Here is a 215,360-nt window from a genome sequence, read left to right on the forward strand (position 1 = left end):
TTCCGAATCATCGGGAAATGGATGTTACAATTCTCGATGATGACGGACGACCCAAGTCTGTGAAGGCTTGGGTCCCACTCTCCAACTAATCTCTGAGTGAGTGTGCAGGAAGTTCCAGGAGGAACTATTGATAGTCTTAGGGTTGTTAATAGTGGAATGTCCTTGCACAAGATAGGCGACAGAAGAAATTGTTGCCTTTGATGGAGAGAGAGGAAAGAAAAAGAGAATGTGTTTGAATGAAGTTGCAAAATTCGACCATATGAAGAACGTGCCGAAAACTTGGTCATTCTGGTTTTGATCGGGTCCTCAGGAACGAATAAAATGAAATGAGTGCCGATGCCTTTGCATGGATTGAACATACGCACACCATTTCTGAAAGAGAAAGTCAAGACCTTCGCTGGTACAATGTGGAAGACCAGCCGGACCCGGAGGTTTATGAGCTTGTTGCTGTCAAGAGATTTCTCAGTAGCTGCACATTCGACCTTGAAGTTCACACCGGGTGAATATTAAGTTGGGGGAGTGCTTAGATTCCTTGCAATGCACGGAACAGTTGCAGGATACGCCTTTAAATCCTTAATCTCTCCTATACTTGTCGATATTTTAGCTGCTTTGTGAATTGTTATTATCTCGTACAGCACTCTTTGACCTGACACGTTGATCTCGGATATCACCTCACACGTGATTGTTTCAATGTGAAACTCATCAATGTTGTCATGGTTCGCACCGCTTACCGACATGCCAACTCATTTTTCCAAAATTTGTTAAATCTTTTCTGATAAAACTTAATTTTGGTAAACGGCATTAAGGTCAAGCACAAGAGTAAACCAACATCGGAAAATCATTTTTGAAAATATCTTTGTGTGTTTTAAATTTATCTTAGTTTATTGATTTTAGGGGGAGTAAATCCAAAAATCAGAAAATCCAAAAACATCGAAAAATTTCAAAAACACAAAAACAATAGAAAATCAAAAATGAGTTTCCTGGCGAGCAAAAGAGAAAATGATAGTACATCAGTGGTCTATCCTAACCTCTTTAAACCTTAAATGCAAAACGATAAGCAGCTCTTTATAAGATGTATCGGTAGGCTCACAATCATTTTAAAGTGTGCAGGGTGATATAAATCTTAATCGACTGAAGATCAGGTGGGAACCATTCATTGGCATATGGTCTTAGTACCGAAATTTCGTTTGATAGATTGCCGAGGTTCTGAGATATTCGGTCTTTATGCTGCTTATCATCTGGGTATCATGGTTGTATCTTTTACCGAAAAATAACGGGGACGCAAGTCTAGATCTTCCATGATACTATATATACGTGTACATATTGCATACTGCATTCGACCTCAATAAGTGATAAACAATCACATGTCCATATCAAATAAGTGATAAAATATCACATTTATCCGGGTGTCAAGTTCGTCTCTCTGCTGTACGGAAGTACTGACCTGTTCACGGACTTGCACCTGTGCCCTCATGCATACGAAAATCAAGTTCCTCATCAATAAGTGATTATATCACAAAGGGCTTGTTTTCAAATCAAAATAAGTGAGTATCTCACAATTTATACGGTCAAACAGATGATAATCGGTATACTCACCGGTAAGATGAACACTCGTGCATACCTTGATACGGGAATGTGTCGTGATGTGGATGAACACCGGTCGGTAAGTATAAATCATACATTAACGTATCCTCTAAACATGATTACATCTGATAAGTTGAGCTTAAGTGGACAACAATACCGATAATTGTTATAGGATGCTTATCTTAATGTTAACTAACTGAACAACAAGAGTGTTTTGGCATGACCGTACACTGATATGATTCTCTTACCCTCGAAACTCACAAAAAGAATGTCTGTATATATTTATTTACTGCTTAACTGTTTTTATTTCTTTTAAACAGTTTCGTCGTTTGGTGCATATCAGCACGACATTAGCGGTGATGTCGTTTGATAACACTCAAAGGATTTTAAATTGTTGTCTTTTAATTTCAAAAATACCAAAAAGATTTTAGGCTTGTTTTAATATAAATTTTATAAAAGCCAAAAAGATTTTATTTCTGCTTTATTTTCGATCGAACGATGTTGGAGCTCAAGTCTTCGTTACCTGAAACCTGACTGAAAACCGAACTGGCTAAATCTTCATAAACGGTCAAAATTTGCAGATTTTGAAAGTTAGAATTTAAAATTGATAAATTTATTAAACTTTCAAACTGTCGGACGGTGTTTGATTTTGACATGGTCACTCGTGTGTCATTTGTTTATACTATTCCAAGCAGTTGTTCTCATTACGCGTTTAGATTTCTTGCATGTGCAGATTCTAAAGGCTAGGAGAACATGGTCGATGACAAGCCTTGGAATGAAGACACGACGAGAAGGCGCTCAAAAGATGAAGATGATCGAGTTGCCGCTGGCCATCATCAACACCACAAGGATCTCACTTCATAAAGATAAAGTCTTTTCACGAGCATAACTCAAGGGGGAGCTTATGTTAAGGGGGAGTTTGTCAACACACTTCCTACATGATACGGGTAGTTTGTTGATACACTTTCTACTTTCAAGACGTGAAGACTTTGAAGATCCTCCGACATTGAAGACATGATAGGACATCAGAGTTTTGAAAACCTGAAGACCAAAGACCGTCGAAGTTCAAGACGAGTCTACACTTTTAGAAGAACAAGACAAAGCTTAGAGATCAAAGACAAAGCTACAGCCAAGGGGGAGTTTGTTGGTGCACTTGTGTCTGTACTTTGTCTGTATTCGGTCTTATGTAACGATGTCCTGATTTGTGTTGTAAGTTGACCAAGTCAACCATCCTCCGGTTTGACTTGGACAACAGATTGTATGTTGAGAGATGTTCTGATCGAAGGATGATGTAGAGATCGAAGGATAATTTGGATCCTTCGATCTCATCGAAAGATATGCTTCGAACGATAGACCTCGAAAGACTATCCTTCGAGGTCCCTGCTTATCCTTCGAAAGCATTGTATCCGAAAGATGATCCTTCGGCCCATCTTTCGGATCCTTCGAGCAGACCTGCTGAGCTGGGTATATATACCCATGCATGTGTTGAGTGTGAGTTAGTTCTGAGTTCTGAAGTTCTGCCATTTTACACACCAAGAGATAGAAGCTTAGAGAGCATTCTGCCCAGAACTCACACACACACTTAGAGAGTTTATAGAACACTTCTGTAAACATTGAGCTTGTAACCGAACCTTCATTTGCATTAATACGACTAGTGTTAATCGGTGAATCTTTGTGTGTTTGTTTCTCTACTTGCTACTAACTCGGTTTGCTTGCTAGCTTGGATTCCGCACTCGCTAGTAGGTTTGTATAACAAGGTTTAGGTTCGTAATCCTCCGCGAAAAAGGGACCTACAATTGGTATCAGAGCCATGGTGCCCGATTTAGTAAAACTAACCGTTTACTAAGTCACATGTACTCTAGATCTGTGATTTTTGTGGGTTTTTGTTCAAGATGTAAAAAAAAAGGTGAAAATGAGAAAAACCCAGATCTGGACCCGGATATCCAGATCTGTGCTAAACCGGGTGTTGGGTTTTATGTTTTTCTCTAAAATACTCAAGTTTTCTTCATCAAAACAACGTGTACAAGTGTTTTCGGTCAGATCTGCAGATGAACAGTCCTCCGTGTTCTTGATGTTCTTGACAGCTTCAAATTTCGAAAGATGCTGTTTGTCCTTCAAATTTAGTAAAACTAACCGTTTACTAAGTCACATGTGCTCTAGATCTGTGATTTTTGTGGGTTTTTGTTCAAGATGTAAAAAAAAAGGTGAAAATGAGAAAAACCCAGATCTGGACCCGGATATCCAGATCTGTGCTAAACCGGGTGTTGGGTTTTATGTTTTTCTCTAAAATACTCAAGTTTTCTTCATCAAAACAACGTGTACAAGTGTTTTCGGTCAGATCTGCAGATGAACAGTCCTCCGTGTTCTTGATGTTCTTGACAGCTTCAAATTTCGAAAGATGCTGTTTGTCCTCGAAAGATTGAACAGTTTTTCGAAGGATGAAACAAAATTCAAAATTCAAATTTTCATGCTTCGAAATGTGCGAAAGTTGGTCACCTACCACATCAACTTTTCTGACACCTGTCGTACTTTCTGTCCTTGTGTCAGGACCATCGAAGGATAACTTTCGACCTCGAAAGATCATCCTTCGATCAAGGAGATTCGAAAGATGAACAGGTGTGCTCGAAAGATCATCAGTTCTTCGAAGGATCAAAAAGACTTCGAAGGATCAATTCTGAAGTGTACGAAGGATCAGCCATGTCCAACTTCGAAAGGTGTTCGAAAGATCTGTGACATGTGCTCGAAAGATGCTCGAAAGATATGTGACATGTGCTCGAAAGACTTCGAAAGATCATCTTTCGAAGCTGTCTTGGTGTTTATCTTTCGGTTGATGCAGGTGTTTCGAAGGATCCAGATGTTGTGGAATTTTATGAACTCAGACAGTGTGTTGGGGTTAATCATTTAATTCACTTGGAGTCGGGTCGGGTGTTCGCAAGGATTATTCATACCGGGCTTCAAAGTTTCAACATCAAAATTCGTACGGGATTTGGGAACACGCGGGGTGATGCAGCATGATGAACACAAGAGATGATGAAGACTTGATGTTTGAAAATGTGGGGTAGTCACGGTTACCGATGCAATGACAAACATGGTAACGTGACTATTATGGGCCAAACACAACAGTTCCGCTTGGTGGAGGGAATTGGTGAATATTTGACGACAGTTTCTTTGAAGTGGAAAGAATCTGTTAAGGTTTAGAGATTTTGCCAAAGAAATGGGGGGATAAAAATTTTTTCATTTGTTGAATTTCTTCGGTAAAATTCTAAACGCAATCACAGGTGGTAGAGTTTATGATCTTCTGGTGATTCAAACGGTTCAGCGTGGAATGTTTTGCACAAACACTTGAAGATCAAGACTTGATGCAGTTGTTTAAGAATGGAACCTTTATCATATGCCGGTTGGAGTTTTGGAAGATCAGCGGAAGATCGGTCAATTGATCCTTTTGAGGAAATTGCACAACACTCAACACGGATACGCGTACTTTGAGGGGGAAATCTTATACAATGAGCATCAGGATGCTACTTACCTGGATCATCGGTCAAGGGGGAATTTGTCTACACAGAGAAGATGAATACTTGGCTGAAGATTGATTGCAATTGCATTTTCAGCATTCGACAGCAACGGACAAGGGGGAATTTGTTGATGCAGATTTTGTGTCCGATGCTTGTCGAATAGATTAGTTTTATTTTATGCTGAATTTGTAATAGTTAGTGAAACGGTCAAGCGAACGTGTATAGACCCGCTCGTTTGAAGTGGTCAAACGAGAGGGTTGTTGGTTTGACTGTGTGTGTGTGTTGCTAGACAAAGTTGCTGTGTTGTTATTGGTGTCGAAGGATAAGGCATCGAAGGATTATGAATATCCTTCGATGAGCTCGAAAGATACCCATCGAAGGATGGACCTCGAAGGATATCGAAGGATATCATTCGAGGTATGTGAGTATCTTTCGAAGACTGTCTGATCGAAGGATGATGTTTCGACCAGTCAGTCTGATCCTTCGACCTGCAGTGTTTGTTTTGGTATAAATACCAACACTTTGTCATTTGCAACACAAGAGTGAGAGCACAAGTGTGTGCTAGAGAGAGAATGGAGGTCTGAGACCTCACCGGGAGAAATCACCACTTGGTTTCTCCCCGGATGTATACTTCTTTGGTATTAGTTCGGTTGTCATGTAACCGGGCCGACTTGTAATGTTTACTACCGGATTAATACAAAGTTTGTTATGTTTATCCTCTCTTATCTCTTCCATCTTTGAACATGAACACGAAAATCACGGGTTGGATCCCGAAACAGGGACCTACACAAGTTTATTTATGCCAAGGCGGGAGCCACAGTATCCGACGTACTTGACCCACCCGACGTACCTTTACTTGTCCATTCGTTTTTTGATCTTAATAACGCCATTTGCTATGACGGTCACACGTTGCCTCTGTTATCCATTCAGGTACAAACGGAATGTTCGGTAATTATGATTGATATATATACAATGTAGATATTTATATAATCTACCGTCTACTATGACTAATTACAATGTGTCTAATAATACAGGTGACTGAACTTGTGGATGGAATATTCATCGGTTGCTCTTTCAACCACATGGTGACCGACGGGACCTCTTTATGGCATTTCATGGCTGCTTGGAGTGAAATATTTAGATCCGGAGGACAATCAGTTTCTCGTCCTCCGGTATTCAAGCGATGGGTGCTGGATGGATATGATCCAATAATCAATCTCCCCTACAACCATCAAGATCAGTTTATTGAACGATTTGAAAATCAAACCTTTAAAGAGCGATTCTTCAGTTTCTCCTCAACGGCCATCTCCAAACTCAAAGCAACAGCAAATTCTGAATGCAATACACGAAAGATTTCAAGTTTACAAGCCGTGATCGCGCTTTTATGGAGGTGCATCACCCGTGCGCGATGTCTACCACATGATTGTGAAATCACTTGCTCGTTGATGTTTTCTACACGGGCAAGGTTAAACCCGCCTTTGTCAGATGGTTATTTTGGTAACCCAGTTCACATTGTGGGAGGCAAAGCAACTGTGGGGGATTTGTTGGCTCATGGTCTCGGTTGGGCGGCTTTCCGACTACACGAAGCCGTGATAAACCACGATGATAAAGCAATCAAGGAAGAGGTTGAGTCATGGATAAAATGTCCAGTGATATATAAACGGATTCATCTGTTTGGTGCAAACCTTGTGCGAGCTGCGAGCTCACCGAGATTTGACATGTATGGGTGTGAATTTGGATTGGGTAAAGCGCTTGCGGTTAGAAGTGGGTGCACCAACAAATGCGATGGGAAGATAACAATGCATCCGGGCCGAGAGGGTGGCGGTAGCATGGACGTAGAAGTTTGCCTTTTGCCGGAATATATGAAAAATATTCAATCCGACCAGGAGCTCATGAGTTATCTAATGATAGACTAAGAGATGAGTCTGCTTCTGTTGGATCTGGTTTAGGATCGGTCCATGATGGGCGCTAAACCCGCGTTAACGGGTCAGTCACATTGTTAAGTGAATGTGTCTTGTTTGTTTCGGTATTTTCTGTTTTTCATTGGATTGGTCTATTGAGTCTGTAAGCTATTTATGGCTCTTCCTTTATTGAATGAGATATCACTGTTTTGAGAGTCTATTCATACTTCTTGCGTTCTTTTAGTTTGGTTACTAGAAGCCAAAAAGAGGAACAAAATAATGGCATCCTACATCCATATGTATAACTTGACTCATAAGGTCAATATAACTAAATTCTAACTAAAGTTTCCATATGATTTTTATAACTTTAAAAACATTTAATATACCTTTAGCAATGTTTGTGGTAAATGCAAATTCTAAGCAGGGGCGGACCTAAGGCTTAAGCTGGGTGGGCGGCCGCACCCCTTGAATTTTTTCTTTTTAATGTTAAACATACGTGAAAATCTCAAGCGCCCCTCATGAAATTTTGACTCCGCACCCATGAAATTGCTAATGGAAGAGCAGTTGAAGCAAATTTTAATTAAAATAAAAGAAAAAATCATGAAAACAGGGCTCATCGGAAAAGGTTACCGACATACAAGGATTGGTGTATTTTTTTGCCTTTTGGAGAAGATGAAGTATTTAAGTAGGGGTGTTTGTATAATTACACATATCCACTAAAATGTTTGTTCCAGTTGGTGACACATGCACCTTTTTCTTTTCAAAATTGACTAGTTTTTTGGGAAGGCAATTTTTAACATACAATAATTAGTTAATTTATATTAACTATGTTGAATGACGGTTTGCTAGCTTTTCTAACTGTGTCTTTTTTCCTATATTCAAATCCTTAATAATTTGATTTTGTCCCCTTATATGAGTTATACCCTTTGACTCATCATGTAAACTTATTATCATAATTCTTTTATAGCATAAATATACAGAAATTTTAATTTGAATAGCATAAATATACAAAAACAAAAGATATAAACACAGTGTTCATGTTTTGTTCATTTATTTTGATGTTATAAATTAATTTATATAAATAATTTTATACCAAATATTTTAAAGAGATAAAAGAACATGATTTAATAAATAAGTTTCAGTATTGTTTTAGTTTTTAAAATGCGCAATAGAAATACCAAAGTCAAAAAAAAAAGACCAAAACAAAGGATTTATCACAGAGAAGGAAATCACCGTATGAATTTTTCTATTTAATTTGAAATACTTAATGATAATAATAAAATAATATTTTATTTCACCTAGCTTATTACTCTGTCTTATTAAAATTTTATTAGATTAATGCTTGATAGAAACACATAGATTACATAATGGTTGGGTTTTAAAAATATAGAAATCCGTAGAAGCAATTGTATAGATATTGTATTTCTTATGGATTTAGAATGATGATTAACGTATTTTATAGTGTATTTAAAATTCAATTTGGTGTTATCTTTTAATTATATGACCTGATCTGACCCAACCCGAATCTCACCATTTTTATGTGTAGCATAAACAACTAAACCTTAAATATTTTCGCCCCCCATGTAAAAAATTTCTGGATCCGTCATTGATTCTAAATTTGACATCCAACCCTTCCGGGATCTCTAAGCTTGTCACCTATAAAACCATAAATACTTCACAAAGTTTCACACCCGATCCTCCTGGATCTTTAAGCTTGTCACCTACAAAACTGTAAATACTTCAAGTACAAATCACACCAGAGAAAAATATAGTTCAGTAAGATTAAAACATTAGGATTAGAATCAAATACAAAGGATCCTTATTGTAAGAAGTGTAAGAAGGATTTATAAAGTGACAAGTGTCCAATAACCTAAAAAAACCCACTACAAAAAAAAAATTAAACATCCACCACCACCAAAAATCTAAACCCCCACCCCCCTCATCACCCACCCCAATTTTTTTTTTTTTTACCGGGGGGTGGGGGTTTAGGTTTTTGGGTGGTGGTGGGGGTGGGTGTGGGTGTGGGGGGTAGGTTTTTTTTTAGGTTTTTGGGGGTGGAGGTGAGGGGGTTAGGTTTTAGGTTTTTGGGGGTTTTTTTGGTGAGGTATAGTTTTTTGTTTTTTGTTTTTGCCCGAGGGGTGGGGGGGGGGGCGGTTAGGTTTTTGGGTGGCGGTGGGGTGGGGGTGGGTGTTTAGGTTTTGGGTGGTGATGTAGTGGGTTTAGTTTAGGTTATTGGACACTTGTCACTCTATAAATCCTTCTTACATTTCTTACAATTAGAAGTCTTTGTAGAATAACTTAACCCTAAAACATTATACGTTTCAGATAAAAAAGCCTGTGTCACATGTTGTTTCAATATTGGTGCTTCTCCTTTTAAGAGCAACTGCCGTATGTTGTTCTTGAGATAGAAGTGCATCTGGATCAATCCTTTTTCTATATCAAGAATTCTAAGACCTTTTAGTAAAGACATGCTATGTGGAAGATGACTTATAAATGTATGCATCAGATTTAACTCTTCCGAACATTTTAAATCTCCTAGGTTCTCCGGTAATTTATCAAGCTCATAACACAAAGAAAGCTCAAGTTGTTTGAGATGTTTTAGCTTACAAACGCTACCTGGGAGATGTTTATCTTTTGAATTTGTTATATTTAGTTTTTCTAAACATTCCAGTTGACCAATGTCTTTAGGCAATTCCTCTATGCCACATCTAGTGAGGGTAAGAACTCCTAAATGTTATGAATTACAAATCCTTCCCAGGAGACTCTTGAGCATTGTACATTCCAAGAGATATTGATAAATGAGTTTATAAAGTTTTTCAATAAGACATTTCTTTGTGTTTTCTGACCATTGCGTTTTAGAATAAGAGATTTCTTTGTGTTTTTGGTCCATTGCTTTTTACGCAACTGGGTTTTCGATTTTTTTTTTCAAAAATATAGTAATAGTATACGAAGATTAGAGTCAACTGCAATTTTACCCCCTGCGGTTAGGGGTCATTGGCACCTTTACCCCCCCCCCCCCTCCCCTAACGAAATAATTGCAATTTTACCCCCCACTGTTCACTGTTATGTCGCAACCTTACCCCCCGGCCTCAAATTTGTTGACTAATCTGTTGACTATAACTTGAAACGACTATAATGTCCATTCATATTACCCCCTGTGTTTTGTACCCTCTGTGATATTACCCCATGCCACCACTGCCACCGCCATTCACCACCACTACCACCTCCAGCCACCACCCTCAACCACCTTCAGCCCACTCTTTCTCTCTTTTCCAGATTTATCTCTCTCTCCCTCCCCTCTCTCTCTCTCTCTCTACTAAAATCAAGATCTTCATCTTCTCCATGCCCATTGTTGACACACATCACCACCACCGCCAAATTGAGTTGGGTTGGGTTTACCATTTACCAGATGGGTTTGTGTTTAAATTAGCTTAAATCGGTTCTACACAAAAGCTGGAATCAATGGCTTGGAAGAACAGAGGAGGGTCAGAATTGAATAAGGTCAAAACAAGTGATTTCACCTAAAACAAACATTACCCACAAACACTAGACACACATCATGGATAACAACATGATCATATAACTTATAAAACATCAAAAAAGTAATCTTTTTTATATAAAACCTGTCAGTGAACACCACTCCAACAAAGAAGCAACAGATACACAAAATAAAAGTCAACTTTCTTGACACCAAGTTTCTTGAATTCAATTCTGACCCTCCTCTGTTCTTCCAAGCCATTGATTCCAGCTTTTGTGTAGAACAGATTCACCACATACCTGAGGATTTGTGGTAGAACTCGGCGATTCCTTTTTTGAGCTTCTGCTGCTGGAGGTGGTTGAGGGTGGTGGCTGTTGTAACACCCCGTGTTTTCGAATGTCAAAGTCAAAGTCAAAGTTTGACTTTTGACTGTAATTAGTTTATTTTATATTTTGTATTATGTGGAGTAAGTGTTGTCTAATCAAAATGAATCGAATATTTAATCGAATGCGAATCATAAATCGACTTTGAATAGCAGCATGTATCAATGCGATAAAGTTAATCAACCGATAATCAAACTAATCAAATCAATCATCGAACTCGAACCTCGAATTTTGCGAACTTTGGTATTGTTATACGTGTGTGTGTGCCTTATGTGTTACTTGTGCGTGTTTACTTTATGTTGTTATGTGTGTGATCAATCAAATCGAATCGAAACTCGAAAAGGCAATCGAACTCAATCGAAATCGAAACCGAAATGTGAAACTATGGATGCTTATGTTAGATATAGTAGTTGGGACTGAAAGTAATTTGACTAGAAAAATCTATCGTATTTGTATCGTCCTCAATCGAAATCGAAATATCAAAAATCGTCGCAAAACAATCAAAAGGGAGTCACTGATCGAACAGGAGTCACTGATCGAACAGGCTAGCCGATCGAACATGTTGTTCGATCGAGCAGGTCAGCCGATCAGGATGTCTGTACGATCGGTTGACACTTTCCTCTTTTGGAGCCTATAAATAGGGCTGTCATTGTCATCTTTACCACTTTTGGAAAGCTCTGACCGACCCGCTCTTATTCTTCACCTTTTCTCAAATTTCTCTCAACTCTGGTAAGTTTTCACTCTAATTCTTGTACGTTTTTGATCATTACACGATTCTACACCTTTCTATCTTTCAAATCTTGATTTCCAACCGTGAAATCACCAAGATCTAAGTGTTCTTGGGTGATGTCATCATGGTGTTCTTGAAGAACATCATGTCTTGGCCTCATTCAACCGTGAATAGCTCAGAACTAACCGACTTCCATATAAACAAACTAAGATCTGTTATAGATCTTAACATTTTCATGGTAAAAAGGATTGGAAGAAGGATTTTCAACTTTCTTTCAACTCTTTTACACTCAATGCCTTAAAACCGGTAGAAACGGAGCTTCAACTGTAAGGTCCGCTTTTCCATAATGATAAATTACTTAAAAAAATAATTTTTCGGACATCAAAATACCAACTTTGACACATAATAAAATTTTTTACAAAAATTGGGCATGACCCGTTCGTAAAACGAACACGCCCCCTGTTTTTAACATAATAGACAACATCCATCTACGACCCTATTAGCATTAAACTACCCCAAACAAAGACAACAAGTTTTCAAGTGTAAGACTTCTAACAAGATTAAACAAAATAACAAGACATGGACCCAAAAGTATGTATATAAACTAGCGGAAGCGCTTGGTATAATAAGGCTTGAACACGTGCTCGCTCCATATCTCCAAATCGCCTATAGCGGAGTTTTACCTACAATAACAATCGAAATTTTAAAAGGTTAGTTATCACCCTAGTTAAATCATAATCCTTTCGTTTTAGCTCCATCCATACAAAAACATTCATCCTTTTATGCATTCGACTACCCAAATAGTTGGGTTAGGCATAAACACTCTCATTGAGAGTTAAGCATACACATTCGACCCGTTTAATTGGGTTATTTGCTTTCAACATTACTCTTCGTTCTATCCGCATAACGGATTATACTTTCACATTCATTATGGCATTCGAAGCTACCCGTTAAAACGGATGGCGTTCATCTCTACTTGACACGATTTAATTTCAATCAGTCAAAATGTGTAGCTTAACACAACTTTCGTTAGCATACCCAAATCCATAAAGGATTTGTCATTTACTTGCTATTTGTCACGTTTGTTATACAAGGATAGTTCTACATCAAATTAAATAAAAAGAGAGAATATAACAAGGATTTGTATGCAACGAAACATACCTCGATCTTGTACACCTCCCGCTTTACTAGTGTTCAAGCTTTCTTCCTTCACGCCTACATTACAACATTCGTTTACTTAGTTAAATCAAGTTATTCCATCAGTTTCTTCTCATACTACATATATAACCATCTCTTAAGCATTTTATCAAACACTTGGTGGGCATTGTACTTACATGCATAATGTACAAGCATTCATAGCATGGATTTTACTTGATTAACTTTCTAGTTTAACAAGAGTCGATTAAATTCACATCTTTTCTTTTATTTTATGCTAAGTCATCTAATTTATCTATCACATATATGATCATGCATCAAATCACAATTGTAAGCATATTATAGAAATCATCATGTTCATGAAGGTCTTACAACAAATGGGTATAAACCCTAACCCTTTCAATAATCGAAATCAAGCATAATTCTCAATCTATTATGAGTTCCTAACTTACATTTGCACAAGAATTGCACCTAATTTCACGTTTGGGTTAAAACCCCACTTCTCATCACTCACCAAAACAGAATTTTCGACTTACCTATTGTTGTTCAAGCTTAGATGGTTGAAAATTCGGGTTCTAGCATTGATTTGGGCTCTCAAATCCTTCTTAATCTTAAGAATCCTTGGAAACTAGGGTTTCCCCTTGGTCTTTGCTTCTGATCGATCTCCAACACCACCAGTGTGTTGACTTTTTGTAAATTTTTTAATAGTAATAAAACTTTTGTCACAATTACAAATTCAGCCCCTATGGTTATAAGTGTGGATAATTACCACACTAACTTACTTTCTTATTAACTATTATCACATTTTTTTTAACTTGGTTAATTCTTACAAGTTACACACTTTAAGTAGTATAAGTAAGTGAATAACATATTTTGGGGTGTTACATGAACCAATTAACTAATCATTCTAACAGTCATAAGGTTCAAGATTCGGATTCTATCTACGAGGTTTACCAACTCTGGGTTAAACGTTAAACTACCGTTCCGAACAGTCCACTAGCCGGACTTGGGTGATTCATGTCCGAACCAGTCAAACAAGTAAGAACCCACGTTCTATGGTTCAAACTCGTTGTCAAAATACCTTGAAATCATATCAAAGTAATCAAACAACCAAGTGTTAGACGAAAGGCCGTCCAGGTCAGAATTGCTGGCCGAATGGCTAGGCTGTTCGAACGAACAGTCCAACCGATCGTACATGCCAGCCGATCGACCGGGCCAGCCGATCAACTAACACAAGGTCCCACACTCTTTCAAATTCATGAAGTATGGTATTGACGAGGTGATATTCGATCGAATATGCTACTCGATTGGTAAACATTACTCTTCGGATCATGAGATGTCACACCCCCAAAATACCACATACGGAAACCCCCGCGAGGCGTGTGACGTACCAGGATCCAAGCCACTAATCACATAGAACTCATAAATGTATTTAAATCATGGTTGTAAAAGTCCCGCCTAGGCTCCGAGTACTCCCCGAGTACTCGCTACAAGGTAGGCTGCCGAGGCACGAGTACTGGTCTCCCACGCCAATTACTCTCCGAGTAATCTCCGCCTAATCCGAGTACTTCCCGAGTACTCCCGAATCCGACTAGGGAGCGCCTAGCGACTTTTGCAACCATGATTTAAATAAAACTTTCATTCACTAGTATAAAGTGTTACAAATGTTACATGACATTCATTGTATACAGCGGAAGCATAATTACTTTGTTAGGTGTTTCGTAAAACATGTGCATATAAACCATTAAGCTCGTATTATGATTCCATGTATCTCGACCCATGACCACTCCAGCCTCCCAGATAGCAAGTTCCAAATGATATATGCCTATAGACCTGCAAGCATGCAGACAAGTGTGTCAGACAACGCTGGTGAGTTCAAAGTTTTGTTAACGCGTTTAGTTACCCGATGTGTGTTACAACAGTTCAACGTTTAGTTTTGATGTTGTTATTACTCGATTACCGTATGTGGCGACTAGATGTGAATGCCCAACCCCAATGCCTCTAATTAGGCATTGGTCATGTTGCCAAGGTATCAAACAACCTTGAATAGATGTAAGGGGTCTTATATGTACACGATGTGAATGCCCAACCCCAATGCCTCTAACTAGGCATTGGTCATGAAGTCCAGGTAATTAGTTCACGCCCGTCCTTTCGGCCTGGTGTGAGGGTGCCAAACCTAATAGCGCTATCAACTAAATACCTCGTTGCTTCTTCAGCAACACGGTAGATGTACGGGGTCTTACATGATTTGTACTGTGTTCAATAACCAACATCCCGATTAAACAGTTTACCCAATATTCCCTTCAGAAACGTTTACCAGATGTCCCAAACCACCGGGACGCATGCTTAGAAAAGTGCAGTGAACTCACCTTTGCTTTGCTCAGTAGACAATTTACTTTTGTTACGTTGGTCAACCACATCCTATTATGGTTACCATTTGTTAGGGTTGTAAATAAGTAATCACGTATAAGCTACACGTATCTAACAGGTATTTGTCAAGTAGTGTATAAGTAACATATCACGTATCATGTATATTGTGCGAGTCATACACCATTTCATAATAAAGACCCAAGGATGTACGTAAGTGTACAGATTTAAGCAAAATCATCCCATCCTCAAACAATCATTATCATCGTCAATATTTCACCAAGTCAGATCGGTAAACTCCATCATACGAAATCATTGTCATAACATGTTTTATTAAACATCACATCCAATAATATTATATCATTCTTTTAATCCGTTTTTTTTTTCACTAAAATAGTTACTGAATAAATGGTACACATATTGTTGAATTACAATATGTAAACAAAATCAAGGATAGATATACATGCATGACCACAACAGTTAACATAGATGACTATTTAACCAAGATTCACAACATGGCCAAATATTCAACACAGTTTATGGTGAATCCTCAACTTTATTTCTCAATTAAGCAAATAGTGCATCAACCAACGTTTCATCCACTAAAATGTTCAATAGCTCATGCATGCATAATTCCAATATCACATCAACATATCCAATGTCTACATACATACATCCGGGCATCAAGTGGTCATTCATTTTTTTATGCAAACAAAAGATATCAAAATATAGAAACATAACCATCTTCTTCAACATCAGATATTAACCATACATGAATCAGTTTGTTCCATAATCACACTATAAATTTATTTACACTAAAATGAAATCAACAACATACATGTAACTGAGATCACAAAAGGATGCAAGATAACCGAGATACTGACCAAGGATTATGAGGTGAAGAGGCACCCACTGTCAAAATTCATACTCTGAATTGGAGCTCGGCGACCGTCGCCGCCATTGGTTCCTATAGCCTGCCCCGTGGTTCCACCATAACTACTACCGTCAACAACCAAGCACCACCATCACTTATCAGCATTATCATCGGAACAGAGTAAAACATCACTGGTAAATCGTCGGAACGGGTTATATCACTCTTCGACACCATCATCGTATTGACATCATTCATGAATCGGTTCAGCGGAGAAACGAAGGGGAGAAAGAACGAGGGTGTAGGGGTGTGGCTGGAGAACAGCCGGTCACCACCGCCCCCGCTGAAACTGGTCACCGGCCGCCACCGGTGTGGTTGTCGACTTTGCCGATCTTTTCGTTGTCGGTCAGTCGCGAAGGAGGGAGGGGTTACGGGTGTGTGAGTGTGAAAGAGGGAGAAGGGTTTAGGTGGGTGTGGTGTGCGATTGCTGGAGGTAACAGGTCGCCAGAAATACGTCTCCGGTCGCCGGAGCTCGAGTGACAAGGGGGAAAGGGAAGGGGGTTGTTGTCGGCTAAGAACTGACAAATGGGGTTAGGGTTTTATTGTTAGAGATAAAAAAATGAGGGTGAAAGTTTTTAAAGATGTATAGATAGTGTAGGGTTTAGGTTTAGGGAGTTGGGTTGGGCCTAGCCCATGGGTATAAATCTTGCCCGATAATTATGAGTGTAAAATTAAACTAAATATACCTGGTTCGGGTTATGAGTAAAACAATAAGTTTCCCACTTCATAGGTTATTATTATTAAATAATAATAATAACAACAACAACAACAACAACAACAACAATTACGAATATTACTAAAATACCCTTCTCTCGACGATGAGAGTACGGGTTGTCACATTCTCCCCATGATATAGAAATTTCGTCCTCGAAATTTAAGCTCAGACATACGATAAATTCTTATTTATAAATACGCTAATAACCTTATGGTCGCACGTAAATACACATAGCTTCACGAAAATTCACAAAAGGGATCATGTAAGACACGTAGCACATAATAATCATGTATCACGTAGAGTCACGAAATTCGCATAACATGAAAAATTCACATAGTTTATAGTCGTTTCACACAGTAGGGAATTTCACATAAATTATATCTATTTGCTCAAAAATACCGTGTCGTGGATGTATGTGATCTTTTCGAGACACTTGGTTCATCTGAACTCAAACGAAATGCCGAAGTGAATATATATAAGTTCACGGAGCTGGTGATCACTCTGTGAAGGCCGGGTATCACATCATCCCCTAGTTGAAAGAATTTTCGTCCCGAAAATTTAAATAACGTGATTCTAAAACGAACTCGACCTGTGGGTAACTTTCAACACTTTTAGGGGGGTATGGTCTCACCCAGTCCCTTAATGAGGTGATAAAGTTGAGTTTCTTAACTAATCATCGAAATTGTACCAACACATCTAAAAGTATTCCTCCCCAATCTTGGGATAGTAGTACTCTAATCTGGAAATATAAAGTAGTCCCAACTCAGGGATAATAGTATTCCAATCCAGGAATGTGAAGCAGTCCCAATCCAGGGATAGTAGTGGTTCCCAACACCCGGGAATGTGTACTATTGTAAGGACGCGCGTGTAGTTCCAAACTAGGGGTACCGTGTGTATTTCCCAAACCGAGGAAGTAGTGGGTGGTCCCAAACCGTGGACACATGCTTTTAGTAAGAAAAAAGTTGTTAACTCGCTTTAGGGTGCGCGCTGTATCAAAATTCTTGCGTCGACGACGCGAACTGGTATAGTAAGAAGGCAGTCACCACCCAAACACCCCTAATAGTGTTCGCATGTTCCGAGTGACCAGTGCTAGGGTACGGTTGTTTCATATACGATTGAGTTCTATCAATACTGTAAATGAGGTAGGTGTTGTTTCCAGTCGTGGAAAAGATCGGTGGCACATGCCTGCAGCATGTCTTCAAGAGTTTGTTTGATTCGACCATTCGTTCGTGGGTGTTAAGTAGTGCTCATGCACGATCGTGAGCTGAAGAATTTATGCATGCCCTGCCACAAGTCGGACGTAAAACGTAAGTCATATCTAAGGACAATGGAAGTCGGCACCTTGCGCCTAGCAACTACTTCCTTCAAGTAGATGTATGCGAGTGTAGAGAACTTATCCTTTTTCTTGATGGCTAGAAAGTGTGTTGGTCACGTGAGACAATCAACGATCATCCAGGTGATATAGTTTTCGTTTCGAGTTGTAATTAGACTAGTGACCAAATCCATGGCAGTCTGTTTTCGCTTTCCATATAGGTGTTTCTGGTTGCTAACACTTCACCTTGACTTTCCCACAAGTCAAACATCATTCCCATACCTAGCTAGGTGGGCCTTCATGCCCGATTACTAGTACAAGGTTTATAAATCCTAATGCCTCTCATCAAAACCCAGACGACTAGAATATCTAAGCCGGTGTGCTTTGCTCAACACGAGTTCCCTACAGTTGCCGTATAATGAGACCCACATTCGTTCCATGAGGTAACGAGTATTGTCCGACCTGTCAAAGGTTGATTCTCCATGCCCCGCATGGGTTCAACTTGAAAATCCTCTTTCTTCAGTTCTCCAGTTTGAACAGATCGAGTCTGATACTGGTAAGTTAGAGTCGTTAGCGAGCTGCTGAGCTCGTGTTCGTTCAGGTTTCGCAGTCGTATTCATCTAGAAGTTCCATCCAGCGGGAATGTTGTATGATTTAGCTTTTTCGAACGTCGTTACTCGGGAGGCCCTTGTGACCGGTCTGAATGATGCAGCTGGTACCGTCCAAGTAATGCCTCCATCTAAAATCCCAAGGCCACGGTGTTCACCGCCAGTTGTGTGTTGTGCAGTTACGCTTTGTAGCTCTATCCCGTAAGTCATCATTCTCTCATTTTGCGTCGGTGTAACTAGGACTCTGATTCGGACCATCATAGTATGCCACAATATCACCCGTACCCTCGGGTAAAACGATGCTCAGAGTATTGCGGTGTCGGGATTCAAAAGCTGAGATGACGTCCTCCTGTACTGTCTTCCACGAATACAGCACCCTGCCGTGCTAGAGAGATTTAAGTTGCGCGACTTTCGCAAATTCTGTGATTGATCTGTGATAGCATCAAGTAAGACTAAGAAGTTGCTGTATCCACAAGGACTTTTTGAGTGTCGATCAGTTCCACCCAAGACGGATCTTAGCGAGATCCACGTGCATTTCCACTTTGCTGATTATATAACCAAAAAGGCACTTCTCTAATCCAGAGATTACATTTAACAAGACCTTAAGTAGAGTGGCTCCTCCCTCATAGGCCCTAAAATAAGACATCAATGCCACCTATGGCGTTCCTTTCTCCTGGTCAGAATTTCAGAATGTTGTCCACAAATGCGGTCGATTCATGTGATTCCCTGAAGCTGCGGGTGTGTTGGTTAACTCAATGGTGCGAGACAATAAGATATACTAGTAACAAGGGCTACTTCTGACATGATTCGGATTTGATAATCCACCTGACGATATGAAGGTAATCCTAACAGATAGAACAGATACCCGTTGTGCCACTCTGGCATGTTAGAACAGATAACAATTCTCCACGAAGGAGAGGGTTACCTAGAATTGTCCCCTCACTGAGTACACCTATCAAGAATAACAGAAGAAGGTCGTTGTCGAACACTTGTCCCCCAAGGTCGTGTATGCATCCCAATGATCATATGAGGTTTCTGTTAGCTTGCCATCAGCCGACTTTACAACAGGTTCAATTTCCTAGAAGCATTCAGATCAAACAGAACAAAGACGTAACGGGTTGCTACTCATGCTAGCTATCACGGTGTTAAAGTCCTGACGTCGCCCATTCCAACTCTAAGTGCCTTTCCAAGAGCATCATTTCTGGTGTTACTGGTTTTCGTCACAAGAATTCCATGTACTGTCGTTGTTCCCTTGGTCGTTGACCTCTTAACTTAACTACGGCCAATTCATGATGTAGGCACCTGTATTTCCTTACCGAAAGCTAGGGTTACGAATACCTTGTTGTCGCTGCGCCTGCTGCTCTCAATGCCGTTGCTCAAAACAAAGCCCTACGATTCTTTAGCATCATAATCCATCTTTTCTCATCCTGAGCCACGCCCTAAAGCGTTACTCACTGTGCTGGCAGTTACGCATACCACGCTAAGGTCAATGATTACCGCTTATGCCTCGATGGGTTCGTAGGTGTTGACTCCCATGAGTCGCTGACGAGGGTTAAGGATTCGATTGAAGCCAATTCACTGGTGCTCGTTGCCGATAATCAGAGTCGTCAAAGTACTGAGGTCGTTCATCTTCCTATCTGTCGTTGTTGCAAGTGGTTCAAGTAACTCACGGTCTGTTACGAGAGTGTTGCAGAAGTGATCACACTTCGGAATCTAAGATGTCAATTCATGAGTTCCAGCAAACGAAGAAGGGTAAGATAGGTATCGATCAATCGTTCGACGCTGCGACATCCAACTCAGGAATGCTCGTATAAGCACCCTATATTCTACACGGTTCGCTAGGTGTTCAGATGGGTGTTCAGGTAATACTCGATAGCATCGAGATTCAAAGGGATCCCACGATAATTGAGAAGTTCACGTTTGAGTTTAAGTAGGGGACAACTTCTTCTATGGCCCCTATAGGTTGGTTATATTTCATACAGATCGAATAACAGGACAGAACCACTTTTCCACTTGTTAAGCCTAACTGGGACTCACATGCACCCCACATTATTATTATGTGTGCACCCACAATAATATTGTGATTTGCATGTTCATCTCAGCTCCTCTTAACTCATGTCAAATGGTTCCCCACACTCAAGTAGGAATCAAAGAGTATCACATGGCGTATGTTATGAAGGTTTTAGGGAAAGACCACCCTATCGGTCGCTTATTACGTGAAAGTGTTCATGAATTCATATCGGTGTGCTAAACGTGCGATCACATGCAATATCGTATGTAGGTGTTCACTAGCTATGTAGTACAATGAATATAAGAGAGACGAACCTTGCAATCTGGAGCTGAGTGTCATGGTCGTATTCTTTGTTGTCAACTGTTCGGTTATAGTCTGGTTTTATAAAAACGTTTTAAAACCAATTTCACTATAACCAGTGGCTCTGATACCAAACTGTCACACCCCCAAAATACCACATGCGGAAACCCCCGCGAGGCGTGTGACGTACCAGGATCCAAGCCACTAATCATATAGAACTCATAAATGTATTTAAATAAAACTTTCATTCACTAGTATAAAGTGTTACAAATGTTACATGACATTCATTGTATACAGCGGAAGCATAATTCCTTTGTTAGGTGTTTCGTAAAACATGTGCATATAAACCATTAAGCTCGTATTGTGATTCCATGTATCTCGACCCATGACCACTCCAGCCTCCCAGATAGCAAGTTCCAAATGATATATGCCTATAGACCTGCAAGCATGCAGACAAGTGTGTCAGACAACGCTGGTGAGTTCAAAGTTTTGTTAACGCGTTTAGTTACCAGATGTGTGTTACAACAGTTCAACGTTTAGTTTTGATGTTGTTATTACTCGATTACCGTATGTGGCGACTAGATGTGAATGCCCAACCCCAATGCCTCTAATTAGGCATTGGTCATGTTGCCAAGGTATCAAACAACCTTGAATAGATGTAAGGGGTCTTATATGTACACGATGTGAATGCCCAACCCCAATGCCTCTAACTAGGCATTGGTCATGAAGTCCAGGTAATTAGTTCACGCCCGTCCTTTCGGCCCGGTGTGAGGGTGCCAAACCTAATAGCGCTATCAACTAAATACCTCGTTGCTTCTTCAGCAACACGGTAGATGTACGGGGTCTTACATGATTTGTACTGTGTTCAATAACCAACATCCCGATTAAACAGTTTACCCAATATTCCCTTCAGAAACGTTTACCAAATGTCCCAAACCACCGGGACGCATGCTTAGAAAAGTGCAGTGAACTCACCTTTGCTTTGCTCAGTAGACAATTTACTTTTGTTACGTTGGTCAACCACATCCTATTATGGTTACCATTTGTTAGGGCTGTAAATAAGTAATCACGTATGAGCTACACGTATCTAACAAGTATTTGTCATGTAGTGTATAAGTAACATATCACGTATCATGTATATTGTGCGAGTCATACACCATTTCATAATAAAGACCCAAGGATGTACGTAAGTGTACAGATTTAAGCAAAATCATCCCATCCTCAAACAATCATTATCATCGTCAATATTTCACCAAGTCAGATCGGTAAACTCCATCATACGAAATCATTGTCATAACATGTTTTATTAAACATCACATCCAATAATATTATATCATTCTTTTAATCCGTTTTTTTTTCACTAAAATAGTTACTGAATAAATGGTACACATATTGTTGAATTACAATATGTAAACAAAATCAAGGATAGATATACATGCATGACCACAACAGTTAACATAGATGACTATTTAACCAAGATTCACAACATGGCCAAATATTCAACACAGTTTATGGTCAATCCTCAACTTTATTTCTCAATTAAGCAAATAGTGCATCAACCAACGTTTCATCCACTAAACTGTTCAATAGCTCATGCATGCATAATTCCAATATCACATCAACATATCCAATGTCTACATACATACATCAGGGCATCAAGTGGTCATTCATTTTTTTTATGCAAACAAAAGATATCAAAATATAGAAACATAACCATCTTCTTCAACATCAGATATTAACCATACATGAATCAGTTTGTTCCATAATCACACAATAAATTTATTTACACTAACATGAAATCAACAACATACATGTAACTGAGATCACAAAAGGATGCAAGATAACCGAGATACTGACCAAGGATTATGAGGTGAAGAGGCACCCACTGTCAAAATTCATACTCTGAATTGGAGCTCGGCGACCGTCGCCGCCGTTGGTTCCTATAGCCTGCCCCGTGGTTCCACCATAACTACTACCGTCAACAACCAAGCACCACCATCACTTATCAGCATTATCATCGGAACAGAGTAAAACGTCACTGGTAACTCGTCGGAACGGGTTATATCACTCTTCGACACCATCATCGTATTGACATCATTCATGAATCGGTTCAGCGGAGAAACGAAGGGGAGAAAGAACGAGGGTGTAGGGGTGTGGCTGGAGAACAGCCGGTCACCACCGCCTCCGCTGAAACTGGTCACCGGCCGCCACCGGTGTGGTTGTCGACTTTGCCGATCTTTTCGTTGTCGGTCAGTCGCGAAGGAGGGAGGGGTTACGGGTGTGTGAGTGTGAAAGAGGGAGAAGGGTTTAGGTGGGTGTGGTGTGCGATTGCTGGAGGTAACAGGTCGCCAGAAATACGTCTCCGATCGCCGGAGCTCGAGTGACGAGGGGGAAAGGGAAGGGGGTTGTTGTCGGCTAAGAACTGACAAATGGGGTTAGGGTTTTATTGTTAGAGATAAAAAAATGAGGGTGAAAGTTTTTAAAGATGTATAGATAGTGTAGGGTTTAGGTTTAGGGAGTTGGGTTGGGCCTAGCCCATGGGTATAAATCTTGCCCGATAATTATGAGTGTAAAATTAAACTAAATATACCTGGTTCGGGTTATGAGTAAAACAATAAGTTTCCCACTTCATAGGTTATTATTATTAAATAATAATAATAATAATAACAACAACAACAACAACAATTACGAATATTACTAAAATACCCTTCTCTCGACGATGAGAGTACGGGTTGTCACATGAGATACTATGCTTCAACACTTAATCGATTTTCAACTCGTTCGACGCACTTGAAGTGCCACCCGATCGAACATGCCGTCCGATCAGGTGACACCCTGCTAAGAACCTTACACTAAAGTACCTAACCGATCGGTTGGACTAGCCGATCGAACCGTCCGTTCGATCGACCGACCTGAAAGGTAAGAATACTTCAATATTTTCAAATAATGCTACAAAAACTTCAAAAGTTCAAACCATCATACACAAACACATCCTTATCAAAGGAAGAAACAATCCACTTGAACTGTCCAACTGATCGAGCCTTCCGGCCGATCGAACAGACTACCCGAATGGTAGATCAACCGAACGGATAGGCTGCTCGATCGAACATGTTGTTCGATCGACCAGACCGTTCGACCCATTTATACTTGTTTGCATTTCCGCGTTACTCATCGTTATACTATCGAACTATTCAGGCTACTCTCAACGCTCCCTTCAATCCATAATCAACCACTGTGAGTATACTCGATCCCTTTTTGCTTTTAGCACTTTTGGGTGTTACATACGTTACTTATCAAAATCACAATCGAACACACTATTCAAACTATTTGAACGCTAACCGATTGCATGTATTACGTGACTAAATGAATGCTTGTTGTTATGTTTACACGTGGAATGTTGTCTACCTGCCTTAGCAACATAGTACTATAGTTTGGACTCAGCACCCGTTCACACGGGCGTTGTTAAGGACAATTACTTGCATGGATTACGGCGGTAATCGTGTATTGCGAACTGTCTCGAACAGTCAACCCGCAGTCATTGGTATCGATAGATCAGAAAGTTCGACCCATTTATACTTGTTTGAATTTCCGCGTTACTCATAGTTATACTATCGAACTATTCAGGCTAACCCTACTCTCAGTGCTCCCTTCAATCCATAATCAACCACTGTGAGTATACTCGATCCCTTTTTGCTTTTAGCACTCTTGGGTGTTACATACGTTACTTATCAAAATCACAATCGAACACACTATTCAAACTATTTGAACGCTAACCGATTGCATGTATTACGTGACTAAATGAATGCTTGTTGTTATGTTTACACGTGGAATGCTGTCTACCTGCCTTAGCAACATAGTACTATAGTTTGGACTCAGCACCCGTTCACACGGGGGTTGTTAAGGACAATTACTTGCATGGATTACGGCGGTAATCATGTATTGCGAACTGTCTCGGACAGTCAACCCGCAGTCGTTGGTATCGATAGATCCATGTCGATAATTAACATGCTTTGTTTTCCTCTGTGTACGTGTTGGTTATGCGTAAACTATTCGAACTCTATATGCTATTATCAAACTTGTATGCTCACCTTTACATTATATGTATTGACTTTATTTTAACGTATGTGACAGGTGTTTAAGGTGTTTGCTTGCTAGGAAAGCGAGGCTAGAATAAGGCTCTAGAGGCCCCCAACAAATAGTTGTCTGTCAAGAACAAGCTTCTAGTGCATAGTTGTCTGTAGATCTTGTCAGGCTGGGTCTTTAGGAGCATTTGAACAATATTTACTTTCTATGTTAAAATCTGAGTTGTCGGAACATAATTATTTGTTTGGTTGTTATCTGTAATAATTTATTTTTAGTATTTGGGATACGGTATGGGATGTATCTGTAACTGAATAGTATAAATAGTTGTTGTGGAAACCACTGAACAATCTGTTTCGCTCAGTGTCATGCCCCGATGATTCCGCCATCGGTTGGGGTGTGACAGATTGGTATCAGAGCCATAACTATAGGGAATTAGGCTAGACACGACCTAGTCTGGGTCGCTATCTTAGAGACCGATACTATAGCTAGGAACCAGCAGACCAAGTTTATGTGTTTATTTATGCAATTATTCGCTATCACTGCACTCGAATTTCCAATTTAAGGTCAAGCGATTCAGTCAGGATTAGGTGTGAAAACCGCAAACTCCTGACCAAATTGCCTGGCTTATGCTGATTTTATCCATTTAATTCATGCTTATCCTATTATTTTCACTAACAAACGGGGAGAATTATACCAAATCAGGAGTGAAATCCCCATTTTGATTAGAATTCTCCTTAGATTTTCTTAAAAACAAGGAAGAAATTGCCAAGCCAGGGGTGAAACCCTAACCTTGACAATTTGTTCCGAATCTTATTTCATCTCACCAAAGCTTCGACGGACTCCAACGACCTGAACTCACAAGTATGACCTAGGGAATGCGTGTGGAATGCCCAAGAATCGAGGCAGAAACACGACCTCTAGAGTCGAAAGTGACGACAAGTCCACTGTGAATAGTCGAGCTGCCTTGGGTAGTCGATGTCTAGTAGCCGCAGACAATCTATCTCTCGATTTTATGTGTTTCGATTCTGAGAACCGCAACCGTGTACTCTGATGACTCGTTTATTTTATGTGTTTATGTGTGCTTTATCTGTTTATGTGATTACATTTTTTGATGTTATTCGATTTTTGTTGTCATTTCGATCAACACACACGACTCGCATTACTACCCTATCTCAATTCGATATCCAGTTGCTGCAATCTAGGCGATATTATGCTATGCTATGCTATATGACTAAGTTAGGCTATATTATACTACGCTACTCGACATATGCTATACGTGGTCGGTATACGAATGACACTCGACTATGAAAGGATAGGTTTCTGTATTCTGAATGCATCTGTGCTTAATGTGTATGTGTTTATGTGCTTCTGTAAATATGTGCCCTACTTGCTTGTGTACTTCTGTGGTTATGTGGATTTTGTGCCTTGGTGTCTATGTGCTTATATGTGATTGTGCCTTGTCTGTGTTCCTGAGCTTTAGTAGTCTAGACGTGTGAGGTGAGATTCGATTTCGTTGTGTTGAGTCCTATGACGATGTCTGTTGTAGACCATGTCGTCGTCTGGATCCCGAAACCTTCTGACTCGTCAAGAGAAGAGAGACAAGCGTCTCGCCGCTATCATCGCTAAAAGTGTGGCAAAAGCTGTGAGCGATGTTTATGAAAATGTCAGCAAGTCGTCTGAAGAATCACGAACAGACGCTCCCAAAGATGCAAACAAGGCTGCTTTCAGCTTCAAGCAGTTCAAAGCATGCGGACCCAAAGAGTTCACTGGCGAGGATGGCCCTACCGCCATGTTTCACTGGTTTGACTCGGTTGAAGTCACTCCGCGCCAAAGCGGTTGTCCTGAGAATCTCCGCACTCTCAATGCTACAGGCGTCTTGCAGTCCCGTGCTTTGAACTGGTGGACGGCCGAATGAAACAAGCGCGGGAATGATGCAGCTTATGAGCTGGCGTGGGAGGAATTGAAAGCTATCATGATCGACGAATTCTGCCCTCCCCATGAACGCCAAAAGCTGGAGGACGAGTTTTGGACCATCAAGCAGAAGGATGGAGACAACGCTGCTCTCACTGCTCGCTTCAAGCAGCTCAGCATCATATGTCCCGATCAGGTCAAAACCCCAGACCAGACCATCAAGAAGTACATTCGAGCCCTGCCCGATTGTGTAGCCGACTTTGTTCATGCCGCCAAGCCAGCAACGATTGAACAGACTTGCCTACTTGCCGCTGAGATCAATGACAAGCGGGTAAAGTCTGGTTTTTGGGATAAGCAAACCAAGTCTCTGCACCAAGCCACCACAACAGCATCCACCGACACCGCCACTGCTCAACCCTCCAAGTCATCAAGAAGAAAGAAGAAGCACAACAACAACAACTCCAGCAACAAGAGCTGTGCTGCCGCAACAACTGCTGCTCCTCTCCAAGCTGTACCAGCTCAGCAGCAATCGCACCACCGCTCAGCTCCAGTGATCAATGCACCGCCAGCAAAGCGTGCATACACAGGTCCTCACCCACTCTGCCCAACATGCTTGACGGGTGGTCCGTAGGACAACCCTTAAAAGGCTTAACATAACGCACATTCTACATGTTATCCGGTTATTTGCTTGAATTAGGTAATCACAAGTTGATGATGATGCAGGTGTTAAAGTGTACAAAATGCGGGTTTTAGGAAGCTTGAATGGATGCTAGAAGCTGGCTTGATCAAGATGCGTGGGAACCAAGGGAAATGAAGGAGATTAGAGCAAAAGATCACTCAGCACCGTAAGCTACGCCAGTTGCCGTAGCTTACGGCACCTTGACAAATGCTAAAAATCACCGCCGTAAAACAGGAAGCTAATGGCGTAAAAGAAAGTTGATCGCCGTAAGCTACGGCATGGCGCCGTAGCGTACGGCGCTATGTGAAGACCCGGAAAGACACTGGTCACCGTAAGCTACGGTAACTGGCGTAGCTTACGGCGACGATCGATCTAAAAAACGTAACCCCCGCATTGAAAAGCTTTTTTATTGAATATTATGGGTTTTAATCATGGTTTTTCGGTTACACCTGAGGGGAACACGATTTGGGAGCTTAAATTAGAGACTTGAAGGTTTTGGAACATCATCTCTTGAATAATCTTTCACTAGAATCATCTTGGAACAATCTTTTTACTAAATTCTTGTCTTGTCTTTGTTGGTGGAACTTGTGAACATTGTTTTCTTTCTAGTTTGTCATGATGTTAGCTAAAGCCATGAGTGGCTAGGTACTTTGATGACTATCTTGTGGTGAAGGTTTGTGTTAGACTTTTGTGTTCTTATTTACATTTCTAGAATAACAATCCCTTTTTCATTTGAATTGATTGTTATGGTGTGTAATTGATTGTTAGTAACAGGTTGATTCTTATTTTGAACTAATTAGAAACCATACGTTCTTTGTGCCGTTGGCAATCGGGATATCATGGGTATAGTTAGGTTTGGGTAAGGGTTGATTGATCATCGGGTGATAACCTCACGTTCTCGGAATCTGAGTACTTAGTCCCCTTTCATCACTGCAATTGTTTATACATGAACTATGTCTATGTAGTTCTTTCTAGTTGAATGATTAACACAAAAGTTGAAACAAACCGGATACACAAGATAGTCGTTTATCTCTCAATTGTTTACACCTCAAATTTTCATCTTGCAAATTAGTTAATTAATCTTAGTTTTTAAAACCAAACAAATCAAACCAACTCGTGAATTTTATTTTTCTTGCAATTAGTTTAATTTAGTTAACTTAGAGAAGTAATTCAAATAGCACATTTTCCACAAACTCCCTGTGTTCGATACCCACTTGCCACTATTTACATAGTTGTTCTTGGGATTAAATTTGCGTGACCACGACATCACGTCAAATTTTGGCGCCGTTGCCGGGGAGTAGTGCGCAACGTGTGTTATTTTTGTTTTTTGCTTTGAGTTTGTTATTTTTCTGGTTTACGCGCGGTGTGTTTAGTGTGCAGGTATTTACAGGTGCATGCGTACTAGAAGCTCTCACAAGCTTTCACCACTAGTGTTTGATCCGGAAATCGAGCGAACTTTGCGAGCAAACAGAATTTTGTTACGAGAGAACACAATCAGTAGTTCACCAACAACACCAATTACACCACTTCGATACATGGAGAGAGATCCACCACCACCCACTACGGGTGAACTTTTCCACCCTTTACACCATCATCCACTCAACCTTCACCAAATACAACTATTCCACCAAATACTACCGAACCCACCATAATCCAAAATGTTACATCAACCAACACCACACAACCCATTACTACCCAAGAAGAACCAACTGTTACCTTTAATCCTTCTACCACCATACCACCATTATCCCATTTCTTTCCAGGTGCGGGTCCATCATATGCAAGCCATACCATAGCACCAAGTTCAACCATTGTCCATGCTACATCATTTAGACCATCGACACAGTCGGGTTTTCAATATTCGACTCTTCCATTTGGGCAATCATCGGGAATTCAAGGAGATGGGTACGATGAAGGTTATGAGGAATTTGAAGGTTATGATGAAGATGGGTATGTTATTGGGGGTGATGGAGAGCAAGGGGAGTACGGTTATATGCAAGGCCAAGTGCAAGTGATTCCAAATGTTGGTGGGGTGCAACAACAACAACTCATACCTCAACATATTAGGCCAAGGACACAAGGGCCGCAATTGCAACGTCCGGTTCCTTTACAACAAGTTCGACCACAACATGTGCAACCACAATTCCCAAGACCAATTCAACATCCACCGGTGCCACAACAACAATTTCAACAACCAATTGCACCACAAGGGCCTATGCAAAGACCAATGGGTCAAGTTCGTCCAAGGGGTCGATTTGGTGTGCCAAGGAGGCATCGTAGGGAAAATGCAAGGGGAATTGAAGCGCATTTTAGACCGGTGATTACTCACAATCCTTCACCGGTGGTTATTCCTCATAACAACCAAGGGAGAACTTTTGAAGTAAGAACAAATTCTTTACAAAGTTTGCCAAAATACAAGGGTCAAGCAACGGAAGAGCCTTATTTTCATTTAAAGGCTTATGACTCAATTTGCAACACTTTTGGGAGTCAAGGATTTTCGGCCGATGATGTGAAGTTGGTATTATTTCAATTCTCTTTGGAAGATAAGGCAAAGAAGTGGTTTTACACTTTGCCTTCGGCATCTATCTATACATGGGCGGAAATGCAACAAACATTTTTAGATGAATTCTACACCGCCCAAAAGACCAATGATGCGAGAAAAGGGTTGAGAAGTTTTCAACAACAACAAGGAGAGATGTTTCATGAAGCGTTCGACCGGTTGAACATGATGATAAAAAATTGTCCACATCATGGAATTGAGCTTTGGGAATTGATGAATGCTTTCCATGAGGGTTTGTGTGCCGAAGATGCACGAGATTTGATGTCCATCACAAATGGAACTTTTGGCACAAACTACGAGCATGAGGATTGGGAATTTTTGGAGCAAATGGCAATCACCTCGAAAAGGAAGGCTCAAGCGTCAAGGAGAGCACGACCGGCCGTTACTCGAACACAAGTGCATGCGGTTGATGACGGTAATATACAAACATCTAATCAAATTTATGACGTTTGTGCATTGTGTAATGAAATAGGTCATGCGGCGGAAAATTGTCAAGGAATGGTGGAAGGGCAATTTGAAGAAGTTCATGCCGTTCAAGGTCAAGGAGGGGGTGGTAGAAACTTTAATATGAATTCTAACACTTATCACCCCGGGTTAAGAAATCACCCGAATTTTCGTTATGGGAACCCTTCGAATCAATCAAACCCGAACTTTCAAGGTAGCCAAGGGAACTATGGTTCGCGCCAACCTTATAATAATCAAAGTGGATATCAAGGTGGGAACAACCAAGCGACACTAAGGTAAATCCATCCCAAATGAAATGATGGAAATGTTGAAGAGTATGCAAGCGGAAATGCAAAAGAGGAACCAAATGGATGATGCTCGCATACAAAAGGATGAGGCGCGAGACAAAGCAATCCAAACTTTGACCACTCAAATGGGTCAACTTGCAACCGAAGTGTCCGAATTGAAGAAGAGTAAAGGTCAATTACCAAGCGACACTAAGGTAAATCCATCCCATGGTACGTCAAGAGGTAACAATGTTAATATTCATCATGTGAGTGTTTTGAGAAGTGGGAAAGAGTATAAAACCAATCCTTCACCGGATTTGGTTGATGGGGTGGTTGAGGATATAACGGGTCAAGAAAGTGAGGAAGAAAATGAACCACCCATTGTTTATTCTAAAAAACCCAATGTTGAAAAACCCGAAATTATTAAAGGAAAAGAAAAAGTAAATGAGGGTGAGGGGTCTAGTGAAGTACCGTTTCCTTCGGCTTTGTTAAACCCGGGTAGAAAAAATTTTATTTCAAAACGGGGCCCTCAAAAAGAGGAAATGTGGGAGGTTTTCAAACAAGTTAAAATTAATCTTCCTCTACTTGAAGCTATTAAACAGGTACCTGCTTATGCCAAGTTTCTAAAGGAATTGTGTACTCAAAAGAGGCAACAAAAAGTGCCTAAATTGGTAGATTTGACGGAGCGGGTAAGTGCGGTATTGAAAGGAGACCTTCCTCCTAAGTTACAAGATCCGGGAACGCCCTTAATAAATATTCAAGTTGGAAATTTTCAAACCACAAGGGCATTATTGGATCTTGGAGCCAGGGTAAGTATCCTACCGGGGGGGTTATATGACCAATACGACTTTGGTCCATTGAAGCGGGTCGAAACAACGGTCGTATTAGCCGACTTGTCTCATAAGCTCCCCCGGGGTATCGTACGGGATGTTATAGTTAAAGTTGATGAATTTTATTATCCCGTTGATTTCCTTGTGTTAGATTACTCATCCGCGGACCCAATTCAACAACAAAATGTTATTTTGGGTCGGCCATTTTTGAACACCGCACATGCTATTATTGATTGTCGTTATGGCACAGTTGACATGACATTCGGTAATAGAAAAATGAGGTTGAATGTTTTTACTAACGGTACTAATGTGTATGGTGATGAGTGTTTCTTAGCAGATTTTATAGATGGGTACGACCCGAAGGAGTTCGAAGAAGAAATTTTGGGTTCTTGTGTTTGTGATATGTCGTTGCAGGTTCACACATGTGAGTTAGAGGTAGAAGAGAAAGAACAAGAAGCTCTTGCGGTGAAGGAAGGAAGTCCACCATGGACTTACCAAACGGATACATTACCGGTAGAAATCGATTCGGGCACCAAGCCTTCTTTGGAAAGTCCACCAAGTGTGGAGTTGAAGGAGCTACCAAAGCACCTAAAGTATGCATTTTTGGGGGAGAATGATACCTTACCGGTAATCATTGCTTCCAACTTGGAGGTAGCTCAAGAAGAAGAATTGATGCGGGTGTTGAAGGCTCATAAGGCGGCGATTGGGTGGACGATAGCCGATTTAAAAGGCATTAGTCCATCCATTGTGATGCACAAGATTATTACAAGTGAGGACGCAAAACCGACCCGTGAAACACAAAGAAGATTAAATCCGAATTTGAGAGAGGTGGTGAAGAAAGAGGTTATCAAGTGGTTGGATGCGGGGATCATTTATCCCATTTCGGATAGTGCATGGGTAAGTCCAACGCAGGTAGTGCCTAAAAAATCCGGCATCCAAGTAGTGAAAGATGAACAAGGTGAGCAAATCGCCACCCGCCCGGTAACCGGGTGGCGAGTGTGTATTGATTATCGAAAATTAAACGCGGCTACCTCAAAAGACCATTTCCCGTTACCCTTCATTGACCAAATAATTGAAAAACTTTCCGGTCAAAAATATTATTGCTTTTTGGATGGGTATTCGGGATATAACCAAATTGCTATTCACCCGGACGACCAACACAAAACCACGTTTACATGTCCATATGGTACATTTGCGTTTCGGCGAATGCCATTTGGATTATGTAACGCCCCCGCCACGTTCCAAAGATGTATGATGAGTATATTTTCGGACATGGTCGGGGAGTCTCTTGAAGTGTTTATGGACGATTTTTCCATTTTTGGTCCAAGTTTTGACTCTTGTCTCAATGAATTAGAAAAAGTTTTAAAAAGGTGTGTTGAGACAAACTTGGTACTAAGTTGGGAAAAGAGCCATTTTATGGTTCAAGAGGGTATTGTTTTGGGGCATGTCATTTCGGACCGGGGGATGGAGGTAGACAAGGCAAAGATTCGGGTAATTTCATCTTTACCCCCACCAAAGAATGTTAAGGGGGTGAGATCTTTTTTGGGACATGCGGGGTTTTACCGAAGGTTTATTAAAGGCTTTAGTGTAATCACAAAACCTTTATGTAACTTATTATTAAAAGATGTTCCATTTGATTTTACTGATGAATGTTTGCAAGCGTTTCATGTGTTGAAGGAACAGTTGGTGAAGGCTCCCATCTTGCAACCACCGGATTGGTCAAAGCCGTTCGAGATTATGTGTGATGCTATTGATACGACTATTGGAGCGGTTTTGGGGCAAAGGGTCGATAAGAAGCCGGTGGTGATATACTATGCAAGCAAAACATTGTCCGAGGCACAACTCAACTACACCACAACCGAGAAAGAATTATTAGCGGTGGTGTATGCCTTGGACAAGTTTCGATCTTATATTTGGGGAAGCAAGGTGATAGTATATTCGGATCATAGCGCGGTTCGATACTTGATGGAGAAAAAAGATGCAAAGCCCCGATTGATTCGTTGGGTGCTTTTACTTCAAGAATTCGATCTTGAGATTCGGGACAAAAAAGGGTGTGAAAATGTTGTTGCGGATCATTTGTCCCGAATCCCGTTAGAAGGTGTTGATGACCCAAGTGAAATCAATGAACGGTTCCCCGATGAAGACTTGTTGGTCGTCTCCACTTACGTTGCACCTTGGTATGCCCATTACGTTAATTATTTGGCTAAGGGTGCAATTCCAAGTCATTGGACTAGAAAGAGACGACAACAATTTCTTAGCCAAGTGAAGCAATATATATGGGATGAACCCGACTTGTTTAAAATCGGGGCCGATCAAATGATACGAAGATGTGTTCCCGAAACGGAAGTTTTAGAGATCTTGATTCATGCTCATTCATCGGCGTGTGGTGGGCATTTTAGTGGGAACAAGACGGGGTACCGGGTGTTATCTAGTGGGTTTTATTGGCCTACGATTTTCAAAGATTCTTGTGAATATGCCCGGAATTGCATCAATTGTCAAAGAATGGGAAGTATTTCGAAACGTGATGAAATGCCGTTACACCCGATTTTGGTAGTAGAAGTATTTGATGTTTGGGGAATTGACTTCATGGGTCCTTTCCCAAACTCAAATGGGTTTTTATACATTTTGGTGGCAGTCGATTACGTGTCGAAATGGATTGAAGCTATTGCCACGAGGACCAATGATCACTCCGTTGTATGTAAGTTTGTGCAATCTAATATTTTTGCTCGTTTTGGTGTGCCTAGGGTGATAATAAGTGATGGCGGGTCGCATTTCAAGAATTTCAATTTTGCGAAGTTGCTAAAGAGATACAATGTGAACCACCGCATTGCCACACCCTACCACCCGCAAACGAGTGGTCAAGTGGAGGTATCTAACCGGCAAATTAAAGAGATTTTAATGAAGACGGTGAGAACGGATCGGAAGGATTGGTCAAGCAAGCTTGACGATGCGTTGTGGGCCTATCGAACGGCTTACAAAACTCCACTTGATACCACTCCTTATCGGATGGTTTATGGGAAAGGATGTCATTTGCCTATGGAGTTGGCACACCGGGCATATTGGGCAATTAAAACGGTAAACGCAAACTACGATGAAGCGGGTCGGGCGAGAAAGCTTCAATTGAATGAAATAGAGGAAATAAGGGACCAAGCCTATGAGTGTGCATCCGCGTACAAAGACAAACTTAAAAAAGTTCATGATGCGAAGATAAAGAAAAAGAACTTTGAAGTGGGTCAGAAGGTGTGGCTGTATAATTCAAGGTTGAAATTGTTTGCGGGGAAACTAAAAAGCAAGTGGATGGGTCCTTACATTGTCCGAAGAGTGGGAAGGTTCGGAGATGTTGATATTCAAGACGAACGAACAAACAAGCAACAAACGGTTAACGGGCATCGCCTCAAACCGTACTTGGAAGGGAATGATATCAACAATCTTGAGCTAGATAAAGTGGGCTACATTTTACGCCCAGTGGATGATGAGGAAATGTGAAAGAGGCCCAGGTTTGGAATTTGTAAATATTTAGTGTAGTTTATTGCGTTTAGAATAAGTCTCGTTTAAACCGGTGTTTGAAACAAGTGTGGGGAAGTTCTTATGAATTTCTCGAACATAGTGATGAGGACAACACGGGTTTTTAACGGGGGGTAGGGTAATATTTTAAGTTTTTCTTAAAATTATAAAAAAAAAACACACACAAAGTTTTCAAGAAAAAAAAAAGTCGGCCCCCCTAAGCCCAGTACTCGCCGTAAGCTACGGTGGGGGGCCGTAGCTTACGGCGACCATTCAACATTTGAAGCCATACGGCAGCTGGCCCCTGTTTTACGATGGAAAAAAATTGGCCCAGTGATCACCGTAAGCTACGGCATGGTGCCGTAGCGTACGGCGCCGAGAAGATTTTTTTTTTGTCTGGTTTGTCGTCGGTTCAGGTATATAAAAAAAATATTATAAAATCCGAAAATTTATTACTAATAATAAAACAATTACCTAAAAAACCCCAACCACACCTTTTCTTCCATTAATCCCCAACCACACCTTTTCTTCTTCTTCTTCTTCTTCACTTCTACCTCTAGAACCCTAAGAACCCTAACCTTCATACTTTCATAAATCTCTCAAATCAAGCCCGATTTCAGTGATTTTTGGGTCGTTTGTGACTAAAATTGCACAAGCATTCCGATTGTGGGTAAATTTTTGGAAGAAAATCACATTTTCTGGTCCGAATATCAAGCCCTAGGTGCTGAAATTTTGGGTCTTTTTGTGGGTTTTTGTGTGAACTTCAAGCTTTAGTGATTCTCATCTTCTACAACATCAAGGTATGGCGTCTAGGAAAGGAAAGGGAATTGCAAGTTCTTCCCAAGAGGATGCGGCACAACAAAAAAGGAGGAGATTGGCTCGGGTTGGTGACCCGGATTCGGAGGAGGATGCACCGCCAAGGGGGCCAAAGCCGGATTGGACATCCGGTTCATTGTTAGACCAACCCGCGGAATGGAGAGAGGATCTTTTTCACGAACAAATGAACAAGTTAAAACAAAGGGGAGAAGCATTTATTTGTGAAAAAGAAATCCGGGAGGCTGATTTTGCCCCGTTTGGGATCATAGCCAAGTTTAACGCGTTGGGTTGGGGAGCGGCCACAAAATGTTATGATGGTGAAAAGAAGAAAATGTACGACGCACAGATTCAAGAGTGGGTGGCATCACTTGAATGTCCCCCATTCAAGGCTCCGAACAAGATGCGGTTAGTTGGGAAGTGTAATGGTGTGAAGGTAGAGATGTCGTTTGATTCTTTGCGCCGGATAGCAAAGTTTGATGATGGGCCGGCCAATGAATATATCTACCCGAGTCTTAGGGATCTTTATCATGAGCCCGCGAAACATGAACAATGGCAAGCTATGCTTGATTACCTCTTCCTTCCGGGCACAACACATGGGAAGTTATATAGAAGAAATTTAAGAATGGAAGCGAAGTTGTTATTGACGTTGTGCATGTACAATGTCATGCCAAGGCGGGGTGACAAGATGGAGGTGCGGTTTCAAGAAGTGCCAATATTGTATATGTTGATGAATGGGTCACCCAAGGTTCCTTTCCGATTTTTGGTACTAAACAACATTTGGTTAAGCAAGAATAGTGGGGAAAGGAAGATTATACCCCATTGCTGGTTGATTACGGCATTACTCAAGAAGTACGGGGCAATCAAAGGAGATAAAAGAGGTTCGTACAAGAGGTTTAGACCATTCGACCTTAAGAATCTTGGGTCGGATTGGACATACACCGAATCAGATAGGTTTCATAAGTTGAAAACGGATGGTAGAAGGTGGAGAGCTTTAAAAGTAGATGCAAGACCGTTACGACCAGGGGAGGAAGAGGAACCCGAATCAACGGATGATGAAGTAAGTGGGGATGATGATTACCGCGAAGACACATTCACGGTAGATGCTCAAGTAAGAGGTGTTGGTCAATCGGGGGTTCAAGGAGCCGGTGTACAATCTGGTTATGTGGGGAGTGCATTTGACTATGCACAACAAGCTTATGACCCGTATTGGGCCCACTCGGGGGATATGGGTCAAATCATTCAACAAAGGCGGCCACCCACATTCGGCGATTGGAGTGAACCAAACCAAGTGTTATTTGATCAACAAACTTTTTTGGGTGCTAGTGCGGAAAGGGCTATCAAAAGAAGCTATGATAGGAATGAGCAATGGAACCGTGCTCATAGATATGCCCATGAAGAAGAAATAAATAACCGTTACTTGGATGATCGACAAAGGCGCATGCATGATCAATGGCACGCGGGGCAACCAGTTGTGGGAGATCCACCCGTTGTGGACTACACCACACTTCCACCATATGATGGTAGTGTGTCATACCCCACCCCACCATTGCACCACTCTCAATGGGTGGACCCGCATGCTATGAGTTATCAACAAGAAAATCCAAGCAGTGATCAAGGAAGCAGTAGTAGCGGTGGAGCATTTGGTTTTGGTGAATGGACGGATGTGATGACATCCATCTTTGGGCCCCCACAGCCGAAGTATTACTAGCCAGGTCGTATTTCGCTCCTTTGTACATTTTTGTATATATGTTTATGTGTTTATGTTTATGTTGCGGTTGGGAGGTTGGGTGGTGTTTGTGTTAATACGTTGTTGGGTTGTGAGCGTTGGTGGTGTCTTTAAAAAAAATGGGTTTGAGAATATAAGCAATTGGGGATGTTCTCGTTGAAAGCGATCTTTCCCTCAAAACCATACATTGGGACAATGTATCCCAAGTGTGGGGATGGGGGAAATTTTTGAGAAATTCAAAATTTTTTGCAAATCCAAGCGAAAGTGTAAAAATTTGAAAACTTGATATTGTTCCATTTGACACACCGACACCCATTTCTAATCTTTTCTTGGTGAGAATTGAGCCACGCATGATTGTTATTGATATTTCATTGTTTGAGTGGCGATGTGTGTTGTGTGTTAATAGAACTTGTGTGTGAATACTTGTTAAATCTTAGAGTCAACATGCTTTTGAAGATGATAGGGGACTTCTAGGATGCCTCGTCTAGGTGAGTGCGTGTGTGGGATTTGGGGGGTTGGACCTCATTAATTATATATATGAGCATGGTTGCGAGAGGGGCGGGGGTTTGGACATTTAGTTGCCCATTTTGTGCCTAAAAGCCGATCATTTGTTACCCCTTAGCTAGTTTCCCAAAATTTTACCCGACTTAACCCGGTCTTATAGTGTTAGTAGTTGTGTTAGTAGTGTGTAGATATGTTATAGTGTTATGTTGAATATTTGAAAAAAAAAGCAATGAAAAAAAAAAGTAATGTTGAGTTGTCTTGTATATAAGTTTAAGTTTGTTTGTTTGTTTATTTCATTGTGTAATAAAAGACCGGGTTAAGTCCTTCGCTACTACATATATATTCCTTTTCCTACCATTGCACCTAGCCCCGTTACAACCCGTAAGTTCCTTTGATTCAAGAGCATGTTAGATATTGGTTAGGAGGCAACTTGATTTTCATACAAGCTTATTGTCGCACACACACACATATACGCATTGAGTGGTTTAGCATAATTTGCTAATTTTTCTTGTCACCGAGAGTTTTTGTGAGGGGTGTGTTTTGTGGTATGATAAAAAGCTAGTAAGAGGACAGCACTTTGGTTTGGTTTGCACGATTGGTCGTTTATGGTTAAAAATAGTTTTTGAAGTGGTTGCTTGGGACAAGCAACGGGTAAGTGTGGGAATGTGACGGGTGGTCCGTAGGACAACCCTTAAAAGGCTTAACATAACGCACATTCTACATGTTATCCGGTTATTTGCTTGAATTAGGTAATCACAAGTTGATGATGATGCAGGTGTTAAAGTGTACAAAATGCGGGTTTTAGGAAGCTTGAATGGATGCTAGAAGCTGGCTTGATCAAGATGCGTGGGAACCAAGGGAAATGAAGGAGATTAGAGCAAAAGATCACTCAGCACCGTAAGCTACGCCAGTTGCCGTAGCTTACGGCACCTTGACAAATGCTAAAAATCACCGCCGTAAAACAGGAAGCTAATGGCGTAAAAGAAAGTTGATCGCCGTAAGCTACGGCATGGCGCCGTAGCGTACGGCGCTATGTGAAGACCCGGAAAGACACTGGTCACCGTAAGCTACGGTAACTGGCGTAGCTTACGGCGACGATCGATCTAAAAAACGTAACCCCCGCATTGAAAAGCTTTTTTATTGAATATTATGGGTTTTAATCATGGTTTTTCGGTTACACCTGAGGGGAACACGATTTGGGAGCTTAAATTAGAGACTTGAAGGTTTTGGAACATCATCTCTTGAATAATCTTTCACTAGAATCATCTTGGAACAATCTTTTTACTAAATTCTTGTCTTGTCTTTGTTGGTGGAACTTGTGAACATTGTTTTCTTTCTAGTTTGTCATGATGTTAACTAAAGCCATGAGTGGCTAGGTACTTTGATGACTATCTTGTGGTGAAGGTTTGTGTTAGACTTTTGTGTTCTTATTTACATTTCTAGAATAACAATCCCTTTTTCATTTGAATTGATTGTTATGGTGTGTAATTGATTGTTAGTAACAGGTTGATTCTTATTTTGAACTAATTAGAAACCATACGTTCTTGGTGCCGTTGGCAATCGGGATATCATGGGTATAGTTAGGTTTGGGTAAGGGTTGATTGATCATCGGGTGATAACCTCACGTTCTCGGAATCTGAGTACTTAGTCCCCTTTCATCACTGCAATTGTTTATACATGAACTATGTCTATGTAGTTCTTTCTAGTTGAATGATTAACACAAAAGTTGAAACAAACCGGATACACAAGATAGTCGTTTATCTCTCAATTGTTTACACCTCAAATTTTCATCTTGCAAATTAGTTAATTAATCTTAGTTTTTAAAACCAAACAAATCAAACCAACTCGTGAATTTTATTTTTCTTGCAATTAGTTTAATTTAGTTAACTTAGAGAAGTAATTCAAATAGCACATTTTCCACAAACTCCCTGTGTTCGATACCCACTTGCCACTATTTACATAGTTGTTCTTGGGATTAAATTTGCGTGACCACGACATCACGTCAAATTTTGGCGCCGTTGCCGGGGAGTAGTGCGCAACGTGTGTTATTTTTGTTTTTTGCTTTGAGTTTGTTATTTTTCTGGTTTACGCGCGGTGTGTTTAGTGTGCAGGTATTTACAGGTGCATGCGTACTAGAAGCTCTCACAAGCTTTCACCACTAGTGTTTGATCCGGAAATCGAGCGAACTTTGCGAGCAAACAGAATTTTGTTACGAGAGAACACAATCAGTAGTTCACCAACAACACCAATTACACCACTTCGATACATGGAGAGAGATCCACCACCACCCACTACGGGTGAACTTTTCCACCCTTTACACCATCATCCACTCAACCTTCACCAAATACAACTATTCCACCAAATACTACCGAACCCACCATAATCCAAAATGTTACATCAACCAACACCACACAACCCATTACTACCCAAGAAGAACCAACTGTTACCTTTAATCCTTCTACCACCATACCACCATTATCCCATTTCTTTCCAGGTGCGGGTCCATCATATGCAAGCCATACCATAGCACCAAGTTCAACCATTGTCCATGCTACATCATTTAGACCATCGACACAGTCGGGTTTTCAATATTCGACTCTTCCATTTGGGCAATCATCGGGAATTCAAGGAGATGGGTACGATGAAGGTTATGAGGAATTTGAAGGTTATGATGAAGATGGGTATGTTATTGGGGGTGATGGAGAGCAAGGGGAGTACGGTTATATGCAAGGCCAAGTGCAAGTGATTCCAAATGTTGGTGGGGTGCAACAACAACAACTCATACCTCAACATATTAGGCCAAGGACACAAGGGCCGCAATTGCAACGTCCGGTTCCTTTACAACAAGTTCGACCACAACATGTGCAACCACAATTCCCAAGACCAATTCAACATCCACCGGTGCCACAACAACAATTTCAACAACCAATTGCACCACAAGGGCCTATGCAAAGACCAATGGGTCAAGTTCGTCCAAGGGGTCGATTTGGTGTGCCAAGGAGGCATCGTAGGGAAAATGCAAGGGGAATTGAAGCGCATTTTAGACCGGTGATTACTCACAATCCTTCACCGGTGGTTATTCCTCATAACAACCAAGGGAGAACTTTTGAAGTAAGAACAAATTCTTTACAAAGTTTGCCAAAATACAAGGGTCAAGCAACGGAAGAGCCTTATTTTCATTTAAAGGCTTATGACTCAATTTGCAACACTTTTGGGAGTCAAGGATTTTCGGCCGATGATGTGAAGTTGGTATTATTTCAATTCTCTTTGGAAGATAAGGCAAAGAAGTGGTTTTACACTTTGCCTTCGGCATCTATCTATACATGGGCGGAAATGCAACAAACATTTTTAGATGAATTCTACACCGCCCAAAAGACCAATGATGCGAGAAAAGGGTTGAGAAGTTTTCAACAACAACAAGGAGAGATGTTTCATGAAGCGTTCGACCGGTTGAACATGATGATAAAAAATTGTCCACATCATGGAATTGAGCTTTGGGAATTGATGAATGCTTTCCATGAGGGTTTGTGTGCCGAAGATGCACGAGATTTGATGTCCATCACAAATGGAACTTTTGGCACAAACTACGAGCATGAGGATTGGGAATTTTTGGAGCAAATGGCAATCACCTCGAAAAGGAAGGCTCAAGCGTCAAGGAGAGCACGACCGGCCGTTACTCGAACACAAGTGCATGCGGTTGATGACGGTAATATACAAACATCTAATCAAATTTATGACGTTTGTGCATTGTGTAATGAAATAGGTCATGCGGCGGAAAATTGTCAAGGAATGGTGGAAGGGCAATTTGAAGAAGTTCATGCCGTTCAAGGTCAAGGAGGGGGTGGTAGAAACTTTAATATGAATTCTAACACTTATCACCCCGGGTTAAGAAATCACCCGAATTTTCGTTATGGGAACCCTTCGAATCAATCAAACCCGAACTTTCAAGGTAGCCAAGGGAACTATGGTTCGCGCCAACCTTATAATAATCAAAGTGGATATCAAGGTGGGAACAACCAAGGATACCAAAGGCAATATCGAACGGGTCAAGAGCAAGGGGGGTCTTCGGGTGGTAATGAAATGATGGAAATGTTGAAGAGTATGCAAGCGGAAATGCAAAAGAGGAACCAAATGGATGATGCTCGCATACAAAAGGATGAGGCGCGAGACAAAGCAATCCAAACTTTGACCACTCAAATGGGTCAACTTGCAACCGAAGTGTCCGAATTGAAGAAGAGTAAAGGTCAATTACCAAGCGACACTAAGGTAAATCCATCCCATGGTACGTCAAGAGGTAACAATGTTAATATTCATCATGTGAGTGTTTTGAGAAGTGGGAAAGAGTATAAAACCAATCCTTCACCGGATTTGGTTGATGGGGTGGTTGAGGATATAACGGGTCAAGAAAGTGAGGAAGAAAATGAACCACCCATTGTTTATTCTAAAAAACCCAATGTTGAAAAACCCGAAATTATTAAAGGAAAAGAAAAAGTAAATGAGGGTGAGGGGTCTAGTGAAGTACCGTTTCCTTCGGCTTTGTTAGACCCGGGTAGAAAAAATTTTATTTCAAAACGGGGCCCTCAAAAAGAGGAAATGTGGGAGGTTTTCAAACAAGTTAAAATTAATCTTCCTCTACTTGAAGCTATTAAACAGGTACCTGCTTATGCCAAGTTTCTAAAGGAATTGTGTACTCAAAAGAGGCAACAAAAAGTGCCTAAATTGGTAGATTTGACGGAGCGGGTAAGTGCGGTATTGAAAGGAGACCTTCCTCCTAAGTTACAAGATCCGGGAACGCCCTTAATAAATATTCAAGTTGGAAATTTTCAAACCACAAGGGCATTATTGGATCTTGGAGCCAGGGTAAGTATCCTACCGGGGGGGTTATATGACCAATACGACTTTGGTCCATTGAAGCGGGTCGAAACAACGGTCGTATTAGCCGACTTGTCTCATAAGCTCCCCCGGGGTATCGTACGGGATGTTATAGTTAAAGTTGATGAATTTTATTATCCCGTTGATTTCCTTGTGTTAGATTACTCATCCGCGGACCCAATTCAACAACAAAATGTTATTTTGGGTCGGCCATTTTTGAACACCGCACATGCTATTATTGATTGTCGTTATGGCACAGTTGACATGACATTCGATAATAGAAAAATGAGGTTGAATGTTTTTACTAACGGTACTAATGTGTATGGTGATGAGTGTTTCTTAGCAGATTTTATAGATGGGTACGACCCGAAGGAGTTCGAAGAAGAAATTTTGGGTTCTTGTGTTTGTGATATGTCGTTGCAGGTTCACACATGTGAGTTAGAGGTAGAAGAGAAAGAACAAGAAGCTCTTGCGGTGAAGGAAGGAAGTCCACCATGGACTTACCAAACGGATACATTACCGGTAGAAATCGATTCGGGCACCAAGCCTTCTTTGGAAAGTCCACCAAGTGTGGAGTTGAAGGAGCTACCAAAGCACCTAAAGTATGCATTTTTGGGGGAGAATGATACCTTACCGGTAATCATTGCTTCCAACTTGGAGGTAGCTCAAGAAGAAGAATTGATGCGGGTGTTGAAGGCTCATAAGGCGGCGATTGGGTGGACGATAGCCGATTTAAAAGGCATTAGTCCATCCATTGTGATGCACAAGATTATTACAAGTGAGGACGCAAAACCGACCCGTGAAACACAAAGAAGATTAAATCCGAATTTGAGAGAGGTGGTGAAGAAAGAGGTTATCAAGTGGTTGGATGCGGGGATCATTTATCCCATTTCGGATAGTGCATGGGTAAGTCCAACGCAGGTAGTGCCTAAAAAATCCGGCATCCAAGTAGTGAAAGATGAACAAGGTGAGCAAATCGCCACCCGCCCGGTAACCGGGTGGCGAGTGTGTATTGATTATCGAAAATTAAACGCGGCTACCTCAAAAGACCATTTCCCGTTACCCTTCATTGACCAAATAATTGAAAAACTTTCCGGTCAAAAATATTATTGCTTTTTGGATGGGTATTCGGGATATAACCAAATTGCTATTCACCCGGACGACCAACACAAAACCACGTTTACATGTCCATATGGTACATTTGCGTTTCGGCGAATGCCATTTGGATTATGTAACGCCCCCGCCACGTTCCAAAGATGTATGATGAGTATATTTTCGGACATGGTCGGGGAGTCTCTTGAAGTGTTTATGGACGATTTTTCCATTTTTGGTCCAAGTTTTGACTCTTGTCTCAATGAATTAGAAAAAGTTTTAAAAAGGTGTGTTGAGACAAACTTGGTACTAAGTTGGGAAAAGAGCCATTTTATGGTTCAAGAGGGTATTGTTTTGGGGCATGTCATTTCGGACCGGGGGATGGAGGTAGACAAGGCAAAGATTCGGGTAATTTCATCTTTACCCCCACCAAAGAATGTTAAGGGGGTGAGATCTTTTTTGGGACATGCGGGGTTTTACCGAAGGTTTATTAAAGGCTTTAGTGTAATCACAAAACCTTTATGTAACTTATTATTAAAAGATGTTCCATTTGATTTTACTGATGAATGTTTGCAAGCGTTTCATGTGTTGAAGGAACAGTTGGTGAAGGCTCCCATCTTGCAACCACCGGATTGGTCAAAGCCGTTCGAGATTATGTGTGATGCTATTGATACGACTATTGGAGCGGTTTTGGGGCAAAGGGTCGATAAGAAGCCGGTGGTGATATACTATGCAAGCAAAACATTGTCCGAGGCACAACTCAACTACACCACAACCGAGAAAGAATTATTAGCGGTGGTGTATGCCTTGGACAAGTTTCGATCTTATATTTGGGGAAGCAAGATGATAGTATATTCGGATCATAGCGCGGTTCGATACTTGATGGAGAAAAAAGATGCAAAGCCCCGATTGATTCGTTGGGTGCTTTTACTTCAAGAATTCGATCTTGAGATTCGGGACAAAAAAGGGTGTGAAAATGTTGTTGCGGATCATTTGTCCCGAATCCCGTTAGAAGGTGTTGATGACCCAAGTGAAATCAATGAACGGTTCCCCGATGAAGACTTGTTGGTCGTCTCCACTTACGTTGCACCTTGGTATGCCCATTACGTTAATTATTTGGCTAAGGGTGCAATTCCAAGTCATTGGACTAGAAAGAGACGACAACAATTTCTTAGCCAAGTGAAGCAATATATATGGGATGAACCCGACTTGTTTAAAATCGGGGCCGATCAAATGATACGAAGATGTGTTCCCGAAACGGAAGTTTTAGAGATCTTGATTCATGCTCATTCATCGGCGTGTGGTGGGCATTTTAGTGGGAACAAGACGGGGTACCGGGTGTTATCTAGTGGGTTTTATTGGCCTACGATTTTCAAAGATTCTTGTGAATATGCCCGGAATTGCATCAATTGTCAAAGAATGGGAAGTATTTCGAAACGTGATGAAATGCCGTTACACCCGATTTTGGTAGTAGAAGTATTTGATGTTTGGGGAATTGACTTCATGGGTCCTTTCCCAAACTCAAATGGGTTTTTATACATTTTGGTGGCAGTCGATTACGTGTCGAAATGGATTGAAGCTATTGCCACGAGGACCAATGATCACTCCGTTGTATGTAAGTTTGTGCAATCTAATATTTTTGCTCGTTTTGGTGTGCCTAGGGTGATAATAAGTGATGGCGGGTCGCATTTCAAGAATTTCAATTTTGCGAAGTTGCTAAAGAGATACAATGTGAACCACCGCATTGCCACACCCTACCACCCGCAAACGAGTGGTCAAGTGGAGGTATCTAACCGGCAAATTAAAGAGATTTTAATGAAGACGGTGAGAACGGATCGGAAGGATTGGTCAAGCAAGCTTGACGATGCGTTGTGGGCCTATCGAACGGCTTACAAAACTCCACTTGATACCACTCCTTATCGGATGGTTTATGGGAAAGGATGTCATTTGCCTATGGAGTTGGCACACCGGGCATATTGGGCAATTAAAACGGTAAACGCAAACTACGATGAAGCGGGTCGGGCGAGAAAGCTTCAATTGAATGAAATAGAGGAAATAAGGGACCAAGCCTATGAGTGTGCATCCGCGTACAAAGACAAACTTAAAAAAGTTCATGATGCGAAGATAAAGAAAAAGAACTTTGAAGTGGGTCAGAAGGTGTGGCTGTATAATTCAAGGTTGAAATTGTTTGCGGGGAAACTAAAAAGCAAGTGGATGGGTCCTTACATTGTCCGAAGAGTGGGAAGGTTCGGAGATGTTGATATTCAAGACGAACGAACAAACAAGCAACAAACGGTTAACGGGCATCGCCTCAAACCGTACTTGGAAGGGAATGATATCAACAATCTTGAGCTAGATAAAGTGGGCTACATTTTACGCCCAGTGGATGATGAGGAAATGTGAAAGAGGCCCAGGTTTGTAATTTGTAAATATTTAGTGTAGTTTATTGCGTTTAGAATAAGTCTCGTTTAAACCGGTGTTTGAAACAAGTGTGGGGAAGTTCTTATGAATTTCTCGAACATAGTGATGAGGACAACACGGGTTTTTAACGGGGGGTAGGGTAATATTTTAAGTTTTTCTTAAAATTATAAAAAAAAAACACACACAAAGTTTTCAAGAAAAAAAAAAGTCGGCCCCCCTAAGCCCAGTACTCGCCGTAAGCTACGGTGGGGGGCCGTAGCTTACGGCGACCATTCAACATTTGAAGCCATACGGCAGCTGGCCCCTGTTTTACGATGGAAAAAAATTGGCCCAGTGATCACCGTAAGCTACGGCATGGTGCCGTAGCGTACGGCGCCGAGAAGATTTTTTTTTTGTCTGGTTTGTCGTCGGTTCAGGTATATAAAAAAAAATATTATAAAATCCGAAAATTTATTACTAATAATAAAACAATTACCTAAAAAACCCCAACCACACCTTTTCTTCCATTAATCCCCAACCACACCTTTTCTTCTTCTTCTTCTTCACTTCTACCTCTAGAACCCTAAGAACCCTAACCTTCATACTTTCATAAATCTCTCAAATCAAGCCCGATTTCAGTGATTTTTGGGTCGTTTGTGACTAAAATTGCACAAGCATTCCGATTGTGGGTAAATTTTTGGAAGAAAATCACATTTTCTGGTCCGAATATCAAGCCCTAGGTGCTGAAATTTTGGGTCTTTTTGTGGGTTTTTGTGTGAACTTCAAGCTTTAGTGATTCTCATCTTCTACAATATCAAGGTATGGCGTCTAGGAAAGGAAAGGGAATTGCAAGTTCTTCCCAAGAGGATGCGGCACAACAAAAAAGGAGGAGATTGGCTCGGGTTGGTGACCCGGATTCGGAGGAGGATGCACCGCCAAGGGGGCCAAAGCCGGATTGGACATCCGGTTCATTGTTAGACCAACCCGCGGAATGGAGAGAGGATCTTTTTCACGAACAAATGAACAAGTTAAAACAAAGGGGAGAAGCATTTATTTGTGAAAAAGAAATCCGGGAGGCTGATTTTGCCCCGTTTGGGATCATAGCCAAGTTTAACGCGTTGGGTTGGGGAGCGGCCACAAAATGTTATGATGGTGAAAAGAAGAAAATGTACGACGCACAGATTTAAGAGTGGGTGGCATCACTTGAATGTCCCCCATTCAAGGCTCCGAACAAGATGCGGTTAGTTGGGAAGTGTAATGGTGTGAAGGTAGAGATGTCGTTTGATTCTTTGCGCCGGATAGCAAAGTTTGATGATGGGCCGGCCAATGAATATATCTACCCGAGTCTTAGGGATCTTTATCATGAGCCCGCGAAACATGAACAATGGCAAGCTATGCTTGATTACCTCTTCCTTCCGGGCACAACACATGGGAAGTTATATAGAAGAAATTTAAGAATGGAAGCGAAGTTGTTATTGACGTTGTGCATGTACAATGTCATGCCAAGGCGGGGTGACAAGATGGAGGTGCGGTTTCAAGAAGTGCCAATATTGTATATGTTGATGAATGGGTCACCCAAGGTTCCTTTCCGATTTTTGGTACTAAACAACATTTGGTTAAGCAAGAATAGTGGGGAAAGGAAGATTATACCCCATTGCTGGTTGATTACGGCATTACTCAAGAAGTACGGGGCAATCAAAGGAGATGAAAGAGGTTCGTACAAGAGGTTTAGACCATTCGACCTTAAGAATCTTGGGTCGGATTGGACATACACCGAATCAGATAGGTTTCATAAGTTGAAAATGGATGGTAGAAGGTGGAGAGCTTTAAAAGTAGATGCAAGACCATTACGACCAGGGGAGGAAGAGGAACCCGAATCAACGGATGATGAAGTAAGTGGGGATGATGATTACCGTGAAGACACATTCACGGTAGATGCTCAAGTAAGAGGTGTTGGTCAAGCGGGGGTTCAAGGAGCCGGTGTACAATCTGGTTATGTGGGGAGTGCATTTGACTATGCACAACAAGCTTATGACCCGTATTGGGCCCACTCGGGGGATATGGGTCAAATCATTCAACAAAGGCGGCCACCCACATTCGGCGATTGGAGTGAACCAAACCAAGTGTTATTTGATCAACAAACTTTTTTGGGTGCTAGTGCGGAAAGGGCTATCAAAAGAAGCTATGATAGGAATGAGCAATGGAACCGTGCTCATAGATATGCCCATGAAGAAGAAATAAATAACCGTTACTTGGATGATCGACAAAGGCGCATGCATGATCAATGGCACGCGGGGCAACCAGTTGTGGGAGATCCACCCGTTGTGGACTACACCACACTTCCACCATATGATGGTAGTGTGTCATACCCCACCCCACCATTGCACCACTCTCAATGGGTGGACCCGCATGCTATGAGTTATCAACAAGCAAATCCAAGCAGTGATCAAGGAAGCAGTAGTAGCGGTGGAGCATTTGGTTTTGGTGAATGGACGGATGTGATGACATCCATCTTTGGGCCCCCACAGCCGAAGTATTACTAGCCAGGTCGTATTTCGCTCCTTTGTACATTTTTGTATATATGTTTATGTGTTTATGTTTATGTTGCGGTTGGGAGGTTGGGTGGTGTTTGTGTTAATACGTTGTTGGGTTGTGAGCGTTGGTGGTGTCTTTAAAAAAAATGGGTTTGAGAATATAAGCAATTGGGGATGTTCTCGTTGAAAGCGATCTTTCCCTCAAAACCATACATTGGGACAATGTATCCCAAGTGTGGGGATGGGGGAAATTTTTGAGAAATTCAAAATTTTTTGCAAATCCAAGCGAAAGTGTAAAAATTTGAAAACTTGATATTGTTCCATTTGACACACCGACACCCATTTCTAATCTTTTCTTGGTGAGAATTGAGCCACGCATGATTGTTATTGATATTTCATTGTTTGAGTGGCGATGTGTGTTGTGTGTTAATAGAACTTGTGTGTGAATACTTGTTAAATCTTAGAGTCAACATGCTTTTGAAGATGATAGGGGACTTCTAGGATGCCTCGTCTAGGTGAGTGCGTGTGTGGGATTTGGGGGGTTGGACCTCATTAATTATATATATGAGCATGGTTGCGAGAGGGGCGGGGGTTTGGACATTTAGTTGCCCATTTTGTGCCTAAAAGCCGATCATTTGTTACCCCTTAGCTAGTTTCCCAAAATTTTACCCGACTTAACCCGGTCTTATAGTGTTAGTAGTTGTGTTAGTAGTGTGTAGATATGTTATAGTGTTATGTTGAATATTTGAAAAAAAAAGCAATGAAAAAAAAAGTAATGTTGAGTTGTCTTGTATATAAGTTTAAGTTTGTTTGTTTGTTTATTTCATTGTGTAATAAAAGACCGGGTTAAGTCCTTCGCTACTACATATATATTCCTTTTCCTACCATTGCACCTAGCCCCGTTACAACCCGTAAGTTCCTTTGATTCAAGAGCATGTTAGATATTGGTTAGGAGGCAACTTGATTTTCATACAAGCTTATTGTCGCACACACACACATATACGCATTGAGTGGTTTAGCATAATTTGCTAATTTTTCTTGTCACCGAGAGTTTTTGTGAGGGGTGTGTTTTGTGGTATGATAAAAAGCTAGTAAGAGGACAGCACTTTGGTTTGGTTTGCACGATTGGTCGTTTATGGTTAAAAATAGTTTTTGAAGTGGTTGCTTGGGACAAGCAACGGGTAAGTGTGGGGATGTGACGGGTGGTCCGTAGGACAACCCTTAAAAGGCTTAACATAACGCACATTCTACATGTTATCCGGTTATTTGCTTGAATTAGGTAATCACAAGTTGATGATGATGCAGGTGTTAAAGTGTACAAAATGCGGGTTTTAGGAAGCTTGAATGGATGCTAGAAGCTGGCTTGATCAAGATGCGTGGGAACCAAGGGAAATGAAGGAGATTAGAGCAAAAGATCACTCAGCACCGTAAGCTACGCCAGTTGCCGTAGCTTACGGCACCTTGACAAATGCTAAAAATCACCGCCGTAAAACAGGAAGCTAATGGCGTAAAAGAAAGTTGATCGCCGTAAGCTACGGCATGGCGCCGTAGCGTACGGCGCTATGTGAAGACCCGGAAAGACACTGGTCACCGTAAGCTACGGTAACTGGCGTAGCTTACGGCGACGATCGATCTAAAAAACGTAACCCCCGCATTGAAAAGCTTTTTTATTGAATATTATGGGTTTTAATCATGGTTTTTCGGTTACACCTGAGGGGAACACGATTTGGGAGCTTAAATTAGAGACTTGAAGGTTTTGGAACATCATCTCTTGAATAATCTTTCACTAGAATCATCTTGGAACAATCTTTTTACTAAATTCTTGTCTTGTCTTTGTTGGTGGAACTTGTGAACATTGTTTTCTTTCTAGTTTGTCATGATGTTAGCTAAAGCCATGAGTGGCTAGGTACTTTGATGACTATCTTGTGGTGAAGGTTTGTGTTAGACTTTTGTGTTCTTATTTACATTTCTAGAATAACAATCCCTTTTTCATTTGAATTGATTGTTATGGTGTGTAATTGATTGTTAGTAACAGGTTGATTCTTATTTTGAACTAATTAGAAACCATACGTTCTTGGTGCCGTTGGCAATCGGGATATCATGGGTATAGTTAGGTTTGGGTAAGGGTTGATTGATCATCGGGTGATAACCTCACGTTCTCGGAATCTGAGTACTTAGTCCCCTTTCATCACTGCAATTGTTTATACATGAACTATGTCTATGTAGTTCTTTCTAGTTGAATGATTAACACAAAAGTTGAAACAAACCGGATACACAAGATAGTCGTTTATCTCTCAATTGTTTACACCTCAAATTTTCATCTTGCAAATTAGTTAATTAATCTTAGTTTTTAAAACCAAACAAATCAAACCAACTCGTGAATTTTATTTTTCTTGCAATTAGTTTAATTTAGTTAACTTAGAGAAGTAATTCAAATAGCACATTTTCCACAAACTCCCTGTGTTCGATACCCACTTGCCACTATTTACATAGTTGTTCTTGGGATTAAATTTGCGTGACCACGACATCACGTCAATGCTCGTATCATCATCTAGTGGGTCTAGCCTGTCGTTTTTGCGCTCACTGCAACCTATACGGTCATTTCACTGCGAACTGTCGCTATGGTCCTCGTCAAGCCCCAGTTCAAGCTACTGCTCACTAAGCTCTACTTCCAGCCCCTCAAGGCCAACCAGCAGCTCAAGCACCCGTGGTCAATGCTAGAGTCTGCTTTGCGTGTGGTGATCCTAATCACTTTGCAAACAGGTGCCCAAACAGGGTGGTTAAGTAAGAGCCCCAGCAGCAACAGTAGCCTCAGCAACAGCAGCAAGCAGCCCATGCCCGAACCTTCAACATCAATGTCCGTCAGGCTCAGGCTGACAACAACGTGGTCAATGGTACGTTCCTTGTGAATGGTATTTATGCATCATATTTGTTTGATACTGGAGCCGATAACTGCTTTGTGTCGTTTGAATCCGAGAAGCTCCTTAGTCGTAAGCGCTCTTATCTTTCCTCGTTATTCGAAGTCGAAGTCGCTACTGGAAGAACTGTCGCCGTGAATTCTGTACTCCGTGATTGTACTCTCAAGCTCAACAATCACATCTTTCCAATCGACCTTATTCCGATGTAACTCGGAAGTTTCGACTTCATAGTAGACATGGACTTTCTTCGCGAAAACCATGCTGAAGTTGTGTGCTTTGATAAGATGATCCGATTTTCGCTCGCAAATGGAGATCTACTATGTGTGTACGGTGAAACAGCTTCGAAAGGTCTGAAGCTCATGTCGTGTATTCAAGCCAGCAGGTATCTCCGCAAGGAATATCGAGCCTTTTTGGCCAACATTGTAGTAGCGGAGAAGGAAAAGAAAAATAAAGCGAAAGTCAAAGATGTTCCAGTGGTCCGTAAGTTTCCTCAGGTGTTCCCTAATGATCTCCCTGGGCTACCGCCAAGTCGTGATATCGACTTTCGTATTGACCTCATTCCTGGAGCGAACCCTGTTGCCAAAGCCCCTTATCGACTCTCTCCATCCGAAATGCGGGAACTCTCGAACCAACTCCAGGAGTTGCTTGAAAAAGGCTTTATTCACCCGAGCACCTCTCCTTGGGGCGCACCAGTCCTTTTTGTCAAAAAGAAGGACGGGTCGTTCCGTATGTGCATCGATTATGGGGAGTTGAATAAGCTAACCATCAAGAACCGATACCCTTTGCCCTGAATCGACGACTTATTTGATCAGCTGCAAGGTGCCCAATGTTTCTCGAAGATCGATCTGCGTTCTGGTTATCATCAATTGCGGATTCAAGAGGAAGACATCCCTAAAACCGCTTTTCGAACCCGATATGGCCACTATGAATTCGTTGTTATGCCTTTTGGTCTAACTAACGCACCCGCAGTTTTCATGGATCTAATGAATCGCGTGTGTAAGCCCTTCTAAGACCGTTTCGTCATCGTGTTTATTAACGATGTCTTGATCTATTCCAAGTCGAAAGCCGAACACGCGCAACATCTACGTTTGGTTCTCGAGTTACTACAGGGGAATTAACTCTATGCCAAGTTCTCCAAGTGCGAATTCTGGTTAGAGGAGGTTCAGTTTCTGGGTCACATCGTGAATAGTCAGGGTATACACGTCGATCCCGCGAAGATTGAAGCAGTCAAAAGTTGGATTACGCCTAAGAACCCGTCTGAAGTTCGTTCTTTTCTCAGACTAGCAGGCTATTATCGACGATTTATTGAAGGATTCTCCAAAATCGCTGTGCCGCTTACCGCCCTTACTCATAAAGATAAGCCTTTCGTGTGGGGAACCGCACAAGAGTCTGCCTTTCAAACCCTCAAGCACATGCTGTGCAACGCTCCAATTCTTACGCTGCCCGACGGAAGCAACGACTTCATTGTCTATTGTGATGCTTCCAACCTTGGTCTTGGCTGTGTTCTCATGCAACGAGACAAGGTTATAGCTTACGCATCTCGTCAGCTCAAGATCCGTGAGAAGAACTATACGACCCATGTCCTCGAGCTAGGCGCAGTTGGCTTTGCATTGAAGATTTGGCGACACTACCTGTATGGTACCAAGTGTACGATCTTCACCGATCACAGGAGTTTACAACATATCTTCAATCAAAGGGAACTTAATATGCGTCAACGCCGATGGGTAGAACTTCTCAACGATTATGATTGTGAGATTCGTTATCACCCAGGCAAGGCGAATGTTGTTGCTGACGCGCTCAGTAGAAAGAGTTATGTGCTCAGTATTCGAAATGTTCAAGCCCAGCATGACCTCGAAACCCTCATCCGCGAAGCTCAACATGGTTGCTTTAATAAGCGCACATTGAAAAAAGAGAGGATCTGCCACGATGGAGCTCAGTTAATAAGCAAAACAGATGGGATCTTCTATTATCTAGACCGAATTTGGATCCCTAAGCGGACCGAATTGCGAAAGATTTTAATGGACGAAGCCCACAAATCCCGATATTCTATTCATCCCGGTGCTGATAAATGTACCAGGATCTTCGCTACAAGTACTGGTGGCCGGGCATGAAACGGGATATCGCCCTCTACGTTGGAAGTTGTTTAACTTGTGCAAGAGTTAAGGCTGAACACCAAATACCTTCTCGCTTACTCGAACAACCGCCGATACCTATATGGAAGTGGGAGAGTATAGCTATGGATTTCATAACGAAACTCCCGCCCACTCCATCAGGTCACGACAGTATTTGGGTTATAGTTGATCGTCTAACCAAATCAGCCCACTTCTTGCCGATACGGGAAGACTACAAGGTGGAACGCCTAGCCCAAATCTACACCGACAAGATCATTTGTAATCGTGGTACGCCTCGCGACATCATCTCGGACCGTGACGCTTGGTTTACCTTGAGATTGTGGGAAACATTTCAAGCAGCGCTTGGCACGTCGCTTAATCTGAGTACCGCATTCCATTCTGAAACCGACGGACAGACTGAGAGAACGATCCGTACTCTTGAAGACATGCTCCGTGCGTGTGTTATAGATTTTGGTGGTAGTTGGAACAAATACCTGTCATTGGTCAAATTCTCGTACGACAACAGTTATCATGCCAGCATCTAAATGGCACCATTCGAGGCCCTGTATGGAAGAAGATTTCGTTCGCCTATTGTGTGGCACGAGATCGGTCATTCACAATTAACCGGTCATGAGTTACTACAAGAAACGACTGACAAAATTCTCCAGATTCGAGACAACCTGCTGAAAGCTCGTAGCAGACATAAAAGTTACGCCGATAGAAGACGCAAGCCCCTTGAATTTGACATTGGCGACTACATACTCCTAAAGGTATCCCCTTGTAAGGGTGTAGTCAGATTCGGCAAGAAAGGGAAACTCGCGCCTCGATATGTTAGACCTTTTAAGATTCTGGAAAGGATCGGAAAAGTCGCCTATAGACTCGAACTACCGGAGGAACTCAGTAACGTCCACCCGACTTTCCACGTCTCGAACCTCCGAAAATGCCTTGCTGACCATGATTTAATCGTACCGCTCGACGATCTTCAGGTCAACAAAACGTTACACTTCGTGGAAAAGCCTGTCGAAATCATGGATCGCCAAACCAAGCAACTCAGGCGCTCATGCATCCCTATCATGAAAGTCCGATGGGAAGGCAAACGAGGTGCGGAGTTCACTTGGGAACTCGAAAGCGACATGAAGGCCAAGTATCCGCAGTTGTTTGAATAGATCTGAAGCATCAAATTGGTAACATCACGGTGATGTGCAGCTTTCAGCCTAATTTCGGGACGAAATTCCCTAAACAAGGGGAGGCTGTAACACCCCGTGTTTTCGAATGTCAAAGTCAAAGTCAAAGTTTGACTTTTGACTGTAATTAGTATATTTCATATTTTGTATTATGTGGAGTAAGTGTTGTCTAATCAAAATGAATCGAATATTTAATCGAATGCGAATCATAAATCGACCTTGAATAGCAGGATGTATCAATGCGTTAAAGTTAATCAACCGATAATCAAACTAATTAAATCAATCATCGAACTCGAACCTAGAATTATGCGAACTTTGGTATTGTTATACGTGTGTGTGTGCCTTATGTGTTACTTGTGCGTGTTTACTTTATGTTGTTATGTGTGGTGATTAATCAAATCGAATCGAAACTCGAAAAGGCAATCGAACTCAATCGAAATCGAAACCGAAATGTGAAACTATGGATGCTTATGTTAGATATAGTAGTTGGGACTGAAAGTAATTTGACTAGGAAACTCTACCGTATCCGTATCGTCCTCAATCGAAATCGAAATATCAAAAATCGTCGCAAAACACTCAAAAGGGAGTCACTGATCGAACAGGAGGCATTGCTCGAACGGGCCAGCCGATCGAACATGTTGTTCGATCGAGCAGGCCAGCCGATCAGGATGTCTATCCGATCGGTTGACACTTTCCTCTTTTGGAGCCTATAAATAGGGCTGTCATTGTCATCTTTACCACTTTTGGAAAGCTCTGACCGACCCGCTCTTATTCTTCACCTTTTCTCAGATTTCTCTCAACTCTGGTAAGTTTTCACTCTAATTCTTGTACGTTTTTTATCATTACACGATTCTACACCTTTCTATCTTTCAAATCTTGATTTCCAACCGTGAAATCACCAAGATCTAAGTGTTCTTGGGTGATGTCATCATGGTGTTCTTGAAGAACATCATGTCTTGGCCTCATTCAACCGTGAATAGCTTAGAACTAACCGACTTCCATATAAACAAACTAAGATCTGTTATAGATCTTAACATTTTCATGGTAAAAAGGATTGGAAGAAGGATTTTCAACTTTCTTTCAACTCCTTTACACTCAATGCCTTAAAACCGCGTAGAAACAGAGCTTGAACCAACTAACTAATCATTCTAACAGTCATAAGGTTCAAGATTCGGATTCTATCTACGAGGTTTACCGACTCTGGGTTAAACGTTAAACTACCGTTCTGAACAGTCCACTGGCCGGACTTGGGTGATTCCTGTCCGAACTAGTGAAACAAGTAAGGACCCACGTTCTATGGTTCAAACTCGTTGTCAAAATACCTTGAAATCATATCAAAGTAATCAAACATCCAAGTGTTAGACGAAAGGCTGTCCAGGTCAGAATTGCTGGCCGAACGGCTAGGTTGTTCGAACGAACAGTCCAACCGATTGGACATGCCAGCCGATCGACTGGGCCAGTCGATCGGCTAACACAAGGTCCCACACTCTTTCAAATTCATGAAGTATGGTATTGACGAGGTGATATTCGATCGAATATGCTACTCGATTGGTAAACATTACTCTTCGGATCATGAGATACTATGCTTCAACACTTAATTGATTTTCAAGTCGTTCGACGCACTTGAAGTGCCACCCGATCGAACATGCCGTCCGATCAGGTGACACCCTGCTAAGAACCTTACACTGAAGTACCTAACCGATCGGTTGGACTAGCCGATCGAACCGTCCGTTCGATCGACCGACATGAAAGGTAAGAATACTTCAATATTTTCAAATAATGCTACAAAAACTTCAAAAGTTCAAACCATCATACACAAACACATCCTTATCAAAGGAAGAAACTGTCACACCCCAAAATCCACATGCGGAGTACCACCGCTTGGAGGCGTGACTGACCAGGATCTTAACCATCAATCACATTGAACTCATAAGTATAGGTGAATAATACTTTCATTTATAAACAACAAGTGTTACAATATTACAATGTTTCACAGTTTACAGCGGAAGCATATTTAAATCAATGAGTGTTTATATAACCACATGTAAGTTCTTAGTTCTTGTATAGCGTTTCCATGTGTCTCGACATGTAAGTTCTTAGTTCTTGTATAGCGTTTCCATGTGTTACTTTGTTGTCACATTATCCCCAACTTGAAAGAAATTTCGTCCCGAAATTTAGCATGCGGTTACTGAGGAAGCTAGGTAAGTTGTATCGTTTACTGGTTTTCCTGGGGTGTCACATCATCCCCCCGTTGATTTGGAATTTCATCCCGAAATTCTGTAGTATTAGCTTCAGCCTCAATAGTGGTTGCACGGTTTTCGAATAACTGGGGATACTTGAGTTTCATTTGATCTTCACGCTCCTAGGTATACTCTGGGCCACGTCGGGAGTTCCAACGAACTCGTACAAGAGGTATTCTAGTGTTCTTGAGGACCATGACATCCCGGTCCGTAATTTCAACTGGTTCCTCGACGAACTGCGACCGCTCACCGATAGTGAGTTCCTTAAAAGGAACTATGAGAGTCTCATCTGACAGACACTTCTTCAGATTCGACACGTGGAATACGTTGTGAACTGCACCGAGTTCAGCTGGTAGGTTTAGTCTGTAGGCTACTTTGCCTATTCTTTCAGTGATTTCGAACGGTCCAACGTACTGTGAATTTAGTTTGCCTCGTTTATCAAAACGAACCACACCCTTCCAGGGTGAGACTTTAAGTAAGACCCGGTCCCCGACCTGAAATTCCAATGGCTTCCTACGCTTATCTGCGTAGCTTTTCTGACGGTCGCGTGCTGCCGCCATGCGTTGTCGTATTTGTGCAATCTTTTCCGTGGTGTCCACTATAAGTTCTGGACCCGTGATTTGACTATCCCCCACCTCTGTCCAATAGAGAGGTGACCGGCATTTACGCCCGTACAATGCCTCGAATGGAGCGGCTTGTATGCTGGTGTGATAACTGTTGTTGTATGAAATCTCCACTAACAGGAGATGCTTTTCCCAGCTGTTGCCGAAATCAATAACACATGCCCGAAGCATGTCTTCTAGGGTTTGAATCATGCGCTCAGACTGCCCATCCGTCCGAGGGTGATAAGTCGTGCTCATATCTAACCGAGAACCAAATGCTTTGTGCATTGGTTGCCACAGTTCTGATGTGAATCGTGCATCGCGATCCGAAATGATAGAGATGGGCACCCCGTGCCTTGAGACTACTTCCTTTACGTATAGGTCTGCTAAGGTAGAGAACTTGTCTGTTTCTTTGATTGCCAAGAAATGAGCAGACTTGGTGAGTCGATCCACGATCACCCAAATAGTGTCGTTCCCACGCTGGGATCTAGGTAGGCCTGTAACGAAATCCATGGAAATTTCTTCCCATTTCCATTGCGGTATCTTGGGTTGCTGAAGTAGGCCTGAATATTTATGGTACTCTGTCTTGACTCTCGCACAAATCAAACATTTGCCGACGTAAGTTGCAATGTGGGCCTTCATGTTAGGCCACCAGTATGTAGTTCTGATGTCGTGATACATTTTATCCGAACCTGGATGTACCGAGTCGTGAGACTTATAAGCTTCATCCATCACAAGTTCTCGTAAACCGCCATATAGTGGGACCTAAATACGTCCTGTTACATAGTAGGCGTCGTCTTCCTTTTGTTCTAATCGTTGCCTTGAGCCGCGTAAGGCTTCAGCCCTTACGTTTTCTGGTTTCAATGCTTCCACCTGAGCATCTCGTATCTGTGCAGGAAGATCAGACTGAATAGTGAGCTGCAAAGCTCGTACACGCCTAGGTAAAGTATCCTTTCGACTAGGAGCGTCAGCCACAACATTGGCTTTGCCTTGATGGTACTTGATGGCGCATTCATAATCATTAAGTAACTCGACCCATCGTCGTTGACGCATGTTCAATTCCTTCTGCTTGAAGATATGCTCGAGACTCCTGTGATCGGTGTAGATAGTGTACTTGGTACCGTACAGGTAGTGTCGCCATATCTTGAGCGCGAAAATAACAGCTCCCAGCTCTAAATCGTGCGTCGTGTAGTTCTGTTCGTGAACTTTGAGTTGACAAGTAGCGTAGGCAATAACTTTATCACGCTGCATCAACACACAACCAATCCCCTGTATCGATGTGTCACAATATACTACAAAATCGTCCGCGCCCTCTGGAAATGAGAGAATAGGTGCGCTGCATAGTCTATCCTTCAGGTACTGAAAAGCGGTTTCCTGCGGATCTCCCCAACGGTAGGTGACACCCTTCTGTGTCAGTAGTGTAAGTGGTTGTGCGATCTTTGAGAAGTCTTTGATGAACCTTCTATAATAACCCGCCAAACCCAAGAATTGGCGTATTTCTGTTGGTGTTCGCGGTGCAGGCTAGTTCCTGATCGAATCTACTTTGGATGGATCAACATGAATCCCATCCTTGTTTACCACATGGCCAAGAAAGTGGACTTCACGAAGCCAGAAGTCGCATTTTGAAAACTTGGCGTACAGTTGCTCCTTTCGAAGAAGTTCCAAGATAAGGCGTAAGTGCTGCTCGTGTTCCTCCTGACTCTTGGAGTAGATCAGAATGTCGTCGATGAAGACAATCACAAACTTGTCTGAATAAGGCTTGCACACTCTGTTCGTAAGATCCATGAAGACTGCCGGTGCGTTCGTTAGCCCGAATGGCATAACTAGAAACTCGTAGTGGCCGTAGCGAGTTCTGAATGCTGTTTTGGGAGACGTCCTCATCCCGGACTCTCAGCTGGTGGTAATCCTGACCTCAGGTCTATCTTGGAGTAGTAGCTCGACCCTTGTAACTGGTCGAATAGATCATCAATTCGTGGAGGAGGACAGTGTTTCTTCCATAGACACTCCTGGCCCTTCTTGCTGAAATGAAGTTAACCATTGTTCCACTCTGACACGCTGCAAGAGGTAACATTTCTCGTACAAGGTTTTCTCCTTACTGAGCGTATGCATACGATATCTGGGTAGCCAGTCCACATGGCTACTGCGTCAAATCTATCAAGGGTAGCAGAAGGATGGTCGACGCTGATCACTTGTCCCACAAGGTCGAGTTTGCATTCCTACACCCATATGAGGTTTCAATAGGCTCGCCATCTGTCGTTTCCATAGCAGGTTCGGTTTCGAGATGTACTAAAGTTGAGCCGAACAGTGACGAAGTGAATTATTACTAGGAGCACGAAGACCACCATGTTGTTACAATATTGGTGTTGTCCATACCAATCCTAATTACCCATCGCGAGTACCACATCCAGTGTTGTTGCTACTGCTACTAGAGTTCCCAAATCTGTCATTGTTCCTTGGGTTGATGATGTTTTAACTTAACCCGTACATAGGTCGGTAAGGTGCTACGCTCATCCTCCTGTCCGTCGTCGTTACGAGTGGTTCAAGTGGTTCGCTATCTGATACGAGAGTGTTGCGGAAGTGATCACACTTCGGGATTCGGAGACGTCAATCCATGAGTTTCAGAAAACGAGGAGGAGTAGGGTGAATTTCGTTCAATCATTCGACATGAGGACATCCAACTCAGGGACGTTCGTATAAGCACCTAACATTCTACACGGTTCGCTAGATGTTCTAATGGGTGTTCAGGTAACACTCGACAGCATCGAGTTTCGAAAGAATCCAACGATAATGGAGAAGTTCACGTTTAAGTTTGAGTAGGGAGAAAATTACTGCTATGGCCCCTATAGGTTGGTTATGTTTCACACTGATCAATTAACGGGACAGAACCCCTTTTCCACTTGTTAAGCCTTACCGGGACTCACATGCACCCCACAATATTATTATGTGTGCATCCACAATAATATTGTGATTTGCGTGTTCATCTCAGCTCCTCTTAACTCATGTCAAATGGTTCCTCCCACTCGAGTAGGAAGTCAAAGAGTATCACATAGCGTAGGTTATGAAGGTTTAGGGAAAGACCACCCTATCGGTCACTTATTACGTGAAGGTGTTCATGAATTCATATCGGTGTGCTAAACGTGCAATCACATGCAATATCGTATGTAGGTGTTCACTAGTTATGTAGTACAACGAGTATAAGAGAGACGAACCTTGCAATCTGGAGCTGAGTGTCATGGTCGTATTCCCGTTTTCAGAATCCGTCCGGTTATAGTCTGGTTTTACAAAAACAGTTTCCCCTTTTTAAAACCAAGTTCACTATAACCAATGGCTCTGATACCAATCTGTCACACCCCCAAAATCCACATGCGGAGTACCACCGCTTGGAGGCGTGACTGACCAGGATCTTAACCATCAATCACATTGAACTCATAAGTATAGGTGAATAATACTTTCATTTATAAACAACAAGTGTTACAATATTACAATGTTTCACAGTTTATAGCGGAAGCATATTTAACTCAATGAGTGTTTATATAACCACATGTAAGTTCTTAGTTCTTGTATAGCGTTTCCATGTGTCTCGACCCATGACCACTCCAGCTTCCCAGACAGCAAGTTCCTTGGATATGCACCTATAAGCCTGCAAGGCATGTAATAGAGAGTCAACAACAATGTTGAGCGAGTTCACAGTTGAATGTCCGTTTTAAGTGTTTTCCGAAAACGTTGTTTGTCTTTAGTTGGCTTACTTGCCGTGGGGGTTTCCCATAATTGAAAACATGATTAACCAGTTTACCCTGTTTCCCAAACATATCCATAGATGGTGGGGCTTTCCCGAGTGAAATGTTTATTGTTTAGTTATAGCATCCATATTGTGAGCCTTGTGTTCGTTCATTAAGTCATGTATCGTATTAGTTCGTATCGCAGCCCTCCTAGGCATGTATGCGAAGATTAGGGAAAGTTCTCAAGTATTCTAGACTAGGTATATTTGTATCGCGGCCACCCGGCACATGTGCAAAGTTTAGCGTATAGTTCGCAGCCTTCCTAGGCATGTGTGCGAAGATTAGTCATATTATCGCAGCCAACCCTGGCATGTGTGCGAAGATCAGTCATATTATCGCAGCCAACCCCGGCGTGTGTGCGAAGATCAGTTCTATAAGTATCACTAGTCTAGTCGTATCTTATGAACAACCCTTCCTCACCCGAGGACCATATAATTAAGTTCCATATGTTATTTAAGTACAAGTAAATAATCCAAACTCATTCCCACCCTGGGAACCCCATGCCTTGGCTGTGTGAACTCACGTTGGTTTGCTCGGTATGTTATTGCTTCTAGGATTAATTAACTGTCTAAGTCCGTTACACACGACCTAGGATACATCGCACATAAGCTTGATGTGAGTGTTTTACGTACAATTAGGGTTTACAAGTCTTTGATATCAAGCAGTTGTGATCCGTGTGACAGTTGTGTATAAATGATATGATAAAGGTTGTTCGTGCATACGGTATCATTCAGTAAAGTAAAGTATCAAATAATCTCCTACAGGTAAGGTTTAGTAGCATGTTGTTTCTCATACAGGTTACTGAACTTGTCATCATAAACACACAGTCTTTTCAAGTATAAGCAGAACTCAGGGCATGTAACGTCGCTATAATTCAAATCATATATTCAGTCAACAATTCAGACAGTTCATCAACAAACGTCGGATCTTGCGTGCATACATTAAACTCAGACATCATGTATAAAGCATACAAAAATCGGACCATCATTACACATAAAATTCGGACATATATATATATATATATATATACAACTAAAGGTCGGACAAGCTGTTTCAAGACTACCAAAAGTCGGACCAAGGCCCCCCCCCCCCTTTAAACTCGGACAGGGTTGTCCTTAGTCAAAAAGTCGGACATCCCCATTTATCTTTATAAAAATCGGACATTATCTTTTAGCAAGAAAAGTCGGACAAGAGGTCTTAAAACTCGGACATGGGCTTGGGCTTTAAAACTCGGACCCACTCAACATATCAAAAGTCGGATCATTTGTTCACTTGTCTAAAAACTCGGACCAATATAAATGTACATCACAAAGTTCGGACACTTCACATAACAACTAAAAATCGGACAATGTTTAACAAGCATAAAGTTGGGCTATGCTTTTTAATATATAGGTCGGACTTCATATGTTTAACAAAACTCGGACATTCATGCAATATACATAAAACTAACTTTTATTTATTACAATATTCGGACCCATGTTCATGAAAAACTCGGACCCCCATGTAATCTAAAAAGGTCGGACATCTCAATGTAGGTTAAAAATTCGGACACCCTACATACTTCGGACATCAACACCACATAAAACTCGGATATAATATCATCAAACAAGGTCGGGCTAGTGCCATATATTCAAAAGATCGGACTCTTAATCAACCAAAAGTTAATCATGCAAATCATTGGAACAGTTACGTTTTCATTCGTTTGCACGACCAGAAAACCCTAATTCATGTATTCATAGTGCAGTAATCGAATAAATCATCAACAGTTCTAACATCATGCAACTTAATCATCAAGAAAATAATTATACAACAACCCTATTCATTTCTCAATAATCAGAATCAAATCAACAATTACAGAACCAACATGTGAAGAACTAGGGTTTACAAGAATCACACAATCAAGAATTGATACAATCAACCAATCAATAAACGATTACCTTGAATTGATGCTAGTTAGAGTATGGAAATCAAGAGTGATGAATAGCTTGTGCCAATGATGATGGTGATGATTGCCAGAGAGAATGAAAGTACGTGTTTTGGTTTCTTGGGTGATGATTAGTGAAAGGGATTAGGGTTAAGAATGATTATAGTTTCACTAATTACTCTATACCTCCCTAAGTATCATATTTTACACAAGTACACCATCTCACAACAATTTCACAGTTTCACCACCAAGTTCATACATTTGACAAATCCTTCATAACTAATTCATAACCACGCACAATCACTATACACCTTATTGTATTAAAACATATACAGTTTCACAGCAAATTAATTGTGCAAGTAAACGATTAAACAAACAGTGAATGTGCAATAAATGCGAAATTGGAATCTTGGAAACTCAAGTTGTCACATTATCCCCAACTTGAAAGAAATTTCGTCCCGAAATTTAGCATGCGGTTACTGAGGAAGCCAGGTAAGTTGTATCGTTTACTAGTTTTCCTGGGGTGTCACAGAAACAATCCACTTGAACTGTCCAACTGATCGAGCCTTCCGGCCGATCGAACAGACTACCCGAACGGTTAGATCAACCGAACGGATAGGCCGTTCGAACGACCAGACCGTTCGACCCATTTATACTTGTTTGCATTTCCGCGTTACTCATCGTTATACTATCGAACTATTCAGGCTAACCCTACTCTCAGCGCTCCCTTCAATCCATAATCAACCACTGTGAGTATACTCGATCCCTTTTTGCTTTTAGCACTTTTGGGTGTTACATACGTTACTTATCAAAATCACAATTGAACACACTATTAAAACTATTTGAATGCTAACCGATTGCATGTATTACGTGACTAAATGAATGCTTGTTGTTATGTTTACACGTGGAATGATGTCTACCTGCCTTAGCAACATAGTACTATAGTCTGGACTCAGCACCCGTTCACACGGGGTTGTTAAGGACAATTACTTGCATGGATTACGGCGGTAATCGTGTATTGCGAACTGTCTCGGACAGTCAACCCGCGGTCATTGGTATCGATAGATCCATGTCGATAATTAACATGCTTCGTTTTCCTCTGTGTACGTGCTGGTTATGCGTAAACTATTCGAACTCAATATGCTATTATCAAACTTGTATGCTCACCTTTACATTATATGTATTGACTTTATTTTTGTAACACCCCGTGTTTTCCAGATGTCAAAGTCAAAGTCAAATGTTGACTGTTATTGGAATTAAAGTTAATTTAAATTTTTATTTGTTGTATTATGTTGAGTAAGTGTTGTATAACCAAATTAATCGATCGATAATCTAACTACGAACCGACAATCGACTTTGAATAATAGGAAGTAACAATGCGATAAAGTTAATCAATCAATAACCAAGCTAATCAAATCAATCATCGAGCTCGAATACGGAAACTTGGTACTTTATACGTGTGTGTGTGCCTTACTTGTTACTTGTGCATGTTAATTTTACGTCGTTATGTGTGGTGAATCAATCAAACCAAATCGAAACTCGAAAGATAATCAAACTCAGTCGAACTCGAACCCGAACTGTGGTGTAAGGATGCTTATATGTTAGGTATAGTGGTTAGGACTGAAAGTAATTTGATTAGAAACTCTATCGTACTCAAATCATCGTTCATCGAAATCGAAATACCAAAAATCGTCGCAAAACTCTCAAAAAGGAACATCCTGATCGAACAGGACCACCGATCGAACAGGCTAGCCGATCGAACATGCTGTTCGATCAAGCAGCCCATTCGGTCAGGAATCCTGGCCGATCGGCTGAGCCTTTCCTCTTTTAGAAGCTTATAAATAGGGTTGTCATTGTCATCTTTACTACTTTTGGAAAGCTCTGACCGTCCAGCCCTTGTTCTTCACTATTTCTCAGATTTCTCTCCGATCTGGTAAGTTTTCACTCTAAATCTTGTACGATCTGGTTCATTTAATGATTCTGTACCTTTCTATCTTTCAAAACTTGGATTTTAACCGTGAAATCACCAAGATCTAGGTGTTCTTGGGTGATGTCATCATGGTGTTCTTCAAGAACACCATGTTTTGGCATCATTCCACCATGATTAGCTTAGATCTAACCGATTTCCACATAAACAACCTAAAATCTACCAAAGATCTTAACATTTCACGGTGGAAAAGGATTGAAAGACGGGTTTCACCTATCTTTCAACTCTTTTACACTCAAACCGGTGAAAACGGAGCTTGAACCAACTTACGAATCATTCTAAACAAACACATGGTTCAAGATTCGGATTCTACCACGAGGTTCATCGATTCCGGGTTAACACGTTAAACTGAGGTTCCGAACCGTTCACTGACCGGACTTCGGTGGTTCCTGCCCGAATCTGTGAACCCAGTAAGGGTCTATGTTTTGTGGTTCAACTCGTTATCAAACTACCTCAAAATCACACCAAGTAACCAAAACAAACAAGTGTTAGAAGATAGGCTAACCAGGTCAGGAATGCTGGCCGAACGGTTAGGCTGTCCGATCGGACAGCCCAACCGAACGGACTACCCAGCCGATCGACCGGGCCAGCCGATCGGCTAACACATGGACCCATGATTTCACAAAGTGTAGTATTGACGAAGTGATGTTCGATCGACTACGTCATTCGATTGTAACATTACTCATCGAATCATGAGATACTATACTTCAACACTTGACCATTTTTCGAAACATTGGAATGTCACCCGATCGAGTGACACATTGCCAAATTTATAACACTGAAGTTGCAAACCGATCGGTTGGGCTAACCGATCGAACAGTTCGTTCGATCGACTTGAAAGGTAATGCTGCAAAAACTTCAAAAGTTCAAACCATCATACACAAACACATCCTTTCCTAAAGGAAGAAACAATCCACTCGAAAGGACCAGCCGATCGAGCCTGCCGGCCGATCGAATGGGAATGTTCAAACGGACTTTCAAGCCGAACGAACAGCCCGTCCGATCGAACCAGCTGTCCGATCGAACGGCCCAATCGATCCATCATCACTTGTTTGCATTTCCGCGTTAGTCATCGTTATACTATCGAACTATTCAGGCTAACCTATTCTCAGTGCTCCCTTCAATCCCTACCAAATCACTGTGAGTATACTCGATCCCTTTTTGCTTTTAGCACTTTTGGGTGTTACATACGTTATCTATCAAAATCACAATCAAACACAAACTATTTGAACGCTAACCTAATTGCATGTGCTACTTGACTAAATGATTGCTGTTTCTTATGTTTACACGTGGAGTGCTATCTACCTGCTTTAGCAACATAGTACTATAGTTTGGACTCAGCACCCGTTCACACGGGGGTTGCTAAGGACAATTACTTGCATGGATTACGGTGGTAATCTTGTATTGCGAACTGTCTCGGACAGTCAACCCGCAGTCGTTGGTATCGATGGTCCCATGTTGATAATTTACATGCATCGTTTTCCTCTGTGTACGTGCCTGGTTATGCGTAAACTATTCGAACTCTATATGCTATATCAAACTTGTGTACTCACCTTTACATTATATGTATTGACTTTATTTTAACGTATGTGATAGGTGTTTAAGGTGTTAACTTGCTAGGCAAGCGAGGCAGTAATAAGGCTCTAGAGCCCATCTAGCAGTTGTAGGTCGTAGCCTACCTAGGGTTTTCTAGAAGCAAATAAAGGCTAGCCATAGAGCCATTGGAGTTGTTCGATCAAGCGTCTATGGCTTAGGCCCTCTGTAGATCTTGTCCGGATGAATCTAAATGATTCCGGGCATTATTTAAACATTCGGTCTGTAATAACATTTGAATCTGAGTTGTCGAAACAGAATTATTTGTTTGGTTGTTATCTATGATGACTTGTTTATTTATTTGGGATACGGTATTGGACGTATCATTTAACTGAATTTATATGATAGTTGTTGTGGAAACTTCTGGGCAATCTGTTTCGCTCAGTGTCACGCCCCGATGATTCCGCCATCGGTTGGGGTGTGACAGATTGGTATCAGAGCCATAACTATAGGGAATTAGGTTAGACACGACCTAGTCCGGGTCGCTGTCTTAGAGACCTAGACTATAGCTAAGGACCAAAAGACCAAGCTTATGTGCTTATTGATGCTATCCTTTGCTATCACTGCACGAAAACTCCAAAATCGAAGTCAACAATTTGGACAGGATTAGGTGTGAAAACCGCAAACTCCAGGCTAAGTTGCCTGATTTATGTCGATTATTTATGTGAATCTCATTATTTTTGCAACAAACGGGGAGAATTATACCAAATCAGGGCTGAAACCCGCATTTTGATGCAAATTTTCCTCAGAAATTTTCTTAAAACAAGGAAGAAATTGCTAAGCTAGGGGTGAAACCCTAACCTTGGCAATTGTTCCGACCTTATTTCATCTCGCCAAGACTTTTGAAGGACTCCAACGACCTGAACTCACAAGTATGACCTAGGAAACGCGTGCGTAATGCCCGAGAACTGAGGCAGAAACACGACTCCTAGAGTCGAAAGTGATGACAAGTCCACTGTGAATAGTTGAAACGTCTTGGTTAGTCAACGTCTAGTAGCCGCAGACAATCTATCTCTTGACTTTTATGTGTTGCCTTGCTGATTTTATGTGTTTTGCCTGTTTACGTGTTTATATTCCCGATGGGTATTCGATTTTGTTATCAATCCGCACGACTCATATTGCCATCTCATCTCGAATCAATTTCCAGCTAAAGCGAAACTAGACGATATTATTATGTTATATTACGCTACACGACTAAGTTAGACGATACAATATGATGCTACTCGAAAAACTATACGAACGACACTCGATTTGGGAGTATGGGTTTCTGTTTTCCGACTACCTCTGTGCTAAATGCGTATGTGTTTAAGTGTTCTGTGCTCTACTTGCTTATGTGCTTCTGTGATTATGTGTTTCTGTGATTATGTGCATTCGGTGTTTTGTGCCTACTTGTTATGTGTTATATGCTTCGGCGTGATTCTAAGATTTAGTAACCTAGACGTGTGAGGGGAGATTCGATTTCGTTGTGTTGAGCCCTGTGGCGATGTCTATTGCAGACCATGTCGTCATCATCCATGTCTCGCCGTCTTACCCATCAGGAAAAGAGAGACCGACGTCTTGCTGCGATCATCTCCAAAACTGTAGCGAAAGCTGTAAGTGATGTGTATGAGAACGTGAGCAAATCGTCCGAGGAATCTCGCGCTGACTTTCCTAAAGATTCCAACAAGACTGCTTTTAGCTTTAAGCAATTCAAAGCGTGTGGGCCAAAAGAGTTCACCGGTGAGGATGACCCTACAGCCATGTTTCATTGGTTCGACTCGGTGGAAGTCACCCTCCGACAAAGCGGATGCCCTGAACACCTCCGAACTCTCAACGCTACCGGCGTCTTCCAGTCTCGTGCTTTGGACTGGTGGACCGCGGAGCGAAACAAGCGTGGGAACGACGCAGCCTATGAGCTGACGTGGGAGGAATTGAAAGCAATCATGATCGACGAGTTCTGTCCTCCTCACGAATGCCAAAAGCTGGAGGATGAATTTTGGGTTATCAAGCAGAAGGAAGGAGACAATGCTGGTCTCACCGCTCGCTTCAAGCAGTTGAGCATCATCTGTCCCGATCAGGTTAAGACTCAAGATATGACCATCAAGAAATACATCCGCGCTCTTCCAGACTGTGTAGCGGATTTCGTTCACGCCTCCAAGCCCGCAACGATCGAGGAAACCTACCTGCTAGCCGCTGAGATTAACGACAAGCGGGTAAAGGCTGGATTCTGGGATAAGCAAGCCAAGTCTCTGCATCAAGTCACAACCGCATCAACCGACAACACCACTGCTCAGACCTCCAAGTCTTCAAGAAGGAGGAAGAAGAACAAGAGTTGCGCTGCCACAACCAATGCTGCTCCTCTTCAGTCTGTACCAGTCCAGCAGCAGCAACCACAGCGTTCAGCCCCAGTGATTAATGCACCGCCAGCAAAGCGTGCATATACCGGCCCCCACCCACTCTGCCCAACGTGTTCTTATCACCATCCAGTGGGTGTGGCTTGCCGATTTTGCGCTCACTGCAACCTCTACGGGCATTTCACTGCGAACTGTCGTTATGGTCCCCGTCAAGCTCAAGCTCAAGCCGCTGTTAATCAGGCTCTACTCCCTGCCCCACAAGGTCAACCAGCAGCTCAAGCACCAGCAGCCAATGTTCGGACCTGTTTTGCGTGTGGTGACCCTAACCACTTTGCAAACCGGTGCCCGAACAGGGCAGTCAAGCAAGAGGCCCAACAGCCCCAGCAGCAACAACAGCAGCCTCAGCAACAACAGCAAGCAGCCCACGCTAGAACCTTCAACATCAATGTACGTCAGGCTCAAGCTGACAACAACGTGGTCAATGGTACGTTCCTTGTGAATGGTATATATGCATCATGTTTGTTTGATACTGGAGCCGATAACTGCTTTGTGTCGTTTGAATTCGAGAAGCTCCTTAGTCGTAAGCGCTCTTATCTTTCGTCGTCATTCGAAGTCGAAGTCGCTACTGGAAGAACCATCGCTGTTAATTCCGTGCTCCGTGATTGTACTCTTGAGCTCAACAATCACATCTTCCCTATCAACCTTATTCCGATGCAACTCGGAAGTTTCGATGTCATAGTAGGCATGGACTTTCTTCGCGAAAACCATGCTGAAGTTGTGTGCTTCGATAAAATGATTCGATTTGTGCTCGCCAGTGGTGATATTCTATGTGTTTATGGTGAAACTGCTACGAAAGGTCTCAAGCTCATGACGTGTCTTCAAGCCAGCAAGTATCTCCGCAAGGAATATCGAGCCTTCTTGGCCAATATTGTAGTAGCGGAGGAGGGAAAGAAAAAGAAAGTTGAAGTCAAAGACGTTCCAGTGGTCCGAGAGTTTCCTCAGGTGTTCCCTGATGATCTCCCCGGATTACCTCCAAGTCGTGATATCGACTTTCGAATCGACCATATTCCTGGAGCTAACCCTGTGCCAAAGCCCCTTATCGACTCGCTCCATCCGAAATGCGTGAGCTTTCGAACCAACTCCAGGAACTACTCGAAAAAGTCTTTATTCGCCCGAGCACTTCTCCTTGGGGCGCGCCAGTCCTTTTCGTCAAAAAGAAGGACGGGTCGTTCCGGATGTGCATCGACTATCGGGAATTGAATAAGCTAACCATTAAGAACCGATACCCCTTGCCTCGAATCGATGATTTTTTTGACCAATTACAAGGTGCTCAGTGCTTCTCAAAGATCGATCTACGCTCAGGCTATCATCAGTTACGGATTCAGGAGGAAGATATACCAAAGACCGCATTTCGAACCCGCTATGGCCATTACGAATTCGTTGTCATGCCTTTTGGTTTGACGAACGCACCCGCGGTTTTCATGGATCTGATGAATCGCGTGTGTAAGCCCTTCCTAGACCGTTTTGTCATCGTGTTCATCGACGATGTCCTGATCTATTCCAAGTCGAAGACCGAACACGCGCAACATCTACGTTTGGTTCTCGAGTTACTTCAGGGGAATCAACTCTATGCCAAGTTCCCCAAGTGTGAATTTTGGCTAGAGGAGGTTCAATTTCTGGGTCACATCGTGAATAGTCAGGGTATACACGTTGATCCCGCGAAGATCGAAGCAATTAAAGGTTGGATTACGCCAAAGAACCCGTCCGAAGTTCGCTCATTTCTTGGACTAGCGGGTTATTACCGACGATTTATCGAAGGATTCTCCAAGATCACCATGCCTCTTACCGCCCTTACTCATAAAGACAAGCCTTTTGTGTGGGGAACCGCGCAGGAGACTGCCTTCCAAACCCTCAAACATATGTTGTGCCAAGCACCGATTCATACACTGCCCGACGGAAGCAATGATTTCGTTGTCTATTGTGACGCTTCAAACCTTGGTCTTGGCTGTGTTCTCATGCAACGAGACAAGGTTATAGCCTACGCATATCGACAGCTCAAAATCCACGAGAAGAACTATACAACCCATGACCTCGAGCTAGGCGCAGTTGTCTTTGCATTAAAGATTTGGCGACACTACCTGTATGGTACCAAGTGTACGATCTTCACTAATCACAAGAGCTTACAACATATCTTTAATCAGAGAGAACTCAACATGCGTCAACGCCGATGGGTAGAACTCCTCAACGATTACGACTGTGAGATTCGTTATCACCCAGGCAAGGCGAATGTAGTTGCCGACGCACTCAGCAGAAAGAATTACGTGCTAGGTGTCCGGAACATCCAAGCACAGTATAACCTCGAAGCCCTCATCCGTGAAGCGCAACATGCTTGCTTTAATGAGCGTACATTGAAGAGATAGAGGATCTATCATGATGGAGCTCATCTTATAAGCAAAGCCAATGGGATATTCTATTATCTGGACCGAATCTGGATCCCGAGGAGGACCGATTTGCGAAAGATTATCATGAATGAAGCCCACAAATCCCGATACTCCATTCATCCCGGTGCAGACAAGATGTACCAGGATCTTCGCTACAAGTACTGGTGGCCTGGGATGAAACGAGATATCGCTCTATACGTTGGTAGCTGCTTAACCTGTGCAAGAGTTAAGGCTGAACACCAAAGACCTTCCGGCTTACTCGAACAACCGCCGATACCTATATGGAAGTGGGAGAGCATAGCTATGGATTTCATAACTAAGCTTCCGACCACGCCATCAGGTCACGACAGTATCTGGGTTATAGTCGACTGTCTAACCAAATCAGCCCATTTTCTGCCGATACGAGAGGACTATAAGGTGGCCAAACTAGCCCAAATCTACACCGACGAGATCATTCGAAATCATGGTACGCCTCGAGACATCATCTCTGACCATGACGCTCGGTTTACTTCGAGATTGTGGGAAACATTTCAAGCGGCTCTTGGTACGACGCTGAACTTGAGTACCGCATTCCATCCACAAACCGACGGGCAGACTGAAAGAACGATCCATACTCTTGAAGACATGCTCCGTGCGTGTGTTATTGATTTTGGTGGTAGTTGGAGCAAACACCTGCCATTGGTCGAATTCTCGTACAACAATAGCTACCATTCCAGCATCCAGATGGCACCATTCGAAGCCTTGTATGGTAGGAGATGTCGTTCGCCTATTGTGTGGCACGAGATCGGCCATTCCCAACTAACCGGTCCTGAGATTCTACAAGAAACGACTGACAAAATCCACCAGATAAGAGACAATTTGGTAAAAGCTCGGGAAAGACAGAAAAGTTACGCCGATAACAGACGCAAGCCCCTTGAATTTGAAGTTGGTGACTACGTACTCCTAAAGGTATCACCTTGGAAGGGTGTAGTCCGATTCGGCAAAAGAGGGAAACTTGCGCCTTGATATGTTGGACCTTTTAGGATTCTGGAAAGGATCGGAAAAGTCGCCTACAGACTCGATTTACCGGAGGAACTCAGTAACGTCCACCCGACTTTCCATGTGTCAAACCTTCGAAAGTGCATAGCTGATCCCGATACAGTCATACCACTTGACGATCTTCAGGTCAACGAAATGTTACACTTCGTGGAAAAGCCTGTCGAAATCATGGATCGCCAGACCAAGCAACTTAGGCGCTCTCGCATTCCAATCGTGAAAGTCTGATGGGTAGGCAAGCGAGGCGCGGAGTTCACTTGGGAACTCGAAAGCGACATGAAGACCAAGTACCCGCAGTTGTTCAGATAGATCTGAAGCATCAAATTGGTAAAATCACGGTGATGTACGGCTCTCAGCCTAATTTCGGGACGAAATTCCCTAAACAAGGGGAGGCTGTAACACCCCGTGTTTTCCAGATGTCAAAGTTAAAGTCAAATGTTGACTGTTATTGGAATTAAAGTTAATTTAAATTTTTATTTGTTGTATTATGTTGAGTAAGTGTTGTATAACCAAATTAATCGATCGATAATCTAACTACGAACCGACAATCGACTTTGAATAATAGGAAGTAACAATGCGATAAAGTTAATCAATCAATAACCAAGCTAATCAAATCAATCATCGAGCTCGAATACGGAAACCTGGTACTTTATACGTGTGTGTGTGCCTTACGTGTTACTTGTGCATGTTAATTTTACGTCGTTATGTGTGGTGAATCAATCAAACCAAATCAAAACTCGAAAAATAATCAAACTCAGTCGAACTCGAACCCGAACTGTGGTGTAAGGATGTTTATATGTTAGGTATAGTGGTTAGGACTGAAAGTAATTTGATTAGAAACTCTATCGTACTCAAATCATCGTTCATCGAAATCGAAATACCAAAAATCGTCGCAAAACTCTCAAAAAGGAACATCCTGATCGAACAGGACCACCGATCGAACAGGCTAGCCGATCGAACATGCTGTTCGATCGAGCAGCCCATTCGGTCAGGAATCATGGCCGATCGGCTGAGCCTTTCCTCTTTTGGAAGCCTATAAATAGGGCTGTCATTGTCATCTTTACTACTTTTGGAAAGCTCTGACCGTCCAGCCCGTGTTCTTCACTATTTCTCAGATTTCTCTCCGATCCGGTAAGTTTTCACTCTAAATCTTGTACGATCTTGTTCATTTAATGATTCTACACCTTTCTATCTTTCAAAACTTGGATTTTAACCGTGAAATCACCAAGATCTAGGTGTTCTTGGGTGATGTCATCATGGTGTTCTTCAAGAACACCAAGTTTTGGCATCATTCCACCATGATTAGCTTAGATCTAACCGATTTCCACATAAATAACCTAAAATCTACCAAAGATCTTAACATTTCACGGTGGAAAAGGATTGAAAGACGGGTTTCACCTATCTTTCAACTCTTTTACACTCAAACCGGTGAAAACAGAGCTTGAACCAACTTACGAATCATTCTAAACAAACACATGGTTCAAGATTCGGATTCTACCACGAGGTTCATCGATTCCGGGTTAACACGTTAAACAGAGGTTCCGAACCGTTCACTGACCGGACTTGGGTGGTTCCTGCCCGAATCTGTGAACCCAGTAAGGGTCTATGTTTTGTGGTTCAACTCGTTATCAAACTACCTCAAAATCACACCAAGTAACCAAAACAAACAAGTGTTAGAAGATAGGCTAACCAGGTCAGGAATGCTGGCCGAACGGTTAAGCTGTCCGATCGGACAGCCCAACCGAACGGACTACCCAGCCGATCGACCGGGCCAGCCGATCGGCTAACACATGGACCCACGATTTCACGAAGTGTAGTATTGACGAAGTGATGTTCGATCGACTACGTCATTCGATTGTAACATTACTCATCGAATCATGAGATACTATACTTCAACACTTGACCATTTTTCGAAACATTGGAATGTCACCCGATCGAGTGACACATTGCCAAATTTATAACACTGAAGTTGCAAACCGATCGGTTGGGCTAACCGATCGAACAGTTCGTTCGATCGACCGACCGACTTGAAAGGTAATGCTGCAAAAACTTCAAAAGTTCAAACCATCATACACAAACACATCCTTTCCTAAAAGAAGAAACAATCCACTCGAAAGGACCAGCCGATCGAGCCTACCGGTTGATCGAATGGGAATGTTCAAACGGACTTTCAAGCCGAACGAACAGCCCGTCCGATCGAACCAGATGTCCGATCGAACGGCCCAATCGATCCATCATCACTTGTTTGCATTTCCGCGTTACTCATCGTTATACTATCGAACTATTCAGGCTAACCTATTCTCAGTGCTCCCTTCAATCCCTACCAAATCACTGTGAGTATACTCGATCCCTTTTTGCTTTTAGCACTTTTGGGTGTTACATACATTATCTATCAAAATCACAATCAAACACAAAATATTTGAACGCTAACCTAATTGCATGTGCTACTTGACTAAATGATTGCTGTTTATTATGTTTACACGTGGAGTGCTATCTACCTGCTTTAGCAACATAGTACTATAGTTTGGACTCAGCACCCGTTCACACGGGGGTTGCTAAGGACAATTACTTGCATGGATTACGGTGGTAATCATGTATTGCGAACTGTCTCGGACAGTCAACCCGCAGTCGTTGGTATCGATGGTCCCATGTTGATAATTTACATGCATCGTTTTCCTCTGTGTACGTGCCTGGTTATGCGTAAACTATTCGAACTTTATATGCTATATCAAACTTGTGTACTCACCTTTATATTATATGTATTGACTTTATTTTAACGTATGTGACAGGTGTTTAAGGTGTTAACTTGCTAGGCAAGCGAGGCAGTAATAAGGCTCTAGAGCCCATCTAGCAGTTGTAGGTCGTAGCCTACCTAGGGGTTTCTAGAAGCAAATAAAGGCTAGCCATGGAGCCGTTGGAGTTGTTCGATCAAGCGTCTATGGCTTAGGCCCTATGTAGATCTTGTCCGGATGAATCTAAATGATTCCGGGCATTATTTAAACATTCGGTCTGTAATAACATTTGAATCTGAGTTGTCGAAACAGAATTATTTGTTTGGTTGTTATCTATGATGACTTGTTTATTTATTTGGGATACGGTATGGGACGTATCATTTAACTGAATTTATATGATAGTTGTTGTGGAATCTTCTGGGCAATCTGTTTCGCTCAGTGCCGCGCCCCGATGATTCCGCCATCGGTTGGGGTGTGACAATTTTAACGTATGTGACAGGTGTTTAAGGTGTTTGCTTGCTAGGAAAGCGAGGCTAGAATAAGGCTCTAGAGGCCCCAACAAATAGTTGTCTGTCAAGAACAAGCTTCTAGTGCATAGTTGTCTGTAGATCTTGTCAGGCTGGGTCTTTAGGAGCATTTGAACAATATTTACTTTCTATGTTAAAATCTGAGTTGTCAGAACAGAATTATTTGTTTGGTTGTTATCTGTAATAATTTATTTTTAGTATTTGGGATACGGTATGGGACGTATCTGTAACTGGATGGTATAAATAGTTGTTGTGGAAACCACTGAACAATCTGTTTCGCTCAGTGCCATGCCCCGATGATTCCGCCATCGGTTGGGGTGTGACAGTTGTGTTGGTGATTCATAAAATTGCAAGAATTCATACAGATTTACAAAATGATGAGGTGGGTATTCATAAAATTGCAAAAAGATTCAATATTTAACCAAATAAAATCACCTGGGTTGTTGGACGAATTGGGTGTGTGAGAAAATGGGAAAAAAAAGATTCAAGAATTCAAGATTTGGGTATCACAGTGTTGTTGTGGTGGTGATTATTAATTCTTGAATTCAAGATTTGGGTATCTAGGTGTGTGATTGTTAATTTATTACGATGGTTGTGGTGGTGAATGGCGGTGGGATGGTGGTGCCCGGTGGTGATTATTGTGGTGGATGAGAGAGAGACATGAGAGGGAGAGAGATGGTACATGGGTAAGAAAAGGGTTTAGGGATATTGAAGAAGAAGAACTATGAATTTATATATATTTATAATAACAATAATAATAAATAATAATAATAATAATAATAAATATAGGGTAAGATTACCAAAATACCCTTACCTGTAATGGTCAAACTACCATTGACTGAGGCCAGGGGGTAAGGTTGCGACATAACAGCAAACAGTGGGGGGGGGGGAATTGCAATTATTTCGTTAAGGGGGTTAAGGGTGCCAATCACCCTAACCTCAGGGGGTAAAATTGCAGTTTACTCCAAAGATTAAAAAACTCTCATTTTTTGTGCAATTTTTATAAAATAAAAATAATGTCGTACGAAAGAGTTATTAACGTTTAAAAAATGGGGGGAATTGAAAGAGAGAGAAACTATTGTCCTGGATCGACTAGAATGCCCCTACACAAACCCACGTGCCTCCTTTTTCTTTTCTTCAATTTCACTCATTTAATTTTAGCCCTTTATTAAATTAATTGATAGTCAGTATCACTTTCTAGCTAAAAAAACTTCTTATTATATCCTAACCCCTCCTAATGAAAGATGACATATGTATCTGATTCAATTAAGGGTTTGTTCAGATTTAAAACCACTATTTGACTTTCTTAGAAAAGTCAACATGTGGTAATGAACATCAAACCCGATCGGCGTCAGTTTTGTCGATTTCAAACATTTTACCAACTAAATAATAACAAAATTTCAAGCATCATACGGATTTAAATCAACAAAACCACCACCGTAATTTAAATATATAAAAAAATTAACCTCAAAATAATCAAAGGTTGCCTTCGGTTTGTGAGTCTCAACGCTATGTTGAGGTTAAAATGTTAAATGGGGTGATGAATTTTTATCCAACCATCATTGCTCTTCCCTTTCTTAATTACCACTTACCTGGAAATCATACCCACTAACTTCCAATGCTTATTAAAAAACAAGAAAATATTACGTGTAATCTGTGAATTATATATGATAAAATATCTTAAAATACATACACTAACCACTTTTTCTTATATAACACGAACTTTTTCTTTTATCAAGTTTGTATTTTTATGTATCTACTCCATTTTTGTATGTTTGTACTTTTTTCTTTTATCAACTTTGTATTTTTATGTATCTACTCCATTTTTATATATTTGTTTTTATTTAAAAAAAAAACATGTGAGGTGTATATGTTTCAAGACGAACTTTTTGTTTTATCAAGTTTTATGTATCTACTCCATTTTTGTATGTTTTATTTAAAAAAATGTTATGTGTATATGTTTCAAGATATTATTTATGATGATACAGTGGTTGGGTTAAATTTGCTTATGTATTTGGGAATATGTCACAGAATAGTAACCAAGTTTCAAAAGTGTTCTAATTAGGTCACTCGTATTGTTTTTGTCACAACTAAATAACTTAACATTCAAATCGAGTCATGTCCTTTTTTCTATGTGTTAAGAAAAAAATGAAGAATAAGATGTTGGGATCGGATTATTCTAATATATGAAATTATATTTATTAAAAATAAAAACACTTTAATTACATTAAAAATTAAAAAAAAAACAAGTTACAATTCACGTCATCACTCAAAGTTAGCATCAAATAAAAGGAAAAAAAAAAACAAAACTATGTATTTTATAGCTATATAAGGTATTTATTTTGTTTCTATACGGAAATTTTATTACATGATAATATTCTGAATAAACAATTCGACTTTACCTAACATGGTTTATTTATTCACTCAAATATGTCATTCCTTACGCCACATAAACTGATTTTGAAATAATGTCTTAAAAATCGGTTTTTAACTCATATCGAATTGAGCTAAAAAAGTGTTCAATCGGTTAAACCGTGTTATACCGGGTAGTTCAACCGAGTTGCTTAGTTAACTATATATTTTGTACATTAAGTACGAGTATAAAAAAGCATTATCAAGCTAATAATTCAATTGTTTTATATACTAAATAGGAATGGACAAAAGGGTTGTTTCAGTTTCGCACGTGGATCCACAACAAATGCACTTTCATCGGCCACTAAGATTAAGCAAGCAACACCCCATCATCTATAGTTCTCTTCCAACCCATTAATAACAATTTAGTACCATCACCGTCTCTTACTTAACAAGTAACAACAATTCAAAGAAAAAGATAAGGAAAATTACCGATGAAAATGAAACCGGAAGCATGATGAAGATGAACCGCTTAAGCTGGATAGAATGTCGTGAATGATGCTTTAGGATTTTGATCGTTTTTACGCTTTTACGTTTTTACGTCTGTGAGGGAAGCCAAAACTGTTTACGGTTAAAGTTGGGGATGAGCCATTAAAAAGCGTAAAAAACCAAAGTTTCAAACCCAAAAAATTACCTTGGGCCGGTACTAGGGGTGTTCAAAAGTATCCGTATCCGAAAATCTAATCCGAAATATCCGATATCCGAATCTGAAATATCCGAAAAATCGGATATCCGAAATTCGGATATCCGAATCTTTCGGATTCGGATAGTGATTTTCAAAATTTTCGGATATTTCGGATATCCGAAATATCCGAAAATTTAATTCTCATTTTTTTCGGATATCCGAATATCCGAAAATATCCGAAGTATCCGAAAATATCCGAAATATCCGAAAAATATCCGAAAAATATCCGAAATATCCGAAAAATATCCGAAAACTTATATTCGGATATCCGAAACTATCAAAAATATCCGTTTCCGAATATGAAAAAAATAATAAAAAAATAAAAATTAAATAAAAAGTTAGATTTTCGGATATCCGATTTACTATCCGAATCCGTATCCGAAATTTCGGATATCCGAATTTCGGATATCCGAAATTTCGGATACGGATACGGATTCGGATATTGAAATCTAGTATCCGAAAATTTCGGATATCCGAAATTCGGATATCCGAATTTTCGGATATCCGGTTTTGAACACCCCTAGCCGGTACCGGTATACCGGGTTTTACCGCCGGTACAAATCTTATGTCGTTTCACTAATTTACCGGGTGTTTCGTACCGGATTTACATCCGAGACCGGTAATACCGGTCGGTATTTACTGGTTTTTAAAACATTGAATTGGACTATTGCAGAGTTTATAAGTGTTGATTTTAATATGATCGGAGTATACATGGAACATTTATACTTGGAGCTTAAACTAAACTCCCATTTCATCCTGTAAACTATAATCAAAGAGATAATTTCCATGAAATAGAAATCAAGAGATTAAACCAATAAACAAAGTATTTTAATACCTGTCGTTTGTTTATATCGGATTTCATTTTATCAAGTTTAGATTTTGTCTTAATATTATGAATTGGTGCTTTTGATTATGACTTCTGTTGTAGTGAAAGATCAACCCTAGCGATTTTTGTTATAGTGAAATGTAATCCTTAACGTGTTTGGCATTGTTGAATTAACTCAATCATTTTTTTTTCTTTTTTGGGTAACGGAGACTAGGGTGGCAATTCTGACACGAACACGATAACACGACACGAACCTACACGAAGTTATCATGTTTCGTGTTTGACCTTAACAGGTTTCGTGTCTAAACAGGTCGACACGATAAGACCTTAACAGGTGTCGTGTCTAAACATGTTAAAACCCGTTAACCTGTTAAGACCCGTTAAGTACATGTTAATAATTAAAAATTAAAAAATATTACATGTGGATGTGGACATGGGGTCATCAATCGTGGTACCCGAGATGAATTATACGCAAACACACGCAGTTCTTTTTCCACAATCCAGTCCCTAATTTTTAAATCTCTCTCACAAACCCCACAATTCCCTATCCGGTTCACAGCTCTCCCAATTCGGTCATGTTCGTGTCTTAACCAGGTCATGTTTGTGTCTTAACAGGTCATGTTCGTGTCTTGAACAGGTCGTATAATACGTTGGTAATTGTTTCGTGTCTTAACAGATCGTTTCGTGTAACCTGTTTATTTTATAATACGTCGGATACGGAATTTCATAAATTTTATAAATTTAGAAGGAACAAAGGATTTGAATCTTGCTTGGGATATCCTGAAGTTAAGTCCAAAACCCAGGCACAATCAACATACATGGTCTACTGGTCCTATACAAATAGAATATACCCGGGGCACACAACTAAGCCCAGTCACATTTTTACATTAAGAAATCGCATGAAACATTCTAAAATACACACTAAAGCCCGTCTTTAAATAAGGCAATCGGCCGATTGCAAGATAGTGATATATCTTTGTAATCCAATCCACGTGCGGGCCTAGTGTACCATATCGGTATTCCAAGTAGAGGTGAGGTGCACATATCAGTATTTCCAATACCCGGTTCCCGGCATGGCATTGATGGGAAAGTAGGGTATTGCTACACCCGAGTACGATTCCAATTGCGGTTATAGTCCAAAAAACCAAACCCTGTGTACCCAGTTCCAGGCTGGGTAAGGAATGGGTTCTTCAAAAACCGTCCAGAAACCTGATTTTGTGTATTTTAGGGGCTGTAACTTTTATTTGTTCCAAGTCTATTTTTTTTTTTTTTTGCACAAAACCATAAAAAAAAAGAAGTATTATAACAAATAAACATAAAAGTTCGCACATAGTAGAAACTTAAAATATTACAAAGATATAAAATAAAAAAAAAAAAACATAAAAACATAGATTTATATATTGGGCATTTTAATACTTGGTTTGGGTATAGAGAAAAACCGTGTTCGGGTATAGAACTAGTTCTAGTTTCGGGATAAAGTGGAAATAGTCAGGGGCGGACCCACATTGAAAGGATCGGGGTCCACGGACCCCAACGTTTTTTAAAAATTAGTAGAGCCGGTATATTAAATTTTATTAGGACCCCATATATATAATTAGATGGAACCCATTGAAAGAAAAGGAAAGCTGGTGGAGTGGTAAACCACTCTATTTTACAACGAAAGGTCATGGGTTCAATCCTTGTATAACTTGTTTTTTTTTGTTTTTTTTTTAAATCTAGTTCAAACCTCGCTCTAACCCGACCCGAATGAGGACCGACCCGAAAATTTTAACGTTTTGTTACGAAAATTTTGAACACCGAAAAAACGGACCCCATTGGAAAAAAATCCTGGGTCCGCCACTGGGAATAGTCCCGGGTCCGGGTATGGAGGTGTGTGTACCCTACAGGTAGGGTCGCTTCTAGAACTGGGTACAGAATACCTGGTATAATAAAATCCAGTTCCGGATACTTGGGCCAGGTAGAGGTCCAATTTTGGTTCTTTTTTTGTGCACCTTTAATTCTGATTCCAAGTAAGCCAACATTTATTATCCTTGTGACACCCGACCCAACCCTTACAAGGCTTTAGAAGCTTGTAAATCTCACACCTTCTTATCAAAAGCCCAAAAAAGTAAGCCGCCCACTTCGAAGGCATGGGCTAACTCACACCAACATAACAATGATCCAACAGATCGACCCATGTTAGAAGACAATAATCCCAAATAAAAGAAGTCTATTTTGTGTCCCACACTCCCACCCAAACTAGGCCCACAAACTCGGCCCATAGTTATACCACATAACATCGCATTTCCGTGAAGTATTTTCTTTGGGCCTTTGTGCAATCCACAACCCATTTTTTAAAATCTTATATGATTTTAGATTGGGCCTATTTTTTAAACATACTTATTTCTAGCCCAATCATCCCAAAACTTGTGACTACCCATCCAAACAGGCCCATTGCAGCAAATTCGAATAAATCCAAGACCATCTTTCCAGCGTTGACCACTGTTGGCTCGATGAACCACTTTGACCAAAAAACATCCTTGACTTTTTTGCCCCTTTTACAAATAAAAACCTCCATGAACATAAAATTGTAATACAACAAATATCAAAGTTGGCACCTTCCATTTTACCCTCACAAACTACTCTTGAGAGAATAGTAGTTTTTGTTTTTAAATTTTTATATTTATTATACCAAATGCCAAAGATATTTTTCATAAAAGTCCCTTTAAGTATCAAATATTCACATGTTTTTGCCAAACAAACACATGGATTTGGAATTAATGGTATTTATTTTCAGATGTTTTGTCCGGTTTCTTGTATTTTTTTATTAAATTAAATAACTATCATGTTAATTATGATTAAAAGAAAAGATTAACACTACAAAAAAGCAACATATTTGGATAAACTCAATAGCTTTTCTCTGCTCTACAGGATCCATATGCAGAGACCTATTATTAATTATGCATATGTCATGAAGCCTCATATCAATCAACATTTCAAACTCAAGAAATAATATTACACGTATTCCAAAACACAGATCCTCATGTGTATCTAAAGACCAACAAATTAGTTATCATGTACTAACTTCAAACCCTCATGAATCTAATCCGGTTAATAATGGAGAAGCACACTAAGAAAGTGTAGATTTTACCTCAAAAAGTCAAAAGTCTAACCTACAAGTCAAACTCTAAGTTTGACTTCGGAAATCATATTCGTTTGTTTCTGATTCAAAGCACCAATGAGGATGCGTTGCTTCATTCGTCTTTGCTTCCAGCTCATCATTCATCGGTTTTATCTGTTGTGAAGCTCAGTATCTTCATCACCCATATGTTTCATCACCTGCAATTTCCCTTTTAATTTCTCAGGGCTTCCATATGTAGTTGCTATAAGGCATCTAGCTGTCCCATTAACTTGCGCACATATTTAAAAACCGCCTCCTTATCTCTCTAGAATTTTGGATCCAGTCAACATAAGCTAGCAAAACACAATGTCCTAATCATTATAACTTCTATAAACAAACAATTAGTGTGTTCAATATGACGCACAGGGGCAGACCCACATAGGGTCCAGATGGTTGATTGAGCCGATGAAGCGTCAAAATGGATCATGTGAATGCATTCGTGTGATTAATAAAATAAAACAAGAGCCACTTAAGTGAACATAAAACCTGCTCAGAGGCTACTGATAAGTGGACTCTGGGTATAAATTTGGTTGAAAGGAATGATAAATAAATACTTTTCATAAACAACCCCCCCCCCCTTCCTTAAGTATCAAATATTTAAATGTATGCCAAGCACATGGATTTGGAATTAATGGCACTTATTTTCAGATGTTTTGTCAAACCTATGCCTAAGGGGAGGGGGGGGGGGGGGTGGTTCACTAGTGATATAATTTATCACTCACAAGCACCAATCAAGTTCCGCCATGTCATCGACCATTTTTCCATCACTCACAACCTTTTTTTGTGGTGGTGGTCATCACTCACCACCACACCCAACAATTTCCCCCCAACCAACAATTGCACTCACAAAACAAAACCTTCACGTGTTGAAAAAATAACGAAAATGGAATTGCGTGATGCTATAACGCGTTATAGCAAGGAGGCGGGGTGGGGGAGATCATAGTTCCACGCGTTATAGTTGTTTCCGTGATATTATCACGTACCCACCCCGTGGGCTCTAATATGCATTTGCATATGGGGAACTCTTTTTGCACAACAACCCATTCTTGTGATTTGTTTCAGCTATTTTAAATATACGTATATAAATTATTTTAAATATACGTATATAAATTCAAGATTAGTTGTTTTACGGAAACTTACATATATTCTTAACAAAATCTTAAAACGAATACAAATAGCCTATTTCGAAAACTAGATACACATTATTGGCATTTTTAAGATCCAGTCAAAATGGGGGGTCGAGTGACGGGTCAAATGTCAAAACACGTTCTCAAACAGGTAACTTTTTGTGCAGGTGTGGATCCTAACACGAAATCATTCCATTTCTGTGGCATTTTCTGTCACAAAGTGTAATTTCATTATAAACTGAACTAAAAGATACAGAACAATCAAAAACGAAAACCATAAATCAAAGATTTGAAAGACTAGACAAATAATCGGTTGTCGTAAGATCCGATGATCATAAAGTAGAAGACAAGAATGCAATTGTAAGACTGCTAGACTTAAATGGATTGTTTGAATTATTGCACACGTTGTGGCGGCAGCCATTAGCGGACATATATCAATTCGATAAGACAACAACAATTCAGAAAACATGGCAATCAACCAAGGCAATGGATCAAACAGATTGGAGATGACCGAGAGCCAGCTAGAGATGGAACGCACCAAAGGAAAGGCGACTTCCTGACGAACCGCAATCAGCGGCGAGAAGACCACCAAAACTCTAGACACGATTTCCCAAATACCAAAAAGATACAGCCACAAGCAAAGCCAGCAAAGCCCATGAGCCTGTTGACAAGCAGCCTAGCCCACATGCAAAAAAGAAGAAAACAAATAGAGTAAAAATATGGATTATGAAATTGGACTTATGAATTTTAACATATTCCTTAAGCGATTACTTATTTTAGCACCTGTGTGACGCGTCATGGAAGCCTGATCCACCATCTGCTCATTAAAATCCAATGGTTGACACTCATTCATAAGAGCGTCAGCTGTTGTTGGTTCAATATTGGTGTTTTTCCTTTCAGGATCGATACTTTTTTCATGTCCAATAATTTTAAGACCTTTCAACAAAGAAATGCTATGGGGAAGATGACTTATAGAAGTATCTGTTAAATCTAACTCTTCCAAACATTCTAAATCTCCCAGGTTCTCCGGTAAATTCTCAAGTTCATAACATTCAGAAAGGTTAAGCTCTCTGAGATGTTTTAACTTACAGATGCTGGATGGAACATCTCTTATCTTGGCATTTGTTACCCGTAGTTTATTCAAACTATCTAAATCTCCTAGGTTCTCTGGTAATTTCTCAAGTTTGGAACAACCAAAAAGGTCAAGAGTTTTGAGATGTTTTAACTTACAAATGCTGGATGGAACCTCTCTTATCTTGGTATAAATTACAATTAGTGTATTCAAACATTCCCAATCTCCTAGGTTCTCGGGTAATTTCTCAAGTTCAGAACAACCAGAAAGGTCAAGCTCTTTGAGATGTTTTAACTTGCAAATGCTGGGTGGAATATCTCTTATCTTGCAAAATCTTAGATCTAGTCTATTCAGTGAATCTATTTGACCAAATTCCTCAGGTAACCTACAAACTTTACAAAAACTTAGATCGAGAATTTTAAGATGTTTCAACTTACAAATGCTATCCGGGAGATGTTTAACTTCTGTGCTTGATAAATCTAGCAATTCTAAACACTCCAACAGGCCAATGTCCTCAGGCAACTCCTTTATGCCACAACTTGAAAGGTAAAGAAATCTTAAATGTTGTAAGCTACAAATGCTTCCTGGAAGACTTTTGAGTTTTCTACACACACCGAATGATAGACTAACAAGCTTATGAAGATTTCCAATTGATGAAGGTAGGTTTTCTATATCAATGCCAACGAAATCAAGTTGTTGCAGATTACTGTTGGAGTGGCTCGGGATTATATCCTGGAACTCCTTTAGATGTAAGCCACTTACATCAAGAACCTTAAGTGATTCCAAATCCTTGATAAATGAAACAGATTTCAACCTCACACATCTATAGAGGTTTAGGTACGTAAGCCTTTTTAAACATCCAACTGGCACATGAAGTTCTACCAGATCACAGCAAAATCGAAGATCTAACCTCACAAGATTTGGAGTCAACCCAACTTCAAGGGTCCTCAACTTTGAGTGGCCGAGTCTAATGGATATGAGCTTCTTAAGAACCTGATGTCACACCAAAAAGAAGGTAATATACTAATTAATTACTGATTTATAAATAAATCAAATTATTAATCAATCATCCTACCTTTCCCCCCACTCCAATTTGTTCAATTCTGCTTGAAGACATGTCAAGCTCAACAAGATTAATTGCTTGAAAGGTTTTGGGTAAACACCAATGAGGGTAATGCTGCCATTTCAAGTATCGTAATGCCTTTGGAAAGAATTGACTAACTTCATCAATCTTCACAAGGACATCCTCATATTTATTGTTATCTACAATAAGGCATCTAAGTTTCTTCATGTTTCCAAGACCTTCGAAAACAATATCAGGGGTAAGCTTTAGACGTACACACCTTGTTGCTTCAGAACCCTGTTTTTCAAGCATATTTTATGTCATAAGTAACGAAAATTGTGTTTATCTCATCTCTATGTTATAAGTAAAGTAAACTTGAGTCTTACCAAGTCATTGTCTAATACATCTACAATTTCTTCCTGGATCCATAATCTGCTATGTTTGTTGGGCTCATCTGGGTGCAAACGACGAACGATATTTTTGCCCATTTCTTCAATATGGTCATGCATGCTCAAGTAATGATGATTATCATCATCACGAAAAGTTATTAGAGATCTCTGTTCAAGAACTCTTAAACCAATTATAGCCTGAAATCCACAACTTTCAAGCATACTTATTGCTTTGTTTTTCTCCCACCCCTTCAATATGCATGCAACATCTAGGAATATTTCCTTGTAATCATCCTCCAAACTTTCATAGCTTAATTCCAGTTTTTCAAGAGTCTCTTTCAACGGAATTCTTTTGAGTCTTGCTAATGCGTCTATCCATTCATGATTGTCTTTACCACACAAAAATGAACCCAAAACTTTGATGGTCAAGGGAAGACCAGCAGCATAACGTACAACTTGTAGTGATTCTGTTTCATACTCTTGAATTGGAAGTTCTTGTCACACCCCGATTTTCGGTTTATGCGGAAGCGTATGGCGAGGTGTGACGAGAGCGGCAATCGTTACAATCAATCGAGTAAACAACATATTTGAAACATAAAAGATGTTCATCCATACATTTGATTCGAAACCATAATTTACATTACATATGTCTTGTTTAAAACTTGAAACAACAACAACTTTAACTACATTATTCAAAGTTCAAAACATAAAAACTGAAAACGGATGACATCACAAAAGCTTGCGTTCTTGATAACCACATGAACATATTTTTCCAAAGCCGTCCACTAATCTCCTGTAATACATGTTAATTTTGAAAACGTCAACAAAAGTTGAGTGAATTCATGTTATTTTGTTTTTGCATCAAATGAGTCTCCAAAACATTTGAAGTATAAAATTCGTTTTTGTATAGTATGATAAAAAAAAATTGTATGATCATTAGTGTGTTGCAAGGACACTAATATGTATGCCGAATAGGAGGCAACCAAACCTTGACAATTTATCGTGTGTGTCAACGACACTAGTTTGGACACAAAGGCACTCTTGACGATCGTGGTTATCGTTGTCGTTAAGAGTGGGGCTTGCCAAAACCCAAATAGATCTATCCGTTTGTTCCTCGGTACTTGTTTATTCATTAATGGCCCCTTTATTTTAACACCTATCCGCATGTGATCAAAATAGTTTCATTGTATTATCATACTATTTGTAACATGTATACATCCCCGAAGTTTAAAACATTTAAAGTAAAAGGGGAAACATAAACTCACAGATTTGCGTTCCTTGCAAATCTCTATTCGATTCCTTGTTCGCGGTTCGTTTCTCGACCTACAAGTGTTCTAATCTAGTTAGACACTTAGGTTTGTTTTTGTGTATCATACAAATATTCTACCTTGTATTTTGTTTTTGTGTTTTCATATATATATAACTTCCTTGTATATATACATTTATTTTATTTTATTTGTGTTTGAATGGGCTTAATTTATGTTTTAGAATTTAAGTCCATTTTGGGTATTTGGTGCTTATGGGCCTAGCCTAAATAACTTTGTTTAAAAATATATGGGTCAAGCCCAAATTAAATTGTAGGAGTGGGCCTTAGCCCAAAACATTTTATAAGGGTAAGTCTAGCCCAATTTAGTTTATAGTTGTGGACTTAGCCCAAATAACTTGTGTAAGAATGGGCCTAGCCCAAATTGTTTTCTAAGATATGTCTAGTCCATAATAATTTGTAAATATTGGGTTTTTAACTCAAGTATTTTGAAAAGTGGGTTTTAGCCCAATTTTGATTAAAAGTATATTTTTAGTCCATTGTTTTGTAAAAGTGGCCTAGCCCAATTCCTTATTTGTGAGAAATGGGTATTAGCCAAATTTTTAATTTATGGACTACTTTTTAAAATACAAAATTTTGGGCTAGTCAAAATAATAATAGTAATACTTGTATTTTTATAAAAAATCTAATTTTTATAAAAATCATTACTTATGCCATAGTTGAACATTTTAGTGCGTAAACTTGTGTGACGGTTCGTATTTTTTTCTAGTCGTTTACTACTTGTCGGTTTTATTTATTCGTACCATTTGTGTCGTCCGTCACATTTTATCATTTGCTTTGTTTGTGCCATTTTAGTTTGTCCAAAAGTCCATATAGTCCAATAGTGTCCGAATTTGTCCATTTGTGTTTTCGTGTCCAAGGATGGACATTTTATTTCGTTTTCAAGTTTATATATATATTTTGTAATTTTTATGGACGTGTAATAATTTTGCATTTGTTCCTACTAGAACTAACATATGATGTACACATCAAAATATATAAACTTATGATACTTGATGAATATTTTTGTAAGTACACATCTTATCTAAAAATATATACTAGTCATTTTTATTTAGAAATCTTTTTATAAAACATGGATCTATGACTTTGTCCAAAAATTGTTTAACCATGTTTAAAGACCTCAAATAATAATATTAGTCACAAACTTCTTTGTTTAACAACTTTTAATACATCACAAAATTTATAAAAATTTTGCCATAGTTTTGTTTGAAACATGGATTTTTCCCCAAGTTTATAAAAAACTTATTTTCAAATTATTTCCATACAAAACATCATCAAGTATCAATATCTATCAAAATTTGTCAACAAAAGTAGCATGAACATGATATTGTCCTTAACTTTCCCAAAAAGGAAACTTTAGGGCTGTAAACGAACCGAACGAACACGAACAAGGCTATGTTCGTGTTCGTTCGTTAAGGAAATTTGGATGTTCGTGAACTGTTCGCGAACACATGACGAACAGAAGTTTGTGTTCGTGTTCGTTCATTAGAGAATTTTGGTTGTAAGCGAACAGTTCGTGAACACTAATCACGAACGCAAACGAACACAAACGGACACAAATGAACATTAATTTTGAAAATTAAAAAAGAGGCACCGTTAAGGCCACATGGATTATTAGTTTTTACTAATTTTTTAATATAATTAGTGTACTGAAGTGTAGGAATTAGGCAAGAAAGTAAAAAAAGGTGGGAAAGGTAAACAAAAAGAGGGAAATAATACTTATAGGGGGAAAGTAAAAAATTAATAAAACATTAAAACTTTTAGAAAAATAAACATAAAAAACCGAACACGAGCGAACATAAACGAACGAACACGAACGAACATAAACGAACGAACACGAACGAACATAAACGAACATATTACCGAACGTTCACGAACGCAGTTGAACGAACGAGACCTTTGTTCGTGTTCGTTCGTTAAGCTTATCGAACGAGATTTTTTGTTCGTGTTCGTTCGTTAAGCTTCTCGAACGAACATAAACGAACTTCCCGCCGAACGGTTCACGAACTGTTCGCTGAACGTTCGGTTCGTTTACAGCCCTAGGAAACTTTATTCCTTATTTTTGCCAAATATTTGTAAAACGAGATTTTATGAAAAATTCTTGTTCTAGATGTCTTACAAGGTTATTTGAAGCATAAACAAGTATTCAAAATGTTTACTACTAACATATTTCTAGCTTTTGATTCTTTCCAGAAATGGAAACTTTATTCAATAAATTTTTCAAAAATTTATTTTCTTGTTTTTAAATGGTTTTTCACATTTTACTAGCATGCATGTTCATCAAAAACTCATGTTCATCACTTTGTTGATGAATCTTGGTTGATCCTACATGCATGTATGTAGATCATATTTTGGAGTAGAAATAACCAAGATTCAAGTTTATTAGCCTAGATTTCTCCAAGTTCATCTCATAATCATAGAAAAATCATGTTTAAAAATAATGATTTTTAGTTGTTTCTTGTTATTTTTCAAGTGGGTTTAGATGAACTTGTAAAAAGAAATCAAGAATAAAAGTAAGACTAGTGTAATGTTCTTACAATTTTTGCTAGGAAATAAGGATGAAGATAAGAAAAATCTTGTTGATCCAAAGCTTCAAGTTTCACCAAAAAGGCTCCTAATAGCTTTTCTAAACACCCTTGTAGCTAGTTTCATCCATGGACCTCCATAAGTGTATGAATTCTTGAGTTTTTGAAGATTGAAATGAAAGTGTTGTAGGGTGTTTTGGTTTGAACGATTTTAGAGAGAGAGAGAGTAGGAGATGGAGTGTTTTGATGGTTTGGGAATTATGGAAAAATGGTAGAGTGTAAAGGTTTCTTTTTGATTATGATCTTCCAAAGACACTAATCCTCCATTTAGAGTTCCAACACCACAACTTAGAAATGTGAGTGGCAAGGGGGACCCACTCCAATTCGTGAATCATGAAGGGGGGAAGAGTTTTTGTATTTTTTTTTTAAATCTTGTTTAATCTATAAATTTTAGGAACTTTAATAACTTTGATATTTTATATAAAAATATCTACAAAGGTTTAGGCTCTAATATTTTAAAGTAGTGTGACACTAGGTAAAACTAGTTCACCAAAATTTTTAGTTTGTAATTCGGGTGAAAAAGTCGGGTCGGGTCCTGTACCGGGTTAAATACTGACACCGTGTTTTGTTTAGATAAATACATGACAAAAATTAGTTTTGCACATGCTTTATCATCCGAATAATTAATACAACTTTTTGGACTAAAAATTTTATTATTTTTGGCACGGTTCCGGTACCGGCTTTACTGACTGGCAGTTTACTGAACTAGCCGTACAGCTTAACGCAATAAGATTCGATTGCGGATTTTGTGTCATTTTTAATACCCATTATATTATTTATGTCAAATAATATTTATTTTTGGTTTTTCGGACTGTTAGTGTTTTGTTCTGCGGAATGCTGTACACTTCCGCATGATTGCTGTATTTTTCTGTGGACTTGGACAATTTGGTTTTCAATTGGAATTTTGTAAATAACAAGGCACATATTATTTTTGGACAAAGCATTTTATAGAATATTTGTGTAGACATATCGGTATGTCTTGTTTTTATCGTGTCAGACTGTACCGCGACTAGTACTGACAAGTATTGTTTAATCGCGTTCCTATTGTTAGTCTAGGATATTGTTTCCAATCGCAATGGATTTGTTATCATAATTTACTATGATTTTTGTAATTCCTAGACTCTCAAGACTTTAGTTAATTAAAGTCAAGTCGTATACGCGAAAATAAAAATTTAAATAGTTGTTCAGGTTGTACGGAATCACCGGAATTTTGCCGATTGTCACATTCTCCCCCTGTTAAAGAAAATTTCGTCCCGAAATTTTAGGTTGCGTTACTCTTCATTGGGACTTTCTTAAACAAATGAGGGTACTTCTTTTTGAATTTGTCTTCTCGTTCCCATGTGAACTCGAGTCCTCATTTCGAGTTCCATCGGACTTTGAATAGTTTGATACGATTTCTCCTTGTTTTGTGAATCTTTGAAACCAGAACCTCAACAGGTTCTTCGATGAAATGGAGTTTGTCGTCTACATAGATTTCGTCCGGGGGAATAATAAGTGTTTCATCCGAAAGACACTTTTTCAAATTCGACACATGAAAAGTGTCGTGAACGTTACTGAGTGATTCAGACAGCTTTAACTTGTAGGCGACGTTTCCAATCTTTTCCAAGATTTCGTATGGTCTTATGTATCTCGGGCTAAGCTTCCCTTGCTTACCGAATCTAGCTACGCCTTTCCATGGCGAGACTTTTAACAACACCTTGTCTCCAACTTCAAAAGACAACGGTTTGCGACGTCTATCCGTGTAGCTTTTCTGTCTGTCTCGAGCCGCCTTGATACGGTCTCGAATCTTGAATATTTTATCGGTAGTTTCTTGAACTAACTCAGGACCTAACATTTGTTTGTCGCCTAGTTCTGCCCAGCATAGCGGAGATCAACATTTACGGCCATATAACGCTTCGAATGGTGCGACTTTAATACTCGTGTGATAACTGTTATTGTATGAGAAATCCACTAAAGGCAAGTGAGTATCCCAATTTCCACCTAAATCCATCACACAAGCGCGCAACATATCTTCTAGAGTTTGAATTGTGCGTTCACTTTGGCCGTCAGTTTGGGGATGAAAGGCCGTGCTCAAATTTAATTGGGATCCAAATGCCTTTTGAAAAGAATGCCAAATCCTTGATATAAGACGACCGTCTCGGTCAGAGATGATTGACACAAGTACACCATTTCTTGCTACAATTTCTCTTAGATGGATTTCAGCTAACTTCTCAGTACTATCTTTCTCACGAATAGGCAAGAAGTGAGCTGACTTGGTTAATCGGTCGACGATTACCCAAATCATGTCGTGACCACGGGAAGTTCTGGGTAATTTAGTTACGAAATCCATAAAAATATGTTCCTATTTTCAATTAGGTATTTCGGGTTGTTGTAGCAATCCAGATGGTTTTTGGTACTCGGCCTTAATTTTAGCACATGTTAGACATTTTCCAACATATGTCGCAATGTCACCTTTGATATTAGGCCACCAATGAAATTCCTTGAGCTCGTGATACATCTTATCTGCTCCAGGATGTATCGGATATTTGGATTTATGAGCCTCGTCAAGTATTAGGCCTCGAAGACCACCAAAATGAGGAATCCAAATTCTATTCATGAAATATAAGGCTCCGTTCTCTTTCGACTCTAATTGTTCTTCCATACCTCTAAGCATTTCTGCTTTTATATTTTCTGGTTTTAATGCTTCTTGCTGAGCATCAAGAATTCGAGAGGTAAGGTCGTTATGAATTGTTAGCCTTAAAGATCGCACACGCAAAGGTTTAACTCGTTCTTTTCGACTTAGAGCATCCGCGACAACGTTCGCTTTGCCCAGATGATATTTGATCTCACAATCGTAGTCATTCAACAATTCGACCCATCATCTTTGGCGCATATTTAACTCTTTCTGGTTAAATATATGTTGAAGACTCTTGTGATCCGTGAATATCATGCATTTAGTACCATAAAGATAATGACACCAAATTCTTAGTGCAAATACGACTGCACCTAACTCCAGGTCATGTGTGGTATAGTTCCTTTCGTGAATCTTTAGTTGGCGTGATGTGTATGCAATAACTTTTTCCCTTTGCATCAACACGCATCCTAACCCTTGTCGTGAGGCGTCACAATAGACTACGAAATCATCCGTACCGTCTGGGAGTGACAGAATTGGAGCATTACAGAGTTTGTCTTTAAGCAGTTGAAAAGCTGCTTCTTGTTTCTCTCCCCATTCAAATTTCTTATCCTTTTGAGTGAGAGAAGTGAGGGATTGTGCAATCTTCGAAAAGTTCTCAATGAACCTTCGATAATAACCGGCCAATCCTAGGAATTGATGTATTTCAGTCGGTGTCTTAGGTGCACTCCAATTCTTTATGGCCTCAATTTTTGATGGATCAACATGTATGCCTTTCTCGTTAACTACGTGTCCGAGAAATTGAACTTCGCGAAGCCAAAATTCGCATTTGGAAAATTTCGTATACTGTTTCTCCTTTTTCAACAACTCAAGAATAATTCTAAGATGGTGCTCGTGTTCACTCTTGTTTCGTGAATATATCAATATATCATCAATGAACACTATCACGAATTTGTCAAGGTAAGGCTTGCACACGCGGTTCATTAAGACCATGAACACTGCTGGTGCATTTGTTAAGCCAAAAGGCATAACAAGGAACTCGTAATGTCCGTAGCGAGTTCGGAACGCCGTTTTTGGAACACCTTCTTCTTGAACTCTGAGTTGATGGTATCCTGATCTCAAATTGATCTTCGAATAATAGCTCGATCCTTGAAGTTGATCGAATAGATCGTTAATCCTTGGTAATGGATACCGATTCTTGATTGTGAGTTTATTCAACTCCCGATAGTCTATGCACGTCCTAAAACTTCCGTCCTTCTTCTTCACGAACAACACTGGAGCTCCCCAAGGTGAGTGGCTTGGTCTGATGAAACCCTTATCCAACAACTCTTGAAGTTGTGTGGATAATTCTTGCATTTCCGAAGGAGCTAATCGGTATGGAGACTTTGCCACAGGTGCGGCACCTGGAATTAAGTCTATTCGGAATTCGACTTGTCATTGTGGAGGTATTCCCGGCAAGTCTTCTGGAAAAGCTTCAGGGAATTCCTTCAAAACTGGGATTTCCACAAGTTTTAACTCCTTGGCCTTTTTGTCAACAATGTGCGCTAAGAATGGTATACATCCTTTTCGTAGGCACTTTCGGGTTTTCATACAGGAAATGATTCGTAATGGTATTTCATTTTTCTCACCATGAACAAGAAGTGCTTCATTACTAGGAAGGGGAATTCGAATGATCTTATCGTAACATACGACTTCGGCTTGACTGGTGGATAGCCAATCCTATCAATTACAATATCAAAACTACCTAGTTCAACGGGCATTAGGTCAATTTTGAATTTTCGTCCTCCTAGCTCTAAGGGACATCCTTTAACAATTTTATCGGTTTCAATAACTTTTCCATTCACTAATTCAATAGTGAATTGAACATCTAGTTTTGTTGACTTTAGTCCAAGCATATCTTTAAATTCGAAAGATATAAAACTAAAATCTGCACCGGTATCAAATAAAATAGAAGCGAAATAATCATTGACAATGAGCGTACCGGTGATTACGTAACCACAAAGGTTCGCCCGCGGCCTTTATTTTCTTTGGGACAATCCTTCCTGAAGTGTTCCATATCTCCACAATTAAAATAGCCTTGGTTTTTCTTACTCGTAGGGGTTTTCTTATGTTTGTTGTACGACATAGAACCTTTCTTGAAATATGAATACTTTCTCTTATTGTTACTCGAAGTAGACTCCACATGCGTCTCCTTTTTCACCGCACCTTTATTCAGTTTTCCCATCCTTACTACATCCTCATAAGACTTAAGGCAAGAGTTATAGCCTGAGCAATTCTTAATATGGTTCCTCCAGTTCCACCATTGTTTGCAGTATGGTTTGCTTCATGTTGTACGATTGCTTCTGCAACTCACTGGTTCAGTAGAGCATCAAGCTCAGGTCGTGTTATAGGTAAGGGTTCCGTTTGGGCTTAAAAAGTGTTACTTCGTTCTGGTGCCATGATCTTCATATATATACAAAATATATATCGAAGAGATTAGACATGAACGAAAATAAAAACACATCGTCACGCACTATGATCATAAGGTCAAGTAGATCATAATGATACTTATGCAAATCTTTCGCACCATATTCATCACATCCTTGCAGGGATGTAAAATAAATTACAACAGTGTGTCAATAAGAAAATACCAACGTATATATGCCATGTCACCTTTTTACAATTATTATAGTGAAGAAAACAAAAATAAACTCGGAGTTAAATCACTTCGGTCGATACACAACATATAGTAATATATAAAATAAGGTGAAGTCTTTTCTTCACATTGTTCCTGATTGATATTAAGTCTCCAAGTCTTCAACAGTCTTTATTCTTTCACAAAATAGGGTATACTTCCCAAAAGTTAGTAATTGAACATAACTACCGTGGTGTGGGATGTGAAAATGAAGACATAGAAATTAGACCGTGAAAGCACGTAACCTCCTCCTCGAGACCAAAAATGTGCCTAATGGTGGCAGTCGAATGGTTCTCAAGGGTACGAATGTGTTCCTCAAATGATAGAGGCGCTTTGTGGAATGTAGAGTCTGAGTCTTAAGATCATGGACTCATCGAAAGGGAAAACTAAGATGAATCTTGGAAGATAAAACTCATAGTTTATAATAATAAATGGAAAATGGCATGGAAGATAAGGATTAGATGAGCTCATGTCCGGTAGTGGAGGTTGAGAATGTGCATCGGAATAGTAAGGTGGAGAGTCGTGGGTGATAGGATGTATGTGTTGTCCATATGCCTTAGCAGAACAACCATCTGTTCAGGAAGGGAAAACCAAGCAGTTACCTCTATCCTTACAGTATGTATTCCATACTCTATGGACCTTGGTCGTCCAAAGTAAGGAAAGTCCTTCATTGCATTAACTCATGTGACGAATACATTGGTATTGTTTGAGCTCAATGAGTTCCAACAAAGTTGTTATGATTTCTATAGATGTCGAATGGAATATGGTAAGAGACTTGCGCCATGGCTCGTGCCATATTACCCTTTTGAGACAAAACCAATGTCAAATTACGGATTTAATCGCAATAACTCCAATAAATATGATAAGGTGTTATAGGCACCCTGAGATTAACCCAAATGTTGGAGTTTTAGAATGTTTGAGGAAAATCCTTCCTGGATGATTTTCCTAATTTGTTTGCTTAGATGACTAGTCTCAACTGACTTGTGATATAGATCGGATGCTAGGCACGAAATCAATACGTGTAGTTTTTAATGTATTGTGGGGAGTCATAGTAATCACCTTAGTTAGCGTTCTAAGAAATGGAAAAATTGAATTCTTAAGTAACAACTCAAGAATTTTGAACAGGTAGTGATCATTAGTCTGACCCGCAGGGCCCACCAGGATTCCCATCCACTGCAAGTTATTATTACGTGGGCCCCCGTAATAATAAATTGCCTTGTATGGTCACCCTAGCGTTCCCTCGTTCAAAACAGACGATCAGTCGGAGAGGGGGACATGACTGTCTATTTACCTTTAACATAGAATGGACCTGCGTGATGGTCCACGCGTTAATACTTGTAGCCATCGTTCGCGGAATGGCACGACGTTAAGAAATATAAGTAAAGAGGATTCTTAACCATAATGGTTTAATGGGCACCTTCAAGATGAGTGTTTCATCTTCCTTGTCTTGACAAGAATGTCACCAATCATGATTAATATGAACCATAGGGACCTCGTTCCTACAAATAGAGTATTCATCCAAGGCTACCACCTCCACCTAATTGTCATCATCGAGGTCAGGCATTTTTCGTATCTGAGGGAAAACAACCATCTTTTATGGAATGTCGAGCTCAGGGTTTCACTTAGGGACTACGCCCTACCATAAGCTCATCAACAGATGCGAGGTCAATACGCTTGTTATGAGAGTCCAGAAAAATAATAGAATTTGAATACTAAGATATCATAGTCGTGGCAAAATAATCCGTACAACGTATACATGTGAACAACTTTTAAATAATCGCTTTTTTTTGGGCAATTGTACTTTTGTTTTCACCGTTGTTTATATCGCATATCGTTTCCAGTTCGACTTATTGTTATCGTGTCTAAACCCCATAGACTTGTACCAAATAAACTAGTCTTTGGTATTATCGTTTCGAACTATCATTTAATACTATCACATAGTATCCTTGCATTATCGTTTTGTATTAGTGGACGCTTTGTAAAAATATAATGTAGAACGCTTGTTGTAAAGAACATCGTTTTGAAATTGTAGACTAGACTCAAAAAGAATCTTAGTTCACTACAATTGATGCTCTGATACCAGGTCTGTCACACCCCGATTTTCGGTTTATGCGGAAGCGTATGGCGAGGTGTGACGAGAGCGGCAATCGTTACAATCAATCGAGTAAACAACATATTTGAAACATAAAAGATGTTCATCCATACATTTGATTCGAAACCATAATTTACATTACATATGTCTTGTTTAAAACTTGAAACAACAACAACTTTAACTACATTATTCAAAGTTCAAAACATAAAAACTGAAAACGGATGACATCACAAAAGCTTGCGTTCTTGATAACCACATGAACATATTTTTCCAAAGCCGTCCACTAATCTCCTGTAATACATGTTAATTTTGAAAACGTCAACAAAAGTTGAGTGAATTCATGTTATTTTGTTTTTGCATCAAATGAGTCTCCAAAACATTTGAAGTATAAAATTCGTTTTTGTATAGTATGATAAAAAAAAAATTGTATGATCATTAGTGTGTTGCAAGGACACTAATATGTATGCCGAATAGGAGGCAACCAAACCTTGACAATTTATCGTGTGTGTCAACGACACTAGTTTGGACACAAAGGCACTCTTGACGATCGTGGTTATCGTTGTCGTTAAGAGTGGGGCTTGCCAAAACCCAAATAGATCTATCCGTTTGTTCCTCGGTACTTGTTTATTCATTAATGGCCCCTTTATTTTAACACCTATCCGCATGTGATCAAAATAGTTTCATTGTATTATCATACTATTTGTAACATGTATACATCCCCGAAGTTTAAAACATTTAAAGTAAAAGGGGAAACATAAACTCACAGATTTGCGTTCCGTGCAAATCTCTATTCGATTCCTTGTTCGCGGTTCGTTTCTCGACCTACAAGTGTTCTAATCTAGTTAGACACTTAGGTTTGTTTTTGTGTATCATACAAATATTCTACCTTGTATTTTGTTTTTGTGTTTTCATATATATATAACTTCCTTGTATATATACATTTATTTTATTTTATTTGTGTTTGAATGGGCTTAATTTATGTTTTAGAATTTAAGTCCATTTTGGGTATTTGGTGCTTATGGGCCTAGCCTAAATAACTTTGTTTAAAAATATATGGGTCAAGCCCAAATTAAATTGTAGGAGTGGGCCTTAGCCCAAAACATTTTATAAGGGTAAGTCTAGCCCAATTTAGTTTATAGTTGTGGACTTAGCCCAAATAACTTGTGTAAGAATGGGCCTAGCCCAAATTGTTTTCTAAGATATGTCTAGTCCATAATAATTTGTAAATATTGGGTTTTTAACCCAAGTATTTTGAAAAGTGGGTTTTAGCCCAATTTTGATTAAAAGTATATTTTTAGTCCATTGTTTTGTAAAAGTGGCCTAGCCCAATTCCTTATTTGTGAGAAATGGGTATTAGCCAAATTTTTAATTTATGGACTACTTTTTAAAATACAAAATTTTGGGCTAGTCAAAATAATAATAGTAATACTTGTATTTTTATAAAAAATCTAATTTTTATAAAAATCATTACTTATGCCATAGTTGAACATTTTAGTGCGTAAACTTGTGTGACGGTTCGTATTTTTTTCTAGTCGTTTACTACTTGTCGGTTTTATTTATTCGTACCATTTGTGTCGTCCGTCACATTTTATCATTTGCTTTGTTTGTGCCATTTTAGTTTGTCCAAAAGTCCATATAGTCCAATAGTGTCCGAATTTGTCCATTTGTGTTTTCGTGTCCAAGGATGGACATTTTATTTCGTTTTCAAGTTTATATATATATTTTGTAATTTTTATGGACGTGTAATAATTTTGCATTTGTTCCTACTAGAACTAACATATGATGTACACATCAAAATATATAAACTTATGATACTTGATGAATATTTTTGTAAGTACACATCTTATCTAAAAATATATACTAGTCATTTTTATTTAGAAATCTTTTTATAAAACATGGATCTATGACTTTGTCCAAAAATTGTTTAACCATGTTTAAAGACCTCAAATAATAATATTAGTCACAAACTTCTTTGTTTAACAACTTTTAATACATCACAAAATTTATAAAAATTTTGCCATAGTTTTGTTTGAAACATGGATTTTTCCCCAAGTTTATACAAAACTTATTTTCAAATTATTTCCATACAAAACATCATCAAGTATCAATATCTATCAAAATTTGTCAACAAAAGTAGCATGAACATGATATTGTCCTTAACTTTCCCAAAAAGGAAACTTTATTCCTTATTTTTGCCAAATATTTGTAAAACGAGATTTTATGAAAAATTCTTGTTCTAGATGTCTTACAAGGTTATTTGAAGCATAAACAAGTATTCAAAATGTTTACTACTAACATATTTCTAGCTTTTGATTCTTTCCAGAAATGGAAACTTTATTCAATAAATTTTTCAAAAATTTATTTTCTTGTTTTTAAATGGTTTTTCACATTTTACTAGCATGCGTGTTCATCAAAAACTCATGTTCATCACTTTGTTGATGAATCTTGGTTGATCCTACATGCATGTATGTAGATCATATTTTGGAGTAGAAATAACCAAGATTCAAGTTTATTAGCCTAGATTTCTCCAAGTTCATCTCATAATCATAGAAAAATCATGTTTAAAAATAATGATTTTTAGTTGTTTCTTGTTATTTTTCAAGTGGGTTTAGATGAACTTGTAAAAAGAAATCAAGAATAAAAGTAAGACTAGTGTAATGTTCTTACAATTTTTGCTAGGAAATAAGGATGAAGATAAGAAAAATCTTGTTGATCCAAAGCTTCAAGTTTCACCAAAAAGGCTCCTAATAGCTTTTCTAAACACCCTTGTAGCTAGTTTCATCCATGGACCTCCATAAGTGTATGAATTCTTGAGTTTTTGAAGATTGAAATGAAAGTGTTGTAGGGTGTTTTGGTTTGAACGATTTTAGAGAGAGAGAGAGTAGGAGATGGAGTGTTTTGATGGTTTGGGAATTATGGAAAAATGGTAGAGTGTAAAGGTTTCTTTTTGATTATGATCTTCCAAAGACACTAATCCTCCATTTAGAGTTCCAACACCACAACTTAGAAATGTGAGTGGCAAGGGGGACCCACTCCAATTCGTGAATCATGAAGGGGGGAAGAGTTTTTGTATTTTTTTTTTAAATCTTGTTTAATCTATAAATTTTAGGAACTTTAATAACTTTGATATTTTATATAAAAATATCTACAAAGGTTTAGGCTCTAATATTTTAAAGTAGTGTGACACTAGGTAAAACTAGTTCACCAAAATTTTTAGTTTGTAATTCGGGTGAAAAAGTCGGTTCGGGTCCTGTACCGGGTTAAATACTGACACCGTGTTTTGTTTAGATAAATACATGACAAAAATTAGTTTTGCACATGCTTTATCATCCGAATAATTAATACAACTTTTTGGACTAAAAATTTTATTATTTTTGGCACGGTTCCGGTACCGGCTTTACTGACTGGCAGTTTACTGAACTAGCCGTACAGCTTAACGCAATAAGATTCGATTGCGGATTTTGTGTCATTTTTAATACCCATTATATTATTTATGTCAAATAATATTTATTTTTGGTTTTTCGGACTGTTAGTGTTTTGTTCTGCGGAATGCTGTACACTTCCGCATGATTGCTGTATTTTTCTGTGGACTTGGACAATTTGGTTTTCAATTGGAATTTTGTAAATAACAAGGCACATATTATTTTTGGACAAAGCATTTTATAGAATATTTGTGTAGACATATCGGTATGTCTTGTTTTTATCGTGTCAGACTGTACCGCGACTAGTACTGACAAGTATTGTTTAATCGCGTTCCTATTGTTAGTCTAGGATATTGTTTCCAATCGCAATGGATTTGTTATCATAATTTACTATGATTTTTGTAATTCCTAGACTCTCAAGACTTTAGTTAATTAAAGTCAAGTCGTATACGCGAAAATAAAAATTTAAATAGTTGTTCAGGTTGTACGGAATCACCGGAATTTTGCCGATTGTCACAGTTCTTTCCCAAATGCGTGCCTACTAAACATTCCAATCGCTTCCTCATCTGATAATAGAGTGACATCACAAATCCATTTCACTCCATGTGCTATCAACACTTGCTCATCTCTTGTTGTAATGATAACTCTACTTCCAGGCTTGAACCAGTTAAGATCACCGGCTAATGCCTCAAGCTGCTCATGATGATCCACATCATCTAAAATCACCAAAACCTTTCTGCCTCGCAACTTTGTTTTCATCATGTTTGCCCCATCATGAACACTACTTACGTTGTTGCCTTGATCATTTAGCAAATCTGAAAGGATCTTTCTTTGCAATGACAACAAACCGGACAACGATTCTTTTGAAACTTCCCTAACATTCTCAACGAAGCTTTTACCTTCAAAGTGAATTGATATTCTATCAAACACAGCTCTGGCTAGCGTAGTCTTACCAGCTCCTCCCATCCCTTTGATTCCTATCATGCGAACCTCGTTCAAAGCAATATCTAAAGATTTCTCAAGGTCATGTAGCCGGGGTTCCATGCCTACTAATTTATCATCAAGGTTCACATTAATGGGTCGTAACTCAAGTGAGATCCGCTCAATTATTAACTTGATGACTTTGGCTTCATGCCTATGAATTATAGAAGATTCAGTTAGCTAACTCAAGAATTCAAGATCCCACACAAAAAGTTATATTTCAGGTCAATATACGAAGTGTAAGACATAATAGCATATCAATAGCAACAATGCTTGAGCTTTCCTTAAAATAAGAAAGAAACTAAAAAAGAATGAATACTTTCATCGAGAAATAATGAAAGAAATTACCCATCAGCAGTGTTCCTTAAATCCCAACCGGACAGATTGGCTGCTTCAGTCAGAGCTTCTCTCCATTTCCCGATCTCTTTATTGGTGTGTTTGGCAAGAGCTTCTCCGACTGGTCCACGTTGTTTGCGAACTTCAGAGGGATCCACATCGTAAAATACAGGGTAAGCAATCTGGTCGTTCGACTTTTGGCATTCCATAATCTTTACAAGTTCATTTAAGCACCAAGACGAAGATGCATATTTCTTTGAGAAAACTATGATGAACAACTTCGACTCTTCAATAGATTTTAAAAGCTGATCATTGATGCTTTTTCCTTGTTTGAGTCGCTCGTCATCCTTGAAAGTGTGAATACCGTGTCGGTGAAGAGCCTCATAAAGGTGATCCACACAGTTCTTACGCGTGTCTTCACCACTGAAACTCAAAAAAACATCATACTGAAAGCTCTCCTTAAAGAATGATGCTGAAGAAGACGCCGCCATTGGAGTTATGCTTTACGGGTTCTACAACTTAATCAAATCTTTTCTTGGAAGATGACTGCAAAGAAACGACGGATCATGCTTTTAACCCATAAGAGTGTATTTTATTATACGTAATAAGCTGGTAATCACACGTTACAGCTTAATTAGCAGAGTTTATAAAATATGTGTATCTGATTTCAAATGCAAAAGTTTGACTTTGTCAAAGTCAAACAATTGAACCAAGTTGTTATAGAATGGTGATCTATTCTTGGGACCTAATGAATAACGATATGTGTATCTGATTTCAAGTGATCTGTTTGATAAACAAGATTCAGTTACGGATTTGATCAGATTTAAAGCCAGAATTTGACTTTCTTAGAAAAGTCAAACACCATCAGCTTCAGTTTTGCCGATTTCAAACATTTTACCAACCAATCTAACACTAAAATCACTATCCGAACTAAAGAATAACAAGCTTTTAGACATCATACCACTTTTAATCAAGAAAACCACCACAAATAAAAGCAATCACTACTTCGTAAATTTAAAGAATCGAGTGAAAAAATAACCTCAAAATAGTTGATCGAAACAGCAACCAAGTACTCCAACGCTATGAATTTTTGCCGTTGACTTGTTCTTGTTTTGATCTGATCTGTTGTTCTATTTCTCACAAGAAAATTATACCCCCAACACACGACAACTTCTGACTTTGACTTTTAACATTCATTGACTTTAAAGAATTTTTTTGAAAGAATGACAGAGAATATTTAGAAAAAGAGTAAACTGCAAAAATCGTCTATGAGGTTTCGTCGCTTTTGTCAATTTAGTTCAAAACTAAAACCTTTAGAATTTGGGTTCAGCTAACATCCAGTTTTTTTGTCTTTTTTCCTCCCTTTTAAATAAGGGGAAAATGGTCTTTTAACGTTTTATTTCAACAAATTAAAAAAATTTGACCATTTTGCCCTTCATTAAAAGAGAGGAAAAGACAGAAAAAAACTGGATGTTAACTGAAAAATTTGACAAGTTTTTGTTTTTGGATGAAAATGACAACAAAACTGAAACCACAAGGACTCAAATTCAAAAGATTTAGGTTTTGGATTAAAGTAGCAAAAGTAACCAAACCTCAGAGACCATTTTGGCAATTTACTCTTTAGAAAATAATGATTAATTTTCAAATTTATTTATATTTTTATTAATATTGATGATATTATGCTTAAATCGTGAAAACCAAACCGTTAGTAGTAGTTCAATTTTAAGATTCAACGATTCGGTTTTTGGTTTTTGAAACTGTTAGTAACCGTATTCTCACAGTTTAATCTAAAAACCGCCAAAACCGAATCGTGAACACTTTTACCATCCACACATCAATTTGTCATGGACTCGGATATTCTACCCCTTTGAGCTCAGGGTACCCCGGTTACATCATGGCACCTAATTATATTATCCACGCCCAATTCATGACTAACATGTTATATGCTTAGAACTTGGGTTGTGAACCTCGATTTCAATAGTTACAAACAATGTTTGAAATATTGGTATGAACTGGTCAGTAATACCGAATACTGGACACAGGCCCGGTATGTAGTAGCGGTAAATCTATTTCTACTAATTCAAACCGTTGAACCTACTTGCATTATCTTAAATTTGATTTTTAAATTTTAGTAAAGTACGATATTAAGATAATACGGACCTTCCATATTTCTGGTAATTAACCTAGTGTCTTCCATTCTAATATTTCATCGTTGTTTGACACTCAAATCAGTATACTATTCATTTCAATAGTTACAAACAAGAACATTAACATTTTTACTTATTTTTGAAATGATTATTTATTGCCTACAAGAAATAACAAAAATGTATCAAGTGTTATATAATAACTAGAACCTATTAGCAATGTATAGAAAAGAATGGGAGAATGAGAGATGGATTTCTTATTGATTTCAACATCATATACAAATGCCATTATATATAGGCCCTTATATTAGTACAATAGTAAATAAAGAGATAGGAGTTATAGAGGTGGATAGTCACTACATAATGGATGCACTAAAGGGATAGGAGTTATAGATGTGGATAGTCACCACATAATGGATACATTCATAACACTCCCCCTTGACTATCCACATGATATACTATTCTTTAATACGCTTGGTGATGTTGCCTCGTTAAAAACCTTGCTAGGAAAACCCAGTGGGACAAAACCTCAGCTAAGAGAAAAAGAGTGCAGCGCGCATTTTCTCCCCTTGATACTTTTGGATCAGATATGTTGCCTCATTAAAAACCTTTACTAAGAAAACCCAATGGGACAAAACTTAGTCAAGGGAAAAAGAGTGCAACTTGAATAAGTCTCCCCCTCATTTTAACATGTATCCTTTAAGTGACATGTGTCCATCTTCCTTGAAAGTCGAATAAAGCCTTTGTAACGAATGATTTGTTGCTTAGTCCCTTAATGTGCAATCCTTTATGTTGAGCAATGTTGTATAATCTTCTAACGAGACTTTAGGTGCCTCTTTCCAGAAATTATCATATGTCCATGACTGTGTTTCGTTACATTCCTGCATCTACAAGACTAACCAAACTTGCTTTGATGGGTTAGTAAAATATAATCAAATATCGTTTATACCTGAAATGTTTCTTTGAACTCATTCCAATGTCTCTTCGCTTGACAAAGTTTATATCATGACAATAAGCTCAAGTGAAAGATATTATAATCATACATAGCTAGCAAAAAATATTAATGCACTTATGCATTTAACGATGGTACTTCTAGAATGAGAATCTCTACTTTGGTAGGAGATGATAATAGACATTTCTTATAACAAATGACTTAACAACCTTTAACATACTTTAAGGTTCAACTATGTCCATACTAAATATCCAACCATCATCTTCTAGATGTACTTGGGGGATTGGTAAAATATAATTACATATACACGTGAACTGCAGTTCGAGTAATAATTAGACCGTGCCAAGGTCATTCAAAAATTCTCCCTCTAAAAGCTCGACAATTTCTCTCAATGATGCCTAGACATCATTACTGTAAATTGCGATTATAATGAACTTTTAAAAGTATAATGTTCATAGAACATAGCTAATTTAATCAAACTTATATCCCTCTTTATGTGAATATCTCGAGTTGTACAACACTCAACCCAACTATTTTAGCCCATACGTATTTTGTCAACTTCATATAGTACATTTTTGAGGTTTCTATATCAATACTTCTAGCATTATCAATCCATGAGGGAATTCTACCCATCTTATCCAAATATACATGTGCATTCACTCTTCATGAGTTTTGCTAAATAAACTTACCCATATAACACATAGATATCTATATAATATGCAAAAATGTCATGAACACTTGCTTTTATCTTCAAAATCCATATTGTACCATGTGTGTACACTATTTATTGAGATATCACAATCACTGGGTACAAGTTTCTAGGTATGTTTATTGGTGCACAAGAATTACATCATTAAGATGTTTTGATTTACTTTTAGAGAACTCAATTGCTTTAGAAAACTCATCAGGAGTTCAATCATAAACAAAAATGAATCTATATACAACGATCATATTGTTCTCGAGAACTTAACTTACATGATTTTGATTATTCAAATCCTTTAGGGACCTTCATGAACACTTTTAGTATCAAGTGATACATAACATTTATAGACGCACATCAATTCTCTCTCTATATTACCAGACTAATAAAATATTGGAAAGTCAATGCATCCACCACTGGAGAATACGTTTTCTCATAATCAATCATAGGTCTTTGTGAAAATTCTTGTGCCACCAATTTTGACTTATATCACTTAATTTGATTTTCACATGATTTGCGTAAAAGATACATTTGTATCCAACATATTTTACAACTTCAGTTGTATAGACTGTTGGTCCAGAAACTTTCCATTTCATTAGAGAACTAAACTCTGCCTTATTTGTGTCTTTCTATTTTGGCCAATCATTTCTTAATATTCATTCACAGGCAGATCTTAAATCTTGATCCTCATCATTTAATCATTTTAAGCGCTACATTATATACAAAAGTATAACGACGTTGATTTTTTTATTTCGATTCCATACATATCTTAGACATGATATAACTTATCGAGATCTCTTTATTTTCAGGTACCTGAGGTTCTTCTTGAACCATCATGTCTATTGTCTCTTCAGGAGATCTTATTATTATAACCTCGACTTGACCATCTTAATTACTTGCTCCAATTTTCGAGGAATTTTATTATTGGAATCAACTAGTCTACCATGCTTTAGGCGTGCAATAGACTCATTACAAAAATATGTGGTTGTCCTCTTGGGACACAAATATAACTGGAGCATAAGCAGTTGATTATGTGACTTACTTAGTCACTCTATTTAGGTCAGTGAACTTGTCTGGTAATTTGTTCTTTAGTATTGGTAAATGAATTATACTTTAATTTGTTCTATCTCACTCACACGGGTCTGCTCTGTTTTGTGTCTTCAGACTTGTATATATAGGACCAGGAACACAGTAATCGACGAAACAGAAGAGACCATGATAAATTTGACGAAACACACCTTGTTTCGTCGACATGTATTGGGTTTCGTCGTTTGTAGTCTGGCCCAAGTTTAGTTGCAGCCCAACATCAATTCTCATGCATAACAACACTACGTACACCAATTCCCACATTCTGTTTTGTAAAACATTAGTCAAAGTTGTGACATCATCATGATGATGTGTCAAGCGGGAAACGTTCTCGGCTCTCCGTGCTTCGTGTGTCGAACTCTGGGGCGCATGAAGGAGGAATGTCGTGACGTTGGGCTTGAGCCGAACCTAACCGAGTCGAACCGAGCCAAGTCGAACCAAGTCGAGTCGCGTCCACATAAGTGTATCAACACAAACAAAAACTTATGATCCTAATTACATGAAAACTTAAAAAAATGTTTATTTTTAAGTGTTTTAATTAATAATAAGCCATTTGTGACGAAGGTTTGGAACAAGTGGAAGCTGGAGGGGCATAATAAAACGAGTCTTAACTCTTAAGGTTTGGAACAACCAATTGTGGATCCAAGATTTATTTTCTAAGGGTGCGGATGAGGGATTCAACCATATTTTCAAGAGGTGCGATCGGGGTTTTTGCCTAAAAAATACATTAAAATTTATTTTTTCAAGGCGTGCGTCCGCCCACCTACCCATCAACATAGATCCGTCCCTAGGACCAACACATTATTACACATTATGCCGTAAAGTATAATATGTAGGCTAGTAGGGGAACTTAATTCAACGTTACCATTACCACCGCAAATAATCGAAAGTATTTAGATTTAAAGATTGTTAAATGATAAAATCTCACTAAGTGCTTATTAATACTCAATACAATGATATTCTATCGTTTAGAAACCTCAATAGGTATCTTCATTATCAAAAATGTTTTTTTATAAGATTTTGTATAGTAATTTTAATATATGAGTGATAATTAAGAAACATTTAAATACATAACTATTAGTTTGATTAAGGAAGAGATAACTATAGACCTCATTTACAGTTAAAACTACTAAACCCCTGACAATCCCATTTTTTTTTACTCTAGTATATTAAATCGAGTTGTCGAGTCCTCGAGTCCCGGTGGGCAGTCAACGAAGCTTGTCAACGTTGCAAAGGATCGGCGTCGTCTTCCTACAAAAAAAAACACCGTTTGCCTCGTCACGAAGGATCTCGGAGGGGGAATCCGTGACCAAGCTCCAGCGTGAGAATAAGTAACCTTGCCGGAGAACGAGAAGCTTATTCTGACGAGTATGTAATCGCCGAAATATCCCCAATGGTGTGAATTTTAGGCAGTATGTCTTTAATGTGATCCAAAGGAATGTGCGGAGTAAATGCAATGTGAGTATTTAATGAGAGGAAGGATTGAATGCATACCCCAAATGATGTTCCTCTTCTGCTTATATAAAGAGCTTCACTTAGCTTCTTGGGAGATACCGCCCATCTCATCTAACGGTTTGATCAGGCCTTTGGGGAACTCAGACACAAGCCTGAGCCCCAACGGCTAGATGATTCACTCATTAATGTTGCCAGCTGCTAGTGAAGTACTGTTTCCGGCGATACACTCTTTCTTTCATTTCAAGCAATTAATGATATCCGAGATATCACATCCCTTTTTCCTGCCACATCTTACAGTCTCTTTTAAGAGATAAAACCAGATTTGGGCCTGTAGGCAAGCCCAACTAAAACGGGAGCCAAGAGGAGACCACTGAGCAATTGATAATCGTTTAAAAAATAAGTAAAAAAGTTAATGTTCTTATTATTGATGCTTAATATTTAAGAATAAAATTAATACTTCCTTGATGTTATGAATGTATCCATTATGTAGTGACTATCCACCTCTATAACTCCTATCTCTTTATTTACTATTGTACTAATATAAGGGCCTATATATAATGGCATTTGTATATGATGTTGAAATCAATAAGAAATCCATCTCTCATTCTCCCATTCTTTTCTATACATTGCTAATAGGTTCTAGTTATTATATAACACGTTATCAGCACGAATTGCTTTTGAAGTTGGACGCCATATCGTATCAACGTTGGCGAAAGAGATTTTTGCTTCATCAAGTGAGTCCTTGTTTTCTTCTCCATCAAAACCTCAGGATTAACTTTTGTAGGAGGTGGCTCATGCTTATTAGTTAGGTAAATTTCATTTTGAATATGAACTTAGCCAGCAAGTAATAGCGACTGGTTTTATTACTTCACTAAACAAGCACTGTGTTCATACGTGACTACTACATGATTTTAGTATGTTATATTTTTATTTTATTTTCTTTCTACTTGTCTGGTGGTATGCTTAAATCTCAATCCAACCAGTTAATTTTTGTTTTAGTCCATTCAAATGCGTTTATTAACCAAACTAAAAAAGGTGATGATGTTTGAAATATACAACTTGAAAACAAGAACTCTTGATTTCAAGAATTAGTATGGAACAAGGGGACTCTTTGCATTAATAAATTTTAAATCTAATTTAAGCAGAAAATAGGGACCAGTTAGCTAGCTGGTCAGCCTGGGTTCTAGTTAAGCTTCTGCCAAGAACACAAGTAGTTTTAAATTATCATATTAATAAATTATGTAGGAACTAACTTAGTAACTTATGTATTGCTTTTTCTTATAATAATTGTAATTGTAATTATTTTTAGAGGACTAGATCGTGATGAGGTAACTATGTAATTATTAAACTAAAATGTTCAAATTGTAATTATTTTTAGGGGACCAGATTGTAATTGTATAATACATTATCATAAAGATACTAACTAGTTAACGCACTTAACGCATCTTGTATATAATTGTAGTTTATACATTATATATGATTCTATTAATTTATTAGTTTTAGTGTCATCTTAGTATGGTATGAATGGATGAAGTCTACTTTGATTATTATATTAATATACTTTGAATTATTATTTGTTATTTATTTGACTATTCGACTGATTGCACAAATTGGATACAAATTGGATTGGGTATTTAGGTTGAAAACTGTTGTGACAGTTGTGAAAAAAAATTATCACATGCTTAAAGTATTACCCATTAATCTTGTTATAAAAGTACCTCATTTATCTTACCCATAATTATCATAGTTATATCATTATGATTATTGTTTTTTTTATTTATGACTAAAATCTTAATATCGGTAGAACTAGTTGTTTTTAGTAGCATTCCAAGATCACTACTGCAATTTTATTAACCTTATTATAATAATGAACAACTTGTTTTTATGTGATGATATATTATAATATTGAAGATTGCATAATTACCATGATACCTGTAGATGTTTATCATCTCAATGCTTGCATTTTAACTTCCTTAGAAATTTATGAATTATACAAGACTTAAATAGTTGAAATGTTTGTATATATAACAGAAGATGTATGTTATATGTTATTTCCCATATGTTATTAAACTATCATGCTGTTAGAGTGAAAAATATTTGCATATAATCTATACATGTGATTAGTTATACCATGTTAGATTAAAACATAAATTATACATATTTGCATATGTTATTATTTCATAAAGTTTTCGTATAACTTATTTTATATGATGATATGTTATAACACCACATATACTATGTAATTTGATATTATATTCTACATACTATTATTTATTTGTTGGGATAATATTTCAAAGTTGTTTAATAAGCATGGTTAAATTCATGCTTACTTATTTAAAACATTTTGAGGTAAAGACATGACACCCGAAGTGTGAACCATTATAAATATATGGAAGCTTGTAAGATTTTACATTGATAAATCGTAATAACTCAGTCATGTAATTACTTCTCGGTATATATCATATGATGAGAAGATTATTTATAAGAATACGTTGAATAAAACAATTTCCATTTGTCAAACCTAAAATATGCTCATAAGGTAGCAATATTACTAAATAATATATAAGGTTTGAAATAACCAGAATAAAGGTTGTGTGGTTCTAATCCATTCATTCAAATGAATGTGATTATATAATGATCAAGGTCGTGATCATGGTCATAACAATGGCAATGGCAATTGTAATAGTGCTACCATGAAAATTAATTATAATACATTCCCTAAGGTGAATGTGATGATATAATGATCAATTCAAAGGTTACGATCATATACATAACTAAGAAAATTGTAATGATGCTACCATGAATGTTGTATGGGTATAATCTATTCCTTGAATAGAATGTGATGATATAATAATTGGTGTAAAGTTCATAACCTTGGTAATTGAGGAAATTGTTATGATGCTCATGTAATGAGATAAAGCATGTTAATAATGTGCTGACTATACAATGATCGTTATAAAGGTCGTAAGATATAAGATTGATAAATCTTATACGACTCAACTAATTCTCAGTTGATGGTAAGCAAAGAGAACATTATTTACAAGGAAAAAATTGATTAAATTCTTTTCATTTGTCACATTTGAGATATATGTTCCTAAAGTAGCAATGTCGTTATAAGAGTTATGAAAAATTGAAATGATTTTATACTCTTGTGACCAAGTAAAAAATGAAAAGCTATGAAGCTGGTTTTGGTTATTCCATTTACTGAAGTGAATGTGATTAGATAACGGTTATTAAATGTCATTATCATGAAATAATTGAGAATTTTGTAATGATGGTCATGTTAATATTGAGATCAATCATCAGTAGTAAGGTTATGATAGCCAAGTTGATAATGATATTGACCATCAGAATGTTATGATAGCCATGTTCAGAATTGCAATAATGGTTATAATGAGATTGACCACCATAAGTGGCAAATTATGGTAATGATTATACAAGAACAAAATGTGAAAAAGGATGAATGTTATATAACATAATAGTTTGCAATGATAAGGCGTTGTTCTCTCGCATTATGAAACTACTACGCATACGATCGTAAACTTGAAGTTTATAGATCATGATATTTGATTGGCATGACCGGTTAGACCACACCGAGTCAATGATGATGTGAAACATAATGAAGAACTAGAAGATTCTTCAAGATAATAATTAGCATGTAATGTTTGCTCTCAAGGGAAATTATATATTTGCAAATAAACGAGGGTGTGTATACCTAAATATTCTGGAAACGATTAAAGGATATGCATATCCCAACATGTTACCATTTAGTTTTTTTTTTTTTAAATCGATGCATCGTCTAAATGGTTATCAAATCCACAACCCGAAGCTTGTGTGATTGTGGCTTAGCTAATGTGATAGCAAGCATATTAATCCAGATTAATATATTTATTTGATAATAGTGAATTTGATTCCCAAGTTATTAATGATAATTGGAATAAGTGTTATTGTGATCACTAAACGTCTACTATTGGTTACAATGCAAATAATCATGAGAGAAACAAAAGTTCATTTAGGTACATGTAATTTTATATATAGTACCATCAATTCACATCAAGCCAATAAGTTATATTTCTCCGAGTTAATTACTGTTTCCGTCCCTGTGGTTTGTTAAAAATCACTATTTCAGTCCATTAGTTTAAAAATTGCGATTTCAGTCCCTGTGGTTTCACTTTCGTAACCATTTCAGTCCACCTTGTAACCATTTCAGTCCCTGTACTTAACAGAATAATAGATTGAAATGGTTACGAAAGTGAAACCACAAGGACTGAAATGGTTACGAGAGTGAAACCACAGGGACTGAAATCACAATTTTTAAATTAATGGACTGAAATAGTGATTTTTGACAAACTACAGGGACGAAAACAGTAATTACCCCATACAATTGGTTTTTGGTCAGGAATCAAAGATGACTCATCAAAGATTTTGGTTGTGCGACATATATTGAAACTCATCCACCACACCGCACAAAGATGGGACTTCTAAAAAGTTTGAGAATATGTTGGGTATAAATAATCGTCTATGATTAAATACTTAAAGCCATTAGTGAGAAATTCGTGTATGGCTCCTTGGTTTTCACTTTAATGAATGAATGTTCCCAACATTAGGGGGAGATAACAAGCAGTTGGAAAGTGAAAAGTGAAATAAATTGTGAGCTTTGTATTTGTCGAATATTGTACCGAAACTTTGTCGAAATCAATACACGTAACTGTTAATCATTGATATATTTACGTATTGTTCACTTTCTCGATCTCGGTTTGCATCTTCGGTTGGATTCCGCATAACCGGGTGTGTTCGATAACAAGGTTTAGGCGACTCGATCCTCCCCTAGCCGGACCTACAAGTGGTATCAGAGCCTTGGCTCTTCTCCTTGTTAAAACCGAGGTGTTTTCGGGTTGTTTTTCGGGTTTTTAAAGTTCATATTTTCTGGAAAAACACTTTAAATCTGGTTAAATCTTGTTGTTTTGCTGTTTGTTTTGTTAAAAACCTTGTTGAGCACATGTCTTCATGTTAAATATTGGTTTTTATTAAACATTTCGAGCAAAAACGTGTTTCGGAAATTTTTTCGGTGACCGGTAAATTCAAAAACTCATCGTGTTCATCATATTGTTCTTCAAGATATTCAAAATATCTGGGTTTTTGAGTTATATTTGCTTTGTAGTTTGGCTGAACTATTGTTGGAGTTTAAAATATTGTTTGTCTGTGATGGTTGGTAAGAAAATGATGGTCCTTTGAAAGTATGGGTAAGGTGTGGGTTTGACAAAAGTATAGTGTGTCAGACAAAAGGATAAGACTTTGTGAAAATATCTCACCAACTCCTTTGCACTTTAGTCAACAAAACTCTATTTTTCTCACAATTGGTCTTTGAAGAAAATCCCCTGTTGACGAAACTCTAGTATTTTGTCACATAGTGTTTCTTCATAAGAGTGTTCCTTACTTAGTTTCGTCGATCATAATATCAAAACAGTTTCGTCGCCTTGTTTCATATTTAAGTTTCCTTATTGAGTTTCGTCGATCAGGAGCATACTCTAGTTTCGTCGACTTTATATCACCTTCTGTTTCGTCGCATAACATCAATCCTTCTATTTCGTCGCAATAAAAATTCAAACAACAGTCAGTTTCGTCGTCATTTGTCATCAAGTTGTTTCGTCGACCTCATAAAGGATTCCAGTTTCGTCGAACAAACAAAACAATTCTGTTTCGTTATCATTCTGGTTTCGTCGTTTGAATCAAACAAAAGCATTTTGTCGAGATACTTGTGATTTTTAACAGAAGACTTGTAAAAGTGTTTTAACTGCTTGTTTCAAGTGATTTTATCAGGTACTCATTTTTACGTATTCAAAATGAATCCGGATTGGTGGGGTACTCCGTCAACTGCCGAAAGCAAGTATAGAAGCACGGGTTTGTCGCCATCATGGGCCGAATCTCCCGCATCCGCGTCTTCACAAGCAAATGCAATTTCGACAGGTCAATGAGCGTTTGTTTCAAATCAAACTCCAAGTGTTCAAAGCATACTCCTAAGCGAAAGCGAAACCGGAAGTCTAAATCGCCCACCGAAACTGATGCACATAAACGAATATCCTGGATGGGTATATAGATTCCATACGTATGTCCTTGGGCAAAACACGGAATTGTGGTTACGTTTTACCACAGATTTCGATCAAGCTCTCGAGGTTGCCGCTTCAACTGCTGCGACATTTGCCGATCTTTCGGAAGATCAGAAAAAGGCATATGATTTAGAAAAGAAGGCATATGTTATTCTAACTCAGGCGTTGAGCAAGGATATCTATCATCAATTTGTCAGCTTCAAAACGACAAAGCGATTATGGGATGCATTGAAGACGAGAGGTGTAGGAAATGAAGCGACACGCCAATTGCGACACGACTTACTCAAGAAAGAGTTTGATGGCTTCACGTGTATGGAAAAAGAATCCTTGGGAGATTTGACTAGTCGGTTTTATCACTTGCTGACTGAATTGGGTAATTATGGGGTAGTAACAACTCCAGAGGTAGTCGCAAAGTTTGCCGATGCGTTGCCACCTCAATGGAATAGCTTCTTGGAAATCCTGAAATACAATGGAGTATTGGCTACGACAAACATCAATGACTTCGTTCAGCACTTGGAAAACAAAGATCAGGAAGAAACCCTAAAGGCGAAAAGGGTTCAAGTGCCACAAAATCCTGATATGTATTATGGAACTTCCAGCACTTCTTCTGCAAGACCAGTTTCACATGCTCCACTTCAAACAACATTTGTCACAAGCACAGATTTATATGGCAATCCGATACAAGTTCCAGTAAAGCCAGCTCCAACAACAGACTTGTATGGAAATCCTCTACAACCAGCTCCACAACAGCAAGTCTATCGGCCATCTACTGTAACAACTGATTTATACGGGAATCCACTTCCTGTTCAACAACAAGCTTGTTATGGGAGCACATCATCTGCTGGTCAGCCATCTAAGCCAAATACAGTACGGCTTGACACCTCAAGCTTCTCGAAAGCAACTGTTGAAGTAGCAAAGGAACATATGGAGCTACTGAACACCTTGGTGAGCGCGTATTGTGGGTTGGTAGAAGGTCAGATTGGAAACATCAATCTGACACAGGAAGATTATCAGCAGATTGATAAAGAGGAAATGGATTTGATGGACATCAAATGGGCTTTCGCATGTGCTGTAAGGCGGGCAAAGGATTTCATGGAAAGGACTGGCAGAACCAGCTTGGAAAGCAAGAAAGACACCAAGTATGGGTTCAATAAGCAGTCTGTCAGGTGCTTCAACTGTGGTGAACGGGGTCACTTCAAGAGAGAATGTACAAAGCCAGCTCAGCATGGGAACCAGAATCCTTTCAGGAATCAAGGCAATCAAGGCAACCAACAGAATCAGAACAGGAATAATGAGCGTACGTTGATACCTGTTAACAACCCAAGTCAGGCGGGACCATCAAATGCCAACCAGGCTCTTGTGGTACAAGTAGATGAAGGTTGTGATTGGTCAATTCAGTTGGGAAATGATACTCCGGATGGAACAACTTGTTTTGCTGAGGTTGTCAAGGATCTTAAACACGCCAGTGGTGGAGAATCTTCCACCAATGGTGATGAATCTTCTGAAGACGAAGACAGTTCTGGTTACAGTAGAAGCTCAGATGAAGAATCCTCAACTTCAGGCGATGAAAAAGACTCAATCTCTTGGCACAGACGAATGGGTCACATTCACTTACGCAAAATGAATCATTTGGTGTCAAATGAATTGGTGAATGGTGTTCCTCTTAAAAACTTCCATCTTCAAGACGTCTGTGTTTCATGCCAGAAAGGAAAACAAACGAAGAAGCGACACCCGACTAAGAAGATCAACACGGTGGCCGTTCCGCTAGAACGTTTGCACATGGATTTGTTCGGTCCTGTCAAGCATAAAAGCATCCGGAATGATCAATATTGCCTCGTGATAACTGATGATTATTCAAGATTTTCTTGGGTGGCGTTCATGGCACACAAGAGTGAAACTTTCGGTATTATCAAAAACTTGATCATTCAGATTGAGAATTTGTATAAGTTGAAAGTTAGACGGATACGTAGCGACAATGGTACTGAATTTAAAAATCATGCCATGGCGGAGTTTTGCACTTCAAAAGGTATTCTTCACGAATTTAGTGCGGCTTATACTCCTCAACAGAACGGTGTCGCTGAACGTAAGAACCGTACATTGATCGAGACTGCTAAGACTATGTTGGTAGAGTCGCAGTTGCCCATTCCATTCTGGACTGAAGCTATGGCCTCCGCATGTTACACGTTGAATCGAGTCCTTACAGTCAAAAGGCACAACAAGACCTGCTTTGAGCTTCTTAACAAACGGAAACCAGATTTATCATATCTTGAACCGTTTGGAGCTCCGTGCACAATAATCGATCCTGATGGAAAGTTTGGGACAAAAGCAATTGAAGGATACTTTCTTGGGTATACCACCCTGAACTTAAGAGTCTGGAATTTAGAGACTAAAAGGGTCGAGGAATGGTCTGAAGTCAGAGTACAAAGGCACACATTGCCAGTCAAATGTCCTGGTCAGCCTTGGATGTTTGAGTACGATGACTTTTTCAATTCGATCAATGTTGAAGCAGTTGAAGAAAATGTTGCGGCAAGGATGTTTTTCGAGAGTGACAACGCAGCAGATTCACCGTTGGTTCATCCAATTATTGTCAATCAAGAACCATCTTCAATGAACAATAATGCTCTCGACAATGAGGATTTTCACGATGCTACCGAATTGAACGAATCTTCAGAGGATGATAAACTTCTCGATGCAGATCAAGAAGCTCCAACAACAGCAGTTCATGGTACTTCAGAGGCTACACCTACAGTGGACGCCCCTAGAACAGCTGAAGCTACTGCATCATCCTCTTCGTCAATTCCGGGTATTGAATTGGTTGTTGATCTCAATCTCAACAATCTGGGTACAAATATTCCAGTTCAAGATAATCCAGAAACAAGGATTCACAATACCCATCCTCAACAAAACATCATCGGAAATGTACAAAGTGGCATTCAAACAAGAAACATGTTGCGAAACAACAACAATGCAGGCTTGTACGCAGCTATTCGAGAATCTGGTCAACAAAACGATTGGTCCTTTGCGTGTTACGTTTCACAAGAAGAACCAAAATCTATTAAAGAAGCTTTGAAAGATAATTCTTGGGTTGAAGCAATGCAGGAAGAGCTGCAACAATTCCAGAAGCTAGGTGTCTGGAAACTAGTTGAGAAACCTGAGAACTACAAGAAGATTGGTACCCGTTGGGTGTATAAATGCAAAAAGGATGACCGTAGAGTCGTTATCCGAAACAAAGCAAGATTAGTCGTTCAAGGTTTTCGTCAGATTGAAGGGATCGACTACAACGAAGTTTATGCACCTGTTGCACGTCTGGAAGCAATTCGGATCTTTCTGGCTTATGCCTCATTCAAAGGATTCAAGGTTTACCAGATGGACGTCAAAAGTGCATTCTTACATGGTGTGGTTGAAGAAGAGGTGTACGTCGAACAACCTCCAGGTTTTGAAGATCCTATTCACCCTGATCGGGTTTGGTTGCTCAACAAAGCTCTCTATGGTCTACATCAAGCACCGCGAGCTTGGTACGCAACCTTATCTAATTATCTGCTGGAGAATGGATTTCGCAGAGATCTTATCGATTGTACTCTTTTCATCAAAGAACAAGATGGAGATCTTCTACTAGTACAGGTATACGTTGATGATATTATATTTGGTTCTACTAATGATGTTTTGTATAGGAATTTCGAGCGTATTATGCAGCATAAATTCGAGATAAGTGCTATGGGGTAAATGACTTTCTTTTTGGGCCTACAAGTGCAACAAACCGAGTCTGGGATATTTATCCATCAGACTAAATATGTTGGTGACATCTTGAGCTGGTTCCAGATGTCTGATGCAACGCCCATCGGTACCCCATTGCAGCAAAATCACGGAATTAATCTAGACTTGAAGGGTGAAGTTGTTAGTCCCTCATACTACCGCGCGATGATCGGATCTCTTATGTACCTCACAGCATCAAGACCAGATATAATGTACCTAACGTGCCTGCTTGCCAGATATCAAGTCAACCCGAAGGCCTCACATCTTGCAGCTGTAAAAAGGATTTTTCGTTATTTGAAGGGTTGCCCTGACACCGGTCTATGGTACCCTAGGGATAATAACTTTGACTTGATCGCTTTTAGTGATTCTGATTTTGGCGGATGCAAAATCGACGGCAAATCCACAACGGCTGGATGTCAGTTTTTGGGAAATCGCCTAGTCACATGGCAGTGCAAGAAGCAGACGTGTGTCGCTACATCAACATGCGAAGCTGAATACATTGCTGCCTCAACTTGTTGCTCCCAAGTCCTATGGATCCAACAACAATTGCGCGAATACGGTTTTGAATTCCTAACTACTCTTATTTACGTTGATAATTATGTTGCCTTACAGATCACTAGAAATCCTGTGCAACATTCAAAGACCAAACACATCGAAATCAAATATCACTTCATACGTGATTGCTTTGATAAAAGGCTCATTGATGTTGTTAAGGTCCACACTGATTTCCAACGTGCCGACCTTTTGACCAAAGCATTTGACAAATCAAGATTTGACTTTTTATTATTGGTAAACTGCATTAAGGTCAAGCAAGAGTAAAACCAACATCGGAAAATCGTTTTTGTAAATATTTGTTTGTGTTTTTCTAATTTATCATAGTTTTTACATTTTAGGGGGAGTAAATCCAAATTTGAAAATCCAAAAACATCGAAAAATTTCAAAAACACAAAAACAATAGAAAAGCAAAATTGAGTTTCCTGGCGAGCAAAAGAGAAAATGAAAGTACATCAGTGGTCTGTTTAAACCTCTTTAAACCTTAAATGAAAAATATGTTAAGCAGCTCTATATAAGATGTATCGGTAGGCTCACAATCATTTTAAAGTGTGCAGGGTGATATAAAATTAAATCGACTGAAGACCAGGTGGGAACCATTCATTGGCATATGGTCTTAGTACCGAAATTTCGTTTGATAGATTGCCGAGGTTCTGAGATACATGGTCTTTATGCTGTTTATCATCTGGTATCATGGTTGTATCTTTTACCGGAAAATAACGGGGACGCAAGTCTAGATCTTCCATGATACTATACATATGTGTACATACTGCATACGACCTCAATAAGTGATAAACAATCACATGTTCAAACAAATAAGTGATAAAATATCACATTTATCCAGGAGTCAAGTTCGCCTCTCTACTGTACGAAAGTACTGACCTGTTCACGGACTTGCTCCTGTGCCCTCATGCATCGAAAATCAAGTTCCTCATCAATAAGTGATTCAATCACATAGGGCTTGTTTTCAAATCAAAATAAGTGAGTATCTCACATCATATACGGTCAAACAGATGATAATTGGTATACTCACCGGTAAGATGAACCCTCGTGCATACCTTGATACGGGAATGTGTCGTGTGTGGATGAACACCGGTCGGTAAGTATAAATCATACCTTAACGTATCCCCTCGCCATGATTACATCTGATAAGTTGAGCTTATGTGGACAACAATACCGATAATCGTTATAGGATGCTTATCTTAATTGAACATCAAGAGCGTTTTGGCGTGACCGTACACTGATATGACTCTCTTACCCTCGAAACTCACAAAAAGAATGTCTGTAAATATTTATTTACTGCTTTCTGTCTTTACATTTGAAATATTCAAAAATTCCAAAAAGATTTTAGGTGTGTTTTAATATAAACTTTCTAAAAGCCAAAAAGATTTTATTTCTATCTTATTTTCGATTGTACGATGTTGGATCTCAAGTCTTCGTTACCGGAAACCTGATTGAAAACCAAATCGACTAAATCTTCATAAACGGTCAAAATTTGCAAGTTTTGAAAGTTAAAAACCTAAAATTGATAAATTTGTTAAACTTTCAAACTGTCGGACGGTAGTTGATTGAATAATGGTCACATGTGTGTCATTTGTTTATGTTAACTATATTCCAAGCAGTTGTTCTCATTACACGTTTAGATTTCTTGCATGTGCAGATGCTAAAGGCGAAGAGAACATGTTCGATGACAAGCTTCGGAATGAAGACACGACGTGAAGGCACTCAAATGATAAAGATGATCGAGTTGCCGCTGACCCATCATCAACACCACAAGGATCTAAAGAGTTGAAGATCAAAAGATTCACGAGCATAACTCAAAGGAGAGCTTATCTTAAGGGGGAGTTTGTTAACACACTTCCTACCTGAAAAGGGGAGTTTGTTGATACACTTTCTACTTACAACGCGTGAAGACTTTGAAGATCCTCCGACATGGAAGTGATGGAAGATGAACCTCACGAGTAGCGTCCAAGGGGGAGTTTGTTGATACACTTTATATGGACACGACTCGACTCGGTTCGACTTGGCTCGGTTCGACTCGGTTAGGTTCGGCTCAAGCCCGACGTCACGACATTCCTCCATCGTGCGCCCCAGAGTTCGACACGCGAAGCACAGATAGCCGAGAATGTTTCCCGCTTGACACATCATCATGATGATGTCATGATGATGTCAGAACTTTGACTAATGTTTTACAAATCTGAATGTGGGAATTGGTGGTTGTTATGCATGAGAATTGATGTTGGCCGGCAACTACACTTGGGCCAGACTATAAACGACGAAACCCAATACATGTCGACGAAACAAGGTGTGTTTCGTCGACTTTATCATGGCCTCTTCTGTTTCGTCGATTGCTGTGTTCCTGGTCCTATATATACGAGTCTGAAGACACAAAACAGAGCAGACCCGTGTGAGTGAGATAGAACAGAGAAGAAAAACTAGAGAGAGAGTGTAGAGAGAGAAAGTTCCGGTGAGCTTTGTATTTGTTGAATATTGTACCGAAACTTTGTCGAAATCAATACACGTAACTGTTAATCATTGATATCTTTACGTATTGTTCACTTTCTCGATCTCGGTTTGCATCTCCGGTTGGATTCCGCACAACCGGGTGTGTTCGATAACAAGATTTAGGCGACTAGATCCTCCCCTAGCCGGACCTACAGTTTGACTTCACCATGTTTAATACTTGGTTCCATTTAGTGACAATGATGAAATCTTAAATGGCCATAAACTATGTCCATGTGATGATATTGCCTTACCCGACCCGAACTAGTCAAACCGACCCGGAAACTTTTATACCTGGTTCTGACTTTTAACAAGATGTTTAATCAAGTTGAACAAGTAATTAACTGACACACATATGAATTAACAAAACGGTTAGCAAAACGCAATCAAATCGATTAATTTTAATGCATATCCAATAATGGTGGCTCGAGTTGCTAGAGAAGTCTTGAGACATCTTGATATGCTTGTGAATATATCAAACTATGGGGTCGAAACCCAAACACAATGATTAACAAACGATATACAAAGATATGAAACGTCTAAATGAGCACCTTTAACTTGTGTAGATTGATGTTAGTGTCATACAAAACTCCCAAGTAGCTTCTGTATTCATATTGTTGGTGACTATTAGTACACTGAATTTGTAGTGATAACAGTATTTAATAGTTTGACAACCAAGAAATCTCTATCATTGCTATAAGCTAAGACTTGTTATATCAAGAGAAAACTACCTGTAAAAGGAAACATCTAAGGATTGTACTATACATTAAAATAATAAACCCGAAACGCTCTATATATATTTTCCAAAATGAGCAGGAGAAAGGGTGTTCAAGTGCAACAGTTTTACTAGAGTCGTGCCTTCTATATTATTACACATCCTAGCATGATCTAGTTATCCTATAAAACTGGTTGTCTTGCCAATGAGTCTACATTACCTTTGGATTCCAAGATACTGTCATTTAGATAATTATTAACAAGATGGAGTACTCTCACACATCTTTCAGCCTCTTCAAACCGTTCTTGCGCAGCCATGAGCTCCACACATCTCTCTCGCAGATCCATTTGGGCGGCTTTTTCAACCAAAACGGTGTTCACTCTCAATTCCATAAGCAAACCGCACTTCTTGCTGGCCTCCTTCCTTTTGCGGATGACATCCAAGTGATCTCGAAGCCATGACACATTAATGTTGGCTGCCTCTGTAGCTACCACTTGCTGTTCTATTTCTTCCATGTTGTCAATATCATCATTGGTTTGAATTCGACCGACAACTTCACAAACGATCTCAAGGAAAGATGATCTCATAGAGACGGGTTTGAATACACAATCTGCTGCAATGTCACCGTGTTTCTTGAAAATGTTCTCAAGAACCGGTGCAACACTTTGCTTAAATTTGTACCCTTGGACACAAATTATGTCGGATTGAGATGAAATCTTTCCTTCCTGTTCAGTAAAAGGATTAGATGCGGCAAAATGACTGGGTGGTCTAATGGGTCAAAAGAATTGGGTTGTTCATATAAACAAGCTGGGCTGGCTCGTTTAATCTTCGATCTAATTTCGGGTCAAGGTAAGCTAGCTTGTTTGGCTCGCTCATATGTGCAAAAATAAATAAGATGACTCGAGCTTTATCCGAGCTGAGCCTGAGCAAAATTTCAGCTCGTTAAACGTTTTCGAGCCAAGCTGGCTCGTTTAACCTCGAGGTCAAGCTTAAGCTGGTTTAGCTCGACTTCTCATTAAGTAATATAGTTGACACAAAGCTTACAACTTTGAGATGAAAAATTTACTGTGTATAATATGAAGATACATATTGGAAGCTGAAAAACAAGCGAGGAAGGTTGATTTAGGTAACGGGTCAAACAGGTTTGGTTGGCATTATATAGATTTCGATGATCTACAACACAATCCTCTACGATGTGGTCAAATGAAGCAAGCAAGTTTGACGCCGTTGGCATCTCTATCTTTACACAATCATGGCTCATGCGTAATAGATAAATATTATAAGATTTTTAAGTGGTTATAAAAACAGAGTTTAGGACACTTACATCAACATGTGTGTCTAGACTAGTGAGACGTGTCCACCCGGTACTTTGATGACTAGTGGTGTTGTTAGCAAGGTTTAAAAAAACGGAAACGAGTATCGAGGCGTTTTCCTTTCGCCTCACGAGGCGTAAGTATTGAGGCGGAACGAGGCGTAAGGCCGAGGCGGTATTAATAAATAAATATTAAAATTATATATATCATAAAATAATAAATACTTAACATCAAAAAATGATTTTTCTCATCAAATTTCATTAGATTTAGCAGTTAAAAAACATAACAAAATATTCAAATTTCATCAAATACTTAACATAAAAAACACAAATAGTTTCTAATCAACTCAAATAGCATAACGAACATCATCTTCATCATCTTCACAATCTTCCTCAACCCAATCCTCATCATCCTCATCCTCGTCATCCTCGTCAATCAAATGAAGGGCGGCTTTCCTTTTCTTAGATGAGGAACTTCCACCGCCTCGCTCAATCATCCCACCACCTCTACGGGATTTGGTTGCCCCACTACCTCTTGTTCTAATGACCTCGTCACTTTCTTCCACATTTGCCGCATCAACTTCAATTGCATCTTCATCATCATCATCGCTTGGGTCGGCTATCCACTCGTCATCAGACATGACGTTTTCAACAAGTAAAGGATCTTCATCTTCTTTTAAATTGGACCTTTTTACAAATTTTTGCTTCAACTTTCTATTGTACATGATGAACACCAAATCGTCCATCCTCTCGGTGGTCAACCGGTTTCGTCTCTTTGTATGTACTTGATTGAACGTACTCCAATTACGTTCACAAGCTGAAGCCGAACATGTAAGACCCAAAATCTTCATTGCAAACGCCTTGAGTTCAGGGGTATCATCTCCATATTCGCCCCACCATAAAACTATATATGTTAAGAAATTAGTTAGTTAATTATTTAATTTATACAAACTATAAGTCTATAATAACATAACTAGCAAATATTTTACCCGGTGGACGTGTTTGATAAGTTGCCAACGAACCCCTATAACCAAATAATCCTTTCTTTTCCCTGTAAAGAATTAGTTGTTCTTCAATCTTCATGTACACTCCGTTGTCCTTCACGAGTCGTTCCATGACATCATACAACCCTCTCTTAATCTCTTCATGTACACTCCGTTGTCCTTCACGAGTCGTTCCAAGTTGCTTTGATGTCATTCACCATTTCGGTGGTTGTTTTAACTTCCTCTTTAAGGATCCAAGTCCTTAACTCGTGCATCGTAGGAGGCTTCAATCCTCGTCCAAAGTTACCAACCGAACGTAGCATACTAGTAAATGAAGGACTAGTTGCTGCGTGAAACGGGATTCCATTCTCATAAAAGAATCTCCCGATATCCAAACAAACTTGATTCCGGTGCTCTTTAGCACTCACCGGTGGCATTGTTTCGGTCGGTTGTGATCCTCCTTCACTCACCACATGCACATGCCGGTCCATTGGTCCTCTAACGCCACGATTGCTAACACTAGCGCTACTACCGGTGTAATATGCCCCGCTTTCGACGTTTTCTTCAAAGTTGCGTTGGGCAGCAAACTTAGAATCCTGAAAAGCCTTCAAGTATTGCTTAATTTCCTCTTTCACTTCAGCGGGCACCGTAAGACAAGGGGCGGCATCTTTGTGTGTACCGGCAAGATGATCCTTCATTCTTTTCACTCCTCCTTTAAAATCCTTACTACAAAAGTTACATTTCATGTATTTGTAACCCTTTTTTACACCCGATGGCGGTACGTCAATTTCTACACAATACTTCCAAGCCGGATCCTTCCTTGCATTTTTACTAGACATCCCTAAAATCTAAACATATTCAACAGTTTATATAGTTTATTCAGCAATTATTATATTTATATATAAACTGTTAACAGACTAACAGCAAGACAGCAAGTATTATCACGTATTAACAGACTAACAGCAGACCAGCACGTATTAATGTATTTAACAGCAGTAATATAATTAACAGCAGAAGAAACCTTGGCAACTTAATGTATGATTAATAATAATTAACAGACTAACAGCAGACTACCCTTGTGACATGCACTTATAAACTTATAATCAAAACATGTATAATTAACAGCAGCAATTAACAGCAGCAATATTAACAGCAGCAATTAACAACAGCAATACTAACAGCAGCAATATTAACAGCAGCAATATTAACAGCAACAAATATTACTAGTGAAGTACATAACATGTCGATACAAAACAGAGCATGCAAATAACAGCAGGAATATTAACAGCAGCAATTAACAGGGGATTTCAAACTCAAATGTCGATACAAGTAAGTAGTAACAGCAGCAATATAATTAACAAGTGACCAGCAGCAATATTAAAATCAGCAATATAATTAACAGCAGCAATATAATTAACAACAGCAATATTATAAGATTGTACACTAACAGCAACTCAGCAATATATTTGATTTTGATTTTGATCCTTTATTAAAAAAGGATTCCTTTGAGTGTACACCAACAGCAACTCAGCAAGTCAATTAACAGCAAGTATTAAGTAATTAACAGCAAGTGAATAATCATGATTGAATAAAAATAACAGGAAGTAAAGAAAAAATAAACAGGAATCACAATTAAATAACAGGAATCACGATTGAATAAGAAAAGCAGTGAAGAGAACTTACTTGTATTGAAGATTAAATAAGATTAAAAGAAAAAATTCCAGTGAAGAATCAGTGCGATTGAATGAATTGCGGTGAAGAACAGTGAAGAATCAGTGCGATTGAATGAATTGCGGTGAAGAATCAGTGTTTTCTGGATGTCTAAAATAAAAAACCCTAAAGCTATTTAAAGAAATAAAAAAAATAATGGCGCTATTACTTTTTTGCCGCCAATATGCTTTTGGCGCCCAAAATAAACCCTAATCTACCATATATACCGCCTAAAAAAAAAACGTACGCCTCACCACTTTCGTACCGCCTCGGCCGTTTTTTTCCGCCTCGCTCACCTGAGGCGTCCGTTTATTATCTGGACCTGAGGCGCCGCCTCATACACGTTTTCCTTCCGTTTCGAACTGAGGCGCGCCTCAGTACGTACGCCTCGGGCGTTTTTTAAAACCATGGTTGTTAGAGCTCGGCATGGTGTTGGTCCTGGCAATGTCATCAACGGGCATGGTGGTGCTGTCGGTATTGTCCTCTACAAGCATAGTAGTCGGGTTGCTAATGTCGCCTACCAGCTGATCACGGACCATAACCGACGGCTGAGGTACCGATGATAATCGTGCCTTCTTCAACAACGGTGAAAAATCATTAGCATAGCCGTCAAAAAATTGACAGCTAGCGCACCACCAATCAGTGGCACACTCTGCAGGAGTTGGTGTCAACACTGGTAGTGGCTCAAATCCGGGCTGAAAATTAATGGCACACTTAATTAAGTAATGCTAATTACTAATAAACTAATTGAAATGATAAGAAAAACTAATGTACATACAACATACCACTGTGGCATTCACGACAAATGGTAGTGCAAGCATCCACGATATGCATTTGTTCTTGCCCCAGCTAATGGCCCTCGGAATCCCATTATGCTTGATAGCAAACTTCTTAGAGTATGGGAAAACCTCGAAGATCCATATCTAGAAAATCACAATATAATAAACTTCAGAAAAGTAAATTACAATAAAAATTTGTCTTAAACAAAATAACATAACCTTGAAGGCCCAAATAAATCCCTCTAGCGTATAATTAAGTGGCGAAAAAGCACGTCGCGCAGAACGTTTTGGCAGCGCGTTATGTAGCTGCATGTACACAACCTTCCAGACATATGAACCCCATGGAAATGTGTTCCATGAGTCCAGATCCTCAACTAGCTCTAGAGCATCCGAGTCAACCAAATAAGGAGACTGAGAGCCCATGAATCCGACCTCCAGCAACATCAGCAGACAAAGTCGTACGGCATCAAGGTCCGATAACTGATCAAGAGAGCTATCAAAAACGTTTTTGAGATCCGAAACCTTTACCCTAGCTTGTACATGACCAAATACCCTCCCCCTGAATGTCATATCTGGCCCCACGTACATCCGATGTTGCCTCCAAAGTTGAGGCGGACCAAACCTGTAATGAGGCAAAACTCTTTGAGGTCCAAACCGCAACTCCTGACCTCCAACATGAAAAAATAATGCATCTTGATGCACGACCGGAGTCGGGGTATATTCAGTCTGTAGTATCAGATGGAGTAAACTCGAGTCGATAGATGTAGATCGTACATCTAGCCATGGTCCAAAACACGTTCCCCGAAATAACTCCGACCTAGCAGAGCCTGGTCTCAACCTAACCCGGATTTCTGTCGCTACTCCTATGCGGCATCGAATCTTCACTTCAGCCCGAAAATACAACTCCTGAAGAAACGACAGTATACAATGTATATCATCATACAAATTAAAAGAGACTGTAATAATCTTTTTACTTTGAAATTCATATATCAAAAAACTTGTAGGTCCCTTTTCGCGGAGGATTACGAACCTAAACCTTGTTATACAAACCTACTAGCGAGTGCGGAATCCAAGCTAGCAAGCAAACCGAGTTAGTAGCAAGTAGAGAAACAAACACACAAGTATTCACCGATTAACACTAGTCGTATTAATGCAAATGAAGGTTTCGGTTACAAGCTCAATGTTTACAGAAGTGTTCTATAAACTCTCTAAGTGTGTGTGTGAGTTCTGGGCAGAATGCTCTCAACACTCTCTATCTCTCGGTGCAAATGGCAGAACTCTAGAACTCACATACACTGCATGGGTATATATATACCCAGCACAGCAGGTCTGGTCGAAGGATCCGAAGGATGGTCCGAAGGATCATCTTTCGGATACAATGCTTTCGAAGGATTAGCAAGGACCTCGAAGGATAGTCTTTCGAGGTCCATGGTTCGAAGCATATCTTTCGTGGGGATCGAAGGATCCACATCATCCTTCGATCCCTTATCCTTCGACTCAGACACTTTACATTACAACATATTGGCCAAGTCAAACTAGGAGGATAGTTGACTTGGTCAACTTACGGACTAACTTAGGACATCGTTTACATACAGACCGAATACAGACAAAGTACAGACACAAGTGCACCAACAAACTCCCCCTTGGCTGTAGCTTTGTCTTTGATCTCTAAGCTTTGTCTTGTTCTTCTAAAAGTGTAGACTCGTCTTGAACTTCGACGGTCTTTGGTCTTCAAGTCTTCAAGACTCTGATGTCCTATCATGTCTTCAATGTCGGAGGATCTTCAAAGTCTTCACGTCTTGAAAGTAGAAAGTGTATCAACAAACTACCCGTATCATGTAGGAAGTGTGTTGACAAACTCCCCCTTAACATAAGCTTCCCCTTGAGTTATGCTCGTGAATGGACTTTATCTTTATGAAGTGAGATCCTTGTGGTGTTGATGATGACCAGCGGTTACTCGATCATCTTCATCTTTTGAGCGCCTTCTCGTCGTGTCTTCATTCCAACGCTTGTCATCGACCATGTTCTCCTAGCCTTTAGGATCTGCACATGCAAGAAATCTAAACGCATAATGAGAACAACTGCTTGGAATATAGTATAAACAAATGACACACGAATGACCATGTCATAATCAAACACCGTCCGACAGTTTTGAAAGTTTAATAAATTTATCAATTTTAAATTTTAACTTTCAAAATCTGCAAATTTCTGACCGTTTATGAAGATTTAGTCAGTTCGGTTTTCAGTCAGGTTTCAGGTAACGAAGACTTGAGCTCCAACATCGTACGATCGAAAATAAAGCAGAAATAAATTCTTTTTGGCTTTTATAAAGTTTATATTAAAACACTCCTAAAATCTTTTTGGTATTTTTGAAATTAAAAGACAACAAGTTAAAATCCTTTGAGTGTTATCAAACGACATCACCGCTAATGTCGTGCTGATATGCACTAAACGACGAAACTGTTTAAAAGAAACAATAAAAGTTAAGCATTACATAAGTATATACAGACATTCTTTTTGCGAGTTTCGAGGGTAAGAGAATCATATCAGTGTACGGTCATGTCAAAACACTCTTGTTGTTCAGTTAGTTAATATTAAAATAAGCATCCTATAACAATTATCGGTATTGTTGTCCACTTAAGCTCAACTTATCAGATGTAATCATGTTTAGAGGATACGTTAATGTATGATTTATACTTACCGACCGGTGTTCATCCACATCACGACACATTCCCGTATCAAGGTATGCACGAGAGTTCATCTTACCGGTGAGTATACCGATTATCATCTGTTTGACCGTATAAATTGTGAGATACTCACTTATTTTGATTTGAAAACAAGCCCTATGTGATATAATCACTTATTGATGAGGAACTTGATTTTCGTATGCATGAGGGCACAGATGCAAGTCCGTGAACAGGTCAGTACTTCCGTACAGCAGAGAGACGAACTTGACACCCGGATAAATGTGATATATTATCACTTATTTGATATGGACATGTGATTGTTTATCACTTATTGAGGTCGAATGCAGTATGCAATATGTACACGTATGTATAGTATCATGGAAGATCTAGACTTGCGTCCCCGTTATTTTTCGGTAAAAGATACAACCATGATACCCAGATGATAAGCAGCATAAAGACCGAATATCTCAGAACCTCGGCAATCTATCAAACGAAATTTCGGTACTAAGACCATATGCCAATGAATGGTTCCCACCTGGTCTTCAGTCGATTAAAATTTATATCACCCTGCACACTTTAAAATGATTGTGAGCCTACCGATACATCTTATATAGAGCTGCTTATCGTTTTTCATTTAAGGTTTAAAGAGGTTTGGGTAGACCACTGATGTACTATCATTTTCTCTTTTGCTCGCCAGGAAACTCATTTTTGTTTTTCTATTGTTTTTGTGTTTTTGAAATTTTTCGATGTTTTTGGATTTTCAGATTTTTGGATTTACTCCCCCTAAAATCAATAAACTAAGATAAATTTAAAAACACACAAAGATATTTACAAAAATGATTTTCCGATGTTGGTTTTACTCTTGCTTGACCTTAATGCCGTTTACCAATAACAAAAAGTCAAATCTTGATTTGTCAAATGCTTTGGTAAATAAGTCGGCACGTTGGTCATCGGTGTGGACCTTAACAACATCGATTAGCCTTTTCTCAAAGCAATCACGTATGAAGTGATATTTGATTTCGATGTGTTTGGTCTTTGAATGCTGCACAGGATTTCTAGTGATATCTAAAGCAGCAGAATTATCAACGTAAATAGGAGTAGTTAGGAATTCAAAACCGTAGTCCCGCATCTGTTGTTGGATCCAAAGAACTTGGGAGCAACAACTTGAGGCAGCAATGTATTCAGCTTCGCATGTTGATGTAGCTACACACGTCTGCTTCTTGCACTGCCAAGTGACTAGGCGATTTCCTAAGAACTGACATCCAGCCGTTGTGGATTTACCGTCGATTTTGCATCCGCCAAAATCAGAATCACTGAAAGCTACCAATTCAAAGTTATTATCCCTAGGGTACCACAGACCGGTGTCGGGGTACGCCTTCAAATAACGAAAAATCCTTTTAACAGCAGCAAGATGAGAGGCCTTCGGGTTAACTTGATATCTAGCAAGCAGGCACGTTGGGTACATTATATCTGGCCTTGATGCTGTGAGGTACATGAGAGATCCGATCATGGCGCGATAGATAGAAGGGCTAACAGCTTCTCCCTTCAAGTCTGGAGTAATTCCGTGATTAGTTGGCAATGGGGTACCAATGGGCGTTGCATCAGACATCTGGAACCGGCTCAAGATGTCACCAACATATTTAGTCTGATGGATGAATATCCCAGACTCCGTTTGTTGTACTTGTAGGCCCAAGAAGAAAGTCATTTCCCCCATAGCACTCATCTCGAATTTATCCTGCATAATGCGCTCGAATTCCCTACACAAGACATCATTAGTAGAACCAAAAATAATGTCATCAACGTATACCTGTACCAGAAGAAGATCTCCATCTTGTTCTTTGATGAAGAGAGTACAGTCGATAAGACCTCTACGAAAACCGTTCTCCAGCAGATAGTGAGATAAGGTTGCATACCAAGCTCGTGGTGCTTGATGAAGACCATAAAGAGCTTTGTTGAGCAACCAAACCCGATCGGGATGGATAGGATCTTCAAAACCTGGAGGTTGTTCGACGTACACCTCTTCTTCAACCACACCATGTAAAAATGCACTTTTCACGTCCATCTGATAAACCTTGAATCCTTTGAAGGACGCATAGGCTAGAAAGATTCGAATTGCTTCGAGACGTGCCACTGGTGCATAGACTTCGTTGTAGTCGATCCCTTCAATCTGACGAAAACCTTGAACGACTAAACGAGCTTTGTTTCGGATAACAACTCCGCGGTCATCCTTTTTGCATTTGAAAACCCAACGGGTACCAATCTTCTTGTATCCAGCAGGTTTCTCTACGAGTTTCCAGACACCCAGCTTCTGGAATTGTTGCAGTTCTTCCTGCATTACTTCAACCCAAGCATTATCTTTCAAGGCTTCTTTCCACGTTCTTGGTTCTTCTTGTGAGACATAACACGCGAAGGACCAGTCGTTTTGTTGCCCGGATTCTCGAATAGCTGCATACAAGCCTGCATTGTTGTTGTTTCGCAACATGTTTCTTGTTTGTACGCCACTTTGCACATTTCCAATGATGTTTTGTTGAGGATGGGTATTATGAATCCTTGTTTCTGGATTATCTGGAACTGGAACATTTATACCCAGGTTGTTAAGATTAAGATCAACAACCAATTCAAGACCCGGAATTGACGAAGAGGATGATGCAGTAGTCTCAGCTGTTCGATGTGTATCCACTGGAGGAGTACCCTCTGAAGTACCATGAACTGCTGTTGTAGGAGCTTCTTGATCTGCATCTAGAAATTCATCATCCTCTGAAGATTCGTTCAATTCGTTTGCATCATGAAAATCCTCATTGTTGAGAGTATTGTTGTTCACCGAAGAAGATGGTTCTTGATTAACAAGAATTGGACGAACCACCGGTGAAACTGTTGCATTGTCACTCTCGAAAAACATCCTAGCCGCAGCATTTTCTTCAGCGGCTTCAACATTGATCGAATTGAAGAAGTCATCATACTCAAACATCCAAGGTTGACCCGGATTTTTGACTGGCAAGGTGTGCCTTTGTACTCTGACCTCAGACCATTCCTCGACCCTTTTAGTCTCTAGATTCCAGACTCGTAAGTTAGGGGTGGCATACCCAAGAAAGTATCCATCAATTGCTCTTGCCCCAAACTTTCCATTAGGATCGATGATTGTGCATGGAGCTCCAAACGGTTCGAGATAAGACAAATCTGGTTTCCGTTTCTGAAGAAGCTCAAAGCAGGTCTTGTTGTGTCTTTTGACTGTAAGGACTCTGTTCAATGTGTAACAAGCAGAGGCCACAGCTTCAGTCCAGAATGGAATGGGTAGCTGCGACTCTACCAACATTGTCCTAGCAGTCTCGATCAATGTGCGGTTCTTACGTTCAGCGACACCATTCTGTTGAGGAGTATAAGCTGCACTAAACTCATGAAGAATACCCTTTGAAGTGCAGAACTCCGCCATGGAATGATTCTTAAATTCAGTACCATTGTCGCTACGTATCCGCCTAACCTTCAACTTATACAAATTCTCAATCTGAATGATCAAGTTTTTGATAATGCCAAAGGTTTCACTCTTGTGTGCCATGAACGCAACCCAAGAAAATCTTGAATAATCATCAGTAACCACGAGGCAGTATTGATCACCCCGAATACTCTTGTGCTTGACAGGACCGAACAAATCCATGTGCAAGCGTTCAAGAGGAACTGCCACCGTGTTGATCTTCTTTGTAGGGTGCATCTTCTTTGTTTGCTTTCCTTTCTGGCACGAAACACAGATGTCTTGAAGATGGAAATTTTTGAGAGGTACACCATTCACCAACTCATTTGAAACCAAATGATTCATTTTGCGTAAGTGAATGTGACCCATTCGTCTGTGCCAAGAGATTGTGTCTTTTTCTGTGGCTTTGGAAACGAAACAAGTTGCTTGTGCAGACGTAGTAATAGCCTGGCTCATGTCAAGGACGTACAAATCATTTATCCTTGGAGCCGACAAGAGAATCCATTCTTTTGGAATTTTGAAGCCGGGTTTCAGCACATAACATCCATTAGCATCAAAGTGTACTGAGAACTTCTTGTCACAAATTTGAGAAACACTAAGAAGATTGTGATCAAGTTGTTGCACAAAATTGATCTTGTCAAAGCTGACAATCCCGTTAGATATCATTCCTTCACCCGTTATATATCCACCTTTATCTCCAGCAAAAGCAACATAACCTCCTCTAATAGATTTAACGTCGTAGAGAAGCTTCATGTCGCCCGTCATGTGCCTGGATGCCCCACTATCAACAATCCAATGACTACTGATAGTTCCTCCTGAAGCACCCTGCACATGAACTCAAATAAATTAGTTGGAGATGGGGACCCAAGCCATTGTGGTCTTGGGTCTTCCATTTTCATCAATGACAATAACTTCTTGTCTTTGATGGTTGGTGTATTGTGATGGTCCCCCTGATTCAGTAACCGATTTAGGTTTCCAAGTCTGTTTGGTTTCACCAGTGTTTTTCTTTAAGATTTTAACTTCTTGATGATTTGAAGTTTTAGAATTTTCTGGTTTTACACCAACAGATTGTTTTTGAACCACATCAGTTTTAATTGCTTTTTCAATTTTCTTGACCTGTTGCCTTTTCTGTTTCTTTTCCCTTTCTTTTACAAGTCGGGGATCTTGTTTTGTGGAAACTGTTGGCTTACGGTCAGTTTTGCCACGGGGATCATCAATCTTGCCTTTTTGTTTATGAAGATATGGGCAGTTTCTAATAATATGCCCAATGGTTCCACACTCAAAACATGATCTTCGTTCTACAAACCCCGAAGAATCATGTGATCGTCTAGCCGATGATGTTGAACTTTGTGAACCCGAGGTACTAGGTTTTGAACTGCTTGGTTCATTTCTTTTCTCGACAATAGCTTTCTTGACAAAATCTAAGTTAGATTGATTTTCAAACTTTTCAATTTTGTCTGTTCCCGTCGATTTCACAAAGTTAACATTCTTCTTCTTCTTTTGGTTCGGCTTCTTGTTAGTTTGAGCCGGTGTTTTACCTTTGGGTTTGGTGTGATTTTGCTGTGTTGGCACTGTTGGCAATTTCTTGTTTCCAAATTGCTTTCGAACTTCAGCCTTTGGAATTGGAGGACACTGTGTGACTATAACTTTAGGTCCTGCCTTTCCCAAGAACTTACTCGTCGAATTCTCAAAGACTTTGCAGATTAAGGATTGATTAACATTCTTAATGGGAAAATCTTTGTCTGAGTAAATTTTATCATCACCAACTAGAGTGTACAGCAAATTCACACTCTCCGACTCCTTCTCAGACGAGGACTCAGTTGCAACAGTCTTAGCGGGTTTGACAGGGGGATCACATAGAATGTGATTCTCAAGAGGTATGTCCTCATTTTTGGCTACCGCATCAGACTTTGCTGGGACAGTATCATCAGATTCATCATCAGACGAATCAGCATCCTCAATCACAACTGGAGGATCTTGATTCGGTTCAGCACTCACAAATGTATCTGCTGACACATCTGAATCTGAGGATACTTCCTTTTGGTATCCGAGTCCTGCAGCAAACTCCTTAACATCTAGAGGCACAGAAGGTTCAAAGAAAACCCTGTCCTCTTCATCAGGCATGGCGTCATAGTTATGTCTCACTGGTGGTGGACACTTCTTGTACCCTATGCATGTGACATCTCTCTTTTCCTTCTGAACGTCAATGATGTGATCTAACACATAGCTAGAACTCAAATAACTGTCTAGCTTGAGTTTGATCGCATCACTTTCGGTTTTCACACAAGCCATCTCTTTTTGCATATTCTCAAGGCGAGATATATACAAATTAATATCAGTTTGTTTTCTTGAAACCATTTTAGTCAGTTCTGTTTTATCCTTCTTTAATGTTTCAATTACTGACTTAAATTCTTTTTCATGGTTTTCATAAAACATGTTGGCTTCTGTGCATTTTGAGAGGTCCACAGTCAACTTCTGATTGTGGATGAATGTCACATCATATTTTTCTTGCAAAGCGTCATGCTTACTTTGCAAGTCACTCAAATTCTCATTCACAGTAGTATGTTTGTCTTGCAAGTCAAACAAACGAGCTTGTAAAGCATCATGTTTGCCTTGCAACTCAGACATACTTTTCTCAAGATCAGCACATCTAGCATGCAATCTATCACATTCATCACAGTTAATAGCAGTGGGTTCATCGACACATACCTGACTTGATGAACCGTCGACATTAGCCATAAAGGCTGAATGGAGAGAAGACGAAGAGTAAGCAGCTTGATCCACCAGAATAGATCTTCTTTGAGTTTCTGCTACAGCTTCCCCCAAGAGTTCATCAATGTCAATATCATCCGAAACATTAGATGTCTCACCCACATGATCATCACCAGAGTTGGATGATTCTTCATCAACACTCCTGCTGTATCCAGAGGAGTCTTCATCTTCAGACGATTCATCACCACTGGCAGAAGATTCTCCACCACCGGTGTGAGCTAGCTCCTTCACAATCTGAGCAAAACATGCTGTTCCATCAGGAGCATCACCACCCAACTGGATTGACCAGTCACAACCTTCATCCACCTGAACTGCAAGTGCTCGGTTGGTTTGGTTGTTGACAGGCACCAATGTACGATCATTGTTTCTGTTCTGCTGATTGCCTTGGTTTCTGAAGGGGTTTTGATTCCCGTGCTGGGCTGGCTTTGTGCACTCCCTTTTGAAGTGACCCCGTTCACCACAGTTGAAGCACTTAACAGCTTGCTTATCAAACCCATACTTGGTGTCTCGCTTACTTTCCAAGCTGGTTCTGCCAGTACTTTCCATCCAATCCTTTGCTCTTCTCACAGCACTTGCAAAGGCCCACTTGATATCCATCAAGTCCATCTCTTCCTTATCAATCTGCCGGTAATCTTCTTGTGTCAGATTAATGTTTCCAATCTGACCTTCTATCAACCCACAGTACGCGCTCACTACAGTGTTAAGCAGCTCCATGTGTTCCTTAGCTACTTCTACACTGATTTTAGAAAAACTTGAAGTGTCAAGCTGTACTGTATTTGGCTTTGATTGTTGACCTGCAGCAGATGATGTTCCTCCATAACATGCATATTGTGGTTGTTGAACAGGAGGAGGAGGAGGTGGTTGTATTGGATTTCCATACAGATCTGTGGTTGTAGGCGGCTTTACAGGAACTTGCACTGGGTTGCCATACATATCCGTGCTTGTGACAAACGCCGTTTGAAGTGGAGCATGTGAACCGGCTTTTGCAGATGAAGAATTGGAGGTGCCATAATACATCTCTGGATTCTGTGGCACTGCAACTCTCTTTGCCTTCAACGTTTCTTCCTGATCCTTGTTCTCCAGAAGCTGCACGAAATCGTTGATATTTGTAGTTTTCAACGTTCCGTTGTATTTCAAGATTTCCAGGAAGTTATTCCATTGAGGAGGCAATGCATCGGCAAATTTCTTTACCACCTCTGTTGGAGTCGTTGTGACTTCAAAGTTCGTCAGCTCAGTAAGTAGATGATAGAAACGGCTTGTCATATCTCCCAAGGACTCCTTATCCATACATGTGAAGCCATCGAATTCTTTCTTCAGTAGATCTCGTCGTAGTTGACGTGTGGCTTCATTACCTACTCCTCTCGTCTTCAATGCATCCCACAGCTTCTTCGTAGTCTTGAAACTGACGAACTGATGATAAATATCCTTGCTCAGTGCTTGAGTGAGAATAGCGTATGCTTTCTTTTCTAAGTCATACGTCTTCTTTTGATCATCAGGAAGATCGGCAAATGTAGCTGTCGAAGAAGCAGCAACCTCGATAGTTTGATCGAATTCCGTAATGAACCGCAACCACAACTCTGTATTTTGACCAAGAATGTATGTATGGAAACGATCAACCCATCCTGGATATTCATGAAGATGCATCAACTTTGGAGGCCTGTTCAAACTTCCGGTTTCACTTTCGCTTAGTAGAAGACTTTGAATACTCGGAGTTTGATTTGAAACAAACGCCCATTGACCAGCTGGAGTGGCATTTGCTTGTGAGGATGTAGAAACTGGAGATTCGGCCCATGATGGAGATTGACTGGTATTCATGTATTTTCCACTGTCTGGAGCCGGACTTCCCCACCAACTCGGATTCATGATAGATAAGCAAAATAAATGCTAAGTAAGAATGATCCGAAAGATACACAACCGAAAGATCCTGGTCGAAAGATCTGAAATCACAGAAGGTTGTTAACAATAAACAGATCACAATCGAAAGATATAATCTTGTTCGAAGGATCAACAGTACTCGAAGGATTACTGTTGACTCTCGAACAATGATCTCGAAAGACTCAAGAACACGAAGGATTCCCTTTTGAAAGATCCTTATCTTTCGTGTTAAATCCTTATCTTTCGATCAACAGATCTCGAAAGATTCACCAGTACGAAGGATCCTAATCTTTCGGACACGAATCTTTCGAAAAGATTCCTTTCTCGAAGGATATGTTTCAGACTTCGAAGGATGGGTCGAAAGATAGTAATCTTTCGAGCCTTCCTTGATCGACAGATATCGAAGGATAATCTTTCGATGCCGAAAGATATCTTTCGAGAGCTCTGACACAATCTGATCTGATGTGAAAGGTTGGTGAAAAAGGTGATGGGGTTGGTGAAGTTGCTTTCGGCAGAAGGGATGTTTCTGCACAACTTTCCACCAACCTTTTGACTTTCAAAAATTATACCCAAAAAGGCAAAACCTTATCCTCAAGTTCAGTCACCGGAAACACACCGGAATACCACCGGAAAACACAAAGTTTTCTAAAAACCAATTTTTATGTTACCCAACCCAAACTTGAACACTCCCGGTTAGTTTAGACACGTTTTTACTCAAAGAAAATGCAAAAAAACTTAGTAAAAACAGGTGCAAAACCAAGTGTTTCAACACACCAAAACTTGTAAAAACCCGGTTTTAAACAAGGTAAAGAGCGAGGCTCTGATACCACTTGTAGGTCCCTTTTCGCGGAGGATTACGAACCTAAACCTTGTTATACAAACCTACTAGCGAGTGCGGAATCCAAGCTAGCAAGCAAACCGAGTTAGTAGCAAGTAGAGAAACAAACACACAAGTATTCACCGATTAACACTAGTCGTATTAATGCAAATGAAGGTTTCGGTTACAAGCTCAATGTTTACAGAAGTGTTCTATAAACTCTCTAAGTGTGTGTGTGAGTTCTGGGCAGAATGCTCTCAACACTCTCTATCTCTCGGTGCAAATGGCAGAACTCTAGAACTCACATACACTGCATGGGTATATATATACCCAGCACAGCAGGTCTGGTCGAAGGATCCGAAGGATGGTCCGAAGGATCATCTTTCGGATACAATGCTTTCGAAGGATTAGCAAGGACCTCGAAGGATAGTCTTTCGAGGTCCATGGTTCGAAGCATATCTTTCGTGGGGATCGAAGGATCCACATCATCCTTCGATCCCTTATCCTTCGACTCAGACACTTTACATTACAACATATTGGCCAAGTCAAACTAGGAGGATAGTTGACTTGGTCAACTTACGGACTAACTTAGGACATCGTTTACATACAGACCGAATACAGACAAAGTACAGACACAAGTGCACCAACAAAACTGTCAATCATGTATTTGAACGTAATTAGGCATGGCATAAATGTGTAAAAATCATAAAAAGACGACTTAACACAAAAAGGACCTCGTCATACACACGCATTTAACATATGCCAAAAATCTTGTGTTTTTTTAACGTGATGACATAGATCTAGCGAGAGTCGTAACTCGTAAAGATGCATTTATATACAGCTTGACCTAAAACAATCAGAAAGTGAGCTTATATTTCTTATGTAACAATGGGTAGTCCTATTCCTATAACCACTTGTATACAACCATATAAAAGTGTTATACGCCCGTATTCATTTAGTATACACTCGTATACATAGGGGGTACAACATACACAGAGAGGTACACTTTTCCGAAGCCATTGAAAAATTATGTGAAAAGTTGTCTCCACAAACCTTCTCAGTTGGTGTATCTGAGGCTTCTTCCTCTGTCTTGACCATTTTTTAACCAATCTGCAATCAAACAAACAACAATTACTGTAATGCCCCTAAATTTAAAATCATTAACCACTAAGAAAACCCTAATTAAGACACCCAAGTAATTCTGCACTAACCCTAAAATTTTCAGAATCATCAGAATCAGGATCAGGGCCCCTAAAACTCAGGGGGGGGGGCAAAACCCGAGTTACGATTATCCTCATAACTATCTGTCAAATTCGAAATTTAAGAAATTGTCAACACAGCAAGCCTAGTTACACACGTAGCTACCCTATAAACATAGGTTACCCCTCGCGTAGCGCGACGCCCATGGGGGTACCCCTCGCGCTACGCGACAGGGTCAAATTTCGGGTATAAATAGAGGAGTCTGGGACTTGAAATTTGGCACTTGAACGACGAAAAAACTCACAGTATACGCTGAGTTATAGCAGAAATCATTCACAACACACACAATTCACGAAGTGCTGCCGCAATCAGGGTAATAACTCGATCGCTATTACGATTCAACATCCGATCGATTATAACTATCCGACGATTGTCCGAGTGCTGCTCAAAATTGAGCTTATACTTTATTGTTCATCGTGATTTCGACTTGAATATTTGAGTGCTGTTCGAATTCGGACTATGCTCTGTTATTCGTTGTGAATCCGATCGAATTATTAAGTATTATACTTTGTCGTTTGTCGATAATTCGATAAATGAGTTGAAGTATTGCACTTGTTAATTGTTGTGAAGGTTTAATCTCGTGAATTGACGTAAATGCTGTATTAAGTTACTAACCTAGTTTGTGTGCATATTATTTAAATTAGGTTAAAAGATTAATCAGTAGTCTAAACTCTGCCCGTATAAATCTAAAATATTAGCACAAGGTAGCTTCACTTTGGAGTTATTAAGGTACGGATCCTTACCCCACTCTTTATTGCTTCATATTCAAATTATTATAAAACCACTAAATTACTATATCTGTTAAAAACTCCTCACGTCTTTGATTATCGATTCATTTGACAGTCCGTTCGATTCCTATCCTAATCATTTGATTTAACTTGCATGTCATGCGATAGTATTATGTTGTTATACTCATTATCGCATGTTCCAATATATGTTCCGTTTTGTTATGAAAATAAGTTTTATAAGTTATGTGAATAAGACCATTTGTACTCTGATACCCTGAGTATCGTTTCTCGTGGAGTGTCCCACGAGCATGTTGTTGTGGCATCAACATCATGTGCTCCATCCGTGACGGAGAGATCAGTTCACGGCGTCTGTTAAGTACAAGTGTGGTACATAAGGCTATTAGGAGGCGTATGGATCGATCCTAGAATTTAAGTATAAGTATAAGGAGGTGGATAACGGGTATGCCAATTCGCCATCTCATGTGATAATTATGCAGGAGTAGCTACCTGTGTATTGTCACGTTTTAAGTTTGCTCATGGGTACATCCGTAAGATATGATTATGAAATTTTGTTCTTGCATCGTATCATTTTCGCCTAAAGTTCCATCCGGATAAGATTTCATATGAAGCATTTATTTGTTATTTGAGCCTAAAATTCCGTACTGAGCATTCGGCTCATTCCGTAAACTTTTTATATATACAGGTCCACAGGTTACTTTGGGAGGGGAAAAGAGAGAAGAATAAAGCCTAGAAATAAATCTGAAGATATTAGTTAATTAAGATGAATATCTCCGCTTGTATATTAATCGTAACTTTAATGATCGTATGGTTGTGTCCTTATCAAATAAATAAATGGAATTATGACTTTTGTTTATGTTACCGTTATAGTGACACGCCAGCCCTTCCGGGTTGGGGTGTTACAATTACTAGTAAAATATAAACACTTGGACCCATATCTAAGTCTAGGGATGAGCTCGGTACAAAAGTACCGGTACCGAAAATCGCCAAATATGGGTACCGGTATTGGTACCGAAAATGCTCGGTACAATATGGTACACTACCCGGACAAGACCGGCTTTTGAAGGTAAAATTCGGTTAAATACCGATAACCATTATTAAACTCTATACCCCTAGAAGTTAAAACCTAAAGTCAAACATCTAAAAGCTAAAAGCTAAAAACTAAATCATCATCATCATACTCAGTAAATCCCACCAATAGCAAAGCTAACGTAGGGTCTGAGGAGGGTAAGACGTAGACAACCTTACCTCTACCCCGTAGGAATAGAGAGGCTGCTTCCAGTGAGACCCTCGGCTCGATAGTAGTTTTGCATCAAGCCTTGGACATAAGGCACATAACACTCAGCAATTAAGACAAAGGCCGATTACTGCATGTACTCCCTTGTCTTTCGGCTATCAACGCCACCACATGATGCATGATTAACCATCTCCTCTTTTAACGTTATTTTCACGAAATTAGTAAAATAATGTTAAAATTAGTGCACTTCCACTTTTGCCCTCCGAGTGCCCACAAATATATACATTATATGTGCATACCGCAAGCGGGGCGTAAGCTGAAAACTAAATGATAAAGCTAAACCCTAAACTTTAAAAAATAAACCCTAAAAACTAAACCTCGAAAAAAAAAAGGAAACAAAAATATCAATAGTTAGATGGAGTTCTCACAAGGTTTCTGAAACACTAAAAATACAACAAGTCAATAGGTCATGAAATAAACTAAAAAGAAGTACAGATGTGCTTGAAGGGGAGTGAGTGTGTGTTTGTTGCTCGTATCACCAAAACAAACTAAAAGTACACCAAAAATATACAAATACAAAATATTTATAGAAATTAACGTAAATACAGAATGTGTGTATCAACTTTCCGATTATCAGCATATATGAATTCACAAAAGGTTGAGTAAAACGCTATTAATTAACGGAATGATTAAGAAACAAAATGTAAGTAGGTAAAAGAATAATAAGAAATGTAACCTGAATAATAATAGGAAATAGAGAAGGAAGAAGACGAAGAGATAACACCACAGCAACAGCAAAGTTCCATTGATTCAACTTCTGGAGCTTTCATCGGTATCTGCGCTCCGGAGACGGCTTCGTTACTGACTTAAACGTCTTAGAGCCGCTTCATTTAAACGTGTAGAGCCGCTTCATTTTTTTTCTTTTTTTTTTTTTTTGAAAAATCATAAGTTTTCTCCTTTATCTTTATACCATTTTTCAGACAGTTTTCTTTTTAACGAATGTTGACAGGCGGTGTCCTTTACTAGGTATTTTGTTGCAAGTTTATTCCTTTACATAGGTATTTGGTTGCAAATTTAGTCCTTTACACCCAACAATTAACAGGGTTTTTAACTGGGTTGAGTGTAAAGTACTAAACTTGCAACAAAATACCTAGTAAAGGACACCGCCTGTCAACATTCGTTAAAAAGTACACCGCCTGAAAATTGGTATAAAGATAAAGGACAAAACTTGTAATTTTTCCTTTTTTTCTTTTTTTTTTCCAAAAGAGTTAATTACGTTTTACGTCCCTTTAGTTTGTCAAAAATCATCATTTCAGTCCATTAGTTTAAATATTTCGAAAACAGTCCTTGTGGTTTAACTTGCGTAACTATTACAGTCCACCTCCATTAACTCCATCTATTTGTGTTGTGATCAAAAGCTTAAAGCTGATAACACCAATCGAAATTACCGTCAAATCTATATCGTGTACATTTTCCTTATTGCAAATTATGAATTTAGAGAATACCAACAGTTGTTTAGCTTTTTTACTTGCATAAATTGACGTGTATAAATCTGAACGGTCAGAGAAAATACCGAAAAGAATGGGGTCGTCAGAGAAGTTGACCGGAAAAATGGGGACGTCAGAGAAGATGACCGGAAATGGGGAAAGAGAAGTCTTGCAACTTTGTCAAGTGGGACCTACCTTTAATTGTTTTATTTTATTTACCAAGGGTAATTTGGATTTTACCAAAACTTAACAACACAAATGGATGGAGTTAACGGAGGTGGACTGTAATAGTTACAAAATTGAAACCATAGGGACTATTTTCGCAATTTTTAAACTAATGGACTGAAATTGTGATTTTTGATAAACCACAGGGACGAAAAACATAATTAACTATTTCCAAAATCATTGCTTTCACAAAGTCGGGTCGGTATACCTAGGGTTTTAAAAGAACTGAACGTTCAGCGAACAGTTCGTAAACCATTCGACCGGAAGTACGTTTATGTTCGTTCATTTAGTTAATGAAGGAACACGAACAAGATTTTCCATTTGATTAACTAAATGAATGAACACGAACAAAGGTCTCGTTCGTTCGATTGTGTTCGTGAATGTTCGGTAACATGTATGTTTGCGTTCATTCGTGGTCTAGTGGTTAGTCACTTGGTTTCTCTTCTTGAGGTCCCAAGTTCTACTCCCACTAGCATCACTTTGAAGGACATTTGTGGTGGCAATGAAGTTTAGAACTAGGCCTCTCTAGAGGTCGCCAGTTCGAAACCGAGCCGAACCGAGTTTTACTGCAGTGGGCCTTCGAGCGAGCGGGTTTCCCCGGAACTGCTGGCTTGGTGGCTCGGGTATGCATCCAACTCTGACCTTTATGGAGGAGGGATGCATTTGCTCGATTGAGAGCATCCTAGGATGCTTATCCAGTGATTTAGTTGGTCGTTCAAAAAAAAGTTCAAAAGTATTTAATGTATTTTAATATTTCATCTTCCCTTCTAAGTTTTACTTTTTTTTGTACTTTCCCCTAGGTATTTAATCATTTAGTTGTATTTGACTACTTGGGTTGGATGCTTAAGGTTAATTAGTTTAATGTTCGTTTTATGTTCATTTGTGTTCGTGCCTAATGTTCGAAACCGTTTGGGAATAACGAAAATTCTTAACAAACGAACACGAACATAAACTTCTATTCAACATGAACAGTTCACAAACATCTTCATTTCCTTAACAAATGAACACGAACATGGCCTCGTTCATGTGCGTTCGGTTTGTTTACAACCCTAGGTATACCTAAACTTCGAAGCATTTGAGATGGGTATATCTAATACCTAAAGTACATGGGATTCAAAATGAATATATACTTTCAAGTAATTTGGATCAAGTATCACCTAATCTCATAGACTCAAACATGCAAATTATATATATATATATATATATAATTTGCATGTTTGAGTCTATGAGATTAGGTGATACTTGATCCAAATTACTCGAAAGTATATATTCATTTACCTTAACCATATACTTACTCGTAACATATTCCCGAAAACTTTTAACTTTTATTTTTTTTCTCTTTAATTTCTACTAGCTTCATTACTTGAAAACAAAACTTTAATTGTGGAATATATTCTGATGACGTTATTAATATTTAAATACAACAAAAAAACTAAATTATTTTTTGAGATTAATAGTTTTGTTGTGATTAAATGTATTATTTATTATAACTAGTTGTTTTTTTGCTCTCGCGTTGCGGCGGGGACCTAATGTCTGCAAAACGCGTGTCGGCAATGACAAGTAGATACCGAATATCAAAACATAAATAAAAATGATGTTGTAACGATAGCCACTATGTCCTAAAAAACGGTTTTAAATAATCTAATATATAATAATAGGATCCACACGTCCTACATGTTGGAAATTCGGTTGTTTTCAGTTTAGTTATTACGGTGCTAACACGTTAAAATATGGATGAGCTCGGTATCGGTAACGGCACCGAAAGTATAGATCTGAAAAATCATCGAAATTAGGTACCAGCATCAGAAATGCTCGGTACGATACGGTATAGTATTTGAAGGTAAAAATCAGTAAATACAGGTATGGTGCTACACCGGTGTCGAACCGAAAGTAACGATTCTGAAAACGACAAAAGGTGGGTACCAAATTGGTACTGAAAATGATTGGTATAGTAAATTTGGTTCCGATACGATACCAGTTTGATTACAGGATTTGCTACGATTTGCTCATTAATAATCTAAATATCCAAGTTAATTTTATATGCTACAATTCATTCATTATAGAAAAAGACAAAAAAGAAAACAAAATAAGTTATTGTGTATATAAAACCTCATTCAAACGAAATACAGTTTACGTACAATGTTTATGAAATGTAATCTGAACGGTGCAATTATTTGTGTTGTTACGTTGCTAGAGGATTTGATGAGCTCGGTACCAACCGGTACCGAAAATACCGTTACCGAAAATCCACAAAAGTGGATACCGGTACCGAATATACCTGGTACGGTACGGTTTGGTACCGGTTGGTACTGGTTCGGTACCGGTATTTGAGGGTAAACACCGGTGAATACGGGTGGCTTACCTATACCGAAAATGTCAAAAGTCCAGTTTGGTAAATTTGATACCAGTACCGGTACCTGATACCATTTGCTCATCCCCTTGATGATGTTACTATTCATTGGGTTGTGTATAAAAAGTAATCTAAACGGTGCGATTACTTGCGTTGCTACAGGATTTGATGAGCTCGGTACCAATCGGTACCGAAAATAACCAAAATTTGGTACCGGTACCGAATATCTAGTACGGTACGGTCCGGTACCGGTCGGTACTAGTATGGTACCGGTATTTGAGGGTAAAAACCGGTGAATACCAGTGCCGAACCGATACCGAAAATGTCAAAAGCCAGCACCGATTCGGTACCGAAAATATACCCAGTTTGATAAATTTGATACCGGTACTCGATACCATTTGCTCACTCTTTGATGATGTTACTATTAATTGTGTTCTAATTTTAATATATAGGTAAATTTAATATATTGTATAGATTTTGAATTAATTGTGTTCTAATTTTAATATATAGGTAAATTTAATATATTGTATAGATTTTGAAAAATATAAAATTATAAAAAGTAAAACATATGCAGAGTTTTTTCCCAAATAGGTGTAGGTGGAAAAAATATTTACCAAAATAGATGATTTAAAAAATATTTACCAAAATAGGTGTTTTTCTTTATTTTCTTTTTTTTACTAATTATATTATAAATCTTCTTTTTTAGTTCAATCAACGTATTATCACTTTTATACTCTTTTTCTTCAATCAACTCATTATATATATATATATATATATATATATATAATTTATTAAAAAGAATCTTATTTTATGATCGAACCATGTTAAAACAAATTGAAATTGTTGAGAAAGACCTCTCACTTACTTTTTTTAGGTAATATTTCATTTAATATTTGGTTTCTGTAAATAATTAACAATTCAATATACTCTTGTTAATTTTAATTTTATGGAATTAATAATCAAGCGAGAAAACTTTATATTTGAATGATTTAACATACGTAAATATAAAGGAAATAAAACAAAAAAACCTTAAAAAAAGAAAAAGAGATATAATAAGTTAGTAAAAAGTAAAATAAAAAGCATATTGAGTTGTTTGAAAAAAAAATATGATACTGAATAAAAAACAAAATCAAAAAATACAATATATTTGTTTGAATTAATGAAACATATAAAAATACTCATTTTGGTAAATATTTTTTCTAAATCACCTAGTTTGGTAAATTTTTTTTCCACCACTATCATTTTGGAAAAAAAAAAAAAAACTTAAAAAACACCTATTTTAGTAAATATTTTTCAAATCACCCATTTTAGTAAATATTTTTTCCATCACCCCCCTTTTGGGAAAAACTCAACATATGCATACATGAAAGTTTATTTTAAAACGTTAACGAGAAATGTGTTGGCATGGGACTAGGATTAGACATATCTTGCCACCCATAATTGCTTTACTTTATTTTTAGTTAGAGGTGTTGTTAGGGTTTTCTAATTGGGCTTCAAGTAATTATTCAAGTTTTTTGTTGTAAGAATCCTACTCGTAAGTCGTAACCCACAGATACAATTTGGGTTTTTTCAGATCTGGTTAGTTGATATACTTGATTATTAGTAAAAAAAAAACATAAATTGTGAAATAAAAATGCTCCCAATATGATATCCCGTTCAAACTCATGCATTAAACACATAAATTAACTAAAAATGGCATTTAAAATAAGCACAAAACGAATCCGTATAAACAAAAAAAAACGTCAAACAGTATCAATGGAACCAAACTTTTTTAGTCGAACAACAAACCAACGAAACAAAACTTATGGGAGGAAAACTAGATTTTTTTTTGTTGATTGTGTATGTATAATTGGCATTTTTTATGTAAATTTGAGTTAATTAGGTTAACTAGATTTACATTTTTATTAACCCAATACTACTTTCGTAGACCATCTTGTTTGGATTCAGGTAATCGGGTAACAGTGTAACACCATCAGGTTAGTTTTATTTGAGTCGGTTTTGAGTTTCGGTTAAAATTTCCACCCCTACTTATAATGTCGTGTAGTAGGGGTGTGCATGGATCGGTTTAGTTCATTTATTAGCATTAACTATAACCATAACCGTTAGCTTCGATTGTGTAACCCCTTAACCATAAAATGTCTGTGTGCGTGAACGTGGTGGTATAGTGGTATGGATGAAAGATTGAAAGCTATGGACTTCAACCTATTATTCCATATATAAATAACCAAAGTTTTTGTGCATAACCACTTGTAATATATGCTTTGTGAGTTTTTCAAAAAAAAACTTCCTTTTTTAATTTTAACCCAAAGGTTTTTAACTTTTGCAATTTTAACCCTACATAATTTGTTTTTTTAACTTTAACCCAAACTTTTCATTATTTTTAACCCAAAGGTTTTTACCTTTTGCAATTTTAACCTTACATAATTTGTTTTTTTTTTAACTTTAACCCAAAACTTTTCATTATTTGCAATTTAACTTCACAACTTTTGTCACTTATACTTTTCATCTTTGGCAAATTTTCGTTTTACGTATAGTTCTTAATTTTTCGAGTTAATACGACGCAACGTACAAGTGTGGTTCAACTTTTTTATGTTTTGTTTCAAATTTTGCAAGTTAATACGACGCAACGTACATGTGTGGTTCAACGTTTTTACTCTATTTTTTCATGTTTGACAGGTTCGTCGCAACACGCAAACTCTAGGTCGAGTCAGTGTTGGTGGTCGATAACGGTTGTGTGACATTAGTACTATTTGACACCATTTTACGCCCCGTCGCAACGCGGCGTGTGCTTTGGGGGTTTTCCAAAGAAAAAATCGTTATGCATATGGTTGTCGTAACCTTGGCTTTGGGGGTTTCCAAAAAAACATTGATTTTTTAACTTTTCACCCAAAAGTATTTCATAAATTACTTTTAACCCGAAACTATTTGTTTTTTTACTTTTAACCCAAAACTTTTTATCTTTTGCAATCTATCCTCACAAATTGTTTTACTTTCAACTTTGGTCCTTTACAGTTTTCATTTTCCACAAATTTTTCGCTTTATGCTTGGTTCTAAATTTTGTGACTTAACACATCGCAACGTGCATCTATGGTTTAACTTTTTTACGTTTCGTTCTAAATTTTGCAAGTTAACATGACGCAACATGCGTGTGTGGGTGAATGTTTTTACATCATCTATTTTCCCCGTTTGACACGTTTAACATAACGTGCGGGTCCTAGATCAACTTAGTCATAACTAGAGAATCCCCGCCGCATTGCGGCGGGTCTCAATTCTAGTTATTAAATTAATTTACATAATTTTTCCCATCCGTAATTTTTTAAGGAAATTAATTAGGTCAAATAATGATCAACTTAATTATTCTTCTATGTTTTACAATTCGGTCAAACTTAAACTTTCGCGAGTTAACCACCGCGAGGTGAGTGTTTGATTCAAAGTTTTTATGTATACTTTTTTGTTCGGTCCCGCCGCAAAGCGCGAGGTTCTAAAAACTAGTTATTATCATCAAGATTCATATTAACCAACATTCTAAACTCAAGAAATAATATTACACATGATTCCAAAACACGGATCCTCATGAATAGACTTCAAACCCTCATGAATCTAATCTGGTATTCACATCAAATTATTAGATGAACTAACCAAAAATAACCAGAAACTATGACCTCGTTCTGATCAAGCAGGGGCGTACCCACATGTATGTTAAGGTGGGTAGGCACACCCCTTGAAAAAATAAAATTTAGTGCTAAATTTATGGTAAAATTCCGACTGCACCCCTTGAAAATTTTCGTTCGCACCCCTTGGAAATTTTCGACCACCCCCTTAGGAAAAAAAATCTTATGAATTTGTAAAAAAATTACGTAAACACTGATTTTTTTAAATACAACCTAATTAACTTTCCACTTAACTAATTAAATTTCACTTAAAAGAATTAACTTTCTCTTAACCTTTAACCCAATAAACACACTTAGTGGTGCACAAATCGGGTTTTTTTTTAAAACCAGTTTCGGATATGGAACCGTTCGGGTAAGATCGGGTTTTACAAAATCGGGTTTTTTTAAAAACCTGGTCGGGTCCGGGTCCGAGTTTTCTACCAAAAATGTATACCCTATATACCCGGGTTTGGGTAGGGTTCGGGTCGGGTTTTATAAAACCCGGGTATTATAATACCCTATTTCCGGGTTCGGGTATTCATCGGATAGGGTTCGGGTATGCATCGGGTTGGGAAAAAACCCGCACCGGGTATTAAAAAAACCCTACCGGGTATTAATGCTTCTTGCACATTCAAAGAAGGGACCCGCATCAGCATTGTTGGACGGACAGGGAGCGGAAAAACAACATTAATAACTGCACTTTTCCGTCTGGTAGAACCTGACAGTGGAACAATTCATATAGACGGTTTGGAAATTTGCTCTATAGGACTAAAGGACCTTAGAATGAAACTAAGTATCATCCCTCAAGAACCAACACTTTTCAAGGGTAGTATAAGAACAAACTTAGACCCATTAGAACTTGACTCTGATGATGAAATATGGAAGGTAAGAGAAACAATATTAAAAAAGTAACTGTTACTTTTTTTTTCGGAAGTTATTACTTTGTAAAATGGTTCTTAAAGCGATCATGAGTTCTAACTTCTAAGTAGCGGTGGCAAATGGGTAGGTCGTATCTGGTTAGGTCAATGGATATTTCCCGCAAATAGAGGGGAAATGACCAAATACTTCAAATATCATTAGAAACCTAATAATTAAACAAGATTACATCAAAGTGCTTACATAATTTTGTTAAATCATAAGAACTAGAAGTCTTAATGCTTGAAAACATAGATAAAATAACATTGATAAAAAAATCATAGATATGACTTGAATCGTCATCGCTTCTTGATCTTCTACTTTTTGGTCGTCTTCGTTTTTTGATCGTCTTCGTTTAGTGATATTCCCCCAAAGCTTAAAAGCCCTCACGAAGCCCATAAGCTTAAATAGAAGTGGAATGTCCATAATTAGGTGTGTGTAATCATATTTTTAATGATGCATCTACTTAAAACTAGAGGTAGCTATATAGCCGGGTATAAAAAAACCAAGTTCTGGGTATTTATAAAACCCGGTTCCGGGTATTTATAAAAACCGGGTTTCGGGTATAAACCAGGTATAAAAAACCCGGTTCCGGGTTCGGGTTTTAGATCAAATATGAATACCCGGTCCCTACCCTATGGGTAGGGTCGGGTTCGGGTTCGGGTATAGAAAACCGGGTTTTTATAATACCCGGTTCTGGGTTTTTTTTTCCGGGTTCGGGTTTTTTGTGCACCACTAAACACACCATAACTCAAGCCCAACCCAATCTAATAATCTAATTTGAACTAAAATATAATAACCCAACCCATCGCAATTTCGGCCACCAAACTCACGAAAACAACATCTCATCACTATTTTCGGGTATGGTTCGATTATTTTTTAGTTTTCTTGTTTTATTTGAATTTTTAGGAGAAATACAATTGTTAAAAAAGTTTGAAATTTTAGTTGTTTTGTTGTTTTTTGAAACTTTAGTTGGTTGATTTTGTTGTTTTAGTTAAAGTTTAGTCTGTTTAAATGGTTAGTTAGAAGGAATCAACAATTAAATCTAGGGTTTGATTTTAAAGTTGAAAATTATGAAGTTTGGTGATGATTGTTTAAGTGTTTAGTGTTGAAATTAGTTGTATATGTTATATAGAGAAAGACTTGCTAAGAAATAGTAGCTATAGATGTTTTGATAGATTTCAAAAATTGAAAACCAATAGAGCGACATTTTAAATATGTTTGTAACGACGTTTGACATGTTTTTGATAGTTATATAAATTTTAGCTTAATATTTTTTTTTGTGTTACATGACCCGACCCGAACCGATATGAACTGATTTTTTTTTATATTCCTATAGGCCTAAAATCTTTAAAAATATTCCGCACCCCCATGAAAAAATTTCTGGGTCCGCCACTGTGTTCAAGACCCGAACCGAGCAAAGCCATGGCTAGATCGGGCTCAGCTCAAATTTAACCGAGCTAGCTCAGCTCGGCTCAAATTTGAAACCAAGCTAGAAATTTGAGCTGGAGCCCGGCCCAGATTATTTTGGCTTAGGTTTTGAAAAGGAAAATGAATGAACACGTTTCTAACATAATACATAATTAGTCCAAATCAAATTCAACCAATTTTTTTTTTTTTTTTGAAAGTTCATTATCACCCAAAATGTAAAAATAATTCGAGCCGGAAACGAGCTGACTCGTTCTCAAACTAAGCCAGATCGGCTCGGTTTGAACGACTTTTTTTCGAGCTGAGGTTTTTGAACCACTCTAGCGATGACATGCTCTAATAATATTAAATGTATAGATAGAGGCTTGAAAACAAGCATAATTTATTCATAATTTATATGTACTACCTTTGATAAAAAAAAATATATAAGTATATTTTTTTAACAGAAAAGGGACTTTTATACAAAACAAACAGGCCTCTAGCCAGGAGCTAGCAGGCACAAATACATCAGATACAATTTTGCTACCCATCTATGACATCAGTTCCATTTTTACACCACTCCTCAAAAGACAAATAATCTAATTTGGCCTATTTTTAGCCAAAGTAATTTGGCCTATTTTTACCCATCTCCTTAATATGTTCACCTTTGGTTTGTTTGTACCCCAAAAGACTTTTTCGTTTTTGCTCATTCAAATCATCCAGACTGTTGCAATGATAATCCTTTTTATCGCCCTTTTTTTCTTCTTTGTGTTCATCACATTTTCTGCGAATAAAAGGATCTTTTTCAACTAAGAACAGTTATGTAACGGGTCGAGTTTCAGCCATCTCCCAACTAGCCACCAGATGGTCTTCGCATTTAAACATGAGACCAGTACATGGTCAAAGGTTTCTGGCATGTAGCAGCACAGATATAAAATCGACCCCACTTGCACTCGTCTTTTGCTCAATTCTACCCGAGTGGGTATCCTCCCTTGCGAGCCTTTCCAAGCCATCATGTTCACCTTTGGTATTGCCCATCCACTACAATGCAAAACGAAATCCTCTGTTTGTTGTGTGTTTTTTTCGTTTAGCTCCTCTCTTACGGACTTAACCGTGAAGCATACCTCTTAGTCTGATGCCCAATCCCAAACCCAAACCCAAACGTCACACCCGTCTTTCATATTCCAGCTCCTTAACAGGCTAAACAGACTATAAATTCTGCCCATGCCTCCACCGAATTGGGATGAGTTTTCCAAGTCCGGTCCCAAACAACATTGCTACACATTCTCTTGTAATTGTCTTCCACCATTATCCTTATTTTTCTGGCATTTTATACATCAGTAGATAAGACTCCATTAGGGGGTGATTAACTAACCAAGAGTCTTCCCAAAATCTGACCTTATTACCCCTACCCATCTTGCACAACAACTTTTGCGAAACATCGACATTAAGTTTCACAAATTCCTTATTGATACCCTCTATAGTCTTCCAGATTCCTGAGCGTGTTTGGTTAATTGGAACAATACTTTTCTTCCAGGAGTGTCCGTGTAATGCCTTAATCACTTTCACCCAAAGTTGGTTGTCGTCTTCGCTTAGCCTCCACCGCCATTTCAGTAGAAGGGCCAAGTACGCCTCCCTTAAACGTCCCAGCCCCAACCCACCATGTTTCTTGGAAGCTACCATTTTCTCCCAACCCACCCACCTTATTATTTTCGTGTTACTTCCACCTCCCCAAAATAATTTTTCGGCTAATGCCTTTGAAAGTGTTTATAATCTTGATAGGAGCCTTGTAAAGAGATAGGTAGATGTCGGTAACATTTTTCGTATAGCATTACTCATACTAAGAGGACCCGGGGTGGACACGTTATGTCCCCCCATAACGCGTGGAACATATGCCCACACCGCCGCCGCCTTCCTTTTTAACGCTACTCATATAGTCCATAACACATGTGACTCACTTTTTTCCGTTTTCTTCATATACCTTATCAAAAAAAAAAAAAAAAAAAAAAACAATACTTAAGTGTGATCTGCAAGACATGTAGTGTCCACAATGTGCATCAATAACTCACAAAGAACCTAAGTGAAGGTTCCTTAGCCATTTATTTGCTTCAACCTCTACCCTTTAATTACTTCCAAAGGGTTTGTTCATTTTCTTGAAAAAAAATAACCGGGGCTGTTCTTTTCCCTTTTTTATTACTTCGTTTGCTATTAAAAGCCATTGCTTTTTCGGTTAAGTTCAAACAAGTTCACATTCCAACTAAAACCAACTCTTTTGAGTTGTTCTAACATCTTCAAAAGAAATTATATTATATATAACAACTTTTTTGATTGGGGAATTGGCCTCTAATAATCCCATCTAAACCATATTGGCCCTTAATAATCTCATCCCAGAATATTCCCCCCACCAGCCCCACCTTTCATCTATTTTTCCTACAATGGTCCCCTGTTAAAAAAACTTAACGGAGTTAAGCTTTTTTCCAAATTACAAACAGATTTTTTAGGGCTTTTGATCAGAACGATTATACGAGTCCATTGATGTAAAACTCACTTCGAAATGGTGCTCCAAGTGACTTGATTTTGGTTAATTGGAAATTTAAACACTCGAATCGTCGTTCTAATCAAAAGCCCTAAAAATCTGTTTGTAATTTGGAAAAAAGCTTAACTCCGTTAAGTTTTTTAACGGGGGACCATTGTAGGAAAAATATGTGAAAGGTGGGACTGGTGGGGGAATATTCTGAGGTGGGATTATTAATGGCCAATAAGGTTTAGATAAGATTATTATAGGCCAATTTCCCTTTTTGATTTAGTAGTTTGAAACATCATTATAATAAGTAGAAAAAACAATAGGGTCTTCTTTGGTGGGCTCAGTTCAGCAGATGGTTTTGATGCTTCTTAAGTGGGTGGGTTACGAAGTTGTTCTTACCATTAATCATTTGTTTTAGGAAGATCTGGTGATGAGTTCTACACTGGTCAAACTCATTTCAGAATGCTTCATCAAACCACTGGGCGAGCTCTCACCTGAGGCAAAGCAGCCTATCCATTTCACACCTTTTGAGCTGGCCTGGCTCAACTTCAAATACTCCCAAAGAGGTCTCCTTTTCAGAAAACCACCTTCACCAGATTGTTTCTCAATAACCACTTTCTTGAATCACCTCCAACACTCTCTCTCCGCCACCCTCACTCATTTCTACCCGCTCGCCAGTCGTTTTGCCACTAGAAAACAAGAAAACCCACCTTCATATGTCATCTACTTGGATCCAGAAAACTCCCCTGGTGCCAAGTTTATTTATGCCAAGGCGGGAGCCACAGTATCCGACGTGCTTGACCCACCCGACGTACCTTTACTTGTCCATTCGTTTTTTGATCTTAATAACGCCATTTGCTATGACGGTCACACATTGCCTCTGTTATCCATTCAGGTACAAAAGGAAGGAAAAATTACGAAATTGTTGGTTGACCAAGAGGGTATTCAATTTTGTCACCCTCCTGCGTCCTTGGAAGGACCACTCAGCACGGGAAGAGTTTGCATGTTATGTTGATGCGTCTATGTCCCTAGAGCTGACACGTGTCTGACGCGTGTTCGACGGACCACTCCCGTGCGTCGGCGGACCACTCCCGTCCGTCGGCAGACCACTCCCATGCGTTGCGGACCACTCCCGTGCTTCGCAGACCACTCCTGTGCGTCGGCAGACCACTCCCATTTTGGCTGACTCTTCGGACAGACCGACAGACCACTCCCGTGCGTCGCGGATCACTCCCGTGCTCAGAGATCCTTCCAAGGACGCATGAGAGTGACAAAAATGAAAACCATGTTGGTCAAAAGACAAATTCGTAATTTTCCCATAAATGTTTGGTAATTATGGTTGATATTTACATAATCTACCGTCTACTATGACTAATTACAATGGGTCTAATAACACAGGTGACGGAACTTGTGGATGGAATATTCATCGGTTGCTCTTTCAACCACATGGTGACCGACGGGACCTCTTTATGGCATTTCATGGCTGCTTGGAGTGAAATATTCAGATCCGGAGGACAATCAGTTTCTCGTCCTCCGGTATTCAAGCGATGGGTGCTGGATGGATATGATCCAATAATCAATCTCCCCTACAACCATCAAGATCAGTTTATTGAACGATTTGAAAATCAAACCTTTAAAGAGCGATTCTTCAGTTTCTCCTCAACGGCCATCTCCAAACTCAAAGCAACAGCAAATTCTGAATGCAATACACACAAGATTTCAAGTTTACAAGCCGTGATCGCGCTTTTATGGAGGTGCATCACCCGTGCGCGATGTCTACCACATGATTGTGAAATCACTTGTTCGTTGATGTTTTCTACGCGGGCTAGGTTAAACCCGCCTTTGTCAGATGATTATTTTGGTAACCCAGTTCACATTGTGGGAGGCAAAGCAACTGTGGGGGATTTGTTGGCTCATGGTCTCGGTTGGGCGGCTTTCCGACTACACGAAGCCGTGATAAACCACGATGATAAAGCAATCAAGGAAGAGGTTGAGTCATGGATAAAAAGTCCCGTGATATATAAACGGATTCATCTGTTTGGTGCAAACCTTGTGCGAGCTGCGAGCTCACCGAGATTTGACATGTATGGGTGTGAATTTGGATTGGGTAAAGCGCTTGCGGTTAGAAGTGGGTGCACCAACAAATGCGATGGGAAGATAACAATGCATCCGGGGCGAGAGGGTGGCGGTAGCATGGACGTAGAAGTTTGCCTTTTGCCGGAATATATGAAAAATATTCAATCTGACCAAGAGCTCATGAGTTATCTAATGATAGACTAAGAGATGAGTCTGCTTCTGTTGGATCTGGTTTAGGATCGGTCCATGATGGGCGCTAAACCCGCGTTAACGAGTCAGTCACATTGTTAAGTGAATGTGTCTTGTTTGTTTCCGTATTTTCTGTTTTTCATTGAATTGGTCTATTGAGTCTGTAAGCTATTTATGGCTCTTCCTTTATTGAATGAGATATCACTATTTTGAGAGTCCATTCATACCTCTTGCGTTCTTTTAGTTTCGTTACTAGAAGCCAAAAAGAGGAACAAAATAACGGCATCCTACATCCATATGTATAAGTTGACTCATAAGGTTAATATAATCTAACTAAAGTTTCCATATGATTTTTATAACTTTAAAAACATTTAATATACCTTTAGCAATGTTTGTGGTAAAAGCAAATTCTAAGTTTGACATCCAACCCTTCCGGGATCTCTAAGCTTGTCACCTACAAAACCATAAATACTTCACAAAGTTTCACACCCAATCCTCCGGGATCTTTAAGCTTGTCACCTACAAAACTATAAATACTTCAAGTACATAGCACACCACAAAAAAATATAGTTCACTAAGATTAAAACATTATACGTTTCGGATAAAAAAGTGATAGGTTGTAAATTTCCTTGTCATCTCATTATTATTGATGTGTGTAAAATGCAACATATAAAACACATCAATTAAGGCATAAAACTAACCCTTTTTAAGTACTAATGTTGGAAAAAGAATGTTTTTGTCTTCCTTTTGTATTTTCAGGATGAAATGAGCTCAAAATCACAAAAGAAGCAAAAAGACTACTAATTCTACCATAAATACAAGAAAAGGAACAAAAGTGGACTGCCCGGACCCTCAACGGCACCTCCCAAGGCAAAGAGAAGGAAACAGAGTCTGAACACGCCCCGTGTTCAGCGAACACGGGGGCGTGCCCAGGAAGCAGCAGAAAAGACAAACCAGTAGAAGCTTCCATTGCTCACCACGGGGCCGTGTCCAGCGAGCACGGGGGCGTGGTGAAAGTACAGCAGGCGCATTAATTGTAATTCGCAATTACAATTAATGAAGAGAGAGAATGTCAGACAGGCACGGGGCCGTGTCCAGCGGACACGGGGCCGTGTCCAGCGTTCTGTTCAGCCTATAAATAGAGGAGCTTGGTTTCATTCTCTCTCATCCCTTGGCACACCACCTCTCTCACACTTCATCCACCACCCACCACCACCATAACACCATCATCCACCACCATCATCCATTGTCCATCATAGAGTGTGTGAGTCGTCTCGGGATCCAAGATTGATCGTAAGAGTTCTTGACAATCAAGGCCATGGTTGCCTAAGTCTCTTACATCACTTGGTGAAGACAAGTGTTTAGTATAATACTTTTTATTTTTAATCTTTTGCACTTTTTATTTGGTTTTGTATTAATGACTTTAATAACTAGTTACTTATGTTGAAGGTGATCTTTCCTTATCGTTTGTCTGTGGTGTCTTGGCTTTATTTTACTGTCTATATAAAATAAAAGATTTTCACCATTCATATCTCCACGGTCTATATGGAGGTATGTTGGCTACCTGGTCGGGGGTTAAGGGAACGGTTTAGTAAGGGTCTTGCCCTTGTTCAGCGTTTAGAGGTCCTGCTTGGGACCTGGGTCAAATTTAGTAGGATCTCCTTCAATGCCCATAGGTATTGGATGGCGGGGATCCAAACTCTTTGACCCCCTCATAAGTTAACTACTATTAATACTATAACCCGGCTATTTAGGACTGTATCCCTGCTGACTCGGACTACTTAGCCGAGGGTAACGTCACCGCCAAAAGCGGGGCCTACCATAATTTGCATTAATAACTTAATTCATTATCTTTCAATAATCCGACCCTTTAGGATTGTATCCTTGCTGACTCAAACTACTGGGTTGAGGGTAACGTCGCCTTCAAAAGAGGGGCCTACTACAATAACTAAGATAATCTCTTAAACAAGTGCAAAAGTGCGAAAATAATCAAAGGTTATACTAATACACGTGTCGGATCCAAGTGATTCATCTTGTCTATCTGTTTTTATTTTATTTTATTTTTCAGCATTTAGTTAGTTTTTACTTTTCTTAGTTTAAAACATTTTTTCTAACCTTTTTGATTTGATTAGACGTTGAGGATAAACCGGTATTAAAAGCTCTTGTGTCCTTGGACGACCTCGGTATCTTACCAACACTATACTACGTCCACGATGGGTGCACTTGCCCATATGTGTGTTTAGTGTTAGTGAATATCGTGTTTTATAAATTTAAAACTTGGCTAAAAGTGTAAAAAGGGCTTAAATACTCATCAAAAATTATATTACACTACACACGCATCAAGTTTTTGGCGCCGCTGCCGGGGACACAAGGATTTTAAGAAAGCTTAAAATCGACGGCCTAATCAGTTTTTCAAAACCTTTTCAAAACGCGCGCATTTTTCTGCATTTTAGTTTAGTTTTGGATTTACAGTAGCCTGAACACGGGGTCGTGCTCGCTGAACACGCCCCCGTGCTGCATATTTTTAGAGTAGATACCCAGATACAGAGTCTGACCACGGGGCCGTGTTCACTCAACACGCCCCCGTGCTCAACAAGACCAGTAAATTTAATTAAAACGCCCAGATACAGTCCCTGAACACGGGGCCGTGTTCGCTCAACACGGGGCCGTGTCCAGCTTCTGTTTCCGTCTTATTTTTGTTTTCTGGTCCCGAGACTCAGTTGTGGTCTGTTGAGTGATTCTTATGGATCAATACTCGAGAGGTTACAACTACACCTATGATGAGGATGATTATAGGGTAATTATTGCACTAATTGTCGTAATGCACGCTCGGTTCAATATAATACTTCATATCAACCATCCAATTCATACAACCATTATGAGGAGCCCAGGTACGAGCCATCAACTTCATACACATCCTATGAAGACCAAAGGTATGAACATCCTCCCTCATACTCATATTTTGATGAACCAAGGTATGAGCCTTCATACTCATACTTTGAAGATTCAAGGTATGAGCCACCACCTTCATATTCTTATTATGAGGAACCATGGCGTGAACAACCCACCTCATATGAGTACTATGAAGAACAAAGTTTCGACCCTTATCCACCATACACTTACAATGAAGAACAATGGTATGAACCATCTACTTCATATGAGTACTATGAGGAACCAAGGATCGAACAACCGGATTCAAGCTTTGAGGATCCGAATTCTTTCAATCTCACCGAAGTAACTAATAGGATAATAGAACAACTTAAAACTATCGAACGATATATAAAAGAATCTCGCGCAAGGGAAGAGGAATCCCGCGCAAGAGAAGAGTTAAAAGACGATAATAACGTAGAGATAGTTGAAAGTGTAAAAATGGAAGAACAAAAAAGTGAAAAACCGATACATGAGTTAAACAATGAAAATGGTGAGTCCGATAATGTTAAAATTCAAGAAGAGTCTAATTTTGAAGAAATTAACCTCTTGTCACCTACTTTCGAAAATCATTGTTTAATAACCCCTCATGCTAAGTTTTTAAAAGAGTTAAACACTAATGCTAAAATCAAAGACCTAGTAAGTGTTAAGTTAACTAATGATCAAACCTCACTAATAAAAGAAGATCCTTTTGAAATTAACATTACACCGGTTCCATGTTTCTTTCAAAATTCGTTTATTAGTAATATCACTATTGATAAAGATCTTTGTGTTAACATAATGCCTAACTACATTTTTGAAAAGTTAAGTGTTAGTGATTTTACTCCACTTCAAATACCCATTTTTCTATCCGACCGGAAAGTAATGAAATCAATCGGTGTAGTTGAAGATGTTTTGGTTCAAACAAATCAAATGGTAATCCCAACCGACTTCGTCATCTTAGATGATGCCCCCCTAGTCTTGGGAAAACCTTTTGTACAAACTCATAAAGCTTTGAAAAACCGGAAATTCAACAATCTACCTCTTCAATTAGGGGCATTCAAAAGGAGCATAGATCTTGAGCGCTCAATGAAATATCCTTTTGGCAACAATGACCCCCTAATTGAAGATGAAGCTGAACCACCCGATGCAACCAACGATGAAGACCACTTTGTCGAGGAAGAGATAGCCATAGAACAAACCTTTAAGGTTCTTGATTTAGATGAGCCACAAAATAAGGTATCTCCTAAAGACCCACCCATTGAGCTCAAGGAACTTCCTAAAGGTTTGGAATATGCTTTTCTAGGCAAAGATGGTAGTTTACCTGTAATTATTTCGTCTAAATTAAGTAGTATAGAAAAAGAAAAATTAGTTAACCTACTTAAAAAACACAAAAATGCGATCGCTTGGAAGCTTGTAGATATTAAAGGAATAAGCCCTTCCATGTGCACACACAAAATTTTAATGAATGATGACTACAAAACGGTAATTCAACCACAACGGAGAGTGAACCCCAATGTTCAAGAAGTGGTTAAGAATGAAGTCATCAAACTACTCGACGCCGGACTAATCTACCCTATCTCCGATAACCCGTGGGTAAGTCCCGTCCAAGTAGTCCCAAAGAAAGGAGGTATGACGGTGATAACTAACGAGAAAAATGAATTAATACCAACAAGAACCGTCACAGGATGGAGAGTCTGTATAGATTATAGGAGATTAAATGAAGCAACTAGGAAGGACCACTTTCCTTTACCCTTCATTGATCAAATGTTAGAAAGATTATCCGGTCATAAATTTTATTGTTTCTTAGATGGTTTTTCAGGTTACTTTCAAATACCGATAGCACCGGAAGACCAAGAGAAAACAACTTTCACATGTCCCTACGGAACTTTTGCATATCGACGCATGCCATTCGGTCTATGTAATGCGCCTGCAACATTCCAACGTTGTATGGTCGCCATTTTCCATGATATGATCGAAAAGACAATGGAAGTCTTCATGGATGACTTTTCCATCTTCGGAGACTCATATGACCAATGCCTCGATAATCTTGAACGAATGCTATCCCGATGTGAGGAAACTAACCTCGCCCTTAACTGGGAAAAATGCCATTTCATGGTAACAGAGGGAATAGTACTCGGTCACAAAATCTCAAGCGAAGGAATGGAAGTTGATCGAGCAAAAATAGAGACTATTTCTCGATTACCTCCTCCATCCTCCGTGCGAGCAATCAGAAGTTTCCTAGGGCATGCCGGATTCTATAGAAGGTTTATCAAGGACTTTTCAAAAATTTCAAGACCTCTAACAAAATTGCTTGAAAAAGATGCACCCTTCATCTTTGACAAGGAATGCAATCAAGCATTTCTAACCCTCAAGGAAATGCTAGTCAATGCACCTATCATGATAGCGCCAGATTGGAAATTTCCTTTCGAAATCATGTGCGATGCAAGCGACTTTGCTGTTGGAGCAGTCTTGGGACAAAGAAAAGAAAAACATTTCCACCCAATTTATTATGCTAGTAAAACTCTTAATGATGCGCAGGAAAATTATACAACTACAGAAAAAGAATTACTAGCGGTGGTATTTGCTTTTGATAAATTTCGTTCTTATCTTGTTCTTTCTAAAACAGTAGTTTATACAGACCATGCAGCCATCAGGTACCTCTTAAAGAAGCAAGACGCAAAACCCCGTTTGATAAGGTGGATTCTACTCCTCCAGGAATTCGACATTGAAATCAAAGACAAAAGAGGAGCAGAAAACACTGCTGCAGATCATCTCTCACGCTTAGAAGACCCAGCTTTGGAGACAACCAGAGACGAGCAAATCAACGAGAAATTTCCCACGGAATCCTTGGAAATGATGGAAAGTAGACAAGAACCATGGTACGCCGACTACGCTAATTTCTTAGCTAGCGGTATAGTCACCAAAGGATGGCCACATCATCAAAGAAAAAAATTCTTTGCCGATGTAAAGCATTACTTTTGGGAAGACCCCTATCTTTTCAAAATGTGTGCCGACCAGCTCATCCGAAGGTGTGTCCATGGTAATGAAGCGCGAAGAATACTCCGTCATTGTCATGAAGGTCCATACGGAGGACATCATGGTGCCACAAGTACCGCACGAAAGGTATTTGACTCGGGATTTTACTGGCCAACCATTTACAAGGATTCACAAAACCTTGTAAAGACATGTGATGCCTGCCAAAGATCAGGTAATATTTCTTCCAAAAACGAAATGCCTCAAAATGGCATTCTCGTCTGTGAAATCTTTGATGTGTGGGGGCTCGATTTCATGGGACCTTTCCCACCTTCAAAGGGAAACAAATATATACTTGTGGCGGTCGATTACTTGTCTAAATGGGCGGAGGCCGAGGCTCTTCCAACAAATGATGGAAGAGTAGTGGTAAAATTTCTGAAAAAGTTGTTCTCTCGTTTCGGGACACCAAAGGCTTTAATAAGTGATAGAGGTACCCATTTTTGCAATTATCAACTCGAAAAAATATTAACAAGGTATGGGGTCTATCACCGGGTCTCAACAACATATCATCCTCAAACAAATGGGCAAGCCGAAGTGACTAATCGAGGTTTAAAACGAATACTTGAGAAAACCGTAGGAATAAATAAAAAAGAATGGGCCGACAAATTAGACGACGCTTTATGGGCTTTTCGAACTGCTTATAAAACTACTATAGGCACAACCCCATATAAACTCGTTTATGGAAAAAGTTGCCATTTGCCAGTAGAAATCGCTCACAAAGCCTACTGGGCAATAAAAAACGTAAACTTAGATTTAGAAATTTCCGGTAAAAATCGATTTTGTCAAATAAACGAATTAGACGAACTTAGGAATTATGCATATTCTAACTCCGAAATTTATAAAGAAAGAATGAAGAATTTGCATGATAAATATATTAAGTCTAATGAATTTCGGGTTGGAGACCAAGTTCTATTGTTTAATTCACGACTTCGATTATTTCCTGGTAAGTTAAAATCTAGGTGGTCAGGACCTTTTTCCGTCACCCATGTTTTTCCACACGGTGCAGTAGAAATTAAAACTCGAAATGGGACACCATTTAAAGTCAATGGCCAACGGCTGAAACTCTACCGAGGATCCATTGAGGATGAGGAAGAGGAGATCTCACTTCAGACGGTTGACGAATAAATTCATACCCGACGTGTTACAGGTAAGTGTACGTGGCCGTGTCCGCTGGACACGGGGCCGTGTCGAGGCGACTGTCGGGATAAATCCCTCTTTTCCTATCAGTTACACCATTCCACACGCCCCGTTTCGCCGAAAACTCTCTGGTTAGAGGCGATTTTCTGCAGATTTTCAACGTCACCACCGAACCTAACAACGTCAAGGTATGATTCTATCCTTCTTAGTAGTTAGATTAGTTACTTGCATGTAGTTAAAACATCAAAAATTGGGGAAAAATCTAGGGTTCTTCATGTTCATCCGGATCGAACTCAAAATTTTTGATGAAAATTGTTAGTAGTAGTTTAGAATAGAGTAGTAGAAAGTAAATAGACATGTATTGTTGATAGATTCGTCCGATTTCCAACTAAAAACCCAAACCCTTGTTCTTGAACCGAAAAACACGAAATTGAAAGGGCAAACGGTTTGTTTTGGGAAAAATGACACTTAGGGTTTCATTTTCGGGGGAAACCGCTGCTATTAGGCTAAAAATTTTCAGGTTTTCGAAACCAGGACGAAAAATGAAAATTTTGTGTTACAGACGCCTGGACACGGGGCCGTGTCCGCTGAACACGGGGCCGTGTCCAGCCCACTGTTTGCAGTTTTCAATCCAAATTTCCTTGTTTCGCACTAACTTTTGCTGTATTCTTTTCAGATGTCTAAATTCACACGGTTTAACGCAAACGAACTTGACGCTAGGGCACGCTACGAGGTCCTACAAACAAGACCCGAAGAATACCCAAGGCGGGCATGTACTGATTTGCTAACCATGGTGAACCAACTGGACCGCTTCAACAACATTGTGAGGGGTCCACTGCACGTCGCATTGACTGCCCGACTTCGGTCGGTCCATCAATGCACGATGGAGTTCTATAGCACCTTCATTTTCAATTCGAGATTGGAGTCGTTTGACCACGAGGCGGTCGAATTTCGATGTGGAGGGACAACCTATAGAACCTCCATGGCACAGTTTGGATCCATCATTGGGCTGTACAAAGATGAAGAAGCGGGGAATGAAGAGAATACCGGGGGATTACGAGACTTGTATGCAACTGAACGCCAAGCCGCATGGGCTCAAATCGGTGATGGAATCTACAACCCAAGCAGCACAAAGAGCACCAAACTAAGGGACCCGTTATACCGCTACATCCATAGGCTCCTCACATACTCGCTGAACCAACGCCATGACAGTAGTGGTGTTGTTGGGTTGAAAGATTTGGTTGTCCTTCACTGCATCCACAACCAGAAGCCTCTCGATGTTCCTTACCTCCTACTGCGAAACATGCACTTGAACCGCCTTGCCTCTGCTCCTACACCAATCTTCTTCGGGGGATGGGTGTACCGTCTTTTCAAGCACTTCACGAATATCCCAAAGTCCTTCGAAAGGAGTCCATGGTCGGGACGGGTCGATTATCATATTTGCCGAGCCATGAACTTGCTTTATGAAGCGGAGGACGGGACGGTGAGCTTTCAGAGGACGCAAGGCTACGCATGGAACCCACAGGAGGCCCTAGTTCTTCATGCACCACCTCCACATTTTCAATACCCACCCCAAGGCGATCCGGGTCAATCCTCCTCTCAAGGAGGCGGTTTTCCTAACTTTCAAAGTTTACATGATCTTTTGCAGGAAAACCTTATGTGCACCAGGAACACCTACAACCTCGCCAACAACACACACCTCCGGGTTGGAGCTATCGAACGCAGCGTCAACGATATACAAGATGATATCGGTAGCATCCGGGAGTACATGGCGAGGCAGGGGGCGGAGGTGAGGATAGTGATGAAGACATGGAGTAGGAGGCTGGGAGGAACAAGGGGCTGGCTGGTGATGAGCCCACAGGTTTGATTGCCCTTCTTATCCATCAAACAATTCATGGCCTGCGTGCCATTTGTCGAACAATTTACTTTCCTTAACTACTTTTTATCTTTTTTTTGTTTTTACTTTATGTTTGGATAATGCTTGACAATGGTAAATTAGGATGGTTTGTGCTTGGTTGGATGGTATTGAATAATTAAACAGGTGCAATGCAAGGGTTAGAGTGCTAAACATTAGCACTTGCAGCCCTAGGATGGATGAAACCGGGAGACAAAACCTATTTTCTGGCTAACAGACTGTCCACACGGGGACGTGTCCAGCCGACACGCCCCCGTGTCCATCTCCCAGTTCTGCTGTTTGGCTACTGACCTGCAAATTTTTGCCAGACACGTGGCCGTGTTCACCAAACACGCCCCCGTGTTCACCTTCTGTAAGTTTTTCGTTACTGGCAGTTCACCACGGGGCCGTGTCCAATGGACACGGGGCCGTGTCCAGAGTGCCAGTAACACAAATCTTTGTTTTTAAACACACTTTTACACATTCTAATCAACCAAAAACTTTATTTTTGGACACATTGAGGACAATGTGTAATTTAAGTATGGGGGGGATGCTAAAACCTTGAAATTTTGCAAAATCCTAAACACAAGCCTTACACAAAACTCTATTGGAACCGCTAAACACCCCAATTTTTTTCAAAAACTTTTTCATTTTTTTTTATTTACTTGTCTTAGTTTAAGTTGGGAATAACAAGTTCTAAAAAGGTTAAATTTTTACAAGTTTACAACCGATAGCGTCGTGATAAAAAGAACTAACATAAGAAAATTATGAAACGGTATAACAAGTCTAGTTAAAAATTCGATTATATATGCTTGGTCACATTAAAAACCCATTCCCACAAAAGTGAGTTTTTGAGCCTTTATTGAGCATAAAAATACACATATTTAGATTAAATGCTCATTTTTCGTTTCTTGTGAGAATAGCCGCTCGGTCTTTACAGATCTAGAACTTGCCACGACGATACATTCCCGGTCCTTACCAACTTAAACCCAAGTAAGTAAATGATGGAGGCATTAGGACTAACTATTTTTCTTTCAAAACCATTATTTTTCATTTTTTTTCCTACCCAAAATCCCCCTAGAAAACCCCTTTGAGTCTAAACCTTTCATTTCATTACCCCAAAACAATTTTTACCCACCAAAAACCTTTTTCATTTTTCACCTTTATTTTAGTAACAAGCTCGGTTTTTCGTAAACGTGCCCTTTTATGTGACGATAAAAAAAAAATGATGATGAAGTCAAAAACAAACAAAAGCTACAAAAGCTTGTTTGGAGAAATACTTCAAAAATAATAAGTCACTAAAAACAAGGTATTTTACGAAAACCGACACTTGTTACGATTTTCGCCCTTTTTACTAACCACTAACCAACCACCCACCTTTAAACCCAAGCCTTCACCCCAAAAGTCCTCTTGATATTTACAAAGGTAAAAAGTTAAAAAGGAGGAGGATTGATTGCTTGGCAAGCCTATGGAAGACGTAAGTTCCGTGCCGCTCTCGAGTGATTCACTTAAATATACACCTTCGGCCGAGTGTTGAGTGATCTCCCGTGAGGTATGTGAACTTGTATATAAATGGAATTTTAATAAGGCATGTTATGCCCAAATAAGTAGTTTATCTTATGAAAAGTTCAAAATAAATCATAACGAATAGGATTGTAAATAAATAAAAATAAAACCTATAAAAACCTTGGATTCCCGACACTCTAGGGCAAGCTAAAAAAAAAAACTTCTCCTCTACCTATTCCATTTAGGAGTGTAAGCCACATTAAAAGAGTTTTGCTTGAGGACAAGCAAAAGTTCAAGTGTGGGGGTATTTGATGTGTGTAAAATGCAACATATAAAACACATCAATTAAGGCATAAAACTAACCCTTTTTAAGTACTAATGTTGGAAAAAGAATGTTTTTGTCTTCCTTTTGTATTTTCAGGATGAAATGAGCTCAAAATCACAAAAGAAGCAAAAAGACTACTAATTCTACCATAAATACAAGAAAAGGAACAAAAGTGGACTACCCGGACCCTCAACGGCACCTCCCAAGGCAAAGAGAAGGAAACAGAGTCTGAACACGCCCCGTGTCCAGCGAACACGGGGGCGTGCCCAGGAAGCAGCAGAAAAGACAAACCAGTAGAAGCTTCCATTGCTCACCACGGGGCCGTGTCCAGCGAGCACGGGGGCGTGGTGAAAGTACAGCAGACGCATTAATTGTAATTCGCAATTACAATTAATGAAGAGAGAGAATGTCAGACGGGCACGGGGCCGTGTCCAGCGGACACGGGGCCGTGTCCAGCGTTCTGTTCAGCCTATAAATAGAGGAGCTTGGTTTCATTCTCTCTCATCCCTTGGCACACCACCTCTCTCACACTTCATCCACCACCCACCACCACCATAACACCATCATCGACCACCATCATCCATTGTCCATCATAGAGTGTGTGAGTCGTCTCGGGATCCAAGATTGATCGTAAGAGTTCTTGACAATCAAGGCCATGGTTGCCTAAGTCTCTTACATCACTTGGTGAAGACAAGTGTTTAGTATAATACTTTTTTATTTTTAATCTTTTGCACTTTTTATTTGGTTTTGTATTAATGACTTTAATAACTAGTTACTTATGTTGAAGGTGATCTTTCCTTATCGTTTGTCCATGGTGTCTTGGCTTTATTTTACTGTCTATATAAAATAAAAGATTTTCACCATTCATATCTCCACGGTCTATATGGAGGTATGTTGGCTACCTGGTCGGGGGTTAAGGGAACGGTTTGGTAAGGGTCTTGCCCTTGTTCAGCGTTTAGAGGTCCTGCTTGGGACCTGGGTCAAATTTAGTAGGATCTCCTTCAATGCCCATAGGTATTGGATGGCGGGGATCCAAACTCTTTGACCCCCTCATAAGTTAACTACTATTAATACTATAACCCGGCTATTTAGGACTGTATCCCTGCTGACTCAGACTACTTAGCCGAGGGTAACGTCACCGCCAAAAGCGGGGCCTACCATAATTTGCATTAATAACTTAATTCATTATCTTTCAATAATCCGACCCTTTAGGATTGTATCCTTGCTGACTCAAACTATTGGGTTGAGGGTAACGTCGCCTTCAAAAGAGGGGCCTACTACAATAACTAAGATAATCTCTTAAACAAGTGCAAAAGTGCGAAAATAATCAAAGGTTATACTAATACACGTGTCGGATCCAAGTGATTCATCTTGTCTATCTGTTTTTATTTTATTTTATTTTTCAGCATTTAGTTAGTTTTTACTTTTCTTAGTTTAAAACATTTTTTCTAACCTTTTTGATTTGATTAGACGTTGAGGATAAACCGGTATTAAAAGCTCTTGTGTCCTTGGACGACCTCGGTATCTTACCAACACTATACTACGTCCACGATGGGTGCACTTGCCCATATGTGTGTTTAGTGTTAGTGAATATCGTGTTTTATAAATTTAAAACTTGGCTAAAAGTGTAAAAAGGGCTTAAATACTCATCAAAAATTATATTACACTACACACGCATCAATTATCAATACCATATAAATAGTACAGTAACCGAATCGCCTAAACTAGGAGCAATATTCACCATAACAATATACAATCGTTTCCTAATATATACATATGCTATTACACCCCCGCAGTCGAAACGTTGGGAGGCCGAATGCTTAGACTGGATCTGAAATCATCAAATAGGACATGAGGGAGGCCTTTGGTGAATATATCAGCGATCTGATGTCGAGATGGCACATGAAGGACTCTAATGTGACCGCGTTGAACCTGTTCGCGAACAAAGTGTATATCCAGCTCTATATGCTTAGTTCGCTCGTGCTGAACTGGATTACCTGAGAGATATATGGCACTCACATTGTCCCAGTAAACAAGAGTCGCACGAGACAACGGATGATGCAATTCGAGGAGAAGATTCCGAAGCCAGCAAATATCTGCAACAACATTGGTGACGCCCCGATACTCGGCTTCAGCGCTGGAGCGAGAGATTGTAGATTGGCATTTAGAGGACCAGGAGATTAGATTGTCACCCAAATACACACAATACCCTGACGTGGACCGACGAGTGTCCGGGCATCCAACCGAATCCGCATCCGTATAGGCTACCAAAGAAAGGTCTCGAGCCGGACCGAGATGAAGACCATAGTCGGAAGTCCCTTGGATGTATCGAATGATGCGCTTTAACGCATTCCAATGGGCAACACGAGGAGAATGCATGTGCATGCACACTTGCTGAACCGCGTATGATATATCAGGCCAAGTGAATGTCAGATACTGTAGTGCCCCGGCTAGACTCCGATAGGCAGTAGGATCATCATGTAAGGCATCGGAGTCTGCGAATAGTTTTGTCTGTGTGTCAACTGGAGTGGCGACTGGCTTACAAGAGTCCATAGAAGCACGATGAATAATATCCCGAACATAAGCCTCCTGAGAGAGAAACATGTGGTTGCCATCCCGTTTAACCTGAATACCCAAAAAATAAGACAGAGGCCCCAAATCCTTCATGGCAAATTCGCCAGATAGAGCAGACATAAGCCGATGTCTCAGTGCATCCGAGGAATTAGTGAGAATGATATCGTCAACGTATATAAGAAGATACGCCACATCCCGGCCATGCTGATAGACAAACAGTGAGTTGTCAGACTTACTTTGGTGGAATCCCTAAAGAGTGACAAAGTCAGTGAATCGCTGGTACCAAGCCCTGGGTGCCTGTTTGAGACCGTATAGTGATTTCTTTAGTCGACACACATGATTTGGGTAATCCTTATGATGAAACCCCATGGGTTGGTACATGTAGACAGATTCCTCCAAGGTTCCATGTAGAAATGCATTGGTTACATCGAGCTGATGAATCTGCCAGGACCTGGCTAATGCCAGAGAGAGAACCAGTCGAATAGTAGCCGGTTTGACTACCGGACTAAAAGTCTCACCACAATCGATGCCTGCTTGCTGGTTTCGACCATCACAAACCAACCTGGCTTTATACCGCTCCAAACTACCGTCAGACCTGTACTTGTGCTTGAAGAGCCACATACTACGAATTATGTTCATATTGGGTTGTCTGGGTACAAGTTCCCAGGTCTTGTTTTTAATAAGTGCACTAAATTCGTTAGCCATGGCAGTATACCACTCCGGAGTGGCTAAGGCAACCCGAGGGTTTTGGGGAACAGGGACAACGGTAGAGGTATGCAAATTAAAGACTTGTTTGGGTTTAGTGATGCCACTCATAGACCTCGTGTGGATGGTGCGAGGCATAGGTGGAGGTGGTTGGGACGGTTGGGAAGGAATAGGTGAGGAGGGGTTAGGTTGGGTTGTGTCATGGTCTAGTGGTGTGGATGCGGACTGATGAGGGGTGGAGGTAGATGGGTTAGCTAGGTTGGGCTGTTGGGCCGAAGGAGAAGGGAAGAGGGGATGGGCTGAGGAGTCAGTTAGGCTGGAAGAAGGCCGAGGAGGAATGGGCTGAGGGGACGGCTGATGGGCTGAACGGTTGTGTGGGCCGGAGGTAGGGTGGGTTATGGGAGTGGAGATGTTTGTATGTGGGCTAGGTGAGGAGGTGGTAGATGTTGGTGTAGGGCCGAGAGGTGTTTGGGAGGTAGTAGAGTCCCAAAACAGTGGGTGGATATTAGAGTGTAAGAAATCATAGGAAGGTGGGGGTGTCGGGGATTGAATTTGGTATGGGAAGATGGACTCTTCGAAATGGACATGGCGAGAAATAATTATTTGATGTGTGGAGAGATCGAGACACTTGTAACCGCGGTGGTTGGGAGGATAGCCGAGGAAAACACAAGGCTTGGAACGAAATGTGAGACGATTTATGGTGGTGGGTGGCGTGAGAGGGTAGCAAAGACAGCCAAGTACGCGTAGGTGATCATACTCGGGAGTACAGCGGTATAGCAAGGACTTGGGGGAACGAAAGTTTTGATTTTTGCTAGGGAGAATATTTAAAAGATAGGTGACGGTTTCAAGAACATGGTGCCAGAAATTTGGGGGGAGGGATGCTTGGGCCAAGAGGGTACGAATCATGTTATTTATAGTGCGAATCTTTCGTTCGGCTTTGCCATTTTGAGAGGAGGTATATGGGCACGAAAAACGAAATTGCATGCCATTGTGATTACAAAAATTGTAGAATTGTTGGTTCGCGTATTCTTTACCGTTATCACACTGAAATTGTTTAATTTTGCGTTCAAACTAAGTGTGTATAAGGTTGTGAAATTTGGCAAATATGTCAAAAACTTGTGATTTATTTGAGATGGGAAAGGTCCACAAGAAGTTAGAGAAATCATCCAAAAATAGGATGTAGTAACGATGGCCCGCATTGCTAAGGACCGGGGAGGTCCAAAGGTCACTGTGAATAATATCAAACGGTAAATGGGTACAATTAGGAGAATCATAAAATGGTAATTTAATACTTTTCCCAAAAAATGCAAGGTTCACAATGGTTTTTATTCAGTTTGCCACAATTAATAAAACAAGAAACTTTTAACGAATGCAATAAATTATTGCCGGGATGTCCCAAGCGTTGGTGCCAACGATCTTCAGAAACAGCAACAAATGTAGAAGGATGATTGTGGTTGAGCGGTAGAGGTTGAGTAAGCGGGTAAAGATCGCCGGTACTATTGCATCGTAGGATAGGAGCCCGAGTTTTGAGATCCTTCACAAGAAAACCAAACGGGTCAAATTCAACAGATACTAAGTTATCAGTGGTAAGGCGACAGACAGATATTAGGTTTTTGATAATATTAGGGGCAAATAAGACATTGTTGAGTTTTAAAGGTGGAAAAGGTGGCGGTAAACTTGGTTGCCTTGTGCCGTTACGGGGATAGTCGTGCCATTGCCAACAATAATGTGTTTATTAGTGCATTTATTAAAAGCAGACGGGGAATATATACCTTGTTCATTAGCCGAGTGTGCCGTGGCGCCTGTGTCCATGACCCCATGATCCGGGGGGTTTAGTGCCATCGTGTAGAGAGCCTGCTCAATGTCTGTGGGAGTGTAACCCGTGTTGTAAACCTGATCAGGGCAGGACCCAAGGATGCCTTGCGAGTTGGGGTTACTAGGCCTGGAGGGGTAAGGACAAGGCGGTTAGGCCGAGGCTGGTGATGTATGGTCGTTTTGCAGCAGACCGGCCCATTGAGAGGCGACCCAACTGCGAGGAAAACCGATGTATGGGTGAGCTGGGTTGTAAGGTTGCTGAGGGTACCCTCGGCCACGGGAGGAGAAACCACGGCCCCGACCACGTCCACGACCTCGAGTCCGACCACGACCGCGATCGGAGGAGGCGTAGGAGGGGGTCAGTTGAGTGGAATTTTGTGCAGAAGCGTTCACAGTGGCAGCAAGGGCTGTGGCGGCAGACTGAGCGGCTCGAGTGGCATGTCTCTTTTTCTTAGTTTCTTCCATGGTCAGGCGAGAGCGGACTTCATTAAAGTCTGGTAACGGATCACGATTCTGAAGCACGGTAGATATCCCATCATATTGTTCGGTGAGGCCAGTTAGGATTTTGAGAACAAGCATACGATCATTAACCGGTGAGCCAACACTGTCAAGTTGATCGGCCAGGTGTTTGGCTTGCTGACAGTAGTCTGCCATCGATTGGAAATTCTCAAGACACAGGTTCGCAAATTCTTGACCTAGAAAAACTGCCCTGGTGTTCTTGTTGTCATTAAATTCGCTTTCAACCGAAGACCAGGCGGCATGAGCGGTCTGTCCGGGTTTGAGAATGGTATTAAGAAGATCAGGGGATATAGTGGCATAAATCCACTGGAGAACAAGTGCGTCCAGGCGGGACCATAAGGCTTCAGCAGCCGCCGCTGCAGTCTTGTCAGCGGCTGAAGTGTCTGAGGAAGAAGCTGCGGCTACGGGTTTTGGCGATAGATGATCCAGGACATCATAAATTTGGCAGTGGACCTTGAATAAGGTTTTCCAGGTTGTATAGTGCGTGGAGTCTTTTTCCAGAGTGATGGGAACATGGGCCTTGATATTTGAGACAGTGAGAGCGAGATGAAGCTTGGAATCCATGGTGAAGATGGACGAGAAAGAAGACAGAAATAAAGAAGAGGGGCTGCGGCACAGAGGGTGGCGGCAGGGAAGGGTGATTAGGTTAGGATCGTTTAGAAGGATGATACCATGATAGGTTGTAAATTTCCTTGCCATCTCATTATTATCAATACCATATAAATAGTACAGTAACCGAATCGCCTAAACTAGGAGCAATATTCACCATAACAATATACAATCGTTTCCTAATATATACATATGTTATTAAAAAGCCTGTGTCACATGTTGTTGTTTCAATATTGGTGCTTCTCCTTTTAAGAGCAAGTGCCATATGTTGTTCTTGAGATTGAAGTGCATTTGGATCAATCCTTTTTCTATATCCAAGAATTCTAAGACCTTTTAGTAAAGACATACTATGTGGAAGATGACTTACAAATGTATGCATGAGATTTAACTCTTCCAAACATTTTAAATCTCCTAGGTTCTTCGGTAATTTATCAAGCTTATAACACAAAGAAAGGTCAAGTTGTTTGAGATGTTTTAGCTTACAAACGCTACCTGGGAGATGTTTATCTTTTGAATTTGTTATATTTAGTTTTTCTAAACATTCCAGTTGACCAATGTCTTTAGGCAATTCCTCTATGCCACATCTTGTGAGGTTAAGAACTCCTAAATGTTATAAATTACAAATCCTTCCCAGGAGACTCTTGAGCATTGTACATTCCAAGAGATATTGATAAATGAGTTTATAAAGTTTTTCAATAAGATATTTCTTTGTGTTTTCTGACCATTGCGTTTTAGAATTAAGACATTTCTTTATGTTTTATGTCCATTGCTTTTTACGCAACTGGGTTTTCGAATTTTTTTTCAAAAATATAGTAATAGTATACTCGTTTTAAAGATTAAAAAACGCTCATTTTTTGTGCAATTTTTATAAAAAAAAATAATGTCGTACGAAAGAGTTATTAACGTTTAAAAAATGGGAGGAATTGGAGGAGAGAGAAACTATTGTCCTGGATTGACTAGAATGTCCCTACACAAACCCACCGCCTCTTTTTTTTTTCTTCAATTTCACTCATTCAATTTTAACCCTTTATTAAATTAATTGATACTCAATATCACTTCCTAGCCAAAAAAACTTCTTATTATATCCTGAACCCTCCTAATGAAAGATGACATATGTATCTGATTCAATTAAGGGTTTGATCAGATTTAAAACCACTATTTGACTTTCTTAGAAAAGTCAACATGTGGTAATGAACATCAAACCCGATCGGCGTCAGTTTTGTCGATTTCAAACATTTTACCAACTAAATAATAACAAAATTTCAAGAATCATACCGATTTAAATCAACAAAACCACCACAGTAATTTAAATATAATAAAAAAAAACTAACCTCAAAATAATCAAAGGTTGCCTTCGGTTTGTGAGTCTCAACGCTATGTTGAGGTTAAAATGTTAAATGGGGTGATGAATTTTGATCCAAACATCATTGCTCTTCCCTTTCTTATCACTTACCTGGAAATCATACCCACTAACTTCCAATGCTTATTAAAAAACAAGAAAATATTACGTGTAATCTATGTATTATATATTATAAAATATCTTAAAATACATACACTAACCACTTTTTTCTTATATAACACGTACTTTTTCTTTTATCAAGTTTGTGTTTTTATGTATCTACTGCATTTTTGTATGTTTGTACTTTTTCTTTTATCAACTTTGTATTTTTATGTATCTACTCCTTTTTTATGTGTTTCTTTATATAAAAAATATTTTTAGGTGTATATGTTTCAAGACGAACTTTTTCTTTTATCAAGTTTTTAGTTTTATGTATCTACTCCATTTTTATATGTATGTTTTATTTAAAAAAAAATGTTATGTGTATATGTTTCAAGATATTTATAATGATACAGTGGTTGGGTTAAATTTGCTTATGTATTTTATAGCTATATAAGGTATTTATTTTGTTTCTATACGGAAATTTTATTACATGATAATATTTTGAATAAACAATTCACCTTTGACCTTTACCTAACATGGTTTATTTATTCACTCAAATATGTCATTCCTTGAGCCACATAAACTGATTTGGAAATAATTGGACTATTGGACTATTGCAGAGTTTATAAATATTGATTTTAATATGTTTGGAGTATACATGGAACATTTATACTTGAAGCTTAAACTAAACTCCCATTTCATTCTGTAAACTATAATCAAGAGATAATTTCCATGAAATAGAAATCAAGAGATTAAACTAATAAACAAAGTATTTTAATACCTGTCGTTTGTTTATATCGGATTTCATTTTATCAAGTTTCGCATTTATAATTTTATGAATGGGTGCTTTTGATTATGACTTCTGTTATAGTGAAATGTCAACCCCCTAGTGATTTTTGTTATAGTGAAATGTAAACCTTAATGTGTTAGGCATTGTTGGATTAACTCAATCATATTTTTTTCTTTTCTGGGCAACGGAGACTAGGGCTGGCAATTCTGACACGAAAGCGATAACACGACACGAACCTACACGAAGTTATCATGTTTCGTGTTTGGCCTTAACAGGTTTCGTGTCTAAACAGGTTAAAACTCGTTAACCTGTTAAGACCCGTTAAGTACATGTTAATAATTAAAAATTAAAAAATATTATATGTGGGTGTGGACATGGGGTCATCAATCGTGGTACTCGAGATGAATTATACGCAAACACATGCAGTTCTTTTTCCGCAATCCAATCCCTAATTTTTAAATCTCTCTCACAAACACCACCATTCCCTATCCGGTTCACAGCTTCCCCAATTCGGCCGTGTTCGTGTCTTAACCAGGTCGTGTTTGTGTCTTAACAGGTCGTGTTCGTGTCTTAACCAGGTCATGTTTGTCTCTTAACAGGCAGTGTTTGTGTCTTAAACAGGTCGTATTATACGTTGGTAATTTTTTGCCTCTGAACAGATCGTTTCGTGTAACCTGTTTATTAACAGGTTCGTGTTCGTGTTTCCAAAATCTGACACGATAAGATTTCGTGTCGTGTTCGTGTTTATGTGTTTCGGGTTCGTGTCTTATCGTGTGCGTGTCTTAATAGATCAGGTTAACTCGTTATGCCAGCCCTAACAGAGACAGAACTTCATAAATTTTATAAATTTAGAAGGAACAAAGGATTTGAAACTTGCTTGGGATGTCCTGAAGTTAAGTCCACAAACCCAGGTACAATCAACATACAGGGTCGACTGGTCCTATACAAATAGAATAAACCCGGGGCACACAACTAAGCCCAATCACATTTTTACATTACTAAATCTCATGAAACATTCTAAAATATACACTAAAGCCCGTCTTTAAATAAGGCAATCGGCCCATTGCTAGATAGTGATATATCTTTGTAATCCAATCCACGTGCGGGCCTAGCGTACCATATCGGTATTCCAAGTAGAGGTGAGGTGCATATATCAGTATTTTCAATACCCGGTTACCGGCATGGCATTGATGGGAAAGTCGGGTATTGCTACACCCTATGGTCCAAAAAACCAAACCCTCTGTACCTAGTTCCAGGCTGGGTAAGGAATAGGTTCTTCAAAAACCGTCTAGAAACCTGATTTTGTGTATTTTGGGGGCTGTAACTTTTTTTGTTCCAAGTCTTTTTTTTTTTTTTTTTTTTTTTTTTGCAACAAAACCATAAAAAAAAGAAGTATGATAACAAATTATATATTTACTATATCTTATAATGAAAGGTCGGTGATGATTGTGATACAAAGTCAAAGGTGATTTTATTTTATGGGCTTAGTGTTGAGCAAGAAAGCATGATTAAATATGGGGCTTTTTTTTGGCCTGCCTTTTCGTGACACACATGACATATAAAATGGTTTTTGGTTTTGCTGACTTAGTAAGTTAGTACGTTCTTAGATTGGATACGTTGAAACACGTGTTTTCATACGATTAACGTATCACATAACGTGCCGCCAGCTATAAACAACTAAGACGTTGCCGCCGCAACGCGCGGCTATGGCAACAATCTAGTATATATTAAAACAAAAGGTCGGTGGCCATCACATCAAAAAGCCACCGCCTTTGTTTATACATAAGAGTGTTTTCACAAAAACATAATCAAATTGGTATAGTGCCTCAGTGGTTTCTGTGTCATTTGGAAATGTAGAGGTCAACGGTTCGATCCTCACATTTGGATTTTCTTTTCTCAAACAGTGTTTTAATTTTATGGGTAGATGCTCACATTTGATTCTATTTTTTTTCTTAAAGACATACTCACATTTGACTCTAGAGTTACTAAACTAATTATTTACACATAATTTCAGTATTATTTATTTAATATATTAAAAAAACAAAGGTTGGTCTCTGCACTTTTGAACTTGACATCGTTACTTCTTATTTTTTAAGTAAGTAATATATTCACCTCTAACTTGACACCATAACGTGCGACACATTATTATACTTTTTTTATCTATGTCTAACCACATTAATGTCTAAATTATTTTTAATACTTTACATCGCTATCTAAATTACTTTTATGATTCTACAACGCAACGAATGAGACATGCTCTTTTTTATCTATGTCTAATGACGTTAATGTCACAAACGTGTAATGTAATGTCATCTGCAGACGCCACACATAACGTCATCATTGTAGCCGCAACGCTTATATTACACCGAGTTAGATCAAATACGTTAAAACACACGTTTTTATATGGTTAACGCATCATATAACGTGTCGCCGTCTATAAATAGCTAAGACTTCGCCGCCGCAACGCGCGGCTATGGCAACAATCTAGTAAACATAAAAGTTCACACACAGTAGAAACTTAAAGTATTACAAAGATATAAAATAAAAAAAACTTAAAAACATAGATTTATATATTGGGCATTTTAATACTTGGTTTGGGTATAGAAAAAAACCGTGTTCGTGTATAGAACTAGTTCTAGCTTCGGGATAAAGTGGTAATAGTCCCGGTTCCGGGTATGGAGGTCCAAATGTATACTCTATGTGTATCCTACGGGTAGGTTCGCTTCTAGAACTGTGTAAGACCCTAATACGTATTTGACTATAAGTCGCAGCGGAAGTTCAAGTCATAAACTTTCTTTCATTATAAACACCTTAACTTATTTAAAAATTTACTTTAACATAACTCTTTCACATAAATCCATCATTCGACTTATTTACTAAGTAAAAACATAGCTTATGTTTACTACATTATATACATCAACATTCCCGTACAATCTCACTAGTGACTCGATCCTCGATCTCTGTTCCTTGATGATCCTCATGACTCGTACTACCTGCGCTCACCACATTAAATTCATAACATTAGTACGCATTATAAACATACAAGATTTATTCACGTTTACTTTTGTTCCGTTAATTCTTTACATCCCAGCTTTCCATCTGATCGTACATTCCGTGGTGAGACTTTCTCATTGTACCTGCGTTACACTTCGTTCACAAGGCACACTATTATTATCGTCAATACTCAATTTCATTGAATACATGCGTATATACTTTCATACATACTTACATATGTGCATCCGTTCACACATAACTACTTACAAACCTACGTACCTACATTCATACGTACGTTCCTACATACGTGCATACCTACATACATACATGCATACATGTCTACATACATACCTATTACATGCCTTCTCACAACCCTACATACGTGCACACACTTTCGTACATACTCACTTGGATATATATATACACATACACATACTACCTACATACACACCTACATACATACATACATACATACATTCATTCATACATACCACTTATATTCACACATACATACATACATACCTTCATACGTATCTACTTAAGGAAATTCTTAACTTAGAATCCCACATTTAGGTACCATATTACTACATATTCTTTAGGATCCCACATTTAGGTACCATATTACTACATATTCTTTAGGATCCCACCTTTGGGTACCATATTACTACATATTCTTTAGGATCCCACCTTTGGGTACCATATTACTACATATTCTTTAGGATCCCACCTTTGGGTACCATATTACTACATATTCTTTAGGATCCCACCTTTGGGTACCATATTACTACATATTCTTTAGGATCCCACCTTTGGGTACCATATTACTACATATTCTTTAGGATCCCACCTTTGGGTACCATATTACTACATATTCTTTAGGATCCCACCTTTGGGTACCATATTACTACATATTCTTTAGGATCCCACCTTTGGGTACCATATTACTACATATTCTTTAGGATCCCACCTTTAGGCCCCCTACCCGTCGGCGACGCCCTCTAGTTTTTGCAGTTTTCTGCAGGTTCGTTTCGTCGTCCGTACGCACTAAAACGCACGTAACTTTTGAACCGTTTACCCGTTTGACCTCCCGTTTCTTCCTACATGCTTGTAAATTCACATTCTATGATATGAACTTAAAATCTTACCTCCGGATTACGGAAATCCTTAACTTACATACATTCGACTTAACTATTTTCTAACTATTTGACCCGTTAAGGGTATTCGCGCATTAATTGGTCTATGACTGACCAAACCATCATCCCCACTTCCATACTTGTCCAAAACATTACTCTAATCGAATAACTTGCTTCTAAACCACTTTTAAGTTCGTTTACCCCAAAATACTCATCATGGGCATTTTGGTCAACCTTAAACCCATCATTTACGACGAAAGACTTTAACACATATTTGACCTCAAACATCATATTTAATTCATTACAACACTTTATTACTTACTTGTACTACGAAGTGATTACGGAAATCACTTACCTTGTGCATCCGTGTTCATAACCGCTTCCTTGCCTCATCTTGACCCGTTAGCCTTCCATGCTTGGTCCATGCTAGTGTGGTTCCTATTCTTTCATGCCGTCATGCCATAATAATGTTAGTATTTATACTTATTCATATTAACATACATTTTTTTTTCCAACTCTTATTTACATTGACTTCCACTAACACGCATACGACATGATTTGTCAACCACTTAGATCATATTAATGACATCATATTAATTTTCATACATAATGTCGTATAACTCATACAACTATATGATCGCCTAGTCGCTTACACAATATACACATACTTATGCTTTCTTAACTCTACATTCGACAACCGCATTGTTCGACATTCGCACAATCAATTTATCATCTTACATATGTACACGACATAATTCCAACATTATCACTTATCAATAAACTACGCATCACATATTCGTACACATTTGCTCTCAATCACCATGAATCAAATGCATAAAGTATATGGCGAGCATTACCTCATTGGGACATAAGGTACAAGTTCCTAATGCATAATTTTACCAAACCATACATTCAAATCCGGATTCTCATAATGACTCCACCTTAAGCATACTTAACTTATTATTTTGCTAATGGCTACACCATAAGCACCTTCTATACATAATTACCCATAACTTTCATACAATTTCACAAATTTTGCTCTCTTAGGCATTTCATCGAACACTTGGCGGATGTACTACTAACAAAACATTATGTACAAGCATTCTTTGCAAATTCTTACTAACTCATATCAAGATCATCAAATTCCACTAGAATCATGTAATTTTCATACTATACCCAAATTAACTGACCATCACTCATTACATACAACATCATACATCAATCTTACACAACAAATGAACATGCATGATTATCCATATCATCATCTTCACTACCACAAGTGGGTTTCATCCAAAACCATCAAATTACTTAGAATCTTGCATAGTTCATGTTCTATAATGTGATTCTAACACATCTACATGATCAATTTCATACAATTTCATGGATTGACCATAACCCACTTCATAGCAAGATCATCAAATCATAAAATACAACTTACCACATGTTTGTTAGGGCTAGATCATCAAGAAAACGAGTTCATGCATCGGATTTGAGCCTAATTTCCTTGTCAATTTGAAGCTTTCTTGAGAACTAGGGTTTCACCCCTTTTTCTTTTCTCCTGCTCGATCTCACGCACCCTTGTGTGGGTGTGTGTGTGATTTTTGTTTTAGTAAACCAAACTTCCAAGTTTGGCACTCCAAGTCCCTCAAGTTTAACTTACTATCATATATGCCACAAGTTTCATCATTTAGCTTATCTAATAGGCATTTAACTAGGTTTATTAACCTAGTTATTGTATCTCGTTTTATTAAACATGGCAACATGCTAACGAATTTAATAATTCGAATTTTGGGGTGTTACAAACTGGGTACAGAATACCTGGGTATAATAAAATCTAGCTCTGGGTATTTGGGCCATGTAGAGGTCCAATTCTGGTTTTTTTGTGCGCCTTTAATTCGAATTCCAAGTAAGCCAACATTTAGTGTCCTTGTGACACCCGACCCAACCCTTACAAGGCTTTAGAAGCTTGTAAATCTCACACCCTCTTATCAAAAGCCCAAAAAAGTAAGCCGCCCACTTCGAAGGCATGGGCTAACTCACACCAACATAACAATGATCCAACAGATCGACCCATGTTAGAAGACAATAATCCCAAATAAAAGAAGTCTATTTTGTGTCCCACACTCCCACCCAAACTAGGCCCACAAACTTACTCGGTCCATAGTTATACCACATAAAATCGCATTTCCGTGAAGTATTTTCTTTGGGCCTTTGTGCAATCCACAACCCATTTTTTAAAATCTTATATGATTTTAGATTGGGCCTATTTTTTAAACATACTTATTTCTGGCCCAATCATCCCAAAACTTATGACTACCCATCGAAACAGGCCCATTGCAGCAAATTCGGATAAATCCAAGACCATCTTTCCAGCGTTGACCACTGTTGGCTCGATGAACCACTTTGACCAAAAAAATTGGAATAAGAACCTCCCTGAAACATAAAATTGTATATACAACAAATATCAAAGTTGGCACCTTCCATTTTAGGCTCACAAACTAGGGATGAGCATTTGGTGTCGGGTACCGGTACCGAACTGTACCGGGTATATTCGGTACCGGTACCGGTTCTCATTTTCTTCGTTTTTCAGTACCGGTATTTACAGGTAAAACACCGGTAAGTACCGGTACCGATACCCAATGGCGAAGCTTGACCCGAATAACGCAGGGTCGAAAACGTATATACCCAAAAATTTCTATACGAAAACTACACATATAAGACATGGATTTGGATTTAATGGCATTTATTTTCAGATGTTTTGTCCGGTTATATTTTTTTATTGAACTAAATAACTATCATGTTAATTATGATTAAGAGAAAGATTAACACTACAAAAAAGCAACATATTTGGATAAACTCAACAGCTTTTCTCTGCTATACAGGATCCATATACAGAGACCTATTATTATTATGCATATGTCATGAAGCCTCATATCAATCAACATTTCAAACTCAAGACACGTGATTCCAAAACACAGATCCTCATGTGTATCTAAAGAGCAACAGATTAGTTATCATGTACTGACTTCAAACCCTCATGACTAGGGGTGAGCAGAAAACCGAAATAACCGAAAAATGCGGACCGAAAAAACTGAACCGAAACAACCGAAACCGAAATAACCGAAACCGAAACGGAACGGTTTTTAAAAACCAAAAACCGAACTTTCGGTTACGGGTTTCGCTTTACCCAAAAACCGAACCGAACCGTGCACACCCCTACTCATGACTCTAATCCGGTTTAATAATGGAGAAGCACACACTAAGAAAGTGTAGGTTTGACCTCAAAGAGTTAAAAGTCTAACCTACAAGTCAAACTCTAAGTTTGACTTCGGAAGTCAAATTTGTTTGTTTCTGATTCAAACCACCAATGATTGGAGCAATGGCTAAATGAGATTAATGCAACATTTCTAGGAACAAACATAAGTAAGATCAGTGCAACAAGCCACTTACAGAACTTGAAATTCCTAATATTGATAAATGGACTCTAGGTAGAAATTTGGTTGAAAGAAATGATAAATAAATATTTTCATAAAACCCCCCTTAAGTATTGAATTCCTGATCCCTTGTTTTCATGATTCATGTCTCATTATAAAATGATTCTTTGTTTAGTTCATCCTTCAAATCGTTTCCAAAACTGGTTGCAAATCACTACAAATGTCAACAGTAGAATGATTGTTATATGTTTTTAACACGGATTTAAGACTAGTTTCAATATGCCCCTCCAGCTTCCACTTGTTCCCCGCTCTAGCCTTTCACAAAGTCTCATTAGTGATCCTCCATCTTTCATTCTTTAACCTTGTCACCTACAAAACCATAAATATATTTCAAATACCTCTCACTAGAATATATGCTATTCAGTGAGTTTATAACATTATATATTTCAACAAAAACCTGCATCGCTTGTTGTTGCTTCAGTAGTGGCCCTTCTCCTTTTGGGAGCAAATGTAATATGTTGTTGTTCTTGAAATAGAATTGCATCTGGATCAATTCTTCTTTCGTATCCTCTAATATAAATATCTTTCAACAAAGAAATGTTATCGGGAAGATGACTTATAGGAGTATCTGTTAGATCTAGTTTTTTCAAACTTTCTAAATCTCCTAGGTTCTCTGGTAGTTTCCCAAGTCCAGAACATTTAGAAAGGTTAAGATAATTGAGATGCTTTAGCTTACAGATGCTGGATGGAACATCTCTTATCTTGGTTGATGTTAGAACTAGTGTCTTCAAACTTTCTAAATCTCCTAGGTTCTCTGGTAATTTCTCAAGTTCAGAACAATAAGAAAGGTCAAGATATTTGAGATGCTTTAGCTTACAGATGCTGGGTGGAATATCTCTTATCTTGGTTGATGTTAGATCTAGTGTCTTCAAACTTTCTAAATCTCCTAGGTTCTCTGGTAATTTCTCAAGTTCAGAACATCCAAAAAGGTAAAGATAATTGAGATGTTTTAACTTACAAATGCTGGGTGGAACATCTCTTATCTTGGTTGATGGTACAGTTAGTGCATTCAAACTTTCTAAATCTCCTAGGTTCTCTGGTAGTTTCTCAAGTCCTGAACAATAAGAAAGGTTAAGAAATTTGAGATGCTTTAGCTTACAGATGCTGGATGGAACATCTCTTATCTTGGTTGATGTTAGATCTAGTCTATTCAAACTTTCTAAATCTCCTAGGTTCTCTGGTAATTTCTCAAGTTCAGAACAATTAGAAAGGTCAAGCACTTTGAGATGCTTTAGCTTACAGATGCTGGGTGGAATATCTCTTATCTTGGTTGATGTTAGACCTAGTCTATTCAATGAATCTATTTGACCAAAATTCTCGGGTAACTTACAAACTTTACAACCTTGTAGAATGAGAGTTTTAAGATGTTTCAACTTACAAATGCTATCCGGGAGATGTTTAATTTTTGAACGTCTTAAATCTAGCTCTTCTAAACACTCCAACTGGCCAATGTCCTCAGGCAATTCCTCTATGCCACAAAATCTAAGCTTAAGAACTCTTAAATGTTGTAAACTACAAATGCTTCCCGGAAGACTTTTGAGTTTTTCGCACCAACTGAATGATAGATAAACAAGCTTATGAAGATTTCCAATTGATGAAGGTAGGTTTTCTACATCATTGCCACTGAAATCAAGCTGTTGCAGATTACTGTTGGAGTGGCACAGGATTATATTCTGGAACTCCTTTAGATGTAAGCCACTTACATTAAGAAACTCAAGTGATTCCAAATCCTTGATAAACAAAACAGATTTCAACCTCTTACAATCCCAAAGGTTTAGGTACGTAAGCCTTTTTAAACATCCAACTGGCACATGAAGTTCTACCAAATCATCACAATGTCGAAGATCTAGCCTCACAAGATTCGGAGTCAACCCAAGGTCAAGGGTCTTCAAGTTTGAGTGGGAGAGTGTAATGGATTTGAGCTTCTTAAGAACCTAATATCACACCAAAAAGAATGTAATATACTAATAACTGATCAATAAATAAATTAAAATTATTAATCAATCATCCTACCTTTCCCCCCACCCAAAGTTGTTCGATTCTGCTGTCAGACATGTGAAGCTCAACAAGATTATTTGCTTGAAAGGTTTTGGGTAAACACCAATGAGGGTAACCATGCCACGTCAAGTATCGTAATGCATTTGGGAAGTATTGACTGACTTCATCAATCTTCACAACGTCATCACAATCGTTAGGATCATCTACAATAAGGCATCGTAGATTCTTCATGTTTCCAAGACTTTCCAAAACAATATTAGGGGTGAGCTCTAGACGTATACACCTTGTCGATTCAGAACCCTGTAATTCAACAATAGTTCATGTCGTAAGTAAAAAAATTGTGTTTGTCTCATCTCTATGTTACAAGTAAATCTGATTCTTACCAAGTCAGTATCCAATACATTTTCAATTTCTCCCTGAATCCATAATCTGCTATGTTTGTTGGGCTCATCTGGGTGCAAACGACGTACGATATTCTTGCCCATTTCTTCAATATGGTCATGCATGCTCAAGCGAGGGCCATTACCATAATCATGAAAAGTTACTAGAGATCTCTGCTCAAGAACTCTTAAACCAATTCTAGCTTGAAATCCACAACTTTCAAGCATACTTATTACTTTGTTTTTCTCCCACCCCTTCAATATGCATGCAGCATCTAGGAATATTTCCTTGTAATCATCCTCCAAACTTTCATAGCTTAATTCCAATTTGTCAAGAGTCTCTTTCAACGGAATTCTTTTGAGTCTTTCTAATGCGTCTTTCCATTCATCCTTGTCTTTACCACACAAAAATGAACCCAAAACTTTGTTTGTTAAGGGAAGGCCAGCAGCATATCGTACAACTTGTAGTGATTCCTTTTCATACTCTTGAATTGGAAGATCTTTCCCAAATGCGTGCTTACAAAAGAGGCCAATCGCTTCCTCATCTGATAATAGAGTGACATCATGAATCCATTTCACTATATGTGGTATCAACACTTGCTGATCTCTTGTTGTAATGATAATTCTACTTCCAGGCTTGAACCAATTAAGATCACCAGCTAATGCATCAAGCTGCTCTTGATGATCCACATCATCAAATACCACAAGAACTTTTGTACCACGCAGCTTTGTTTTCATCATGTTTGTCCCGTCATGAACACTACTTACGTTGTTTCCTTGACCATTTAGCAGTTCTGAAAGGATCTTTTGTTGCAATGACAACAAACCGGACAATGACGCCTTTGAAACTTCTCTGACATTCTCAACAAAGCATTTAGCTTCAAAGTGAACCGATATTCTATCAAACACCGCTCTGGCTAGTGTGGTCTTACCAGCACCTCCCATCCCCTTGATCCCTATCATGCGAACCTCGTTGGACGCTATATCTAAAGACTCCTCAAGGTCCTGTAGCCGGGGTTCCATGCCTACTAATTTATCATCAAGGTTCACATTGATTGACCGCAACTCAAGTGAAATATGCTGAACAATTAACTTGATGACTTTGGCCTCGTGCCTGTAAATTATATATAAGGTTTAATTAGCTTCTCAAGAACCCACATGAAAGTTACTTTTCAGGTCTATAATATACAAAGTGTAAGATATAATAACATACCTACTAACGAGTTTATTATGGGGAGAGGAAGGGGGAGAGAAGAGCAATGGACAGACGTGACTTATCGGAAAGATAGGAGGGGACTGCAACAAACAACCTTCTATGTTACCAATCTACCAGATGGAGTCTCAAACACGATGCTAGGTAGAGCTTTTCAGCCTTTTGGAGTGGTGAAAGACGCGTATGTGGCAAAGAAAAGAGATTTGATGGGGAACTACTTTGGCTTTATCAGATATGAAGGGGTCACGGATGTGATGGAGGTGTTGCGAGGCATGAATACGGTGAAGATATACGGTTAAATGTTTCACTAGCAAAATGCAAAGAATTTAAGGAAACTACTTGGATGCTTTTATCTCGTGTCGGTGTTAAAAGTCAATATGGCAAAATGTAATCTCTTTGGGATTGGGGTTGGGGAGGACGAAGTTCAAGCCATGGCGAATGAGTTGAAATGCAAGATGGGGTCCTTCCTGTGCAAGTACTTAGGGATTGAAAGTGGGAGCGAACATGAATGTTAGTAGGAATTGGGACTCCGTTGTAGAAACATTCAAGAATAGATTATTGATTTGGAAGGCGAAACAATTGTCATTTGGTTGCTGGATGCCGCTAATCAAGTCGGTATTAAATTCCTTGCCCACTTATTTCTTTACATTATATAGAGCACCAGAGAATGTTATAGAATCGTTAGACCGGATAAGGCGTGTTTTCTTTTGGGGTGGCTCGGATGAGAAAGCTAAAATGAACTGGGTTGCGGGGCAAAAAGTAATTGTTCCGACTGAATATGGGGGGCTCGGGTTTGGATCGCTTCGGGATGCGAATTTGGCCATGTTGACAAAATGGTGGTGGCGTTACAAAAATGATGAAAATGGGTTATGGAGGAGAGTGATATTGGCTATACGCAATAATTCTAGGAATTGGAACTTTATCCCCACTAAGCTTTCTTTACCCCGTCCCTGGAAACAAGTTGCCAAATCAATCGAGCAGGTCGAAAGTAATGGTGTCGAGATACGGAAGGCGATAAAAGGTATCCTAGGTAATGGGTCAAATATATTATTTTGGCTGGATAGTTGGGTTACAGAGCAGCCCTTATTCCTTCTATTCCCGTCTCTGTTTGGGTTGGAAAAACCTAAACACGCAGCGGTTAGGGAGCAGGTTGATGCAGATGGAACGACTTGGGTGTGGGATTGGAAGATGGATATGAGGAATGGGGTTGAATCGGATGAGTTTCAGCAGCTAAATGCTCTTCTGGGGCTGCCGAGACTACGAGCGGGTCAGACAAGTGGTCATGGTAGTTAGATGGTGCAGAAGTGTTCACTGTTCAGAGTGTCAAGGCTGCACTTATAAGGCAACAACACATTCCTGCTCTGTACGTCCCGAAACGAAATAAATGGGTTACGAAAAAGGTAGAAATATTAGTTTGGAGGGCTGAATTGGATAAGCTTCCGACTAAATATGCTTTGAGGAGACGAAATACAAACGTGGGCTCGCCGATGTGTGGGGAAGTGAATGAATCGTCGGAGCATTTGTTTGTGTCTTGCGGCCTCGCTCAGGCCGATAAGGCGATATCGTCATGGTGCAAGGTACCTCCTATCTATGCTTTGGGGTTAAAAGATATTTTGGAGTTGCATATTGTTGGCTCGTCTCCTAAGTTTAAGAACACTACAAGAAAAAACCCCTATAGGGAGGACACCTATAGGGACAACAAAAGTCCTTTCTATAGATCACCCTATAGAGACGACATGTCGTTTCTATAGGCTTTTCGTATCTTTTAAGCTAGGCTACCTTATAGAGACGACATATCCTCTCTATAAAGTAAAAATAAATTTTTTTCTTTTTTTTTTGTTGAACTGGAAACTTTAAAAAAACATTTTAACTTATAGAGACGACATGTTGTCTCTATAACTTTAAATATTTTTCTTTTAATTTAATTTTATTAATGATCAATATGTATGAAAATTAGAATAAAACTAAAAAATAAATTTTAACCTATAGAGACGACATGTCGTCTCTAAAAAGTTTGACTATTCAAAAAATTATTTAAATTTAGGCGGCATAATTTCCCACCATTCCAAATTTTTTGTGGGAAAAAAACGCTAACCTATAGAAAGGACATATCGTCTCTATAGGGAAACATAATTTTGTTTTGTTTTTTTAGTTTTGGTTAATAAATAATTTATTTTTTATTTTTAACTAAAAATGTATATAACCCTATAGAGACGACATGTCGTCTCTAAAATGTTTGAAATAAAAATTTTAAAAAATAAATAAACTAAACTTTAGAAAGGATATATCGTCCCTAAAATGTTTGAAATAAAATTTTTTTAAAAATAAATAAACCAACCTATAGAAAGGACATATCGTCTCTATAGCGAATTGTTTTTTTTTTAATTTTGGTTAATAAATAATTAAAAATACAAAAATGTTATTCGCATATAGAGACGACATGTCGTCCCTAATAAAAAAATTAAGTTTATTAATTTATTCTTTTTTTAACCAAAAAATATATTTAATCCTATAGAGACGACATGTCGTCTCTGCAATATTTGAAATAAAAATTATCAAAAGTAATAAACTAACCTATAGAAAGGACATATCGTCTCTAAAATGTTTGAAATAAAAATTATCAAAAATAAATAAACTAACCTATAGAAAGGACATATCGTCTCTAAAATGTTTGAAATAAAAAATTAAAAAAATAAATAAACTCTACAGAAAGGACATATCCTCTCTAAAATGTTTGAAAGGTAAAAAAAAATCATTTAGGAGGCAAAAAAAATTAACTAACCTATAGAAAGGACATGTCCTCCCTATAAGTAAAATTAATTAAATTTAAAAAAATATTCACCTATAGAGACGACATGTCGTCCCTATTTCTTATTTTATTCAATTATATAATTATCGTTTTATTAAGTAATAAACAATTAGGTTCTATAATAAAATTAATTTTATTTGGTTTATTATATGTATTTGAACTTTTATATATATATATATATATATATATATATATATATTATGAATACTACATAAATATAATTTTAAATAAAATACATAAATTTAAAAGACCTACATACTAAAATATAGAAAACACGTAATATCAAACATAATAAGATATTTAATTTCATCAAACGAGCAATCTGCATTCGATGAACGCTCGTCTTCCTATTGATATGTGTATATGTTATGTGTTTGTATATATGTGTATGTATGTGTTGTATGTATGTGTGTGTATGATGTGGGTGTGTATGTGTAGTATGTGTGTATATATGTGTGTATGTGTGTATGTATGTACGTACATGTGTGTGTATGTATGTATGTACGTGTGTGTATGTATGTATGTTTGTGTGTGTGTGTGTTTGTGCTAGGGGTACAAACGAGTCGTGCGACTCGCGAGCTGCACGAGATCAGCTCGAGATAAAGCTCGAAACGAGTCGAGTCTTGTCAAGCCTGTGCCGAGCCTGAGCATAAAATAAAGCTCGTTTATTTATCGAGCCTGACAGGTGAAGCTCGTCAGGCCTGTTCTTGAGCCTTAGTGTAATATTTGTTCTTCATAAATATTTAATTGATCTTGATAAACTACCAACGAGCCGAGCTCGAGCTCTCACAAGTTAATTGATCTCAAGCTTTGTCCAGCTCAGGCTCATGTATGTGTGTTCGTGTTTGTGCGTTTGCGTATAGGGTTATTGGATTTTATCACCACTAACTATTGACTATTTGCCGCCGCAACCCCCAACTATCACTTTGACGTCCGTCACCCCCGCTTAACATTTAGTGTGTTTTGTCACCACCTCGTTAATTGATCACTAACTTTTGATATTGGTACTATACTTTTGGGGGTGTCATAGGGACCTTAGGAAGTTTTAGGGATCTTAGGACACCCTAAATATATAGTAACAAGATCAAAAGTTAGTGATTAGTTAACGATGTGGTGACATAACACACTAAGTGTTAAGTTGGGGGTGACGGACGTCAAAGTGATAGTTGAGGGTGGCAGCAGACAATAGCCAATAGTTGGGGAGATGATAAAATCCAATAACCTTTGTATATATGTATGTGTGCATGTGTTAGTGTGCGCGTGCGTGTATGTATATGTAACTGTGTACGTGTGTGTATGTGTTATTGTACGCATGTGTGTATGTGTATGTGTATGTGTGTGTGTGTGTAGTGTGCACGTGTACGTGTGTGTATGTGTTAGTGGGGGGTCAGTATAAATTTGTCGGAGATAATGCCCAGGATATTATACGGATGATATCAAATGAAGTTGCAAGGGTTGCTCCTTTTTATCACCGTACTTGGCAGCGTGTTCCAGATGAAACAAAAAGAGATATATATACCACAATTTATGTAAGTTTACGATCTAATAGTTATTTTAATTCAGATTCTTAATTTTTATATGTTTTCTAATTTCTACTTTTTGCAGCAATATTTTGATCTTGTTTCGTTTGAAGACACAAGTGAGTGGCCAGGTGTACAGCTCGGAATTCAGGCCGAGTGTCAAAGAAGCTACTCGGCGCGGAAATCGAAATATAAGTCACATTATGATACATATGAAGATGTTGAAACTGCAAAAAATAATCCGCCGGACGACTTTGCATCTGAACCAGAAAGGTGGATTGAGATTATTGATCGGTTGTACCAAGATCCGAGATATATAAACCAATGTGAAAAAAACAGACAAAATAGAACAAAATTGCGCTATACAAGTTATCATGGAACTCAGTCATATGCGCAAAAACGACATATGCGGGTAAGTTGTATCCAAATATGTATTAAGTGTCATATTGAAATCGTATTAATAGTATGTTTGATGTTTACAGCTTCCCGGGCACACGAATCCTATTGAAGGTTTTAAATCATCCCACTGGAAAGAAGACACGGGATGGGTAAACGAGACCGCATCATTGGACCATGTAAGCAATAAAAACTTGAACGAAAAATGCATTAGTATGCTACTGTTACATATTTCTGCAGTATTTATTGCACACAAGGGTAAATTTGTCTTTTTCTATTTTAAGGACTATTTGTGCAATAAATCATGTATCTTTTTTCTTCTTATATACATCAGATTTTCTGACCTAATTTTCCTGCATTTTAATCCATTCAACTCGTTCTTCATGTTGAAATCTGCATGTTTTCAAGTGTTTTTGATCGAAAACTTGCTTATAGTTCGTGTAGATATGCGCACTTCATGTATAGCATCTTGTCTGATTGCGTTTACTGTTTTAGTGATTTTCTATGCTAATATGTTAAATTTGTTGGATGATTACATGATTTTGCACTAGATGCTAACTTTTAGGTGATAATTTGATAGAAGTGATGAAGCCGTGTATTGTTACGCTGTTGATTTTTCAGATTCGCTCTATTCGCAGGAGTAACGACTTGCTGAGATGCAGCTGGCGTGTTACGAAGATGCGAATAGAGCGAATCCGAAAAATCAACAGCGTAACAATACACAGCTTTGTCACTTCTATTAAATTATCAACAGCGTAATAATACTTCAAGATATGTGCATCTGATGTTTTTATTCAAGTCCCTTGTGCATCTGATGTTTTTTTTTTTCAAAGTGCCATGTGCATCGCATCTGATGTTTTTTCTTTCTGTAATTGCGTATCTAAATGCTGCAATTCTAGAATCAAAGTGCCAAATTTGCAGTCAAACCATTTCTGACCTGGACCCGTTTCGACCCGAAACCCGTTCTGACCCGAACCCGTTCCGACCCAAACCCGTTTTGAGCCAAACCAAAACAACCCTTTTTTTAATTGACCCGTTTTTACTCGAACCCGTTTTGACCCGAATCTGTTTTGACCCGATCCGACCCGACCCGACCCATTTGCCAGGTCTACAGTTAATATAAACTTTTAGTTGTGCGGTTTGTTGCTAGTAAGGGCGATTTGTTGAAATTTGCGAATTATTATTGCTTAGTATTTATAGTTCAACAGGTTGGTTATTCATTTTATAGTGGTAATGCTGCCGAAATTTAGTAAAAAGTTGACATAGGTTTATTCTATCTATTGTTTATGCAGGAAAAGATTCTAGCAGAAGCTCGAAGGATGGAACGTGATGTTGGTGATTTATCACCAAATGATCAAATTGAATGTATGAAAAACGCTCTAGGGGAAAGGCGTGGTCATATAAAAGGTGTTGGACATGTGGTGAGAAAGCCAACCCCGGAGGTGTCCTCAGGTAGACAACTCACCCCACGAGAATATTGGCAACAAAATGTTGGTAATGTAATTGAAGAAAATATTGCAAAACGAGTGGAAGAACAAGTACAAAGAAATGAACAAGAGTTTCACAGACGAGTTGAAGAACAAGTTCAAAGACAAGTTAACCAACAATTGGCACAATTGCAAGAAGAGATGCGGCAACAATTTAACCAACAATTGGAAAAAATTACAAGTACTTTTAAAAGAAAGGAGCAAGTTATAAATAGACAATTTCGACTTCTACCTGGTAATCGTGGTGATAGTAGTGGTAGGCGTGATTATAGGGGTGATAGTAGTGGTAGTCGTGATGGTAGTGGTAGTCGTGATGGTAGTGGTGATGATGAAGATGATGGTTAGCTACTTAGTTTAGTTTGTGTTATGTTGGTATGTGATTTAGATTACTTTGTTTTGTAATGCATGTTTAATCTATGACATTTAGTTGTGTAGTTTTGTTTAACATTTGCTAACAGGTTTAAATTTGTTTAATTATTGGTATTTTTTGTTTAAAAACCTGGAAAAACAAAATTTTTGATATTTTATTTTTTTTATTTTTTAAGACTTATAGAGAGGACATGTCGTTTCTATAGCTAAAAACAATATTTGACATTTTTTCAAAGAAAATCTTATAGAGACGACATGTTGTCTCTATAAGTGAAAAATTTATATTATTTTATTTAAAAGAATATCCTATAGAAACGAAAAGTCGTTTCTATAGGTGAAAAGGGTGAAATTATTTTATTTATACTAAAATCCTATAGAGACAATAAGTCGTCTCTATAGGTGAAAATCTGTTTTTTTATTTTTTATAAAGAAAAACATATAGAAAGGATAAGTCGTCTCTATATGGCTTATATGATTTTATTTTTATTTTTTATGAATAACCTATAGAGACGACATGTCGTCTCTATAGATGATTTTTTTTTATAAAGAAAAACCTATAGAGACAACAAGTCGTCTCTATAGGGCTTAAATGTTTTTTTTAGTTTTTTAAAGAGAACCTATAGAGACGACATATCGTCTCTATAGGGTTATAAAAATTATTAATAAACATTTCTTTTATTTACTAAATATTAAGTTTGATTTTTAATTTTTTTTTTGCATAAACTTGTAGGGACGACATGTCGTCTCTACAAACTATTCTATAGCAACGACGCCTTTAGAGACGACTTTTGAAACCTATAGGGACGAGGCTGTAGAGACAAATGCTATAGAGACGATATGTCGTCTCTATAGGTTAAAAAGGCCTATAGAGACAACATGTCCTCTCTATAAGCTGAAAAAATGTCCTCTCTATAAGGTTTTTTTCTTGTAGTGGAAGGCGGTGCATGCGGTGTGTTTATCGGCAATCTGGTGTATATGGAAAGCGCGAAACGAATGTGTATTTAAGCAGAATAGATTGTCATTGGAGAAGATAATGGGCGATGTCAAGACACTAAGCCTCTTATGGGTCAAAGGGAGGTCGAAACTCGCTGGTCTTAACTGGGAAATTTGGCGCGCTTTCAACCTGAATCGGGTGGGATGGTAGTCTGTTTGAATGTAATAGTGTATGGTTGTTTGGTGTAAGTTATATGGTTGTCTGGTGTATGTTTTGGTAACACTGTGTATGTTTTGGTATCATTGTGTACAGCAGGCTAGTAGCCTCTCTAGCCATCTGGCGAGTAATAATATATTTCGTTGGCCATTCAGAAAAATACATATAATTCATGTTGAATCTTTTGATACGATTCATGCTTTTCTCAAATTAGGAATTATACTAAAAAAGAATGTGCAATCTTGAAAATAATGAAGAAAAATTACCCATCAGCAGTTTTCTCTAAATCCCACCCAGACAGATTGGCTGCTTCTGTCAGAGCTTCTCTCCATTTCCTAATGTCTTTATTTGTATGTTTGGCAAGGGCTTCTCCAACCGGCCCATGTTGTTTGCGAACTTCAGAGGGAACCACATCATAAAAAACAGGGTAAGCAATCTGGTCGTTCGACTTTTGGCATTCCATAATCTTTACAAGTTCATTTAAGCACCAAGACGAAGATGCATATTTCTTTGAGAAAACTATGATGAACAACTTTGACTCTTCAATAGCTTTCAAAAGCTGGTTATTGATGCCTTCTCCTTGTTTGAGTCTCTCGTCGTCCTTGAAAGTGTGAATACCGTGTCGGTGAAGAGCCTCATAAAGGTGATCCACAAAGTTCTTACGCGTGTCTTCACCACGGAAACTCAAAAACACATCATACTGATAGCTCTTATTAATTGATGATGTTGAAGAAGACGACGCCATTGGAGGTATGTTTTGTCGAAGATGACTGCAAAGAAACAAAAGATCTCACGTTTAAGTGTATCTTATGATAAGGAACTAGTAATTTCCACTTAAAATTATTCTTTAGGAATCCAACATTTATAAGGGGTTTTCATAAAAACATTATCACACAAAGCTAAACTGAGTTAACAAAATGATAATATTTTGAGTGGTTAGATATTTATACAGTTAACTTTACAAGTTGGTTTTATTTCAACAAACACCTCAAATGTCTCTAAAAAGTTATGGAATTCGTGTAATAAAAAAGCACAATAGAAATGCAAAAGTTTGACTTTCTTAAAGTCAAACCAATCGCACATAGTTACAGAATGGTGATCTTGGGACCTAATGATATGTCAGTCTATATGATTTCAAAATGATGTCTTTGACCGTTTAATGTTTGATACTCGACATTCACTCAAGCGTTTGATGAGATTTAGAACCAAGATTTGACTTTCTTAAAAAAGTCAAAATATAGTAATAAATAAACTTCAAACCTTTGACAAACAAAGGAAAGCATGTTATGACCTGCATATATGTCTCAGAAATTGGGTTTTAACAATTCACATGGTCTATACATTTATATCAGAAAGAAATTGTGGTACAACATCTTCTTATTTACCCCTTAATCAACCCCCCCCCCCCCCCCCCCCGATCTACTTTCTTTTTACCGATTCAACACTAAAAAGTAAGATGCGAAATAAATAATAACAAGAAATTGGTGACGACGTTTGAAACACCATTATCCAAAGTCTGTAGATCGATCGATCGATGGACTTAAAATACAGATAAACCATCACTACTACTTGAATAATTTAAAGGAAAAAAACTAACCTTAAAATATATAGTTGCTCAAAAGAAACAGCACCCAGATACTCAGACCAGAGACCTTCCCTTTGTTTGTGAGTTTCAAGTATGTTGAGGTCAAAGATGTTGAGGGTGATAAGTTTTGATCCAATTATTACTGCTCTTCTCTTTAGTTTATTACCAGGAAATCATGCCGCAACTTCCGCAATATCTTCTTTATTGACCGATGATTATTATCACACGCGGTTTCAATCTTTGCTTGGAGCCACTAGTCTTCCTTTTTCACTTTTATGCACCCCACCAAGATTCCAAAGCAACAAATAATAAGGTTGGGTTACTTTACTTTTAATTAAATTAAATTAAATTAACAGATAATCATTTTTATGTAAATAGTTATATTAAATTACGACTTTTTAATTTGTTTTTAAGCAAATATTACCATATTTTAACAATTCGTAATAAACTTGGAAAGGTCACGGTTTTACACAATTTTAAATTACGATTTTTTAAACTAAAACATACTTTTTGTCATAATTATCGTTACAATGTGTTTATTTACCTTTTGATGTGTAAAACCGAGTTGCCTCAATCACTTTTTTTCTTTTTGTATCATTTGTAATTAAAGTTTAATATAAAAATGAGTGCACTAGGCATGTTTTGCATATATTAGGAGAAATTTTGTAACGAGTATGTAAAAATCGGCCAAATACGCCATATGTATTGATAGTGTAATGAACCAAGCAGATACCAATTGAATTCTTGCAAGAATTCCAGCTAGCACTAAGTTAATGTAAAGTTTTTTAGTTTGTACATGAAATTATCTGTTTCTAATTTATGCATTATTAAAGATATCTTAAAATGTATACACGAACCACTTTTTTTCCTGTGTATTTGTATCTACTTTGTTTTTGTAATTCTGTTTTATTTTTTAAAAGTTGGCTAGGCCATATGTAATGGTCAAGTGACAATTATAAATCAGGATGGGATATGTCCTGTTTGGTCTCGGTTATTAGTCCCGGAAACGAAAAGAGGTCCATAATTTGAAAAAAAAAAAAAAAAAAAAAAAAAAAAAAAAAAAAAAAAAAAAACCTTCTGTTACTAGTCCAGTCTAGAACCAGATATTTTTCATATATTTAAACAAAATGACATCATTTAGGTATGAAATTAGACTTTAATGACTACCCGAAAAGTTTGAGCCCTGGTTCGGTTCCAATCTTACACCAACCCGATGGTCGGTTGTTGGCTCGGTGGCTCCCAAATTTTCAAGTTTCCAATTATGGTCCACTATGGTCTTTAAACCATGGCACACCAATGCAACAACAAGTTTATAGAACTTCAAATTTCTAGCTAGATTTAAGCAAAAATGAGGTATTTTTGTGCTGAGATGACATATACCAGCGCTTTCCTATACTATTATTGGTTATATTAGAGTATATAAAGCAGCCATTTTAAGCAAGTTCTATTGCCATTAAGGGGCCAAAAATGGGCAGATTAGACAAGTGGCCATGATAGAGTGATTGCTGGATGCCCAAAGGCCCAAAAACTAGTTCAGAAGGAAAGGAGGGATATACTACTTTATGATTGCTATTGTGCAACCGCCAGCTCAGTTATCTGTACCAAAGAACAAAAATCTCACAGTTAGAAACATCATGTGGCCATTTCAATCCATTTATATGAAAATTGAAAACGAGTCATTTCAGATGGTATTTATTCCATAACATGTAGAATGCGTTAAGCAGGGCAAAGGTCGTCTAACGTCTAAGTTAAATACTCAAATTTATATAACGTTCCAAACCATTATATTTTAAAGTTATTACTTTTATAATTTAGTTTTTAACATAGTTGATATTTATATAAATATATTTACAGAACTTGTAAAATTGAATAAAAAAAACAACCAGACCTAACCTGCTTTGACCCACACATGAAAGTTATCCGTTTGATACGAACCCATTTTGACCCATTAACAACCAAACAAGCCCACTTGTTTTGGATAGTCCAGTACACCATATGTGCCAAGATGACTAGGTAACGCGTCAAAAACAGGTCAATTTTAGTATGGCCAAATCAAATGGGTTAGGTTGGGTTGACACAAACCCGTATCTGTGATTTCTTTTGACTTTTTGCAATGATGAGTGTCAATTACAATAACAATCTAATCTTTTAATTGCAACAATTAGGAAGTTGTATACATTAAAGCGGATTTGGGCCGGTTGAGATAAAACACAACACGAATCGACCCATTTTAAGTAGATGCATGCAGGTTGATTTGAGAAATGTAGAATAGGTGTTAAAAAATTTCAAAAAAGAAAAGAAGAAAGATTTGGACATGTAATACAAACATGATTGCAAAATGGATAAAAAATACGAACCGTGGCCTCTTTTGCGCTTAAGGCTCTTCAAATTCTTGAGGATATAGCTAATAACCTCCTTTAACGTAGCTTTTTTATTGTCTTTAAAGTTCCAAAGTTCGTTAACTTCATATCTACCACGGGGGTTGTATTCATTCAGTTCCATAAATGCAGCAACCACTGCATCAAAGATTCCAATACCCCATTCTGCCTTAAGAGTTTTTAGCTTTTTATCATTTTCATTAATTACTTCCTGCATTGTGCACAAGACTTTACTCTTAAAACTTTTACACAGGCATATAGACTTAAACTGTATTTATAAAGTTCCAAGCAGCATACCTTATGTGCACCATCTATGGCAGCAACGTTTACCGGATGCCACGCTGGATTTTTCAGTTCCTCTTGCCACATAGAGCATAACTCAGAGGCCTTGATTTGAGCTTCTTCAGAGCCATACTTCACCTTGCAGGCATCGAGGAAGGGTTTCGAATCGATTTCTCCCATTCTCTTCACCCCTATATTAGTATGTCCACTAAACATACCCTTCATGCCCTTAAACACCTTAATCAACTCTTTGCGTGTTTCTTGCAACTCATCGTTACTTTCGCGTTCCTTAACCACAAGAGTTTGAATCATATCCTCCAAATCACCCATTTCCTCTACCTTTGCGTGCTTCTTGAACCAGACAGATTTTCAGCTCCAAAAGCTTTCTCAAACTCCATACCATTTTTCAAACCAATCAAACTGTTGTTGAACGTCACAAACGCTTTTGCGGTTCTCTTTTCAGCATCCCATAACAGCTCAACCTCTTCAGGCTTGTATTTTGAGAATCTCTTGAGCCAATATTCAGTGTTCTCAAAATCATTCGCACCGTCTGATTCTTTGACTATGTTGACCAGAATTCCAGTCCAAGGCCAGCAAAACAATTCGTTTTCTTCAGTGATTGGCGCTGCTACTTACAGCGGCTTTTCAGCCTCATCTGCCAGTTCATTTTCTAAGTACAATGTTAGAGCAAGATGGTTCGCCTTTTGCTTTGCACTTCTGTTTGAAGAGCCTTTGCTTACTCCAGAAGCGTGTTGATGCAAGTCTTTGTATTTGAAATTCTGTTTTTTCTTGCCAGCACAAAAAGGGTACTTAAAAATGCCACCGGGATACTTAACTTTGGGCGTTCCATTCCTCAGTTGCTCGTATGGCTTATCTTTGTATTCGGTAATCTCTGAATCACTAAACTCGGACTCTTCACCAGAACTGATATCCATCTACTCAGAAAACATACACAAGACAATATGAAGATGTTAATTAAAAGCATGTTGAGACATTAAGGGGGTGTAATTAAGGTAAAATGAAAATATCAGATATCCTAATTCCTAATTGGTGATGCAATAAACGCAAGTACACAACCTTAAGTGCCAAAAAAATATAGACCAACGGATCTCAAACCTCTCAGAGGTCTCACATTTCCCTGAAAACTTCTGTTTAATACTTGAATATTGTGAATTTTAATTTACAAACAGTTACTATGATGATTCAGAATTTAGAGTCATGGATCACTAACATACAAAACAGATGTGAAATACGTAAAACTTGAATGATATGCAAATTTCGTGTTACATTTTCTGTAAAACATGTATCAATTTCGCATTTATATAACATCCTCTGCATATACGCCAGTTCTGTTTCTCATCATTTCATTCTTAGAAACTATAATTGATTCCTAAATGTGGATATAACGAAAGAACAAACCCAAAATAACCAAAATGAAGGGGAAAAAACAGCAAAAATAAGCCATATGACTTTTAACAAACACATTTAACAATTTTTCGCGTATCATATGACATCATACGGCCTATATGACACGCCAGTAGTGTCTAGATAGTGTGGCGGTGATGTTTCTATAGCCTAGCCCTTCCTAAACACAAGTACACAACCTTAGTACTCCAAAAGATCTAACATTTCTCTGAAAAGTTCTGCTTAATATCATAAACACTATTTATATACTCAAATATTGTGAAAAATTAAAATTAATATATAAACAGTCACAAGCAGCATACTCTGAGGATTCATAATTTAGAGTCATGGATCTCTAAAATACATAACATATGTTCAAACATAATTTAGGGTTACATTTTTTTTTATAAAACACGTATCGATTTCACATTTAAAACAACCTCTTCTGTTCACACACTAGTGTTGTTTATCATCATTTCATTATTAGAAACTATAATCGAAACCTAAATGCGGGCTGGAACACACAATTCGAACATTTCAACTAGTATAACGAAAGAACAAACTACCAAAATGAATTTTAAAACAGAAATGAAGCTCGATCGAACAATTTGCAGAAAGCATATGATCCTTAACTGGAAACGGATGCCTGCAAGATATTATTGAGGTGTAATTGCGAGTTGAGTGCGCATAAACCCTAGCGTACGGCAGCAAGTAACGTAGATTGATCGTTGGAGAAGATGAAGAAGAAGAGAAAGCGTATGAACAGTTGTTGATTTCAGTTTTGTTGGAGGGAGAGAGAATATACAGTAGGAGATTATTTTGTCAAAATATTTACAATGATATTAAGTAAAAAAAATATAATTATTATTAAGTACATTTAAAAGTCAATATTTACAGCTATGATATAATGTTAAGCAAAAATATGATGTGACTGATTTAATAGTTGAAAAGACAGCAGAAATAATAACAATACATAAACGTATAAGACCATAGCGTACGGTGAAGTTAGTCTTCAAAGAGACCACCCGCCATGTAGATGCCACCTCATCAAAGGTGGAGGATCATCCACTTGGGGACTACCCAACCTCACAATAAAAATCAATATAATATAATGTATAATAGGAGGGGGGGGGGGGAGAGAGAGAGAGAGAGAAGTCAGAGGGGCCCCACCACATTGGCTCGTATCCAACGTCTTGAAGAGGCCGGCAGCGACGCGACAGAGCAACGGGGGCGGTGTGCGACGACCCGGAACGGAGGCAACGGGGGGAGACGAGGCCCATACCGGGCGGTCTAAGGGTGTAAGGGGCTCCTTCGGTAACCCCACTTTACCGCCCGGCAATGGGCCGCCAGCCAACATTTGGTGTTCAGTGAAGGAGCAAATCAGTGAACACTCACTGATGCGGGAAGAGAAGGTAGAGGAGAGAGAGTGGGTTAATTGTGAGTCTCCCCCTCTTTCCACCAATCATAAATTTTTCCTTTTAAAAAAAATTGTTTACCACTCTCTATGTATTTGAATGTAAAATAAGTAAAGTGGGAAGCTGACATGACATGATATTATTGGTTAGGGGAAAATTTACCACTGGAGCAGTGCACCCCTTCCACCCAAACAACTTATTTTTTATCAATCAATTTAACTTTTTATTGTAAGTGTCTTCTTATTACTTATGTATAGATTTTCTTTTAAATGTTTTTTCAACTTAAATTAAACTAGTGGGTAATACCTGTGGTTCGCAACAGGACAAACCGATTTTTAGTAAAATTTAAACAAAATCATAGGCACAATATTCCGTATTCATTAAACAAAAGTTGTCTTAGCTAGTAATTTAAAAAATAAAGTCGTTTTCTGATCGAAACCTATAAAAAATGAATATTGATACTGATACGGATCCGTATACGTGATGAGGCTAGAAACTCTAGCGTGATGGAGTCCTGTATCCGGCCAACCGAATTCACAAAAACAACAAACGATAGTTTGCCAAAAAAATTTTGTTCATAAAACTTAATCATCCATCCAAGCATTACAATTGTTTAAATAGGAAATAGAAACAACTAGAAAAAGATAAACAAGAAAAACGATAACTACTAAAATTCAAATAAAAGATAAACATGAAATTCAAAATAATCGGGATCGATGAGGCTAAAGAGGCAGCGGCCTCTAGCCACTTTTCGTCGGGCCGGGTTTTGCAATAACATCTCCGAGCGGTTCTTCCAATGGGTCCCGATCCGTATCATCCTACCCTCTGAAAAAAAGACTCAACCCGAGTCATCTTCATCACCGGGAACATGTTGTATAATTGGTCTAGAACAGTGAATTCAAAGAAATAACTAACCTGGAACCCGAATTGAAATTGCAAAAATTATGATAAAACCTGGATTAATCTCTGAATCGTATGAGAACTATCAGATAAACATATTTGCGGGTTACACACAATGATTTATCGGATTATACAGAGACCACTCTTATTGGAATTGGATTTGATGAAACTGTGATATCAAGGGAACAAAACTGTAACCGTGTCTGTTTCTTTTTGTGCGTATCCCACTATATGTACGATCGAATGAAGAATTGAAGTCTTAGAAAATACTTCGGCAGCCTCCTTTTCACAGCCATATTGGCCCAAAAGACAACATTTAGTGGGCTGACCATTATTAGTTAATGTCCATGACTTTTGATAAATTCAATATAATGACTTTAATTTTGAAATAATTAAGCCCAACACAATTATTAATTAACAAATTAATAATTAAAATAACAAGGCCCAAATAACATTCGTGTTAAACGAGCCTGCACTCCCGCATCACCTAACTCGAATAATCACCGATGTTATTATGTCGATCGACAAGTTAATCCAATACCCTAAAATCCGTTGATAACACTAAAATTACCAACATTCCTCCCCCATTTTAGTGGTATCCATGATTAACTTAACCATCCTCACAGAACCACAAATGCACGCATAATGAAAATGTCCTGAGGATTGAATTTTCACTTAGTATATTATACGATACAAATATTGGAATAACAGGGTGTCTCTATGGATTGAACCTATGTTATCCATTTAAATACATGTAGGTAATATACACAAACATTTACAAATCCAAATTCCACTTGACACAATATTTTACTAGCCTGTGTCCTAATCCTTCAAAGAATATATCAAAGCTCAAGTCTAAAGGTTTTTTGAAGCGGCTAAACTTCATATTCTTATAGGTAGTTCATTACTCTTGCACCTGCACTGCAATTTATCAATGAACTATTAAGAAGTTCAACTTCAACCTACTTTATCTTGCAGTCTGAACACATACCTTGGGATGATTTGCTAATGTGTTCCAATATCGTTATGACAAGCTTTCCGCATTGAATTCTGCATCTAACGTTGTATTAGATGGGAATTGGGTGTCTTGACATAAGATATTTAAAGTGGACTTTAAACCCATCCCTTTAGCTGATTTCTTCACGAGATCTCTTCCTAACCCTTTGGTTAGATGATCAGCTAAATTAAGCTCAGATCTAACAAACTCAACGGATATCACACCATTCATGATTAATTCTCTAATCATACTGTGTCTAACACCTAAGTGTCTAGACTTCCCATTGTACACTTGACTATATGCCTTAGCCAATGTAGCTACACTATCGCACCTGATAGAGATTGGTGATATAGGTTTCGACCATAATGGAATCTCATAGATCAAATTTCTGAGCCACTCAGCTTCTTTACCAGCTGCAGCTAAAGCCACAAACTCAGATTCCATAGTTGAGTCAGTGATGCAAGTTTGTTTCTTTGAAGCCCAGGAGATAGCACCTCCACTAAGTAAGAACACCCATCCACTTGTGGAGGAATGATCTTCCTTATTGTTTATCCAACTTGCATCAGAATACCCTTCTATAACCGAAGGAAACCCTTAATAGCATAAACCAAAGTGCATGGTTCCTTTTAGGTACTTAAGCAGTCTGTTCACTGCTTGCAAGTGTTGAGCACTAGGATTGCTAGTAAATTTGCTCAACTTACCCACAACATAAGCTATGTCAAGCCTTGTGCTAATCATAGCATACATCAAACATCCAATAACCTTAGAATACTCTAATTGTGAAACTGAATCACCAGAATTGGGCATTAACCGGATGCTAGGATCTAGAGGAGTGCTAACAGGAGAACAATTATAATGATTGAATTTCTTCAACACTTTCTCAATGTAATGAGACTGTGTGTTACTCCTTTTAATCCTTATTCCAAGGATCACATCCGCCTCCACCATATCCTTCATTTCAAAATTCGAAGACAACAATTTCTTTGTCTTATCAACCTGATCTTGTTCAGTGCCAAAGATCAACATATCATCTACATATAGACAAATAATCACTCCTTTACCAGAGGATTCAAATCTACTGTACACACTTATCTGCTTGGTTTAGAAGAAAACCGTGAGATAAGATCACCTCATCAAATTTTTTATGCCACTGCTTAGGTGCTTGTTTCAAACCATATAATGATTTGATGAGTTTGCACACCTTGTGCTCTTGTCCAGGTAATACAAAACCCTCAGGTTGTTTCATGTATACCTCTTCATCCAATTCACCATTCAAGAACGCGGTCTTGACATCCATTTGGTGAATTACCAAGTTACGAATTGAAGCAAGGGCTAAAAGAAGCCTTATAGTGGAAATTCTTGCAACAGGAGCATATGTATCAAAGAAATTTATTCCTTTCTTTTGTCTAAGCCTTGGATAACCAATCTGGCTTTAAACTTATCTATGCTACCATCAACTTTCATCTTTCTTTTAAAAATCCATTTGCAACCCAAAGGTTTGCAACCAGGAGGCAAATCAGTCAATTTCCATGTATTATTATGCATGATAGAATCCATCTCATCTTGGATGGCTTCTTTCCAGAAAGCAACATCCCTAGATGCCATTGCCTGACTGTATGTCTTAGGGTCCTCCTCAATATTGAAACAATATTGATACTGATGTTCAACCCCATTCCTAGTTCCTTCCACCAAATAAAGATGAAAGTCAGAGCCAAAAGACTTGGCTTTCCTGACCTTAGTACCCTTCCTAGGTTCGGTACTAGTAGATGGTACATCTTTGGTACCAACAGAGTTATTATCAAACTCAGTTACAGGTGATGTCTTTAAACTATAAGGCATGTCTTTTAGTCTAGGCACAGAAGAAAATCTATCCTCATTGCCAAAATCAACAGTTCTTGACTCAATCACAGTGTGAACAGAAACATAGTCATTCAGTTCTGTAACATAGAACCTATGAACAGGGGAATGCTCACCATACCCAATAAAGATGCAATCAATGCCTCTTTCACCTATGTTTCTCAATTTTGGTTCTGTAAGCTTTACAACAACTCTACAACCCCAAATTCTAAGATGACTTAAGTTTGGTGCCTTTTTGTGCCAAAGTTCATATGGGGTTACTTTAGACTTTTTATTAGGAACTCGATTCAGCAAATAACAGGCTGTTAACATAGCCTCACCCCAGAAACCTTCACTTAACCCAGAATAGGACAACATGGAATTAACCATTTCTTTCAAAGTCCTATTCTTCCTCTCTGATACACCATTTTGTTGTGGTGTATAAGGAGCAGTGGTTTGATGTATTATACCAGTAGACTGAAAGTAAACTGGATCATAATACTCTCCACCTCTATCAGTACGAAGGTTCTTTATCAAACAACTTTGATGTCGCTCTACCTCTTGTTTATAAATTTTGAATTTATCAAGAGCTTCATCTTTTGAATGCAATAAATAGACATAACAAAACCAGAGGCATCATCAATAAAAGTAACCACATACTTTTTATTTCCAAGTGAGGTGTACTATGAAAGTCACATAAATCAGAATGAATTAATTCTAATACCTTAGAATCCCTTTTAACATCTTTAAACGGTTTCTTAGTAATTTTAGTCAATTTACAGGTATGACATTTACTAGAGTTTTGCATGTCAAAGGCGTGTATTAGGCTCATTTTAGACATATCTTTCATCCTATAAAAATTAACATGACCTAATCTAGCATGCTATAAACGTGAATCATTCTTAACATTACTAGAGGATGTAGATGCCATACATACAGATTCAACAGCAGACGGGACATTAATATTAAGCATGAACATGCCATTACATAAATATCCAAATCCAACAAAGGTTCCATGTCGAGATAAAATAAACTTATCCGACTCAATGACCTGTTTATAACCACAGTTATTTAATACAATTCCGGATAAGAGATTCTTTCGAATCCCTGGTACATACAACACATTATCTAATAATAGATGTTTTCCAGAAGTAAATACAAGTCTAACTTTTCCAACTCCTTTGATGGGCTCGGTTGCAACATTTCTCATCCTTAGTATAGATCCATCTTCAATTGGTTCAAATTCCTCAAACCATTTGAGATCCTTGCAAACATGACTCGTAGCACCCGAGTCAACCCACCATGCAAGCATATCATCTTGTACATAAAAGGATTCAGAAATAAACGATACATAATTCTCAACCGAATTATGTTTATAAGCCATTGGACTTTTTGAGTCCAATAACAAACCCGAAGACTGGGTTTCATTTATTTCACACCCAGAGGGATTTTCCCGACTTGTACACTTCTTGTAATTTCAGCCAATTGCCCCATGTGTGTACCACCACAGCCAACAGACTGCACCATTGTATTAAATATGTTTGATTTAGAAATATCACCTTTTATTGGTTTATTATTCAAATCCAACTTTTGTGTTTTGTAAATAATTAACATGTCCCGAATGACCAATTGAATCAACTACAAAACTCATAGGTTTTGTCAAACTTAGAGTGGAATTAGTAAGAGTACCTTGTGAAGCATTTGCATCTTTTGACCCACTTGGACCCGCTATGTTAGTTATGTTTCCACTAGTAATCTTCACACGACAATCTTTCTTGAAATGACCCGGTTTGCCACATCTCCAACAACCTCCTTTTGATTTCTTATTGGAATCATTATTATCCGGGTCAAACTTTCTCTTATTGCCCATTTAAATCCCAAATTCACTCCACAAAACTAATTGGTTAATCTTTGTAAAAGAAAGATTTGATAATGAACAACTGAGATCGACCAAACATATAATTCGAAAATGATATATTGAATTAAATCTACTAACCACACTGGTATATGCTAATTAAATTATAAGCCTAAATTGAAATATGTGGGTGAGTAAATAGAAATCCAATATACGGTGTAGTAGTTGTAAGTCCCGAAAATACGGATCAAACAACGATATCAAACGATCAACAAGGATGGGCGGAATCCAAGCTTGATGATCTTCAAGAAATCAAAAGCAAGATGATGAAAGATTGTTGAATTGAATGCTTAATCTTGCATACAAAATGATTTGTCTAATACAAGATTCAAAAACTAATCAACCAACCCATGCTCCTCATTTCTTACTACTATTTATAGTAAGGGGTTTCCCCCAAAACCCTAGGCCCATTTCCCTAAAGCCCACTCTAATACCCCACATTCTAGAAGCCTTAGTCCATTAGCAACAATCCTACTAATCCATAAACCTATTGGGCCTAACAATCTCCCCCTAGGTTTACTGGATTAGTTGCTGTCACACCCCGATTTCCACGTGTATCACTGGTGGGCCCGGTGGGGGATTACCGTGACGTAGTTGGCAACAATATAGTCAAACCACACAATATAATTATGCACAGCAGAAGCATAAAGATAAATATATTTCAACAATCAAGTGTAATATCCAAGTATCACCCATTGTCGAAACATAATCCACAAGGGATCAAAAATAGATAAGAAAATAATTGTTCAACAGACGTAGGCATCTTAAGCTTGCGAGACTCTTTATTGATGCTAAGGAGAAATATCCAGCCAATTACGCTTAGAACCTGCATTTAATCTTTTTAGGGAAAATACGTCAGTTTACACTGGTAAATACATTCAACCGACACTTTTGTAAAATGTTTAATAAAATTGATTTGAATGCACATGGCACAAACTCTTTATAACTTGGGATAATTTATTATTAAATCTTGTAAAAGAATTACATGTTTGTTATGCGTTCGGTCGCCCGGGTCGTGCCGGGTTAAAGGTTAATAGACACGCCACAAAGCATAAAAGTCGTGGCGGGAAAACCAACGGTTATACCTTTAATAATATAGACACAATACGGGTGTGCGCCTACACCCGTGTGTCGGGGTCGTGGCCATTTCGTAAAATGATGCCAAGGATATCCGGGACATGGTCATTAAGCTCCCAAAGGCGTAAAGTCAACAAAACAAGTTTTTAAACAGGTCACATTGATAATGCCCAACTACAATGAGTTGGGGTCAATTGCCCGACCAAACGGTATTTTAAATACCGTAACCCAAGCCCGTATAACGGAAAATAAGTTAAAAGTATTTACCTGAGCAAGTATATCCTTAATAAACAAATGCAAGTTTCTTTTACTGGTCTCCTATTCTAGAACGAAGGTTTAAATCAGCCTATTAGAATTCTAACGGGTCTTTAATTTAGCCTTAGCTTAGACCGGTCAGTTTCAAGGATATTTACGGTTTAATCGCGTGAAAGGCGAAAACCGGGAATGGAATGTGATTCAGACCCGATAAGTTTGAAGAATTGTTTTATATGGGTAATATAATCACATTCTGGATTTTGAGGCCAAAACAATAAGGTTTGACCCGTTTCGGCCACTTCATGTAAACTAGTTACATATGCCGAACCGTGCGCGCATAATGCGTAATGGGTAACCGTAAGAGTCCTACACAAGTTTCCTAAGTCAATATGCTTTAAAGAGGTTGTGGTATCAGTAGGATACTTTCCGTAATGCCCGTAACGAGTTTAAAACCAATAAATGCCCCGTAGGGGTATTTCTGTTATTTTTAAAGTTTATAAAAGAGGTTTCTGAGTTCTGCAGGAAGTCTGAGTTTTCTGAACAGTTTAAGAAGTCCAAAATACTCTATTTATTATTTAAAATCAGTAGCAACTGGAATCGGGTCAAAAGACCTTGTAGAACTCAAGTTATGCTCGAAAAGGGTATATTCGGTATTTACCGAACCGATGCCATAACCGCAGGTTATGAGCAGGTTAAAAATAATTAAAAATCTTTAAAATTCCCAAAATATTATTTTACATCAGTGTGTAAAAGGTTTGGTGCTGAAATTTGGGTTTAGATAGGCTTTATGCTAAATGCGCCGTTTAATTACTAAAGTTTTCGTATTTGCGCTATTTAGCATAACTCCTATTCTAGACCTCGGATTGACGTGAAATTTTAGGGACACGCTTAGAAATCAGTAACTAAGATTATTGTCCTCTCACATGTTCAAAATTCTCGTTTTAAAGTGAAAAGGGCGTTACGGTCAACTTTTAAGCATTTGACGGAAATGTGTTAAGGACTTGGACAAACAACGAACCGGTCACAGAGGGTGATACCATCATGTAACCTGGTCCTAGGAGAGTCCTAAGGCATATCTAAATCATACTAAACCGGGCCAGAACTGGAGTCAAAGCGAAAGTCAAAGTTTTGCGACTTTTGGTTCCAAACCGGTTAACATAGCAAATGGTCGGATCAAACAAGCTTAGACAAGTTATTATTCTTATTATCATGTTTTATGAGTGTCAAAACTGATTACACGCCATCTACATTACTGATTACTCTTAAAATCGCAAAATAGCATTCTGTTGACTTTTTCTAAGCAAGTTTGACTCGACTTTTGGACTAGTTAGAGCGGGAATCAGAGGGTGCCCTTTTAAGGGTTCAAAGCCCACATAATTACCAACAAATAACTACCTTTGATTCGGCTAATCACTGGACCATTTGTGATTAACCGTTAAGTCAATCGTTAATTACGACGGATTGACTTTTAAGCTATAACTAAGCAAAAACTAAACCACAAAGGTTGAACATACTTACTGAAGTCCTATGCAAGATTAGGAAGGCTTAGGGATGGCACTTGTGCTCCAGAAAAGCTCCAAGAATGCATAAGTGATGAGTGAATAACAATGTGCATTTCATTGGCCTTTTATAACCAATTTAATCCATTGAGATCATGACAACTAGGTCTAAGAGATGATCCAGATCATTTACAAGTGTTTCCTAGTGCCTAGGAAGAGTTAGGAGTCGCCCATGTCTCCAAAAATATCTTTACCATAATGTTTTACCGTTTACAACAGCCAACAGCCAAGCTGCTGTCGCTGGGCGTCGCTTACGGACGGTATGGCATGGTCCTTGCGGTCCGTAAGCCTTTGGCGGAAACATGTTTTACCCTTTCACCCCCTTACGGTCCGTAAGGCTGAATCCTTACGGTCTGTAAGCCATTGTCAGAGGCAAAAAAAATAACCTTTCATGATTTGAATGGACAACTTGCAACGCATGATTTCTGGTTAACTTCTCAGCACAATGCCTTTAACCCATGCTTGTACCAGTTATGTCTACTCCATCATGTATCATTGGTTTGAACAAATATGGGGGTCATGAACAATTATTTGAAGTGTATTATTTTCTTAGGATCCAAATTAGTAAACTTGGGCATCCATTAGTAATTACCGGATTAAGATATATTAGATGCTTACTAATTATGCTTAGGGTCTTGGGATTTATAATGACGAAGTCGTTCAGAGGTATAAAATTAACATGTCGACATGTCCAAAAATCCTACCGTATATCTTTAATTAAATCCGAGTTTACAATACTTTTGTCGTATGCGACACGTGCCATTTATTTATTGGACACAAATTTTCGTGGTGTTACAGTTGCTGAATCTGTCAGGAGGACCACCAGGCAACGGAGCTGGATCCGCATACACACGATTCTTGATTACATTCTTGAACTTCTTTTCTAGCTTATCTTTCACCAGATGTCAGCATACCCGCATCACTTTGTAGTTGTTCGATCGCCTGATCTTTGCTTGATTTTTGAGCTTGCAAAGATGAGATCTGAACTTCTTTCAGGGCAGGGTCTTGTTCCAACACAATCACTCTTCTTTGCAACTTTGCTACATCAACAGCCGTATCATCATCATCACTATCTCTCTCTTCAATAAATTTCATCTTGCTGGCTGGAAAGTGCATGGCTGCTTCATCATGCTCAGAGAAATCGGCACCACTGGAACTTCCTACATTGAACCTGATGCCGCTTGAGCTTTCTAGTTGCAAATGAGTTGTTTCAGGCAGATCGAGATCGAAATCGATTTTTAAATCAAAATCGAGATCTTGCGTGCTTGTTTCTTGAGTGGCAGCAGTGACTCGTGGATCGGTGGGCATAGTAGGCTATGGTTCTGAGCTTGGGCCAGTAGAATGAAAATCAGGAGCTGTTTCGGTTCTTCGTTTCTTACTAGCTACTTGTTTAGCATCATCTGTCGCGTCTTCAATCTTGAGGATGAGTTTCAGGAATAGGTACCGAAGGAGGGTTTCCGACACTATTCTTCAATGATTCAATCAGGGCTTGAAGGTCTTCAGTCTTCATATACGTTGATTCTTGAACGGGTTCCTCAGCTTTCTCAGAGACAATCACTTCCACATTACTGTCGTCATCAGATTCTTCTTCGTCTGAATCTAGCATTTCTATTTCTATATCAGCTTTCTCATCAGCAAGTGTCTGTTGCACGTCATGTTCTTCGACAACTGTGGCATTCAAAGGCTTTGGTTTGTAAAGTATAAGAATCTGCACACCTCGTAATTCGAATAAGTGGTCCGAAGATAATGAGAGAATTCGTGATGATCAGGAGATGAGATTAGTACGAAACGTGACTCGAAGGAGAAAATGATTGCCAGTTAATAGTGTTTCGGATTGCGCCTGAGATCAAACGGCCATGCCCCAACTCGGAACAATGGTCCGAATTATATTTGAGAGCAATGGGCCGGATCTGATTCGTGTTTTCACGACAGTGGTCCCCAATCCGAAACAGTGGGCCAGACTATTACTTTAGTGATTTGTTTTTTTTTGTGACAGAAAACATCTTTCTCAAAATCAACGATACAACCAACCGAGCAACCCCTTTTTGAGTATAGAAATAAGAAAGACAATAATAACACAGAAAAATAATAATAGAATAATAGTAGAGGGGTAATATAGGGAGAACCTGCCATGGGATCAAAATCGTTTTCGAACCGATTAAGGGACACTTTTCAGCTCTTCGTTTACTTAGGCTGGTCCACGCAATTGTTGATATGTTTGTCCTCTTAAATCCACCGCTCAAACTTCAACTTTTTGCTTTGTGATACGCTTTTAGGTAGTTTTAGACTGTGACATCTATGTGTCCCATTCCAAGGCATACCCCCGCGATCAAGGTAAGCACAACGGTTCATCGTAGCCGGTGATATAATGAGATCATTCTTTTATTATATGTTTTTTTTTCAACGCCAGACTTCCTGGTGAACAGGTCAGTACTTCCGTACAGCAGAGAGATCAAGGAAGTTCTGATGAGAGCCCTTTTATTCTATTTTTTATATTTTTATATTTTTTATTTTTTACAACGCCAGACTTCCTGGTGAACATGTCAGTACTTCCGTACAGCAGAGAGACCAAGGAAGATCTGACGAGGGCTCTTTTAGCAAGATATCCTGACTGTGTCCAGGTCAGTACTTCCGTACAGCAGAGGGACAACCCTGATATCCTGGATGAATCATCAGTATAAAGACCTGAAACTTCAGATGTTGGCTATCTATCAACGCAGGATTTAAGACCATGAAATCATACACCGTTGGTCTGTTACCCACGAGATGTCCAGTCCATTATGTTTGTATCACTTTTGCTTCTTTTTGCTTTTCGAGTGGCAGACCTATCAACACATCGCAGTGGAGCCAAAACTGTTTAACATGGAAACCTTACGTGTGTTAATCAAGTTCTTTATCACGAAAATTCATTTCATTTCCCAAGCAACAATTTCTCCCCCTTAAACAATGCGTATGTACATATATGTTTTTTCTTGTTTTTTTTTTATTTTTTTATTTTTGTTTTTTGTTTTTGTTTTTTTTTCTCCCCCTCAAACTATGCATATGTACATATATGTCCCTCTCCCCCCCTAAATTTGTGCATCACACTTTATGCGCAAATTTACTTATTTATTTATTTACATTATAATAGAAAACCTAGTTTTTTTTGATCGCTCAGTCGGTGATACGTATCATTTTCAAAAGATCTACAAGCACATTGAATCTCGAGATGCTGACAGATTTTGTAAAAGGATCCGCTGAATTAGCATCAGTGTGGATCTGTTTGAGTTTAAACAATCCTTTGTCATAGCAATCTCGAATAAAGTGCACCTTGATATCAATGTGCTTGGTTTTAGAGTGAAAGACAGTGTGAAAGACAGGGTTTTGTTAATTTGGATAGCGGCATCGTTATCAAAATAAGTAGTAGAGTTTAGATAAGTCAAACCGTAATCCTTGAGCTGGTGTTGTATCAAAAGAACCTGAGAGCAGCAGGCCGCAAATGCTGCAACGCACTTTGCTTCCGCTACAAAAGTGAGCTGCTGCGTCTTGCACTGCCATGAGATGAGACTGACCCCCAAGAATTGGCATCCAGCCGATGTAGACTTTATATCACTGTCTGTCTTTGAATCTGTCATATCGAATTTGGCAAGAACGTCGTGAACACATTTGCTTTGACAAATCAAGGTTCCTTAACTGTTTTGACGAACTTGCAAGTCCAGAAACATTGTCACTTCTCCCAACGAGCTCATT

At 38.9% G+C, this 215,360-nt stretch overlaps 7 protein-coding genes and 1 long non-coding RNA gene across 9 annotated transcripts; 3 read left to right on the top strand and 5 right to left on the bottom strand.

The window, feature by feature from the left end:
* The first annotated feature begins 5,890 nt into the window (after positions 1-5,890).
* Positions 5,891-7,163, top strand: LOC110877460 (uncharacterized acetyltransferase At3g50280). Its single transcript, XM_022125609.2, has 2 exons — positions 5,891-6,026; positions 6,131-7,163. Exon 2 carries the CDS (start codon positions 6,179-6,181, stop codon positions 7,010-7,012), a length of 834 nt encoding a protein of 277 aa, XP_021981301.2. The 5' UTR covers positions 5,891-6,026; positions 6,131-6,178; the 3' UTR covers positions 7,013-7,163.
* Positions 7,164-32,057: 24,894 nt separating this feature from the next.
* On the top strand, positions 32,058-164,476 carry LOC118491431. Its single transcript, XM_035989220.1, has 6 exons — positions 32,058-32,678; positions 33,708-34,126; positions 34,262-35,010; positions 44,321-45,031; positions 162,545-163,413; positions 164,426-164,476. Exons 1-6 carry the CDS (start codon positions 32,058-32,060, stop codon positions 164,474-164,476), a joined length of 3,420 nt encoding a protein of 1,139 aa, XP_035845113.1.
* LOC110877461 lies at positions 98,913-101,551 on the bottom strand. The gene is made up of 3 exons (XR_002557059.2): positions 101,323-101,551; positions 99,420-99,477; positions 98,913-98,946 (listed from the first exon to the last, which is right to left on the bottom strand). It is a non-coding gene; the product is annotated as an uncharacterized LOC110877461 (long non-coding RNA).
* Positions 164,477-170,414: 5,938 nt separating the features above from the next.
* LOC110932959 (uncharacterized mitochondrial protein AtMg00810-like) lies at positions 170,415-171,326 on the bottom strand. Its single transcript, XM_022176207.1, has one exon. It carries the CDS (start codon positions 171,324-171,326, stop codon positions 170,415-170,417), a length of 912 nt encoding a protein of 303 aa, XP_022031899.1.
* A 2,550-nt stretch (positions 171,327-173,876) lies between these two features.
* Positions 173,877-174,809, bottom strand: LOC110932957. Its single transcript, XM_022176206.1, has one exon. It carries the CDS (start codon positions 174,807-174,809, stop codon positions 173,877-173,879), a length of 933 nt encoding a protein of 310 aa, XP_022031898.1.
* Positions 174,810-184,805: 9,996 nt separating this feature from the next.
* On the bottom strand, positions 184,806-198,686 carry LOC110935785 (disease resistance protein RPV1). 2 transcript variants are annotated; one of them, XM_022178137.2, is made up of 6 exons: positions 197,626-198,686; positions 196,295-196,798; positions 187,088-188,198; positions 186,720-187,004; positions 185,104-186,640; positions 184,812-185,015 (listed from the first exon to the last, which is right to left on the bottom strand). In XM_022178137.2, exons 2-6 carry the CDS (start codon positions 196,771-196,773, stop codon positions 184,996-184,998), a joined length of 3,432 nt encoding a protein of 1,143 aa, XP_022033829.1. In that variant the 5' UTR covers positions 196,774-196,798; positions 197,626-198,686; the 3' UTR covers positions 184,812-184,995. The 2 variants fall into 2 exon arrangements, with proteins under 2 accessions (XP_035845642.1, XP_022033829.1); XM_035989749.1 differs by lacking the exons at positions 196,295-196,798; positions 197,626-198,686 and adding an exon at positions 188,298-189,177 and having other exon boundaries at positions 184,806-185,015.
* Positions 192,495-194,954, top strand: LOC110935786. The gene is made up of 4 exons (XM_022178138.2): positions 192,495-192,635; positions 192,712-193,038; positions 193,109-193,201; positions 194,315-194,954. The coding sequence occupies exons 1-4, from the start codon at positions 192,537-192,539 to the stop codon at positions 194,852-194,854; spliced, it is 1,059 nt and encodes a 352-aa protein (XP_022033830.1). The 5' UTR covers positions 192,495-192,536; the 3' UTR covers positions 194,855-194,954.
* Positions 198,687-198,997: 311 nt separating the features above from the next.
* On the bottom strand, positions 198,998-201,215 carry LOC110935788 (factor of DNA methylation 2). The gene is made up of 3 exons (XM_022178141.2): positions 200,289-201,215; positions 199,971-200,202; positions 198,998-199,209 (listed from the first exon to the last, which is right to left on the bottom strand). The coding sequence occupies exons 1-3, from the start codon at positions 200,601-200,603 to the stop codon at positions 199,202-199,204; spliced, it is 555 nt and encodes a 184-aa protein (XP_022033833.1). The 5' UTR covers positions 200,604-201,215; the 3' UTR covers positions 198,998-199,201.
* Positions 201,216-215,360: the final 14,145 nt, after the last annotated feature.

The sequence above is a fragment of the Helianthus annuus genome, chromosome 4 (genome assembly GCF_002127325.2).
Source record: "Helianthus annuus cultivar XRQ/B chromosome 4, HanXRQr2.0-SUNRISE, whole genome shotgun sequence".
In the NCBI taxonomy this organism is placed as follows: domain Eukaryota; kingdom Viridiplantae; phylum Streptophyta; class Magnoliopsida; order Asterales; family Asteraceae; genus Helianthus; species Helianthus annuus.

Bases quoted from the DNA above. Each gene is read 5' to 3' on its own strand.
- LOC110877460 (XM_022125609.2), top strand. From the start codon at position 6,179: ATGGTGACCGACGGGACCTCTTTATGGCATTTCATGGCTGCTTGGAGT.
- LOC118491431 (XM_035989220.1), top strand. From the start codon at position 32,058: ATGAGGTTGAATGTTTTTACTAACGGTACTAATGTGTATGGTGATGAG. The intron at 32,679-33,707 runs GTAAGTCCAACG...TGGGGAAGCAAG, and splicing joins CCATTTCGGATAGTGCATGG to GTGATAGTATATTCGGATCA. The intron at 34,127-34,261 runs AGTTTTAGAGAT...TGAATATGCCCG, and splicing joins AGATGTGTTCCCGAAACGGA to GAATTGCATCAATTGTCAAA.
- LOC110932959 (XM_022176207.1), bottom strand. From the start codon at position 171,326: ATGTCTGCTCTATCTGGCGAATTTGCCATGAAGGATTTGGGGCCTCTG.
- LOC110932957 (XM_022176206.1), bottom strand. From the start codon at position 174,809: ATGGATTCCAAGCTTCATCTCGCTCTCACTGTCTCAAATATCAAGGCC.
- LOC110935786 (XM_022178138.2), top strand. From the start codon at position 192,537: ATGATATCAAATGAAGTTGCAAGGGTTGCTCCTTTTTATCACCGTACT. The intron at 193,039-193,108 runs GTAAGTTGTATC...TGATGTTTACAG, and splicing joins CGCAAAAACGACATATGCGG to CTTCCCGGGCACACGAATCC. The intron at 193,202-194,314 runs GTAAGCAATAAA...TTGTTTATGCAG, and splicing joins AGACCGCATCATTGGACCAT to GAAAAGATTCTAGCAGAAGC.
- LOC110935785 (XM_022178137.2), bottom strand. From the start codon at position 196,773: ATGGCGTCGTCTTCTTCAACATCATCAATTAATAAGAGCTATCAGTAT. The intron at 187,005-187,087 runs GTAAGAATCAGA...GTTGAATTACAG, and splicing joins ATGTATTGGATACTGACTTG to GGTTCTGAATCGACAAGGTG. The intron at 186,641-186,719 runs GTAGGATGATTG...GTGTGATATTAG, and splicing joins AACTTTGGGTGGGGGGAAAG to GTTCTTAAGAAGCTCAAATC.
- LOC110935788 (XM_022178141.2), bottom strand. From the start codon at position 200,603: ATGGGTGATTTGGAGGATATGATTCAAACTCTTGTGGTTAAGGAACGC. The intron at 200,203-200,288 runs GTATGCTGCTTG...TGCACAATGCAG, and splicing joins CCATAGATGGTGCACATAAG to GAAGTAATTAATGAAAATGA.